This window comes from Castor canadensis, chromosome 5, assembly GCF_047511655.1.
Source record: "Castor canadensis chromosome 5, mCasCan1.hap1v2, whole genome shotgun sequence".
Lineage (NCBI taxonomy): Eukaryota > Metazoa > Chordata > Mammalia > Rodentia > Castoridae > Castor > Castor canadensis.
The window spans coordinates 157,587,246-157,873,942 of record NC_133390.1 but is presented as its reverse complement, the minus strand read 5'-3'; the positions used below and the strand labels follow the sequence as shown (position 1 = coordinate 157,873,942).

At 44.4% G+C, this 286,697-nt stretch overlaps 8 protein-coding genes, 1 non-coding gene and 2 pseudogenes across 16 annotated transcripts; 6 read left to right on the top strand and 5 right to left on the bottom strand.

Annotated features, from left to right (window-relative positions):
• Positions 1-3,627: 3,627 nt before the first annotated feature.
• Positions 3,628-47,404, bottom strand: Chmp4b (charged multivesicular body protein 4B). Its single transcript, XM_020170268.2, has 5 exons — positions 47,106-47,404; positions 14,993-15,170; positions 6,301-6,415; positions 5,084-5,210; positions 3,628-3,884 (listed from the first exon to the last, which is right to left on the bottom strand). The coding sequence occupies exons 1-5, from the start codon at positions 47,293-47,295 to the stop codon at positions 3,820-3,822; spliced, it is 675 nt and encodes a 224-aa protein (XP_020025857.1). The 5' UTR covers positions 47,296-47,404; the 3' UTR covers positions 3,628-3,819.
• Positions 47,405-54,557: 7,153 nt separating this feature from the next.
• LOC109690767 (small ubiquitin-related modifier 3 pseudogene) lies at positions 54,558-54,806 on the top strand (annotated as a pseudogene).
• Positions 54,807-65,070: 10,264 nt separating this feature from the next.
• On the bottom strand, positions 65,071-100,856 carry Znf341 (zinc finger protein 341). 2 transcript variants are annotated; one of them, XM_074074572.1, is made up of 15 exons: positions 96,485-100,557; positions 96,286-96,396; positions 92,939-93,135; positions 90,650-90,799; positions 89,199-89,450; positions 85,801-85,996; positions 84,550-84,634; positions 82,616-82,806; positions 80,876-81,066; positions 79,170-79,378; positions 73,709-73,805; positions 72,084-72,216; positions 69,219-69,330; positions 68,926-68,996; positions 65,071-67,410 (listed from the first exon to the last, which is right to left on the bottom strand). In XM_074074572.1, exons 2-15 carry the CDS (start codon positions 96,392-96,394, stop codon positions 66,884-66,886), a joined length of 2,520 nt encoding a protein of 839 aa, XP_073930673.1. In that variant the 5' UTR covers positions 96,395-96,396; positions 96,485-100,557; the 3' UTR covers positions 65,071-66,883. The 2 variants fall into 2 exon arrangements, with proteins under 2 accessions (XP_073930673.1, XP_020025855.2); XM_020170266.2 differs by lacking the exon at positions 96,485-100,557 and adding an exon at positions 100,779-100,856 and having other exon boundaries at positions 65,072-67,410.
• Positions 100,857-106,568: 5,712 nt separating this feature from the next.
• LOC109690771 (pre-rRNA-processing protein TSR2 homolog pseudogene) lies at positions 106,569-107,940 on the top strand (annotated as a pseudogene).
• Positions 107,941-110,663: 2,723 nt separating this feature from the next.
• Positions 110,664-125,818, top strand: Pxmp4 (peroxisomal membrane protein 4). 2 transcript variants are annotated; one of them, XM_020170274.2, is made up of 4 exons: positions 110,664-110,860; positions 116,027-116,089; positions 119,440-119,638; positions 122,762-125,818. In XM_020170274.2, the coding sequence occupies exons 1-4, from the start codon at positions 110,748-110,750 to the stop codon at positions 123,026-123,028; spliced, it is 642 nt and encodes a 213-aa protein (XP_020025863.1). In that variant the 5' UTR covers positions 110,664-110,747; the 3' UTR covers positions 123,029-125,818. The 2 variants fall into 2 exon arrangements, with proteins under 2 accessions (XP_020025863.1, XP_073930671.1); XM_074074570.1 differs by lacking the exon at positions 110,664-110,860 and adding an exon at positions 110,890-112,298.
• An 8,746-nt stretch (positions 125,819-134,564) lies between these two features.
• Positions 134,565-144,040, top strand: E2f1 (E2F transcription factor 1). 2 transcript variants are annotated; one of them, XM_020170273.2, is made up of 7 exons: positions 134,565-134,825; positions 139,600-139,690; positions 140,039-140,258; positions 141,003-141,155; positions 142,268-142,382; positions 142,477-142,696; positions 142,799-144,040. In XM_020170273.2, the coding sequence occupies exons 1-7, from the start codon at positions 134,580-134,582 to the stop codon at positions 143,044-143,046; spliced, it is 1,293 nt and encodes a 430-aa protein (XP_020025862.2). In that variant the 5' UTR covers positions 134,565-134,579; the 3' UTR covers positions 143,047-144,040. The 2 variants fall into 2 exon arrangements, with proteins under 2 accessions (XP_020025862.2, XP_073930670.1); XM_074074569.1 differs by having other exon boundaries at positions 142,450-142,696.
• A 1,204-nt stretch (positions 144,041-145,244) lies between these two features.
• Necab3 (N-terminal EF-hand calcium binding protein 3) lies at positions 145,245-162,042 on the top strand. 2 transcript variants are annotated; one of them, XM_074074567.1, is made up of 14 exons: positions 145,245-145,281; positions 145,531-145,589; positions 147,721-147,745; positions 149,482-149,590; positions 150,278-150,303; positions 150,495-150,592; positions 158,958-159,094; positions 159,369-159,487; positions 159,634-159,713; positions 159,817-159,870; positions 160,295-160,407; positions 160,539-160,616; positions 161,074-161,165; positions 161,260-162,042. In XM_074074567.1, exons 1-14 carry the CDS (start codon positions 145,260-145,262, stop codon positions 161,286-161,288), a joined length of 1,041 nt encoding a protein of 346 aa, XP_073930668.1. In that variant the 5' UTR covers positions 145,245-145,259; the 3' UTR covers positions 161,289-162,042. The 2 variants fall into 2 exon arrangements, with proteins under 2 accessions (XP_073930668.1, XP_020025854.2); XM_020170265.2 differs by lacking the exons at positions 145,245-145,281; positions 145,531-145,589 and adding an exon at positions 145,730-145,879.
• On the bottom strand, positions 149,835-153,692 carry Actl10 (actin like 10). The gene is made up of 3 exons (XM_020170272.2): positions 153,689-153,692; positions 153,204-153,314; positions 149,835-153,161 (listed from the first exon to the last, which is right to left on the bottom strand). The coding sequence occupies exons 1-3, from the start codon at positions 153,690-153,692 to the stop codon at positions 151,840-151,842; spliced, it is 1,437 nt and encodes a 478-aa protein (XP_020025861.1). The 3' UTR covers positions 149,835-151,839.
• C5H20orf144 (chromosome 5 C20orf144 homolog) lies at positions 155,731-157,060 on the bottom strand. The gene is made up of 3 exons (XM_074074568.1): positions 156,879-157,060; positions 156,458-156,568; positions 155,731-156,178 (listed from the first exon to the last, which is right to left on the bottom strand). Exons 1-3 carry the CDS (start codon positions 157,005-157,007, stop codon positions 155,759-155,761), a joined length of 660 nt encoding a protein of 219 aa, XP_073930669.1. The 5' UTR covers positions 157,008-157,060; the 3' UTR covers positions 155,731-155,758.
• Positions 162,043-168,591: 6,549 nt separating the features above from the next.
• Cbfa2t2 (CBFA2/RUNX1 partner transcriptional co-repressor 2) lies at positions 168,592-281,869 on the bottom strand. Of its 4 annotated transcripts, XM_074074565.1 has the most exons (12): positions 281,691-281,847; positions 216,196-216,306; positions 211,182-211,325; positions 209,484-209,725; positions 201,693-201,782; positions 196,942-197,123; positions 194,693-194,946; positions 191,623-191,708; positions 187,351-187,546; positions 181,287-181,355; positions 178,744-178,934; positions 168,592-173,223 (listed from the first exon to the last, which is right to left on the bottom strand). In XM_074074565.1, the coding sequence occupies exons 3-12, from the start codon at positions 211,297-211,299 to the stop codon at positions 172,924-172,926; spliced, it is 1,728 nt and encodes a 575-aa protein (XP_073930666.1). In that variant the 5' UTR covers positions 211,300-211,325; positions 216,196-216,306; positions 281,691-281,847; the 3' UTR covers positions 168,592-172,923. The 4 variants fall into 4 exon arrangements, with proteins under 4 accessions (XP_073930666.1, XP_073930665.1, XP_073930664.1 ...); XM_074074564.1 differs by lacking the exon at positions 216,196-216,306 and having other exon boundaries at positions 178,744-178,931; positions 281,691-281,869; XM_074074563.1 differs by lacking the exon at positions 216,196-216,306 and having other exon boundaries at positions 281,691-281,868.
• On the top strand, positions 196,222-196,340 carry LOC141423777 (small nucleolar RNA SNORA26). The gene has a single exon (XR_012448585.1). It is a non-coding gene; the product is annotated as a small nucleolar RNA SNORA26 (small nucleolar RNA).
• Positions 281,870-286,697: the final 4,828 nt, after the last annotated feature.

Below are 286,697 nucleotides of genomic sequence, written 5' to 3'. Positions count from 1 at the left end.
CTCCTAGCGGCTAGACCACGGCAGGAGCGAGGACACACCCGCCTCCCTCTCTCCAATGTTGGGGGCACCCCTGGGCCGGCAGGCCTGGGTGAGAGTGGGGAAGTAGGAGGTAGGCAGGGGAGCATGGCTGAGGGGCACGGGGAGGAGGGATTCCAAGCGGAACCCTCCCCGTGATCCTGCCCCTTCCCCTCTACCCGGCGCAGACCACCGGGGAGGAGCCCACCCTCTGCAGACTCAGGCTCAGCGCAGGCCTCACTGCCTGGGAGATGGCGCCACCTGCAGGCCGCCGGGAGCGCTGCGGCGTCAGCCCCTCGCACCGTAGAGGGGAATTGACAGCTCTTTAGGAAGCTCAGTCTGGCTCTGGCCATTAAGAAGGAAGCATGTTAGGAGTTGGACAACTGCTACTCGGGAGGCAGAGATCAGGAGGGTCACGCTTCAAAGCCAGTCCTGGGTAAATAGTTCATGAGATCCTATCTCAGAAAAAGTTCATCACAAAAATGGGCTGGTGGAGTGGTTCAAGTGATAAAAGCACCTGCCTAGCAAGTGTGAGGCCATGAGTTCAAACCCTGGTACCTCAAAAAAAAAAAAGAACCTTCAAGGAGTTGTAGCTGTATTATTATACAATATAGTGGTACAGTGATACATATATAGAATTTATAAAGAAATATGGTATACATTTAAAACCATTCTTTTGATACAGATTCAGATTAGGTGAGTTACTTCCTAGCACTTACTAAAGACTTTGTCAGTGTTCACAGAGTCTCCCAAAGACAGCCTGGTAACATTTCCTGTCCTTCAAGTTCTCTTAGAACTGGCCATGCCCCCATCAGAATTCCCTTCCTCTTGAAACTGAGTGGGTTTGCAGCTCACTTAGAATCAGTAAAATGCAGTCGGTGACTCCCAAGACTAGGTCACAAATGGGGATGTACCACCCTCCTTGCTGGCTGGGACAATTGCGTTGAGAGCCCTGACCGCTGACTACATTGAGGCCTCCATGCTGTGAGGAAACCCAAGACACATGGAGAGGCCACCTCTTCCCCATGCTGCAGCCCCAGGGCAAGTCCCAGCCAACAGGTGGCATGGACTAACAACTACACATAGCATGCAACCGAAGGAGGCTTCAAATGACTCCAGCCTCTGGCACTGATATCACCCCAGCCTGCACATCTTCCTAGCAGAAGCCCCTGTTATCACGGGGCAAAGAAAAGTCATCCCCATTGGGACCCTTCTGAATTTCTGACCCAAAGAATCTGTGCGTATGCTCACAGATAAAAATGGTTCCTTTTCACAACTAAATTTCAGAGTGGTTTCTTACACAGCAAGGGACACAGACCAGCATCACTATGTACAGTGTCTTTGCCCACACTTTCTGTGAGGGAACAGAGAAATTGTCTCCACAAAGCCACCCAAGCTGAGGCAGGAGACAGTAGGGAGGGGCCCAGCCCTTGGAGGTGCCACCTTTGTTAGCCTCTGTGGGAGGTTCTGCTGCCTGGTTCTGACCCCACAGGTCCATTTCAAGTCACGCTGCATGATTCTGGGTCCTGTTCCCATAGTCTTTTCTGAGAGAGGTGGTCTCTTTGGACCCTAGCATTTGGCCCATTCAGAGTTGGCATCTTCTAAGAAAGAAAGGGGTGTGTCTCTGTGAACCTGCCTCTCTGTGAACCACAGTGGCAGGGAGGACTTGGCAGGACAGACTGGATTCTTGCGGCTCCCCTGCACACTGCTCGGTGACCTTGAGCAAATCACCTTATCCCACTCATTCTGGGCTTGCTCAGCTGCAAAAGGGGCAAGGGTAGTTCTGGTGGGTCTTGTGTGTGTGAAATGAAATGCCAGCCAGGTACATTTCTTAGTAAAGGGCCCCTTCATATCCACTGTTCTCACAGAGCTTTTGTTCTCACTAAAAATGAAAAAGGTCAGGACCACAGAAGCACTGAGCTGGAGACCACAGGAAGCTGTTTCTGCAAGGCAGGCATCCAGGGTAGACAGGAAGAGGCCTTGCTTGGGAGAGGGGAACTGAGCTCATGTCTTAGCCTGCTAGTACTAGCTGTGAAGCTTGAAGCACCTCAGTGTCTGTTTCCTCCTCTGTAATTCGGTTCATAAATACTGCGGTCTACTGACTCTATGTCACCATTCAATTCAGGCCCAGAAATTAGTTCAGGGTGGCCCCAGGCCTTTGTATGTGCTGTAGGTAAGAGCCTCCTTTCTCTCTGTCTTCTTACACCTTCCCTGAGTTCTTAGCACCCCTCAACCTTAGCTGAGACAGCACACCCTCCCACCAGCCCTCTTGAGCCAGGTCCCCAAGCAAGGTAAGGGTCACAGATCTGGGGTCTCTAGAACCTGAACAGATTTCTGGTAAAGTACTCTACTCTTTGCTTCAGACTGTTTTTTTTTTTTAGCAGTACTGGGATCTGAACTCAGGACTTCACACTTGCCATGTAGGTGCTGTACCACTTAAGCCACATCTTCAGCCCCCCTTTATTTTTTGGCAGTACTAGAGCTTGATCTCAGGGCCTTCACCTTGAGCCACTCCACTAGCCCTATTTTTGTGAAGGGTTTTTCGAGATAGGGTCTTGCAAACTTTTTTTTTGTCCAGGCTGCCTTCGAACCACAATCCTCCTGATTTCTGCCTCCTGAGTAGCTAGGATTACAGGTGTGAGCCACCAATACCCAATCCTTTTTGCTTTGGATAGGGTCTCACTTTTTGCCCAGCTATCCTATTGCTGAACAGCAATCCTATTTTAGGCTTCCCACCACCACTGGAATAACAGACACATACCACCATGCCCAGCTTTTTTCTGTTGAGGTGAGGTCTTACAAACTTTTTTTGTTTGGTTTAGCCTCAAATATCAATCCTCCCAATCTCAGCTTCCTAAATAGCTGGGATGACAGGTGTGAGCCACCAGGGGATAGCCAGACTGTTGATACATGTCGTGCAAGTCTCCCATGATTCCCTAGACACCATTGCACCCATGCTGGCCTGGAAAGGGTCAACTTCTGAGGTAAATGAAAGATTGACTGGACACAACGGCAAAGTATGAAAATTAATCAAGATATTTAATAGACAGTGCAAACCATAATTTCATCTGAATATAAATGTATGCACATGTTTCCAATGAGTTATCTATCAGTTATCACAAACAGCAACAAGGACCTTAGAGCTATGTTAGAAAACTGTATAGCTGGAATTTAATTCTAACAATCTCACTTGCTCTCAAGAGAACACATCCATTTCAAATCAGTGTCACAAACTCCAAAAGACCAGGGGGGTGGGTATGAGGAGGGCCAGAGTGGAAGAAGACACAGGGGTCAGTACACGGGTGATGGACAGAAACACAGCTCTGGAGAAAGCCCAAACCAGACGCATTATTACAGCTAAGGACAAGTAGAAAATGACTTTTCTGCCAGTACCATACAAGTCTTACAAAGAGACGTGCGACAGTCAACTGACTTAAAAGGACAGAGGTTACATTTTCAGATCATTTCAACTGCAAATGGTCGACCCTTTCCATTGAGGATTCAGCAGTGGAGTTAGCGTAGTCCAGAAGCTCAATGTTGGATTTGCAAATACAGTTTATTTTACAGAAATTCAACATTATAAACAGCAGGCACCTCCCACCCGCCCACCCGCCCCTCCCCCCACCCGCCCCGCTGGGTGCAGACCATGCTATGCCAGGGTGAGCAGTGATGCGGCCTACTACTTTGGAGTCAGAGGTGAGCGATGGAGGCTACCTGCCCCGCGTCCTGCCTGCCCTGCCACGCATACGCTGCCCGCCACGCAGGCCACCAGAGTCTGTCTGGGCCCAGTTGGCGCTGACCCAGTTACATTGATCCGGCCCAGTTCTCCAATTCCTTCATATCGTCGTCTTCCTCTTCCTTCTTCTTGGCTGTGTAAAGAAAGAAAAGGTGACTGAGGAGGGCTCAGTGCTTTCACACTGGCTAGATGCCAGAGCTGTGCTCCATGGTGTAGACAGAGCCTGCCCAGGGGTCAGCCTCACCTGTAAAGTATTGACAGGCTGCTCCTGGGAATTTAAAAGCTGCCACAGAAAACCCAAGAAACCAGGCACCTTCTGCACATTCTGCAGCACCTCCCCTCTGCCCCCAGCAGGACCAGCCAAGTCAGGAAGATGATTCTACACAGAGGGTCCATTAAGATTCCCACATGGCCTCAGCTCCAGAGCATCAAGGTCAGGGAGAGAGGAAAGAACCTTGGAAGAGATCACACCCCTGCCAAGCCCCCAAATCATCCTCAAGTTGGCTGAACCACCTTTATGCAGCCCAGGCAGCATTCTGGGCAGCCTCTGCCCTCTGCTGCTCCAGGCAGCTGACCTAAAGAGGCCCTCCTCTTTATACACAGGAGAGGGAGGGGACTCCAACCTGGTCACACATTGCTCCCTGGGCTCTCTTTCCACACCAAATCAACAACTTTGCCTTTTCTAGAAGCTCTGAGTGGAATACCTCTACCAGAGGTGAAATATTATGGGGGGCAGAAGAGGCAACAGGAAAAAGGAAATGGTTTTACAGAAGCAGGTTTCTAAAAAGGCCAGATCTGTTTCCTTCCCACAGGAGCTGCCTCTGAGGTCCTGGGTTTTACAGGTGTGCACAGCATAGGATACTAGACAGGGGGAAAGAGCTATCCTGGGCCTAAAGTCTCATACCTTCTCACAGTGCCTAGAATTTTCTCTTGTTTGGTGACGTAAGAAAAATCATTCTAGAATAGAGACTCTTAATTGGGGCTAATTCCCCCTCCCTCCCCCATACACACACCAGGAGATATTTGACAACATGTGGAGACATTTTGGTTGTCACAACTCAGCAGGGGTTGCTAGGGGCATCTAGTGGGGAGAGGCCAAAAGTGCTGTGTACAGGGCAGCCCTGCCCTCCTCAACCTCTGGAGTTATCTGTGCATGCTATAGTGCTGAGGTTAAGAAACCCCACTCTAGAGAAAACTAGGAAAAGGCAGATGATATTGTCACTGTGACCATCCCAACACATCCTAGATAGTTCTCAGCCCTGCACAAATTCGGGAGCCAAACCAAAATTACCTGGCATCACTGTGTATCCTGATTCTGGAAGAAGTACTCACCGGGTTTGGATGGTAGTGCTATAGAGGGAACATTTGGTAGAGGGACTGTTTCGGGTCCACTGATCTCCAGCAAATTCTTGTCTAGTTCCTCCTGTTCTAGTTCTTCTAATTCTGCCATGAGCTCATCCTGTAAAAAGAAATAAAAGTGAGAACCCTCCCTGGGAATCCTGACCCCTACAGCCTTGCCTCCAATCTGATGCTCAGCAAACCCCTTTAGGAGAAGGTCAGAATAGAAGTGAACTCTGGGTTCCACACTCTCCAATTCAAACATCCTAAACAAACTTCTACAGGTGAGCATCATATACTGTCGAGCAGTCACTGGTGTATGTATGCGCCTGGGGCCCTGCTCTTCTAGACTGTGAGCATCCTGGGAGAAGGGATGTATTTTTCATTCTTTTTTTTGTTTGTGTGTTTTTTGGGGGTTTTTTGTGGTGCTGGGGGTTGAACTCAGGGCTTTGTGCTTGCATTATATCACTTGAGCCACTCCTCCAGCCCCACATTCCTTTTTTTTTTTTTTTTTTTTTTTTAAATCTCAGAGCTGGATTCTCTGAGTGAATGCTCAGTAATGTTCGCCAAACTGAAATGAACTTGATTAACCCATCCAGTGCCAGTCTAAAACCATGAAAACCCTGGTGCTGGGACTCAGGGTAAGGGCTAAGGCTGATTTTTCAACTGTAGGGTGGGAAGCATAGAGCACAAGAATTCAGTTCAGTGGAGAAGGTGACTTTCAGGGACTCATATCTAAGGCACAGTCAAGGTCCCAAACTGCTATAGCAACAATTGAATTGATAGGCAGCTGATGTCCAGGAGGACCCTTCAGAGATCAGCTGGAGGCACACCTCCCTTACCTCATGGCAGAGCTGTCTGAGGGCAAATCCTGTAAATATGTCCAAGGCACAGTCACCTCTGCTACCCCAACTCTGAGCCCAGGGCCCACCATGGAAAAGTGCAGGGCCACTGCTTGTTGAAATCAATTATTGTCCTGAGGCCTGAAGAACCCTGCTGAAGTTTTCTTTACTCCACTTACCCCACACAGCAGCCCTCAAAATTCAGAATTCAGGGAGGTGAACACCAGGCCCTATCTAGACCCAAGTCTGGGAGGATAAGAATTGGTGCCTTCCAAACCACATATCTCCACTTGAGAACCTTCAGTCATACATACAGGGACAGCCTGGGTGTCACCTGTGAAGCTTCTGTGACTGCATGAAACCACTCACCTCATCAAACTCTTCTCCAAAGCCTACAGGTTTCGAGATAGCTGTGGAAATCTCCTCTGCAAGTTCCTGCTGGTCAGCAATGTCCTGCATTAACTCATCAACTTTGTCGATGTCCCTTGAAATGAAACAGGTTGTTGTATTGTTGGTTGGTCTGTGTAGAGGGTCTACAATGCAGGAGCAGAAACCCTGTTCTGCACTATCTGCTGTTTAGCCCCACCTCCTACGGTTAGTAATCCCTCGAGAGGAATCACTTGTCATCATTGCCTTCTGCCTCCCCTTTAAAACTGAGAAACTCAGAATCAAGCAGACACTTGATGTCTGTAAGATGCTACCTAAACCAATACCCAAGAAATAAGGCTTAGCAAAGTTAGGCAGCTGCTCAAGGTCCCACACACAGATTAGTAAGTGTGTCAAGTGAGACCACAGGACTTAACTAGTGGGCCATAGCTCTTCTTCAAGCCCAAAAGCAACCCTATAGTGAGAGGTGAAATCATAAACCACAAAGAGCAGGTGAGTCAGCTGACAGCCCTTCTTCCCATCTATGCACTTCCCACTATGACTCTTCTACTAGGCCCTACAGGAAAGGCAAATACGCAGATTTTTAAATACAGTGACAATCATATACACATACAGTTATTCAATATGATTGCCACACATGGTATTTATTTACTGTGCTCTGTGTGAGGTGCCTGGGGGAACACAGAAATGAAGTGATGTGGCCCTCACCCACACAGTTCAGTCCAATGAAGACCACCCTCAGACCACACCTCGCTTATGTGAAGGAGGCTTTTCCTACAACCTCGAATTTATAGAACAGGGAGCAGTAAAGTTTTTCTATAAAGAGCCTGATAAGAAATATTTAAGAATTTGTGATCTATACAGTCTGTTACAAACTCAGCCCTGCTTCATACCACAAAAATAGCTACATATAAAATGTAAATTAATGGCAGATTGTTTTTCAATAAAACTTTATTTACAAAAATAGGTCGGAGGCTCTCAGGTTGTATACAATTTGCCAGCCCTTGTTCTAGAATACAGCTGAGTACGCAAAAGGGAGCAAAGGGCTCTAGGCATACCCAAATATAGGATGCCAAGTCAAAGAACTAAAACAAACGCATAGGAGATTCCAAGATGGCAACTAGAAGGAGGAAGCAGAAATCGAGTTTCCTAAAGTAAAATCTTGGAAAGACGCCGGAGATACACCTTGCAGGAAAAACCACCAAGAAGAGGCAAAACTCCAACTCCTCCACACCCCCAGCCCATGCATAACATCCCCACTCCATGTTAAACGGAGAAACCAGGAGGGCTCCAGACGCCAGCTCCCAGACTGCTTGGGAAGATGCAGACCACCAGGTGAGCTAAGCGGCATGAGGTACTCCCACAGACAACCCTGGGTCAGATCAGCATAGCCCCCTGGACAGACTGACCCCCAGCTAGGGCAGAAAAAAAAGAGAAAAAAACAAACTGAATAATAAACAAGCAGCTGAATAAAAAAAAAAAAAAAAACCACAGGTAGCAAAGAGGGCAGGCACCCTGAGCCCCAGAGAGTGGGGGAGGAGCAATCCCTCAGGCAAACTGTAAATAAACAAGCCGGCCAGAGACAGGAGCCACAGCACCTGTCCAACAACCTTGGAGAGGGTAAAGCCTGTAACTGTGGCTGTCTTGTGGAAAGCGCCACTGGAGAGGGGGAGAGGGCCACTCCTCATGCAAGAAAGATGGCAATTGCAAAAGGCAGGTAGGGCTGTATACTGGAGAAAAGAAAAGGGACATGCATCCAGGAGAACTCTAAATAAACAAAGCCTGAAGCAGCAGATGGCTGTCAGTAGGAGGCAGGTGAGCCACAGCCTCAAACAGACATTCAAAGCTGTCTCCAGACTTCCCCCTTTTTTTTTCTCTTCCTTTGATGAGACAACACCGGATGCCGAAGGACTAACCGAACCTGTATTGCATTTGAACTTGGGATATTTTTGTTTTTGTTGTTGTTTTGGTTTTTTTCCCCTTTGATGAGAAAACGACAGAACTACTTCACAGACACTGAGAAGTCTTCAGGACTGGAGGCTGAAGGTTATAACACCAAAATTATTAAGACTGAAACTTTATTGCATTTGAACTTGTGGGTTTGTTTTTTTTTTTCATTATCCTCTCTCTGTCTCTCTAATGCCTGTTTAGCTCACTGTTGGTTAAACACTATCTCTCCCTGTTTATTTCTTTGGCTCTGTTTTTTTTGTTGTTGTTTTTGTTTGTTTTGGTTTTTTTCCCTTTTTCTTTACCTTCTTTGCTTTCCCTCTCCTCTCACCCTTCCATTCTAGATATCACCACTGTTACTAGTACAAGCTAGACAATACTGAATTACACACAGTACAGGAACAGTAACAATAGCAAGGGCAATGATGGGAAAATGGAAAAAAGAGGGAAATCATTTTCCCCCCAATAATAAATTAGTACAAGAACCAGAGGGAAATGAAGAAATCAGATACCCAGATCCAGACTCCAACAAAATGAAGATAAACTATGCCAAAGAATGCAATGAAGCCTACAAGAACACCCTGAAAGAAGAAATCCTGCAAGTAATCAATGAGAATTTTATAGAGATGATACTGGATATGGTCAACCAAAATGTACAGGAGACACTCAAGAAATTCCAAGACAACAAAAATAGAGAATTCAAGAAAGCACAAGAAGAAATAAAAGAAGCCATAGAAGCACTGTATAAACACCAAAGTGAAACAAAGAACAGGATAAATAAAGAGATAAATGAACTCAGGAGGAAAATAGACAATATTAAAGAGGAAGTGACTCAGGATATGGAAAACCTCAGAAAAAAGAGCGAAACAGAAAAGCAAAACAAAATGGAAGGCCAATCCAGCAGACTAGAACAAGCAGAAGACAGAATCTCAGAACTCAAAGATGAAATAGTAATTAAAGAAAAAACCGAACAACTATTAGTTCAACAACTCAAGACCTACAAAAACAAAATGCAAGAACTTACTGACACCATCAAAAGACCAAACCTGAGAATCATGGGCACTGAAGAAGGAGAAGAGGTGCAAGAAAAAGGAATGCATAACATATTCAACAAAATAATTACAGAAAATTTCCCAAATCTAGAGAAAACTATGCCCATAAAGGTACAGGAACTTCAGAACTCCAAATAGACCTGACCAAAATAGAACTACCCCACGACATATTATCATTAAAACAACAAGTACAGAGACTAGAGAAAGAATATTGAAGGCTGTAAGAGAGAAAAAACAAATAACATACAAAGGTTAAACCCATCAAAATCACAGCAGATTTCTCAACAGAAACATTAAAAGCAAGAGGAGCTTGGGGTGAGGTCTTCTGGACACTGAATGAAAATAACTTCAATCCTAGGATACTCTACCCAGCAAAACTATCATTTAAAATAGATGGAGCAATAAAAGTCTTCCATGATAAGCAGAAACTAAAACAATATATGACCACAAAGCCACCACTACAAAAGATTCTTCAAGAGATTCTGCACACAGAAAGTGAAACCCAATATAACCAGGAAAGGGCAGGCAGCACCAAACTACAGGCAAAGAAAAAGCAAGAAAGCAGAGCGTAACATCGATTTAGCTACACACAATCAAACCTTCAAACAACTAAGACAACTAAATGACAGGAATCACCACATACCTGTCAATTCTAACACTTAATGTTAACAGACTTAATTTCCCCATCAAAAGGCAGCATTTGACAAACTGGATTAAAAGGGAAGATACAACAATTTGTTGCTTACAGGAGACCCATCTCATCGACAGAAATAAGCATAGGCTTAGGATGAAATGCTGGAAGAAAATTTACCAAGCCAATGGCCCCCACAAACAGGCAGGAGTAGCAATACTTATCTCTGACAAAGTAGACTTCAAACCTACATTGATCAAACAAGATAAAGAAGGACATTCCATACTAATAAAAGGGGAAACAGACCAAAAGGAAATAACAATTATCAACCTATATATACACCCAATGTCAACGCACCCAATTTCATCAAACATACCCTGAAGGACCTAAAAGCATATATTAACTCCAATACAGTGGTTGTAGGAGACTTTAACACCCCACTATCATTAATAGATAGGTCATCCAAACAAAAAATCAATAAAGAAATCCAAGATCTAAAGCATACCATAGATCACATGGACCTAGTTGATGTCTACAGAACATTTCATCCAACTTCTACACAATATACATTCTTCTCAGCAGCTCACGGAACCTTCTCCAAAATAGATCATATCCCAGGGCACAAAGCAAGCCTCAGCAATTATAAGAAAATAGAAATTATACCATGCATTCTATCTGATCACAATACAATAAAACTAGAACTCAACAACAAAAATAAAGACAAAAAACATGCAAACAGCTGGAAACGAATAACTCATTGCTTAATGAACAATGGGTCATTGATGAAATAAAAGAGGAAATTAAAAGGTTCCTGGAAGTCAATGAAAATGAAAACACAACCTACCAGAACCTACTGGACACAGCAAAGGCAGTCCTGAGAGGAAAGTTTATAGCCATGAGTGCATATATTAAAAAGACTGAAAGATCTCAAATCAATGACCTAATGATAATCTCAAACTCCTAGAAAAACAAGAACAAGCAAATCCCAAAACAAATAGAAGGAGAGAAATAATAAAAATAAGAGCTGAAATCAATGAAATAGAAACCAAAAAAACCATACAAAGAATTAATGAAACAAAAAGTTGGTTCTTTGAAAAAATAAACAATACTGATAGATCCCTGGCAAATCTGACTAAAATGAGTAGAGAAAAAACCCAAATCAGTAAAATCAGGAATGCAAAAGGGGAGATAACAACAAACACCACAGTTCAGGAAATCATCAGACAATACTTTGAGAACCTATATTCAAATAAATTCGAAAATCTTGAAGAAATGGACAGATTTCTAGATACTTATGATCATCCAAAACTGAACCAAGAGGATATTAATCACCTGAATAGATCTATAACACAAAATGAAATTGAAGCAGCAATCAAGAGTCTCCCAAAAAAGAAAAGTCCAGGACCTGATGGATTCTCTGCTGAATTCTATCAGACCTTTAAAGAACTAATACTAACCCTCCTTAAACTGTTCCACGAAATAAAAAGGGAAGGAAAACTGCCTAACACATTTTATGAAGCCAGTATTACACTTATCCCAAAACCAGGCAAAGACACCTCCAAAACGGAGAACTGTAGGCCAATCTCCTTAATGAACATTGATGCAAAAATCCTCAATAAAATAATGGCAAACTGAATTCAACAACACATCAAAAAGATCATTCACCACAACCAAGTAGGCTTCATCCCAGGAATGCAGGGGTGGTTCAACATATGAAAATCAATAAATGTAATAAACCACATTAACAGAAGCAAAGACAAAAACCACTTGATCATCTCAATAGATGCAGAAAAAGCCTTTGATAAGATCCAACACCATTTCATGATAAAAGCTCTAAGAAAACTAGGAATAGAAGGAAAGTACCTTAACATTATAAAAGCTGTATGTGACAAACCTACAGCCAGCATTATACTTAACGGTGAAAAACTGAAACCATTCCCTCTAAAATCAGGAACGAGACAAGGATGTCCACTATCTCTACTCCTATTCAACATAGTACTGGAATTCCTAGCCAGAACAATTAGGCAAGAAGAAGGAATAAAAGGAATACAAATAGGTAAAGAAACTGTCAAAATATCCCTATTTGCAGATGATATGATCCTATACCTTAAAGATCCAAAAAACTCTACTCAAAAGCTCCTAGACACCATCAACAGCTATAGCAAGGTAGCAGGGTATAAAATCAACATAGAAAAATCATTAGCATTTCTATACACTAATAATGAACAAACTGAGAAAGAATATATGAAAACAATTCCATTTACAATAGCCTCAAAAAAAATCACATACCTAGGTGTAAACTTAACAAAGGATCCTTAACAAAGGATGTGAATGACCTCTACAAGGAAAACTATACACTTCTGAAGAAAGAGATTGAGGAAGACTATAGAAAGTGGAGAGATCTCCCATGCTCATGGATTGGTAGAATCAACATAGTAAAAATGTCTATACTCCCAAAATCAATCAACATGTTCAATGCAATTCCCATCAAAATCCCAATGACATTCATCAAAGAGATTGAAAAATCTACCGTTAAATTTATATGGAAACACAAGAAGCCACAAATAGCCAAGGCAATACTCAGTAAAAAGAACAACACTGGAGGTATCACGATACCTGACTTTAAACTATATTACAAAGCAATAGCAATAAAAGCAGCATGGTACTGGCACAAAAACAGACATGAAGACCAGTGGAAGAGAACAGAGGACCCAGATATGAAGCCACACAACTATAACCAACTTATCTTTGACAAAGGCACTAAAAATATACGATGGAGAAAAGACAGCCTCTTCAACAAAAACTGCTGGGAAAACTGGTTAACAGTCTGTAAAAAACTGAAACTAGATCCATGTTTATCACCCTATACCAATATTAACTCAAAATGGATCAGGATCTTAATATCAGACCCCAAACTCTAAAGTTGGTACAGGAAAGAGTAGGAAATATTTTGGAACTAATAGGTATAGGCAAAGACTTTCTCAATGGAACCCCAGCAGCTCAGCAACTAAGAGATAGCATAGATAAATGGGATTTCATTAAAAAAGCTTCTGCTCAACAAAAGAAATGGTCTCTAAATTGAAGAGACACCCACAGAGTGGGAGAAAATATTTGCCAGCTACACATCAGACAAAGGACTGATAACCAGAATATATAGGGAACTCAAAAAACTAAATTCTTCCAAAATTAATGAACCAATAAAGAAATGGGCAAGTGAACTAAACAGAACTTTCTCAAAAGAAGAAATTCAAATGGCCAAAAAAACACATGAAAAAATGCTCACCATCTCTAGCCATAAAGGAAATGCAAATTAAAACCACACTAAGAATCCACCTCACCCCTGTTAGAACAGCCGTCATTAGTAACACCACTAACAACAGGTGCTGGAGAGGATGTGGGGAAAAAGGAACCCTTTTACAATGCTGGTAAGAATGCAAACTAGTACAACCACTCTGGAAAAAAATTTGGAGGCTTCTTAAAAATCTAAACATAGATCTACTATATGATCCAGCAATACCACTCTTGGGGATATACCCAAAAGAATGTGACACAGGTTACTCCAGAGGCACTTGCACACCCATGTTTATTGCAGCACTATTCACAATAGCTAAGATATGGAAACAGCCAAGATGCCCCACTACTGACGAATGGATTAAGAAAATATGGTATTTATACACAATGGAATTTTATGCAGCCATGAAGAAGAATGAAATCTTATCATTCGCAAGTAAATGGATGGAACTGGAGAACATCATTCTGAGAGAGGTTAGCCAGGCCCAAAAGACCAAAAATCATATGTTCTCTCTCATATGTGGACATTAGATCAAGAGCAAACACAACAAGGGGATTGGACTTTGATCACATGATAAAGTGAGAGCACACAAGTGAGGCATGAGGATAGGTAAGACACCCAAAAAACTAGATAGCATTTGTTGCCCTCAATGCAGAGAAACTAATGCAGATACTTTAAAGTGACAGAGGCCAATAGGAGAAGGGGACCAGGAACTAGAGAAAAGGTTAGTTCGAGAAGAATTAATTTAGAAGGTAACACATATGCACAGGAAATCAATGCGAGTCAACTCCCTGTACAGCTATCCTTATTTCAACTAGCAAAAACCCTTGTTCCTTCCTATTATTGCTTATACTCTCTCTTCAACAAAATTAGAGATAAGGGCAAAATAGCTTCTGGCTGGTAGTGAGGGGGGTAAAAGAAGGGGCAGGGGGAAGAGGGAAGAAATGACCCAAACATTGTATGCATATATGAATAAAAGAAAAAAATAAAATAAAACAAATGCATAATTTTGCTCATGGAAAGGCCCTCATTTGAAGCCTAGTTACTTACTTTGGCCTTGAATTACAATTGTAACAAATTTAGTTATCAAGTTCTTAGGCCACTGACATGAGAAGAAGCTACATAGAGGAGGAAGAAATGCTGAAGGCAAGAGCATTGTTGATATGACAACCATAGCCCAAAAACAAGGGAGGAGGCAGAAACTTCCAAAAAAGCAGACATAAGAACAGAGAGATCAGTCAGGCATGGTAAATACAGCCCCACATTCAGGAGGTTGAGGTAGGAGGATTATCAGTTTGAGGTCAGCTTGGGCTACAACAGTAAGACCTATCTCAAAAAACCAAAAGAAAACAAAAAACAGAGCTCCAAAGTCCTCAGGTGTGCCACACATACCAAGGCCATGACCATACCATACCTAGTCTTATTCATGCTCACCCAGGGAGGCTGGCTTCCCTCTCTGGGACAGGCTTCTACCATCAGAGGTCTGAATGAGCACACCTTCTAAGAACCTTTCCAGCTTGAAACTATGCTCATCACAACAACCCAGAATCAAGTAAAAAAGTATTTTATCATTCCATGAGATCTATATGGAAACTGAAGTGGCAGGGTATATAACCCACTTTAAAGACATTCCAAAAGAGAAGGCAAATTAAAACAAGAGTCAAGTGCGTGAATAAGTTGAGGATCTACCCAAGGCCATGGCCTGACCGCTGCCCCGCCCTGGGGTGTCTGTTCACCAGCAGTAACACATACATGTTGTCGTGGGCGGCCTTCATGGCCTTGGCGGCATAGCCCATGTTCTTGAGCACCTCGGTGTTGGTGTTGGCGTTCTCCAGGGCCTCCCGCTGGAACTCAATGGTTGAAAGGGTGCCATCAATCTGCGCCAGCTGTTTCTCATATCTCTTCTTGCGCTTTAGTGCCTGGAGGGCAGCTGTAGGGGGAAAAACATGATTCCAGCAAGACAGACATGAAGTGATGTCCTAGTGGTCACTGAGCCTTCCCCCTCCCTGTTGTACTGGATGCATCTCAGTGGTTGTCGGCACTGTGACAGAAGGTTAATAATTTCTTCTACACAAGAACACACTCAACTAAGAAAATATACAAAATTGCATATCTCAAAATGTAGCCAGGAAGCAAGCACAAAAATGAAAGTTCATTCTCTCTGGTAAACAATCCCCCAAATCAAAGTATGGACAGGTACCCAGGGAAAGAACATATTCCTGTGTCAAACTGCACTCACAGATGTAGGTGAGCTACTTAGGATTCCCTGATAGGCTCACTGTGAGGAGTCAACGGGAGAATGTATGGAAACACCTAGTATATTATGCAAAGCAGACACCCCAAATCCCTGGTGGCTCTAGTTAGTATAAAGCACCATTAAAGCACCATTTTATGCCAACTAAATTACAAAATAATAAAAGACTGTGTCAAATACTGCATCAGTTTGGGATAAAACGCTATGTCACATAGCCGTTCTGTAAATTGTTACAATGGCAACAGACAGTAAAAGCATAATGTTGTCCCTGCCCTCTGAGCCAGTTTTTTTCTGTCTGGATATTTATTCAACAAAAACAGAAAGCCCCAGGCCTAAAGATGGCTGCTACAGCATTCCTGATCACAGAAAACATGTAAACTAAAGATGAAACTCCTGACACAGAAGAATCTAAAGTGATCATTTAGTCAAATCAATGGCATTAGCTATCTTGGCCTCCCAGCCCATTAAAGATGTAGAGGTAAGCAATTATAACAAAGTGAATGTGTGGCAAAGCTGGGGCCAAACCACATTTCTCTATTAAAAACTCGGGCTTCCTTTTCCTTACTGTCTTAATTCTCCTATTTATACATCTTCGATGGCCAGCAAAGCCAGGAAAGTAGTGAGCAGACTCAGGCAGAAGGAATGCCTGAGCTGGCCTGGGTTGGGTTGGGGAAGGAACACAGCCCCTGCCTTGGGCCTGGACAGCAATGGCCTCACAAGCATACACGCTCCTTCATCCAGGGCTGCAGACCACAGCCATCTCTCACAAGCTGCAGGTTACAACCACCTCCCCGCCATAGCTATGGTTTCTCCATGTGTCACAGGTATAGATTACTGGGGATCACATGGATAAATAACAAATTCCTTCACTCACACTAGGAATCCATCTGTCCTAGGAACCATTTACCAAGGGAAAGTGACTTGGCCTCAATATAAGTGTTCACAGGTCCTCCAAGAGCAGTAGATAAAACAGGAAGGACCCAGGGTGTGGCTCAGTGGTACAACATTTACCCCAGGTTTCATTCCCCAGAATGGCATAAACAAACCAAAAACAACAAAAAGAAGAAAAAAAGAAAAGGAAAAGAAAAACCAGGAAAGCAAGTAAATCCCCAGCCAAAGGATAAAGCAGGCTGAGAACTTGCAACAAATCTGAACAATGAAGAGAGCCCCATTAAAATCTGAAAAGCCACTCATCTGTTCTCTTGATCCTGATACGGATGACTAACACGGGTAGCCCCAAGCCCCTTGCTGAACACCCTCACCTTCTGCCAGCAGTTCCTTCCTATTACTGCTTATACTCTCTCTACAACAAAATTAGAGATAAGGGCAAAATAGTTTCTGCTGGGTATTGAGGGGGGGAGCGGGAGGGGGTGGAGTGGGTGGTAAGGGAGGGGGTGGGGGCAGGGGGGAGAAATAAACCAAGCCTTGTATGCACATATGAATAATAAAAGAAAAATGAAAAAAAAAAAAGAAAAAAAAAATCAAAATGGATAAAAAAGACAGTGACAACATCACATGGTGGTGAAGATGCAGAGAAAAAAAAAAATGAAGTCACACACGTTATGTTAGGAAAAAAAAGAAAAAAAAAATCAAAATGGATAAAAAAGACAGTGACAACATCACATGGTGGTGAAGATGCAGAGAAAAAAAAAAAAAAAATGAAGTCACACACGTTATGTTAGGTTTGTGCCTCATAAGAGCAGCCCTGAAAGGTAGGAATAGCCACCTCTTTTAGCAGATGAAGAAACTGAGGGCCACAGAGGTCCTGTAACTCAGCCCAAGTTGTCCAGGGAATGATCATCAGCCTTAGAGATTTTAGCTAGGTGTGGAACCCCAAAGTCCATGCCCTGCCTCTTATAAAGAGGGCAAGGTGTTGCCCTAGAAGGCCATCAGTCCAAGGGGGGCATGTCTTGTGGAAACAGGAGGAGGGAGTGCAAAACCAACCCCTCCTTTGCTTAAAAATCCTCATAGCCCTTCTGCCCACAGGACAGTCTCCATGTGTTTTCACATGGCTTGTGAGGCCTCTGCAGGGCAGAGAGCAGCTGTTCTGGGAAAGCCCCAGTACTTCCCCTGTAACAGAAACTGACCTACACATACCCAGTCACCCTGGGACTCTCAAGCCAGAGGCCCACCTCCCACAGGTGCCCCCTTCTCAGGTCACCTGTCACCTCAGTTATCCCCACCATGCCAGGCCCAGTCCAGCGCAGCACAACTTATCTATGGAGCATTCTAGATTCCTCAAGGCACTGTGAGAAGCTGCTGCACAGTAAGCAAGCAAGGTGGCAGTACCATCCATTGAAGCCTCCAGTGCCAATCCCAGAGCAGAGAACCTAGATCCCATACAAACATGGAGACCATGGGGCAGAGAGGAAACAACTCACCCAGGTCATCTGCTGTTCAGTGGGAGGGAATGGCTCAGTCACTGGTCTGTGTAACCTCCAGCCTGCCACTGGTCCCCAACACAGACTCAGGATGGTAGCCTGTGACTCTGGGACAGAGCTCCAGGACTGGCCTTGCTCTTTAGTATCCTGAGTGTATCAGCTTATGGAACAGGTTTTATATAGTCAACAACATCCTGATTTTTAAAGATAAAGCTATCATTTCCCTAAAATCACAGATGCAGAACTGCCTTCTTTTTCTCTAACACATTGTCAATTGGCAGTGACTCTGGGTATGCCAATCCTAAACTTCTCTAACATCCACTTCTACTTCTGAAATCCCCTAAGCAATAAATGATCTAGAAGAAAATACTCCAATATACAAAGGGGGTGAGCAAGAGACATCCCCTTTCTAGACCAACATCCACCACAGTGACTGGCACACAGTAAGAGCTTACTACAGCTTGATGGAGTTGAATCTCTAATTCCACCTGTTTTATAAAGTTTTCATGTACAGATGGCCCCATCTTAGGATTTTCTTTGACTTTATGATGGTGTGGAAGCACATCCATAGAACTATTTTGTCTGTCATTTTCAGTACAGTGTTTAATAAATTACATGAGCTAGTCAACACTTTATTATAAAGCAGGCTTTGTGTAAGATGACTCTGCCGAACTGTATGCTAATGTAAACACTCTGAGCACGCCTAAGGTAGGCCAGGCTAAGCTATGATGGATGGTCAGTACGTTAGGTATAATAAATGCATTTCTGACTAAACAGTATTTTCAACAAACAATGGGCTTTTTTGGAACATAACCCCTTTAAGCTGAGAAGCATTTGTCTATCTAGAATTCCTCATGGTGTGAGGATGGTGGGGAACCTCTGATTCAGAGGAAAAAATGACACTTTCTTGTTGAAACACAAATTAGAACAATCATCTGGCAGGACCCTCTCCCTGCATTCCTCCTGGCCCACACAACCAAAACTTCTGTAAGCCCCACACTGTGAGTGAGGTGGACTCCTCTGAGACTAGGGAAAGGTCCCCAGCAAACAGCCTGCTCCCAAGAGACCCCCTCCTCCCGCAGGGTCTACATAGCCTGTCCCCTTTGTGCAGTGAACTCTCGAGGCTGGTGTCTAGCAGGGACTTGATCATAGTACCCCATGTAACTTCTGTGTACACAGTAAGCCTGCCTATTCATGGATTCATTACCTGTGGCTTTGACCAAAAGCACTCACAAACAATAGTAAAATTTAAAAGTGAAAAGAAATTTCAAAGATGAAACTTTTTTTTGGTGGTACTGGGGCTTGAACTCAGAGCCTTCACCTTGAGCCACACCACCAGCCCTATTTTTGTGAAGAGTTTTTCAAGATAGGGTCTCACAAACTATTTGCCTGGGCTGGCTTCCAACTGTGATCCTCCTGATCTCTGCCACCTGAGTAGCTAGGATTACAGGCGTGAGCCACCGGCACCTGGCTCAAACATGAATTTTTTAAACATCCCATTCATATCACACAGCTCAGTTTGCTATGAAGAGGCTCTTGGTCAGTTCCACATTATTGTCAGTTGTTTTTAAAGCCTTGTGTGACCTGCTAAGTGTTTCCCTGTCCTTAATTTTGTGAAAATATGCAAATTTTTGTGACAAAGCAAATGGCACTCAAAAGCAAGGTAAAAGTTAGTGTGCTTAACTTGAGTAATAAAGTGAAAATTTTAGATTTGTTGAAAGGCAGCACATCTTTAGCAGAAGTTGGGCAACACTATAGGAAAAATGAATCAAGTATCTGCAAGTGTTCAAGAAAAAAAGAGCATGAAATAAGACGTAGTTTTTGGTGAGCAGTGTTAATGTGTACGACAGCCATGTTTGTGACAGTAATGTAGCCTACTCCATGCAGTTTAAGTTATGGATGCTCAGACCTATGTACTTCTGTACATAAGTTCAGAATAGGTAAATGTGAGTAATCTTAGAGTACCGAACTCTGTGCATCCTGAGCATTCCCGGTTTTTCCTCAACAGCATCTCCTTGGAGCCCTGTCACTGTAGATACCAAGGGTCTACTGTATTTCTCAACTAGCTGAGCACTCCAAAGAGAAAGGTTATGCTCTGAGGAACCCCCAAACATAGATGAGTAAAGTGACACTGAAAACAGCATCTAGGCTATAAGCATAGGCGCAAACGTAAATATTCCCAACATTTGAATTTTCCAGTACCTTAGCATGGGCACTGCAGTGGAGCATAACTTAGGGTACACAGAAGGCCCAGAGAGGAACCAGGTGCTTCTACAAGCAAAATGGCACCCTTCCTGAACACTGCTGATCTTAAAATAAGACTTCCTCCATCTCAACTGTATATCTGACAACAGAGATTCACCAAAATCCACAGGGCCAAGCCCAATATTTACATAAATACACACTGGCTCATGATGGCTCACCTGACTTTTCCAAATTCCTTATGGTTGGATTAAAAAAAACAACTACTGGGTTAATGAGAGTGTGTTCATCCAAGCCAAATAGTCAAAGGGACGTCCAATGAAATTCTTTTCTGCCAAGGAACTCCCAGGGTCATTTGTAAACACAATGGCTTTAAAAACTGAAATCTAACTCAGGCTGGCAGAAGTTTAAGAGGTTGCTTTTGGATGGGAAAAAAGTCTTTGGAATCTCCATATTTAATTATGCCTTTGCCAGTTCCAAGAGAGTAATTACAGCAGCAATTACAGAATCTAATAACCAGCTTTATTGGCTCTGAAAGCTGAAGCAAAAACAACTCCAACCACGTTGAAATAAACATCAGTCTCCAGACATTTGCTTCTTTAGACCCTCCCAACCGCTACAGAAAAGCTACCCTAAGCAGAGAGACATGGGAAAGACATTCAGCCAGGACCAGAAACCCCTTCTGCAAGGTATCCACTAGTGATGACAGAAAGCATCTTCATAGAACACATCAGGTTAATACCATAGATGAGACGCTACTTTCTCCTAGACAAAAGTCAACTGGACATCTCTTTAAAGACATGCCTAATAGGCAAGTCTGCCTGCTACAACCTGCCCCATATTCTAGGACTAGGACTAGGAAGGCTAGTCCTGAACAGCTCAACAGATGCTAAGACACCAACCGCACATTCCCCATAAACACAGAACAAAGGAGAGCCAGAAAGCTGCTCTTACTAAATGGACAGTGGGGTGTGCAGTCCTCTTGAAGACCGAGATTGACACTTGCAGTCACCTGGCAAAAGGCACAGAGTAGGGAGGGAAGCAGAATGCACTCCCTTCCCCATCTCAGCTGAATGACATAATGAACACAAACACACCCTTGAGGACACTTCCACACAAGTGCAACCGGGCGTCCAGCTGATGTAAGAATCTGAAGAACCCTTGGCAAGCCTGGGCATGCACAGCAGGGCCACCAGCAGGCAGCAAGCCAAAGGAACCCCGTTTCACCTGCCCCTGCCATCACTCAGATGCTCCTGGCTTATTCTGTATGCGAATCAACCTCGGATGTTCAGAAAACTCTCAGTAAGAAGATCCACATCCAGCCCTCAAGGAATGGGTCACTTTGGTGAAAATAGGGGAGAGGGTTCATTTGTCCTCTGCCCTGTTAATCAAACAAGAGACCCAAAGTCAAAATCACGAAGTGAATAATGTCAAAGAAGCCCATCCTGCTGCAGGGACAATTATTAGCAAATAGCCTCTTATACCACACGACATCAGTGATCCCTCCAAACCTTGACTGATCAGGGCAGGGGAGCTCGAAAAGACTCTTGGAAATACTAAAGTTCAACCCCTCTCATCAGCAGATCACTGAGAAAAATGATTTCTAGAGAAGGACCACAGTCTGCCCAGACCCAGCAGCAAGCCAGAGAAGAATCAGGACTAGAGCTCAGGTCTCCAGCCCAGGGTTCTTCCTAGCAGCTCCACTCTGCTACCTCCAGAGTTGCTAGAAATAAGCCAGCAGCTCTGCCTACCCTAAGGGAAACAGTGTGCCTAATGCTCTCTTATTCCATTTCCAAACTCTGCCCTTTACAAACCTTGTTTAAAAACTCAGGCTGACACAAGAATTGGAAAGCTATCTGATTTACTTTCATAAGTCCCCTGTCAGAAGAAAAAGAAAAAAGAAAGGAAAAGAGGCACTAGTGGGACTGAGTCAAGGGTGTTTTCCCCAAATGGTGCTGTTGATCCTACCTGTAATTCCAGAATGGGGACAGAGTGGAGCTCTCATTTCTCTATCCTGTATGAAGGTGGCAGGAAGAACATGGACCCACAGGGTTTACAGAAAGTTCTCAGAAACCAAAATGCAACTTGGAAGCCTATGCCAGTGCTCAAGCATCCCAGACTCACGTACAGGACAGAGCGCCATATCCTGCAACAGCTTTGCAATGTTCTTACACACTGCTGGATTTACTCCCACACAGCTGGACATTCAGACCAAAGGCACACTCATTTTTCAGAGCAGCTCCTTCTCTGTGATGTATCTCCCCGTTCCCTTAATTTACTCTCTGTGGCCTGGAGCTAATCCGCTCCACTTAGAGATGGTAAAATAAGTACTTGTGTGTGAGCAGGAAATCAGAGTCTGAAACCTTGCTGACTTCATCTGCAAACATACAGAGTACACAGGGAGTACTCAGTGCAAGGGAAAATTCTAGAGAGAGAGAAAGAAGCCCCTTTTCTGTTTAACACAGACAAAGATAAAAGGAATAAGCACCACAATTAACAACCTAACAGATCAGCTCAGAAGCATTCAAGCAGCACCCACAAAGAGTGTTCTGTACAAAGCCTGATGAAACACCTGCGTAGTCTAGCAAGCTTGGAAAACAATGGGTCATACCGTGTTACAATGGTGGTCTAGTCCAGCTGTCAGTTTTGAGTTTAAGTTCCACCACCAAATACCCCAATCCAATTACTTCACCTCACCAATGTGTGTAACAATAACACCCATCTTATAGTGTTACTGTGCAGATTAGAATAAGGTATGCTTGTGACATGACTGGTACAGGGCCAGTAAATACCTAGAAAATGTTATGTCACTGATAGCAGGGCATGGTAGTCATACCTGCTTCCCAGCTATGAGGGGAATGAAAGCAGGAGGATCAGGAATTCAATAACAGCCCATGCGTAGTGAGACTCTGTCTCAAAAACAAAATTTTAAAAAAGGGCAAGTGGTACAGCTCTTGCCTAGTATGTACAAGGCCCTGGGTTCAATCCCCACTACCACCAAAAAAAAAAAAAAGTCACTGGTATTTGTAACTGCAGGATTTCTCAGAACTAATTTATTTATTTTTTGGCAGTACTAGGGTTTGAACTCAAGGCCTCACGCTTGCTAGGCAGGTGCTCTGCCATTTGAACCACTTCACCTGCCCCCAGAACTTATTTCAATAGGAAAATATCACCACCAACAACCCCAATTTATTTAAAAACAAAAAGCAAACCAACAGCTGCATGTATGTACATACGTACACACACACACCAAAATCTGCAAAACATTTGAAAACCACCTCGATCATTTTAGGCAATGCCACCTCATCGTCCCCTTATTTTGGCTGAAGTCTACCAGCAGTAGGCACGGATAAAGGGAACCTCAGTCTTGGTGTCAGAAAACTAGATCAGAATCCTGGCCATGACACTGGCTAAGTGTCAGGTAAGTTATCTCACCTCTCTCAATGTGTTTCATAAGGTGCAAAATAGGAGTGACACCACTCGCCCGTGGACAGATGAGAAAGACAATCTCCATGAAAACACTCCATGCATGTAGATGTTTTCTCCATCCTGCCTGCTTCTTCCCCTATGCCTCTCCTTGCCTGTGCCTAACATGCTCTCTGGGGATTTGCATTTTCTTGTCCCTGTCTCATCCTCTCTCCTAGTCCAGTGTGTCTGCCCAAGAAAGAGCATACAACTGTATCACAGTAGAGAAAAGCATTAATACAGTGATCCCTCCTTATCTGTTGAGAATATGTTCCAAGATCCCCAGTGGATGCCTCAAACCACAGACAGTGCCAAAACCTATATACACTACTATTTTTCTAAGTATACATTCCTATGATAATGTTCAACTTACAAATTAGACACAGCAAAACTAACAGAGTACAATTATAACAATACACTGTAATAAAAGTTCTTTATAATTTATGATTGGTTTATTTCTAGAATTTGCCTAGTAACTATTTTCCTTTGGGCTACAGAGTGATTAAAAGCACCAAAATGAAACTGGAGATAAGGAGGGACTACTGTATATTGCAGCAGTAACATCAACGAGGAGCATATTTGGTGCCAAGCACCATCCTGGCCACTTTACATGCTCATTGGCTTGCAGAGGTAGTCATCTATCATTCCAACAACCCTACAGGCAGGTACCATTATTGTCCTATTTGACAGATTAGGATTCTGAGGCTCAAGGAGTTCATCATCTGCCTAAGTCATATGCTTAGATAGTGGCAGGCCTGGGATCAAACCCAGGTGCCAGACTAGAAGTATGGCTCAAGTGCCTGCTATGTAAGCATGAGGCTCTGAGCTCAACCCCAGTATTACTAAAAAAAAAAAAAAAAAAAAAAAACCAACCAAACAAACAAAAAGCCAGGCTGCATATCTGCAAAGGTTCACTCTTTCTCCATGGAGGAATAAGTCCATCTTGCCTGAGCAGGCAACTAGCCTGCTTCTGCCCAAGCCTGGTGGCCTCAGAGCCTTGAGGGCCTTCCCCACCCCACAGTTTCTGCACCAAGAGCACCCAGTGAACCCTGGACCTCCTGTGACTACACTTGGTGGGAGGTGGCAGAGACCCAGAATAAACAATAGATTTTTCCAGACTATACCAGCAGGAGTGGCCCAGGTCATAAAAAAGAAAAGAAAATGGTCAAGAGAAGTCAGGCCCATCAAAGAAAAGTGTAAAGGCCAATGTGGCTGCCATCTTCTGTCCCAAAAGGGCAATAGCTTCCCATGACTCCATTGCAGCAGGGTTCCATTTGGGCAGGAAGGGTGGGGTATTTGAGGTTTTGTTTTTGTGGTGCTAAGGCTGAAAGCCATTTGCATGCTAGGCAAGCACTCTCCCAGACAGCCACCATTCTCCCTAAGAGGAGGTGGTTCACTTCCCAGACACAGCAGTAACTCTTGGTGATAAGAATAACTATGAAAGAAAGTGACCTTCCCCTGGTTCTGAGGGGCATGGTCAGGCAGCCTGTGTTCTGGATCCAAGGCCAAGGTCCTTTTCTGTACACCAGCCAGGCTGCAGAATTTCATTTAAACAGCTTTCAGAGGCACAAACTGAGCATCTGTGCAGTCCACAGAGATGTCTTAACTGCCTCGTGTCTTGATTAAAATATATCTTAATATGTAACTTTGAGTGTTACATATTTCAAAAATCCAGACTTTGGGCTTCCTTTGCAAATGCAGAGTATCTGGCAACAAGCCACTGGCGCTCAGCAGCAGCCATCCCTTTTATTTATTTATTTAGTTTTGATTTTCTGAGACAGGGTCTGGCTATGAAGCCCAGGGTAGAGTGGAACTTGCTATGTAGCCCAGGTTGGCCTTAAAGTCACAATCCTCTTGCCTCAGCCTCCTGAGTGCAGGGATTACAAGCATGATAACTGTACCTGGCCTCTTTAGACGGGACACATAATTTCCAGCTCACCTTAGAGCCACCACTGCCCACCATCTGCAACCTGACCAGTCCCTATAAACCTGGGCATTATCTTAGATCTGGAAGAAACTGTTAGGCGGTCACCTGGTACAATCCCTTGCCTTCAGGCACTTAAGGTTATGCCTAGTTGAAAGGTATGCAACTGAAGAAGGTTCTACAACCTGCTCAGTGTCAAAAGTTAGAGGTTAATAAACAGGTGCCATGGCTCACGCCTGTAATCCCAGCTACTCAGGAGGCAGAGATCAGGAGGAGCTCAGTTCAAAGTCAGCCCGGGGAAAATAGTTTGCAAGACTCTATCTTGAAAATGCCTATCACACACAAAAAAGGGCTAGAGGGGTGGCTCAAGTGGTAGAGTGCCTGCCTAGCAAGTGTGTGGCCCTGAGTTCAAACCCCAGTGCTGCCAAAAAAAGAAAAAAAAAAAAAAAAAGGAAGCAGTAATGGACAGGAGACAAGGAAGAATTCAAGCCAGGAGCACTAAATGGATAGGGAAAGGCCCCTACCCTGGGACATCCCTGTGTCTCCAGACACACCTGCAACATGAGTCCTACAGTACTGTATCTGGCTTCCAGTTCCAACTGTGCCTGGCTCAATTATGCCCCTAAGCAAGATCCCCTTACTTCTTAGAACCTCAGACTCCACCATCAAAAACATGGGGAGTGCAGAATAGGTACTCTAAGAATTCTCCAACTGGAACAATGAGACTTCCAGTAACAGATTAAAACAAATACAAGAGGAGAATTTTTCTGGTTGACCTTGTGTGATCCCAAAAATAATTAACATCTATACACTACACTTCCTGAGTATGTCACATAATCAAGCTTATCCTGTCCAATGAAATTAGCCACCTCTTTTTCATTTAAACCGATTTTACAAACTAAGTTAGAAAGATCAGAGACTCCGTCTAACCTATGAACTCAGGTGTTCCAGCTGGGCACAGGAAGCCAGCACTTAGAACCAAGGTTGGTTATAAATGTCATTCAGGAAGATGTAAATACAGAATGTGAACCTAGATGCCCTCATGCTCCATCTTAAATTCTGGCACTGGCCCCTTTCCTGCCCCCTGCAATCCTGCTTAGGCGATACCCTGGTCTAGCTCTCCTGTTCTCAGCCACTGAGCTCTACCACTCAGCTACTCCCTGGGCTTTAGGCATTTCTCCTTGAGTTTTTCCCCTACCCTTTTCCTCTTTTTCTCAATTCCTAAAAGCTGGAACTCAAACCTTAGTCCTGAGTTGTTCTTTGCTCACATATCAACCTAAACTAACACTATTCAGAGCCCTGCAGTTTGTTCTTTCATTTAATTCCCACAATTAGGAGGACATTTGAGGACTGGAGAGATTAAGTGACTTGCTAAACTCTCAAAACTTGTGAATAAGCAACTGGAAGAGTTGGATTTAAATCCGTACTCCTTCTGCTTTAGCCAAGATGGAGTGGTAGGGACTAGATTTACCCTCCCCTCCCAAGATAAACAAAACATCATTTTTTAAGACACCAAATATCAAGCAAAAAGGGACAATGATCCCTGAAAGACAGGAAGTGAAGAAGCTGAGCCCTACAACTGCCCTGCCCCTCAGCATATTGCTTTGAGCCTCTAGGCCAAAGAGGGAAAGCCCAGGCGGTCCAACTGACTTCCTGAGTTGCTGAGAGTATGGAGACCCAAGCAGTTATCACAAGATAGGGCACCAGAGGAGAAAGCTATAGTCACCAGAAGATGCACAGAGGAGAGGATGCTCCTCAGAGCAAAGATGTGCCTTGAGGCCAGGGAAGGAACCATTTAAAAGGAAGAAAGAGCATAGCAGCAACAAGGAGTAGTTAGAGGGTTTATTCCTCAGCCAGAATGGAGAAGCCTTATAATTCATTTCTTCAGCAGGGTCCTGTCTCAATAGTAGGGAATAACTAGCACCCACTAGGCAAACACTAGGACAAATGTATGCCACCATGCCCAGCTTATACCTAACCATTTTTTGGGTGGTGGTACTGGGGTTTGAATTAATGGTCTTGTACATCCTAGGCAGGAGAGGCTCTGCCATTTGAACAACGCCCCTCAGCCCTTTTTTGCTTTATTTTTTCAGGTAGGGTCTTGTGGTTTTTATTCAGGCCAGCCTTGGACCTCAATCCTCATTAACTGTGCCTCCTGAGTAGCTGGGATTACAGATGTGAGCCACAGCGCCTAGTCCTTCTTATCAAATCTTAAAAGCAAGACTCAAAAAGGACAAACTGTGGGGTTGAGGATGAACCCAGGGCTTCATGCACTTTAGGCTGAACTACATCCCAGCCCAGTGGGACAATATTTTTTAAGCACCAAAATGCAAAAAACCAAACCAAACCAGTGAAATCTTTCAAAACAAAAGACAAAATAAAAACTTTGACAGACAACAGAAAAACTGAAAGAATTCTCACCACAGATAAAATAAGATAGAAGGAAAATGATACCAGGTGAGAACCAGAAAGGACAAATACATGGGTAATCATGTAAGGCCTTTTAGTTATTTAAATCTCTTTGAACAATAATAGTAATATAGCATGAAGTTAAAAACATATGCAAAAGTAAAATGTATGACAACTGCACACAGGCCAGAAGAAAAATGGGAGTACGCTATTGTAAGGTACGTGTACCATACATGAAGGGCAATAATTATCACTGGAAAGCAGACTGCAGACCAGGCATGATGGCTCACACCTGTAATCCCAGTCACTTGGGACACTGGGAAAATCGAGGCCAGCCTGAACAAAAAGTTAGTGAGAGCTCATCTCAACAAATATGCCAGACATGGTGGTGCATACCTGTAATCTTAACTACACGAGCCAAATATAAATTATTTTATAAAACTATAAAGAACACAGAATTCAAAGGTAACCTAAGTGTTACATTTATACACTGTATGTCAGGAGAATATACAGGCTTTTGTTTATATCTGCAGAGACTATCTTTGGGCCTTGTAACTGTTTATCTCTGGGAAGGCACAGAGTGATTGGAATTTTTCAAGCTATGTACCATTTACATACTATCTTTTTTTTTTCTTTTTTGCACTACTGGGTTTGAACTCAGGGCCTCAACCCTTGCTAGGAAGGCACTCTACCACTTGAGCTATTCCACCAGCCCCTATACAGCTATCTTAAAAAAGTGCAAATAAATTTTTCCCCCTGCCCAGACACGGAAAGGCAGCTACATTTAAAGCCACAAACATATACTAAAAACAACCTAAGTCTGCATGGCACTAGAACTGTGGTCTGGTCCCACCCAGAAGAGTGAAGGCATTGACTGACTCCTCCCCCGACCACCAGCCCCTCCCCCGCTCCCCCCCCCAGATGACCAGCTTCTCTGGCTGGGACAAAAGGAAAGTGACTGCCCTTGGTTTCCGTTCCCAGGCTGGAATGCACTGTTTCTTTTCCAACTGGCTTTTCTTCCTCTGCTTCCAGCTGAATTCATGCCAACAAGAGCCCCCTCCTGCCTGAGCAAGCATAAGAGTGCCCTGGAAACTGAGATGACAACAGTGGGCTAGAGGCCGGGGATGTTTGTGTGGAAGCAGGAAAAGAGGAATATCAACAGAAAAATACTTCCAGCATGTGCCTTGTTAGAGAAGCCAAACCAGAGGTGACTCCAAACCACCCTGTTCTCCTTTCAGAATCAGAGAGACATGAGGGGGCTGCAGACATACCTCATCCTCCCTGCCCAAATGGCAGCACTGGATTAAAGGCAAAAGGAGACATGGAAGATGGTTCTAGTCTGAGAAAATGTAGCCTTGTTTAGTCCACATAAATGCGACACAAAACCTCAGTCCCGGAACCCGACTCCTTTTTCCTCTTCATTTAATTTAATCAGGATGTGTGCTCCTGGAGGACAGGAAACGACTATTCATCTCCAGATCCTCAGTAATGAACAAACACTGGACATGGTGTTTACCCATGGACAGTAAGTCCAATGTTACCTGTACAGATGGGGAAATTAAGGCCCAGGAGTAGATGCTCAGCAACCCTGCTGAAGGAAAACCTAGTGGAGGCACAGGTCTCCTGACCTTCCCCACAAGCACTGCTGGAGCTGGGAAAGAAGACTCTAGCAGGAGCAGAGGAGATACTGTTTCTTCTAAGGCCTAATCTCCTGAAGTCCCAAGCCTTGACAGAAAGACTGTGCCTCTCTAGCCATAGGATGGGGTAGGCCTATGAACCAAAGAACTCTGACCTCTGGATTATGGTGATTGGCTAGTCCTGAACACATGACCTCAAGAGCCAATCAGAATCCCCACTCTGGGATTTTTTTTTTTTTTAATTAATTTTTTTTCTCTAACAGAGGTGGGAGTGAAATGAGGATGGAGGATTCCTTCCAGGAATCAAAACCATAAACTACAGTGGCCTGCAGCCATGACCAGACTTATAAGGAAGTCTGCACAATAGAGTCAACTGGTAGAAAGAGATCAGCCCCACCCTCCCGTTTCCCACAGTCATGTGAGTCAATAAATGCCTTTTCTGCAGGGTAAGATGATATGGGCTAGAATCCTGACACCTCTTTTTTAAAACTGCAGTTAGCAAGTGGTAGTGCCTAAACTCAAGTTCAGTTCATCTGGCCCCAGAGTCCTTATTGCTACCATATTCCCATTTCACAGTAAAAGGCACAGGCTCTGAGAGGTCACAGAGCTAATCTGTTGTTTGGGTTTTTTTTAATTCTTTTTATTAGCATATATTAACTATACAAAACAAATAGCTAATCTTTTTTTTTTTTTTTCATTTTTCTTTTATTATTCATATGTGCATACAAGGCTTGGTTTATTTCTCCCCCCTGCCCCCACCCCCTCCCTTACCACCCACTCCACCCCCTCCCGCTCCCCCCCTCAATACCCAGCAGAAACTATTTTGCCCTTATCTCTAATTTTGTTGTAGAGAGAGTATAAGCAATAATAGGAAGGAACAAGGGGTTTTGCTGGTTGAGATAAGGATAACTATACAGGGCATTGACTCACATTGATTTCCTGTGCGTGGGTGTTACCTTCTAGGTTAATTCTTTTTAATCTAACCTTTTCTCTAGTTCCTGGTCCCCTTTTCCTCAAATAGCTAATCTTAATGGCAGGAACCACACATAACCACTGTTTTACTTAAGGGAAAAACAGATCGGTAGAACAGTGTGAGTGTACTCACAGAACTGTACATTTATAAATGGTTAAAATGGTAATTTTTGTTATGGATGTACCATAATAAAAGAACAAGAATGGTGCTGAGAGTGCAGCTCAGCAGCAGAGCACTTACTTGGCCTACACAAAGATTTGGGCTTAATCCCCAGCACCAAAACCAAAAACAGACTGGTCATGAGTTAGCTACTATCTAGTCCCTTCCTGAACACTGTAGCTTATAACCATGTATGTGAGAACAAAAAAAACCAGAGGACAAACTTCAAACACTGGGTGAAAATGATCTGCTCCCTTGAACCACAATGCTCCATTATAATTCTGTTGTACAGAAAAGAATGCAAAAAAAGAAAAGACAAAGCATACTTCCTCCAGAGGAAGACAGTACCTCAAGGGTCCCAAAGGGGTCAATGAGAAACGTGAAGGCCAGCAATGCTATGGGCTGAATTATCTCCCAGAACTCAGGTTGAAGCCCTAACCTCCACTGTGTCTGTATTTGGAAATGGGGTCCTTAGGAGTAATTAAGGCTAAATGAAATCATGAATGGATCCCTAATCTGATAGGACTGGTAACTTTATAAAAGGAGAGATGCCTCCCTTTGTGTACCCATCCCCCACATGGGGGCACTGGCCAAGGAAAGGCCATGTGAGGACACAACAAGAAGGTGGCCATTTGCAAGCCAGAAAGCCCTCACCAAAAACCTCATCACCACACACCTTGATCTTTCAGTCTCCAGAACTGTGAGAACATAATTTTTCTGTTAATTCACCAGGTCTGGGTATTTTGTTGAGGCAATCCGAGCTAACTAATAAAAAGAAGGTGAGCACTGAAAATTCTCCAGCCATTCAGAATCCTGAGTCCTGGCCATGGTATTCCCATTTCCTCTTGCTGTATGGCTCCCAGAGCCCTCTCCTCAAGTGACTGAAAGCCTCAGTGTCTTCTTCCGTCCCCCCAAGCACCTGGCTATTCCTGGATCCAAATGCTTGTGGGGGAGTGGAGAGTGCAGAAAATATATGCTCCTTTCACTCCATTCACCCTCCCGGTCACCACCCTCTCCCAGCCAGTCTCCATGCTCCACTAGACATGAGTGAGACCTGGCTCTGGCTCCAGTTCTGCTGCCAGTCAGCTCTGGCCAAAAATCTTAGTTTCCTCATCCATAAATTAGGGTGGGGGAATGGACCCAGGGTCTCTAGTCCCTTATATTTCTAAGACACAGTAACTAATTAGAGTCCGAACAAGATTCAGCCAGGCTGAGTTGTCGCCCTTCTTCCTTCCCTATCTACAGTCTGCACATGTACCAGGATGGGGCTCTGCAATGTTCAGATGTCCTAGGATGTTCTCTCTTCATGCTGACCCTACCCCAGGCCGTGGTCTTAACTACCTCATCAACCTTTCTTCAAGAAAACCGGGTAGCCAGGCACCTACTTTGGACAAGGCCTTCTTTCTTCCTGCCAACCATAGAGCCATATGCCCTTATCAGCAATTAAAACAAAACAAAAACTTGATTCTTACACATGAAAATCCTCTTGGGTCTGTTTTTACTTAAGAAAAAGAAAACTCTGTTTTAAACTATTCCAAAAAAGTGCTCTACTCAGTGGTAGAGCACTTGCCTTGTATATTTGAGGCCCTGGGTTCAATTCCCAGTACCAGGTGAAAAAAATTATCTCAGAAGATTTGTGGTCTCATAGTCTTAAGACCCAAGATGGAAGGGGAATCAGTTACTAAGAGCCTGAGGCCAAAGCAAGGGAGGGGAGAGAAGAGGAGAGGAGACAAGAGCAGGGAAAGAAAGAGAAGGACCTCTTGGTTTTGCTTTCTGCTCCAGTGCTGCCTGCTTCCCAGGGGAGAAGGAAAGACTGAGAAATACAAGTGTAGATCTTCAGCTAGCTGGGCCTGCACTTCTCCAAGAATCAGCATAATCAGCCAGTTCAAAGAATGGAAGAACTAGATAAAGGAGTGCAAAGGGCTGAAGTTGGTATGTGTTTACAAACACTGAAGGGGTGCAGAAAACCTGTCTCTACATACACTCCTCTCCCAATGAAAGGCAGCCCCTCTACTAGAAGATACTTCTCCCGACACTTCTGGCTTTCTTCCTTGAATTCTAGTCATTATCCCTGATAGGCTAGGAGTCTGAGACAGAGGCCATGCCTGGTTTTTTTGCTCCCATAATACCTAGCAAGCACCCCCACTACAAGGTGTTTGGAAAACATGTGGAATGATTAACAGAAGGCCTCTGAGAGTCTTAAAGGAGCAGAGCAAATAAACACTGCTCTCTTCTTAAGTTCTGAGCTGCTATAAAATCAAGACTGCTGGAGCTGCAAATTTTTTACAGCTTGACCTGGGGAATGGTTATACAGGTGTACACATTTGAAAGAACTCACTGAGCTGTACATGTAAGACTTATCTGCTTTACTGTAAATAAGTTACACTCAATAAAAAAAAAGAAAAAAAAAAAGCAAGCACCACAAATCACTACTTATATATACCAACTTTTCCTTAGATGTCTTTACAGAGTTCCTAATCCTCCTGAGACCTGTAAAATGGGCTAAAAGGAGGGTTAGTCTGATCCACTGCATAGGGAAGCCGTGCACAGGCAAAGTAAGTGCCTTATCATCAGCCTTGATGCACAGAGTCAGAATCGTAGCAGCAACAAGACCCTGTGGTTTGTGATCCTCCATCCAGGCTGTGCCAGCCCGCCAAACCACTGACAGTCAATTATAACTCCAAAGAAAACACCCCCTAAAATAGCAATTGTTTGTCCCATCTCTCCTGTCAGCTGACTTTCTGGTGGAAACTTCAACCTTATTTTCAAAACCATCCTGCCAGGGATGGGAACATGCTACCACAGTACCAGAGTCTGTGAGAACCAGGCAGCAGAACTCACTGAAATCGGAAGATCAGAGCCATGGGTTCCATTCCTAGCTTTGTCTTCAATGAGCTATGCCTCTTTTAACAAGTCACCTAATGTCTCTGGAACTGGGATTTCCCTCTGTGGAGGCAAAGGAACTCTGAAGTTGTGTGATTTTTCCAAAGCTTCTTAGGAAGTTAATAAAGCAAAAGACACTAGTTTACACTTGAGATCTTAAAAGGTCCTAATTTAGAACCAGGTGTATAAATGTTTTCCCTCTTCCTAAAAGGTTTAGCTGCTCACCATCGGCACAACACAGGTCTCCGCAGAAGCCCTCTTCCTGACACTGTCAGCAGTACCACTGGACATGGTGGTCCAGTCACCATCCTAAATTAGGGTGGACTTAATTAAAACCACTCCAGACAAGCTGGCCTTTAGCAGCTGGCTCGTTCCTCCACTATCCTTACACAAGAGGTAAATCCTCCACATCCAGTGGCCCCACAGGTAGATAGTAAGGAAATGAATTCCTGTCACAAGGATGCACCCCTAGTGTGCTTACTGGTCACTGATGAGGTTCTGTCCAGCAGGGCTCGAGGGAGCTCAGCTCCCAAAGAAATCTGTGCCTGATTCTCCAAAAGACTGGTAGTAAAGACAGAGACATGCTACTATCCTAACAAGGCTCAGGCGCCAGGAGAGATGCCCTTCAGCAGCTACGCTGCTTGCCTGGACTAAGGCTCAGGGGAGCAGCTGACAGCCATTATTCATCTTTGGCCTCTGAACCAGAGAATCAAAATGGAAAAATGTCCAGTACCTTCCACAAAACAGCCTGTGGCTGCCCTCAAATTTTACAATGAGCAGGGATGTACCCAAGCTGTTAACAGACAAAATGAATGCTGAGCCACTCCATCTTCTCATGCAGCAAAACTACTTGGAGCAACACCTGGCTCTCTGGAGGGTTACTGTAATATGGCACTTGTTGACTCAGAGAATGGTAGAGCAGGAAAGAATTTTAGCACCCATTTAATCCGGCCTCATTCTGTTGCTAAGAAAACAAAGGCTCAGAGATGGGAGACCACTTGCCCAAAGATACGGTGACGGAGTCAGAACTAGGGGTGCACAGTGTCTTAAAATCCCAAGGCAATGTTCGACTATCCTGGGTGATGAAGGGAACACCCAGGGGAGGGAATGCAGATTTTTGTGAATGGGATAGCAAATAAAGCCTGGGGCGAATTTAAAATGTATGGCCTCAGAAGTAGAGGTCACTGTCATCCAAGAGAAATAACTAGCTCTGTCTTGGATAAATACAAAGGGAAAATTAAATAGTCCAGAAGACCACAAGCAATTGAGTGAATCAGGCAGGCAGCTGGGAGAAGTGCACAGCAGGAGGCAGCCAAGGGCCTGCTTGCTAAGCTGCTGGGTCAAGCTAGTTTTAGCAGCCAGGATTTGCCTGCTCACTTTGGCATGTGACCCGAGATGGCCTCAGAGGGGAGAAAACTCTACCCAGCCACCCTGGGCCAAGAGGAACCAGGGAGAGAAGTAACAAGAGAAAGAGTGGGGACCCCTGGGACTTCCTTTATGGGAGAGCAGTCTCCATACCCACCTCATTCCCTCAGGCAATAATGGATAGAAAGCCTATTAGGACACTGCAGGGAGCCCAGCTGCTACTTCCCAGACTCTAGATACAGAAGATTTGGTGTTGCCTCACAAATTCAACCTAACACAATTCTTCACCTTGGCCCCCAGGAGCACCTCTACAAGCAGCAGCCTTCCTTTCCAGGCCCTAAGTCTCTCTTGCCTGAGTCTTCCCGCTCCCCCTTCTCCCCTCCCACCCCCCCCTCCTTCCACCTGACACAGCATACGCTGATCTCTGCACCCTTCTACCTGGAATGGTCCTACCCCTTCCTCTATCCTCAATCCTATTCACCTGTCAAGTCCCAGTGCAGAATTCTCCCTTCCCTGGCACTGTCCCAGGATCTCTCAGTTAGAATTCATTTCTCCCTCCTTCCTTCCACCATACTTTGACTGAATCACAATACCAATGACAGCACCTTAGTTTAGAGATAGATGTGTGCAGTCTGTCCTCCTGAGCAGTCACCAGACTGGGTGTTCCTAGAGAATAAGAACTGGGTCCCATATGACCCTCCATGTGCAGTTTCACAGTGAGTGCTCAAGATGTTTGTCAAATTGTGTGGAACTTAAATCTACCAATCCTTTTCCTTTTGCCATCATCATCTCACAGAAACAAACAGCCTATCCTGGTATGCAAACCAGGAGCCCTAGCTCCTAAACCTGGGAGAGACTGGCTCTTTTTCAGACCATTTGTGTCACCTGGTCTCTCTGCTCTTACACTTGAAATAAGAATAATGGTTCTCATCGGAGAAGCTGAGTGCTTCAAGACAAGAGGCTCTGGAAACACAGATTCTCAAGTTCAAGGCCATTATTTTAATTTCCCTTTACACCCATGCACCATTTACCAACTAATGCTAGAAACGTAAAGCTTGTTTCCAGCCAAATGCCTCTTCTTCAATCACAAATGCCCTAGTGTATGGCTGTTGAGAGAGCTGCACTGAGGACTCTGGGTTGCCTGTTGGCTTTTTATTTCCAGAGTGTGGAGATTTTCATCTCAAGTGTGAAGACAGTTCATGGTTTCAGGGAAACCCAGGAGTTTCAGGCCTGCTGTTCTCTCAAATCTCCTGCTGTAATGACCCAATAGATGATTCCCAACTGAATCGTGGGGTTCAGTTGTCACTCCAGTGCTCTGTGACTTTGCCTACAAGCACTGCCACTGACCACTTCTTACCACTTACGTCAAACATTCCTAGGACACAGAGTGTGCTTAGTGAACACTGGAATTATGGATCTGTTTTTTCTCATTAATGAGTACTAAAAGTACAACTATTATCACATGACCGTTCCTGACGTTTTCTGGAATTAGACAAAGATCCTCCAGCCTGAAAAGACTGAGGATTTTGCGGTTGGTGAAAGAATCCTGGGTGGAGGATTTGGGTCTGAGTTCCAGTCCTAGCCCAAATCACAAAATGCAAAGCCCCACAGTCTTGGTTTCATCAGCAGAACAAAAGGGTAGATTTAAAAGCATTCTAACAGGTGCCCCCGGCTCTGTTCTTCAGGACCCCCATCCTTAGGCCAGCCTCTGAAGCAGTACCTGCCAGGGCTTGAAGAGCCCTACAGCAATGGTGCTCAACTGAGGCGCTTTTGCCCTCTCAGGGGACATTCAACTCTATTTGGAAGCATCTTCCTTGTCACAACTGGAGGGGGGTGCTATGGCCATCTACTTCCCAGAGGCCAAACTTGCTGCTGAACATCCTACAATGCACAGGACAAGTCTTTCACAACAATTATCTAGTCCAAAATGCTAACAGTGCTGAGGCTGAAAAATACTGCTGGAGAGCTTACCATGAGAAAAGATGGAAACCAGGCAGGGAAATGCACAATGCAGGTATCAAAGTGGACTGTGAATGAATGAATACAATGAATAAAGAAAGGTTCTTAAACCATTCCAGATCTGTATGAACAGCTTCCTCTTCTCTCTGGCCCTAGTCCCATTCCCTAACCCACACCCACTATACATACTCTTGCTGTAGCTGGCAGGGGAATCTGAGATCCAGCATTAATAGGAAGGAGCCAAGGCGACATGGCAGGAAAGCATAAGACTTAGACACTAAAGAGGGTTGTGGCCGTGGCTCTGCCTTTAGGAAAACGAATTAACCACTGAGGCAGTTTCCTCTTCTGCAAAATGGAGCTAAAAATCAGTCAGAGGTCTAGGGGTGTGGTTCAGTGGTAAAGTACTTGCTTAGTATAGAAGAGGCCCTGGGCTGGATCGCTAGTACCACACACATACACAAAAATCACAACCTGCCCTGCCCTGAGATTGGGAAGAATGCAGTTCGTGAGAGCACATCTCCAAAATAAACATGCAAAATGGACTGGAGGTGTGGCTCAAGTAGTAAAGCACCTGCTTTGCAAGCACAAAGCCCTGAGTTCAAACCCCAGCCCCACTAGAAAAGAAAAAGAAAGAAAATTCCTCACTTTAATGGGAAGTCCCAAAGGAAACACCTCATTTTGATAGCTAAGCCTCTGCAGGGAATAGCAGTAGGGCTACACAAGGACAAGTCTTTTTTTCGCTTTTATAGCTATCTTTTATTTAATTTTATTTATTTATTTATTTTTGATGGGTCTGAGTTGAACTCAGGGCTTCTCACTTACAAAGCAGGCACTCTACCACTTGAGCCACACTCTGGTCCATTTTGCTCTGGTTATTTTGGAGATAGGAAGCAAAATTAATTGATCAAACTGAATTAGCTGAACAAATTATCAGATAAACTATGCCTTAAATTTAGTGTTCAAAACTAATTATTTTATGACTAAACGAAATTAAACACTGATCCATTTCTATGTCATTTCCCCCACCCTAGAGTCTTCTGACTCAGATAAAGTAATTTTGTTTTGTTTTTTTTTATTTTTTGGTAGGACTGAGGTTTGTAAAGCAGGCATTCAGCGCAAACCCTAATACCACCAAAAAGCAAGCAAACAAACAAACAGGTGCTCTACAGCTTGAGTCATGCCTTTAGTCCATTCTTCTCTATTTATTTTGGAGATGGGGGGGCAGCTCATAAACTATTTGCCCAGGCTGGCCTGGAACCCTGATCCTCCCGATCTTACTCTCCCAAGTAGTTAGGATTACAGATGTTAGCCACTAGTGTCTGGCAGATAAAGTGCTTTTTTAAAGTACTGCATATATTTCCATGTTTTTCTTTCTTAAAAAATTTTTGCTCATCCCAGTTATGTGGGAGGCTGAAACTGGGAGGATCAAGGTACCAGGCCAGCACTCGCAAAAAAATTCTGTTGGAATAACCCATCTCAACAGAAAAAGCTGGGCATGGTGCCGTGTGCCTATCATTCCAGCAATAGCAGAAAGCATAAAATAGGAAGAGCGCCATGCAGCAAAAAGCAAAGCCCTATCTCCAAAATAACCAGAGCTAAAAAGATCTAGAAGTGTGGCTCAAGTGGGAGAGCACCTGCTTAGCAAGTGAGAAGCCCTGCATTCATCTCCAGTACTGCCAAAAAATTGTTTCCTATTTATTGATTAATTCAAAGTCATACACACTCATAGGTTTTGAGTTCCTTTCTGCTTTCCATTCCATTACTATCCAAAATAACTATTCAATAAATCATAAATTGAAGGTCTCCCCAAGAGGCTATTCCACTGCGTATCAAGTACTGAATATGCTTCCAGAATAGATCACACCGTACCCTGATTATGTTTACCCACCTGTCACTCCAACTAGACTGCAAGCTCCTCAGAGGAAATGACCTGATTTTGTCTGCATTTTCCTTGCAACTAGGACAATATCTGGCACACAGCTTCAATTAAAACATGTCTATCTTATCAAATGGGTTGATTCATGAATAAACCAAAAGTTTCCAACTACCTTTTCTTTAAAAGAACCACCACAACTTAAATGCAAATGTCTACCTATGCAGCCTTAAGACCAAAAACATGTGGGATTTCAACAGCAGAGTCCCCAAAAAGTGTGTGACATCCTAATTGGTTTTGCAATCCCTCAAACTTAAATGAGCATACACACCACATGGGGATCCCATAAAAATGAAGGTTCTGCTTCAGTGAGTCAGGATGTGGCTCGGAGTCCGCATTTCTAGCAAAGTCCCAGATGTTCCCACAGACCACAAGGCAGATAGTAAATACTGTATTCTGTTTTTTTCAAATTTTGTTTTGTTTGGTTTGGTGGTACTAGAGTTTGAACTCAGGGTCTTGTGCTTGCCAGGCACACACTCTACCGTTTGAGTCATGCCCCTAGTCCATGTTTTCTGGCTTTTGCAGTTGAAGAAGCTGACACTCGGAGATATGAGCAAACTTGCCCAGGATCACAAAACTGCACGTGGCAGAAGTATGCGTCTTCTGACCCCAGCCCTAGCACCTTTCCCACAACACCGTATCACTGACCTATTGCGCTAACCAGCCGCAACCAAAGATGTACAGCTTTCCTTCACCCTTCAATTAAGCCTTCTAGCTAGCTTTAAGGAAGAGGGAGGAGTGGCTCATGCTAACTTCAATCATCCACTCCCTCAGCAAAGACTCTAAAAAACTGCTGAACAAGGGGCTGAGGATGTAGCCCCGTGGTAAAGCACATGTTCAATACACAAGGCACTGGGCTCAATACCGAGCACCAGAAAAGAAAAAAAAAGGTTAACAAGCTTTAGGGGTTTACTAAAGGGCACAGGAAAGTATGATTACTTTTGGAAGGAGGGGTAATCTATGTCAGTGGTATAGAAATACTAGGGCAAAAGAGCACACAGAACTAAATTAATCTTTAATGGCTTGACTTTGATGTTCTGGGTTGTGGTGCTCAGACTTTGGTTGATTCTGAGTATTCAGCTCTGCCCACTAACCATCTAAAGGAGGGTAACCAGGAAGGAGCAAAAATATCAGGTCTGTCCTAGAGAAGTACAGGCTTGAAACAGAAGTGCCAACTTCCTCCATCAGTCATGGCAAAGAGATCAGACTTTTCTCTGTAGTTCCAGCACGTAGAATTAGCAGCCTGTTTTCCAAGTCACAGTAGTCTATGTCACAGCCGGGATTTGCCCCCAATCCTCTGACTCCAAGTCCTTTCCATCAGCCAGGCTGCTTCTCTATGGAGTTCCACCCCAACCTGTAGCTGAGGTAAGCACTACAGGAAGACAGATCTCAGTTTTAAATAAGAAAAGTCATCTTGTAGCTATCCAAAGACAGACTAGACTGTGGTACAGGAGGCCAAAGCCCCTAATACAAATCCAGTTCAGCAGAGGGGTTCATTCAGAGGTTAATCGCTTGGCAAGAATACTGCAAAGGGAATCTGGGCACTGGATGGGTGGCTGGGTGAGATGAACCTGCCAACCCTGCAGAAGAATTAATCTCTTCCTGCCGTTTTCCTCTATTCATTTGTATTCTATGTGTTTGTTTGCCTTTTGTCATAGTTATTTGAACCTGTGTGTCCTCTTTGCTGAGCTATAAGTCCTTGTGGGAAGAAGGCCAGATCTTCTTTATCTTTATACCCTCCTTGTGCCAAACACTACACAAGAAACTAAAGTAACGCTACACCCCTCCTATGTGCCCGGTACTCTGTAAGGCACTTCACATACACTGACTTATCCAAGAGCCCTATGAAGGAAGCAGTAGGATTCACTTCTTCCAAATGGGAAAATGGAGACTCAGAGAGGGTAAATAACCAGCAAAGGCGCAAACTAGGAATCTTTTGGTCTATATCACCATGCTGCATTCTTTGAGTCCAACACCTCAGAGGGAGGCCCATACTATCTAGCTAGGTCTTTGGTTTCCTATTGCTGTGCTCAAATTTTCCTTCCAAATATAATCATCCATCCGCAAAACAAACAACCTAAAGTTGTTTGAGTATATTCCATCCCTCTCCCCCTTCTCTTTTTTTGTGGTGGGACTGGGGTTTGAACTCAGAGATTGGCACTTGCAAAGCTGATGCCCTACCACTTAAATGGCCCTTTATTTTTTTGCTCTAGTTATTTTGGAGATGGGGGTCTCATGAACTATTTGCCTGGGGTGTCCTCAAACTGTGATCCTCCCAATGTAAACTAGGATTATAGGTGTGAGCCACCAGTGCCTGGCTCTTTTTTAGGCATGGTCTTACTAGCCCAGACTGGCCTCAAACTCTTGATTCTCCTGCCTTCACCTCCCAAGTGCTGGGATTATAGACAGGTACCACCATACCCAGCCCTCTCTCTCACTCTTTTAAAGATAATGACACAGTACAAAACAATGTAGGGCAAAAGGACCAGGTATTAATAGATGTTTCCTCCTCCCAGCATGCCCTGGCTCCACATCGTGGCTCTAAACCACTGGTAACAAGTCAGATCCTGGCTTTCTGCCTCAGAGACTGATGGCCTGCACACATCTGCATAGGCTACACTCCAAAACCTCACTCCCCACACTCAACCCCAACTCTAGACAACTCAACATTTGACCCAGTACAAAAAGTCAACTCAAAAGTCCTCATGTTTAAACTTTCAAGCAAAATCTATCTTGAATTTCAAATCACATTATAAACCTCCTTTGGTAGGAACTGAAAAATATTTAATCTCCTTGTCAAATGGGGCAAAAAGAGACTTTGACATTTGAATCAAATATGCTAGCATGTTTGAACAGCCAACATAGGGCCTCTCTCACACTCCATCTGTCTTAAGTAAACTAAACCCAATCTGGCCAACCACTTCTTCAAACAAGAAACTAAAGTGTCACCAAGAGAAGTTCCCACTGCTCAGTTCCCTGCAGGGGAAAGGGGCGGGGAGAGTTTCAGGTTTTCCATCCGACAGCCTTTGGGACAGAAGATCCAGCTGCCTCATGTACCATTAAGATGCTGTGGTTTTCAACCCCTTATCTTAATACTCCAGAGAACTAAAAGGCCACACTCACTATAAATTTATTAATATGTCTTCCCATCTGCTAATGTTTTAGAGTGACTTTATTAAATATGACAATGCTACCCTTGTTCCAGCAATGAGCAGAACTTAATAGATATATTTCCCATGAGCTCTTGGCTTCTCTGCATCCATCAGACATTCATACCTTAACCTAAATTAACCTGTAAATAAACTGATTTGTATCTATAAATTGACAGAAATATACCAACGTAGGGTGACATTCTCTCTCTCTCTCCTTTTTTGCAATACTGGAGTTTTAACTCATGGCCTCAGGCTTGCTAGGTAGGTGTTCTACCATTTGAGTCACTCCACCAGCCCTTTTTGTGTTGGGCATTTTTGAGATAGGGTCCCACTTTTAATTTGCCCAGAATGGCTTTGAACCACAATTCTCCTAATCTCTGCCTCCTGAGTAGCTAGGATTACAGGCATGAGCTACCAGAGCCCAGCTTCATACAGTTCTCTTGTTAAGCTAAAATAGTCCTTTCTACAAACCATTTTCCTATTTGTTAAACCAGAAAAAAGGGAATCTGAAAAATGGAGAGTAGCTATTTCCTTAATTAGTAACCATGCCACAAAAAGAAGAGTTTTTGATATGTGATCACCTTTCTCAGTGGGAAAACCAACAGAACACTGTCTATAAAGGTACCAAAAAGACCTAAGTTTGGGTGATTCTTATCAGCTCACCTAGACAGTGATCCTGGTTTCCATCCAGCTCTCAGTGAAACACTTTTCCATTCTGACAGTTAAACCATACAAGTCTGATCAATGATAACTTTATCAGACATCCACAGTGTGCCATACTCCTTCATACGTATTCTTAGCTAATCCTCACTCTAGCAAGCAATATTATTTCAGGAATGATGATATTTAAGTCTCTTGGATGAAAGGGACTGCGTCCAGGTCATCTCTGCATTCTCAGCACTAAGCAGGGGACAAGGACACAAACAGCCTGCCACATGCTTAACAATGAATTTCTGACTAAAGAAAACGAAAATAAATTTGGAAAAAACCAAACAAACATATAATCCAACTTTTGTTCTAAGCCTCTAACTGAAACCAGTGTCTGGGATGTACTGCAAATAATCCAATCCTGCTGGCTGAGCCTGTTTCACAAAGTGGTTTACCATCTCTCCCGTGTGTACACCACCAAGATAGCATCCATATTTGCCTACATACTCAAGTGAGTCCTATCTCACTTGAGTCCTATCTCACTTCTTTGCCCCCACTCACAACCACATCTGCATAGGTGGGGCTTTTAATGAACTCAGTGATGAGGAAGGTCACAAAGGCCTCTGGCAATCACGGAAGTAAACACAACACAAGATGCCCACACTCACTGGATGAGCTGGTCTTTGAGTTGAGTTATACCCCCCTTAGGCTTCATTTTCCTCTCTGTACATGGAGAATAATAGAACATACCCACAGGATTGTTCTTATTCATTTAATAAATACCTGTTCATAAGTAAATACTGAACATTAACCATATGCCAGGCACTGTGCTGGGACCACAGCAGTGGACATGACTGTAAAATCCTGCCTCACAAAACCAGTTTCAGAGGATGCTGTAAGACTCCTAAGAAAAAGGAGTTTTAGGAACGTCAAAGGATTGGACTATTTTGAAGTATTGCTCCTCCCATTTCTCAGCTTCATCAATGGCATCAGTATCCACCCAGCTGCCAAGCTGTACATCTGGGAATTGACCTCCTCCTCAGTCCTTCATCCTGCCCACTCTCATAACGCTAATAAATCACCAAGTCTTTTCTGACTGTCCTTTAAAAGTCTGTGACAGCCAGGCACTGGTGGCTCACATCTGTAATCTTAGCTACTTGGTAGGCTGAGATGGAGAAGATTGTGGTTTGAGGCCAGCCTGGGCAAACAGTTCTCAAGACTCCATTTTCAAAATAACTAGAACAAAAATGGACTGGAGGTGTGGCTCAAGCAGTAGAGTACCTGCTTTGCAAGCTAAGCGAGTTCAAACCCCACAAAACAGTCTCTGACATGTATTATTTCTCTTCCCATTTTCCATGCTTCTACTCCAGGCCCTTTATTCCCACCTGAATAACTGCAAGTCTCCCTGTAATAACGATAATGGAAAGCAGTTATTGATCTCTTGCCATATGGCAGGCACTATGCTAAAAGCTTTACATGCACAACATATTTACAAAGGAGGAATCTGAGGCCACCTGCACCCCAGCACACAGCTAGTAAATAAGAAAGCTACAACTCAAAGCCAGGCCAGAGATTATCTTTATCCTGTACTGGATTCCTGCCTCAGCCCCTCCCAGGTAAGTTTACACACCTTTGTTTATGCTGCTGCTGGAATGCTCTTCCAAACACTGAATTGGCTATAACTCTCTGCTTTAAAAGACAGCCAATGGCTCACCATCTCCAGGGCAAGGTCCAAAGACTAGAGGCCACCTCCAGTGTTATCTCTGTCCCACCCCAGACTCCAACTAGGAGACACTTTCACTGCTGTCAAACACTCCTTCCTCTGTACAGCCCCTCTCTCCTTTTCCCCTCCAGAGAGGAAATTCCCCTCTGTGGGATCAGATCATGCTTCAGCACTGACTGCTATAATTATTCCCTGCTCCTACACTTCCAGTCTTGATTTCCAGAAAGGCAGGCCAGTGTCTTCTCTGATGTTCAGGGTCCCAGCACAGTGGTGGGTCAGTAAGTAGACTAGATGAATGGTACGCATGTGGTGAAATTAACACCTCCCAGCACCGTCCTAGGAAGCAGAGGTCATGACAAGAAGGGCAGTTTATAGCAGTCCCTGTCCTCACAAGAAAATTCATAAAGACAGACACATGAGACTGGTCCTCCAGTGCGCCAGCAGCCTCTCTTCAAGCCTCTTGAAAGTCAATTAAATCGCCTCAACGACAGAGAAACTAAGCTAGCCCTTGACCAAGAGACCACAGAGCACTGCCTCCTGGGATAGGAGAGGAGGTAGATACCCGACACCCTCCTCCACCACCCTGCAATGGGGCAAGATTGCCAAAGTGCAGACTGTAAAAACCCACGACTCTAATTACCACTGGTGAGTAACAAAGGATCCAGAGTGACGGAGAATCAACAGAGAAAAAGCCAGAGACAGCAAAATGCGGCCCTGTTCTCCATCTCCACAACCACAGCTGGAGTCCAGGCCACAGATGGACACCTACAAACCCTGCTCGCAGGTCTCCCTGCCTGCCCCCTTCCACTCTCCAAAGAGCAGCCAAACATGTTTTAAAATTCTTGTAAGGTGCCAGTGGTTCATGCCTGTAATCCTAGCTACTCAGGAGGCAGAGATCAGGAGGATCAAGGTTCAAAGCCAGAGTGGGAGAATAGTTCGCAAGACCCTACCTCAAAAATACCTAACATAAAAAGGGCTGGTGCACTGGCTCAAGGTGTATGTCCCGAGTTCAAGCCCCAGGACAGCAAAAAAAAAAAAACTATCAGTGATTAGAATACACACTAGTGTAACCCCTCCAAAAACTTCCCATCCACTTAGAATCAAAATTCTACCAGGAAGTCAAGGCCCAAACCACCCTCCCCTCCTTATTTCTACCCTCCTCCCTTCAATCACTCTACTTCAGACACTTCTTTCAGTTTCTCATACTGTCAACTTACGGGCCTCTTCCTACTCTGTTCTCCCTGCCTAGGAGGCTCCTCCCCCAAATTACAGAGTTGGTCCTTTCTCAAGGCTCAGTTCAAACTTTGCCTTTTCAGAGGCCTTCCCTGACCATTCTATCTAAAGTTGCAGTCCTCTTACACCGCACTACCTTTCTTGTTTAGTACTTATCACTGCCATCTCCAAAATGACTAGTTTCTTCATTTAGTGTCCTGTCTGTTTCTGTCTCTCCCACATTAAGGTAGAGACCATTTTGTTCACCCCTATGAGTTCAGCTGAATGCATTAGGCACTCAGAAAGAATTTCCACAATGTTTGTTGATTATTAGCAGAGGAGCATCCTTAGGATAGGCTATTTCCTTCTTTTTTTAGAATGAAGAAAACATCAAATAGATGTCAAGTAGGCTAGAGAAGCCCCCACTATTTGCTGGGCACAGCAAATCCATGACCTTCCTTTCAGAAGGATAAATTAACTAGTTCAAGACCACACAGCAGACTTCACTAACAGTTTTCTGAGTTAAACACTTGTTTGTGTAACTCCAAAATCCCTCTCTCCCTTTGCCTCTCTGGGGAAAAACTGTGGCTCTACGACTCCCTCTCACATTGCCCATAACAAGGAAAATCAAGCATTTCTATACTGTGATTTTACAATCACTAAGACATTTTCACATTCAACTCACTAAGAAAAATATAAAAGCACTTGCACAGAAAGCCATTCAACAGGAAGTAAAGTAAGGATGCCTCAAGGATCAACACCGAGGAGAGGGGACTGGGGAGAAGTCAAACCCATGAAGGCGCTGAGTTCATTATTTCTTGCTTAAGTGCAATGGGGAAGCGGTGAGTCACAGGGTGAAGGCTTGCAACACGGGAAACTCTGATATGGCCAGGCTATGAGGCAACAAAAAGTGAATCACGGGGCTAGAAGACACCTTAGGCCTCATAGAGGCCAAACCCTACGCTGATGGATGGAGAAACTGAGGCTTCAAAGGGAAAGCAACTTGCTCAGGCTCACTCATCAAGTAAACAGACTGGGAGCCAGGGGGTCTCTTCTCCCCCAGTTCTATTTTGTTTCCATCAAGGAGGAGAATCCTTAGTCGGGGGTCGGGGAGAGGCCAGCGGCTGTTCACAGACTCTACAGAGGAGAGGGCAGGGGTGGAACCAGGAAGTACATAAACCATGGGATGGGGGGCAAGCATGAACCAAGGTCGGGGCAGAGATAAGCTGGGAAGGTGGACGAGACCAAAGGAAGGAGAAAGAGGAGGAAGAAAAAGGGAGCAAATGAGAGCAGGGGAACGGGCTGTGAGACCACGGTCTGAAGGGGCTTGGCAGGGTGGGGAGACCCCGAGCGGGAAGGGGTGGGATGAATTTGATGATGGACCAGTCCAGGGCCCAGGGGAGGAGATGGGGGAGGGGGCAGACACCGAAGGTCGGATGGAGAGGAGCCCCGGACCCGAAAAGGCACGGAAGAAAGTCTGACGGAGTGTGACAAGGGTCAGTGCACACTCCCAGACGAAGGTGAAGTGCGGCCCGGGGAGCCTGGGGGGAGCCAGTGGGGAGTCTGAAGGGGCCGAACCGACTCACCGCGCTTGTTTTTGGTGCCGTGCTTCTTGGCAGCCGTTAGCTCCTGTTCGATCTTCTTCTCCAGGAACTCCTGTTTCTTACTTAGCATCTCCTCCGTGTCCCGCAGCCGCTGGATGGCCTCCTGGGGGGTCGGGCCGCCCTTGCCGGCCTTACCCCCTCCAGCCCCGAACAGCTTTCCGAACACAGACATGGTTGCTGCTCGCCGCGCCGGCCTTCGCCGCCCGCTCCGGCTCGGCTCGGCTCGGCCCCGGCGTCCGCTCCCGGCCCCGCCGCTCCCCGCCGCCACAGGCCTCTCCTCCGCCTCCGCCCCGCAGCTGGGCCGGGCCGCGCCACCTCCCACAGGCCCCACGCCCGGCCCGGCCGGCGTCAGGGCAACGCGCCGCTGACTTCAGCTCCCGATGTGCAACGCGCTGGCGGCGCCTCAAGTCTAAGGAAAGGAGGCGCGCTGCATGCCGGGAGTCTATAGTCTTCCGGCTTGAGGCGCTCGGCGTCGCACATTTTTGGTCTCACTAGGGTCAAAGGACGAGATTGTATGCTGGGAAATATAGTCTTCTTGGAATGTATTCTGTAGGAATGGAAGAACAAGAAGAGAAATAATTGTTAAAAAAACAAAAAAAGTAGGGGTTGGGGCCGGGCGCCGGTGCCTCGCGCCTGTAATCCAAACTACTCAGCAGGTAGACATCAGGAGGATCGCGGTTCAAAGCCAGGTCAGGCAAATAGTTCCGCCAGACCCATCTCGAAAAACCCTTCACAAAATTAGGGCTGGTGAAGTGGCTCAAGGTGAAGACCCTGAGTTCAAGCCCCAGAACCGCAAAAAAAAAAAAAGATAGGGGTCGGGGGATTGCTCAGTGATGGAGCCCTAGGTTCAGTTCCCAATAAATTAATAATAATAATAATAAACATTATGCGCATCCTGTGATTCAGACATTGTGCAAAGTACTTTACGTGCATTATCATATTTAATTCTCATATGCAGCCTATAAAGGATAATGTCGCTCCTATTTTATAAGTAAGTAAACCAAGACTCAGAGAAATTGAGCAAGTGACTAGCTTAACTAGTCCTGTTTTTGCAAATACTGTTCCCTGTACCTGGAATGCCATTCTACCCTTTATTCACTTCACAGATTTTCTGAAACTTTGCAGAAACTAACCATGCTAACCATGGCCTTCAACTGCAAAGCTTCAAACCTGCCTCGAGTACTTGGGCAAGTTACTTCCCCTATTCTGTGTGCCACGTTTTCCACATTGTAAACTGGAGATGATAACAGGGCCTCCTGGAAGTTTAAGTGAGATAGGAACTGCACAGTGCTCCCTTTGCAAGCACCTCACACACAACAGGCAGGATTCCCTTCCCTTCCTTTCCCTTCCTTCTGTATCACCTCAATTTTCTTTCTTTTCAGTAAGTAGGCCCAGATGGTTGCAGGGCCCTATTGTTTTTCCTTTATATTTGGTGTCAAGAATCATTTCTCCAGATTGGGAGTGTAGTTCAGTGGCAGAGCACTTGCATACCCTGTGCAAGGCCTGGGTTCGATCCCCACACCACACAAAAGAAGAATCATTTCCCCATCCATTAGCAATGAGGCTAACAGCTGACACTTCTCCCACCTTCTTAAATTGCTGCTTTCAACCTCATGCATTTGTTACACTTGCATGAAAACAAAGAGGAGAATCTTGAGTTCAAGGCCAGCCTGGACTACATAGCAAGACCCCGTCTCAAAAAAGAAAGAAGTACCAAGATTGATTCATGATGTATGTCTGCCTATGGTATGGAATTTGACACATGGGAAAACTGCCAGGGTAAAAACTCACAGGATAGCTGGGCACCAGTGGCTCACGCCTATAATCCTAGCTACTCAGGAGGCAGAGATCAGGAGGATCACAGTTCAAAATCATCCTGGGCAAATAGTTCAAGAGACCCTATCTCAAAAAAAACCATCACAAAAAAGGGCTGGTGGAGTAGCTCAAGGTGAAGGCCCTGAGTCCAAGCCCCAGTACTGCAAAAAAACAAACAAAAAAAAGACTGACAGGGTAAATTGGATTAATCCTGGAGAAGTTTGGGCTTCATTGTTCTAGTCTCTTGGGCAAGTGCACAGCCCTTTTAAACCTTGACCAATTAGTTCATTAAAAACCACGTGATGCATTAACAGAAGCAAAGACAAAAACCACTTGATCATCTCAATAGATGCAGAAAAAGCCTTTGATAAGATCCAACATCATTTCATGATAAAAGCTCTAAGAAAACTAGGAATAGAAGGAAAGTTCCTCAACATTATAAAAGCTATATATGACAAACCTACAGCCAGCATTATACTTAAAGGAGAAAAACTAAAACCATTCCCTCTAAAATCAGGAACCAGACAAGGATGCCCACTATCTCCACTCCTATTCAACATAGTACTGGAATTCCTAGCCAGAGCAATTAGGCAAGAAGGAATAAAAGGAATACAAATAGGTAAAGAAACTGTCAAAATATCCCTATTTGCAGACGACATGATCCTATACCTTAAAGACCCAAAAAACTCTACTCAGAAGCTTCTAGACATCATCAATAGCTATAGCAAGGTAGCAGGGTATAAAATCAACATAGAAAAATCATTAGCATTTCTATACACTAACAATGAGCAAACTGAAAAATAATGTATGAAAACAATTCCATTTACAATAGCCTCAAAAAATATCAAATACCTAGGTGTAAACCTAACAAAAGATGTGAATGACCTCTACAAGGAAAACTATACACTTCTGAAGAAAGAGATTGAGGAAGACTATAGAAAGTGGAGAGATCTCCCATGCTCATGGATTGGTAGAATCAACATAGTAAAAATGTGGATACTCTCAAAAGTAATCTACATGTTTAATGCAATTCCCATCAAAATTCCAATGACATTCATTAAAGAGATTGAAAAATCTACTGTTAAATTTATATGGAAACACAAGAGGCCATGAATAGCCAAGGCAATACTCAGTCAAAAGAACAATGCAGGAGGTATCACAATACCTGACTTCAAACTATATTACAAAGCAATAACAATAAAAACAGCATGGTACTGGCACAAAAACAGACATGAAGACCAGTGGGACAGAATAGAGGACCCAGATATGAAGCCACACAACTATAACCAACTTATCTTTGACAAAGGAGCTAAAAATATACGATGGAGAAATAGCAGCCTCTTCAACAAAAACTGCTGGGAAAACTGGTTAGCAGTCTGCAAAAAACTGAAACTAGATCCATGTATATCACCCTATACCAAGATTAACTCAAAATGGATCAAGGATCTTAATATCAGACCACAAACTCTTAAGTTGATACAGGAAAGAGTAGGAAATACTCTGGAGTTAGTAGGTATAGGTAAGAACTTTCTCAATGAAGCCCCAGCAGCACAGCAACTAAGAGATAGCATAGATAAATGGGACCTCATAAAACTAAAAAGCTTCTGTTCATCAAAAGAAATGGTCGCTAAACTGAAGAGAACACCCACAGAGTGGGAGAAAATATTTGCCAACTATACATCAGACAAAGGACTGATAACCAGAATATATAGGGAACTTAAAAAACTAAATTCTCCCAAAACTAATGAACCAATAAAGAAATGGGCAAGTGAACTAAACAGAACTTTCTCAAAAGAAGAAATTCAAATGGCCAGAGAACACATGAAAAAATGCTCACCATCTCTAGCAATAAAGGAAATGCAAATTAAAACCACGCTAAGATTCCACCTCACCCCTGTTAGAATAGCCATCATCAGCAACACCACCAACAACAGGTGTTGGCGAGGATTCGGGGAAAAAGGAACCCTCTTACACTGTTGGTAGGGATGTAGACTAGTACAACCACTCTGGAAAAAAATTTGGAGGCTATTTAAAAAGCCAGACATGGATCTACCATTTGATCCAGTAATACCACTCTTGGGGATATACCCAAAAGACTGTGACACAGGTTACTCCAGAGGCACTTGCACACCCATGTTTATTGCGGCACTATTCACAATAGCCAAGTTATGGAAACAGCCAAGATGCCTCACCACTGACGAATGGATTAAGAAAATGTGGTATCTATACACAATGGAATTCTATGCAGCCATGAAGAAGAACGAAATGTTATCATTCGCTGGTAAATGGATGGAATTGGAGAACATCATTCTGAGTGAGGTTAGCCTGGCCCAAAAGACCAAAAATCGTATGTTCTTCCTCATATGTGGACATTAGATCAAGGGCAAACACAACAAGGGGATTGGACTATGAGCACATGATGAAAGCGAGAGCACACAAGGGAGGGGTGAGGATAGGTAAGACACCTAAAAAACTAGCTAGCATTTGTTGCCCTTAACGCAGAGAAACTAAAGCAGATACCTTAAAGCAACTGAGGCCAATAGGAAAAGGGGACCAGGAACTAGAGAAAAGGTTAGATCAAAAAGAATTAACCTAGAAGGTAACACCCACGTACAGGAAATCAATGTGAGTCAATGCCCTGTATAGCTATCCTTATCTCAACCAGCAAAAACCCTTGTTCCTTCCTATTATGGCTTATACTCTCTCTACAACAAAATTAGAAATAAGGGCAAAATAGTTTCTGCTGGGTATTGGGGGGGGAGAGGGAGGGGGCGAAGTGGGTGGTAAGGGAGGGGGTGGGGGCAGGGGGGAGAAATGAACCAAGCCTTGTATGCACATATGAATAATAAAAGAAAAATGAAAAAAAAAAACAAAACCACGTGATGTTTGTAATAGTGGGACTGTTTGAGGGGACCAGGGGGAGGTGGACAAAATATACCACATCTGTGTAGGAAGATGGCCTCAAGAAACATACAGAAAGCTACTGAATAAGAGGGAAATGGGGGAATAGGGAGAGAGTAATAAAGGGGGTTATCTGACCAAAGTACAATATATTCCTGTGTGAAATGCCATGCGAAACCCCTTCGAACAATGAATATACACATAAAAAATGAAGGACAGGATTGCAAAACAGGTCCTGTCTGGGGGGAGGGGAGTGGGTACCAGTGGGAAGAGGGACAGTAAACAGAGGGTGAAGGAGGGTGAATATGGTGGATGTACTTTATATACTTGTATGAAAACAGAACAATGAAACCTCCTGAAATTGTTTTAAGGAGGGATGATGTGAGAGAGAATGACAGAGGGAGTGAAATCTAATCAATATGCATTATAAGTATATATGGAAATGTCACAATGAAACCCCCTACGCTAATAAAAATGTATTTTTTAGAAAAGCTATGTGAAAAACAATGAGGCACCAGTTCTGGAACAACTTGGGTGAGTCACAGGTTTGCTGAATGAGGGAAGTCAGGCATGAGAGCCTTCATGAGTCCATTTATACAAAGTTCAGAAAGAGGCAAAGGGGCTGGCAGAGTGGCTCAAGGGGTAGAGCACCTGCCTAGCAAGTGTGAGGCCCTGAGTTCAAACCCCACTACCACCACACACACAGTCGCACACACACACACACTAAGGCAAAGCTAATCTATGGCAAAGGAGTCAGAATCACTGTCATGCTGGTGGTATAGACCAGGAAGAGAAGCTCTATGAGGTCCTGGGCAGGCTGAATACCAGGATGCAGTATACAGCACACATTCACCAGTCTTTACACTTAAGATCAGGGCCCTTTATACACCTTATGTGCTAAACATGTTATATCACAATTTAGGAACCATCTCTGGTAAAAGTAGCAATAGAAGCATACAATTTTTATTTATTGAAAAATACTTTTGAGGGCTGGCAGAGTGACTCAAGTAGTAGAGCGCCTGCCTAGCAAGCGTGAGGTCCTAAGTTCAAACCCCAGTACCACCAAGAAAAAAAAGAAAAAGAAAACAACCTTTGCACACAAAATCTTCATCATATTTCAAAGTCCCACGATATAGGCATGACACCTCCATTTTCCAGCTGCGGCCAAAGAAGTTGGAGCTGCCAATGTCACATAAAGATATCTAGACATACATCTGTAAACTTTTTTTTGGCAGTACTTTCCCCCCGCTTCGGTACTGGGGCTTGAACTTAGGGTCTACATCTTGAGCTACTCCACCAGCTATTTTTTATGAAGGGTTTTTCAACATATGGTCTTGTGAACTATTTGTCTAGGCTGGCTTCAAACTGTGATCCTTCTGATCTCTGCCTTCTGAGTAGCAAGGATTACAGGCGTGAGCCAGTGGCGCCTGGCTAGTACCAGGGTTTGAACTCAGGGCCTGGTGTTTGTTAGGTAAGGGCTCTACCACTTCAGCCGTTCTGCCAGCCCTGTAAACTTTTCTTTAAACATGTCAATAAAAGATGAATTGATAAAACCTTAATTAGGAAACTTGGTCTCACATAATAATGCTAAGTTGGATGTTGCAGAGTTTGCGGATTCTTAGTTGTAAAAACCAATCAGTTCATATAGCCAACATACATACTCTCGTCATAAAAGAGACTCACTGCTGGGAACAGGAGAGAACTGCTCAGCCCAACTGAAGGGCATTGAGGAAACCCCACAAAGAACTTCAGACTTTTTTTTTTTTTTTGCAGTAGTGGGGTTTGAACTCAGGGCCTTACACCTACTAGGCAGGTGCTCTACCACTTGAGCCACTCTGCTACCCCTTTTATGTGTTGGGTATTTTCAAGATAGGGTCTTGTGAACTATCTGCCTGGGTTGCTTTCGAACCTCAATCCTTTTGATCTCCACCTCCTGAGTAGTTAGGATTATAGGAGTGAGCCACTGGTACCCAGCTTCATCTTTCCCCTCACCCCAAGGCTGACCTGGAACTCTTTTTTCTTCTCTGTCTCCCTCTCTTGGTGGGACTGGGGTTTGAACTCAGGGCTTTAACACTTGCAAAACAGGTGTTCCATCACTTGAGCCACTCTTCCAGTACATTCTGCGCTGGTTATTTTGGAGATGGTTTTTCTCAAACTATTTGCCTGGGCTGTCCTTGAACTGAGATTCTCCTAATCTCAGCCTCCCAAATAATTAGGATTACAGGCATGAGCCTCTGGCACCTGGCTTGACCTGAAACTCTTGATCCCCTTGCCTCAGCCTCCTCAGTACAGGGATTACAGATGTGTACAACCATGCCCAGCAATAACTTCATACTTAATAATGAAAGCATTCCTCCTAATATCAGGAATGAGACAAGAATACCTATTCTCACCACTTCTATAAAACATGTACTAAAAGTTCTTGCCGAGGTAATTAGACAAGAAAAACAAATGAAAGGTATCCATATTGGATAAGAAATAAAACTATTTCTATTTGAAGATAACATGATCGGACATAAAGAAAACCTTGAGATATACACAAAAAGCAAAGGGCTAAAAATGAGCTCAGCAAATTTGTAGGATACATGATCAACACAAAATATCAACTGTATTTCTGAAAATGTCATTAAAAAAAATTTCCAGCTGCCGCCCCCTCTACCGCCATGGTGTTCCTTGTGGTGTACCTCTTGTGTGAAGTGGCAGCTGAGGACACTTGCCATGGACAATGAAAAGCCCAAGGAAGGAATCAAGACTGAGAACGATCATAGTAATTTGCAGGTGGCAGGGCAGAATGGTCCTGTGGTGCAGTTTAAGAGGCATACACCACTTAGTAAAACAATGAAAGCTCACTGTGAACAACAGGGCTTGTCAATGAGGCAGATCAGATTCCAATTTGATGAAATGGACACACCTGCGCTGCTGGAACTGGAGGATGTGCTTCAGCAGCACACAGGAGGTGTCTACTAAAAAGGGAACCTGCCACTTTACTCCAGAACTGTGTTGTTGTAATAGGCCAAGAACACATTCTCAATTAGAAAACTGCAATTTGGTTCCACCATATCCTGACTGCTACAGTATCATTTTCTCTGTGGTTTGTTTTCCCCTTCCCCAATCCCTTTATTGTACATAAAGTAACTGGTGTATGTGCACAACCATATTGCTTTTCTTTTTCTTTTTTACTGAATGGCCAATGGTATGTTTTGATAAACATCAAATGGAGATGGAATGGGAGGAAGATACTGGTTCTGTGAAAATATCCCCCTTCTCCATCCGTGGCATGCTCATTCAGCTTTTATCTCTACATTCCAGTAAGTTATTTTGCTTTCACTGTTTAAGCAACAACAACAAAAAAACCCAACATAAAAATCCTTGCATACCTTTTTTGATTGGAGAATTGTAATGTTTTCATTTATCACTGTAAAACCAAGGACAATTGTGTAACTTTTTTGTACATAGCTATTACATGTAGGGCAATCTGACTTTAAGTAGGGGTAAATTACTCTTAAAAAAAAAAATCATAGTTTTTCCTTCAAGTCCAGTGTCTTGTTGTTTAAATAAACTTCTTGTTTAAAATGAAGAAAAAGAAAAGAAAGAAAACATTTCCATTCACAATAGCCTCAAAAAGAATAAAATACTTAGGAATAAATTTAACCAAGGAAGCTGAGCACCAGTGGCTCATGCCTATAATCCCAGCTACTCAGGAGGCAGAGACCAGGAAGATCAAGGTTCCAATCCAGCCTGGGCAAACAGTTCATGAGACCCTATCTTGAAAAACCCATCACAAAAAAAGGCTGGTACAGTGGCTCAAGATATAGGCCCTGAGTTCAAACCCCAGCACCACAAAAAAAAAAAAAAAAAAACCCAAAAATTAACCAAGGAAATGAAAGGTTTGTACTCTGAAAAGTAAAAGATATTGAAGAAACCCTAAGTAAATGAAAAGACATCCCATATCCATGGATGGGAGAACTTAATATTGTTAAAATAGCAATACTCTCCAAATTGATCTATAGACGTAACCTGAGCTACAGATCAGACATGCAGACATGCACACATTGACTCTGGCCTAGTAGCTCACACCTCTAATTCCAGCCACTCAGGAGGATCATGGTTCAAGGCCAGCCCAGGCAAAAAAGTGAGACTTCATCTCATAAAAAGCAAGCTGGGCATGGTGGTATATGCCTGCTCTCCTCATTACCTCCTACTAGGTAGGAGGCATAAGTAGGAGGATCATGCTCTAGGCCAGTCTGGGGAAAAACTCTACCTGAAAATTAGCTAAAGAAAAAAGGGCTGGGGGCATGGCTTAATTGGTACAACACCTGCCCAGTAAGTGTGAGGCCAAAAAAAATAAATAAATAAAATTCATATGTAATTGCAAGAGGTCCTGAATAGTCAAAAATTATTTAAAAAGAATGAGGCTGGCAAGGTCGCTCAAGTGGTAGATCGCCTGCCTAGCAAGTGTAAGGCCCTGAGTTCAAAGCCCAGTGCAACCAAAAAAAAAAAAAAAAAAGAAGAAGAAGAAGAGGAATGACGTGGAAGACTCACCTTTGCTAATTTCAAAACTTACTATAAAGCCGGGCATGGTGGTACCTGCCTGTAGTTCCAGATACAAGGGGGGTGGGGCAGGAGGGTTGCTTCAGCCTAGGAATTTGAGGCCAGCCTGGGCAACATAGTGAGGTCCCCATCTCTTTGTTGTTGCTTGGTGGGTTTTGTTTGCTTGTTTGTTTTTTTGGCAGTACAGAGATTTGAACTCAGCAGGTGTTCTACCACTTTAGCCACACTTCCAACTGTTTTTTGTTTTAGTTATTTTTCAGGTAGAATCTTGCACTTTTGCCCAGGCTCAGTCTTGGACCATGATCCTCCTGCCCACAGCCTCCTTCATGGCTGTGATTACAGACACGCATCACCACACCCAGTTTACTGGCTGAGAAAAGGGGGTGTCACTAACTTTTTGCCCTGGCTGCCTCAAACCGTGGTCCTCCCAATTTCTGCCTCCTGAGTAACTGGGATTATAGACATGGCCACCACACATAGCTGACTGCTTTGACAGAGTCTTGCTATGTAGCCCAGGTTGGCCTGGAGCTCATTATGAACTCAGGCTAGCTTCAAACTCATGATTCTCCTGCCTCAGCCTCCTGTGTGCTGGAATTACAGATGTGTACCACATCTGCCTGAGACTCCATCTCTTTAAAAAAAACTATTGCAAAGCTACAATAATCAAAATAGTGTGGTACTGACATAAGAATAGATATCTATGGCCAATTGATTTTTAAGAAGAATGCCAAGAACATTCAATGCAGAAAGAAGAGTCCTTTCAATAAATAGTGTTGAATAACTGGATATCCAAAATGCAGAAGAATGAATCCTTCTCCCACATCACTTCACACACAAAAATTAACTCAGGGGCTGGCAATGAATGTTTGCCAAGCATGTGAAAGACCCTGGGTTTGAGCTCTAGCACCAATAAATAAATATATAGTTTTTTTTTTTAATCCACAGCCAGTAAGACTCCCAATACTCAACATTACTAGTTATTAGGGAAATACAAAAATTAGTATCACCATGAGATAGGTCATAACTACTAGGACAGCTATAATTAGAAAGCAGGACAAAACAGAAATGACAAGTGTTGGGAAGTGGAACAACAGCAATCATCACACACTGTCCATGAGAAATGTCCCCCTCCCATGGAAAACAGCCTGGCAGCCACTCAGGGCTAAATATAGTTACTGTGTGACTCAGCCTTCCACTCCTAGGCTTTACCCAAGAAACAGAGGTTCTCACAAAAACCTATACACTGCCAGTGCTGGTGGCTCCTGCCTATAATCCTAGTTATTTGGGAGGCTGAGATCAAGAGGATCATGGTTCAAGGCCAGCCTGGGCAAATAGTTTGCAAGACCCTATCTCAAAAATAACTAGAGCAAAATGGACTGGAGGTGTGGCTCAAGCAGTAGAGCACCTGCTTTATAAGCATGAAGCTTTGAGTTCAAACCCCAGTCTCACCAAAAAACAACAAAGCCAAAACCTGTACACCAGTGTTCACAGCAGCATGACTCCTAATAGCCCAAAAGAGGAAACTGCCAGGCTTAGCATTGCTCGCCTGCAATCCCAGCACTTGTGAAGCTGAGGCACAGAATCATGTGTTTGAGGCCAAACTGGTATATCACAACAAAACCCTATCTCAAAACAGAGACAGACAGACAGACTGACCAGTGGTAGACTGCTTGCTTAGCGTGTGTGAGGCCCTGGGTTCAATCTCCAGCCACACACACACACACACACACACACACACACAAATGGAAACCACCCCCATGCCCACTGTTAGATACATGAATAAACAAAATGCTGTGTTTCTATGCAATGGAATACTATTCAGCTATAACAAAGAAATGTTAAATAAACATAAATTAGAAACCTGAGACAGGCAGCCTCTCCCCTTCTCAAGGATCCTCAAAGTCCATTTAAGGGGGCATTCTGGGATGGAGCATGGACATCTCAGAGCCATAATTCTGTTCATCACACAGGCTATTACAATAGTCCAGGCAAGAGATGATGGTGACCTCAACCAGAATGAAATAATGATTCATGCTACATTTATGGATTAGTCTTTTAAAATGCTATGCTGAGCTGGGTGCTGGTGACTCATGCCTATAATCCTAGCTACTCAGGAAGCAGAGATCAGGAGGATTGTGGTTCAAAGCGAGCCCAGGCAAATAGTTCCCATGACCCTATCTCAAAAAACCCTATCACAAAAAATTGGGCTGATGGAGTGGCTCAAGGTGAAGGCCCTGAGTTCAAGCCCCAATACTGCCAAAAAAAAAAAAAAGTGTGTTGAAGTAATAAAAAGAGAACATTGTTTGTTGCCCACCATACAGCTTATTTAGCATTGCGGCGGGGGAAATTTCCAGAGCTGAGGCATAGCTCAGTAGCAGAGCACAGGCTTGGAACACACAAGACACAGAAGCAATCCCTAGCACGCACACACACACACAGATCAGAATTGGGTCTAGGCTGTAATCTCAGCACTCAGCAGGCCGAGGCAAGAGGCTCATGAGTTTGAGACCAGCCTGGGCTACATAGCTAGACCTTGTTTCAAGGAAAAAAAGAAAAGAAAAAGAAAAGAGAATTGGAGCTAAGCTACCCTGTCATACACTTATCTACCTCAGTTTCTCCATCTATGAAACAGAAATAACATTATCTTTTCACCGACCATTTTGACAATTCAATGAGAATACAGATGAAGAGTTTGTCACAGAAAATGTATCCAATAATGCTTACTAAATAAATAATAACAGCATTAATAATCACCAATACCTACTGAGCCCTCACTCTGAGCCAAACAGTTTAAATAGCATATCTCATCTAGGCTGGGGTGGAGCTCGGTGGTACATGGACAAGGACCCAAATTCAATCTCCAGAACTAAAAACAAACAAAAATCTCATTTAATCTCAGTTAATCATACAACTACAGGTTACAACTGAAGAAATAAGCTTACAGACGCTCAATATGTTGCCTGCTTATTTTGGAGATGGAGTCTCTTGAACTATTTGCCTGGCTGGACTCTAACCGTGATCCTTCCAATCTCAGCCTCCCAAGTAGTTAGGATTATAGGCGTGAGCCACCAGCACCTGGCAGGACTGTACTGTGACGGGTCACGTGTACAACAGTCAATGACTTGTGACTCCCTGGACCTTACTCTTGAGGAACTCCCTTCCTCACCCAGGCCCAAGCCCATTTCTTCCACCTCTTAGAATGTCCCTTTGGTAACAACCCTCAAATATATCCAGAACCCCATCTGTCAGTGTCTTCACTGCTGTGATTCTGGTTGAGGTCACCATCACATCATCTCTTCCTGGACCATTGTGATGGACAGAATTATGGCTTTGAGAATCCACGCTCCATTCCCAGAATGCCTGCCTTAAATGGACTTTGAGGATCCTTAAGAGGGGGAGAGGCTGCCTGTCTCAGGTTTCTGCGTCTAAGGGACCTCCACACACCCTCAGGGAGCCCCTTAACTCCATGGTCTCTAACTTTTGGGCCCTGAAAACCTGGTATCACAGGCTGACAGCTGTGGGGGTTGGGAGAACCAGCAGCTGGGGCCTCCACTCAGGCGAGGCAAAACTGATCCAACCTGTTCTCCCAGACCTCTGGGACACCTGCTCTGTCAACCAAGACTTTCAAGCCACCGCTTCCACCTGCGCCATTTGTCCCAGATACTCTCGGCTCTGTCTTCAGACAAAGGAAGCCGGTGTCCTCTAACAGACATTAATTCCCACGACTCAGGATTGGCTGGGTGTAAGCCGACATGGCAGATTCTTCCCAGGGAAAACTCACTCTTGGCTTCCTGGGGTGGAGGAGAGGATGGGCCTTGTTCTGTCAGAGTGCTATCATTCATTCAGTCAACAAATATTGGCTGAACAATTCCTGGGCATTCTAGGCACTGTAAACAGATCCATGAACAAAGAGACAAGCCTTTGCCTTTGCAGACTTTTTTGTTTCTAACAAGGACAGCAGACAGTAAAGAAATATCTAGGATGAGAGGGTGATCTGCTACATCTGTCACCCCATTGATTGCCAGGGCTTGAGGCAGGATAGACAGATGAGGAGACAGGGAAATTATATTTTAATCAATATTTAAAGGGTCAGACTCTGACACTGGAACAAGGAGAGCCAGAGCAGTTGGCCCCTCCCATCCTTTCGAAGCTAAGTTACAGAAACAGGGAGACAAAGAGAAGCTACCTGCTTCTGCTTTCATCTTTGAGATGTTAAGGAGCTGCAAGGAACCTTGGATGAGTGGAGAAGTAATCAAGGCTAGGAAGGGACATTCTAAAGCATTCTACTGTCTCTGGCTTAGGGTGTGATTTGGGAGGGTGACCCCTCCCTGTCAGCCATCTCAGCTGACACCACCTGGACCCATTATCTTTGACCGTGTGTATTCCCCCAACTCTCCACTATAAAACTAATAGTTGGGGACCACCATGCTGAGTCTTTGTTCCTATTTCCTGTGCAGGGAACAGGAAATGTTTCTCCTTCTTTTTCTCTCCCTCCATTTGTACTTTATCCTGCTATACTAAGATAAATCCTTCCTAAAACTTTCACCTTGTGAGACACCTTGAAATGCTCTTCAATGTTTGTGGATCTCAAGGACCTGAGATTTTGCATGGAAACTGGGAAGCTGTGGGAGCCCCCTCATCCATCCTCTGGTTGAGGCAGGCTAGAAGTAGGAAAAGTTTGGGGCTCATGTAGGTTGCCTGGGGATGGGCCAGACCACCCCCACCCGGCTGGGAACTACCCTCGCCCCTCCCCACTCATTCTTTATTGGGTGGGAACCTCCTGGGCCTGCCCTCCCACAGGGTAGTGTAGGTTTTAAAGGCATCTGAAAAAGAAAAGTGTTCTCTCTCTGCCGGTGGACTCCACCTGTGCCCACCCCACCGTACCCTCTGCTTCTTCTTCCCTTTCCTCAACTGGCAGAACAGGTAACTCCCCTTTTCTCAATGAAGCTATCCTACACCTCTCCCTACCCATGTGCTCTGCTTGGATTTTTCCATTTGGAGCACAAAAACCAGGATCATCTGGTCACAGACTACAGCAGTGCTGTTAACATGGTGACAGGTTGATTCAACTGATCTGGCTGGCTAGGCAGTGTCCCCTTCCTCCCTCCCCACTCCATGTGAGTCCCTCCTGAAGCTGCACCCTCAGTGGAAGAGGACGATCATTCCCAGAAGAGGAGGACTGGTCTTCCATCAGGGGTAGCTGTGCTCCCCTGCTAGAACCTCTAAAAAGCTTTCAAGAAGTGGCTAATGTAACATCAAGGATGATGATTAAAAAAAACAAAGCAAGGAAATACAGAATGGTGAGGACAGGGACTATTTTAGATAGATCTGCAGAGGAGTGACTCTCTGAGGAAATGACTTTTGGATAAGTCATTATCCAAGGTAGAGGGAGGAAGCCTGCCATCGGAAAATCTATGGGAAGAGCATTCTAGACAAAGCAAATACCAAGTACAAAGGCCTTGAGGCAGCAATTAGCTTATAATAGAGGAGGAGCAAGAAGGAAGGCTGGAAAGGAGGGACAGCATGGTGGTGGGACACCAGCTAGTGGAGTTAGTTGAAGTCACATCATGAAGAACCTTGAAATCTATGGGGAAAATGTTGGGTTTCATTTTAGGAGAAATTAGAAGCCACCAGAGGCTTTTATTTTATTATCATTCTTATTCTTCTTATTATCTTCTTGCTTGAGACCGTCTCTATCTAACAGAGGCTGGTCATGAACTCATGATCCTCCTGCTTCAGCTTTCCTAGTGCCAGGATTCTAATAGGCGTGTACCACCACTCTGGCTTCACTGGAGAGTTTAACAGGAAAATGGCATAAACTGATTCAAGCTCTAGAAAGATCCTTTGGGCAGCTGTCAAAAGAATAGATAGGCCGGTCATGGTGGCACATGCCAGTAATCAACAAGGCAAAGAGGATGAGGAAGGAGAATCAAGAGTTCGAGGCCAGCCGGGCTTAAAAAAAAAAAAAAAGAAAAGAAAAGAATGGATAGGAGGGGGGAGAAATGACCCAAACACTGTATGCACATATGAATAAAAGAAGAAGAAAAAAAAAGGATAGGAGGGCTGGCAGAGTGGCTCAAGTAGTAGAGCTCCTGCCTAGAAAACATGAGGCCCTGAGTTTAAACCCCAATACTGCCAAAAAAGATAAAACAAATAGATAGGGAAAGAGAGAACTAGGAGACCAGAGAGAAGGCTGATGCAGTTGTGCATACAAGAGAAGCTGGCGGTCTGGACCCTGGTGGTGACAGCCAAGGAGGTGAGCATTGGCTGAAGCCTAGGTCATATGGCTCCAAATCGAGCCTGTGCATGAGTGCAGGTGAGAGCTTAAGAGCAAGGCACGAACTTTGTTGTCAGCTGTCCTGGGTCTCTAGCTCAGCTACATGCAGTCAAGCTCTGAGTCCTTGGGCACCTCTCTGAAACTTGGTTTCCCCATTTGAAATATGAGCATGAGAAAGCTTGTTTTCAAGGGCCACCTTGAGAATTCAGTACCATGTAAATAAGGCAGAAAGCACAGAATGAAGGACTATGTAGCCACTCAATCAAGTTAGTGTGACTCAACACCCCCCTCTCTTTTTGCTGCTAAAGAAACTGAGGCCAGCTAGCTTAGAGGCTGACGGAGGCTGAAGGGCAGGGAGGGACAGTGGCAGCTTCACAGTGTTCCTCAGGTCACACATACACTCAGAGTGTGCACAATGGATGGATGAGCAGAGTAAGCGAGCAACACCAACATCATCTGGCTCTTTCTGGACAGCCTGCTTGCCCACTTCTGAGCTTGGGAACTTAGAACTACTTCTCTACAGTAAGTGGCCACGCCATTCGGCTGCAGCATCAGGGAGACAGCTGGGCGGAATGGGGACTTGGGCCATCTGTAACACACACACCAGGGCGAGCTCAGCTTTACCTACCGCACCAGGCACCAGGAAATCCAGTTTTTCAGTACAAGTCAGAAATGCAGGTTTTTTTTTTTGCAGTACTGAGGTTTGAACTCAGGGCTTGCGAGGCAGATGTTCTACCACCTGAGCCACTCCACCAGCCCTTTTTGCTCTGGTTATTTTGGAGATAGGGTCTCACTTTTTGCCCAGGCCAGCCTGGACCTCCTATTTTATGCTTCCTGCTGTTGCTGGGATGACAGGCACAGACCACCATGTCCAGCTTTTATCCTGTTGAGATGGGATCTTGCAAACTTTTTTTGCCCAGGCTGACCTAGAACCATGGTCCTAAGGTCTTAGCCTCCAAGGTATCTTGGGATGACAGGGGTATACCACTGTACCCATCTATTGGTTGAGGTGAGGTTTTGCTAACTTTTTACCTGGGCTGGCCTCAAATGGTCATCCTCTCAATCTCAGCCTCCCAAGTAGTTAGAATTATAGGTGTGAGTCACTGGCACCTGGCTTCTGCCATACATTAAAAAAAAAATTTTATTAGAGTATATTATGTGGTATATTTAAACTTTCCTGATTTTTATTTACTTTTTTACTTAGCTTTTCAGTCCTAGGAATTGAACCCAGGGCCTTATGCAAATGTTCTATCACTGAGCTACATCCCAACCCAAGTTTCATTATTTTTAAGTATAGGTTCACTTTTTTCCAAACATCGTGAATGCCAAATAGCATATTGGCTGACTCCAACCTTGGGAGTTGTTGTGATCTCTGCTTTACCTGTATTTTTTCCCTGAACTGTGACCTCAACCTCATCAGGCAGGAAGGGTTATTCTCTCCCTTTTCCCCTGATTGGAAAAGGCTGAGGTTCAGAGCAGGGACATGACTTGCCATAGTCAATAAGGGGCAGAGTCAGGATCCTAACCAGCTCCTGCCTGGAGCCAAAGTCTATGGTCTTTCTGGGCTTAGATGAATCCCAGCCATGCCCTTTTTATTTTTGTGGTACTGGGGTTTGAACTCAGGGCCCTACACCTTGAGCCACTCCACCAGCCATTTTTTGTGATTTTTTTTTTTTTGAGATAGAGTCTCACAAACTATTTGCCCAAGTTGGCTTTGAACCTCAATCCTCCTGATCTCTGCCTCCTGAGTAGCTAGGATTATAGGCGTGAGCTACCAGCGCCTGGCTAATCATGCCTTCTTTACACTATACTCTGTCCAGACTCTTAGGACTCTTTGAGGGGTGCTGGAGCCTCTGCCACCAATTCTGTGACCATTAGCCAGGGCCATCCCCTCTCTGGGCCTCAATCTCTCCATTTGCTAACCTAGGAAGGGCTCAGCTAGGGGAACCCCAATATTGTCACAGCCTCTCCCCTTATAGTCCAACTCTGTATGCTTTAGACATCAGACCTGATCTCAGTAACTCCCTTACCCCATGGCCTGGTTCTGCCACTTACCTGCTACATGGTCTTAGGTTGCTTAACCTTATATGCCTACTGCAAAATGGATTAGAAGCAGCCCCTACCTCCATGTACATGGAGTGATGCTAGGCCCACAGTAACTGCCTCGTGTTAGTTCTCCTGACTACTGGTGTATGTGAGCACCAGCAGGAAGATGTGACGAAAAGAACTTAAATAGTTGTAATAGTTGTGCACCACTGAGATGTGGTGTTTTTTGTTTTTTGCTTTTTTTTTTTTTTTAGCAACACTGGGATTTGAACTTAGGGCCTCACACTTGCTAGGCAGGTGTGCTTACCGCTTGAGCCACTCCACCAGCTGAGATGTTTTTAACATTTTCTTTAATGGTATTGTACCAATTTAAAAACATGCTTATGGATTCCTATGACTCTTCCATTGTACAGACAGCAAAAGTCTAAACTCCTGAAGTCAACATTCAAGGCTCTCTCTCATGCTCCATCAACTCGGATTTCACCAGAGCCAGGAGCACGTCGGGGCAGGCCACACTGGTGGCTTGCAGGCCATGTCTCCGCTTCCCCAACGAGGAAACAAGGAAAGTAACAGCGCTTACCTGATAGGCTGAGGCAACGTGACATGGTGACATGAAACAGCTTAGTACAGTGTCTGTCATGTGGAGAAGGCCTGAAGAGTCAGTAATTATCAGTGTCCACATATGCTTCCCAAATCTCTGGCCACCCTGGCGACTTGCCGATCCCTCTGCTCTTGCCCTCTTCTATCTATTCATCCATCCATCAATGTGCTCTGTGCCAAGGTCCAGCTCAAATGCCATCCCCTCCAGGAGGCTTTCTGTCTCCACCAGACCCTCCCCAGGCCCCTTCACAGGCTGGGATACATTCAGCCCTAACCCTATCCCCATCAGTTTTGATCCCCCTATAACTTCACATCCTTCCCAAAGATACAGGAAGTGGGATTTGGCTCTGAGGTCCAGCCCTGGGTCCCAACCCAGAAGACTGAGGACTTTGGCAGGCTTCATGGGAGCTCAGTCATCAAACTGAGTTAGCCAGCTCTGCTGCGCCTGCCTGGCCCCTCTCAGAGCTCAGTTTCTTCTCCAATGTGGCCCCGAGGGTAACTGTGAAGATAAACGGGGAATTGTATCAAGAGCCCTTTTCTCCTTCTGCCTCCTGCTCGGCCTGGTTTGCCTCCCACCTGAGCCAGCTGGTAAGGGAGGGGAGGGCTGGAGGGAGGGACACTGACAGACATTAAGTGATGGACAGAGGCCTGTTCAGGATGGACTTTAGGCTCTGGTCAGAACTTCCGAATCAAAAAGGTTGGGGAGGCCCAGGATCCTGAATCTGCACACGCCTTCCCCAGGGCATTTGCACGAAATGTGCTCTGTAGTAACTGTCTCAGGAGCGCCAAACCTACTCCTCTTTAAGATTCTCCATGGCTGGCTAGCTTGTGATGACCACAGGTGGCCTCATCACCAAGTTTTGCAGCGCTTCCACCTAGGAGCGAAGAAAGGAACTGCCAAGGCTTGGGCCTGGACTATTTGGACATCCACACATCATGATAAAAACATTTATTGGGCACTTTCCAAGTCTCATTATTTTGAATACCCAAGACAACCTTAGGAAGTAGTACTATCATAAGCTCCACTGTACAGATGAGGAACACGGACTCAAGAGAGAGCGTGACTTGCCCAAATCACCCAGCAGTGCTTGTCAACGCCTGGATTTGAAGCCAGGTCTGGCTCATTGCTGTTCTCTAGCCAGGATGCTGTCTGCCTCCTAAATGCCCACCTGGCAGAGTAGCCACGAAGAACCCTAAGGGAAAATGACCAATAGATAAGGACGGGGGCTATGTCCAGTGTCCTGAAGGGCAGCTTGACTGGAGGGCAGCTTGACTGGAGACCACCAGAGGCAGCCTGCAGGAGAGGAGTGTGGGACCCTTCTGTCATCTCTCCTAGGAGGTCCAACCACCAGCCTAGATCCGCCAGACTGGGCAGCTCAAGCCCGAGCCATCTCTCCTGTCATCGCTGTGTCCAAGAGCTACAAGTGGCCCTGCCTCAGCCCCGAGGGTGTTGTAGGGTTTCCTGACGGATGTGGGGCGCAGACATAGGTGGCCAGGGTTTGCAAAGGGCGTCTGCCGATGGCCAGCACCAAGGCTGAGAGCCTGTCCGGATGGGCACCAACGGCCCTGTTCACTCGGAGGCCTGGATGTAGACGGGCACAGCGAGCATGGCGCACGGGCCCTCGGCGCCTCCCTGCAGCTCCGCCAGAGCCAGGTTGGAGCCTAGCCCCTCCGCGTGCCCAGGTACCACCAGCTCGGGGTCCCCGCCCACCGCGCCACCCACCACGATGGACAGCACGGCGTCCTGCTCGGGGAAGGGTGGCTTGCCAGGGGCGGCCTCGGGTGCTGTCCCCGCCACCTTCAGCTCCTCTAGTCCCAGCGGGTCGCCCAGGGACGGCATCACCTTGCGCCCTCCACTGCCACAGCCACTGCGGGGGGCTGCCCTCCTCCGGGGAGGCCGCCGGTTTTGCAGGTCCTTGTCCTTTTGGGGGCCCAGGCGGCAGCGGTGGTCCTTGAGGTATTTGTGGCGAGAGAAGCCCTTGGCGCAGCCAGCACAGCGGAACTTGTAATTGCCCGTGTGTGAGCGCTGGTGCTCCGCGAGGTGCGCACGGCGACTGAAGGACTTGCTGCACAGCGCGCATTTATGGAGCTTCATGCCTGTTGAACGAGGGTGAGTCAGGGAGGGTGCACCGCCCCGGAATAAAATTTCAGTCTCCGTACCAGCACCTGTGGGCTTGGCCTAGCCCCTATACACTCATCTCCCATCTCCTCCTAGTCACTCACTCACTCTCCTCCATGCACTAGGCAGGATCCTGCCCCAGGGCCTTTGCACTTGCCATTTCCTCTGCCTGTAACAGTCTGCTCAATCCCTATGCCATGGTGAACTTTGCAGATCACCTCATCGCTCTCCTGCAATGACCTGAGCAGCCATCTCCTCTGGGCTGACTGCCTCACCTGTGCTTCTCAAACCCTTGCCCACATGGAGCTAGAAATGTCACAAAAAGAGCAGAATGGTTGCTACTCCAAACCTCCTACTGACACGAAGTGTAGTACTGCCTGACCATCCCACTCACCACTCCTCTCTCTCCACCCACCCTTCCTTATCTCACACTGCCCCCTCCCTGGGAAGCTACCCACCCTTCAGCACTGAGCTGGGGAAGTTCCCCCATTCCAGCTCCCTTCCTTCTCTGCCCTTTCCTATGATCTCCATCCCAGAACTCTGCATCCTGTGCCACAGTGCCACTTACCTGGTCACTATTTACTTTCCATCTCCCCCACTAAGTGCTGAGCTTCCCCAGGAGGGCAAGAAAAGGCTCTGCCTACCTGATATCCAGGGTACACCCTCTGCCTGCCACATGGTAGAGTCTCAAGAGTCATTCCAGGAACCAAATCAGGGTGCCACAGGTCACTCTGAAGTTAACTCAGCCTACACCCACCTGGGCCAGGCTCCTTCCATACATGCCTTCGCCCCTGTAGCCTCCGTGGGATGGGGGCTCAGAGTGGGGAGTGGCTCACCCAGCAGCACCAAGAGTGGCAACACCAAAACTCAAACCCAGGTCCTCTGTCTCCAAGCCCAGTTTTCCAACTTTCATAAGTTCTTGAATCTTTCCTATAAACCAGTGGCTCTCAAACAGTCCCCCAGGGGACTTTTGGGGATGCCTGGGGCTATTTTTGGTTGTCATGCTTTGGGAAGGATGCCACTGAGCAAGCTAGGATGCTGCTAATTGTCAAAACAGGGCATAAGATAGCCCCCGTGACAAAATTATCCAGCTCAAAATGTCAATGTGCGGAACACCAGCCCAGCTGCTCTGCAGAGCTCTGGGAAACAGGAGTGGCTGGGAGCCCCCTGCCCTACCCTGCCAAGGACTCTCCAGGCCACATGTTGGACTACACCTGAGCCACACCTCTATCACACTAGGTACCACTCCCACTGAGCTCACTCTGCTCAGGCCAGCTTCCCCCTTGCACTGGGGACTGTGACTGAGCCACCTCCGCACATCCCAAGGTCCCCAACCCAGCCCTGGCCTCCAGCCCAGAAGAGGGAAAGTCAGTTGGCTGTATTGTACCAGCCAGGCCAGTAGGGCTCATGGAATGTGTCTGTGCTTCCTCCCAGTGGGTCTACCTCAAGGAACATGACTGAGGACCCACCTGGCAGGCTGCCAAGTCTCTTACCTGAGTGGGAGAGGATATGTGCCTTCAGCTTGTCCGGCCGGTTGAACTCCTTACTGCAGCCTGTGTGTGTCCTGGAACCCAGAGTGCCAGTCAGGGGATGCTCAGCAGCCCCGGGACCCCTGCCTGGTCCCTCTAATAGCCCTTGTCACCAAAGGGAGGAGGGTGGGGAGTAAAGCAGGCAGGGGCCATGCCAGGCTAGAAAAAGGCCTTTGCCCTCAAGCTGTCCAGCCCTCCCTGGCAGCCACTCAGGGGAGATGTGACCGAACCCCGGCAGCATGGCATGCCCCACTCACGAGAAGGGACACTTGTACTTCTTGAAGGGCTCGTGGATCAGCATATGTCTCTTGAGCTTGTCCTTGCGGTTGAACGCAGACTCGCACACGGAGCATTTGTAGGGCTTCTCACCTGCAGAGACAGGGCAAGAGACAGTCCCAGATGAAGGGGTCCCAGGTTTGGGGCACAGTTCCTCCTCCTCTTTTTATCTCTCCAGTCTTTGTTTGAACAGGGAGAAAAGGCTTCTGTTTGTTTGTTTTTGTTTTAGACACTCTCACTATACGGTAGCCCAGGCTTGCCTTAACCTCAAGATCCTGACTCTGCCTCTGAGTGCTGGGATTACAAGTGTGCACACCAAAGCTGACTTTTCTTTTGTGTGTGTTGTTGGGGATTGAGCCGAGCGTTTTACACATAAAGGCAAGTGCTCTACCACTGAGATTTACCCCAAAACCGTGGCTTATTTTTTAAGAGACAAAGGATCACTGTGTTGCCCAGGCTGATCTTGAACTCCTAGGCTCAGTGTTCCTCCTGCTTCAGCCTCCTGAGAAGCTGGGATTACAGGTGTGTATCACCACACCCAGCTAGCAGTTATTTTAAAAGCTAAAATTGAACTGGACAAAATAGAAAATATCATTTTGTGAAACTTTTGTTTTAATATGTTCTATGTGTATATATGTATTTCCTGGTTATAAAATGTATTTAACTTTCAAAAGAATTGAAAACCCTGGACTGTCCACCTGAGGAGAAAGTTTTATTTTCATTATAGGTGCTTTTGAACTGCCAAAGACCTTTTTCTCTGGTTTTCTCAATCTTTAGATCCTTTTCTTTTCTTTGGTGGGACAGGGGTTTGAACTTGCAAAGCAGGCACTTGAGTCACACCTCTAATTCATTTTACTCTGGTTATTTTGGAGATGGGGTCTTGCGAACTATTTGCCCAGGCTGGCTTTGAACTGTGAGCCTCCTGATCTCAGTCTCCCAAGTAGCTAGGATTATAGGCATGAGCCACCATTAGCCAACTAGAGCCTCTTTAATTAAAAAAAAAAAAACAAACAGTTAATTAAAAAAATTTCTTTTGTGGTTCTGGGTATAAAACCCAGGGCCTGAGCCTCTGATACAAGATGGCGCCGCGGGAATCTGTACCCCTTCCTGTCTGAGGGAACACCAAGTGACCGTCTACCGCAGTGTTCCAGCTCCGTGTCGTTCCTCCGGAAAGCAGAGGCTGAGCCCCGGCGGGTGCGATGGCCGCGGTGGTGGCCAAGCGAGAGGGGCCGCCGTTCATCAGCGAGGCAGCTGTGCGAGGCAACGCCGCGGTCCTGGATTACTGCCGGACCTCAGTGTCAGCGCTGTCGGAGGCCACGGCCGGCATCCTCGGCCTTACCGGCCTCTACGGCTTCATCTTCTACCTGCTTGCCTCCATCCTGCTCTCCCTGCTCCTAATTCTCAAGGCGGGAAGGAGGTGGAACAAATACTTTAAGTCACGAAGACCTCTCTTTACCGGAGGGCAAGGGTGACTTTTAAAAAACGAATTGGGACGACTGTTGCCACAAGTTAACGCCGTGTAGACTTACTTAAGTTTTCAAATTGTTGAATTCGCTGCTTGTTCTGTAACGTTATAAATAATTTATATCTGAAGACAGAGAGCCTGTAATATTCTTCAGATTAAATGAAGTGTGAGATACTTTGTGGAGTTCTTTCCTGCCTTAGTGCATGGTCTGCCATGGGTGCACAATCGCTAAGATTTGTCTCCTGGAGAGCATACTTTAGGTCATGGTCTGTAATTGCCCTGCATTTGCAAGTAGGAGGTCCCAGGAGGGGCCACTAGGGATTAAAAGAAAGCATTTACTGTTAACATACTAATAAAAACTAGTACTTACTAAGTGTTCCCTACACACCAGGCATTGTGCCTTGTACTTTTTACACCAGTTATTTCGTTTAATTCTAACAACTATGGAGATGTTAACTATTAACCCTCTGTTGACAAGGAACCTGAGGCTCAAGTTAAATACCTCTGCCAGAAGAGGCTCAGCTGAGAAGAGACAGAGCTAGGATCCAAATGCAGATCTCTTACTTTGCTCTTGCTGTATTGGCTGAGCCCACCATTTCCTCCCACTAACCATCACTTCCAAGCATGAATGGAGTTATTTTAGTTCCATTTCACCTGGTCACAGCTAGTTGTCTTTCTCATAAGGAAATGTAAATTCAAACTGTGTTTTCAGAATATGTCTTGTGAAGATTAAATAGATTGGACATTTGGAAATGTCTCTGCATATATGTTAATCCATGATCCTTTTTTGTCAGGAGGGTTATCTTAAATATGTATGTTCAATTGAGAAATATATATAGTGAATGTCATTCATGAAATATAGTATAAAAAAAATAATAATAAATAAATAAATAAATAAAACCCAGGGCCTGGTACATGCTAGGCCAGTGCTCTACCACTAACCTACACCTCCAGGCAAATATCTCAACTAATTTAAAAAAATTTTAAAGACTAAAAGAAAATAAAATATCAATATATCTCAACTAGGGAACCAAGGAAAGGGGGTTTTATTCAGGACTGGGTGGAAATTTCACAGTAAAAGCAGTGCCCTATCCACCGGGGCTCTGAGCAATCTGAGGGGCAGAGTCAGGAGTCCCCCTACCAGCCTCTGGGGTTTCATCACTGCTCTCATGTTAATGGGAACAACTTGTTCACGGGTGAGGACAGGTGAGAGAGACCAGGAAGGAGAGACACAAAGTGGGGTGGAAGGGAGAAGAGGTGGTGGAGATGGGACTGGATGGGGCTAGAGGGCACTGGAGAGAACAGTTGGATGGGGAGGGGAAGAGGGACAGGCAGAAATAAGAAGAGGCTGAGGGGTGGGCAGAGGAGGGGGCGGCCCCACCTGAGTGGATGTGTGCGTGCAGTTTGAGGTAGTGCTCCCGCCGGAAGAACTTCTTGCACACCTGGCACTTGAATCTGCCTCCACTGCCATGGGTGGGCAAGTGACGCCTCAGGTAGCGTTCACATGGAAATACCTAGAGAACAAAGAGTTGCCTTATGTCTGCCTCACCAGGCCTCCCTTCCCTTACCACCTTCTGAGTTCAGGGCCCCATTTCCAGCCCCTTGGGAATATCTTTCTTTCTGTCCTTGGAGGCCAGGACCGACAGGTCAGATCCAGCCCTCAGAACCTCATGGCTTTCCTATGCACCTGTGAGCCCAGCCAAAGCACATCCACTGTGAGTTCTTGCAAAGCTGGTCTTTCCACCTAGAGGGCTTCCTTTCTGAGTCTCAGGAACTCCTATCAATGCTGACTTCAAGACCAACTCAGGAGTCACTGCCTCTGTGAAGCTTTCCCTGACTCCTGTGCCATGGTAGACGAAGCAAATTCTGCCTTTGGATGATCACCCACATTTTGAAGTCAGCATCTAACCCACTGAACTACAGCACTCTGCTTACACAGGAACCCGAAGAAGGCAGAAGGGAGCTGTCATTCCCCCAGCCCAGGGCCGGGGTCAAATGACAGATGAGTAAAGAGACGAATTTTACTTATTTATTTACTTATTTTTGTGGTGCTGTTAACTCAGGGCCTACACCTTGAGCCACTCCACCAGCCCTTTTTTGTGATTGGTTTTTTCAAGACAGGGTCTCTCGTCAACTATTTTACTGGGGCTGGCTTCGAACCACGATCCTCCTGTCTCTGCCTCCTGAGTAGCTAGGATTATAGGTGTGGGGATGGATTTTAAAAGGAACAAATAACTAGATAAATGAATGGGAGGGAATGAACAGCCAGCAAACACAGGCGCCCAAATCTCTTTCTAGCACAGCCATCTACCCATTCATTTTCTCAGTCACTTGGTCCAGGGCACAGACACAACCGTCCCTCTCCTTATCGGCTCCATCATTTCCCAGCTAAGTGACCCTTCTGTGTCTTGTCCCCACCTGTAAAACAGAAGCAGTAACAGGATACCTGCCCATCCTGTGGGGCTCCCTGAGCCAGGTCAGGCAAAATGCTCAGAATAGCACTTAGCATGTGCTTCTTGCTGAACCCATGATACGTTTAAATTCCAAAGCCCAAAATTAGGCTACATATTAGAAACATCTAGAACGAGGTCAAAGTAAACCCAGGGCTGTCCTGGAAAATTTGCTATATAAGGTTGTTAGAAAATGAGTAGTAGGAGGAAACAAGTTAAACACACCAGGAGAAGCAGTCACCAAAATCCAGACTGCAGGAAGCACCACAGGACCACTGACCCAGTTTCTTCCACAGATAAAGGAAAAAAAAAAAAAAAATAGGAGCAAGGGGGTGGGGGAACGGGTGACAAACGCACACCTATTGATCAGTAGAAACTTAGTTAAAAGCAATTAGAGAAACGTGAACCTGACTCAAACTTTCCAGCAAGGACATTAGGGACAGGATGCAGGGGACCTTCAGAGTCTCTGAGGAGTCCGTAACAACAAGGATAATGAACGCCTCAAGGTCAGCATGGTTGGAGGCGGTGGAGGAGGAAGGGCTCGGTGCTCACCCACCTTCTGGCAATGTGGGCAGGGGAAGTTGTGTGTGGCCGTCTGCAGATGGTGCTCCAGGGCCTCAGGAGTGGAGTATTTGTTGACGCATTTGACACACCTAGGCGGAAAGGAAGTGGACAGCTGAGAGAGGACACCCAGCAGACGTGTGGACCAATGGCAGGAGGTGAAATGCTACATGTCATTTATTCTCTGTCCTATCCACTCTTATTGCTTGCTTCTGCCTCCAGACCAAGTGCTGTGGTGTCTTGCTCAGACAAGTGCAGTAGCCGCCTCCCTGTCCCAACCCTGTGCCCTGTAGTCTATTCTCCCCAGGGCAGCCAGAGGTAGCCTTTAAAAATGAAAACCAGGGCTGGGGTTGTGTAGCTCAGTGGCAGAGTGCGGGCTTAGCATGCATGAGACCCTGGTTCAATTCTTGATGTGTCTGGAACATACTAGGCTGATTCATACCTCAGGGCCTTTGCACTTGCTGTTGCTGTTATCTAGAACACTCTTCCCCAGGTCTTCCCCTGGGTAGCATCTTCTCATCCTTCATGTCTCAGACAGGCCCTCCGTGGTGACCCTGTCTCAAGGTGCCCTCCAGAATCCACCCCAGTCACTCTGTTATGTCACCCACCTAATTTTCCTCTTAGCACTATTATGTGGGTTTATTTCTTTTCTTCCTTGGTTACTGTCTGTCTCCTCCATTAGCAAGTGGGCACTGCCACAGGGACCTCTATTTCCTATTCACAGTTTGCTCAGAGCACCAATGAGAACTTGTCACATGAAAGAGTCACAAAGACAGGGATCCCAGCCCAGCTCCTTCTTTCCTGCCTCTGACACTTGGTTTCCTCACCTACAACATGGGGCAGCAATGGCCCTGCTTCTTGTCCATACTTTCGACTGTCAGAGTCAAAGGACACAACTGTGCCAAGCAGCTCATAAAGTGCCAAGTGGCAAAACAATCTATGCTGTCAACACCTGAAAACACCACCTTGCTGGGGTGTAGCTTGGTGGCACAGTGCTTGCCTACTAAGTGTGAGGCCTTGGGTTCAAACCCCAGCACAGAAAATAAAAAGGAATCCCAAACCAAGAAAAAGTCACAGCACTCTGAGGCCACAAATCACTCTGAAGGACTAAAAGAGGCCACATTTCCGCACCCCCCCCAAGAAACAAACAACATCTGCCAGCCAATGCATCCCTTTACAATAACACCAGTGAGTAAGGCTACAGCTGGGGGGCAAATCTCACCAGAAACAAAAGCAGGGCTGATGAAGTGGCTCCCTGGTACAGCACCTGCCTAGCAAGTGTAAGACCCTAAGTTTAAATCCCAGCACCACCAAAACTAAATAAATAAATAACAACAACAACAAAACAGAAGCAGGGGCCAGGGGCTCTCACCAGTGCCACCTTGCTCAGAACCCCAGGTAGAGATACCTACGGTGGATCCATGGAAGCTCTGAGCCTACTGAAAACCACACAAAAAGGGCTCTCAGCCAGCAGGAGAGGAAGAGGAAGGGGTTGGTGAGTTGGGAGTATAGGCTTCATGGGCTCAGAGAAGGAAACAGGTTTATATGGGTCAAAGTTTAGCAACTTTGAAGGTGGCTGCCAGAAATGCCACCTTCACCAAGTCATGCAAGGTAACATCAGCAGTAATGCAGCAAATCAGAGTCATGGGCCCTGAGATGATGCACAGGGAAGGACATGTTGTCACTTGGGATGTTCTGCCAAACAGCACATCCAGGAAGTCACTGCAAGGCGAAGTTAGGCAAGCTCAAACAAGGACATTCAACAAAATAACTGCTCTATGCTCTGGAGAAACATCAAGATCAAACTGGGCATGGTGGTGCCCGCCTTGAATAGCAGTACTTGGGAGGCTGATGCAGGGCAGCCTGGGCTGTGTAGCAACACTGTCTCGAAAAAAGGAAAAAAGAAATCCAAGGTCAGAATGGGGGTGTAGCTCAGTGGGAGAGGGTTTACCTCACATATACAAGGCCCTGGCTTCAATTACCAGAACCACCAAAAATAAAAAAAAAAATCAAAGTCATGAAAGGCAAAGACAGAATGAAGACCTGTCCCAACTTCCAGGAGGCCAAAGAGGCATGACAACTGAATGTGACCGTGATCTTGGGTTGGACTCTGTACCAGGAAAAAAACCTTTTCTTTCTCTATAAAGGATGTTATTGGAACAACTAGAAAACTTTGAATAAGGTCTGTAGATTAGTGCCCTGTACTGATGTTAACTCCCTGATGTTGATAATTACACTGCTTCAGGGAAGGCTCACAAAGGTCAAGGGTGAAGGGGCATCAGGCCTGCACATTACTCTCAAACACTTCAGAATGGGACAAAGCAAACGTCAGGAGATCTGGGTGACAACGGTCTAAACGAATTCTCTGTGCTACTCTTGTAGCTTTTCTGGACATCTGAAATTATGCCAAAATAAAGAGAGCTAAAAGACCATCCCCTCATCCCCAAAGTGCTGGGGATTCAATCCAGGGTCTTGAGCATGCAAAGCTAGAAAGAGCATTTTTGAATGTGACCACCTGTGATACAGGGAAATGGGTGAGGATGGAGAAGGAAGTTCACTCACTGTGTTTCTAATATTGCACTATATATACATAGAAATTATTTGTTTCAAGTAGGTAATTGATCACTTTTAGAACTTCCTGGGATCTGTGACCTGCAAATTGCTTGTAGAAACTTACAAAGAAGCAAACATATATGTCCAGCTGGTGGAGTGGCTCAAGCAGTAACAGCTCCTGTCTAGCAAGCGTGAGGCCCTGAGTTCAAATCCCAGTACCAGTGCCGCAAAAAAAAAAAGACATGTCTCAAACTGCTCCCTGTAGCATATAATAATGACAAGGTGGCAATAACCCTATTATCCAGCAATGAGGGATGATTTAAATAAACCACAGCAATCCCTGGACAATAGGAGCTGCTTAAAAGAATGAGGCAAGCCAGGTACCAGCAGCTCAACGCCTGTAATCCCGGTTATTTGGAAGGCTGAAATCAGAAGGACTGAGGTTGGAAGCCAGCCCAGGCAAATAGTTTGGGAGACCCTATCTCCAAAATAACCACAGCAAAATGGACTGCAGGTGTGGCTCAAGTGGTAGAGTGCCTGCTTTGCAAGCATGAAGCCTTGAGTTCAAATTTCAGTACCACCAAAAAAAAAAAAGAAAATGAAAATGAGGCAGGTATGTGTGGGGGAACCAGTGGGAGGGGGAGGGTGCATGTGAATATGACAGAAGTACATTATACATATATACATATGTGTGTGTATATATACATATATGTGTATATATACATACATAGTAACATAATGAAACCCACTAAAAACTGTTCAAAAGGAGGGGGAAGAAAACAAGGGGGTTAAGAAAGAGTACTATATAGATGGAATGAATTTGATCAAAGTACATTTTATGCAAGTATGTAAATATAATGAAACCCCTTGTACAATTAATTTACGCTAATAATTTTTTTTTTTTTTTGGCAGAACTAGGGTTTGAACTCAGGGACTCATGCTTGCAAGGCAGGTGCTCTTACAGCTTGAGACACTCTGCCAGCCCTTTTCTGTGATGGGTTTTTTTTTTTGAGATACAGTTTCTCAAACTATTTGCCTAGGCTGGCTTCGAACCTTAATCCTTCTGATCTCTGCCTCCTGAGTAGCTAGGATTATAGATGGGGGCCACTGGCACCCGACTGCTAATAATTTTTTTTTTTTAAAGAATGAAGCAGGTCTGTTTTTGTTGAAATGCAAAGATTTCTGTATTATAATCTCAAGCATAAAAGCTTTAAATAACACTAGGGAGGAGGATGGATAAAGGAAGGCTGGATTGGATTAGTACACGCTGTATGCATGTGTCGAAATATCACACTGAACCTCATCAATATGTAAAATTAATATACATTAATCAAAAATATTCAACAATTATATAAAGATGGGATCTCACTAAATTGCCTCCTGGACTTATGGGATGCCTGTCTCAGCCTCCCAAGTAGCTGAGACTACAGGCATGTGACACCACACTCAACTTTTAAAATATATCTGTAAATCAGACCACATCACCTGTAAGAGGGATCCCACCAAGTTTCAGTTTGTCTGTCAGAAGCTGAGCAATAGGAAGACAGAATGATGAATTTTCACCAAATTCCATGATTGCTTTTGGGATCACCTGACTCAAATAGTTTGATATTTATATCTGTGTCCATGATTATAAACACATAGTTAGAGATATATACCAAGAGTGGTTACCTCTGGGTGACAGGACTTTTGCTCTTTTTATTTGTTTTTTTTTGTCTATATGAGTAGGTTCCTTAAAAAATCCTTTTTGTGGGCTGAGACCATGGCTCAAATAGTAGAGCGCCTGCCTAGCAAGTATGAGGCCCTGAGTTCAAATCCCAGCACCACCAAAAAAAAAAAAAATCCAATAGGATAGGTTCTGTCATGATCCCCATTTCACAGATAGGGAAACTTAGGCCCATGTTAGCTAAACACTTTACCCAGGGGCATGCATTGGACTTGGAATTTGAGCAGAGCAGTAGCTCCAGAGCCCTTATCATCACTTGTGGCACCATTTCACCCCTGGGCTGTCCAGATGGTGGCTGCCTCCTTGGCCTTACTTCAGGGCCAGGGAGGCAGCATTTTATCAGAATGTATGGGCAGCATTTGTTCCCTGAGTAATGCGTGCATTCTCCACTCGAGGCTGGCACTCACTTATCTCTAGACCCCAGAAGCCTCACCCCGGAGTTACTGGTGTATCTGAGGTCACCAGCAAGTCCCCAAAGATATGAAGTTGTCCCAGGAAGCAAAACCATGCTAACAGCCGGGCACTGGTGGCTCATGCCTGTAATCCTAGCTACTCAGGAGGCAGAGATCAGGAGGACTTTGGTTCGAAGTCAGTCCGGCAAATAGAAGTTCATGAGACCCCATCTCAAAAAAACCCATCACACACGCAAAAAAAAAAAAAATAGGGCTGCTGGAGTGGCTCAAGGTGTAGGCCTAGTTCAAACTCCAATACTGCAAAAAAAAAAAAAAAAAAAAGCCATGCTAAACATGAAAACATTCACAAATGCAGTGGAAGGAGTCCGGAACAGACACTCTCTCCCTCTCTCCACTGCCCCATCCCTACATCAGGTTGTGGGAAGCACCTGCTCCCAACCCCCAGGAGCCAATGAATATTGCTGGGCACAAATGTGAGATTTCATGAAGTCAGGTGGGGGCACCTGACTTCATGAGGCCTTCCCATGACTCCATGGGAAGATACCTTCACCACAGAGTTCTGCCTCAGACCCAGCTCTCCCTTTTAAAGAGTTTCTCAACTTTTCAAATGTATGCCAAAGTGAAGAATGACCTAAGACGAGCCAGCACCTTCTCCCCACCCACGCCAATGCCCAGGCTGGACCCCAGCCTGGAGCCCCATTTCTCCTCCGAGCTGTCTGTCTGGTGCTGAGTAGCAGAGCCACCCAGGCCCATAAGACACGTACTTGTAGACGGCGCTGTCCTTCTTGGGACTGTGCTGTGGCAGGAAGCTGTGTGAGTACTGGTGCACACCCAGGTCGTACAGCGAGGGGAAGTCCTTTCCACACAAGTGACAGCGGTAGCTCAGCTCCTCCTGGTGGCTCTTGATATGCTCCAGAAATGCATCGAGCTTGGGGAAGGTCTGAGCACAACTTTTCACCACACACTTGTATACCTGCAGGGGAGATGCCGGAGGTGAGGGGATGGAAGATGTGGATACCACCATGGACGCTGCCATAGACAGCTGGCCTGTGGTTCCCCTGCTCCCTGCTGCTGGAGCCCTGGTTTCCTTTGATTAGAGGGTTGCTTCTCTCAGCCAGTTACACTTCCCTTGGGCTCTGTGAAGCCTAGGTATGTGCAGAAAAATTACCCAAGACCTGGAGCACAGTGAAGGGATGATGCTGTATCCTTACAATGTCACACTGGAGTAACCAACAGAGTCCCCGGTTGCCGGATCCCCGAGGGTATGGGATTCAGCAGGTCCAGGTGGCCCGACACTGTGCACTTCTAACAGGGCATGATCAGGAGCTGATGCTGCCAGTCCAGGGACCACTCTTTGAGAGCCACCATCCAACCGGCCTGTCCTGACTCTCTGGGGCGTGGGTTAGTTCTCACTCTTTACTTTTGATTTGAGAGACACAGTCACTCAAATTAAACGTTAACTTGCAAAAATCTGATCTCGTGTAACCATGCCCCCCCCCACACACTAGGCAAGCGTTCTATCGCTGAGCCACAACCCAGCACTGATGTAACTGGTTTTTGTCAGGTAGAGGAGATAACCCCAAAGGTCACAGATTTCCTGGCCCTGCAGGAAATTAACAAGATTTTCATCTAACTTAGCAGTCTCATTTCGGGAACAGTCACCCACAGGCACAGATATCTGGGTCTGGGTCTCATGTCCTCTTCTTAAAGTCTTTGTCATCTTTCTGGCTCCCTCATTTGTGAGTTGAATGAAATTCTAACTTGTGTTTAGTATCATTTCTATGAGAAATATGTTTTTTAACATTTTGAAAAAAAATTTTTTTTTGCAATACTGAGGTTTGAGCTCAGGGTCTTGTGCTTGCTAGGCAGGATCTCTACCACTTGAGTCACTCCCCCAGACCCAACATTTTAAAATTTTTACTTTGATAAATTAGTACATACTCATCAGGAGCCTATGCCATACCACACGCTCTTCCTTCCTAATAAAGTAAACCCCGAAGCCAGGCACCAGTGACTCACACTTTTAATCCTAGATACTCAGGAGGCAGAGATCTAGAGGATCGAGTTTCAAAGCCAGCCTGTGCAAATAGTTCAGGGGACCCTATCTCAAAAAAAAACCCCATCACAACAAAGGGCTGGTGGAGTAGCTGAAGGTATAGGCCCTGAGTTCAAACCCCAGTACTGCAAAAAAAAAAAAAAAAAAAGTGAACCCCAATTTGCTCAGGATGATGACTTGTCTAGTTAAAACACTCCGTCCACCCCGGTTCCCTTGCACCCAGTGTCAGCCATGTACTCCTTTCTCGTCAACGGTAAGTAGGTAGTAGTCCTTTGAGGGATAGACAGCATCTTTCCCAAAATGAAAAGGCAAAGCTTCCTAAGAGAAATCTCCTCTACTTCTTGCATTTGTCCTGCTGGGAATACAGATGTGATAGATGGAAATATAGCAGCTGTTCTGTACCTACTCACCTACCTGCTCGTTCTTGTGCTGGGTCATGTGTGACTTGAGCTGGAAGTAGGTGCTGAACTTGCTGGGACAGAACTGGCACAGGTAGGAGCTATCAATGAGGACCACCTGCTTGGGCTCTAGCTTGTCTCCCTCGTCCTCACCTGCCTGGGGCAAGGCCTGTGGCTGTGGCGCACTTGGCAGGGTCTGTCCCAACCCTATGGAGAAAGACAGAGAACGAAGTCAGTGAGAGAGTCAGGACAAGGAACCATGCCATTCAAGAGGGATTCACAGGACACTTACTGCACGTTTCTCTGTGTCACCCACCACCTACCACACGCCTGGTGGCGAACACAGTACTCAACCAGCAGGAGTGTTCGGGTACAGCCAGGAGGTAAAATACAGAAACACAGTCTGCTCAGAAACAGCTAGGGCCTCCCACTCCCCTCCCTGGCTCCCCTCCATGCCTTCCCCTTGGACACCATAGACCTCTTTGTGGTTGTTGCAAACCGAACACTAGCTCTGTTCCCGACGCCTCCACAGGCCCTCATTCTAGTTACAACCATTTGCTCCACTGTCCTTCCCTCACTAGACTGTTCCTCCTTTTCCCTGATGTTGGGGATCTCTGGCCTCATCTCTGCAGCCCATGGCCAGGCACATTGCACGCCTCCATGAACGTGTGCCCAATGACTGGCCTTTGGTACCAGGAGCTGTGGGAGTCTGGAAAGCAATTGGGAGAGATGGTCCCCTCCCTAAGGAGCTCAGAAGAACACAGGGCATGTGGAGGCCCAGGTCTAACAGGAAGCACTGGTCAGATAAAAGTGGTCCCACGAAAGACCCCTTCAGAAGTAGCTGGTGCGTGGCTGGTGTTGCTCACCCCTGGGGCTGTGTAGAAAGGGCTTAAGCTCGGCTCTATACTGTCCAATACAGTGACCACAAGCCCTATGTGGAAACTGAAAGGTTGAAATGTGGCCAGTCCAGAGCCAGACGCACTGTCGAGGTACATACACACTGAGTTTCAATATGGCTGCAGCATGGCTCAGTAGGAGAAACCTTGCCTGGTATGTGCAAAGCCCCGGGTTCAATCCCAGTACTGCACAGAAAAACAAAACAAACACCTCAATATCTCTATATTGCATGCTAAAATGATAGTACATTGGGTTTAATAAAATCTATCGTTAAAATTAATTTCAACTACAGTAACTGCCTGGAGCAATGTACAGAAGATAGATTCTGAGGGAGGATCCAGGCTCAGCAAGGAAAAAAAATAATTAATTAGTGATGTCTACATGGATACAGTATTACATATGTCATATATTATATAATATTTATAATTAATTGTTACAAATATTTATGTTATAAATATAGTTAGAAGTTTATAAATTATATAATTTTTTTCATCCTATGCACCCCCCTTTACGAGACAGGGTCTCAACTATGTAGCCCAGGCTAACCTCATATGCGAGACTCTCCTGCCTCAGCCTTCTGAGTGCTGAGATTACAGGTGTGTGTCACCATACCTAGCTCTCTATGCCTCATTTCATAGATAAAATAGATTGAAGCCCAGAGAGGTCAAGGAGGTTACCCAAGGTCAGCCAGCCAACAACACAACCTTATGAAGCTGGGGCTGGGGATGGCTCAGTGGTAGAACATGTGCCTAACAGGAACAAGGGCCTGGGTTCCATCCCCAGCTCTGCAACACACAAATCAACATCCTATGAAGCTGTAGAGATGTGTAGGGAGAGTGGCTTTCCCACTTCTACCCACCTGTGTTCTCGTCCTCTTGCCTGCTGGGGTTCAAAGCCATGACTTGTACAGTCACAGAGTTCCGGGAAACAGTACTTCCACTGCGCCCTGGGGGCCACACCTTGTGTGTCTGCATGTGTTTCTTCACGTTAGACTTCTGGGCAAAGGCCCGGCCACACGCAATGCACTGGAAGGGCTTCTCCCCAGTGTGGCTGTGGGGACAAGGCTAGTGAGCACTCTCACATAGGGACCCAGCTTCCACCCAGGAGCTCACAGCCACCAGGAAGGCCCAGAGATGCTGCTGGCCCCCTCTGACCACACGGGCCACATTCTCCCTCCAGGGCAGGCAGACCAGAGATGGAAGCCCTGGGCTCTTGGTCACATCATTGTGCTGCTTAAGTGACCAAGCCAGAAGCTGACCTTCACCATGGTCACCACACACACTTCCTAATGGTTGGACCCATTCAGATGGAGCCCTAAAGGAGCCCTAGCTGCCATAACACAGCACTTGTGCCATTGTTTAACTTTTTCTTCAATTTGAGACAGTGTCACATTATGTAGACCAGGCTGGCCTTAAACTCTGGATCCTCCTGCCTCAGCCTCCAGAGTGCTGGGATTACAAATGTGAACCACCACTCCCAACTAATCAACTTACTTTTTTAAAACTTAAAATAATTTTGAAGTGAAGCTTCCTGTTGTCATTGGATATGAAAAACCACTTGTCATAACCCCCAAAGAACATAAAACATTGTTACTAAGAGCCAGAGCTGCACTGTCCTATAAGGTAGATACCAGCCACCTGTGACTATTTAAATGTAAAATTATTAAAATTAAAAATTCAGTTTACACATGTAAATAAATGTTAAAACAATAAAATGCAATGAGAATTTTTTTAAAAAGACAAAAAAAAAAAAAATTCAGTTTAACAGCCGCACTAGTCACTCTAGCCACACTGAGTTAGCAGCAACCATGCTGGGCAGGCACCAATTTGAGCATTTCCACCTTTATGGAAAGTCCTATTGCATAGCACTAGTGTGGACTTATGGTTCTCAAATGAGGTAAATTTTGCCCTGCAGGGGATGCTCAGCAATGTTCAGAGACATCTGGGGCTGTCACAGCTGGGGGTGCAGTGTTAATAGCCTCTAATGGTCAGAGGTCAAAGCACAGGTCAGCCCTCCACCATAAAGAATGGTGTGACCCCAAATTCCAAGTGTCAGTAGTGCCAAGGTTGGAAAATCCTGGTCTGAAAAGAAGCTGTTTGCTGTGGTGGTTGGAATTTGAGGCTGGCTGGCTCTCTCTCTCTCTCTCTCTCTCTCTCTCTCTCTCTCTCTCTCTTTCTGAGATGAGCAAGTAAGTGAGTGGTGTTAAAAGCAGATTATCGCCAAACTGGATTTTTCTCCAGGACTGAAACTTTCAAGGGAATAATCTTTCACTGTGTCTTTCAGAACTTCCCATCACCATAGACATAAACCACCTAAAATCATCCCATGTACCAACATATCTCCCTGCGAGGAGCACTGGACAAGTCCACCCCTCCATTTCACAGATGGAAACACTGAGGCCAGGTAGGCTCAGAATAAGACGTATGTTCCCAGGACAAGAGGTACCTGGTTAGACCTGAATGGGCCAAGAGCTCCTGGAGCTATGCTGGCAGGGCAGGCAGCCTGAGGCCAGCCCTTCTGCAGAGAGATGACCGAGGCAGCCTCATGTGTCTGTAAAGCCCCTCTGAGCCCCCCACCACTACCACAGATCCTCTAACCTCCCCTGTCATGGTGGGCAGGCCCCTTCCCCTGCTCCTGAGAGAAAAGAGGGAAACCAGCCCAACCTAAACAGCAGGCCTGCAGACCATGATGGGACAGACATGCTGGGGCTGAGAAGGGAGCCTGGTTTCCACTCTGGCGGCCCTCAGCCAGAGCTGCCCAGGAGCCGCTGGCCCTGTGCCCACCGCCCCCTACCTTCGGACATGCTGCTGCAGGTCGAAGTTCTTGGTGAAAGCCTTGTCACAGTAGGAGCACTTGAGTTTCTGGGTCTTTGGCTTCCCTGCAGCACAACAAAGCAGAGGAGGGGACGGTGAGGCTGGGGGCCCAGCTGAAGGGAGCCAAGGGCAGCCTCCAGCCACACCACTCTCTGACCGGGGGCCACACAGCCCACAGTCATGTAAGTCTACAGCTGCACATGGGCAAGGCAAGCAGCACAGGTGAGCTTCTCATAGGCCCAGGAGAAAAACTCAGGACACTCATCACTTCCTTCATCCTACTGTGGAGGACTCCTTGCTAACCTTGAAAGACATCAAGCATGGGCCTACCTCAGGGCCTCTGCACCTGCTGGTCCCCCCTTGTCTGGAATGCTCGTCCCTTTCTTCTCCCCAGATGGCTAGGTAGCTTATTCTCCAGTCTCTCCCAGGTTATTCTCAGTCACAATGCCTGTGAATCTTTCCCAGGGCAACCGTAAGTATTTATTCTCTGTCTCTCCCATTAAACTGGGAGGAACTGTTGGGAGAAGACCATGGACTGAGGCAGGACACTCCCTGTGCCTGACAAGGAGCCTGCCACACAGATGTCAATACACATTTGTGGAAGGAAGGAAAAGAGGAAATAATTGACTAGAAAGCCCCTATAAATTCTCAATTTCCTCCCTTCTACCTACCCCATATTTAGCATCTCCTGGCATATTTGCCTGACTGATGGCCACTCTTTCTTTCACAAATTCCCGACATAATGAGAACATCAATGTCCCTGACTAAGACATTTCCAGCTTCCTTTGCAGCTCGGTAGGGCCATGTGACTAAGAGATGCAAGCAAAAGTCTCATAGAGAACTTCTGGAAGCTGGGAGGTATCTTTTTACCCTTCCCTTCTTCCTCCTTACTGTCTGGAATATGAAATTAATGACTGGAACTTCAGCAGCCATCTTAGATGATGAGGCACCCTGATAAATGAAGTCATGTTCTAGGGATAGAGGAACAGAAAGACAAAAGAAACATGGTTGCCAGGTGACCATGTCACACAATCCCCAGATTGTCTGCTTCTGGTCTTGTTCTACGCAGGAGAGAAACAAAATTCTATCAGTTTGAAGTCACTGTTATTTCAAACTTCCCATACATGCAACCAAACTTAATCCTAACCACCATAAAAGGGAAAACCAGAACCAAGCAGCCTGTGGATAGGTCAAGCTGAGGAAAGATGCCCATGGCGGGCACAGGGCCCACCTTCTGGGAGTCCACCAGCACCTTTAGCCTGTCGTGTCTTCAGCGTGGGTGGAGAATCAAAGGTGGTCACTGTGCCCCCAGTGGTGCTGGTCATGGGGGGAGTGGGGTTTGGTCCTTTCTGTTTGAACCCCTGTTTGCCAGGGCTGTATACCGGGGGTGTAGGGTACACTGGAGCTTCCACACACTGGTTTGGCACCTAGAAGGACAGCACTGTGAGGAAAAGAGCCTGGAATGGCTCATCCACTGCCTGCATCTCACCATCCAAATCCCACAACTGGCTCAGTCACCTTAAGACCCCTTAAAATTTCATGAAGCTGAAGGCCAGACACACCTTTGAGCCAGGCTGGCTGGATTCAAATCCAGCCTCTGCCACAGACCACTTGGGCTTCAGTGCCTGCCTCAGTTTCCATATCTGCAAAATGGGGCTGATCACAGCATGCCTCGTAAGGTTCTTGAGAAGAAACATGCAGCAAGCCTAGAGCAAGTGGTGGCAGACGGTGAACCTCAATAAACACAAGCTGCTGTTGTTTCTGCTATTAACGGCAGCTTATTAGTGTAAGAGAACCAAGGGGGCAGAACAGTGAGTGTCCTCAAGCTATTCCACTTCCGCCACAGCAGGCTCCCTTCAACTGAGAGCTGATAGCTAAGCCATGAGACACAGCTGAGCAAATTCTGAGACATCCCGACTTACTCAACTTACTTAAACCCATAGCAGGGGGCAGCGCTCATTTGTCCAATTTCACTGAGCCTCCAGGCTCTTCTATCCAAGATTTCCCTTTCAGACCTTCCCTGCTTTATTTTGCTCCGTAGGCTAATCATGGACAGCGATGTGTTGTTACCTATTTATCTTGTCTACCATCTGCTTAGCTCCAAGGGGGCAGAGATTTTGTCTCCTGCTGACGACTCTCTTCCTGGGCCTAGGGTAATGCCTGGCACAGGGTGGCAACAGAGATCTTCTGAATGGAAGAATTCACCGAGCTTTTAGCAGCCATCTGATACAGCATTGGTCAGTGCTTGGTCTGTTGGTGCTGGCACCTGTTTCTTGGCCTTCCCCGATCACCCCTGAAGTGCAAGGGTGGGAAGCTTGGAACCCCATTCCCGCACCAGCACGGTCAACACAGGTTAGGCTCTGCGCATGAGAAGTGTCTACACAAGATTCAGAATCCAGAAGAAAAGTAGAAACCTCCTCCAAGCCAGCTGAGCTGGGACACAGGTGGGTTTTGCAGGTCATGGGCTTTAGAGTGGCTGGCTAAATTTGACCTTCCTGATCTCCAGCCTCCAGGGCTGTTGGACAGCCAGAATATCAGCAACAGAATCATTTTCTTGACTTTGGGCGTGGCAGCAGGGCCCTGGCTCTCCAGGCTAAACATCAGTAGACCTGAAAATCAGTGGCACCCACCAACATGGCTTTTGTTCCTTCAGTCCTTCCATCAGCCTTGGAAGCACCTAACTTGCTGTATTAAATTCCTCTGCTAGAAATACCTAGAATGGTTGCTATTTCCCTGACCAATACAGATCTCAGTAATTATTTGTCACATAAGTGAATGAACCCATCACTAGAGGCTTTCCTGAGCAATCAGATGACAGCCATTGGGTTAGGCTTTCATTATCCTTGACAGCTCTGGAAGGGGAGTTCCCACTTTAGAGGAATAGAAGGTGAGGGCAAGGCACCCTGTTTAAAACACTGTGGGTGGGACCACAGCAGATGCAAAGCTAATTAGGACCCACCTCATCTACATGGCAAACAGAAACAAAAGCTCCCCAGTCTATCAGGCCACCATCATCCTCTCAGAATCCCACTGGCTTAATTTCTTTTCAATTCTCTAAATTCCTTAGGGAAGCCTGCTCTAGTCTCTCAAGCAGGTGGCATAACATCCCTGACTGGTGCTGGGAGTCTCCCACTCGCCTGGGCTCTCTTTACATACAAATATACCTGACAAAGAACACCTGTGTGGCTGGGGTCTAGCATGAGTCTGGGCCTGTGTGACCTCAGGTGCATGAGGCTGCGTCTGCCATAACTGTCCTCTCCAGCACTGAGTCTAGAAAAGTCTATGAACTCATCATCAGGGAACTGGTACACTGATTGTGCTTCACTGTTCCCTTGTCTCCACACCTTTTCAATGTGACTTTGCAGCTCTTCCCATAAAAGGGTGCCATCTATTCCCTACTCCCTGAATCTAAGCTGGCCTCGTGACCTGCTCTGACCAACAGGAGTGACACTATGTCACAACCTATGCCTCAAGAAGCCAAGAATGGCTGCTTGCACCTTTGTACCTCTATCATGTTGTGAGCACCTGCTGGAGAACGAGAGCCATGTGCTGTGAGCTTGTCCCAGCCCAGACCATCCTAGAGCAGCAAGCACCCAGCCAACCCCCAGCCACATCAGAGAGCCCAGCCAAGATCAGCAAAGGTAGCTGTACACCAGTGGCTCACACCTGTAATCCTAGCTACTCAAGAGGCAGAAATCAGGAGGATCGAAGCTGGAAGTCAGCCCGAGCAAATAGTTTCTGAGACCCTATCTCAAAAAATCCCTTCACAAAAAGGGCTTGTGGAGTGGCTCAAGGTGAAGGCCCTGAGTTCAAACCCCAGTACTGCAAAAAAAAAAAAAAAAACAAACAGATCAGCAAAGGTGCCCAGATGACCACTATAATCAAGCCACGCTATCTGCTATCTGCCACTGGGATCTAATGGATAGTTTGGGGTTTTTTGTTTGTTTGTTTGTTTATTTTTGTTTTGTTTTGTTTGTTTTTTGGCAGTACTGGGGTTTGAACTCAGGGCCTCATGCCTGCTGAGGCATACCCCCAGCCCTTTTTAGCTTTAGTTATTTTCCAGGTAGGGTCTCACATTTTTGCCTGAGACCATCCTCAAACTGTGAGACAAACCTCTACTCCTCCTACCTATATTTCCTGCATAACTAGAATTACAGCTGTATGCCACCATGCCCAGTTCATGTGTCTTGCTAACTTTTTCCCCAGGCTGGCCCTCTTGATCACTACCTCCTGAGTAGCTGGGCATACCAGTACGATCCCCTATACCTGACCCCTTGTGGATATTTCTTATACAGCAACAGCTAACGGATATACCTGGCTTGTTAAATGTAAGAAACATTTATGCTGATAATTTGGGGAGTGTGCTCCCCTGACTGTTCTGACCATTACTTGAGAGCAGCTTGTATTTCTGCTCAACCTCTACCCCATCCCACCTTCTCGTGGTTTGCATTTTACATCCAGAGGTGTGATGCTTTGATTGAAGTTCTTCTTTCCAGGATGTGGGCACAGGGGTTGGGTCTGGTTTTTACTCCCGTGATTCCCCTAGCACAATGCCTGGCATACAGTTGGGTCTCAGGAGAGGCTCGGATTACCCATGATGACCAAGATCAGCTCCTCTTGTCTGCTCACCTCCAGGGGTGGGTAGGGCTGCATCCCCAGTGCCTGGATCTCCACTGTTCCACTGCCAGCAAGGGGCACAGTGGCACTATACACCTCCACCACGCCGTTCCCACCAGGGTTGGGGCGCCCAGGAGGGCCCAGGCTCTGGGGTGGGGGTGGTGGAGGCTGGGGAGGTGGGGGTGGGGGCAGAGGTGGAGGGGGTGGAGGAGGTGGTGGAGGTTGGGTAAGGTAGCTGGGCACAGAATGCATATTCAGGCTGCTCTGCAATCAGAAGAGAAAATTAAAGTGTTATAGCTGGAAGCCAGAGCTTGGGAAGTGCTCAAGTCGTAGAGTATCTGCCTAGTAAGTGTGAGGCCAAGTTCAAACCCCAGTACTGCCAAAAAAACAGCTGGATGCCAGAGTCTGGTTCATCAGTGCAGAAGGACTGTGGTCTTAGCTGGCATGAGGAAAGAACAGCCACCACAGGGCAGCTCAGAGGATAGGGCTGAGAGGTGGTGGGAAATAAAGTCCCAGGAGAATTCCAAGAGGGCATCAAATTGTTGCTGCTATCCCTCTTCTCTGAATGTCAGCAAAACTGGCCTAGCTTGTGCAAAAAAAGAGTTAATACAAGAGACCTAACGCTGCCATCTTAAGTGGGACTGGATCTTAACTGGCAGCCAGGAACGTGGCTTTGGAACCTTGTCTTGGTTGGTAAGATTATTTCACCCACCATGGGGCACTGACCACACTGTCCCAACTCACCAGACCATGCCAACAGTGTGGCTTATGGCAAACACCTCCTTCTCCTCTGGGAGTCTGGAGTTTTGGTCAGGTTGGCTGGTTGCATCTGTATATTGGAAACTCTCAAGAAGCCATTATAATGGGGATGAAACTGACCAAGATACAATGTAAGCATATATGGAAATGTCACAATAAAACCCTCTGTACAACAAATTTGCTAATAAGAGTGTTAAAAAAAGAAGCTGCTATGTTCTCAAAGGTATATTAAACATTTTCATGTTATAAAAAAAAGCAGCAGCCACTATGTGTTTTAATTTTTTTTCTTTTTTTTTTGGCAGTACTGGAATTTGAACTCAGGACTGCACGCTTCCTAAGCAGGCACTCTACCACTTAAGCCACTCTATCAGCCCTTAAATTTTTTTTCTAATTGACATGGGACATTTTTACTAAGAATAAAGTCAGGAGTGAAAACAGCTGGACAGTGGCTATGAACCCCACCCAAACATGGCAGCTTCCTCAATGGAATAGCAACAATCCGCGGAAGGAAGATAATCACCCTCAGTGTGGGGGAGCTGGGGACAAGACCCCCTTTTACTACAAGATTCTGAATCTGCAGCGGTTAATAGACAAGTTCACAATCAAGACCACATGAGATTTGCTTGCCATGGAAAGTGCTGACTCCCCAGCACTGAAAAAAGAAAAACAAAATAAGACCCTGTGAGAAGCCACGGCCTCCTTACCTGCACAGGCGGGAGCCCTTGAGGCATGGGCTGGTCCAGGGACGTGAAGGCCGACATGGCAGACATAAGCACATCATCACTCACCAAGATGTTCCCCTGCACCAACGTCTGGATCAGCGGGGATGGGGGGACCGTGATGTATGTGGAGATCTAAATAACAAGAGAGACAGAGAGTGTGTTTGGACATGCCTGAGGCTCTGTAGGAAGCTGAGGGAATGATGCAAAAGACTCAGCTTCTGTCTCTATCTCTGCTGTGCTCTGCTTTGTGACCTTGGACAAGTCACTCTAACTCTCTGAATTTCCATTTAATCACCTTCTAAATGAGGAAAATAAGTCACATATACCCTATGATCCAGCAGAAATACCTCCTGGTTTCTAAGTCTAGAAAAGCACCCACATGTCCACAGGAAGTCCACAGACAAGAGGCCTCTGCACAGTGAAAAAACTGTAACTAACCCAAATGTCCATCACCAGCAGAATGAATGGAAAATTAGCACTATGGAGTCATGAGACAGAATATAACACAGCATGGAAAATCAAACTGCATAATAATATGTGGATTTTATATTTTTATTTTTGAAAATTCTAAAACAATAATATATAGTTTCTTCAGTTACATAAATAAATATTTGAAAAATCTTAAGTCATAAAGGATTGTTGTGAACGGTTACCTAGGGGAGCTGGTGGAGATAAAGTACCTGCCTAGCAAGTGTGAAGCTGGTAGTTCAAACCCAGTGCCACCAAAAAAAAAAAAAGTCATCAATATGTTTGCAGGGCACCAGCTCCCATCTGTAATCCTAGCTACTCAGGAAGCAGAGATCAGGAGGACTGCAATTCGAAACCAGTCCAGGCAAATCTCAAAAAAAAAAAAAAAAATTACAAAAACAGGGCTGGTGGAGTGGCTCAAGGTGTAGGCCCTGAGTTCAAACCCTAGTACCGCAAAATAACCCAAAAAGACAGTTACCTAGGGGGCAGAGAAGAGGAATAGAGGGGACCAAAGGAGCCTTGATTTGTAACACTCTAGCTTTTAAAAGGCAGAAAGTATTAGAGCATGATGGAGCATACCTGTAATTCCAGCAACTCAGCAAGCTGAGGCAGGAGGATTGCAAGTTTGAGGCCAGCACAGGTAAGGTAGCAACACCCTGACTCAAAAACAAAATAAAAACAAAAGGAGGGGCTGGAGGAGTGGCTCAAGTGATAGAGCGCCTGCCCAGCAAACATGAAAACCCTGAGTTTAAACCCCAGTACCACCAAAAAAAAAGGATTGGGGTCATATCTCAAATGATATAGCATGTGGAAGGCCTTGGGTTCAATGCTCAACACTGCAAAAAACAAAAACAAAGCAAAAGGAAACCTATACTACTAACAAATGTACATTCAGAGTGATAGTGAGGGGGACACACAGCACGAAGTTCTTACAGGAGAGCATCAAATAGTGGCTGCTCCTCTTGCAGCTTTAAGGGGTTGTTTTGTTTCTGTCCCCACCACACACACACTTGGGATTAAACCCAGGGTCTCACTCTTGCTAGGCAAACACTACCACTTGAGCCCCTCAGCCCTTTTTCCTGTTTTTTGTTGTTGTTTTTTGTGGGACTGGGGTTTGAACTTGGAGCTTTGTGCTTGCAAAGCAGGTGCTCTACTCTACACCTCCAGTCCATTTTGCCATTTTTTTTTTTTTCTGGAGATGGGGTCTCACAAACTATTTGCCCAGCCTGGCCTCAAATTGTGATCCTCCTGATCTCAGCCTCCCAAATAACTAGGATTAGAGGCATGAGCCACCAGCACCTGGCAGTTCTTTTGTTTTTATTTTGTTTTTGAAACTGGGGGAGAAGTGAGTTGAAACCTTATTACTACCAAAATAAATAAATAAATAAATCACCTCTTCACAGAGCCCTTCCCCGGGTATAATATACAGTATGGCAAAACCTCCCACCCTGTCTTGGTATCTCCTATCTCTCTAAATTTAACATGATGAAAAAAGTACTTTTTTTGTTTTTCTTTTTTGAGACACGGCACAGTCGTGCTATGTAGCTCAGGCTGGTCTGGAACTTACAATCTTCTTGCCTCAATCTCCCAAGTGGGGGGATTACAGATGTATAATGCCACTTTGGCCAAAAAGTGTATCTTTATACATTTTCATATTACCAATCTCACCCAACTCCACAAAGGAAGTGACTTGGTGGGTCTTGTCCATCATTGTACCTCCAAGGCCCAGCACAGCGCCTGACACATAGTAGGTGCTAAGAAGACCTGCTGAAAGAATGAACAAACGAACGAATGAATGAATACCTGTCGATTGGCAGGAGGCGGGGCCTGCTGGACCGCTGCAGGTGCTGCTGAGGGTGTGTAGATGCTGTTGGTGGCCAGTGAGACTGTGGCCAGGGCGGGGGCATTCCCCTGGCACTGTTCCCGCTTGTGGGTCATAAATGCCGGCAGCGAGTTGAACTGCTTTTTACACTTCCCGCAAAGAAAGACATCCTCATCATCTAGGGGTCAGACCCGCATAGTAGCACCAAGGGGCCGCAGAGAGAGCAGAGTAACAGAAAAAAGCAAGAGTAAGTCTGGTGGCTGACGCCTGTAATCCTAGCTACTCAGAAGGCGGAGATCAGGAGGATCGTGGTTCAAAGCCAGCCTGGACAAATACTTCATGAGACCCTATCTCAAAAAAACCCATCACAAAAAAGGGCTGGTGGAGTGACTCATGGTGTAGACCCCGAGTTCAAACCTCAGTACCGCAAAAGGAAGGAAGGGAGGAAGGGAGGTGGAGAGGGAGCCTGCGGGTGACTGCCAGAACAGCAAATCTGAAAGCAGGCTCCTGTGACTTACAGGGTGGGTGTTAAAGACCAGTGGTGAGGTTCCCACAAGCATTCAGAGCTACACTGGCACCTTTAGAAGGAGTAAGCCTGGTATTAATCAATTAAAAATCAGAAATAGCAAAAAAAACCCTCCAAGATGAGAAATTCAGAACATTTATCTTGCCTGAATTTATTCGTCAGACTCCAACTGGGCCACATGACCACACTTCTCTGTGTTTCCCCCTACCCGATTGCCTCTCTCAAATTCATTCTTCAAAGTTCACCTCTTCCAGGAAGCCTTCTTAAAGCCAGTGGCCACAGTTCCTACCTCTGGGCACATCCCTTTTAATCTGTTTTCTCCTCACCACCAGACTATGTGTTCCCTAAGGGAAGGGAGTGTGTCTTATTTATCACCCTGGCTGGAACATGAAATGATCAGCTGCGGTTAGTACTGCCTGTTATTGAGGGCCTACCATGGCCTTGCATCCTGTCAGGCCCTTAAAGCAAGGTGGAGAAAAATGTCTGCTAGTGCATTTTTTTTCTTTTTTGGTGGGACTGAGATTGGAACTCAGGACTTTGCACTTACAAAGCAGGTGCTCTACCTCTTGGGCCACACCTCCAGTCCATTTTTTTTGTTTTGTTTTGCTTTTTTATTCTATTTTTCCTTTTTTTTTTTTTTTCAGTGCTGGGGACCAAACTCAGGGCCTTGCACTTGCCAGGCAAGCGCTCTTCCACTGAGCTAAATTCCCAGCCCCCCTCCAGTACATTTTAATCAGGTTACTTTGGAGATGGGATCTCCCAAACTATTTGCCTGGGTTGGCCTCGAACCATGATCCTCCCAATCTCAATCTTTCAAGTAGGTAGGATTAAAGGTGTGAGTCACCAGCGCCTGGAGGTGTTGCAGATTGAACCCAAGGTCTCACACTGCACCCCGGGGGGGGGGGGGGGCTACTGAGGTTTGAACTCAGAGCCTTGCACTTGCTAGGCAGGTGCTCTCCCACTTGAGCCATAACCCCAGCCCTTTTTTGCTTTAGGCTATTGTTTGGATAGGGTTCTCGCATTTTTACCTAGGGCTGGCCTCAGACCATGATCCTCCTACCTGTGCCTCCCAGTAGCTAAAATTACATGCATGGCCACCACACATGGCTTATTTATGAGGTGGGGTCTCACTAACTTTTTTGCCCAGGCTGGCCTCAAACTGCCCTCCTCCTAATCACTGCCTCCAAGTAGCAAGGATTACAGGCATGAGCCATCATGCCCAGTGTGTTATTTAACTTTGATTGTAATGTTCTTACACAGTATACAAATTTTAACTAGGAAAACATGGCTTCTTAGTTAAAGAATATATTTCCCAGTGTGCTTTGCAACTAGGCATGTCATGTGGCTGAATTCTCACAATCAAGGTAAGAGCCAAAGTATACCATATATAAAATGTTCTTTAAAAGGAAAGGGTATAGCTGGACATGGTGGCACACATCTATAATACCAGGACTTGGAAATTTGGAAGGCTAAGGCAGTAGGCTCATGAGTTTGAGGCCAGCGTGGCCTGTCTCAAAACACCAAAACACACACACACACACACACACACACACACACACACACACACTAAATATCAAATAAAATAATAAACAATCAAATACATAAAGGGAACAGTATGATTTGTGCTTCCTTCTTTCTCCCTTCATGTTGGCTGGAAGATGAACATCAAAGCAGGGGTTGGGCCAGCCATCCTGGATCACATGCTGAGGGCAGCAGAGTCACAAGAAAGGATGGTCTGAGTCTCACTGTGCCTGCCCAAATGCCCATCCAAGGGTCCATGTTAGAGAGAAATAAATTTCAATCTTGTAGAAAATGTGAGAAACTTTCTCCCTTTTTTTGGCTGTACTGGGTTTTGAACTCAGAGCCTCATGCTTGCTAAGCAGGCACTCTACCACTTGAGTCACTCTGCCAGCCCTTTTTTGTGTTGGGTATTTTTGAGAGAGGATCTCTGGAACTATTTGTCTGTGCTGGCTTTGAACCTCAATCCTTCTGATCTCTACCTCCAGAACAGCTAGGATTACAGGTGTGAGCTACCAGCACCCAGCTCATTTCTTATGTACAACAGCTGAAAACAAATCCCCCAAGTACTCTCGTAAGATTTCTATGAGGTAGGGCACTTATTTCCATTTTATAGATAAGGATAATGAGGCACAGCTGGCTGCCCAGGGACACAGAGCCAAAAACTATGGGAATATAGATTCAAACCTAAGTGTTTATCTCTCTGTCCCTCGCATAGTTCCAGTTCAAAAATGAGGCTGGGAGTATGACTCAAGTGATAGAGCACCTGCCTAGGAAACCCAAGGCCCTGAATTCAAACCTCAGCATGGCAAAAAAAAAAAACCAAGATTTTCCTACCAAGTATTCAAAATGTTTGTGGAATAAATAAATGAACACAGAGACTCATATAGGGACTTCCAAAATAAGTCCTTTTCCCTTTTTGACTCTCCAGGATTTGGCTCTCAAACAGGAGAAATTTGTACTCAACCTGTTCTTTCTATAGAGGGGAGGCTGGGGAATGACTTCCAGGGCAAAGGTCCACATGTTGCCAAGCATCAGAGCTCCTGTCTTTCCAGTACTGTGACACCAGCTCCCACATTCACTTAGCAGGTGAGAGAGGGTGTCCTCAGAGCCAAGCAGGAAAAGGAGTGAGCCTGAAGGTCCAGGCAGGGAGGAAGGGAGAGGGTTCAGACACAAGAGGACACCTGGGGACCACAATGGAGGCTCCCTTCCACACCCCTAGAGCTCCACTGTTCCCCACGAGGAGCCACTTACCCTCCACCAGTGAGAAGAGCAGATACTCACCCAAGGGCTGGATGGCAGGGGGTGCGTTGACGCTCTGGCCTGTTGGATCTGGGACTGCTCCCTGGCCATCCAACAATGACTGGACGGCCAAAACAGTCTGATTGTCCATTCCTAAAAAAGGCAATGCAGCCTCTGTGGAAGGCAGGCTCAGCACCTGCTCTGACTTCACCCCCACAGGCCAGACCCACCACAAAGTCACCTGGGTGAAGACTAAGTTCTCTCCTACTTCACCGTAACAGATCCCAAGATCTGGTTATGTAAAAGTTACACTTCTCAGCCTCTTTGGCAGCTACAAAGGACTGCAGTCCTGGCCAAGGAGACAAGAAGGAGATGTGCAGCAGTTTCAGGGAAGGTTTTTGTTTTGTTTTTCCAGTACTGGGGTTTGAACTCAGGGCCTTGTGCTTGCCAGGCAGGTACTCTACCACTTGAGCCACACACCCAGACCTTTTTGCTGTAGTTATTTTTCAAATAGGGTGTCACATTTAGGCCCAGGCTGGCTCGAACCTCAATCCTCCTATTTATGTTTCCCACCAAGCTGAGATGACAGGTGCATGCTACCACATCCACCTTTTATTGATTGAGATGGGGTCTAGCAAACTTTTTGCCTGGGACTGGCCTCAAACACCAATCCTCCCCATCTCCACCTCCGAGGTAGCTAGGATTATAATCATGAGTCTGGCTCTGGAAAGATTTTTTTTTTTTTTGGTGGGACTGGGATTTGAACTCAGGGTTTCACATTTGCAAAGCAGGTGCTCTATCACTTGAACCACACCTCCAGTCTATTTTTTGCTCTAGTTATTTTTTTTTGGAGTTTGAGTCTCACAAACTATTTGCCCAGGCTGGCCTCGAACCATGATCCACCCAATGTCAGCCTCCCAAGTAGATAAGATTACAGGCATGAGCCACTAGCACCTAGCTCCAGGAAGATTTCTTAACAGCTGCCTGGTAGGTAGCCTCCTTCTTTGTCCAATCTCCTATTCTGCTTCCTAGAACAAGAACATGGAACTCTCTCCACCATCCTAGACCATGAGGACAAACTCTAGGGATCTCAGAACAAAAAAGGGGCTGGGAGTGTAGCTCAGTGGAAGAGCACATGCTTAGCATGCATGAGGCCTGCAGCTCATCCCCAGCACCAATGCTAGAAGGCTCCTGGGCCTGGGAGAAGCTTATAAACACACTCCCAGTCTAGTCCTCCTAGGCTGCTTTTCTCTGGACTTTCCTATGAACAACCTTGTAGTCTCTAAGCCACAGCCAGGTCGGGCCCCTCTTACTAACAGCTGACTGTAAACCATACAGCCCCTCCAGATATCACGATGCCCAGTCTTCCTCACCCACACCCCTCAAGTCTCACAAGTTGCACTTGGGCATCCTTGCTTTCTCTGTTCCCATTTCCCATCCCTTCAACATCAGGAATGTGAAGATTATCTATACCCTGCATCTTCACTGCCCACCTTCCAATCCTCCTCTACCCACTCTGTCACCAAAGCCCATCTGGCAGCATCAATACTCTGTGAAACACTTCCTTCTTGGCTCTAGGTACCTTCCTTCCTGGGTCCCCTCCATCTTTCTCCGGCCTCCTTAAATTTCCTCTTCTCCTACCCACCCCCTAAAGGTCTCTACTTTGAAGAATTCCTTCTACCTGACTGCTCTCTGGGCAGTTTAACCTCCACCCATATTCATATTTATTTATTTATCTATTTATTTGTGTAGTACTGAGTACTGGCCTACACCTTGGGCCACTCCACCAGCCCATTTTTGTGGTGGGTATTTTCAAGATAGGGTCTCACGAACTATTTGCCTAGCCTGGCTTTGTAACACAATCCTCCTGATCTCTGCCTCCTAAGTAGTTAGTATTACAGGCATGAGCCACTGGTGCTCAGCTGTATTCATGCTCTTCTGAACTAGTTTCTAAAACCCTTTACCATTTTATGCAAAACCATGCTTTAGGATCTGGGTGCAAATCTGTATATAAACGCTCAAAAATCTTTTATTCATAATAGTAAACAACTGGAAACAGCTCAGAGAGCCTTCAGTGACTGGTTAAAGAAAGTGTGGGACATCCACAATAAAAAGAAACAGATTACTGACAGGCACAACTTAAATGAATCTCCAAGGAATTGTGAGGGATTGAAAGAAGTGAGTCTCAAAGGTAATATGCTTTATGATTCCACTTCTGTAATATTCTTGAAATGACAACATTTCATAAACAAAGTACAGATTAGTGGTTGCCAGAGTTCAGGAATGGTGGGAGAAGGGGAGGGACTGGGGTGTGGCTAGAAAAAGACAACAGCTGGTAGTGATGGAATAGTTCTGTGTTGACAGGTAGTGAGATGCCAGAATGTTACCAGATGTTAAGGGCTGGCAGAGTGGCTCAAGTGGTTGAGTGCCTGCCTAGCAAGCATGAAGTCCTGAGTTCAAACTCCAGTACCAGGCGCTCCCTCCCCCCACAAAAAAAAAGAGATTCAGCTTAGTGTTATTAGATGTTACCACTGGTAGAAACTGGGTAAAGGAGTCTTGGGATCATTCTGTTTTATGACTGCATGATCATCTACAGAAAAAAAATTATTTCAAAATATAATACAGCCTAAAACTACCCACCCTAATTAAATGTCATCCCTTACCACTAATAAGTCTCCGTAAGAATGAGCACCACTATCCTCCCAAACTCAGCCCCAGGGGTACCCCTGATTCTTCCTTCACCTTACTGCTCCCCCTCCCATTCCTACTCTTATTCTGCTCCCAAATATGTCTGAAATCCACTCCTTCCAGCCTCTCAGCTGTCCCCTGATCCAGGTCACAATCGGTTCTCAGCTGGACAACTTGAGCAGAGTCCTCACTCACGTCCTGGCAGCCAAATGGCCCCCTCCAGCCTGTTTTCAGAGCAGCCAGGGTGACCTTTATAAAACATACATCAGATTGTATGCCCCCTGCTGAAAACCTTTTCTTAGCTCTACACTGATCCCAAGATAAAGTTCAGTTTCATCAAAACAGTGGTGGCCTGGTGTCCAGCTGCTCTCCATGCGAACTTCCGTGAATCGAGGTCTCCCCCCAGAGCTTTGCAGATGCTCTGTCCCCTGGATCTCCACAGTCTGGCTGCCCTTCCTTCACCCACAGGCATCATGATGTGCCTGATGGGACTGATTTTTATTTATTATTTTTTAGTGCTAGGGATGGAACACAGGACTTGTGCAGGCTAAGCACACACTCAGCAGCTGAGCTATACCTCCAGCTAATGTCTCTTAATTTCATTACTCGTTACACAAACACATTCTTGCAGCAAACATTCAAACAAAGCGACTCTAAGAGAAAGTAGGTCTCACCCTATCCTACTATGCTCCAGGAAGGACCCCCCACACACACACACACACACATCTATCATCCCCGGGCTTATCTGCTTAAAACATCACCTGAGGTTATCGACTTTTACCAGTTACCTTTTCTATGCTTGTATAATTTCCCTCTTGGTGTGTGTGGGGGGCGGGGGGCGGGCAGCTATGTTTGGCTCACTGAATCCCTCTAGATTGGGGAGAACGCTGATCCTTCAAGTGAAGTGGCTGAGATCTCCTAGGCTGCTACAGAACTCAAACCCTCAGCTTCCCATATGGCCAGGCCTGCAACTCTGTGTATTCATCTCATCAGACTTCTGCAAGAGCATCCTGGGTCTGGATTTCCATCCTCGTCTACTCTGTGCCCTGGCCCGGGGTCGCCACGCTGCGCTCCTCGCCGACCACTAGCCCCCACCCACCCCAGCAGGTGCACGTGGAGGAGCTCAGGGTTTACTATCTCCAAAACCTGTAATTCTCTGAGCTTAAGAACCTCCCCATCCCAGGTTCTTGCAGATCACACGACAGTCAGTGAACACCCAGTGTTTGCTGGCGTGAATCTGAGAACACAGCGTCCGGGTCAGGAACACGCGGCAACGTTTCTAGCTCGGAGTTCGTAAAAACTCTGCACCCTAGCACGGTACACCCGGCAGGCGCCCCGTGTTTGCCGGCGTGGGTCTGTGAGCTCCCAGTCACGGGCGTGCACGCAGGTGGCTCCTCTCCTTTCCTGGCGTGATTTTTTAAAGACTACATCCAGTACGAGGCACACAGTTCGCTCAAGCGAAGTGCATGGCCAGGGCGCCAGGCTCGGCGGCCCGTGCGGCCAAGGCCTTGCAGCCCCGCACCGGGACCCCGCGTCCCGCCGAATCGCCGCGCGCCCAGCTGTTCCCTTTGGGAGCCCGAAGCCCCGCGACAGGAGCTGTTCCGGTCCCGCGGCCCCCTCCCCGCTGGACCAGCTGTCCCCGGCTGTTCCGGGTCCGGTACTCCCTCCCCCGCCGGGCCGCGGCTCCCGCGGCTGTTCCCGCCCGCGCCCCTCCCGCCCCGCGGCTGTTCCGGCCCCGGCGCCCTCCGCCCCGCGGCCGCCGCGCGCCCTGGGCCCGGCGCTGCGAGGGCGCGGCGGGAGGGGGCGCCACGCGGAACAGCCGCCTCCCCCGGCCCTGCCGCGCTCACCCTCCAGGGCCTCGAAAATCGCCTGCGCCATCTTGGAGCCGCCGCGGGAGCCGAAGCCGGGCTACGCGAGCATTGTGGGAGCCGCGGCGGCCGGGTCGGGGCCGCCAGGGGGCGCCCAGGAGCCGCCGCTGAGCCCAACGCCCCGGAAACACAGCCTCGGCTCGGGAGCCCCCCACCCATCCCTGGGCTTCCCGGCCCCGCCCCCGAGACCCGGTCACCGGCTCTTGGGGACCCCCATCCTCACTTCATTTGAGCCTCTAACTCTACAGGCCCACATCTGCCGCACACACGGGCCCTCCCAACCCTATTATCAGAGCCCTCATTCCTCACCTCACCGGACATGGCTCCCAGCTCTGACACAGACCCTTCCCATCCCCAGAGCACATGAGACCCCAGCTCTGCAGCACGGACCCTACCCGCCGCACTCAGGACACCCCAATTTCTCAATCCCAACTCCATTCCCGGACCACCCAGTTGTCAAAAGGACCCCCCCCCCAACTGTACGGCATGGACTCCACCCTTGACACAGACCTTCCATTGCCCCAAACGCCCTCTTCCTGCCCATTGGGAGACACCCGGCTCTCGTGTGACTCCCATCTCTCCCTGATCTTGACACTGCCTATCCATCACTGCTCAGATTCCCCCATGGTTGTTATTTCACCCCCATTCCACCTTTTGGGGAATCTCCACCTTTCACACAGACCTTCCTCCCATCCCTACTTCTCTGAGATCCCATTTCTGTCACAGAAACCCAGTGCTACACATCTCTGCCACTCGTAGCCCAGCCTCATGGGGACATTCATCCTGGTCTCACAGGGACCCTCCTACCCCTCATTTGGAACCCCATCACAAACACACTGGCTCATTTTCATTCATGTGCCTTATGGGACACATGCTCTTGGGGACCAACAATATGCCAAGTCATATGATAGCTCTAGAAACTCAGGGGTCCTTTCCCACTAAATTGGCGGGAGGGGGGGGGAACGGGACATTGAATTCCTTTTTCATTTGTTATTTATTTATTGCAATACTGAGACTGGAACCCAGGCCTCAGGTATACTACACAAGTGCTCTACCACCTAGCTATACCTCCATCCCTTTTTATGTTCTTATTTTGAGACAGGGTCTTGATGAATTGATAAATTGCCCAGGCTGGCTTTGAACTTGTGATCCTCCTGCTTCAGTTTCCAGAAAAGCTATTATAGGTGAACACCTCCATGCCCAGCTGGACATTCAGTCTTAAAGATTACTGCCAGGAGCCTGTGGCTCACACCTGTAATCCTAAACTACTCAGGAGTCAGAGATCAGGAGAATCTCTGCTGGAAGCCAGCCCAAGGCAAATAGTCCCTATCTTGAGTATATCCAACAAAAAAAGGGCTGGCAGATTGGCTCAAGTAGTAGAGAGTGCCTGACTAGCAAGTGTGAGGCCTTGAGTTTAAACCCCAGTACCACAACAGCTACAAAAAAATTAATTACAGTGTATGATAGGGGTTTCAAAGAAATGGTCTTGGGCCACAAGGAAGAATTGGGGGAAGTGCACAGGGAGAAAGGAGGACCAGAGAGTTGCCATGGCGATGGATGGCATCATGGTTGTGGCTGTAACCTGGTGAGACTGGACCACCGTGGATTGTTTTTACAAAGTGTCTGTTTTAGCCTCAGCCAAAGGAATAATCAGCAAAAGATTGCAATTTTCATTTTCTTATATTCATTAAATATAGAACTCCTAAAATTAAAGAAATGTTCATTCAAAGCTCTGCCAGCCACCGTTCTGGTAAGTTGCCTCATAGACCCTCTGCCCGAATATCCCCCACTCAAGGCCCATTTCTACCAGTGACCTCCCCTTTGTGCCCTGAATACACCACTTTGTCCCCTACAGCTACCCACCCCTCCCCCAGGTCCCTTCCCATCTCCTTTTGCACATGAGCAACTCAACAAATGTCCCCTGCAGAAAACCCACTCTTCTCTAAGACTCCACATGCCATCCCCTTTCCTGGGAATGTTGGAGACGCAGGGCCCACCACAAGCTCTAAACCCTCCTTCTCATTGTCTCCATGGCACAAGGAAGGCCAGGGTCCCCTCTTCCCTGTCTTTAACATCCCCACTGCCGCCCCCATCTCAGACTCTCCTCTCTCCCCTACAAGAGTTTCTTAACATAACTATTATTATTATTATTATTATTATTATCCAGGTAAGATGTTAAGTCATCCAGTCATTTAATTAACTTCAAAGTTGTTTGGTGACCTAATTATTCCACAATGTATATGTACTTCAAAATATGATGTACAAAATAAACATGCATCTTGTGTCAATTAAAAAAAAATTGTTGAACACATTGCTGTGTGCTAAACAGTGTTCTAGATGCTGGGGATATAGCCACAAACAAAAAGACAAAAATCCTTGTCCTCATGGAATAATAGTCTGGCAGACAAGATGGGCTGTAAACGAGAGAGACAGAGGGAGATGTTCCATAACTTGAGATTTTTTTTTCTGGGAGGAGGGGAACTCCTATTGTTCTGATGAGGGTAGGAAAACAGCATTTCAGGAAAAAAGAGAAGGTCTACTGCATGTAGGGAAATACTTGGGAAACTGCTATGGGCTGTTTGTTGCCTCTGTTAGAAACTTTTACTGTCCAGTGTTTCCCATCACCCTCAGAATAAAACTCAAACTCTTGCTGCCTTCTTACAGTTCTTGACCTCCTTTGTGTGTATGTGCTGGGGACGGAAATAGAGTTTTGTGAATGCCAATCAGGTGTTTTACCACTGAGCTTCGTCCCCAGCCTTTGGCCTCCTTCCATTTTGGCTTACTTGCTGTTCCCTTTACCTTGCTGTTCCCTTTTACCTAGCTGGCTCTGTCTCATTTTTCAAGTCTCCCTCCTCAGAGTGGCCCAAGTATTTCCCTACATGCAGTAGACCTTCTCTTTTTTCCTGAAATGTTGTTTTCCTACCCTCATCAGAACAATAGAAGCCTGCCTGCCTTCTTGCCTCCTCTGAAAAGCTTTCCCTGGCCTCCTAGGATGGAGTTGAGCCCTCTTGCCAGTCTAGATTCTCTGATAGCATCTGGTACTGTCACGGGAACCAGGACCACTTCAATTCCAGGGAGGTTCCCAGACATCATATAACCTTAAACCAGGGAGCTGAACTTGTGATACAGGGTGCTGTGTTCATGGCCTTGATGCCAACCAAGCTCTGGATGTTATCACAGAAAAGAATTTAAGGACAAGTCTAGTTAGAGGAGAAGTTTACAGAAGTTTTATTTAACAAAATAGAAAAGTAGGAAACAAAGCCCATCTCAATAGGCTAGAGATGTGAGCACAGGAGAAGCACCAAGTCCTTTTGTAAGGCCTATTTATAAGACTCAAGTCAGTCTAGGGAACTATAGGTCCTTATCTCCGCGCAGGCTTCTTCCTTTCCAACCATCTCATATGTTAATCATCTGTTGTGACAACCTTTCTTTAATTGTATCATTTTTTTTGTGTATGTGGGACTGCTGGTTGAACTCAAGGTGTCACATCTGCAAAGCAAGTGCTCTACCACTTGACTCATACCTCCAGTCCATTTTGCTCTGGTCACTTTAGAGATGGGGTCTCACCAACTATTTGCCTTAAATCTTCATCTTCCTGATCTCAGCTTCTCAAGTAGTCAGGATTACAGGTGTGAGCCACAGCACCTGGCTTGCTAATTTTTTTTTTTTGAGCTATTTGCCCAGGGTGTGCTTACCCAGAGCTCTGGGCAAATCCTTAGTGCAAGGTTAAGAGCATGGCCAGCTGCTGTAGCCTAATGTGGAACAGGAGACTTCACACTATTAACAGTGTTTACTCTCAGCTCCTGTCTCTTGGTTCCTATGCCTCAATGTCCCTAATCTAGCCTGCTGCAGCCCCATTCCTATGATGTGCCATTCTCCTGCTATTGGCAGTTCTCTTTTCCCCAGCCCTCCATAGGGAGCCCTCTGAACAAGGGAGGCTCTGCAGCCATTCTGCTTGGACCTCAGACTTGGCACAGAGGCCGCCTGAGAAATGCTTGATTGATGGCCTTCCAGACTGAACACATGGATGAGGACTCAAGAATATAGAGCCCTGACATGGACAGGCTCCCCAGCCACACTGTCTCTAATAAGAACTTTCTACTCCTTACTGTCACCACTTCTTCCACCTATTCAGTCCCATGTCCCAGTCCCTCAGGGACATCTGGTTGGCCTTGAACAGAACCCAGTCACAACTTAGAAACTTCTGGAATAATGTAGTAATTCCAGGCATGGAGCCAAGCAGGAAGCTGGAGAAATATCTAGTATCTTACTTCACAATGAGTACTCCAGCTACCCAAATGCTAACTTCTCCGGAGCGAGGGAAGAGCCACAAGCCCTCACACAGTTTCAGGGGTACATAAAGTAGTGCTGAGTCCCAACACCTTGTGTGGTTTGTTGGTGTTATTAGGAGGCACCAAAGCATGGTAGCTGTTATAGACGGAGTTGTATGTCTCCCTCTTCTTCAGAATTCATATGTCCAGGTCCTAGTCCTAGGACCTCAAAATGTTACGATATTTTGAGATAGAGCCTTTAAAGAAGTAATTAAGGTTAAGTGAGGACTGGCAGAATGCCTCAAGTGAAAAGAGCACCTGCCTATCAAGTGTGAGGTCCTGAGTTCAAAACCCCATGCAGCCAAAAAAGAAAAGATAAGTGAGGTCATAGAGGTGGGCCCTAAACCAAAGTAACAGTTGTCTTTATTAAAAAAAAAAAAAAAAGGAGATTAAACTGGGAATGGTGGTACACACCTATAACCCAAGCACTCAGGAGGCTGAAGCAGGAGGATAGCTTGAGGTCATCCTGGACTCAAAAAAAAAACAAACAAACAAACAAAGGATCAGAGATTTGGGGATAGCTATATCATCTTGGGCAAGTTGCTTTGTGCCTCAGTTTCCTATAGGTTAAATGGGTATGGGCAGGGTTGCTATGAATGAAATGGTTAACAAAATACTGAGGGGTGGAGGTATGGCTCAGTGGTAGAGCTACCAGCAAGTGTAAAGCCCTGGATTCACTATGCTCACTAAATACATTTTATTACTCTGAGCAAAGGTGAATAAGCAGGCCCTGCCTGAGGCACTCAGTTATGTAAAATTAAAAAGTGTCACCAAGTAATAAGCGTTCCCACGTGGTAACTCTTTACCTTAGCATCATGAGAGATTTGTGAGGATAGAAACTTACTCATCTACATGAGCAAGGTCTTAATAACTAAAAAAAGATTACACCCAAGAAGAACTTGCCAAACCAGATAGTTTCCAAATAACTTCTCCCAATGCTGGGCCATATGTCAATAGAAAGTAACATTTCTAAAAGTTGTGTTTGGCTCCTTTCCAAGTTCACTGTATTTTTTAAATTGTTCCCTATTCTCTATGGCTATTATCTTTTTTCCCCTTCCTTCCTTCTTTCCTTCCTTCCTTCCTCCCTCCCTCCCTTCCCTTCCCTCTCCTCCCACTTCCCTCCCTCCCTCCCTCCTTCTTCCTTCCTTCCTTCTTTTCTTCCTTCCTTCCTTCCCTCCCTCCCTCTTTCCTCCCTTCCTTCCTCTCTCCCTCCTTTCTTTTCTCTCTCTCTCTCTCTCTTTCTTTCTTTCCTTTCTTTTTTGTCTTGCAATGTAGCCCAGGATAGCTTAGAACTCATTATATAGCCTAGGATGTCCTTGAATTTGAAATTCTCCTGCCTCAGCCTCCTGAGTATTGGGGCATGCATAGACATGCACCACCACAGGTTTTTATAGGTATTTTCTAGCGTTAAGGTTTTTTTAGACGTGTTCTCGATCGGATGATGGCGGGTGCCGCGGAAGACGCGCGAGCTCTCTTTAGCGCTGGCGTCCACGCAGCGCTAGACCCCTGGCCCGCTTTACAGCTGACTTGCAGCTAGATGAAGTGGAAGATTTCCTTGGAGAGCTGATGACCAATGAGTTTGACACGGTTGTGGAGGATGGGAGCTTGCCCCAGGTGAGCCAGCAGCTGCAGACCATGTTCCACCATTTTCAGAGGGGTGATGAGGCTGCTCTGAGGGAGATGGCCTCTCACATCCCCCCAAAAAAGTGCAAAGTCACAGCCACCGCACATAGGGGAGTCAGAGAGACCGATGAGGATGAAGATGATGTGGACAGCGTGGAAGAGATGGAGGTCACAGATACGACTGATGGGGCTGCTACAGCTGGGGTCTGCTCTCAGCCTGAACCATCTGAACCAAATACCCAGACTATTAAAGAAGAGGATATAGTGGAAGATGGTTGGACCATTGTCCGGAGAAAGAAATGAGTGGGGCTGGAAATGGTTTGGACCCTTGTTAGGCGTTCTGAGACTTATTTGTAGGAACGTTTTTGGGGGGCTGTAGACCTCTGGATTGGTTACTCTATCCCCACCCTCTTCCCTGCTTTCCTGTCCAGCTCTCTCCAGGGGAAGAAAAGCCCTAAGGTACTTGGCTGTGGGGTGATGTGACCTAGTCCACCATACCCCTTGAGCCTTAAGGTATCACCTGAGCAATGAGGCTGGGTTCCCCAGCATAGCGACTCTTGGGTGCAGTCAATGTAAAGAAGGGGATGTGTGTGTGTGTGTGTGTGTGTGTGTGTGTGTGTGTGTGTGTGTGTGTGTGGTTGAAGGAGGAGCTAGACTGGTGGACAGTGGGCAGATTGATTTGTGGAGAGGACTAGCACACAGCTGTAGGGTGCTGGCTTGGTCAGGAATGGTGAGGTGAACATGCAGACAGAAGAGAGAGTAGTTGAAGATGTGAAGGGAAGTAGCTCTATTGCTTCTCCCCTACTCCCCAACCCCACATAGAGCATCTTGGGACCTCCCAGGAATGCTCCACTCCTTTACTGCAGCCCAGCCTCCCGGCCTGAGTTCCCTCAGGAATTCTAAGACCTGCTATGAGGTGAGGTTGGGAGAGTTGGGCTATTTTCTGTTTTCTCCAACCTCTTCACTTTCCCATCCCTTTTAAGTCCAGGGATAAGACTTAAGTCCTTAATAAATAATACCTTCTTGTTTAATCTGTGGCTTGACCTGGAATCAGGCTTCTGGGAGCAGAGCTTCAGAGTTCAGCAAGGGAGTGGATACTTGACCCACCCTAGTAGCCTGGTACTTTGAACAAACAAACAGATGGACGAAGAGATCACAGCAGTGTTCTGAAAGTTACTGTAAGCCTGAAATAAACTGTATTTTTCTTTAAAAAACAAAAAAAAGTTTTTTTTAAACCAGTGACTGAGAATTAGGATACCCAATATCTGTTATGTGTTGATTCTTCATGTTGTCTTGGGTGCAGGTTATCTCTGAGTGTGTTCTACTCATCACCCATGAAAAATTACCTGTGGTGTTTCCCTAAAGCAAAAGTGGATGTGATCTTCTCCAGAGAGACTTTCTACCTGTTTTTTAACAGTGGCATGGGTGCTCTCCTGGTCAGTTATTGGCCTCAAACCAGATTTCCAATTCATCAATTGTGATTATTTTTAGTTTATTTTATTTTTAATTAAAAAAAAAATTCAAGACAGGGTATCACTGTGTAGCCCAAGCTGACCTCAAACTCGTGATCTTCCTGCCTCCACCTCCAGACCTGTGATTACAGCTTGAGATTTCTTTTTTTGTTTTTGATGGAATTAGTGTTTGAACTCAAAGTTTCCCACTTGCAAAGCAGGCACTCCACCACTTGAGCCATACCTCCAGCTCACTTTGTTCTGGTTATTTTGGAGATGGGGGTGGGCCTCTCAAATTATTTTCCTGGGCTGGTCTCAAACCATGACTCTTCTGATCTCAGCCTCCCAAGTAGCATGAGCCACCTGTGCCCAGCTCTTGAGATTCCTTGATCTACCTGGCTCTACTCCCTGAGCTGCAAAAAGACTCACAAATGGTCACTACTTCCTAAGGAAGAACTTAAAACAAAAAAATCCCCCTTTTCTGTCCCTTTCATTGTTCTGCTCAGCATCAAAGCAGCCTTTTCTGCAGTTCCTTGGGGCTAGTGGTGTGAGTTGCAAGTGGACTTGTATCATATTAGACTCAAAGATAAAACCCTTTGGGGGTCTCAGCTTACATGAGGAGCTCTGCTGTAAGACTCTCCACTTTGAGCAGGCCCTGAACTTTCACTTCTTCCCCTCTTGCCCCATGTGGTTGGCAAACTGAAACAGGTTCAATATTTGCAATGCCTTTATGTTGTAAGTGGCTTCAGTGCTCCAATATTCGAGTCCCCTTGATAATTATCTGATTACTCACTTTCACTCAACAACTGGCCTGGGCATTCCTCACACTCTAAAGCATTTCAGTGTTTATAAGGATAAACAGAAGAGTTGCATAGAATTATTTCTTCCTGGACACACTCACAGAATGACCAAGATGGCCAGTGGTCTTGGTGTGTTGTCCTTAGACACAAAAGCCCCAGAAGTGGTACATACTCTGTGAACACTGATCTTCTCCAGTTGCTCCTGGTTTTCACAGAACTTGTCCAAACCAGGGGCCCAAAGCTGTCTGTATTTCTTATCTTTTACACTCTTCTGTCTGTTCCATTCTTTTTGTTCTTCTGTCTGTTAAGTCAAGATTCAGTCTGAGTGCTGGGAGTGTAGCCCAGTGGTAATGTACTTTCCTAGCATGTGCTAGGCCCTGGGTTCAATCCCCAGTACCGCAAGAAAAAGTGCGTGTGTTTGTGTAATCTAGCTGGAGTCCTGTCCTGGTGTGGATTCTGCATAGTTGTGATCACCTCATCCTCAATGAGTTTTCCAGCCTCTTGTTGAAGTCAGTATTTGCTTTCATCAACACCACATGAGCAATTCTCTCTTTCACTGACCTCCGACACGGTCCTTTGATAGTGGCCCAGGCAATAATATTTCAGGTAAATATCACATGGCCCAAGTATTAGGGGACACCCTCACAAGTCACAGCCACCACTTACTGTGTAGCAGTTATCCAGTGACAACTCCACAATGTAACATCATATATAAATGTCACCAATCAGTGTTCTGGGAGATGACAACACACAATCATATTGCTTCAACAAACATGTGTTGGACACTCACCATGTATTAAGTGCTGGGGTTACAGCAGAAAACAAGACAATTAGGTTTTCATCCCCATGGAATTAACAGTCTGGTAGGAACAATGGACAATGAACATGTAGCAAACAATTTCAAAGCGTGGAAAGTTCTGTGAAGAAACCCCCCCACACACAAGGTAATGAGTCAGTGAGCTAGGGAGCACTACTATTTCCATGGGATAGCTAAGGAGGTCTCTCTCATTAGGTGATAGATGAGGTGAAACCTGAAGGATGAGAGGGAAAGCTGGGGGTGATGCGTATCAGACAGGCAAATAGCAAGTGCAAAACCTCTGAGGCAGAATTCTTGGTATGCTCAAGGAACAGAAAGGAGGCCAGTTCGGGTGGAGGAGTCAGGTGGCAAGTGGGACTAGTGAGAGAGGCAGGGACAAGATCACACAAGTTCTTCCTGTGGGCCTAGGTTAGGAGTTTGGATTTTAAAAGTAAGTGAAAGCCATTGAGTGTTGCCATGCGATTCATGCTCTGAAAAGATAGTGGGTCAGCAATGTCAATGTGTAAAGAGAAGACCAAACTCCTCCCAGTGTCACAACTGGAAAATCACCCATCCCACCTCTAAGAGGTGACACGCCTCCTTCCTAGCCCACTACTGAATCCAACACATAGCTAAGAAAACACACCTTCTGATTGGACAAATCCTTGAGCAAGACCGTACTGAGGTCGAGTCACTGTGATTGGTTATCAGCTCTCCTTTCTCTTCCAATCAAACAGTTATTCCAAAGAGAGTGCGCGTCCCTGTACACAAGTGCGCTTTATGATTGGCTCTTCCTGTGTGAATGACGGCAGAAACAGCCTATGGGTACAACGAAGCTGCTGCGCTACTCTGGTACGGTGGTGGGGGTGGGGGGGATGTGTAGCCAGAACCCTAGGCTGTCAGTGTATGTCCGTCTGGATCCCTGAACTGTGTGCGTCTTGGGTGCTATGGCCGCCCCTCCGCAGCTGCAGGCTCTGCTGCAGGCGGTCAACACACTGCTGCGCCAGCGCCGCTACCACGCTGCGTTAGCCGTGCTTAAGGGCTTCCGGAACGGGGCCGTGTGAGTGGGGCCGTGGGGCAGAGGGGTCGGGCCGGGACTAAGGGACTGGCCTGGCTGCGGTGGGAGGCGCGAGTTCGAGGCCTGGCGCCACCGCGCCCTGTGCTCTTGAACAGCCTCTCTAGGTCTCGGTGTCCACCATCTGTGCAGTGGAAGTTGGATTTTGGGTTCCGAACGCCTGGCCAGGTCCTTGAGCTAGGGCGCCCACTGCGCTGGTTCTGGGTTCTCCCTGCTTTACCGACCCTGCTCTCTTGGTTTGACCGCTTTCTATGCCGTCATCAGTATCTCCTTATTCGGATCAGTTCACCTCGCCTGACTGTGCGACCTTTAGCCTTTTTGGCTTCGGTGGCCTGAGCCACCCAATAAGAAACTGGACTCTGGCTTGTAGCAGGCGAGTAGATACTCCTCTCCCGTGGGCTCATATCCTGCTTCTCATTGATATGACTTCATCTCTTATTCTTCATTTTGCAATGGGACTTCTGGGACGTGACAATGATTGGCAAATATTTGCCGAACAAATTGCTCTCCCCTCATCATACCTGCAGGAAGGGAGTCATTTTACCTGGCTGATGCCTGTAAGGAGGGAGGGGCTTGCCCTCCTTTAAACAGCCACCATTTATTGCCAGAACTGGCAACGAAGCCGAGAACAAGCCAGGTGAAGGTCTGTGTCCCTTGGAGTTGGCATCCTGATAGCTGCATGGCATGGCAATGAACTTGGGCACTGTCAAGATCTTAATCCTGGTGCCACCTACCTGTGTGGTCTTGAGCAAGTCATTTAGCCTCTTTAAGCTTCACTTTGTATAATATGGCCCCATGAAAGTACTTATATGGGGGGAAAGGTGGCCCAAACAATGTATACACGTGTGAGTATATGTAAAAATGATAAAAAAAAATAGTACTTATATTGAGAGAAGATTGATATTATCAGAGTATGTGTAAATGCTTGGCCCGGCCCACTGTTGGCTGTTTCACTTGTTATATTCACACGTCTACCTGACTCACTCCCTTATCTTTTTCAGGCCTGTGCTTAAGTGTCATTTCTTCACTGAGGCCACCTGTGATTACCCCAGCTCTTTCCCTACTTTGTCACTGCAGTACCTCTCACCATCAGACACTAAATAGTTCACCTATGTATCTTGTTTTTGTAGTCTATGTCTCTCACTACCAAGTGAGCTTCATGAAGACAGAAACTTTTATCAACTTTGTCCCTTGGTGTATTCCTAGCACCTGCTACATAGTAGGATCTCAAGTGCTTGCTGAATGAATGCGTGCAAAGTAGAAATTACCATCATCCAGACTTTCCACATGAGAAGACTACAGCTCAGAGAGTTATACCCACTGCTCACGCTCACATTCCTTGGTCAAGGTTGGAGCCAGGATTCAAACCCAGGAATACCTGACCCCAATATCAGGCTCTTGGCTTCTGTGACACTCAGGTCAGGTAGGAGCTGGTTCTGATCAGATCACATCAGCCACTCTTTGATGTGACCAGGGTGGAGAGTGGCCCTTGAGATAACATCATCAGCCAAGATATTCACAGGCAAATCAGAGGTCACATGGCCCAGTGCCAGCAGGCATTGTGCCCTCAGTGAACTTTCCCAGCCAGGTCTGGCATTTTCTGGGGCAAGGCCCTTAGGCTCTTTAATTTAAAAGCTGAGTGACCTTTCATCTCATCTGCCCTCAGTTTCTCTTCTATAAAATGGAAAGAGTAAACGCACCCATTCAGGAATCTCTAAGTTAGTGATCCCATTACTGGTTAGTGCTAAGATGCTGTGCCTATCTGTAAGGACCTTGAGCCCAGGAGAAGAATCTGACAATTAAACTACTATGACAGGGCCAGGTATGGCGGTTCATGTCTATAATCCCAGCACTCAGGAGGCTGAGGCAGGACGATCTTGAATTTAAGGCCAGCCTGGGCTACATAGGGAGACCCTGTATCAAAAAGAAAAGGAAAAAGAAGGCTGAGGATGTAGCTCAGAAGTAGAGCATTTGCCCAGCATGTTCATGGCCCTGGATTTTATCCCTAGCACGGCTAAAGCAAAACAAAACAAAAACTACCATGACAGTAGCAGTTGATCAGGAATGCTTTTCAAAGGAGGTGATAATGGCATTCTGAAGGCTAGTTAGAATTTGTCAGGGAGAGGGCTGGTGGAGTGGCTCAAGTGGTAGAGGACCCGCTGGCAAGCGCCAGGCCCTGAGTTCAAACCCCAGGACCACACACAAAAAGAAAGTTTAAGAATTTGCCAGGGACAGAAAGGCCTCCCTGGCAAGGGAATGGCTTAAACAATGGCTTCTCTTCCTGGGTATAGATAAGACTATGTTATTTGTGAAGAGAGCTCATCCATTTAGAAAGGCCAACTTGGATGACTGAGATGTTTGAACTGTGGAAAAATTGAATTGACTTTGCTGTTCCACCCCTAAATATTTCAATGTAAAACTGAACTCACTTTGCTACCTCAGCCTTAAATATTTCAGTGTGCCTCTCTAAAAATAAAAACATCTCCTTTGTGGCTAAATTAGTATTATTATAATTAATTAATAATTCTATAATATTGATTATTGATCAATAGCCAGATTCTGACTATTGTCAGATTGTCCCAGTTGTCCCTCAGATGTCATCTACACCTACCTTATCTAAGACAGGATTCTCTAGGACATCACATGCACCCGTCATAATGTCCTTTAAGTCCTCTTTAAGCCAGAGCATCCCTTTTATCAGGGATAACCCTGTGAATAGGAGAGAAGCCAGCTGGATCTGAGTAGGTTATATTAGCTACTCTAGTATGACCAGGGTGGGGTGGACCCTGACGTAAGAAATTCCATCTGAGTTAGAGGGTTTTGGAAAGGGGCTTGGCAGATGTCGGGAGGTGGGGGCACTGTTCTGCTTGTGGCAGAAGTAAAAGGAAGGGCCATGTAACCCTGGCCAGCTGGAGGAGGCTGAAAACCTGCCTGTGCAGGAGAAAATGTGGCTTTGGGGAGTGGCTGGGGAAAGATGGGTCACTGGGGCTGAGGTGAGGGCATCCAGGGTCTCCTGTTCACTGCTAGGCAGGGGAGAAGATAAGTGATTCAACATGCCCTCTGCAACCATAACACCAACTTTAAATCGTTCACATTTAAAATTTCTCTAATTTCTTTCTCTTTTTTTGCGGTACTGGGGCTTGAACTCAGGGCCTACAGCTTGAGCCACTCTACCAGCTCTTTTTTGTGAAGGGTTTTTTCAAGATAGGGTCTCACTGAACCATTTGCCTGGGCTGACTTCGAACCATAATCCTCCTAAGTAGCTAGGATTACAGGTGTGAGCCACCAGCAGGGCAAGATTTGAATCTTAAAAAGAGGCAATTATGACATGATCAAAGTACATAATATATGTGTAAAAATGTTATAATGGAACCAATTAAAGAGGCAATTGTGTATCAAAGATTTAATAATTTTGAAAGCAATGCTTAATCATTATAGATTAGTTTAGAAGTACAGAAAAGTTTTAAAACTAAAATCCCAATATTTTCCCAACTCAGAGACATTGGTAACATTGTCACATATTTCTGTGTAGTCTTTTTTTTAAAGTTAATATTTATAAACTTGAGGTCCTCCTGTGTATAATAGTTGAAAAGACATATATTTTAAACAGGTAGAAAAAAGCAGCATGTTACTTGTTTTAGGAAATCTGTTAACTTTAACATGGACCAAGCTGAAGATAGAACCTTCTAGAAGTTACCATCCCTCATGAGTAATTAGAAGCTGAGTAGACTCAGTCAGTAACAATCATTTATTGAGCATATACTATTTGTCAGGTATCATGCAGAGTGCTGGAGACTCAGAAGAGGACAAGCCAGACCCAGTCCCTGTCCTTACACAGCACACAGTCCCTCAGAGGAAAGAGACAATTACAACAGGATAAATCATTGGGAATAATCAAGTCATTACATCAAGCGTGTAGAGCTGTAGAGTTCAGGGGTGTTGGATGAACCTAGTCTGGAGGTTCAGGAAGACTTTGCAGTGGGCTGACCTGAGACTTATAGGGCAGAGGAAGAGCCGGAAAGCCCAGCCTAGCCGAAGGCCCCGAGGCAGAGAACCTGTGTCAGGAACTGCAGGAGGCCAGTATAGCTGGAGCAGGATTGAGGGGCATAGGGCGAGGTAGGAGAGGTGAGTGCTCGCCAAGTCCTGCACACTTTCTAGGTTGCAGGGGGGGGCCTGGAGGAGTGGAGAGATGTTGGAGGTGTTGGGGTTGTTCGTTTGTTTGTTTGGAGATAGCATCTTACTATGTAGTCCAAGCTGGCCTTGAACTGGCAATCCACCTGCCTCAGCCTCCTCAGGGCTGGGATTGTAAGCATGTACCACCATGCCCAGAAGGTTATCGGAAGCTTTTAAACTGGGAATGATGAGATGAGATTTATGTTTGTTAAAGCTAAGTCTGGGAGCTGGGCACCAGTGGCTCACACCTGTAATCCTAGCTACTTGGAAAGGCTGAGATTGGGATGGTTGTGGTTTGAGGCTAGCCTAGGCAAATAAATCACAAGACCCCATCTCCAAACAAACCAGAACAAAATAGACTGAAAGTGTGGTTCAAGTGGTAGAGAATACTTTGCAAGAATGAAGTCCTGAGTTCAAACTCCAGTTCCACCAAAAACAAAAACAAAAAAACAGATAAGTCTGGGGTTGGCAGTGCAGCCCAGTGGTAGAGCATGTGTGATGCCCAAGGTTTGATCCTCAGCACCATAAAAAAATCAATTAAATAAAAAATAAATAAAAGATGAGTCTGGAACATCACAAAGAGCCAAGGGAGCAACTGCACAAGGCTAGTTGATCAGGGATGGTGGAGATCTTTTACTTACATCATCTCTGATGGCTCTGATGGCCTCTGAGGGCTTTTTGGTGGTGCTGGGATTTGAACTGAGGGCTTCACGCTTGCTAGGGAAGCACTCCACCACTTGAGCCAAACCTATAGCCCTAACATCACTTTTTACGGTTGGGAAACTCAGGCTCAAAGAAGTTAAATGACAAGCCTAAGGCCACACTCCCAGGAAGAGCTGGTTATTTAAATCCAGATGTGACTGGGAAACTAGCATTATCCCTCTCGATGTGTCATTAGAATTAAGAGTAGGGAGAGAGGAGAACGAGTCAAAGGGAGACCTCTGATGCAGTAGTAACTGTTTCCTTCTCTTTCCACAGCTATGGAGTCAAAATCCGGGCCCCTCATGCACTCGTCATGACCCTTCTCTTCAAGAGTGGCAGGTACCCATGCCCAAGCTGGGAGAGGATGTGGTCGGCCCTCGGGGCAAGACAGTTGTCATAGCTTCCTAGACAGGTCTACCCTGTCCTCCCTGAATATCTCCTAAAGTCCAGCACTGATTCTTTGTCCCTGCCTGGCAATGCCCCACTGTCCTCCCAAGAAGCCCACCTTCCAGGTCTGGCTTCAAAGCTTCCTGCAGCCTGGCCTCAGCCATGTCCACCCTGGGGTGTCCTTGGCACACAGAGCACATTGCCCTTCCATGTGCGTGCCCACGTACATCCATCTACACATATTTGCTCATGTGGCAGGAATGCTCTGTCCTCTCCTAGATACCTCTACCTCCCCCAGCACCCATCCAGTCCTCTGTGCGTCTCCTCCTCTGGAAAGTTTATCTCTCCTCCCTCACTCGAGTGTTTTGGCCTTCCTCTGATCTCCCATAACTTCCCACAAGGCTCTTCTCAGAAAATGTCTTGTGATCTAGTTTTATGTATACGAGCTTCTGTGACTCACCTGGAGCTTAGATAAGTCACCCACCAGCAGCCTACGGGCCAAGTACAACTTGCAAGATTTTCTCTTAATTTTTTTCTTATTTATTTTTGTTTGTTATGGGGTTTTGTCCTCTGAATTTTTTTTTCTTTTTTTAACGGTACTGGAATTTGAACCCAGGTTCTTGTGCTTCCTAGGCAGGCATTCTACCCTTTGAGTCCACTGCCAGACCTTTTGCGTTGTTTATTCTTGAGATGGGGTCTCATTATGCCTGTGCTAGCCTGGACTGCAATCCTGCTCTTTGTGCTTTCCCATAGCTAGGCTGACATGTGTGTGCCCCCACACCCAGCCATTGGTTGAACCACAAACTTTTTGCAGAGGCTGACTTTGAGGCATGACCCTCCTGATCTCACCCTCCCAAGTAGCTCGGATTACAGGCTTGAGCTACTGCTCCAGCCTTAAACATTTTCTTTTTTCTTTTTTTGGCAATACTGAGGGTTGAACTCTACCACTTGAGCCACGCCACTAGCCCTCTGAATCATTTTTTTAAAAAACTGAATTCATTCATTCAGCAAATATTTATTGAGTACCTAGTATGTGTCAGGCACTGTTCTAGGTGCTAGGGATATAGCAATGAACAAAACAGCCAAGAAGAAGCCGGGCACAATGGCTCACGCCTATAACCCTAGTTTCTCAGGAGACACAAATCATGAGGATCGCAGTTCAAAGCCAGGATGGACAAATAGTTTGTGAGACCCTATCTCGAAAAAACCCAACACCAAAAATGGCTGATGGAGAGGCTCAAGGTGTAGGCTCTGAATTCAAACACCAATACCACAAAAAAAAAAAAAAAACCTAACCAAGGAACCTGGCCTCCTAGAGCTTATCTTCTGGCAGGGGTGGCAGAAAATAAGTAAGGGAAGTAGCTGGTATGCTAGAAGGTGACACGGGCTGTGGAGATGAATTAGGGCAGTGGGTGAAGGAGAGGGGACTAGAGGTGTTAGAGGGGGACCAGGTTGCACAATTAAATTGGGACGGCATCCATGAGAAAGTGACATGGAGAAAAGATTTGAAGATTGAAATAGTTGGTCAAGTGGATATCAGGGAACAGAGTGTTCCTGGCTCCTGGAACAGCCAGTGCAAAGGCCCTGAGTTGGGATCATGAGAAGGCTGGAACAGAGTGGTTGAAAGGGGGAGACAGCAGAGAGAAAGGAGGGTCATAGCAGTGTCCTGGGTCAGGCCTGTCCAGCTTTAGGCCAGGGAGAGGAGTTTGGTTTTTCCTGTAAGTAACAAGGAAATGGCTAGAAGATTTTGAGCAGGAGTGTGCTGTTATTTGACTTATGTGGGTGTTCTGGTTTTTGTTTTTTTGAGACTATGTTGTCCATGCTGGCTCAAACTGTTGGGTTCCAGTGATTTTCCTTCGCCAGCCACCCAAGTAGCAGGGACTACCAGTGTGTCATTGTGCCTGGCTTATTTGGCTTTTGTCAAACCCTTACAGAGTGATTGTTAATGATTTGCTGCAGGTTAAGAACAGGTTTTCAGGGCAGGAGGGGCCATCACAAGGGTAAACGGAGGTGCATATTAGCAAGCTGTGGCAATGATCCAGGTGACCAACAATGTAGGTTCAGACCTGAAGGGCAGCCAAGGCAGGTAGGAGAGTAGTCAGTGTCTAGAAACATCTAGAAGGCAGAATCAGTGCCAACACTTAACACTGGGAGATTCCACATGGAAATCCAGCTTTCCTTTTTTGGCTTGTTTGTTTTAGCTAGAGTCTCTCTATGTAGCCCAGGCTGGCCTTGAACTCTCGATCCTCCTTCCTTACCCTCCCCAGTGCTGGGTTTACAGTAGTATACCACCACACCCAACTGAAATCCAGCTTTCTTGACTTAAAACTGACAATCTGGGGACTGTGTTCCTGTGGGCGAGATCCAGCTGCTCCTGGCTGATTTCCACAGGGCCCAGGGGACCCTCTGTGCTCATGTAAGGTTCTCGAGTGGCCATTCCTGAATTGAGAGGTAGGTGTAATCTCTGCTTCCCTCCCTGCGTTCTCTACTGCCCCCTAGTGACTCTTAAAAAATACCTCTTCATTCTGAGGGGAGACAAAACTCAGCATGGCCCCATCACCTCCCTGTTGCCCCTCATCCTCTGCCCCACACCTCGTCTGCTCATAGCCACACTGACTTCTCGGTTTCTTTACGCCCCACTCTCTGTCCCTCCTAAGGGCCTTTACACGTGCTAAGTCCCCTGCCTGGGATGTAACCACCCTCACCTCTTAAGTTCATGGATTCATCCTTTGCATCCTGGGAACCTCACTTGTCAGTCAGCCTTTGACCCTTGTCTTCGTGCTTGTGTTTCCCTCTCGCAAGCTCCATGAGGGCAGCAAGCCGACCTGTTGCTTCTCAGAATTGTATCCCCAGATCCAGCACATAGTAGGCACTCACTCACTCATTTCTTCACATGTTCACTCCAAAAAGGATTTATGAGTACCTACCATGTGCCAGGCTCTGTTCTGGGCCCTTAGGGTGAACAAATCACATGTACACACTACTCTCAAGAGCCGTCACTGGGGTGGGGTGGGATGGGGTGGGGCAGGGATGCTTATTAAACAAGCAGATTGCCTGGTGGTGGTGATCAGAACTATGAAGGAAAAGAAAAGCAGGGTAAAGGGAATGGCTCGCTAAGGCTGAGTCAAGGCCAAAGTCTGGCGAGAGAGTCGCCTAGCCCTGAGGACATGGAGGGCAGAGGCCTAGGACTGAATGAACTCCGGCCCTTCAGCTGCTTGCCTCATTCAGTTCTGGATGTCCAAGGGGTAACAGCCTTAGAAGAGTGGGGCCTGCGCTCACGGGGCCTCCCTGTGTTTGTTCAGCCTCTGGGAGAAGCTGCGGGCCATTCTGCAGGCCACGTACACCCACTCCCGGAACCTGGCCTGCTTTGTGTTCATCTACAAGGGGCTCTGTGCTCTGCAGTCCCGAGTGCAAGGCAAGACCCACCAGGTGCACTCTTTCCTGGCTGCCTTCGTCGGGGGTTTCCTGGTGTTTGGAGACAACAACAGCGTCAACAGCCAGGTAAAGTTCTCCCTGAGGTGGCCTGAGGGTGGCACATCAGCAAAACCATACTTGGAATCCCGTGGTTCCCCGAGTCACTGTGTCTGCTGCTCTCTGGGGCAAAGTTGTTATTGTTTTAATTACTCTGTGGTAAAATGTGGTGAAACTACCACACAGTAAGGCTGTCATCAAACAAAACTTACATTTGGGAGGTAGAGTTCAGGAGAATCATGGTTGGAGGACAGCCTGAGCAAAAATTTAGTGAGACACCATCTCAACAAGTAAGCTGAGTATGGTGGTTTATAGTGTAATCCTAGCTATACAGGAGGTAAGGAAATGTAGGAAGGTCACAGTTCAAGACTGGTCCCAGGCAAAAACCTGAAACCCTTTCCAAAAACTAGCTAAAGCAAAAAAGGACTGGGGATGTGGTTCAAGTGGTATAGCACCTGCTTAACAGGTGCTGAATTCACCGGTGGCTCACTCCTGTAATCCTAGCTATTTGGAGGGCTAAGATCAGGAGGATTGTAGTTGGAGGCCATCCCAGGCAAATAATTTGAGAGATACCCATCTCCAAAATAACCATAGCAAAATGGACTGGAGGTGTGGCTCAAGCAGTAGAGTACCTGCTTTACAAGTGTGAAGCCCTGAGTTCAAACCCCAGTTCCACCAGGAAAAAAAAAATTAAAACAAATCAATGAAATTGAAAACAGGAAATCAATAGAGAAAATCAACTAGATCAAAAGCTAGTTCTTTGAAAAGATGAATAAAATCAACAGGCTTCTAGCTAGACTCACTGAGAAAAAAAGACCAGACACAAATTACCAATATCAGCAATGACAGAGGAGACGTCACTGTAGATCCCATAGACATTAAAAGGACACTGTGTTTAACTCTTCTCACAGATTTGGTGACCAACATGCAACTGACCAATTCCTTGAATGATACAATCTGCCAGAGACACAAGAATAAATAAGCCAATAGCTATCAAAACCGAAGCCTATGGCTGGGGGCATGGCTCAAGTGGTATTGCACCTGCCTAGCAAGTGCGGAGCCCTGAGTTGAACTCCCAGTGCCACCAAAAAAATGCAGAGACCATGTGCCTGCTTACAACTAGGTGCTTGGGAGACATCATGATAAAACTCAGAAAATAATTCAAAAAGAAGTCTCCATTCCCCTCTAACCCTCAAGCTACTGCAAGAGCCAGTCACAGTGAACTGAGTTTGGTGTGGCCTTTCATACATTTTCTGTGCTTGTGCCTGTGGATCCATGAGGCTTTCCACCTCATGGGTGGAATAATGGGATTATTCTACTCATTGTACTCCCCCTACAACCATGTATCTTGGTTAGACACTTAAATGTCAGCAGAGCACACCTGTGCGTGGATGGACCAGCTTGGTTTCCCTAGTCCCTCTGGATGGACACTTGGAGGGGTTAGCCTTTTGCTATCACACTTGAGATGCAGTCTGCCTTTTTGTTCAGACGTCTTGCACATAAATCAGTCTGTCCATAAGTTTCTGAACATGAGGACTCTGAAGGTATGAACATTTTGTATTGTAAGAAGGTTTTTCCCAGGCCTGTTTTTGTTAGAAATCTCACTGGTCCTTAAAGTCCCCACGTCTAGGAGTCCCAGAAACATCCTTCTTCCTCCTCCACCACCATCCCCTTCCCTGACCTTGATAATGACGCTGTCCTCCAGCTCTAAAATTTTGTCATTTAAACATGTAATGTGAGTGGGATCGTATGTTATGTATGCAACCTGGGGGAACTAACTTTTTGCACTGAGTGTAGCTCCCTAGAGATTTATTTAAATTGTTGTACATATCAATAGTTCACATTTTAATGGCTGGGGAGTGTTTCATGGTATAGATGTACCACAGCTTGGTTAAAATTTTGTCCTTTCAGGACTGGAGGCATGGTTCAAGCTGTGGAGTGCCTACCTACCTAGGAAGCACAATGAACGGAGTTCACCGCCCCCATGTCGCCAAAATAATAATAATAATAATAATAATAATAATAATAATTTTACCATTTGACAGACATCTAGGTTGCTTCTAGCTTTAGGGTATTATGTATGTAGCTGCTAAGAACATTCTTGTACAGGTGTTTATATGAACATAAATTTTCATTTTTCTGGCATAAGTGCCCAAGAGTGCAATTATTAGCTCACATGCATGTGAACATTTAATTTTAAAAGAAATTGCCAGAAGGAAGGAAGGAAAGAAGGAAGGAAGGAAGGAAGTCAAACTGTTTTGCAGAGAGATTGTACGTTTATGGATTCCCATCAAAAATATAGAAATGATCTGGTTTCTGTACATCTTAGCCAACATTCAGTTTATTGCGTTTTTTTAATTGAGCCATTTTGGTAGGTGTATCTCATTGTGGCTTTACTTTGTTTTGGCGGTCCTTGGGTTTGAACTCAGGCTTCGTGCTTGCAAGGCAGGCAGTTGATTTTCCACTTGATCCACGCCCTCAGCCTTCTTGTGGTTTACTTTGCAGTGCCGATGACTTGTGGTGTTGAGCGTCTTCTTTTGTGTTTGTTACCATCTGTGACCTCTTTGGTGAAATGGTTATATCTTTTACCTACTTTCTAATTAGAATCTCTCTTTTTTTTTCACTATTGAGTGTTTTCAAATATCCCAGATACTAATTCTTTGTCAAATATACATTTGTAAACATCTTTTTATCACCTGTAGCTTTTCTTTACATCCTCTTCCTACAGACTTTCACAGAGAGAATTTTTAAATTTTAAGGCAATCCAATTTACCAATTTTCTCTCTTGGGGATCATGTTTTTGGTGTCAAGTTACGTTTTGGTTTTGAATTAATGTAAATATACTCATTTTTACATTTTTCTCTAATAAAAAAAAAGTAAAAGATAAATAGAAGTATTACATTTTCTGCTACACACCACTTCAAATCATCTTGCACGCTGTCTTTATGAAACACTGAGCCAGGACTGACAAAGTGGCTTAAGTGGTAGAGCGTCTGCCTAGCAAGTGTGAGTTCCTGGGTTCAAACCCCAGTGCCGCCAAAAAAAAGAAACACTGAGCCAATGAATGGTAGATGCCCAGAGCAGGGGGTTAGGCGGGAAGAAGTTTTCCAGTGGCCATGGCCAGCAGTAATCCCTGTCATTCCCTCCCTACAGATCAACATGTACCTGACATCACGTGTCCTGTTTGCCCTGTGCCGCCTGGGAGTGGAGAAGGGCTACATCCCAGAGCCCAGGTGGAACGTGTTCCCTTTGCACACTGCAGTATTTTGGGGGCTGGTGCTGTGGCTATTTGAGTATCACAGGCCCATGCTGCAGCCCTCTCTGCAATCGTCCATGACCTACCTCTATGAGGATAGCAACATATGGCATGACATCTCAGACTTCCTCATCTATAATAAGAGCAGCAGCCCGTCCAAGTAATACAGCCCCAAAGGCTCATGGGAGCCCCTCTTCCTCAACAGCTTCCAAGCAGTGACCATCTGCAGCTCAAAGTCTGACTCCATCAGCAAACCGTCCCAGTGAATCCTGCCTCTCACCGTCACAGGCCTTACACTCCAACTTGTGTTATCCCAGGATTCTGTCTGCTGAAGTAAAAGCACTGGTTTCGCATCCTGTAGGTACTTTTGAATGGTGGGACAAATGGTCGAATCAGGCAGAGGAGACTTGGGGTTGGTTCCAGCCGCGCTGACTTTGTGAGGCCAGGACAAGTCACACCCCTCTCTAGAACTCAGGGGCCTTGCAGCAGAGGACCCTGGTGGGCATGTTCATTCTTCCACTGTGCCTATGTAGCAGGGCATTTTGCGGGTGGGCAGTGGTCACAAATACTTTTTAAAAGTAATGTTAAGTTTCTTATCTCAGGTGCTTTGTTGGAGTTCTAGAGCCTCACTGTCCAGTAGAAACAGTGTGAACCATATATGTAATTAAAATTTTTCAAGGGTTGGGGGCATAGGTCAGAGGTATGGAAACTCTAAGTTCCATCCCCAGCACTGCCAAAAAAAAAATTTTTTTTAAATTTTGTCTAGTAGCCACATTTTAAAAAGTACAAAGGAAGCCAAGGCAGGAGAATCTGAAGTTCCAGGCCAGCCTGGGCTACATAGCATGACCTTGTCTCAAAAAAAACAAAAACAAAAACAAAAAAAACAGATGAAGGGCTGGCATAGTGGTTCAAGTGGTAGTGCCTGCCTCACAAGTGTGAGGCCCCGAGTTCAAACCCCAGTACTGCCAAAAAAAACCCCATAAAAAACGGGTGAGATTAATCTTCATTATATATTTTAATTAAATATTTCCCAAATGTTATTTCAACATATGATTAACATAAAAACATAATGAAATATTTTATATTCTTTTTTTCTCATACTGTCTTCAAAGTCGGAAGCATGTTTTATACTTGGAGCACAGCTCACTTTGAAGCAGCCACATTTCTTAGTAGCCACATGTGACTGGCGGTTACTATACCAGGGGACTTCTGTCCTCATAGAAGATTCTAGTGGACAGTGCAAATCTAGAGCTAGAGGACATGAGTTTGAGTCCCTACTCCTCTTGTGTTAGCTTGGGGAAGATTCTCCACCTTTCAGAGCCTTCATTTCTCACAAAATGAGGATAATCATAATAATACTGGGTGTAACTATACCTGCTACCACTGCTACCAGTGACTTCCATTTAGTGAGTTCCTACTTCCTCCTAAATGCTTTGCACATCTAATTTTGACGGTGACCTTCCAAGTATGTATGTTAATCCCCATTTTACAGATGTGGAAACTGAGGATCAGAGAGGGGAGATGACTTGCCCAAGGTAATACAACTAGTATGATAGCCAAATCTGGATTTGAACTCAGATCTGTCTGATTTTAAAGCCTATGGTTTTTGTGGGTTTTTTTTTTTCAGTGCCTTACTATAAATTTAGAAACCTAAGTTGTGCTATGCAAATGTTAGCTACTTAAAGGAGCTGGCATTTGAGACAAACTCGAATGCCTGCAGGAGCCTGCAGTGATACAAATGGAAATGTTCAAAGTGCTGTTCAGCAGAGAACGACAGGACACAGTGAACTGGAGATTTGTGTGCCAGGCAGATTTTATAAAACCTCCAGTCTGCAGGAAAATAAGCCCCCTAGGCTGCCAGTGGAAGACCTTGAGTCTATTAGGACTACTTTTATGAATTTACTCACCCCATCCATCTCTATCTATTAAAAATTGCTAGTAGAAACGTACACATGAGTAGCTTGAGAGCTTACTAAAATCAGGTTCTGATTCAGAGGTCTGGGGTGGGCCTGCGTTTCTCAGACTCCCAGACAATGCTGGTGCTGCCACTTTGAGCCCCAGCCTGAGTAACAAGGTAGTGGTGAATGATATGGGGCCGTGCTATTACCCTGCGTGACCAGTGAGTCACAGATTTGTTGGGTAATTGAGGTGGGATTATGTCTGATTCTACAGGGTTCTCAGCCACGAGGGTTCACTGCAAGCCTGCAGAGGAGATTGTGAAGATCCATTTACCCCCTCCGGAAGTTTTAGGGAAGGAGGGAGGTTGGCCATGGCCAAGAAGTTTCTGTAGCAGAAGGTGGAAGTGCCCTGCCTGTACCCCCTCCAGTTTTCCACTTCTGTGCACACCAGCAACTTCTGTTGTGACCCATGTGTCTCCCTGTCTGAGGAATCTGCTTACCACTGGTGCTTGCTCTGCCTCCCACAGCAGGCTGGAGGTCCTAGGGATTAACCTGTCCCTAGAGCAGCCCCAACCCAGGGCTGAGAGATGCCTGCACCTGCAGCCCTGGAGTGCATGCTCTGCGCTGGCTCCCTGAGTTACCCAGCAGGATGGAGCTTCAGTTTCCCACACTGGGAGCCAGCTTGATAACATGCCTTCCATCTGCTTTCTTGTCCCGTGGGGCTAGTACTTCCTGGGACAACCAGGAACTGGCTCACACAACCAGTTGCACGAAATCCTGGTCTTGGTGTCTGCTGTTGGGGGAGCCCCCAAAAAATTGACCTCTGGTCCAGCTGGTCAAGAGGCAGTATTTGTGGTGGTTAGGGGCATGGGGTCAGAACCAGAGTACCTAGGCTCAAGACCTGGACCTTCTGTTTCCTTAAGTGACTTTCCCGTTCTGTGCCGGTTTCCTTATCTGTAAAAAAAGGTGTAACAGCCCCCACCTTACGAGTCTGTGGGATTTAATGGCGTGACATGTTAAGTGAGCACTCAATAAACGTTGCTGTTATTTCTGACATGTGCAGAGGTGGAAGGAAGTCTGGTCCTGAAAGCTGATTAGTCCACCCTGGTCTTAGCCTGTCCTGCTCCCCAGCAGGAGGTAAAGCTTGGCTGTCTGCCCTCCCAAAGTCCCCCCACCGCTGCTGGGGGTTGGCCAGCACCACCACTGACTGTCTCTGCTCTCCAAGAATAGGCTTTCCTCACAGATGGCCTCACTCTGGATCCTGCCAGAGCATCTGGTGCCTCCAACTCCACACTCCAGGGAGGAAGGCGGGGTGGTCCCCTTCAACAAGTAGGACTCTGCTTCTAGCAGACCTGGGAAGAGCCCTGCTCAGCTCCTAGCTGAGCCTCCGTTTGCTATGATCTGTAAAATGGGGATTTCCAAAGGGCCCTTGGCACTTAGTAGCCACTGCAGTTCCTGAATGTCAGTTCCTGAAATGGCGCAGTGGCTTAATTTATACTTGTTCAGTACCTGCTGCATTTGACATGAAACACTGTAAAAATAATAATAATAATAATAATAATAATAATAAGCCTTGGGCTTGGGTTGTGGCTCAAGTGGTAGAATGCCTGTCTAGCAAGTGCAGGACCCTGAGTTGATCCTCCAGTACCAAAAAAATAATAGTAATAAATATTTTTAAATCAGTCATACATGCACAAAATACAAAACTCAAATGGTATAAAAAGTATGTAACAGGGATAATCAGGTTCCCTCCTCCACCTAAGCTCCCCCTGGAATGCAGCCCCCGGTCAAGGGTACCCACTACTGCATAGCCTTCTGAGGTTTTCTCTTTGTCTCATGAGAAACTTATACATTGCAGTGTTGTCTCAACTCTTTAGCATCTCCTCCTCGTCCTCTGTGTGTCCAGTTTCTCGTTGAATAATACTCCAGTGTAAAAGTGAGTCTGTGAGTCTGTCCAGCTCCATATAGTGTAGGCAAGTCCTTTGTGTGATTGGTGTAAGGATGAGCCACCCTGGGTGTCCTGAACCTTCCAATGTTCAGGCCTCAGAACTCCAAGTGAAGGAGAAGGACAAAAAAGTTAGTTTGGGGCCCTTCTGCTGAGCAGCTCCTAAATTAGAGATCATTAAGGGAGCCCACATGAGAGTGATGATTCATGGGCTGAAACGCCAAGAAACTGCCCTATTTGATGTTCACCACTTCAGCCTTCCACATCCAAGCTCCAAAAATGATCATGGTGACAGCGTCTCTTTTTACACTGCTCCCTTTACCACTCCATGAGGGCACCCTGGGTTTGGAAGCAGGCTTTGTACCCGACATCCTCCTAAACCAGAACACTGTATGTGCTCCATCTTCCCGAACAAAGCCCACATCATCACAAGCTGGAACTTCAGAGTTGCTTTCTTTAACGAATGAGAGGGTATTTATAAAAAGAAGTATTCTTTTTTATTTCCCTTGTTTTGTCCCAGATTCCCAGAAAATATGTCTTACTTCAGCCTCGAAAGGCATCTTAGAGTGAAGGTTTTGATTTTAGGCAGAGGGTCCCTTGCAGCTCACTCTTGAGAGAGGAAGGCTGAACTGGCCTAGGTGGTGGAAAAAGAAAAGCTGAGCTCTCTTCTGAGCAGTGGTTTGAGAAAGAGTTCCAAACAGAGGGCTCCCTGTGTACTGCACCAGGACTGCTCAAAGCTGCAGATGTCACAATTTAATAAGACAGAAACCAGGCAGAACTGAATGCAAGGCTAGGATAGGGATCAGAAACCCTGTTCCCATTTCCTCCCAAGCTTTTCCTTGTGGGCTGGGTGTCAGCTGAAAGCAAGAGCAGGACGAGGCCACAGAAGCTCTTAAAACACTTCTTTCCAGGTGTGGTGGTGCATTCCTGCAATCCTAGCACTCAGGAAGTTTGCAGTTTATGGTCAGCCCGGGCTATGTAGTGAGACCCTGTCACCAAAAAAAAAATTTGTTTTTTTTTTTGGTTTGGGTTTTTGGGGTTTTTTTTTTGCTATACTGGGGTTTAAACTCAGGGCCTACACCTTGAGCCACTCCACCGCCACCTGTTTTTTTGTGATGAGTTTTTTTTTGAGATAGGATCTCGCAAACTATTTACTGGGGCTGTCTTTGAACCATGTTCCTCCTGATTTCTGCCTCCTGAGTAGCTAGGATTACATACATGAGCCATCAGCACCTGGCACAAAAAAAGATATTTCTTTCAAAGTGCCCTTGTTTATGTATGTCATGAACCCCTTCAGCATCTGGAGGAGCCTATCAACCCTTCTCTGCGTGCTAATAAAATATGTAAGATTGAACTGGAGGTGTGGCTCCAGTGGTAGAGTACCTGCCTAGCAAAGCCGAGGCCCTGAGTTCAAACCCCAGTACCACCAAAAAGACAAAAAGAAAAAAAAATGCATAAGATTATAAGAGAGACTGTTTATAATAAATACTGTAATTATCTAAACATTTTTAGGGCTGGGGGGGGGTGTAGCTCAAGGATAGAACACGCCTAGATGTGCAAGGTGTTGGGTTCTATTCCCAGCACCAAAAAAAAAAAAATTGTGAGATTATTTATATATATATATATATATATATATATATGTGTGTGTATATATGTATATATACATATATATAATCACAATTTATAATGGTAGGCACTACAAAGTAATACAGGTCAGTATAACAGAATGACTTGGGAGAGCCCTGTATAAAGACAGAGCTATACAAAGCTGTGAAGGAGGGGTGTTCCAGGGCAGGGATCCTGAGGAAGGAACAGCTGACAACATTCCAAGGCCCTGAAGGGGACCAGCATGGCTGAGACTCTGCAGGAGCAAGGCTCGGCTCAGTGGAGATGAAGCTGGGAGGTAGGCTGTGCCCATCAGGCCAGCTTCGTGGACTGGAAAGGGGTTTGAGTGTTCTCCAAAGCATGATGGATGGCCTTTGGCAGACTTAAGCAAGGGAGTGATGATGTGATGTGAGTTAGATTTGGGGAAGATCCTTTTAGCTGCATGCGGAGAACAGCGTAGGAGCTCAGGGTGGCAACATGAAGCCCTGTAGTCCAGGTGGGAGAGCATGGTGGCCTGGAGAACAGGGGGTGAGGAGGGGGAGATGGCAACAAGTATACAACAGTGGGCAGACCTGGGTGTACTTTGCAGAAAGGTATAGTGACCCAGGGCTTTGGAGGTAGGGGCTGGTGAATGTGATGTAGTGAATAACTCAGGTTTTCCTTCTTTAGACCTTTCCTTCTAGCTAGGAAACAGGCCCTGATCTTGCCCCCTCCCCAGTACCTCCTCAGTCCCCCACCGCCCTCCATGGCCCCTCTCGGGGCTAGCCGCCTACCAATTGGGCCCCTGGCATGCCAGGCTTCCCAGCTGGTCCTGATTGTCTTTACTCCCCAGGGAGTCATGGGAACATACTCCCCCTGCCCCTCTACTCCCCTCTTCTCAGACAAGGCCAGGCCCTAACAATGCCCCTCAGCCAGCCAGTGGCCTGGACACAATGCCCCTGTTTCGGTTCATTGCTGGCTCCAGGAGGCCTGCTGGGTTTCCCGGCCTGTTTGGCATAGATATAACTCTGGCTTCCAGCAGGGATTTTTTGTTGTTGTTGTTATTATTTAAAAATAGGGGGCCCTCTAGCTCCTCCTCTCTGAATATCTTAATATATTATCAAAAAAAAAAAAAAAAAAGTCTTTCTCTCCCAGTCCTGAGCTCTCCCTCCTCCCCACTGCCCTCCCTGACTGATTTGCTATGTGCCTGTCAACCTGAGGACCAAGTGTGTGTCAGCCAGAAAGTGAGAAAAAGAAAGAAAAGCTGACAGTTCACCATGGCCAGCCTGGAATGTGCTGGTGACACTGAAGGCCAAGGGGATAACCTGGGGGCTTATGGCTGCAGGCTCTGTGCCTACTTGTTTTGTTTGTTTTAGTGTGAGATTGAACCCAGGGGCTTAGATAAACTAAGCCTGAGCTCTACCCCTGAGCTACACTCCCAGCTCCACCCAACACTTTTTTTTTTTTTTTTGTGGCACTTCATGCTTGCTAGGCAGGTACTCTGCCACTTGAGCCACTCCACCAGTCCCCAATCCAGCACTTTATGTACACTGTAGCTTACCACCATTAGAGGTCATCCAAGATGAAAGCATTATTTTGAGCCTAAAGAATGAAGAAAGGGGCTGGGTGTGTAGCTCAGTGGTGGAGTATGCGCCTAGGAAGCACAAGGCTCTAGGATCAATCCCCAGCACCATAAAAAAAAAAAAAAAAAAGAAAAAGGGCTGGTAGAGTGTTAGCAAGCATGAGGCTCTCAGTTCAAACCCCAGTACTACCCCCCCAAAAAAAAAAAGAAAAGGAAAGAAAGAAGAGCTAGTAACTAAAAATGGACTTTCCTTTGATAATATTTTGTGCAATTTCAAAGAAAATATAAAAAGAGAAAAACATGGTGGTACACATATATTACTGTTTTAACAGAAAGCTAGATAATCGATTTTTTTGGTTGTACTGAGGTTTGAACTCAGGTCCTTATCCCTGCTAGGCTTTACCACTTGAGCCACACCTCCAGTCCCTATTTCCTAATTAAGGAGCAAAGCTATACTGCATAGCAAAACTCCACTTAGTAAAATTTTTCCCCAGATACTTGAATTTTTATGTAGCATTTCCCAATTTTAAAATCTTAAAACCAATTGGTAATTTAAAAAAAACAAAAACCAAAACACTCTGTGGACAAATGCAATCACACCTGTTTCCCAGCAGAGAACTCGCCCCTCATTCTAGGTATGGGGCAGGCAAAGGTCTTCCAGAGGGTAGGTCACTGCCCCAAGTCAGGCAACCCACAAGAGCTGGGGTCTGCCTAGCTCCAAACACTTGCTCCTGTGTTAGACTGTCTCTCAAGATGGGTAGGAGGCCTGCTCAGAGCTGGCACAGTGACAGAGCATCTCCAGGAACAGTAAACGGTCAGTCATTGTAGCATTGTGGGATCATTCAAGAGGAAGAGGAGTTGCAGATGTAAAACTCCCCACTTCCCTCTGCCAGGACTCAACAATGGGATCTGTGTGCCTCTTAATAAAATGAAGTCACCACAGATCCATTTCTCCCAATTATGAGTTCTTCATAATGATGGGACATTCATGTTTTGAGATTTTTTTTTTAAGCTAAGAGTGTATGTTTAGGGGAGGCGCTGTATGTGGAATAAATGGTTTTAAATTATTTGCGTGTCACTGGTCAAACTTCTTAACAAGTGTATCGTGTGGGTCCCTAGAAATAATTCTTTAGTCTACCACTGGACTGTGAGTTCCAGGTGTTCCAAGATGGGTCTGTTTTGTGTGTGGCTTTCTCCCCAGAACCCAGCACAATATTAGCAGGTGCTTAATAAATGTCTGTGGGTTGAGACAGGCACCCGTGGCTCATGCCTGTAATCCCAGCTACTCAGAAGGCAGAGATCAGGAGGATCACAGTTCGAAGCCAGCCTAGGCAAATAGTTCTTGAGACCCTATCTTGAAAAACCCTATCACAAAAAACTGGGCTAGTAGAGTGGCTCAAGGTGGAGGCCCTGAGTTCAAAGCCCCAGTACCACACCCATACACAAAAGTCTGTGGGTTGAATGAATGAGGCTGAAAAGAAATGAAGTGAATCTTGGTCACACAGATCAGTACTCCTCTTTATGTCTACCTGGATTTTTGGATTTACAAGTCCAACCAAGGGGAAGATGTCTACAGACAGAGGACATAGGCCCTGGAGCTTCCACTCACCTGGACTCCTGGAGGAAGTTGGTGGAGATGGTGGTGGGTGAAAGCACTTACTAAGTAAGCAACTATCTGCCATAATACCATTGGAAACCACACATTGCAATCTTACCAGCCCTGAGCATGGCTATTGGGATATTAACAGAGAGTGGCACATATGAAGGGCAGGCGCCAGGTATTGCAGTAGAACAGGCTAAGCTGCCACCTCTTAGCCTTCTGTGTGATCCTGAGCTGTGGGTGCCCATCTCTGAGCCTCCTTTCCCCAGACTTCACTTGTGGGATTATGGGAATGAAAGAAGATCATCAATGGAAGTGGCAGTCCAGTGATGGTTGATTCTCTGGAAGCCTACCTGCTTGATAACTGCTGACATTAACAACAGCCTTATCAGGATCTTCCAGGCTCTGGGCCAAGGAGCCCCATCTGTCAGGTCTTTTCTGCTTTCCACTAGGTATTAATAGATCCAGAAAGCCCTTATCTCTTCCTTGTTTTCATGCCGGAAATTCTGGTCTTCACTTCTTTTTGCTGCAGCAGGACACAAGGGACAGTGGGAAAAGGACACCTACTTTTATCTAGGATGTGTACCTGAAGATTTTTTTTTTTTTTTTGAGACAGGATCTCATTGTGTTGCCAAGGCTGGTCTCAAACTCCTGGGCTCAAGTGACCCTCTTATCTCAACCTCCCAAGTAGCTGGGACTATAGGAATGTACTACTGGCTTTGGGATATATGCTTGAATACTTTGGGGAGGGTAAGGCTTTGGAAACCCCCTGGCCTTTGCCTCCTCAAAGCCTGAATAATAGATTTTTTACTACGAAATAAACTTGTGTCCTTTTGGGCTTCAGTTTCGTCATCATAGAACTGAACAACCACCATGATGCTTTATATACGACAAATGCTCAGTAAGAATTTGTTGAATGACTATTGGGTAGGAAAGGGCTTTATGAAAGTGTTACTGTTAATGGGCCCCTTAGCAAGGATGGAGAATGGAAACTCCATCTGGAATGGGAATGTGCCAGCTTCTCTCACCTCCGTCAGCGCCTGGCTTCCTTATACAGAATGAAACCCAGCCCTCAGTTTCTCTACTGGGGACTGCGGGGTAGGCAGAGAATGGAAACAGGCAGATTCAGTGTCAGTCAGATTCTGTCACTAGCTGGCTTCTTAGGTAGCTTCCCCTGAATGGGCCTCATTTCCACAGTATAGCAAGAGGCTTATGTGGTGTCTGTGCTCCTTTCTAGTTCTGACACATCGTAGGATTTGCAATGAGTGACTTTCACAAACTGCTTATGTGTGTGTGTGGGGGGGGCTCCTGCCTGGTACTTTCTAAAACCATCTGATAGTCTATAGAACACTTCTAAATCCCTTTGGCAACCCTGGAAGGGGCCAGGCAAGGTGTGTGTGCCTACTTCACAGATGGGGAAACTGAGGCTAAGAGGCATCTTCAGGAGCTGTAATCTGAGGCTGCACTACATATTTTAGTTGTACAGGTCTACCAATTTGTTCTCAAAAGCAAGCACACAAAAATCACCTGGGATAGGGATAGGAAATGCACATTCCTGGGGCGGGGGCTGGCAGAGTGCTCAAGAGGTAAGAGCACCTGCCTAGCAAGCATGAGGCCCTGAGTTCAAACTCCCAGTGGGACCAAAAATAAATAAATGCACATTCCTGGGCTCCTAGAGATTCTAAATTGTCAGGGCTGGTGTGGCCCCAAAGTTAACAAGTGCCAGAGTAATTCTGAAGCGTTACTGGAGCTCCTAGACTGGTAGAGGATGCAGGTGGAGAAAAAGTGTGTTGGGACAGAGGTAGCATGATACAATGAGGAAGTGTGTAATCTCGACTCCAGAGGGCTCCCTAGAGGAGCCCAGGGATCGATTCTTGTTTGTGTCCTAGCTACTTTTTTCTGATGGGTCAACCCTGCCACAGAGCAGGCAAACTTGTAGACCTTATTAAATCTTTGATCTCTGTTCTCAGTGCTGGCACAAGGCCTAGCACGAAGAGACCAGTGTTGACGAGATCGGCTGACCTGAGCGATAAGAAATGCTGATGATGTTCCAGGGCCTCAGGATTAAATGCATTTTCACGTTCAGCACCCTCACCTCCACCCTTTATGAGGTCTAACACGGAACTACTTTAATAGTTGAAACTGCATCATATTGTAAACATCTGTTACCGCTCTGTTCTCTTCCTCTCCTTTTCACTAGTCTGTGGGCTCTTATAGCCCCGAGTCCAGGTCTGAACTGAGCACGTTCAAGAGACGTTTTGAGTGAATGAATGAGCTCAAGTAAAAGCTGTGCAAGTGTTGGGGTTGTGCGTGCCTTGGCTATTGAGATTTCGGCTAGAATGCGGTTGTAGGAAAGTTGTTGGCTATACCAGCCAGACATCCATCCTCATTTGTTGGGCTCTTAACGAAAGGGATAGGGCAGGGTGCAGGATCTGAAACTAAATGGCCTAGTTGGGTCTGATTGAGGATGGGAGATGTGGTTGATGGGGCTAGAACTCTGTAAGTGGGTCTGAGCATCTAGAAAAGAGGAAGGAGACACTCTACGGAGATCACAGCTGAGGGCGTGGGCGAGAACAGGTAAAGGGGTTTGGAGGGTCACCTGGGGTATGTGGATGGTGAGACGTTTACAACCAAGTCCTATAGCTGATCTAAACCTCCCCACTACAGGGATCAACAGGATGGGTGTGTCGGGACGGGGGCGGGGTCCCGGTCCCCACGCCTCCCGAAAGGGTATTCTGGCCTGGGGGCGGGGAGAGTGAACGCGCCTAGCACCACCCCGACAAAGCTTGCGCGCGCCCCGCCCCACGATTGGCCGCCCCGCCCCGCGCCTCCGTCCGGTCCCGCCCTCCGCCGCCGGTCCGGCGCGCTGCAGCCAATGGACGCTACCGCCGCCGCCTTCGTCACATCCCAGATAGCCAATGGTGGCGGCACTCGGCAGCTCGTGGCTCTTTCGCGGCAAAAAGGATTTGGCGCGTAAAAGTGGCCGGGACTTTGCAGGCAGCGGCGGCCGGGGGCGGAGCGGGATCGAGCCCTCGCCGGGGCCAGCCGCCATGGGCCCGCGCCGCCGCCGCCGCCTGCCACCCAGGCCGCGCGGGCCGTGAGCACCATGGCCGTGGCCCCAGCGGGCGGCTCATGCGCGCCGGCGCTGGAGGCCCTGCTCGGGGCCGGAGCGCTGCGGCTGCTCGACTCCTCGCAGATCGTCATCATCTCCACCGCGCAGGACGCCAGCGCCCAGCCGGGCCCCGCCGGCCCCGCCGCCGGCCCCCGCGACCCCGACCTGCTGCTCTTCGCCACGCCGCAGGCGCCCCGGCCCACACCCAGCGCGCCGCGCCCGGCTCTCGGCCGCCCGCCGGTACGGACTCCAGGGACGCCGGGCCGAGTGCGTTGCCGTAGCCCCCGCGCTGACCCGGGCGGGCGCGGTGTTTGGCCTGGAGGCGGCGGGGGAGGGGTGGACTGAGGCGTCCGCGCTGGGCGGTGCAGAGCCTGGGTTGGGCCTCTGGGCTCCGCCCCGGGGTGCGGGGTGACCGAGGGCCGGTCCCTGTTTGCTCCTCTGCGCTCTGGGCCTCAGCTTTCTCACCCGAACCGCTTGAGTGTCAGACTTAGTGATAATAATGGTCCACGTGTATCCAGCTGGCTCTTAGTGCATGCCAGGCCTTCGGCACACTTCAAGCCAACCCAAACGCCCAACCCCGCTGTGAGCTCGGTATCGTCACGTGCCCATCTGACGGAGGGAGGAACTGAGGCCCAGACCGGGAAGTGACTTGTCCCCGTCACACAGCTGCAGGTGGTGGGACTGGGATTTGAACTCCTGTTTGCTGGTGGCTTGAGACCAGAAATTGCAGCTAGTGGGTAGTAGGCACGGCTGCTGGGGAGGTGCAAGGGGACGACATTGGGGATCCATTGAGACCCTCCTTCCTGCCCCGATGCTGGACTGCCAGGTGCAGGCCTGGCCCCAGGCCTCTGGGGAGAGGCCGCCTTTCTCTGCAGGAGCGGGGCACTGGGCCAGCTGCTGGTCCCCTCCCTCTGCCTGTCCTTCCATCTGCCACCCTCCCAGCCCCTGGTTGCCATGGATCCTCATTAATCAGACATGCAGACCCCTGAGCCTCGGAGTTGAAGGACTGAGTGGGCCGGGCTCTGGGTGCAGGAGAGGAGGCTCCAGTACCCAGAGACAGAAAGCGTCCCAGGGAGGTCCCCTGCATCAGGTTTTCCTGATCCCTGAGCAGCAGGAAGCCCAAGACCAGCTGGGACTTGGGGAGGGGGCGGCTACAGAAGCAGTGAATTACAGTGGCAGGAGGGAGTGGTGGCCTGGAGGTAGGACCAGCAGTCTAGGGTAGGGGCAGCCCAGGAAGGATGGGGGTTAGCAGGGGGCTTGGAGCAAGTGGGAGGAGCAATGCAGGGCCCAGGACAAGGAGGTAGAAGCTGCTCCAGTGCTGATGGGGGTGTGGGTGGCAGCTGGTCCCGAGGTATCCTGGAAAGACCCCCCCCACCCAACCTCTTGGCCCATGCCCAGTGCTGCCTTCCTTCCTTCAGGAGTCACCAAGATGCTAATAATGACAATAGCTGCCCCCATTGTTTAGAGGAAATTTTGAGCACACTTTACCCAATTAACTCATTTAACCCTGTCAGCAATCTTCCCTTTTTATAGATGGGGAAGCTGAAGCCCAGAGTTGTTTGAACCTTCCCATGTCATTCAGCTAGGGAGTGATGGGACCAGGCAGAATTTTGTGAATGTTGACCTGGAGATGCTACTAGAAGTTGAAGAAAGTCCAGAAAGGTCTCAGGGGCTTGTGTCAGGGGTGTGTCTCCTGTTTACTCTATGGGCCTGTCCCTGAGAGTACTAGCTTGGGCCTGGGCAGGTGTTCTCTGTTCACTGCATGACAGCACTTAGGCCAGGGGCTGTAGAGACCTGACACCTGTGGGTCCTGTCCTCACAGAGCTCAACTGCAGGCCCAAAGGGAGGGTGGACTGGGAGGAAGAGAAATGCCCTCTGTCTCCTCACCCCCAGTTGTGTCAGGGGCAGGCAGCTTTGGTGGCCCAAGCATTCCATTCATTCAACATTTGAGCCAATGAGGGCTTATGGTTGGCATAGAGGCAAGTAAGGACCCCTGCTCTCCTAGAACTTAGGGGCCAACAGGCATTTTCTGGGGTGGGGTTGGGGGGAGGCTGGCACCATCCTAGAGCTGAAAGCCAGCAATTCAGGCCCAGCGTTTGGTTTCCACTAACTATGCTTTGGCTTTTCTTTGGGGGCAGTTCTTAAAATAAGCTACAGGCTTGGTTTTTGTCCTGGTGAGCGTTTGTCAAGTGTCTTCTGTATACAGGTCTCTAAACAATTCATATATTCCTCCTGGCCTGCTTGTCTACCTCTACCACATTCTCATGGTCATTAAAAATAAGTGAGAGAGAGAAACAACAATAAGAAACTAGCTGGGCTTGTTGATACACAACTGTAATCCCAGCATTCTGTGGCAAGAAGATCAGGAGTTCAAGGCCAGCCTGTGCTACATAGGAAGCCTGCCTCAGAAAGCCAAAACAACAACAACAAGAAAAACTAAAGCTTTGCATTGTACATATAATAAGCATGTTTATTGTAGAAAGCAGAGTTAAGAAACTAGAAAGCTAACTAGAGGCATAGCTCAGTGGTAGAGCACTTGCCTAGCATGTATTAAGGCCCTGGGTTTGATCACCAGCACTGCAAAAAAATCAGCCCATTTTTCCTTTTCTAAGGCTGTTTTTTTTTTAGGTGGTTGTGACATTTCATTATTTACAGTTTTAAAAATTGTAATGTCTCCTTTTTGTTCCAAAAGTGCATTGTTCACATTGCTCAGGAAAGGCAACAATCTTCTATGGTCCTCCAATGCGGAGGTTGCCCCTGAAACGGGGAGTCGTGGCTCAAGTGGTAGAGCACCTGCCTTGCAAGTGTGAAGCCCTGAGTTCAAACCCCAGGACTGCAAAAAAAAAAAAAAAATGTTGGGGGTATAGCTCAAGTGACAGAGCACTTGCCTCACAGAAACTGAACCAGAGGAAAGCCTATGAGATTTGTAGTCTAGGAAAGGACTCTACATCTCTTGCTTTACCACAGTGTTTTACTTCTCAAAATCCTAAGAGGACCAAATTGACCTGCCTCATACCTTGACATCTGTGTAGTATTCCAGGAGCTCAGGAAGTCATGGTCTTCCTGGCCTCTTCCATGGATGGAGTCATTCAGATTTTTTCACCAGTGTTCATCCCTGGCTTTCAGGATCCATGTGCCAGCATTTACCTAGAGAATGGTGACAGAAATAGCATCTGGCCTGCCATCAGGAGTGGGCAAGGATACCAGGGAGAAGGCAAGGATGGGGCGCCCCAGCAGGGCTCTAGGGCCGAGGCTGCTCTGAAGTGATGGGTAAGGTTCTAGCCCGGAGACGGTAGCAACAGGTGTGAGGAGGGGAAGGAGGCTTGGGCAATCCAGGGAGAGGGACCAGCCTGAGCTAAGTCTTAAAGGCAGAAATTTGCAGAAAGAAAAAAACCACCTAAGCAGAAGTTGTGGCAGAGGAGGGTAAAGGAAGCAGAGCCAGAAGAAAGTCTTAGACAGGGGTTATAGGTGATGAGAATTGGGAGAGGATTGCTGCTGTGGAGGGGAACAGTTGGAGGCAGTGAGACCAGTGTAGAGACTGCTGGGACAGTCCATGGGAGATTGATTGTGGCTGTGGTGACTGGATGGGATGAAAGTGACTAACCAGGCTGGATGCAGGTCCAGCTCAGAGAGCCATGTGGCTGCTGGAGGGCTGAACAAATCTGTTCCAGTCACAGTGCACTTGAGCAGCCTGTGGGACTTCAGTACAATCTCCATTCCTGAGTGTCTGACCTATGAGAGGTGCATGGAGGTTAGGAGCTCAGGAACTCAGGGTCTTCCTCAGGCTGTCCTGGGTAGGAATCATTGTCCTGCTAGTCCACAGAATGGAGTGAGCTGATGAATGCAAAGCAGCTGGTAAGCACCAGTTGCTCCCATAGTTCTAGATTAGTAGATTAAAGACCAGAGAGGAGCCAGGTGCCAGTGGCTCACACCTGTAATCATAGCTACTCAGAAGGCAGAGATCAGGAGGATCTCTGTTCGAAGCCAGCTGGGAAAAATAGTTCAAAAGACTGTACCTCAAAACAACCCATCATAAAAAAGGGCTGGCGGAGTAGCTCAAGGTGTAGGCCCTGAGTTCAAACCTCAGTACCGCAAAAAAGAACTGGAAAGGAAGTGACTTGCCAGGGGTCCTGTATACTCAGTGGCTTAAAACAATAGTTTCTGTGTGTTAGGAACTCAGGATAGTTATCTGGATGCTTCTGACTTCAGGTCTCTTTTTTTTTCCTTGGTGGAACTGGGGGTTTTGAACTTAGGGACTTATGCTTGCTAGGCAGGTGCTCTTACTGCTTGAGCTACACCACCAGCCCCTGGAGTTTCTTTTGAGACTGCAGCCAAAATGCTGTAAGTCCTGACTAAGGTTGGAGGATTTGCTTCCAAGCTCTCCCACTTTATCATTGGGGAGAATTCTTGGTTCCTTGTCACTGGGACCTGCCATTAGGGCTACTTTATATGTGACATGACTGCAAACCCTACCTCCCGCCCCATGAGTGATCCAATTTAGAGAGCAAGGAGGAAGCTCCAGTGCCTCTGTGACCTAGTCCCAGAAAGTAACACAGTATCACTTTAGCCACATCCTATTCACTAGAAGCAAGCTACTTGCTTGATCTGGCCTGTATTTAAGGAGAGAATTAACTTCCATCTTTTGAAAGGAGATGTGTCAAAAATTTTGCAGATAGCTGATATAGCTGAGAGGTAGAGTGTGTGCTTAGCATGCACAAGGCCCTAGTTTTGGTCTCCAACACCATAAAACTTTTTCTTCTTCCATATATATTTAAAACCATTCCACAGGAAGGTTGTATAGCTGGGGCTTGAACTCAGGTCTTCTGCCTTCCATTTGAGTGTCCCATGTGGTAGGATTCTGACCCCTTGCTGGGTCCCCTAGGATCTGTCTCACAGTTAAACATCCTAGTTAGAGAAACTGAGGTGGGGCAGTGCCCAGGGGTTTCAAGTCCTCAGCCATGTCTTTGTGGACTCACTCTTGGTTACTGGGCATCTTCCATGGTTTCTGCTACAGGTGAAGCGGAGGCTGGACCTGGAAACTGACCATCAGTACCTGGCTGAGAGCAGTGGACCAGTCCGGGGTAGAGGCCGGCACCCAGGAAAAGGTACCCATGGAATCTAGTTGGACAGGGCCCTCTGAGCAGGCCCAGGTTGGGGGTGTGGATAGGCAAAAAAAAGCTTGCAGACCAAAGTCTAGCTGGTTAGGCCTCTGGGGGCCCAGCAGGCAGCTGGAATGGCTTCCTGGCATGGCTTCCTCAGACTCCGTGGGTGGGGAGTTCCCCAGCCAGAGGAGGAATGCTGTGGTTGTCAGGCAGCAGCCACAGGGCCTCCCTGCATGGTCTGACCAAGGGGAAGGAGCCATCTACCCTGTACTGCTGCTCTGCATTGCCAGACAGACAGACCTGGCTGGAAGTGGGCAGAGTACTGAGGGGCCCACTGACCCTTGGCCCCAGGTGTGAAGTCTCCCGGAGAGAAGTCACGCTATGAGACGTCGTTGAATCTGACCACCAAACGCTTCCTGGAGCTGCTGAGTCGCTCAGCCGATGGTGTTGTTGACCTGAACTGGGCAGCTGAGGTGCTGAAGGTGCAGAAACGGCGCATCTACGACATCACCAACGTCCTTGAGGGCATCCAGCTCATTGCCAAGAAGTCCAAGAACCATATCCAGTGGCTGTAGGTACCAGCCAGGCAGGGGAATAGGCAGAAGCCAGGCCAGGCAGAAGTGTGCCTGCCTGTGCCAGCCTGCGCCTTTCATCTAACAGCTGGGAAGGGTGGCTTCCCTGGTGGTGATAGATGCTGAGAAGTACAGAAATCTTACTTGTCCAGCTGCAGTTGTATGGGTTCACCTGGGTAAACCCCTTCCTGGACCAAATAAAGAACATTTCCAATCTCACAGAAGTTCCTTTGTGCCCCCCCTTGTACCTGTGACCACTGTTCTGACTTCTGCCATCGATAAGATTTGTCTGACAAATGTTTTATTCTTGATAATTCTTGATTTATTTTTTTTCCTTCCTCCTTCCCTCCCCAAGCATCTTGCTGCCATTTTTGACCTTTGCCTTTTGTTTTTGATAGATCATTCCATTCTGTATGGTTTGCTTTGTCTTTTTACTTGACAACATGTCAAATGTACTACATCTAATGTAGTACATTTAATTCAACTATGTCAGATTCCATGGGGTGTCTGTGCCCTCATTTACTTACCTAGCCACCTAGTAGGGACATGTAGGTGTTTGTTGACAGACCAGGCTTTAAACCTATACCAAGCTGACTTGGAGCCCAGCTGATAAGCTGGAGCCAGAGATGGGAAAGGGCTTGCCTGGGCCTCATAGAACAGCAGCAGGAGCAAACCATCCTGAGGGCCAGGGCTGAAGGGCAGAGGGCCAGGAGCTTCTAACCCTCCCAGGTTCCTCCCCACAGAGGCAGCCAGGCCACAGTGGGGATCGGTGGACGGCTAGAAGGGCTGACCCAGGACCTCCAGCAACTGCAGGAGAGTGAGCAGCAGCTGGACCACCTGATGCACATCTGTACCACGCAGCTGCGGCTGCTTTCTGAAGACTCTGACAGCCAGCGATATCCTTGGATTGACTAGAGGGTGTGGAGGGCAGAATGGCAGGTGGGTGCCCTACCTCAGTGAGACTTGAGAGTTATCCTGGACCCTGGACTCAGGAGGGTTTTGGCTTTAGATGCAAGTCCTGCCTCAGCATTTACTCACCATGTGACCCTGAACAGGTTAGCTAACCTCTGTGGGACTTAGTTTCATCTATAAAAGAGGAATAGTATAATACCTAATTCCAAAATTGTGAAGATTAAAAAAAGAAGCAAGGTGTGGCACATGCCACACCTTCTAGCACTTGGAAGGTAGACTGGAGGATCAGAAGTTTCAGGCCAGCCAGGGCTACATAGTGAGATTCTGTCTCAAAAAACAAAAATGGACTGGGGGTATGTGGGAGGACCTGAATTCAAACTCCAGTACCACCATCAAATAAAAAGAAAAGCTAGCACCAATGATAACAAGCATTTATTTAGCACAGTGATTCAGTACATGATTGTAGGTTTGAAGTTAGAGACCATTTTTTTTGTTTGTTTTTCATTCACAAAAATAGAAACTTCAGTAAAATGTATTATTTTTGGCAATACGGAGGTTCGAACTCAGGGCTTCATGCTTGCTAGACAGGTGCTCTACCACTTGAGCTACTCTGCCAATGCTTTTGGTGTTGGATATTTTCAAGATAGGGTCTCTCAGACTATTTGCTTTGAACCATGATCTATGCCTCTTGAGTACCTAGAATTACAGGCATGAGCCACTGGTGCCCAGCAAAGATGTATTTCTTTTTAATGGATGTTGAAATTGTATTTATAAATTTTGGGTACAACCATCAATTGACACCAAGATTATGGACCAAAATAAATTCCCAACCCCTGAAGTTTGTTTATTTTATGTGGAATATCACAGGCAACCATCATTATTAGCTTGGAATTAGGTTGGTAAATGGTCCCATTGTACAGCTGTGGCAATTGAAGTTTAGGAGAATGAGGTTTTGAGCGCTTACTATGTGTTAGGCACTGGGGTGGGTAGTCTAGAGGTAAGGAGTAACTAGGCAGCTGTGGGCTCTGCCTCATGAGCTTTCTGGGTCAGTGGCCTCTCAAAAGCCAAAGGTCATAAGGTCCTTGACTCCACCAACCCTGGCCTATGTGACCTGCCAGGACCTTCGTAGCATTGCAGACCCTGCAGAGCAGATGGTCATGGTGATCAAGGCCCCTCCGGAGACCCAACTCCAAGCTGTGGACTCTTCAGAGGTGAGACCAGGGACTCCAGGCCTGACCAGGACAGGCTGGGCTGGGCTGGTGGGCACTCAGGCCTCAGTTTATCCTGCCTGCTGCCTCCACCCAGACCTTTCAGATCTCCCTTAAGAGCAAACAAGGCCCCATCGATGTTTTCCTGTGCCCTGAGGAGAGTGCCGGGATCAGCCCTGCGAAGACCCCATCCCAGGAGGCATCTTCTGGGGAGGAGGACAAGACAGATGACCCTGTCACTGCAGTGCCACCACCATCATCTCTCCCCTCATCCCCATCCGTGGATCCTGGCCAATCCCTGCTCAGCCTGGAGCAAGGTAGGTAAAGGGGAGCTCTTCTAGGTAGGCCAGCAGGCATGGCAGCCCCCTTTTCCTCCCTACCAGCTACCCCTGGCCTATGATGTTCCCCTATCTCCCCAGAGCCCCTGCTATCACGGATGGGTGGCCTGCGGGCCCCTGTGGACGAGGACCGCCTATCCCCATTGGTGGCTGCAGACTCGCTTCTGGAGCATGTGCGAGAGGACTTCTCTGGTCTCCTTCCTGAGGAGTTCATCAGCCTCTCCCCACCCCAGGAGGCCCTTGACTACCACTTTGGCCTTGAGGAGGGTGAGGGCATCAGAGACCTTTTTGACTGTGACTTTGGGGACCTTACCCCCCTGGATTTCTGACAGGGGCTTCGGGGCTCAGGGTCTCCTGAGGCGCACACCCCATGTCAGCAGCCCTGGAGCCCCCTGCTCCAGGCTATACTTCCAGCCTGATACTTTCTTTTCTGTCTCCAGTAGCTTCTAGCTCTGGACTCTGGTCGCCGCCAGGGGTAGCAGGCCAGAAAGGGAAGGATTCTGTGTTTGTGGTGTATATGTGCATGCACCCAGCACCTCACACGTGTGTACCTGGGGTGAATGTGGTGTGCAAGTATGTGTGTGTGCACCTGTACCGGGGAATGAAGGTGAACACATCTGTGTGTACACTGCAGCGTGCCCTGGTGTGTCCACGTGTGTGTGGATGAGTCCATGTGTGCACATGGGGGGCTCTAACTGCACTTTCGGTCTCCTTGCTCCAGGGGCCCTGTGAGGCCTAGGTGGCCACCTGCTCTTAGAATCCCAGATGGGGAGGCCTTGGCTGGCTGGGTTTGCAGGGCTGCAAGAGCACTTCTGTCTTAAAGGCTTTCTGATCGAAGCTTTAATGGAGCGTTATTTATTTATCGAGGCCTCTTTGGCAAGCCCAGGGAGCGAGCAAAGGTGGGAGGGGTATGGGGCTGATACCCCAACTCCCTGTACCCCTGAGCAAGGGCAGGGGTCCCCTAGCTATTCTTTTGCCCCACCCTGAAGGAGCTACGGCCTGAGTGGTTTATTTATTGGGAAGGGGGGGAGACAGACTGACTGATGGCCATGGGTGGATGGAGAGATGGTCCCTTTCCAGAGGGGTCACTTCCTGACCCTAGTTGTCCCCAGATGGATATGATGGGAGAGGTGAGTAGGGACGGTCACTGACAGGGTTAGGCAGGAGGGGTGGATGAAGGGCTCCCAAGCCCAGACTGAGGTCTGGTGTTTGAAGGGTCACCCCTTATTGCTCTGTCCCACCCTCCAATCTGCACTTTGATTTGTTTCCTAACAGCTCTGTTCCCTCCTGCTTTGGTCTTAATAAATATTTTGATGATGGTTGGGTTGAGTTTTGGGACTCTGTACTCCATGTAAGTCTGGAGGTGGGGGAAGCCAAGGTTGCTGGGAAAAAGTGCTCTCCCCTTCTCCCTGTCCCTATCTGACCTAATTTCCTTTGAGTCTCGTTACCCCAAGAAAGGAAGTCTTCATCACCATTTTTCCTAACTTAAAAACTGACCCTTGCTGGGCACTGGTGGCTCATGCCTGCAATCCTAGCTACTCAGGAGGCAAAGATCTGGAGTATCGTGGTTCAAAGCCAGCCCCTAGCAAATAGTTCTGTGAGACTTTATCTCAAAAAAAACCCACCTCAAAAAAGAGCTGGAGAGTGGCTCAGGCAGTAGGGAGCCTGCCTAGCAAGCATGAGGACCTGAATTCAAACCCCAGTGCCACCAAAAAAAACCCCAAAACTGACCCAGTGAGTACTTTTACTTGTAGGAAGTTACACATACTACCAAGTGCAGAAAGGAATAGGTGAACCTCCCTCCTTTCGCGGTCCCAGGGGCCATTGTGGTGGTTGCTCTTTCCTTCCATGCACTTCTGGACATTAGTAAACATGCAGCAAATACAGTGGAATGTGTTTATATTTGTGTCAGGCACTTTCTAACCTGGGGATACCTGTGTTCCCTCCCTCTCGAGGCTCTCAGGGTCTGGTGATGTGCACAAATGAGAAAATCGGCTTTCCTGGAAGAGCTGGTGCTGGGGCTGAGAACTGTAGATCAGTAGTGTTAACTGGAGGAAGGAACTGAGCATGCCAAGTAGAAGGCCACATGGGCGAGGGCCCCGGGGCAGGATGAAGCAGGACAGAGGAAGGACCTGAGAGGAACCAGTGGCTGGAGTCCTGAGTTGAGGGACAAAGTGATGTTGGCACAGGGATGTTCAGTCTTGGGTTTTATTCTGGGGACAAGGAGTCAATCACCAGTCAAACTGGAGTATCAGATCCCGTTCCAGATGTAAAGCGCCGGCTGCTGTGCAGGGAATGGGTTGAGGAAGGGCCAGAGTGGAAGAGATGAAATAAGGCTAAGTGGAGAGTGGTCCCGACGCCTGAGACCTGGAGTGAGAAAGGTACCCGGGAGTACTCCACTGGGCCTGCTATAACAAACCTTTAAGGTGGGTGTTTCCTGGGCCAGTCCCTTTTTCAGTCCTTTACATTCGGTTCATCTGCACAACAATTCTATGGAGGTGCCGTCCCCTCTATTACCTCCGTTTGGCAGAAAAGCATACAGATGCCCAGAGATGAACAGCATGGTGGGTTCCGCCCACTCGGGGCTCTATTACGCTTTTTGCACTTGGCTTTGTTAACCCACTACCGACCTGGGCCCTGCCCTCTGGTGGGTGCGTGCAGCCCTTGGTTCTACTCCTGGCTGGCTGGCTGCCATTTACTCGGCCGGTCCGGGGCGGGGGAGCGGGCTTGGTCCCTGGGGTGTTTCCTCCCTTCGGGAGGTCCTGGCGACAGAACCGCGGAGCGAATTGGTATTGGACTTGTTCTTTGCACAGCCCGGCCTGTGGCCTCGTCTTCATCTTCAGACAGGGAAACCGAGGCCGGGAGCTGGCTGGTAAGGGGGCGCCGCGCGGGAGGGGCGGGAGGGCTGCTGGCGGGGGCGGGGCCGTGCTCGGCCAATGGGCGGGCGCCCCGCCCCCAGTCCGACCCGAGGCGGCGGAGGCTGAGGGAGCGCAGCAGACCCGTGGAGCCCGCTGAACCCTCGGAGCGGGTGGCGCCGCCATGGCGTGCGCGGGGCTGCTCGCGGTGTGCCTGCTCCAGCCGTCAGCGCCCGAGTCCCCGCGGCTCCCCGCGCCCGCGCCCGCGCCCGCCGCCGGGCCCGCGGGACACGCGCTCTTCCAGGACGTGAGTGGGGCGCGTGGGCGGGCTGTCTAGGGGCTCTGCAGGTCTCCGTCTTGTGTTCGGCGGGGCTGTCTTCTTCCTGCCCCGGTCCCCGTTTCTCCTGGGTCGGTCTCTATGTCTGTGTCTCTCCCACTACGTCTATTGGCCCTGCCTCCGTTTCTCTGGGTCTCTGCCTCCCTCACGTCTCTCTCTGATCCTGCTTTCTACGTTTCCTTAGCAATCCCTTTAGCTTGATCTCGCTGTCTTTGTGTCCCTTGTCCTGTCTGTCTCTTCATGGCTCTCCTGTATTAGGTCCAGTGTCTGTCCCCGCTGCCCTTCACCCCAAACCCACCCCATCTGTGTGTCTGGTGGGGGCGGGGGCTGTCAACACTTCATCACAGCAGCAGTCACCATCCTGCTCTGTGGCATCCCGGGTTGGACTGACTGCGCAGAGGTCTGGACACATCCGGTGCGCTCCCTCTTTGACCCCAGGGCTGCCCCGAGCCCTCGGGCCTGACCCTAGAGCAGAGGAGCCCCACAGTTGGTAAGGACTGTTCAGTCACTCTCTGTGGTCTGGGACACCCCAGGGGCAGCAGGTGGCTCTGCAGCCCCCTCCTGTGACTGTAGGGGCTCAGTCACTGTCCTGAGACCCTCCCTGCCCTTCACCTCTGTGCTCAGCCCCTCCTGGCCCTCCCCTGCCCCCTCCCCACTGCCTGAGTGACTCAGCATCTTGACCACTATTCTCCAGGTTGGAAGGAGCTTGACCCTCCTGTCCCCCAGATGAGTAAACCAAGGCCTGAAAGGATATGTCTCAGGTCACACATGGAGTCGGAGTCAGGGACACAACAGGGTGTGGCCCTAAGTGGCCTCATTCCCAGCTTAGTACTCCACCCCACCCCCAGTATCTCCATCTACCTACTCAGGCCACACTGGGCTGCTGTGCGATCCCAAGCCAGTAGCAGAACTCCTCTGAGTCAGGCAGGATAGGAGGTCAGATGGAGGGGACTGGTATTCAGGACTGGAGCTATGGGAGCTCTCTGTCCAGATCTGAACTCACTCCTAGTCAGGCCTGCTGGGTCGCCCTTTGCTGGACTGCTGCGGGGGATCTGGGACTCCCTGTTACCTGGCAGAGATGGGGCTCTGTCTTGACTGTGCTTGTCTCTGCCTCTGTTGCCTTTCATGTACACTTCTCTGTAAATAAAATCTGTTGCTCCTTACCTCCTGTCACCCTCTCTACCCCTTGCACACACATGCATACACACACTTGCCCATGGCCCTCATGCTAGATTAGCCTCATTAGAAACTCCAGCCCTGAAAGAGTTAAACTCCAGGCTGTTCCCTCATGACTAGTGGAAAAACTGAGGCACCTGCAAAGAAAGGACTAGGCCAGTGCCTGGTATCAGCATCCCCAACAGGCACAACAGAATAGCTCAGAGAGTGCAGAGACTGGGATGGACTGTGGATGGCCACACAGCAGAGTTGGGGTTCAGGTCTGGGACGGTTGCCCAGGATGCTTGGACCGCATCTTGGCCCATCTTCCCAACCTTCCTCAAGCTGGGACCGTGCCAAGGGCTGATGCATTGGATAGAACTTGGGCTAGACTCCAGCTGTGGGAGGTGGGGGTGCAGGAGCTGGCCTGGAGCACCCCCATGCTGCCTATCCCTGCAGGAGAAAGGAGTAGCAGCAGGCCCTGCTGTGTATGCTTCCTGTGCTTCCCTTGCTGGAGAAGCTCCTGCAGGGCTGAGCTGAGCGGGAGGGAGGGTGAGGCAGGGGCAGGCTGGTCAGCTGGAGCCCCGTTGCTGGGTGGGGGCCTTTGCTTCCCAGGCCCCACTCACAGCTCCCACTCATGTCCCTTTGTCCTCCAGGTTTTCCGCAGAGCAGACAAGAATGGTGAGTGTGGCTTCCACTGGGTCCCACGGTCAGGGGTAGGATGGGGAACATCAGAGAGGGAGAGTTGGGAGCTAGGGGGTATGGAGTCTATTGTGGAGACAAATCTTGGGGGGTCTGAAACAGGAAATGAACCAAGGCATTCTTCCCAGAGAAAGTGCTGCAGGATGGAGAGAGAGGAATGTGGTTCAGCCAGAGGCTGGAAGGGGATCCTCCATGCAGTGCTGTCTAGCACAGTGATAGGTACTTCCTGTACATAACCTCATATTGTCCTCACAACAGTTAACTAGTGTGGAATTCCTCACCCCAGAGAGGTGAAGCAAGTTGCCTGAGGTCTCACAGCCTTTAATTGGTGGACTTTCTGAATCCAGGTCTGTGTATGTAACCCATGGTCATAAGCACCTTGTGTGAGGTAGTTGGAAGGTTGGGATAATGGACAGTTTGTGGCATACTTCTCTCAGATTTTGAGAAGGCTTTTCACTTTCCACAGGACCCACTGTTGGATCAGAGTAGGGTGGGGATGGGGGAGGGGGCTGGAGCCCTTGAGCAAGGGCCCACTGTGCTGGGAGTCAGCTCCTGCCCTGGTCTGGAAAGAGCACTTTGGGCACCCAGCATGCAACAGGTGCCTCGATCCTCCATGACTCAGAGCAGCCCACTGTGCCAGATGGCCAGTGGAAGAATTCACCTTTCCCTGGAACTGCAGACCCTCTTGTGTTTTAGCCTTTTTTTTTCTATTTTTGGTGGGACTGGGGTTTGAACTTGAGGCTTCAAGCTTTCAAAGCAGGCCCTTTCAAAGCATCTGAGTCACACTGCCAGTCCATTTTGCTCTGGTTATTTTGGAGATGGGGTCTTGCAAACTGTTTGTCCAGGTTGGCCTTGAACCTATATCTTCCTGATCTCAGCCTCCCAATTAGGATTACAGACATGAACCAGCCAGCTCTGTGTTTTAGCCTCTTTAAGACAGGGTCGTCTCCCTAACACTTGACCCTTCTCCTTGGGTCTCTTCAAATTGGTGGGGAACATTGATCAAGGGTGTAACTCTAGTGGTAGAATGCTTGTCTAGCGTGCACAAGGCCCTAGGTTCAATCACCAAAACCTGCTAAAAAAAGTCAAAACGTATCCTAAGTCAGGAATGATGGTACATACCTGTAATCCTAGCCCTTGGAAGGCTTGAGGCAGAAGGACTGTGAATTCAAGCCAGCCTGGAATACACAGTAAGACTGTGTCTCAACACCTCCCTCCCCCCACCAAAGACATGGGGGTCAGGGCATTCTATCTGGAGAGGCTCAGGCCCTCCCCCAGCATGCTCCCTGACTCCCATTTGCTGAATCCCCAGATCCTCAGATCCCCAGATCACTGGTCCCGCTTCTGCTCTCTGTCTTGCTCAAGTCATCATCCCTCCCCAGCCAGCCTACTGCTGCTTAGAGTCCTAGTATTGGATAGACGTGGCTTCTCTGTGAAGGTCTTGGTCCAGAGCAGAGGTTCCCTCCACCCTGGAGCCAGGCTGGCCAGCATGTGGGGCAGAGACTCCAAACCCTGCTCTGATGTGTCCCAGGCTGCTGTTATTTTGTTTCTTTAAGTCCCCAAAGATACCTTTTGCCCCTTAGCAGTGAGGGTCCCCACTGCAGTCAGAATCCCATGCCACCTGGTTGGGTGGTTGTGAATCCCAGGATACTTTTGGAGGGCTGGACAGGTGCTGTCAGGCTAGGAGTCACCCACGCTGCTCTCTGTCCTTCCAGACGACGGTAAGCTCTCATTCGAGGAGTTCCAGAGTTACTTTGCCGATGGGGTTCTCAGCCCAGGGGAACTTCGGGACCTGTTCAGTGGCATTGATGGGCACCCCACCGAGTGAGTATAAGAAGGGATCGCTGGGCCGTGGGCAGAGGCCTGGCCACATTGTCCCCACCCTACAGTGTCCCCTGCTGCCTTGTTCCTTTTGAAGGACAGGGAGTGGAGAACCGGGAGAAAGGCGCCAGGGCCCAATGCCAGTTTCCTCGCCCACCCACCCCCTCCCCAGCTCAGCCTTCCTGCTATACTGCTTCCAGCTGGGACCCCAAAATAGCCAGACCTGAGTCACCACCATGCTCAGCAGTTGTCCCCCCCCATCCTGATTCCTGCAGGAACCAGAGCTTAGGATGCCTGGGGACAGCTGGGCCCCGCCTGCCTCCACTCGTGTGCAGGTGCATGCACACACACACACCTTCCCACACATGCTGCAGCTACACATCTTGGCATGAGTGTGCATGCCCCTTCCCATGCTTCCTCACTTAGGTGTACACACATCACACATGTATACAGCTGTCCCTCCCTCTCCCTTTCCTTCCACAGTCTCCTTAGGATAAATCCCATACTAGCTTGGCATTCAAGGCTCCCAGTGCTTGGGCTGAACACCCTAGCCAAATTCCGTGTCAGACTGAGTTGGGAGTTAGCAGGAGCCGGGAGGGGGGAAGGGGGCTGTGGAGACCTTGGCTTGCACAGTCCAGTTCACCAGGTTCAAGTGTAAGGTCTGAAAAGCACTTTTTCTTTTCACTGCAGCAACTTAGAAACAGAGAAACTGTGTGGTGAGTAGGCCCATATGGGGCCTTGTGTCCTGAGCCCCTGGGTGGGTGGGTATGGTGAGGGACTGTTGCTCATCCCCAGTGGGACAGGATGGGCTGGGCTCAGGATGTGAGAACTGCTTGGCAGCTGAGGAATTCTGGGCCAGATAGATGGTGGGGGACTGGGAGCCCCTGAGCACCTCCTCTGCCCACAGACTACTTCTCAAAGCACCTGGGTGTCTACCGGCCTGTGCTGGCTGCGCTGGAGTCGCTGAACCATGCGGTGCTCAATGCCATGGATACCACCAAGCTGGTGAGCAGAGGGGCTGATGGTGGGGGCCCAAATTGACACAAGGGGTTTGTAGTGCTATGGGACCTTCTTCTGTCTTGGCTCAGGGCTGCGGAGCTGGAGGCCTGGGTTCAAATTCTAACAATCCCACTTAGTGACTGTGCCCCTTTACCCCTCTGGGCCTCAGTTTCCTCATCTGTAAACCAGGGATAATACTTTGTTGTACCAATTAAATGAGAGTGAAGGCAGGGAAATGTCTGTTTTGTTCTCTGCTCTGTTCCCAGTACTCAGAACAATGTCTGGCACACAGTAGGTTTTGTTAATTGCCTGCTGGGGGCTGTGAGGCCAGGACCCTCCAGGCAGACCCTCCAGGCATGGGCTGAGAGGTGGGAAGCTGTGCTTACCCACACCCACAGACCTTTGCTGGTGCATGCAGCCCATGTGTGGGGCCTGGCCCAAGGACATATTTGAGTAGGCAGGTATGTGTTTGCCCACATGTTGCTGTGTGCTTGTGTGGACACCTGTGTGCACAAGTATAGACATTGTTGACAGCCTGGCCCAGGCCCTTATGTGGTGACTTCAAAAAATCAGCCACTTCTCCCTTTGTGTGCCTCCCCGCTCAGTGCTGGGGGACTGGACCTGCTAGGCAAGCACTCTACCCGAGCCCCATTCCCTGCCCTGTACGTTCCTTTTGAAGGAACTTCCACCTCCCTTTGCCCGTAACTCTTATAAATGGGGGTGGGGTGGGGAGGAAGCAGTAAGCCTGGGATTGTGCCTTCCCCACTTTGTTGGTGCTGGAGAGCCAGACAGGGCTTTGTACATGTTAGGCAAGAGCTCTACCACTGAGCTACACACCCTGCTCCAACCCCATTTTTTATAGAAAGGCAAACTGAGACCCTCAGGGTTTAAAGATCACTGAGCACACAGCTAGGGACAGGACTTCTGCTTGCTTTCACATGAGATTTAGTAGTTTTTCAAAGGGTTGCCCCTTGGGCCCAGGCCTCCTGAGTGGTCAGCTGGAGTGGATTCTGTCCAGTAGCAGAGGTTTGGGGAATTCCAACATGCACGTCAAAACGAGGGCCCAGTGGGCCCCAACCACTTCCTCCTAGCCCAGAAAGGAATGGGTGGCCCATCCTCACATGAGGAGCCTGTCAGCTGCAAACACTTCAGACTTTTATCTGGTACTGGACACTCTGGTAGAGCTGCAGCTCAGCCTGAAGCCTCGGTGCCTGCCAACCCCCCTTGTGGCACCATTGCCTCTGTCCTCTGACTCAGTTGAACACTTCGTGCACCAGCCTGGAACCACACTCTTGGTACATGGCCCGGGTCATCCAGCCGCGTTGGAATGAGTGCAAGGAGGCCACCATGGAGCCTCCAGTCCACACAGCTTGGCCACGCCCGGGCTTGGCCACCAGGCGGGGCTGTAGGGCCGGGTACCCGTGCCTCCTGCACTGCGCCTCCAGCTCCTGGTCCAGGCGCTCAGCGAAGCCAGGGAAAAGCGTGGAACCACCAGCCAGCACCACCGTGTTGGCCAGCCGTCCCCGCAGAGTTGTGGGCACCTTCTGTAGTGCCCGAAAGGCCAGCGTGGGCAGTCCCGGCACAGCCTGGCCTAGCAGAGCCGGCTGGAAGATGGGTTCCGGGCAGCGGAAGCGCTCGCTGCTGAGGCGCACGGAGCACCCATTACCCAAGCAGAAACAGGCCGGATGGTGGCGGGCAGGGTCACGGAGGTCGCCCTCAAAATCCAGCGACACATAGCAGCTGCGCTTCTTGAGCTGTGTAATGGCCTTGCGAGGCAGGGCCTGCAATCCAAGGTCAGAGCAGGCTGCCACCAGCAACTCTCGCAAATAGCGCGACAGGGTGCTGCCTGCCACGTCCAGTCGGAAGGTAGCCTTGTGCCACGAGTGACCCGCGTAGATGGGCGTGGCGTGGCACACGCCGGCGCCCGCCTCCACTGCCAGCCCGCTGAGTGCGCCGGTGGAGCAGAGCGCCAGCAACGCGGTGCTGGCCAGGTGACACGCGGGCACCGCCAAGGCCTCGAACAGCAGCTCGACCACCTTCTCTCGGCCCTGAGGCGGCGCCGACGGCGAGTCGCTCACCAGCACGGGCCACTGATCTGGGCACACCCGCAGGCCACCCACCAGCAGGCGTTCCCACAGCCCCTCCAGCGCCTCCCAGTCCACCACCACGCCGTGCTTGATGGGGTGCGCTCGCGCCACGCCGCCAGCCAGCTCGCAGCCCGGCCGATCCCAGCTGGGGACCAGGCTCGAGCTCTTCAGGACTATGCGCGGCTGGTCTTCGCCCGCGAAGCCTGCCTTGGTGAAGCCGGAGCCTTGATCCACTACCACCGCGACACGGCCCAGGCAAGGCGGCCAGCGCACCCGGCGGTTCCCAGACGCCGACGCCACCTTCCGGGCTCGGCCCCGCCCTTCGGCGGAGAGCCCCGCCCTCGAGCCTGCTCGGCCTCCTACTACGTCTCGCTTCAGGGCTGGATAACTGTCTCTCTCAGCCCTCGACTCCGCCCCCTGGCCGTGAGGCCCCACCTCTCGGGGCCTGAGTGGCCGGATCCTTTTCAGCTCGTGGCTCCGCCCCAGGCCTGAGGCCCCGCCCTTGGTCCAGCGTCAGTCTTCGCGCTCACGGGGCTCCAGTCGCTTCTTGTTCTTCCCGCTACTCTGGCTCCCAGCTCCACCTTGCTCCAGGCTCCGCCCTCTCAGGGCGTGGCCCTGCCTGCGGCTCCGCCCTCGCTGAGCTAGATGACCGGATGTTCAGACAAATCCTTTTAGGTATTGAGAAACTGCCAGGTGGAGCAGGGCTCTGGAAGTGAAGGGTCCGTGAGGCAAGGTCATCTGGATTTATATCCAGTTTGGGGACCCAGGAGTCCGGCCCAGCCCTTAAGCCCCAAGTAGTCTCTTGGCACTTCTCATCTGAGCTTGGCCAAAGATGTTCCTAGTTGTGGAGGTGAGAGAGGATGGTCAGAGCAGGAAGAAAGAACTTGGATTGGACTCATTGTGACCTCAGACCTCCTCAAGCACCTGCTGTGCTCCTGCAGCCCCTCCCCCCACAAAAACTCCCTGGATCTGTCATCTGTCTCCTGCACTGAGCTAGTGGCAGCAATTTGGGTACCCATGGTCTAGCCTCAGCGGCCCAGCACGATCAGTTCTTTCCCCAGAGCACTGGATTATCTGATGTATTCTGGCCAGAAGTTTCGACTTCCTCTCTCAGTGCTGAAGAGAAAGCTCTTTAGATCTATACATCTATGGCTGGTTGCTCTGAGGACCTCAGCTCTGCCCTGAGAGGCCTAGGCAGCTACACAGGGATCCTGCCTGAGTTGTGCCTCAGTTCTGAAGCTCACTGTGCAACCATGAGCAAGGTTGCACCCTAAGGCTTTGTGCTGTTTCTTCCTCTAAAAAGTAGTGAGTACCCTCACACAAGGAAAGAGGCCACTTCTTGTCAGCAGAGCTTCATTATTCTCCTTTGGACTATTTTGGTGGCAAGTACAAGACTCACTCAGATGAACTTAAGCTATGTCTCACAGATCCCAAGGACAAGGTGAAATCAGGTCTCAGGAACAGGGCCTGACCACAGGGTGGTGTGCATTGTCTTTGCACTGTGGTTTTATTCTTCTGAAGACTGGTGTTCAGCATGTACGAGTTCATACAGAAAACACTCTCTTACAGGGGTTGATAGGGACAGTTTGGGCCAAGCATGTACAGAGGAACATGGTCACCCTGTTTGTAACTATATGGGTTACAAACATAACATGGCACAGGCAGCTGTCACAATAAGCAGGGGCCCTGGTATGGGTCATGCATTCTCTAGTGTAATGCAGGCCTTGTGGAGGGGATCTTTTGTGTTGACAACCACAAAAAGCACATCTTCAGCAGAAATTGGAGATGGGCTTGTGGCTTTAGCAAGCTGGGACCTTCCCCCTGCTACATCTACTCCAAAGGGAGCGCTCTGAGGCTGGTCCAGTGTGTCGCAGGAAGGCAGGTTGCACTTTTTTTTTTTTTTTTTTTTTGGCTTTTTGAGACATGGTCTCTGTATAGCCCAGGCTGACCTCAAACTCATTTCTTCTGCTTCAGCCTCCACAGTGCTGGGATCAAGGCACGTACTACACCACCAGGCTAAGGCTACACATTTGGGTGGGTCTGGAGTTGGGTTTAGGAACCAAAAGAGTGAGAATTCTGCTGCCTGAGTGATGTAGGAAGTAAGTCTCACACTGGAGGCCACAAGTACTTGTACAGCCAGAACAGGGGCGAGGGAGGCAACCACTGAGAGGCCCTAGGAGGGGAGACTGAGTCTAGGGAGCTCCTCCTACACATCCCAATTACATGTTTGGCTTTCCCCAAGGGCAGTGAAGGAGTGAGAGCTGTGACTAGGGGAGAGACCTGCCCTAGACAGGTTAAGTGGTTTGGAAAGAAGCCTTTGGCTAAATTTAGGGAAGGGGATGGGGCAGAGTAGGTTGGGAGACAAGTGCTGACTTTGACCTGAGGGGCCTTGAAGTCTGGGGAGCTGAGTGCTTGAAGTTAATGCGCACAGTGGGGTAGAGTGAGGGCCAGAAGCCCAGCCTCTCCTCCTGGGTGCTCCCTTAGCCAGAATCTGAGGCTCAGGCCTCACCCCAGCTGACAGGGGACCCTGGCTGTTCTTCCCCAGCATGTGCCCATTTGTCTGGAACCCTCCCTCCGCCTAAGAGGGATTTCTTTCTTATTTTGTGTATGGGGGACTGTACTGGGGTTCGAACTCAGGGCCTCGCACTTGTAAGCGGTCTATCACTTGAGCCATTCCACATCTCTTAAGAGGAATTCTGAATGCTGGGGACTCTTGGAGATGTCAGGTCTTTGCTGGAAACAGGTCCCATTTTCCTAGCGTGGCGGAGCCTGGGTTTGCCCAAGTCTACCTCCTTTGGGTCTGCAGATATGATAGGATCGGACCTGGGTCTGAAGTGGCTGGGGAACGGATTGTGGTTCTGACCCTTTGTGCCATGAGGAAGGACAAGGTAAAGACAGCCCTGGCTCCAGGTCATAGCGGCGGCTCTGCTCGCGATCTGTTCTGTTCATCCCCGACTCGCCCGAGCCTCACCTTGCCCCCGCCCTGACTGCGCGCCCCAGCCCTCCATACAGAGCTAGAGGACGCCAGGATTGCTCTGCACGCTTTATTGGGCCGAGTCCTGTGTTGGGGGGCCGCGCCGGGCGCTCAGGGCCGCGGGCGAGGGCAGCGGCGCCGCTTGCGGGGCTGCTCCTTGCCGGGGTCGCGCTCGCGGTTCGGCTCGCTCTCGGTCAGCAGGTGGGCGTACAGCCGCTGCCAGTCCTGCACGACCTTGGCCCCGCCTTCGGGTCCGCCCCCGGCCCCGTCCGCCGCGCGGCGCCCCTCCTCCTGCAGCCGCGCATCCAGCAGCAGCAGCAGGACCAGGATCTTCTTCATCTCCCTCGCGCGCGCGCCCTCGCGCCGCTCGGCGCCGTCACCCGCCCCTCGCAGATTGGGCGCCACAGACGGGGAGCCCGCCGGGGCGCTGGACGCGTCCTCACCCGGCCGCCCGGATCGCGGGCAGGGGCCCACCGCCCTCCCGGCCAGCTGCTGCCGCTTGTCCAGCGGAAAAAGTAGCACGATCTTGGTCTGGGGGGTGGGTGTGGGGGAAGAGCACGCTTGGGGCCGAGCACACGACCCAAGACGGCCCTGTCCTCCTTCCCGAGACCCTCATCCTCCCCGCCGCCGTGTCTCCCAGGACTCTGCCCCTCTGTGTTTCCGGGACTCCGGTCATCCTGCCATGTGCAGTGTTCATTAGGCCCCAGGAACGCACACCGTTCCCTTCTTGAGGTCAGAGACCTTCCCCACCTTGGCCAAGCGCCCGGGTCTCCGCCTCCCTTCTGCAACCCTCACCCACCCCAGGCTGACCTTCTGCGATGAGATCCCTGCCTTAATACCGGGGGATCTCATCCTGCCGGCTGGGTCAAGGGCCAATCCCCATTGGAAGAGCGGGAAAGCAGCATGTTTTGAGGCTGTGGCCTGGAGTAATAAAGGGAATTCCCTGTGTAGTAACCGCAGTGGTGCCAATGAGTGGTACCAATGATTGCTTCCCCCTGCCTGACCTCCACCCATTTGCCCAGATTTGGGAGAATCCTGTCCTGGCCTCCTTTCTGAGCTTTTAGGATCCCGCCTAGGCCCACGTGGGCTCCTGTGACCCTTCTCCTCTAGAGGGATTCCCTAACCCTTCTCAGGCCCTTGGGACTTGTGCCCACAGGCCTAGACTTCCTTCCTGACCTTCTGTCCAGGGCCACCTGCCCCCAGCATGTCCCCTCCCACCGTTTCAGCTCACACTTGGGTTCCTCCGCTTGAGGTGGCTGAAGAACTGCTGTTTGCGCTGGCCCTTGTCCATGTCCGGCAGCCCCTCCGTGCAGGCCTGCTTGAGTACTTTGATCCTCTTGTGGGAGGTGCTGTTCCCCATGGCAGGGCTGGTCACCACTGAGGGCCACCGCCCATGCTGCCGCTGCCCTACCCTCTAGCCAAGGGCCCTGGCTCCACCCTGCCCCGCCCAGGGAGGCTGCATTGTGACCTCACAGGTCAGCCTCACCAGCTCCAGCTCAGAGCTCTTCCTCCCAGCGCCCCCCAGGGGACTCTGGGTATGGCTGACTTCTGGCTTTGATCCTAACTGAAGCTATGCTTATAAGGTGCTTAGTGATGAGTAGAGAGGAATTAACATAGCTTGGGTTTGAACCCTGGCCCTGCCACTAGCTAGCTGTGTAAGCTTGGCCAAAGTGAACCTTTCTAGGTTTCATTCTCCTCTGCAAAATTGAGTCACTACAAGCGTTTTTTTTTTTTTTTTTCCCTTGATGGTACTGGGGTTTGAACTCAGAGCACTCTACCATTGAGCCACTCCTCCAGCCCTAGTTTGTGTCAGGTTTTTCTCAAGATAGGCTCTCAACAGCCATTTCCTGGAGTTGGCTTTGAACTGCAGTCCTCCTGATCTCTACCACCTGAGTAGCTACAATTACAGGCATGAATCGTTGATGCCCAGCTTAGTTATGGTTCTTGAACATTCCCATGATGGTTAAAAAAATTATTCTTGGAATGGCACCTGGCACAGGGTGGGTTCTTTGGTTGCAAGCAATAGAAAACCAATCAGTCATCTAATGCACCACAAGGAAATTTATTGGAAGAATTTGGTGGAGACAAAAACTACTGATTTGTCCAAGAATGTCAGAACCCAGCCTCCACTTCATCCATTTGTCATCTCCCAATCCTGGCTAGGTCCTATGGCAGAGCTGAGGCAGTCATGCACAAGAGATGAAGTCCTTGATGGATGGTGCCTCTGCAGCCCCCTCGGAGAGGGAGGGCTGGCATCTGGCTCGAGGCTCCCCAGGACTCCCACCCTAGATTGTGTGCAAGGTAGAGGTGAGGGCTTCTCAGAACATCTGTGACTGTTGGGTTTGCAAGCAGGCAGATTCTTGTCCCACCTGGGCGTTGTCATGTCCTGGGACCCCCAGTCCTTAGCCCTGAGGGTCTGGAGGCAGTGGGCTGATGAAGAGAATGTGGAAGTGGCAGCCGGCAGGCAGGACGTATGTTTGACAATTCAAGTGAGGACAATTCTGGGATGGAGAACTTGTGAGCCAGGCACTGGGCTGAGTCCTACGTAGGAATTAGCTGAGGGCAACCTCCGAACAGCTCAGTGTGGTGGGCATTTCATTCCTGTTTTATAGATGAGGAAACCAAAGGACAGGAGGTGAAGGTAGTTGGGGAGTCAGAATCCCAAGGTGAGTAGCACAGGACCTGGTGCGTGGTCCTGTCTGCCTACCTGGGGAGGAGCTGGGGGGAGGCTGGTGATGTAGGGTGAAGTCAGTGCTGGTATGTGTGTGGACAGCGCCTGGTGGTCTTATATCTATCTCTTTAAAAAAGCACACAGTGAACATATTTTTGCATGGATGAATGAGTGAATGAACAGATGCCTAAGCAGATTGTGAGTTTGAGGCCAGCTGTTAGATATGGGGCCACCTCACACATCATTGTGTCAGAATTAGCCCTTGGATGCCCTGGGACCACCACCCAGCCCCCTTCCTGCCTGACCATGCCTGGTCCCTCACTGGCTATAGCTAAGCAGAAGGTAGTAGCCCCAACAGGTCCAAAAGGCTCAGCATGCCAGTGGCCAGGTGCTCCCTGTGAGCGGGCGTCACTCCTGCCAGGGAGAGCCCAGACCTAGAAGAGAAGGGACCCAGGCCCCCCTTGCCCACTGAGCCTCAGTGCCCTCCTGCTTGTGCCAGGTCCTTATGCCCTATAACTGCTCTTTGTACTTCCACTGTTGCTCTGATGGGCAAGAGGGAGCCCACCCGACAGGCGACTCCCTCTCAGAACTGTGTGCTCAGGACCCGAAGATGCCAGCCAGGCCTGCTTTTGCCCTCAGGAGTATGAGCAGGCTTCCAAAGTGGACCAGTTTGTCACACGCTTTCTGCTGCGGGAGACAGTGAGCCAGTTACAAGCCCTGCAGAGCTCGCTGGAGGGGGCGTCGGACACCCTGGAGGCCCAGGCCCGTGGCCTGCGGTATGTGAGGACCCTGCCAGGGTGTGGGTCCAGTGCGTGAGTGCTCGTCCCTGCATTCTAAACCCATTAGTGTCCTCGCATTCCTTCCTTCCGGTGTTCTGGACACATTCTTGGGTAGGAGGCCATGAGTGGGTAAGAAAGGGTGGCTGGCTTTGGGACCGGACCTCAAAGTCCCAGGAGGCCTGTCTTGTCCCACCTGGGCCTTGTCATGTGCTGGGACCCCCAGTCCTTAGCCCTGAGGTCTGGAGGCAGTGGGCTGACTCTACTTCCCTAGGTCAGATGAAGAGAATGTGGAAGTGAAGAGCAGACCCCGTGGCAGCCGGCGGGCAGGACGCAGAGCCCTGAGGAGTGTCAGTCGGTCACCTACCTGGTCTCCTGGCTCCGCTGACATAGGTGTGCCTGTGGCAGGGTGGGGTCCAGGGCAGGCGTGGCATCCACTCTCCACTCCCCCAGGGTCTGCTCCATTGCTCCCAGCTCATCCTAAAAGGCCTCTCAGCCTCAGGGACACTGGCTGATGCCCTCGTTCTCCCCCACCCCAGGGCGGAGCTCGGAGGCAGAGATGCAGTGGCGACTGCAAGTCAACCGTCTCCAGGAGCTCATAGACCAGCTTGACTGCAAGGTGAGTGGCCAGGTGGCCAGTGACCCTTGGGGAGATTGTCCCTGGCATCTGTTCAAACCAGGTACCTGCTGGGGGCTTGGCCCATACTCTGTGTCCCTCACAGGCTCCTCGGCTGGAACCCCTGCATGAAGAGGACCTTGTCAAGGGTCCCAACTCGGTGAGCCTGGGGAGGGGCAGGTCACTGGGTTTTGGGCTACAGGTGCTCATGAAGTGAGGGACGGACGTAGGGGGCCAGCTGCCCATCCGCCCCTTCCCCAGACCTGGCAGGAAGAGGCTGGGTTCTTCCTGCATTTGCTCTGTGACCCTGCAGAAGTCACTGCCCCTCTTGGTAATTCCCTTACTGGTATTTCTGAACGCCAGATCTGGGGCAGGGAATGGAAGCTGGAGGGGGCAGTAGGGAGTGGTGGTTGCTGCAGAAGACAGGGATAATGGCTGGAGTAGGGCGGTGATCTTGATGAAGGAGAGGGTGCTGGGGGGGAGTCGGGTGCAGGAGCTTGTTGGCAGCAGGGGTCCAGGCGAGGAAGGAAGGAGCCTTTGCCTTGTGCCTGGCCTGTCCCGTGACTGGCTTCACTCTTGGCCAGCACATCCTCATGGCCCAGAGGCAAGTGCAGGTGGCAGAGGAGGCCCTGCAGGACTTCCATCGAGCCCTGTGCTGCTATGTGGACTTCACGGGGGCTCAGAGCCAGTGTCTGCAGTAAGTGGCCAGCCGGCTGGTGGGATGGCTGGGGCGGGGAGAGGGGAACAGAGGGGACCCATTGGACCCTGGCAGGTGGGCAGTGGTAGTCGCAGCTCTATCATGGCATAGCTATCTCTTTGGCCCTGCAGTGTGTCTGCCCAGAAGATGCTAAACAATGCCTCCTTCACCCTGTATGAGTTCTGGCAGGACGAAGCCTCCTGGAGAAGGTATGAGTGGTGGTCTAACAGCTGACACTAAGTATGGGTCCTGGAGTGGGTCAGGCCAGGTAAAGTCCTGCTCTCCCACTCACTGGCTGTGTGACCTCCTTTGAGTTACCTAACCCATCTGGGCCCCAGTGTCAAGCCTCCCTTGGGCTAAGTGAGATGACTGTAAAAAACTGAATATAGTGCCAAGTACATAGTAGGCACTCAGCTAATGCACACTATTATCCCTGTGGCAGGTGCCTTGTGTGATACTTCCTTCAATCTTCACTGTATTCCAGTGAAGTAAACACCTGATCCCCATTTCACAGAGGGAAACACCAGAGGCTGGAGCCAGTGTGGGAAAGGCCTGGGATCTGAATCCAGGCAGCAGGACTGGGGTTGGGCGGGAGTCCCAAGAGCAGATGGCCCTGATCTTGGAGTAGATGACTGTAGCCTTGGTCCCCTCCATGGCCCTCTGCAGGCACCAGCAGTCACCCTGCAGTAAGGCCTTCCAGCGCATCCTCATTGACCACCTGCGCACTCCGGACACCCTCACCACTGTGTTCTTCCCAGGTGTGCTGCAGCCCCCAGTCCTCTCTCAGCCCTGGGACCTGGGAGGGGTGAGGGGCCCCCCCATGGATCCTGACCCCCAGCCTCTGACCCCCAGCCTCCTGGTGGATTATGAATAATAACTGAGCCTGACCTGCTTAAGCCAAGGACCCTGAGGCCCTGCTTAACTCCTAGAACCTTCTGCACTGGTCGACTCAGCACGGAGACCCAAGGACCCTGCCTCCTCTTAGACCTGGGGCCTGGCCAGCTGGTGGAAGGTCTCTCAGCCCAGAGAGCAGGCACTGGGCTGCTTGCTTTCTGTTGATTTATTTATCAGCGTATTCTATTGTTTGTAGCTTCCAAGGTACAAGGTACCTGGGCTTCTGCCTGGCTCAGGAGGCCTGTATTCTGGTCCCCTCTGCCCCTGCCTAGTGGTGTGGCTCAGGCAGGTCCCTGAACTCTCTGACTGCCTAGTGGTGTTCTGTTTTTTCCTGCTGTCTCGGGAAAGAGCTTTTGCTGTTCCGCACCCAGCAGTAGAACCAAGGCTGATGCTCAGGGATCCCCAAGCCCTCGAACCTCAACCACTGAGGCTGGGCCAGATCAGTCTGCTGTGCAGAGTAAGGACCTGGGTCGCCCCATCATCCCACTAGGTTGGCACTAACTTTTCCAGCAACCATGTCTACACTAGAGACCTCTGGAGGATCCTGGGTTGGTTTGCATGTCATTTGCATAACATTTGCATGTGCATACCCCACCCATTCTCAGGGCACTATGGGAAGCCTCAAAGTCACCTTGCAAAGTAGCAATAATTTGGGTCTAGACTTGCCTGCTGCCCCCAGAGATCTCGTGAACCCCAGCCCGGGAGCCCAGCACGGAGGCAATAAAAGGCGGTGGTCATTTCTGGCGTCTCCTCCTCTCTCTCTTGCTCTGGGGCCCTGACCTCCCTGACTGGAAACGCAGAGGGAGAAGCCCATCCTGTGCCCATATCACCTAATGCTCCATATCTGCAGAGAGACTCTGCCATAGCTGGGGCAGGTTTCTCCAGTCCAGGGCCTGCACCCCACAACCCCTGGGCCAGGGTCCTGCCTGGGAAAGGGGAGTGACAATGTTCAAACTGCTGAGGTTTCAGCTTCGTACCACACAGAGCCTTCACAGGGTCACAAAGCGCTTCCTGTAGGAAGATCTGTACCTAGACAGAACCTCCTATGTCAGGCTGGACCTGTCATTGCCACTGCCACTTGACGGAGCAAATCCAGGAGGATGATGACTGAGTCACTCCTACCAGCCAGGGGGAGACTGTCCTGGAGAAAGGGTCAGGAAGGCACGTGGCGGGAGTGGCCATAGAGCCCAGGGCAGATCTGACCTGGTCAGAGGTATGGGCTCAGTTTTCCAGACTTGGAGGGGGAGGGAGCACTTGCCCACAGACCCAGGGAAACCCAGCAGCAAGCAGTGAGGCCAGGGGAAGGAGAGATGCTGGGGTACAGCTGGCGGTGAGGGTGGGAGGGGGTGAAGGCAGAAGGCGCTTGGTCCTTAGAAAACTGCTGTAGGTTCTAAGCCAGGGCTGAAGAGCCAGGGGGCGTCACCAATTTCGCATTTCAACAGTGTTGCTGATGCCCAGCAGTGTCAGATCCTTGCTGGGTGTTGAGGTGTGGGCCAGAAAGGCAGGTGAGATGTTACCGGCTCAGGGTGGGCATGCTGGTCGGCCTCTAGGAGGGATCTCCCTGGGATTGCTCCCCAGGGTCCCTCACAGGAGGCAGTTCCCCTACCCGCCTGGCTGCCCAGGCCAAAGGCTAAGCACAGGGGCCTAGTGGCTCCTTGACCAGGAGCAGACTGCACCCCGCCCCTACCCAGATGGCTGTATCTAGACAGACACAAGGGCCTGGCTGGCTTGGGGCAGTTTGTCCCCACACTCCAGTTTCAGTATGTCTCCTTGCTAGAGAAGAAGTCTTTCCAGGGGGAATGTGCTGGGGCTGGGGGTGGAGCTCAGTGGCAGAGCACGTCTGAGCATGTGCGAGGCCCCGGGCTTCCAACCCCTGCACGCCCAAGAAACAAAAAGCAAAAAAAACAGTGCTGTTTCTGTTGTTTGCTTTTTTGAGGCAGGATCTTGAACTCACTATGTAGCTCAACTGGCTTCAAATACACGATCCTCCTGCCTCAGCCTCGAGTGCTGGGATCACAGGCATGAACCCACACCCAGCTTTTTTGTACTGGAGTTTGAACTCAGGGCCTACACCTTGAGCCACTCCACCAGCCTTTTTTTTTTGTGATAGGTTTTTTGAACTAGGGTCTCACAAACTATTTGCCTGGGCTAGCTTTGAACCACGATCCTCCTGACCTCTACCTCCTGAGTAGCTAGGATTACAGACATGAGTCACAGGCACCCAGACCAGCTTGTTTGTTGAGATAGGGTCTCACTAACTTTTTGCCTAGGCTGGCCTCAGACCATGATCCTTCTGATCTCTACCTCCCAACTACCTGGGCCACCATGCCTGGCCTGTTGTCATCTTGAAACCAAGAGGCTGAAGCTTCAGTTGCCCCCTCTGAAGCAGTGCCCGCTTGATTTTGCTCCCCAGGCACCTCATCTGGTAGCATTCTGGGCTCTTACTTTACAAGATGGTTGTGACCTCCCTTCCTTGCTGAAGGCTCAGAACTGCTGGGAGGACACTGCAGGTGGAGGACACATCTGTCTTGCAGGCGTGGGAGGCTCTCTTTGAGACAGTGATTTGGTTTGAGCCTGGCAAATTTAAGCAGGGGGTTCTCAGCAGGTAGGAGTAGTAGTGGGGACTGAGATGTAGACTGAGATGTAGCTCAGCAGTAGAGTACTTCACTAGCATCCACAGGCCCTGAATTCCCTCCCCAGCACTGCCAAAAAAAAAGAGTGGTGGGCAGGAAGAATGCTGCAGATGGGTGCAGAAGGGACCCTCATAGGTGTGGAGGGAGTGAGTAGAGGTGGCCTGTCCCTAGGGGGCAGATAGGAGCTCTGTGGAGGGTGGGGCTGGACGAACACAGGATACTGGAGTCACAGACACAGGACTCACTTGTGAGCTGAGATGGGAAGTGGGGACACACGGAGTCTTTACAATGTGCCTGCTCTCACAAGCCCACCTTCTCTGTCTTGCAGTCCCTGCTATACCTTGCACACACAGCTCAGGAAGCCTGCAGGAGCATGGAAGCTCCCAGGACAGACCATGCAGTACCTGAAAGAGCTCTCAAAAATTGCCATGGTGACCCCATCTCTCCAGCCAGCACCCATCAATGGCTTCCACTTGAAATCAAGTGTGATTTCTTGTCCTGGCATTCAAAGCTTCAGCAATCAGTCCCTACTTCCAATTTGTGCAGTCCTCTCTCCCTCAATCACACTTGGGCTGAGCTGGGCCATCTGCCACCCTGGTCACCTATCCTTGGCCTTGCTCACTGACTTCCACTACAGAAACACTGCTGTCTTTATGTTTCAGCAGCAGATCAAAGCCATGAGCTCTGGCTCACCTCCCCAACCCTTGCTCTCAATGCCTTACTCTTGGTGGCTCTTCAGTTCCTTTTGCAAGCTGCTTGCCATCTGCTTTGTGGCAGGTGTGGGGAGAATGAAGTGTCCTGTGCTGGTGTCAGTACCAGGCTAAGGGCAGGCAGAGTCCAGAAACCAGAGTGCTCTGAGTTCTTTGGCCAGCTGCCATCCTACCCTTTCACCTACTCTTTGCACAGGTAATTCACCTGCACACATCCAACCTGTCCCAGGGTTTGGCCCAAGGCCAGGCCAGGTCCTGGAGACACAGCAGAAGTCTAGCTGGTGGCCACTAACTACAGTTCTGAGACCTGCACGAGATGCCTCTGGTGCAGCCTGAGGGCACTGAGAACATGGGCCTCCACGAAGTCATTCTCCAGACAGACACTACCTAAGCAAGGCAAACCAACTCCATGCAGGGTGCGGGAGAAAGACAGGGCTTCAAGGAATCACAGACTGGGAAGAAACAGAATGAGGGCAGTCATTTACACCCTCCAGGTGCAGGCCCTTGTGCTAGGAGAGAAACCCGTATGATCACATTTTTGCCCTTGCATCAACTCAGGGGTAGGCATTGCTAGCCTGGAAGACAGAAACTCAGAGAATAAGTGCTTTGCTCTGGCCACACAGCAGGACCTCCCTGGCACCAACAGCCACTTGCTGTCAAGTGAAAAAAACGCATCCTTAGGTAGCAGAAACCAGCCCAGGCTGGAGGAGGCAGGGGAAGGTGAAGATAAAAGAAGCAAGGCCAAGCCCTAGGGTCTGCAGAATGGCAGATGGAGCCCAGTGTGAGGAGGGTGCGGGTAGGAAGGCTGAATCCTAATCTTTTCTGGAATTCTCTTGGAGGTACCCAGATAATGTTGGCTGAACTCATGGAGCAGAGGGAGCCCCAGAAAAGACTGGTGTACAGAGAAAGGCAAAAGTAGTCAGTGTCGCCCTGGGTAGGAACTTGAGGCGGCAGAGGCATCAGGCACAGATCTGTCCACCAGAGAGCGCACACCACCAAGCAGTGAAGCGAGCATAGGACAGGAAGCAGCTGAGGACAGAACGGCAAATTCACCACTTGGATCTGTTTGCTCATCCTGAGCTAGCTTAACCTAATTATTTCCCTCATTGTTGAGAAACCCATTGTTCAGCTTTATTCCATCCTTGGTAAAATAGGCAAGTGCTCTCCCCTCCCAACTTACATTCCAGAAAGACCACTCTTTCCTAGTCTTTGCCTCTGACATGGCAATGTGCCACTCATCTCTTCAGACTCACCTAACCTGCTGCTTAATGATGTACTGAGTGTTTCAGTGATTGTAATTCCCGGAACATGCCCACCTAATCATCTTCAGACTCTCTCACTTTTGGGTTTTTGTTTTTTCTTTATCTATTTAGTGCCTCCTTTAGAACTTCTTTGTTGTTGTTGAGACTGGGGTTTGAACTCAGGGTTTCCTGCCTGTAAAGTAGGCCCTCTACTGCTTGAGTCATGCTTCCAGTCCATTTTTCTCTGGTTACTTTGGAGATGGGGTCTTGAGCTCTATTTGCCTGGTTGACCTTGAACATGATCCTCTCCATCTCAGCCCCCCAAGTGGCTAGGATTACAGGCATGAACAACTGGCACCCAGTTTATATGGTTTTTGTTTTCTCCATCTGGTAACTCTGAAGCCTGGGGTCTTAAATTGTCATTTCTGCTGACTTCCTCAGGATGACACATTTCCCAGGTGCTTAGTGGGTTTTCTGGACTGATTATACCATACTGAGATGTATTATGGTGAGACTGCTGAAGAGTCTTAAGAATACTTCTGCCCTTTTGCTTTAGCTGAGCAACAGGAGATAGATACAAGCCTAGAATTATCTTAATTTCTCAGTCCAGGAGGTCTTTGACCTCTGTAGTTAGTGCAAACCTGAACTCCCAAGTCCAGGAGAGAGCAGAGCTGAGTAGTCTCTGGGGAGGTTCTACTTGTACTGTCCCTCAAGCAGGGACAGAGTTTCTAGTCCATATTACAGACAGGGAGGTTCTTGCTGCCTTTCCACAGGGCTTTGGCCATGAGTTACCTGGCTTCCAGGAGGAGCAAAGACCCAGAGCCTGTCTCCTGCCCCCTCCCTCCTGGCAGGTCATCTCAAACTCCAAGTTCTTGGAGTTTTCTTCCCCGAAAGGAGCACAGGACTATTTCCAGGCTTAAGCCTTTTAATGTTGTTCTGGCCTTGGGGATTTCCTGTATTTTCTCACTTGGGATCTCAGTATAGTTTAAAAAAAAAAAAGTGTAATTTAGGTCAGGTGCCTATGGCTCACACCTATAATCCTAGCTGCTTGGGAGGCATAGATCAGGGGGATCAGGGTTTGAAGCCAGTCTGGTCACAAGACCCTTTTCTTTCTTTTTTCTTGTGGTACTGGAGTTTGAATTCAGGTCCTACACCGTAAGCCACTCCAGCAGCCCTTTGTGATGGGGTTTTTTTGAGATGCGGTCTTGAGAACTATCTGGCTTTGAATCACAATCCTCCTGATCTTTTTTTTTTTTTGTGAGTCCTTTGAAATCAGGGTTTTTTTTTTTTTTTGTTTTCTTTTTCTTTTATTATTCATATGTGCATACAAGGCTTGGTTCATTTCTCCCCCCTGCTCTCTGCTTGAGTAGCTAGGATTACATTACAGGTGTGAGCCACTAGTGCAAGGCTACAAGACCCTACCTTGAAAATATCCAACACAAAAAAGGACCATCAGAGTAGCTCAAGTGGTAGAGCATCTACCTAGCAAGTGTGAGGCCCTGGGGGTTTTGAGGTAATGAAAAAACTTTCAGCCCGTCCTTTCTATGGAAAATACCCTGTACACCAACAAGGAGCGCTTGTACTAGGCTGACAGCCACATGGCTGGGACCCAGGCGTTGCTCTAGGTAGTGAACTGCAGTGGACTGAGAAAGGTGGGTAGTTGGCACCACCTGCATCAAACAACATAGGACTAAGTCCCCATCTTGCCCCCAGGGGATAAGGTAAGCCCTTCCCACTACCCCAGATCTAGTAAGCAATACTCCAGTTTGCATTGTGGGGGATTGGGAAGTTGATGGTGCCAACAGGCTCAACGGGCATGGTGCCGGGCAAAAGTGGGTCTACAGAAGCTAGAGATGGGTATTCAGGTGACGGGAGTGAGGCTGGGACCAGGGCTCAGCTCCCAGGCTAGTAGGTGACTGATGCCCGACTTCACACACAGGTGTGCTCAGGCATGGCCATACCAACCTCAGAGCCGTGGCAATGCAAAGTGCCACCATGTTAAAGGTACTGTAGGCTGGTGGACTTCCAGGGAAAGTAGCATAAATGTGTTTCCAGAATACAAGGAAGGTGTGCAGTACCAGAAATCCCACCTGGGAAACCTGTCCTAGGGAAATGAGGCACATGAAGGAAGATGATGACTTTGTAAGTCATGCTGGAAGACCTGAAAGCAGTCCAGCTGCCCAAAAGGAGGCTGAGTTAAGAAAACTATGGCCTCGATTAAATTATGCAACCATTAAGCAAATAAATGTGAAATTACTTATGATTTAACATTGGTGCAAAAAGGACATAAATGAATATTCAAAAGTGCAGAGATGTTAATATTAGTGTTAAAATTTTATAAAGAAATACATGACTTAATAGAAAAAAATACTAGTCCCCTATATTTTTAAACTTTCTGCAGTTGAGCTTTCTGTACTAAAAGATCACTTAATGGTGAAGAGAACAGGAGCCAGGAGTGTCCGTTTTTCATTGCACTTGACTGCAACCTCTCTGGACAGCATAAGCAGTAGACCCAATGAGGCTCCAAGGCAGCCTCCAACCCTCCCACCATGCTCTTTAGACTATTTCAAGAATGGTTAGAGCCCTCTCCCCCCTGCCCCCAAAGATTTGGGAACTATGGGGTAGGGACACAGAAGCCTGGTGGCAGGTCACTATGATGTTTATACCACCGCAGTTAACACATGGCCTTCCCAGGCCCACTCTAGCTTGAGTCAGAAAAGGAATATAACTTTTTTATTGACTACTTTAAGTAGAACAAACTAAATACATATTTAACAGTTTTGGTTCATTTATACAGTACATTAAATAAGTTATGCACAGTTAAGTAACAAAAGTTCCTACAAGAGTAAGATGACAAAGCACAGAGAACCCAGACTGATGCACCCGTAGGCGGCTTCACATTCATCAGCCCCATTGAAAACCACACCTGGAGACTTAGTTTTCTATTTATTTACATTATTGGCTTTCTTTTATGGACACAGCCTTTGTAGCCTCATCAGGAACTTGGAATGAAGGCCTCGTGGCCCAACAGGCCTTACAAGCATTCACCCAATGCTTACTGCTGCTTCTCTGCCAACTGTCCCTTGTCGGCAGGGATGGGCTGTCCCTGACAGACACTAGCCAAACATGCCCTATTTGGTATAAGCATCAATGGGAGTATACACTGGGCAGTTGGAGGCCTGACCAGACAGGGTCTGTGTGGGAAGTGCCACCTTCTAGGCTGTGGAGTGGGAGGTGAGGAATGCAAGGCCCACCTTCAGGCCCCTCAACTCTCTCTGGTTCAGGATGGGACCCATTGACCTGCTCCAGCATCTTTGGAAGTGCGCATGTCAACGCATGGGACAGAGGCAGATAGTCAAGGGTTTTGGTTTTATGAGTCAGAGGGCTCTGCTGAGCAGCTGTCCAACTCCCTACCCAGCTGGGGCAGGGCTCTTCTTTGACAGCTGGCCATCTGGCCCATGCTGGAACAGTCCAGGTTCTTCTAGCTTTCTCACATTTGGTTCAAACATGCCACCACCCAGTTCTCTGTAAATAGCTAAAAAAGAGCGAAGAAGCTGGCTTGATCTGACCTAGGAGCCTGGAAACCTTGGTTCTAGTCCAGTTTTGAAGAAAGCCTCCAAGATGTGTCCTATTTGTAGTGATTTATTCAACCCATAATTTCTTCTATAGTTTCCAGGACAAACGGCCATCTGGTCGTTTTTTATGCTTTCTCTCTGGAGCATCCACTATGGTTCCAATAGTATTGCTGAACCCTTAAACATTTGCTGAAGTATCTTCCAGAATGTCTACACCCTCTGTGAGTATGTGATAGGGCTATATAAAGCATTTTCTGCTCAAGTTGAAACCAAGCAGTGATGAGCTCCTGGTGGACCAACAGGCCCTGATGGGCAAAGGAGTCCACATGGCAAAGAGCAACTGCCATACTAGGTGCAGGGCTATGAAGGGCTGCTGTGCTGTTTGCACTTGTAGATCCAAGGCAGACACAAAACTCGGCTACACCTCAGGAAAGAGCCACGCAATCTGTACCCTCACCCTACCTAACTGTGAGCAAATCTGCTAAGATGCAGAACACTGTGAGAGAAGACACACATCTTACAGAGTAGACTGCCAATTCCTGAGCAGGTGTAGTTAAACAACTTCATACCGAGTCTTTTTCAGCACTGGATGAAGCAGAAGGGTGGAGGGGAGTGGGGATCCAGAGGACAACTGAAGGGAATTTAAAGATGGCTCCCACTATTGCCGTCTTTGTGGCCTCTAGTCCCTGTAATTAATCCTCAAAGGACTGAAGTCCCATCACTCATTGGTGTCCCTCAGCAGGTGATGCTGAGCACTGGCTCACTCTCTAGAAATGCTGTCTGCTTGGTTTCTAAGGTAACGTCAAAGAGCTTGTGAATGACCCACTATACTGCGTACCACCACCCAGCCCCACTTGAACTTTTGAGGCCAGGCCTCTGATCACCCTGACCCTATGGGTACTTCTCTCTAATCCTAGAGTGGGGAGCCTCCCTGTCTACCTCCAAACATTGGGGTGGTTTGAGCAGAGAATGGAGACTAAGGAGGCTGGACTTGCTCCTGCCATCCCCGCCCCCAGGCGCCCACCTCACTCTAGGTGCTGTTCCTCCTTCGGAATTTCAGAAAGGTGGTGGAAAAAGGACTCCTTAAATGAGAACAGGAATTTCTAGCAGATGCTTTATGTGTGACAATGACCAGAATCAAGACAGTGCTTTCACTGTCTGGGAACTGAAGTGAATTATGATGGATAGTTCTACCCAGGTTTGCAGATGAACCTCTGTGGATCACAGGAGCCAAGTAGTTTAGCAGGCCAGAACCTGCACCTAAGACTTTTGCTGTAGAAATTGTCCTTGAGTCCTGATAAGGTTTTTGTTTGTTTGTTTGTTTTTTCTTAAGACAGGGTCTTGCTATGTAGCCCATTGTGGGCTCAAACTCATGATTCTGCTGTCTCAGCTTCCAGTGTGCTGGGATTCCAGGCAGTCATTTCCACGCCTGGCAGTTTTGACTTTTTATTCCAACCAGTAGAAAATGGCAGTTACCCTGGCTACTCATGTGGCCAGTGAATATTTGAAAAACCTGCTTAAGTGTTTATCCGTGTATCCAACCTATCAATGAAGAAACAGTAAGCCAAGGAAAAGAGCCAGTGTATACACGAGACACTCTTGAGATAACAGATTTATAGGCCACATCTTAGAGAAATATGGGCCAGTGCTGCCTGAGGATTGACTACAACCTGGGTAGTAGATGACAGGAGGCTGATGGGGTGGGGCCAGGCCAGACTGTACTAGGCAGTGGGTTTTCTGTGCTCCATGTTGAAATAACATGATTACCAGTGCTTTCTCTGGGTTTACCTTACTTTATATGATGGGAATCTAGGTGTTTTTAAGTTACCTTGTACCAAGCTTTGAAGACTAGAAATTCTTGGTTGAGGTAAAGTAGGGACCTGAAGTTCTTAAAGTAAGCTAAACTGTACGCAACGACAATGCCATGCATAGATATCCCTTTCCTTCACGAGGCCAAGGGCCTTTACATCAGACTCAGTTAGTGTACACAGGTGGTAAGCTGACCATGGCTTTAAAACAGCCAGCAGGAGCAAGGCCAACCAACTCACCCCAACTGGTCCCATGAGGCAGTAAGCTGCTGGAGGTTCAGAGGTGGCCAATGGGAGTAACAGGGCCTTGGGCTCCCAACATAACCTGATGGCAGCATAGAAGGTATGTGCAGTGCTTAGTACTCTGAAACGGGTACAGGGTGATATCCTTGTTTGGAAAGCTAGATAAGCAGGGAAAATTCCCTGTAGACAGGAAGAAAAATTGGTCAGACTTTCCCAAATGGTTTCCACACTTCACAAAACCTTTCTGAGCTCAGAGCAAAGGCATGAAACAGATGACACGAGAAGGGGGACTGAGATTGTGCACCTGATAATGAACTCATGTAGCAGGTATGATGCTATGAACCAGAAGTGTGAAGAATTCCTTCAGGTCCAGAAGAGCTGCTCAGACAAGATGGGCAGGAGGTTCTACTAACATTCTACTGTGACAGAGTTCATGTCAGATGATACCCACAGCAATCTGGGCATGCGTGGTCTGAGAAATAAAAGGATATAAAACAAAACGACTGTGCAAATAGTTGAGAAGTGGCAGAAGGTTCTGCATTTCAAGAGATAATCCACTCAGTAATTTGATACTAGTCTGTCCAACATGCTCAGAGAGAAAAGACCAACACAATGGAGTCTCATTTTCTCTCAGCCCAATCCAAGCGTTGGAAACTATTTTCTGCACAAGCAAAATCACATGAGAGAAAAAAAAAAGGGTTCCAAACTAAAGGAGCCAGCTGGGTTGGAAACTCTTGTCCAAAATAATCTGTGATGTCTGGAAAGATTTATTGATTTCCTTTTTATTGTTATGGGTGCTCTAGTGAAGAGGTGACTTCTATCCTGTTATTTCTGAGCATCTTAACAAGTCTGAACAGGAGGGCTGAGGAGGGAGTCCTGAGTACTGCTTTTTGTCTACCCAAGTCCCTGTGAAGTCAATCAGTGTCACCTGCTGAGGGTGGACATGAGGTTTGAGTAACTGTTCAGAGGTGGAGGGAGGAGGGGTCTCAGTCTGTTGCCAGTCTTCAGCCCTCTGCCCTGTGAAGACTGTAGATGGAGTAGGAGATAGTGTGTGGGTGAGTAGCTGCCAACCTGGTGGGCACATTCGCAGTCTGCTGATGCAAGGAGATGGGGGAAGCTGGTGGTCTGCACTGAGACGGGGCTGGCTAAGCCAGCTTCAACTGGGAAAGGAACACACAAGGAAAGCCATGGAGGAGGCGCTCTGGTCACTGCCGATGTGCAGAGAATGGCACATTAGTTCTTCCATGGGTACTCGGCAAGTTCCAAGAAGGCTGGGGGGCACTGCTTGGTTGCTGCCTGCTGTCACTTCATTTCTTGCTGATGATCCAACAGCTACTTGTTCCAATAGCCAAATCCCTGTTTCAAGGGTTCTGCTGCTCAGAGTAGCCAACAGGATGGGGGCGGTCTGGGGCTCAGAGTCCATTGGCATCAATGGCTGTCACAGAGGCAGGTGTTGAGGAACGCGAGGTGGTGGCTGAGGTCTTGTCCAAGGCTGGACTGGGCACACTGCAGTCAGCCGACCTGGCTGAGGAGCTCCTCCCTCCAGGAAGCAGTGGCCGGCTCTGGCTGTGGGGACTCTGGCCATGCAGGGTCTGGCCACAGAGGCGGTGGTGCCGCTCCCAGTCCTTGTGCTGGCAGAAAGAACCGCAGTATCGTGCAATATTGCAGCCACTGCATGTCTCGCTGGCCTTGCGGCCACAGTTCCAACAGTTCTGTAAGACACAGGCATCAGTTAGTGGTTGCTGGGATCTTGAGGGGTAGGGATGTCATCTGTCATTTGTCACCTGCACAGAACAGTGGCAGTGGAGCCACTTAGCTCCTGCCTCTCTTGCTACCTGCTTAACCTTGAGAAATACATACCCCCTTTCTGAATGTCCTTCATCTGCAAAGCAGGACACTACTCATGAGTGATGGGGACAGGAAACAAGGGTGCATAAGATACATTTTCCTGCCCAGCCTAGCCAGGGGTGGTCTCCCTCTACTGCTTAAGACACAGGCTTATCTTTTGACACTTATTTTCATCCTCAGAGACCAAACAAAACTCCTTCCCAGGGTCCCCTGCTAAGCTTTCTTTCTAAGACCAAATATCCACAGATGTGCTCAAATTTTCTCTCACTTCTTCCAATGGAGAAATAATCTTTGTTCCTTTTACTAATAATATTTATCTTTTAACAAAGACTTTTTATTTATTTTTTGTGGTACTGGGGCTTGAACTGAAGGCCTACACCTTGAGCCACTCACTCCATCAGCCCTTTTTTTTTTTTTTTTTTTTTTTGTGATGGTTTTTTTTTGAGATAGGGTCTCATGCACTGTTTGCCCGGGCTGGCTTCGAACCGCAGTCTTACTGATCTCTGTCTCCTGAGTAGCTAGGATTACAGGGGTGAGCCACTGGTACCCTGGTTAACAAAGACTTTTAAAGGAGTTTAAGCAAAATGGATCTCTTCTACAAAGTCACCTGTCAGAAGCATAAAGTCCTGAGTTCAAACCCCAGTCCCACTGAAAAACAAACAAAAAACCAAAACCAAAATGCAAAAATAAAAAGTCTCCTGTTAGGGAACCAGGACAGGTGAAGAGCAGGGAGGTGGCTGTGTTACTCCCGCCTTTGTCCTCTCTCTGTGCTTGTTTTGTCTTCCCTGACCTGTCTCCTCACAGATGGGCTGGGAATTGGGGAAACTGGGTGTGTTCTCAGGGCCACTCAGCACTCAGCCCTGAAGTAGACTTCAGAGTTTTCTTACTACCTCTTGAGCTTTCTTAGAGAGAGCAGGGATGTCTAGGACTCAGCAGAAACTACCAGTTGAGAATGCAGTAATCCTACAACAGAACGTAAGAGCTCACAAATACTTGATGAGAGCTGGAAGTAGCAGCCATGAAAGCAACAATAGAAAGTTACTGAACAGACAACTTGACACCCCCCCCTACACCGCCCCCTGGTGGCTAGGAAGAAAGAATCCATCAGATTAAATGTGGCCACAGTGCAATCAGCACAATCCTGTAAGGATTCCACCAGCAACGCATGGGTGTTCTATACAAGGGCTCCAAGGCCCACTGCTAAGAAAAAAGCTTTATGACACTGGCCTGGTGAAGCAACCAGGAAGGATGCAACAGCCAATCTTTTTACCCCCAATAATGGCTAAAATGGCAGAAGCCAATCTCCAGGCCTGGCTGTGGCACTACTCAAGGGGGGAAAAAACCCTCCCCCACGAAATCAGGATGCGGATAGAACAATAGGCAAAGGGGCTAAAGAGGACTTTGGAGTCTGATAGCTCACCTCTTGCATCATAAGGAAGGTAAAACCAAGGCCCAGACATTTAAGGTGATACGTGATCAAGAGGCTATGCAAAGTCTAGAACCCAGACCTCCTGATTGCCAAGATACTCCATGTGTACATGTGGTTTCAAAAATTAGAAAAAACTGCAGATTCCCTTCTTACACAGGCTTCACAGAAGATACTATCTAGGGACAGTCAAAAGATGCCAATACCAAAACCAGAAGACCAAAATAGGGAATGGACAGAATTCTTACATGTAACTCTTACATTTACAGATCCTTAAGCTGACTGCCTTCTAGAGAACTTCATGCTGTAGAGTCTGATGGGCCAAATCAGAACAAACCTGAGAATGGTACAGTGTGTGGGGAAGAACCCAGAAGTTGCCAACACAGGCTGCTACCAGTAGAACGGTGAGCCTTTCACTCTGGGTCAGTATGCAAGGACATTTCTAGAACTGGGGCAGAGTACTAAAGCCACTTACACTTTCACCTTGGCTGCCGTTATCTTTAGAACAGCTTCCTTCATGATTTATGAAATATGGCAAAAAAAAAAAACAGCCTCCCACAGAGGCAGGCTCATAGAAATGCAAGTAATGTGTGGCTAGTGTCACAGTTAACAGGGGTAAAAAGGGCAGTGGTGGGCGCCTCTCTCCCCAGCTACTTGAGAGGCTGAGGCAGGAGGAGCACTTGAGCCCAGGAGTTCAAGACCAGCGTGAGCAGCATGATGAGATAAGTCTCAAAAACAAACTGAAACAAAACAAAAAGATACAAAAGGTTTACTGTTGCAAAAGGTTTACTCTTCAGATCAGCATTCCTCAAAGATGGAGCAATAGACTTGGCCTCAGTGGTAAATATAAGCCTGAGTCACTGGTCCTGGAAGTCAGAAATGACCTGCTAGAATTTCCTTTTTTAAGCAGAGACCACCAGCTATATTAGTATTATTCCAAGTGTGGCCTGCACCAAACTATGCGGCCTTGTCAAAATCCCTGGGTCTGGGTTGGAGGAGTGGCTCAAGTGATAAAGCAATTGCCTGAGTTCAAAGCCCAATACCGTGAAAAAAAGAAAAAAAAAAAAAAAATCCCTGGGCCCTATTTCATAATTCTCTGACTTTAATGTAATCCTGGCTCACAAGAGAAAGGACTCCCCATTTCATTATCATTGTAGCTGATTATGTTTGCCAGGAAATCCAAGCTGAAGACAGAGGATGCCCCGTGGCAGAGGTAAAGGGACTCTCCCTTCTCCCTCCTCCCCTGGGAACTACAGGGGAGCAGCTTGGGTACAGGGCTGTACTGCTTGAGCAGAAGCTGCCATAACTTACATACTAATGCCACAACCAAGTTCACATCATTTTATCTTTTATCTTATTTTATGTTCCTAAAAACTACCAGGCCAAGCCAGGCACTGGTGGCTCACGCCTATAATCCTAGCTACTCAGGAGGCAGAGATCAGGAGGATCACTATTCGAAGCCAGTCTGGGCAAACAGTTCTTGAGACCATATCTTGAAAATACCCAACACAAAAAAGGACTAGCAGAGGGGATGAAGTGGTAGAGCACCTACCTAGTAAGTGTCAGGCCCCAAGTTTAAGCCCCAATATCGGGGTGGGGAGAAGCCCCTCCCCGCCCCCAAAACCTATCAGGCCAGTAGCACAGGGGCTGCTACATCTACTATACTAAAAATGAAGATAACTCCTTAAGGGTGGACTGCCAGTGTAAGTAGAAAGAGGGACTAGAATGCAGGTTTCCTCATCTCTAGGCTCCTTCTCCTGCACTCATAAGATAAAGAAGAAACCGAAGGGCTGGTGGAGTGGCTCATGTGGTAGAATACCTGCCTAACAAGTTTGAGACCCTGAGTTCAAGCCCCTTTACCTCCAAACAGAAAAAGAAACTGAAGGGATACCTGCTAAATGTTCAGGAGAATTTTCTGGATGAAATGGAAGAGAATTAGCCCATCTGGTTCAAGCAACTCCAAAAGTTTAGGCCCTACATTTCTCTGGTTTTGGAAAGCAAGTTTGCTGAGAAAGATGCTGGTGTGTACCTCACCTATAGGACACTTTGTGCATGGTTTAAAATCATAGTTCCTTAGGCTGTTGACATGGCTCAAGTGGTGGAATGCTTGCCTAGTAGGTACAAGGCCCTGAGTTCAAACCCCAGTACCACCAACAAAACAAAACAAAAACCAACCAATAAACAAAAAACCCACAAAATTACATTTCTTTTAAAAGTCAATCTAATAAATGGACTGCTGGGATTTGAATCCATGCAGTCTAGATTCAGAACTCATGCTCTGGTTGGGAAAGAGCCTGCGTCTGCCTTTTGCCGACAAGATCAGCTTTTTAATGTTTTTAAATCTGATTCTTTTTTCATTTCTAAAGGCTAAAGAAGCAAAGTGAGAATTGGGCTCGGCCTCCTGTGTCCACAGCAGCCCCTTGTGATTCCAGGTCAGGAACTGTCCATAAATCACTCTGTTGAAATTCTGAGGAGTCAGAATGAATTGATCTGCCCTTTGATATTGAAATAAATGTCTCAGCCAAAAAAAAAAAAAAGAACTCATGCTCTTAGCTGAAAGCCACATTCCTTCTTTAGAGACAGATGTTGTTAAAGACAAACATAGATTAGGGCTAGGGATGTGGTTCAGTGGTAGAGTGCTTACCAAGTATGCACAGGCCCTGAGTTTGATCTCCAGCACCACAAAAAACAAAAACAATTCAACAAACTGGGCGTAGAGGGGCATGCCTGTAATCCTAGCGCTTAGGAGGCTGAGGCAGGAGGATCGGGAGTTCAAGGCTGGCATGAGTACACAGCAAGATCCTATCTCAAACAAAACAAAACAGAACAATTCTACAGAAAAAGTAGGAAGGAATAAAGAATAGGGGAAGCTTAAAGGGAACTATGTGTCACACTCATAGCGTCTTTTGGATTGCCACAAGAAGGCATTTTACCACATCCTCTATGATGGCCACATGATGTACGGGCATTTTTGTTTTCATACTGCCATGCTTGGCATCACCATACTCAAGTGGATCATTCAAGTATGTGAAAATAAAATTGTTTATTTAAAAAACAACACAGGGTTGGAGGTGTAGCTCAGTGTTAGAACACTTGCATAGTATGTAGGAGGCTCTGAGTTTGATCCCCAGCACTGCAAAGAACAAAATAAAAAAAGAACTTTTAATTTCAAGACAATGTTCCAGAGACAGGTGGTCTCCCAACTAGCAGATGGGAACTCCCTAGTTAGAGAAGCAAGCTTAAGTTTCAAGCCTGAAAAATGACTAAAATGAAAACTACAGAAAAATTTCATTAAATTCAAAAGTACTGTTGGAACTGTTACAGTGTGTCTGACACATGCTTTTTCCTCATTGTATGGAAGCATCACCAAGTCCTGGGGCCAGGCTCGGCACTGGGCATGTCAGACTGATCTGTCACCCGTAACCCATAAAAAGCTATCCTTTATTTGTAAAGAGACTAAATGTCATAGGACTTTGATTTTCTTACTCTTGTTCCTGCTTTCAGAATTGTGGGATTATGTCAGTTAAATTCCCTATGCCAGTATTCTCAACTGTAAATGACAGAATCAACAATGTCTACCTTTTAGGGTCACTGGGAGGACCAAAGAAGAAACATACATACATAGTTGGGTGTCAGGTACACAATGAGCCCACTCAGTTATTGGTCATCATCATTCTGCAATGACATGAACTCTGCCTTTAGGGTAAATTTTCAAAATTTTAACCAATATAATGAGCCAATATATATAGGAATACAATAGAATAATTTATTATCTTGGTGTGTAAAAGAGCCTGGCACTAGCTAAAAATCCTAATTGCCTAGTTCAAGAGTGGAGCATTCATGCTCCCTAGGTAAGCACTTTACCACTTGAGCCACAACCCAGCCCTGGACTCTGTCTTACTTCCCAGTGCTTGCTCACTCAGTTGCAGCCCAGCCCACAGCTTAGCAGAACTCTGACCTCGGTCGACTCTTCCTGTTCATTGATGACAAGGAAGGCATCCTCTGCAGCCTGTCGTTTAACATCCGCTATGGTTTGCTCCATTCGTGCTCTCTCTGTTGCAATCACTTCAAAGGCTTTTTGTTCTGCCTCAGCAACAGCCTTCTGTACTTCTGACATGGCCTGAATTTTCACCTTATTCACAGCTTCTTCTAGAAGAAAGTGACAGTAAAATCAACTGGCCAAGAAATCATTTCCCTCCTACCCCATAGCATTTCTAAGAAAGGACAAAGTGAAAACAAGGTGTTCAGGGTGAACATGATACATACATTCACACTTAGGCTTAAAATCACTTGTCCATTCATGCAATCGTTTACTGGGTGTGCACATGAAAGTAGGCACTGTGCTGGGGCTATTCTCCTGTATAGAACCGAGTTTGACAGCAACTTTGGTGCCATTTGATTTGTCAGTGTGAGACTACAGTTCCAAGGGAAATGTGGTCTGGTTGAGATGATAGGTAGAAATGAGTCTTTAGAAAAAGCCTTGCATGCCTTATTTGGCCTTGTTTTCTAAAGAAGTTTAATGCCCCTGGAGGGTTCTATACAAGGAGAAAAGGTAGTGCTGGAAGGCTGAGGCAGTGATCCAGCTGAGAGAAGAGGCTGCAAGTTTAGGAAGGAACAAAGAGTATCCAAGAGGGGAAAAGCCAGAGGAAGAGTCTGGAAGTGAAGGTAAAGGAGGAGAAAGGCAGTGTTATGCAATGAGAATGGGTAATACACAAACAGTTGGAGTGGAGGCAGGATGGTTTAGGTGTCTCCCAAGGTGTCCAGGTACAAACAACCAAAGGACAATTAGATACATGAGACAGTAGGGAAACATGGGCTAGATATCCAGACTTGGGCAGACTGCCAGGATCCTGGGATCGCTTAAGTTTTGGCCTCAGTCAAATGAGAATGTGAATGTGATCCACTTTTCACATGAGTCCACAGACTACATGACACAGACGCCCAAGGAACCTTCTTCTTCTAGCTTGGCTCTTAAACATAGCACACACTCAGAGGAAGTTTAAACAGTGTTTTAGGCTGCTATGCTAGAACTTTTCATCTTATTGCTCCAGCCTTAAGAAAGTCTTCACCCAGAGGCTAAAAACTCCAGACCCCTTGTGGCCAACTACAGCTACCTTCATAGTGTCTACTAGATGTCAGGTAGGTGTTGAGTGCTTCTTACTAAGTCAACAGAACCATGTTCTCAGGTACATTTTAAGCTTAAGGATACTTAAAGGATCCTCACAGCTTAAGGATGACTCTAAGAATTATGGTTTGGATATCTATCTTACAAAGGTCATCTGAAGTAACAGTGAGCGGGCTGGCAGAGTAGCTCAAGTAAGTGGTACAGCACCTGCCTAACCAACATTAAGGCCTGAGATCAAGCCCCAGTACCACTATATAAAAAAAAAAAAGTTAGAAAAATAAAGTAACAGGTAGCACTATAGCAGAACAAGGACTTGGACAAAGCTGGCCCAACATCAAAGTTGAGCCTTTAACCACAGTTAAACAAGGTACCTCCTGAGTAATCATTCACTACTTTCAAGGAGATTGTGTACATGGTAATCATTCTCACTACCTTACAATTATCTTTACTTCCCACAATTCTACTCCAGTTATCAATAGAACATACATTTCCTCATTTCCAACTGCATATAGTTTGTCTAGGTAAAATATATTATGGCATCAAACTATGTAACATAACTAATCACTGACATTTGGGCATTTTTCAGGTTGCCTCTCCCTTGTCCCCAGAATATACAAAAAAGGGTGTATTTTATTGGTGGAAGGGTGAGTGCTGGGGACTGAATCCAGGCCCTTGCATAGGCTAGGCAAGCAGTCTACCACTGGGCTACACTCTCAGACCTAAAAACATTATTCTTATATTTACAAATTGTGTTTCAGTCTGGACCATTTGCTCTGGACAGGAATCTTCAAAAACATGAGTGAAGAATCTGCATGTAATCACTGTTGGTGGTACTTTTCTCGTGGTGCCGAGGATTGAACCCAGAGCCTAACACATGCTGAACAAATGCTTTGCTTTACCTTTGAGTTACACCCCTAGGCCAAGAACAGTCTTCTTTTGGTGGCACTGGGGTTTGAACTCAGGGGCTTCACACTTACTACACAGGTGCTCTATCACTTAAGCCACTCCACCAGCCCCAAGAACAGTCTTGAGTAAGATATAGTAAAAGTGAAAGAAAAGAGGGGTTTAAGATCTGTGCCAAGAGCAGTGTGAATGCACTGAATTATGCTAGTGAGGAAATTAGGCAGAAATTAATTCTGCCTGATTAAAATGGAGGGAAGAGCTGGATAGTTCATGCCTCAGTGTAACCCAGTAGAAGGGTGTAAAAGGGACTAGAGGGAGCCATCAGCCAGAGGAGGAGGAGAAGCACTAGTGAAGAGCTTCATGAGGAGGAAGTTATTAAATAACCAAAGAGCGAGTTACCAGTCTTTCCCCCAGTATATGTTCCCAGTCTGCACGAACTAGGGAGTACATGAAGCCTACGAGCAGACACATACCTGTTTTCTTCCAAAACTCCACAGGTACATATCCTGTTCCTGGCCTACTGGTGAATTCCCGCTGAGAATCTGAAATAAAGAACAAAGATTCAGAAACTGTCTTTAATCAGGGGTTTTCTTTTTTTTTTTTAGGGAAAGATGTTTGAGACTGTGATATATTTAGGTACATATATCATAGGTACTACTCATTCAGCTAACATATTCAGTACATCAGTATCTTCTTATAAAGATGTTAACTATACAGATGAAGTTGAAATTCTTCCTGACCATTACCCAATCTATCTTTCCTCTCTAAAAGTTTTAAGTATGATATAAAGCATGTATGTGTGTGTGCGTGTATAAAATCTAATGACATAGATATTATTCTGCAAAACTCTTCTGCAGAAGAGTTCTGCAGATAATCAGGGGTTTTCTTTATGAAACAAATAAGCAAAAAGATGGAATTTTTTGGTTGTTGTTTCTGTGAAGCTGGGATCAAACTCAGGCCCCTCATGCAAGTTAGGCAAGTACCCTACACCACTGAGCTACAGCTATAGTCCCAACACATAATTTTTTAAAAAATTAAGACTTTTCACTCATCACTTAGACTTACACATGTATGTTCATTTAGTGCAAAAAGTATGAATAGTTAGCCAGGCACTGGTGGCACATGCCTATAATCCTAGCTACTCAGGAGGCAGAGATCAGGAGGATCTAGGTTGAGGCCAGTGTGGGCAAATAGTTCGTGAGACCCTATATCAAAAATATCTAACATAAGAAAGGGCTGGTGGAGTGGCTCGAGTGGTAGAAAGCTTGCCTAGCAAGCATGAGGCCCCAACTTCAAAACCCTAATCTGTAGCTGGTGGAGTGGTTCAAGTGTAGAGGGCATGCCAAGCAAATGTGAGGCCCTTAGTTCAAACCCCAGTAGCAGAAAAAATAAAATAAAATAACCAGAGCAAAATGGACTAGAGACATGACTCAAGTGGTACAGTACCTGCTTTGCAAGTGCAAAGCCATGAGTTCAAACCCTAGTCCCTCCCTCAAACAACAACAAAAAACCCCAAAACCAAAACCCTAGTCCATCAAAACAAAAACCAAAACCAAAACAAAAAAAATTGAATAAGGGCTAACATCAGATTGGGAAATAGTATTCTATCTATCTATCCATCCATCCATCTACCTACCTACCTACCTAATTTATCATGGTGCTGGGGATCCAATCCCAGGTCTTGGGCATGCTAGGCAATTGCTATCACTGCGTTTCACACTCCACTTAATTTTTATTTTTCAAACACATACTCACTGGTGGAGTAGTTCAAGTAGTATGGTGCCTGTCTAGCTGAGTTCAAACACCAGCACCACCAAAACACAAAACAAAACAAAAAAAAACCTCCTCCCTCAACCACATACTTGTGCATCAAATATCAGAGCATTTCAAAGAGTGAGATTAACATTGACTTTTCTTCTTTTCACTTATCTATGTGTTCTGATTTTCCTCCCAATTACATCCAAGTGTATATATGTTTTTAAATTATTCCTAAAATATAAATGTATATTCATGTCCAATTACCTGTCCTATCATGCACAGGTCTCTGTAGATGTTAGGGAATATAGGTTTTGTTTTCTGACAATGCCAAATCTCCAATCTCTGTATGTGATTTAAAGTAGTTCCCATTAAAGTTTCTTAAAATACTTACAAACTAAACTAATACTCAGATTGAAGTGGCACTAACCCCAAAGAGGCACCCCTGTGGTCAGTTGGGAAGGACCCAGGGGTGGAGGGTGACTCAAGTTTATTATTATTTTATTATAAGATACAGTATTTTATAGGATATGGTTCTATTGATAAAAAAGTATAAAAACTAAGGTAATTTAATATTGTCAGTACCTGAATAATATCACCTATGAGCTTTTTAAATTTTGTCTGTCTGTCTGTCTGTCTATCTACCTACCTACCTATCTATCTATCTATCTATCTATCTATCTAGAGTACTGGGGTTTGAAATCAGGGCCTCCCACTTGCTAGGCAGGCTACTCTACCTCTTGATCTACTTCCTCCAAAGCTTTTTTTGCTTTTAGGCATTTTTTGGACAGGATCTCATATTTTTGCTCGGGGCTGGCCTGGGACTGCAGTTTTCTTACCTCTGCCTCCCATGTAGCTGTTACTTTCTACTGCTACATCTTGCTTTTCACTTGCAGTCATTACCTGTTGACTTGCTATGGTCATGGCACAAAACCTTCCTCTATTTACACTTCCTTCCTTCCATTCTCCCAGTAGATATACCCTAATTCTGTGACATCAATAGTCATTTACAGTACTGTAGTAAATGCAAATCATAGCTATGTCAGGTGGCTCTCGTCTTAGGCATTCTTTTACCTATTTTCCTAAACAAGTTTCTGTTTTTCTTGGCTTTACTACTTTGCTTTCAATGGGAGGAGGAGGGAGAATGATGGAGGGTGAATCTAAGATACATTGAAGTATACATATAAGTGTCACAATGTATCACCTCTGTACAATTACTATATGCTAATAAAAACTTAAAATTGCCTAGTTTATTCAAGTGCTGTTTCTTATGTAATTATTTCTGATTCAATCTCAAACTCTCCTCCTATTATAAGTACTTTCTAAACTTCATTTTTTTAGGAACTCTCCAGCAGGCTTTTGAGCAATTCCAGTGTGAACTAGGACTTTCTGGGCTTGCTTTGCTGCTATTGCTTAGGGTTTTCCTTCACTGTCCCAGGAACTCCCTTCTTGTTTCTTTCTTAGTTGGATGCCTGTCATCAAGTCCACGTCTCTTACTTTCTGGTTTACTTTCATGTACTAAAGTATATTCTCCAGTAGCCACCTGGAGAAAGTGTGAACAGCAGGTGCATTTTTCCAAAAATTGAGGGCTGTTAATCTAAAACTAAACTGTTTTAGAAAAGTACAGGAATTTTGCTAAAGTAGCTTTCCTTCAAATGGTCTTCTAACTTTTAGTAAGGCTAAATGACTTAGCCTTAAGTGGCTAAGTGGTGGTTCCCCCCACCATCATACTACTAAGTAAACAACACAGTATGGGAGGCTGGTTCATCCTAGAAATCTGCCTTTCAGTTCTTGGCAATTTGTTGGAATTACTTCATCTTCTCTGCTTGTGTGGACTTATGGTTTGGAGTATAAGTTATTTGGATTTTGGTTTTTTTTGGCAGCACCAAGGTTTGAGCTGCAAGCACTTTACCATTGAGCCATGCCTCCAGCCCATGGATCTTTTAGTTTTCTTTTTGCTCCACGGACATTAATAGTGTTTTTTGAAATTTTCTTTCCCATGAAAAGCTGCTGTTTGTGAATTTCCATTTCTGCCTCTTTTCTCAGTTTCTCCCTCCCCCTTCTTCCACTTCTGGGTGTTGGAGTTGAACCCAGGGCTTGTGTGCACCTGCTAGGGCACTACCATGGAGCTATATCCCTAGCCCTTTATATTTTGAGGCAGGGTCTTACTATATAGCTTAACCTGGCCTTGAATTGGTGATCCTTCTCCCTCAGCCTCTCTCTTGCTGGTATTACAGACATGCACCACCAAGCTCAGCTAGTTGACTCTTCATAGGAAGCCTTTCTTGATGAAGCAAATGGTGCCCAATACACCTTACAGGGCCAAATACCTTCTGGTGCAAGTCCTTTATGTCATTACTGACTAGCTGCAGTTTTACAGTAGTTTTAGTCTACATTTTGAATAGCATGTTTCTTTAGAATATTAATTATGCTCTCCCTTCCACACTAAAATGAATGCATGCCATAAGAGAAATAAGCATTTTACATATATGCACATATAAACATATACATGATACAATTTAAATCAGACAGGATGATAGTGCCCAGAGAAGACTGATGGAAGGATACCAGGATCCATGAAGCACTAGTAATAATTATGATAGGACACAGGTATAAATCAGGACTGTTGCGGGTAAATCAGAAAGTATGGTCACCCTGGCTGAACTGTCAAGTGAGGGATGTGAAGGAAGAATAGTGGCCAGGCACAGCAGTGTTTCGCCCTCCATGCTAGGCCACCTCACCTGCACACAGGCAGACACTGAGGGAAGTTATGTGGTTTGGATGGTGAACTTTGGTGAAATTGTTATAGAGAATATATGAAAGGGATGAGATGGTAAAGGAGATGTGAGAATTAGCTCTGTCTTCTTTTGAAGATTTTATCAAAGGAATCACAGTAAATATTTTTGATTTCTTGCTGTACTAGACATCCTACATAAAATGGTGGTAAGCTATGCCTGGCTCAAGAGCCACAGCTGTGGGTGGATGGGAGAGTGGATCCCTTAGCTACTTAGCATTGGACATATGATATTAATTCTGGCTTTGCCTCAAATTTTTCTTGCAGTCTTTTTTGAGACTAATAGCTCTCTTCTGTAGAACATGCTAGGTCTGTAATAAGAAATTCATTCTCCCTGATGAACATTTGGGAACTTAAAGTGGGTGGGTGGAGAAAGTGTGATCACAGATGGCCCATCATTCAGCTGTCCCTTTACATCAGGCACATTTTCAGTGAAAGAACTGAAAGAAAGAAAGTGATGGAACATTTTTGGGGGATAACTCTGGCTTCATGGATTAAGATCTTGTCTTGGCTGCTTTAGGCTTGGAAACAGCAAGACAGGACAACCCAGCTTATAGGCTCCTACCTTTGAAAGGCAGTGGGAAATGGGGGAAAACAGTAGGCAAAATGATGTTACTATGAGGAATAAAAGTGATGACACCAGAATGCCTAGCTGTGATTTTTATAGTAACATTTTTTTTTTCTTCCTTTTTAGTCAGTGCTGAGAACTGAACCCAGGCCTTGTACATGGTAGGCACTGAGCTACACTGCAGCTCAATATTGTGGTTTTTACCCCAGCTTTCTGATTTTTAAGTCCTTCCCCAAGGCAGACTATAGAAACTAGTATTTCTCTCACTCTTCTGTCATGGAGCTGGCTAAATCAGAAATTCTTTAACCTATCCTTGCATGATAATAAGTCATAAAGCTTTCCTCATTCCATAGGACTCCTGCTTCATACCCTGACTACAGGAATGCTGCAGAGAAGCCAAGAACGTTGAAACACAGAGATCTTGCTGGGTTTCCCCATCAAGTCTAGTGACGTTACATATGCAATGAATTTTCCATAAAACCCCAAAGGACAGTTTTCAGAAAGCATCTGATTGGTTAGCTGAATATGTGGAGTTCCTGGAAGGTGCAGGTCCACAGATGGCATGGAAGTGCCATGCTCCCTCTCCCATACCTTTCCCTATGGATCCTTAATAATAAACTGGTAAATTCAGCTGCACTTTGTGAGCCACTTAACTAAGTTACCTGAGCTTGAGGGAAGAGTTTGTGGGAACCCTGATTTGAAGCAGTGGGAATGGCATCTAAAATACAAAGGAGGAAGTCATGGGAAATGAGTCCCCAATTGGTGGGATCTGACAGTACTTTCACGTAGACAGTATCAAAACGGATGTGGATTAGAGGTCACCCATACCTATATGGTGTCTACTGCTACAGGATTGCTTGTTGGTGGAGAGAAATCCGGAACCTTTTGGGTCACAGAACTCTGTGTTGATTGTGGTGTGAGAGCAGAAGGAAAAATAGACACTTTTTCTTGACAGGGTAGTATATTCAGCCAGGCTGAATTTAACAGCTAAACACTCTTTGATCACATAGCCTCTGTGTGTGCGTGCATGTATTTATATCCATCTCTCCCTCTCTCTGTAGGGACAGAACATTTGTTAAACCACACATATTCTCGTTCTCCATAGGAAGAATAAACATTTCTTGAATATATCAGGTGCTTCATGTATTTTTTGTTTATTCTTCATAACCACCAAGACTCCCCAACTCCACAATTGAGCACTACCTTCCTTTAAAGTAAACTGACTTTTTCTGGTTGGGTGTGGTAACACACAACTAGAATCCCAGTACTCGGGAGGCTGATGCAGGATTGAGAGTTTGAGGTCAGCTGGGACTACAAAGCAAGACTCTGTCTCAAAAGAAAACAAATCACCCCAGATTTACCATAGGTGGAACCCCAAAGGCTGAGTTCATTCTGGACTCCACTGAGACTCAGTCCTTACCATTGCTGAGAGAATCTGCATTCCCAGGGCTGTGCTGCCTGGAGACCAACTCTGTCCCTGTTTTCCTCATCTCTGTGTTTTCATTAAATCGTCTTTTCCAGTAGTTGAGTTCTTCACGATCAGATTCCTGACAGCGCCTCAGAACTGCCATGGAGCGCCTTGTTTTCTCTACCATTTCCATAATGCAATTCAGGGCCTGAACCAGAGAGAAAGGCCGATAAAGATGAGGAAATTCAAACAATGAACGCTAAAAATCAAGGACAAACAAAGTATAAAAAAATGAAGGTCGGACCAGCTGAAGTGATAGAGTGCCTGCTTTGTAAGTTCAAAGCCCTGAGTTCAAACCCCAGTCTCACCCCCCCAAAAAGATCTAATATTTCAGCAGTTTAGGAATAAAGTTTACATTTGAAAACCTTTCTTACACATTCTAATTATTTTTTTTTCCTTTTTCTTTTATTATTCATATGTGCATACAAGGCTTGGTTCATTTCTCCCCCCTGCCCCCACCCCCTCCCTTACCACCCACTCCGCCCCCTCCCTCTCCCCCCCCCAATACCCAGCAGAAACTATTTTGCCCTTATTTCTAATTTTGTTGTAGAGAGAGTATAAGCAATAATAGGAAGGAACAAGGGTTTTTGCTGGTTGAGATAAGGATAGCTATACAGGGCATTGACTCACATTGATTTCCTGTGCGTGGGTGTTACCTTCTAGGTTAATTCTTTTTGATCTCACCTTTTCTCTAGTACCTGTTCCCCTTTTCCTATTGGCCTCAGTTGCTTTAAGGTATCTGCTTTAGCTTCTCTGCGTTAAGGGCAACAAATGCTAGCTAGTTTTTTAGGTGTCTTCCCTATCCTCACCCCTCCCTTGTGTGCTCTCGCTTTTATCATGTGCTCATAGTCCAATCCCCTTGTTGTGTTTGCCCTTGACTTAATGTCCACATATGAGGGAGAACATACGATTTTTGGTTTTTTGAGCCAGGCTAACCTCACTCAGAATGATGTTCTCCAATTCCATCCATTTACCAGCGAATGATAACATTTCGTTCTTCTTCATGGCTGCATAAAATTCCATTGTGTATAGATACCACATTTTCTTAATCCATCCGTCAGTGCTGGGGCATCTTGGCTGTTTCCATAACTTGGCTATTGTGAATAGTGCTGCAATAAACATGGATGTGCAGGTGCCTCTGGAGTAACAGTCTTTTGGGTATATCCCCAAGAGTGGTATTGCTGGATCAAATGGTAGATCGATGTCCAGCTTTTTAAGTAGCCTCCAAATTTTTTTCCAGAGTGGTTGTACTAGTCTACATTCCCACCAACAGTGTAAGAGGGTTCCTTTTTCCCCGCATCCTCGCCAACACCTGTTGTTGGTGGTGTTGCTGATGATGGCTATTCTAACAGGGGTGAGGTGGAATCTTGGCGTGGTTTTAATTTGCATTTCCTTTATTGCTAGAGATGGTGAGCATTTTTTCATGTGTTTTCTGGCCATTTCAATTTCTTCTTTTGAGAAAGTTCTGTTTAGTTCACGTGCCCATTTCTTTATTGGTTCATTAGTTTTGGGAGAATTTAGTTTTTTAAGTTCCCTGTATATTCTGGTTATCAGTCCTTTGTCTGATGTATAGTTGGCAAATATTTTCTCCCACTCTGTGGGTGTTCTCTTCAGTTTAGAGACCATTTCTTTTGATGAACAGAAGCTTTTTAGTTTTATGAGGTCCCATTTATCTATGCTATCTCTTAGTTCCTATGCTGCTGGGGTTTCATTGAGAAAGTTCTTACCTATACCTACTAACTCCAGAGTATTTCCTACTCTTTCTTGTATCAACTTAAGAGTTTGGGGTCTGATATTAAGATCCTTGATCCAGTTTGAGTTAATCTTGGGATAGGGTGATATACATGGATCTAGTTTCAGTTTTTTGCAGACTGCTAACCAGTTTTCCCAGCAGTTTTTGTTGAAGAGGCTGCTATTTCTCCATCGTATATTTTTAGCTCCTTTGTCAAAGATAAGTTGCTTATAGTTGTTACACATTCTAATTAAATATATAAAGTCGCCTTCAATATCCACAGGGATTGCTTCCAGGACCCTCAATGGACATCAAAAGTCACAAATACTCAAGTCCCTTTTTACTTTTTTTTTTTTTTAATTTCAGTGGGACTGGGGTTTGAATTCAGGGCTTTGTGTTTGCAAAGTAGGCACTCTACCACTTGAGCCACACATCCAGTCCATTTTGCTTTGGTTATTTTGGAGATGGGGCCTCCTAATTATTTGCCTGGGCTGGCCTTGAAGTGTAATCATCCTGAACTCAGCCTTCCCAAGAAGCTAGGGTTACAAGTGTGAACGAATGGTGCCAGGCTTCAAGTCCCTCATCTAAAATAGTGTAGCATTTGCATATGACTTATGCACATTCCTCCCATATACTTGAAATTACCTCTTGATTGTTTATCTTACCTAACACAATGCAAATGCTATGAAAGAAGTTGTCATGTTGTCATTAAGGAATAATGACAAGATTTTTAAAAGTCTGTAATGAACAGCACAGATGCATTATTGTTTGAATATTTCCTATCCATAGCTGGTTAAACTGTCAGGTACCAAACCCAGGAATGTGAAATCTGTGGATACAGAGAGCCAACTATACACACACAATTAAATTACAAGCATGTTGTTTAACAAAAGGGACAGGCGCTGAGAAGTACATCATTGGGCAATTTCTTTGCTGTGTGAACATTATAGAGTACTTACACAAACTAAGACAGCTGTGACGTCGCTGGGCGATATAATCCTGTGCTATCAAGTTCATAAATGTGGTGTGTCATTAACTGAAAGGTCATTATGCAGAACATGACTTCCTTTTTCAATTTCAAAATAATGCTTTTTGGGTTCTTCAAGGTTAAAGCAGCCATACAATCTAATTATAACATGGTCTTCTATTATTATTTTTTGTTTAGATGATTCTTTAAAGACTATGGTTAAGCCACAGTAAATCTCTGCCTAAATATACCAAATCATCTGATAAAGCTAGAAATTTTTATAATAAATAATGCAACGTTGAAAAATATGGACCAACGAAAATTATCGCTCAGGAATTAAAAACTGGGTTGGTGGAATATCAAGTGGTAAAGTGCCTGCCTAGCAAGTGAGAGGCCCTGAGTTCAAACCCCAGTTCCCCTGGGGAAAAAAGAAGAAGGGCGGGGAGAGGAGGAGGAGGAGGAGGAGGAGGAGGAGGAGAAAAAGCTGCTGCGTGCAGGTACTCATGCCTGAATTCCTAACTACTTGAGAGGCTGAGATCAGGAACATTGTGGTTCGAGGCCACTCCGGGCAAATAGTTTAAGAGACCCCATCTCCAAAATAACCAGAGCAAAATGAACCGGACGTATGGCTCAAGCAGTAGAGCACCTATTTGCAAGTGGGAAGCCCCAAGTTCAAAGGAGCTAATTTTCACTTGATGAACTGAACAATCAATACCCTATAAGAACAATGGAGGGTAGGGATGTGGCTCAGCTGGTAAAGCACTTCTGTAGCATACACAAGGCCCTGGGTTATATTCCCACCACCAAAAAAAAAGAGAGAGAGAGAGCAAGACAGAAAGAAAGACTACTATATGCAAACTTCAAGCTGTCACTACATCTTTTTGTCCTTTTTTATTTTCTTTTTAATTCTCCTTTTTGGCATTTGAACCCAGGGCCTTTGGTTGAGTACTCTACCACTTAATCCACACAAACCTCCAGCCCTTTTCTTCCCTTTTTAGAGAGGGAACTTCGCTGAATGAGAAAGAGAACTTGAGCTTATATTCTGTACCAGTGTATTTGCAGAACTCTGTTTATTTAACTTTCTATGCACCAGACCTTGTGTCAAGCACCTTATATATTATTACAACCCTCCTGTGAATTCAAATAATGCCCCCTTCTCTTTTTCTTTAAGATACAACAATTGAGAAGGGGTGTGGCTCAAGTGGTTGAGCACCTGCCTAGCAAGCTGAAGCTAAAGACCTAAAGCAAGTTATCCAGCTCACAAAGGCAAAAGTGCAAAGCTGGACCTGAACTCACAGGCTTTTACTTTATCCACTTACTACGAAGAGATCATCCCACCACCAACATTTGGGAGTGACTATGTAGCTCTCCAGCTGAGTGAGTAGTGGATAAACCAGCTTTTGTTAAAAGGAAAGGATGTCATGGCTCTTCTTATGTTCATTTTGAAGCATATGTAATCTGTTGGTAATATTAAGATTTAAGAATACTTAAGAGTGAGGGAAATTGAACATGCTAAGATTCTTACATGGTCAAGATGTTTCCATTCATCAGCCCATTCCCTTTCTGTCAAACGGTGGTCTACCAACTCATCTTGATAGCCTCCATTTAGACCTATTAGAAATTAGAGATTAAATTTGAAGTTAATAGGAAGAATACAGAAGAACCAAAATTTATAAGTAAATACACACATCCCTACCAAATAAGAACATGCTACTAAGGGAATGACTCATAATAGGGTGTGGGATCCACAAAATGACAAAACCAACAAAGGATTATTATTCAGATTAAAGAACTCCTGGAACTGGAGGTGGAGCTAGATGGGAGAATGCTTGCCTAGTCTGCACTAGGCCCTGGGTTTGATCTCTAGCAGAGGGGTAGAAGGGGTGGCGGTGGAAGATGGGAGGGTGTCCACTCCAACAAATCAACTGTGAAAGACAAAAACCCCAAAAGAAAAAGAGGCAAAAGAAATAAATGGGTTACACCTCAGATAAGAAAGTACAGATAGTTCATAAACACAAAGATACTAAAATTTATAAGTAGTCACATATACAAATATTTCATTGAGATAGCATTTCACATCCAATTTAGTAGAAAAACTAAAATGTCAGATAATACTAAGTGTGGGCAAAGATGTGATACAATATGAAATCACCATTTAATATATACCAAAATTTCTAGAATGCAGTAACTCTGGTAAATCAAGGGTACGCTGATTCAAGAGTTGATCATTTTTTTGAAAAACTAATATATGGAGACACTGTTCAGTCTTTGAATCATTAATACAATATTCCTTTTGTCACTCTCATTTCATAGTGTTGTATTTAGAAGTGATTCTGTGTCAGTGCAAAAGTTTGCTTTTTTCATATATTGTAGTATACATTTGCACTAACTTATTTCGTTAAGTACTTTATTATACATTGCAGTTAGAGTAGAATATTGATCCTAAAATTATAGATCTAAGGTAAATTATAGAATCCATATATTTAATTTTGGGAGAGCAAAGGGGGCGATGTATTTGTTTAAGAGGGGGTGGTGCCTGATGGTTTGGTAAGGGTTGAGAACCATTATAAAATGGCATATGTTTTCAAACAGGTCAAAAATTAAGGAACCTGTAATGAGCCTAGCAGACAAATGATTGAGTTGTCAAAGCAGATGATCCAACAGTTCTTCAAAGTATACTCCAAGATGGAAAAGTAACTTTTCCTAAAATTGTTAGAAATGCAAGTAAAATCTGATAAAATACAATTATAGCTAGTTTTCAAATACTTTTTTGTTTGGGGGGAGTAGTTGTTTTTGAGTTGTTTTCTCATTATGTAGCCCAGGCTAGCCTCAAACTCCCAACTGCTGGGATTACAGGTATAAAAAGCAGATAAAGAAGCATGGGGGAATAAAGACAGAATGCTAGGTAGGTGGGCATCATCATATCCCAGCAATGCACCCAACCTCTGGGCACCAGACGGCATGGATCTGAATTTTGACATCACCATTCATAAGCTAGGTGATTTGGGCCACAGTCATGTTATAGTCCTTCCTTCCTTTTTTATTTTTATTTATTTATTTATTTATTTGGTGGTGCTGGGGTTTGAACTCAGGGCCTTGCATTTGCTAGGCAAGCACTCCACCACTTGAGCCATAACTCTAGCCCTTTTGCTTTTAGTTTATTTTTTCATAAAGAATCTCATGCTTTTTTGCCATGGCCTGCCCTTGGATCCGGATCTTCCTACCTCTGCTTCTGGTCTAGCTGACATTATAGGCATGTACCATCACACCCTTTTATAATTTCTTTTTATACTGTAGGAGATAACAATGGCCTGTGACTTATGTGGGGTAGGATTAAATGAGATAATGTAATGGTAACTGAGACTCAGTAAAGGCTGGGGGCTGAGAAGACCACTGCTCTCATAGACTTCACTACTGCATGAAGCCAGTGGCCCACTGAGATCTAAGCCTCTGAAAGATACAGTGAGTCTAAGTCAGAGGAGAAAAGGACAAAGTGTTACAATTTTTTACTCCATAGGGTATCCCACCAATAGAAATGTATGGGAAACCCTGGAAGTTAATAGTCTTTTGGTTCAGCAGTTAAAACTCCAAAGAACCTTGTGTAGAAAACTTGTCTGCTTAAACAACAAAAAGTTCTTTCTAAAATTGATCTCAGATTGGTTTGTTAGGATTTTGTTTGTTTCTTCCTAAATTTAATAGTTATTGAGGTCCTGTGTTTCAAAACATTCCAAACCTAACAGCTCAGCAGAGGTAGTAGCAGGATTATCTTCATTTTAGAAATAACTATTCTAAAGCCTAACCCATTTCCTGGGGATCACAATAACTAATTAGATACAGAGCCAAGGTTTAAATTTAGAAATGCCTCACTTCCTTCACCTCCAAGACCACATATTTTACATCTTTCTAGTTTAAATCTAACATTTTTATCCTAAGATAAACTGAAACTTACAGAAGAGTTACAAGAGGAGAATAAAGAATTTTCAAATACTTTTCAAATGTTAATATTTTTATGTCATTTGCTTTTTTCATTCTTTATTTTGTTGTGATCCATTTGAGAATAAGTAATACCTATTTATTTACTGATTAATTTTTCTATTTTTTTTTTGGAGACAGTGTCTCATTATGTAGCATAGGCTGGCATGGAACTCAAAACCCACCTGCCTCAACCTTCCAAGTACTGGGATTATAGGCACGTACCACCATGCCTGACTCCAACTGTTCAATTTTGATTTCCATTTAACACTGCATTCATTTTGCTATTTTTATAAAGTTGATTTTATTCTTTCTCATTTCCTTCTTAATACATAATGTCCTTCTAGCACATAATGATGCAGTAAGATATCAAGTGAATTCATTATCAGGTGGATCAATTGTAATATTCTCTTTTATGCATTATAATTGTTTGGGAAACAGGGTCTTGCTGTGTAGCCCAGGCTGTTCTTGCATTCTCGATCCTGCTACCTCAGCCTCCGGAATGCTAAAATTACAGACGTGCACCACCACACTTGGTTGTATAATATTGTTTTATCTTATCAGCAAAAAAAGGAAACTAAACAATGATGCTATTATTTGACTTTATCACTGAGGTCACTTACTAAGATTGTGGTGCCTCTCACGAACGTCTCGATGTTCTAGCATCTTGTTAGGTTCCCGATATAGGTGAGAAGTTGCAATATCTTCTAAGGTATAATGCTGAAGAGGTGGAGGAGTAGGATGGAACTGTCCCCCAGGATTCATGAGGGGCACAGTGAGGGCAGGGCTGTGGCGAGGAGCAGGACTGATGGTACACACTCTCTTGGCAGGAGGCTCAGAAGGAAGTGTATCTCTTTCAAAATTGCTCTCTTCCCTCCTGCATAAGAACCAGAAGTGCGTATCTAAGCCTGTCAAAAAGTGTTTGTGCAAACACTTCTGAGCACTATTACATATTGTTCTATGCACTTCCCCAAGCAGGAAGACTATAAAGTAAGGTGTTTTTATTTAATTTCTTATTATTATTACTGATGCTGGGCCCACATGCTAAGCACACGCTCTACCACTGAGCTACATACACCCCTGGCCCTTTTAAAGAAAGATTTGCTGCCAAACACTCCCACCCTGCTATTCGCTTTTCTTTCTTTCCTTTCTCTCTCTCTTCCTTCTTCCCTCCCTCCCTTTCTTTCTTGTCTTTCTTTTTGACACAGGTCTCAGTATGTTGTCCAGGATGGCCTTGAACTAAGTGGTCCTCCACTTCTGCTCCAGGTAGCTGGGACTATTAGGCACATGCCGCTGTGCCCAGCTTAGGAAAAGTTTTACATTAATCATGAACTAAATTGTCTCCAGAGGCCAGCAGGCACAAATTGTAAATTACTGATTTATTCCAGCATAAAGAGAGGAGAAACCCATCCATTACAGAACTATTTAATCCTCATAAACTAAGAAGATAACAGCATTTTCCTATGATAAGAAGATGGAGGATTATGGGTTCAATTATCTTTAGGAATGTTTTTATAACCAACATTGTTACTATGCAGGAGAATTACTGGAAAGAGTCATTAATTAATGCACTTATGACTTGATGGGGTTTTCAGCCATTCAGCTTTGCCTATAACAAAATTCGAAATTTCCACTGTTGTTAATAATACTGCTTCCTTGATAACCCATAGAACACCACTGTATCCACTGGGAAATATATATTTAGTTGTCACCCTGTTTGCTGGCATACAATTCCTAAAATCATTGGACTCTTCAAAGTGCTAGGTGCTAATGAACTGTCTGAAGGCTGGCTGCTCCTAGATAACTTCAGGATGGCTGGTAACCTAAAGCACTGAGGAGGACTAGAGGACTGAGACTTTCAGTCCCAATCTCCAGGGAGGGGAGAGGGATTAAGTTGACCACCAGTTGGCCAAAGATATAATCAATGACACCCATGTAATGAAGCTTCCACATAAACTCAAAAGGACAGGGTCAAGGGCTTCTGGAGAGCTGAACATGTACATGTGGAGGCTCCTGGAGGATGATGCAGCTAGCAGGAGAGGGCAGGGCAGCAATGTGTCCCTTCCCCCATACCTTCCCCTTTCCATCTTTCCACCCTGTGTTCATCAGTATACTGTGTAACATCCACAAAATGGGCACTTTCCTATATCATCTGACTGGCACAGGATGCAGTACCTTAAGAGGCTAACACAGAAGGGGAAAGGAAATCTCCGTAACACCCAGAAAAGAGTTTGAAAAACTCTTCTCTGGATCCTGTCTGGGGTCACAGCTGGAAAACAAACAAACAAACAAACAAAAAAAAAACAGTAAAATGTTAAGTGTTTCCCTGAGTTCTGTGAGCCACTGGAATGAATTAATCAAATATGAGGAGGGGTTGTAGGAAGACTAATTTGCAACAGGTCAGTCAGAAACACAGTCAGGAGGAACAAAAGGGGCATATTTATTTGGACAGCTAGTATACACAATCACAACCTGAGACTTGGGATGGCATGTGAAAGGAGGCAACTGTTTGGGACTGAGGACCTGTACCTGCAGGGGTCTACTGTTACATCTCCAGGTAGATATTGTCAGAACTGAAAGACAATCAACTGGTGTCTGCTAGAACACACTGCTTGCCTGATGAATGGGGGAAAGTCTTCAGATTTTGGTCATTGCTAACTGAGAGTATAGACGCTGAGTGCTCTGCTTCAGGAGCAGAGGACCCAAGGAGAAGAGCTGTTGGGATAAAGCAAAACTAACCTTGGAAAGCTAGAGGCATTACCTATCCACAACCCCAGCAGTCAAATTCCTTTCCTTTCACAAGCAAAGGGAAAGAAGGTCAGAGTGATTCCAGAAAAATCAAGAACAACAAACAGATCTCTTTTCTACTCACCTCTCCGGACTGTGCCTTTTCCCATTTCCATGAACCTCCATGAGCAGCTCTGAAGAGTCAGCAGGGGATGCAATACTGGTGTTGAGCAGAAGGTGTTCATGCTGGGCCAGGTACTGGGACGGGGTCTGCTTGGCAGCCCGAGCACAGTGCAGCAGTTCTCGCTGCAGCAGTGGCAGGTTGGCCTGGAAAAGAAGAGGCAGAGTAGAGCCCTACTCAACAGGGATTAGCATCTCAAAGACTCTCAGAAAACAGAAAGACTGTGCCTTATCTACCTTTGTGGACTAGCAGAGTCAAAGCTCAATAAAGACTTGTTGGGCATTTAATTTAAAAACATACATTTTTCACCAACTTATTTTCAGTGCTGGGGAGTTGAATCCAGGGTCCCTCGGGCATGCTGGGCAAGCGCTATACCACTCAGTTACATCACCAGTCCCAAAACATCCATTTTTGAAGACTTTGGTCAGCTGGAGAATTACTACTGCCGACAAGGGTCTAAGAGAAATTCACACTTTCTCTGTCATTGTAAGCCTGCTTTCTCTCTTCTGAATCGAAACCCAGCTCTATAGCACCACTCAAACTTCCCCTTTGTTCTCTAGAGAGAGATCTTGGATTCTGTAAATGGATTATTCTGGAACCTGGCATATTGAAAAGGAGTACTGGAGTACTGTATTCTATTACAAGAGAATTACATATTGATATTTTTCCTTTTGTTATGCTTACAAAACCTTTACTAGAAGCAAATCATTTTTAAAAAATCCATGTATAGATGTCTTTTAAACTTCACAGTTCTAATTTCTTTATATAGAATTTACTTTTCCCATATTACTCTTACAAAATAAAGATTTATATTTTTCTCCCCATATTTAAACATAATCCAAGCTGAGCCTGTAATAAAACTCTTTATCTCAAGGGACAGATGAGCAAGTAAAAGGAGAGTTTTAATATATGCAAGCAGTCATCCCCTCACTGAGGGTTAATTTAGCAGGCACCATAATTAGTGGCTGTTTTAAAGCAGAAATAAATTGACAAAGTCCTAAATGCTAGCCAAAAAGCTGCCATAACAACCTACCTCATGCTGTTTTCCGAGTAACAGTTAAGAATAGAGAATTTAACAATATAAAACGCGTTTTAAGTCTGTTCTCTAACCTCAATTTAATTATAACTATAAAGACGTAATTGAAAAAAAAATGTCAGATTTTATATTTATGACGTGAAAAAAAAAGCAAATTATTTTCTATTAACAGAAATTTCAGAAATCTTTTTTTAACTGTGTGTGTGTGTGTGTGTGTGTGTGTGTGTGTGTGTGTGTGTGTGTGTGTGTGTGTGTGTGTGTGTGTGTGGTACTGAGGTTTAAACTCAGGGCTTCATGCTTGCTGTGCAGGCGCACTACCACTTGAGCCTCTCCACCAACCCAGAAATCTTTCTTGATCCTACAGTCAAGTAGCACAGCTTGTTTCAGGGCTGGAAAAACTCACAGACTTCTTTGAGAAGCTATCAGAACACAGCCACACAAGCATGTGCACCTTGGGCCTGGCACAACTTCCTGTACACCTGCTATGTTTCTGTCAAAACATTTTAAAAACTAGTATTACCCTAGGCACGGAAGTGCACATTCCCAGTCCACAGGAGGCTGAGGCAAGAGGACTGAAAGTCTGAGGCCAGTAGGGGCTATATAACAAGACACTATTTCAAAAAACAAAACACTGGTGTCATTATGTTGGTAAGATAAATAATTTTTCCTTTATTTCTTTTTGTCCTTTCTTTTTCCTTTTTGGCAGTACTGAAGTTTGAACTCAGGGCCTTGTGTTTGCTAGGCAAACACTCTACTACCACTTGAGCAAAGCCTGTAGCTCTTTTTGCTTGGGCTGGCCTAGCAACATGATACTCCTATCTTTGCCTCCCGAGGAGCTGGGATCACAGATGCATGACACCATGCCCAGCTTGTTCTTTAAGATATGCTCTCATTAACTTTTTTGCCCTGGCTGTTTCTGCAATCCTCCTATCTCCATTACCAAATAAGTGAAATAAAAGGAATGAGGCACTGCACCTATTTGATGCTATGGTATTTTCTTAGGAAGTGAAAAGTTCCTAAAATTTTAAAAGAGATTAAAAAAAGGGCCTATTTATTTAGACAGATAGTATTAGGTTTTGTGAGTTGAGGCAAAATTAATTATGTAAATACTCATAAATGAAAATTTTCTACAACTACTGTACTGGCAAAATTAAAAAAAAAAAAAAAAAAAAAAAAAAACACTTGATGATTTTTATTTATTTACTTTTTTTTGTGATACCAGTGCTTGAACTCAGGGCCTACACCTTGAGCCACTCCACCAGCCCTTTTTGTGCTAGGTATTTTCAAGATAGGGTCTCAAAAACTATTTGCCCTGGCTGGCTTCAAGCCTCGATCCTCCCGATTTCTGCCTTCTGAGTAGCTAGGGTTATTGGGGGTATGTGTGTGTGTGTTTGTGTGTGTGTGTGTGTGTGTGTGTGTGTGTATGTGAGAAAGAGAGAGAGAGAGAGAGAGAGAGAGAGAGACTACTAAAGATAATAGTAAAATTCTCTTTTTCAGGGTGGAGAGGCAGAATTTACATAATTGGGGTTCAACTTACTATTTGTTGTCACCAAATCAATTGGCATGTATTCACCTATAAAAAGCACTCTTAGCTATACAAAATCATATGGTGGGCAGGATTTGGGTCAGTTTCCTGGACCTGGTCTAAAATAAAAATCTGATTCTAGGCTGGGCTCAGTGGCCCATACCTGCAACCCCAGCTATTCCCGCTACTCAGACAGCTGAGATTGGGAGGAATGAAGTTCAAGGCCAGCCTGCATAAAAAGTTAGCAAGACCCCATCTCAACCAATAACACAGGTGTGATGGGACATGCCTGTGATCCCAGCAAGGTAGAAGGATCGCAATCCAGACCAGCTCAGGCAAAAAAACAGATCCTACCTGTAACTAAAGCAAAAAGAGCTGGGGGTGTGGCTCCAGTGGTACAGCACTTCCCTTAACAAGCACAAGGCCCTGAGTTCAAACCCTGGTACTTAGAAAACAAGAACAATCTGACTTCAGTCTTTCATCGCTTTTGATCTATTTTACAACTCTATAACATATACTGGTACAAAATAACTTGTCAATGGCACAGATTATGCCTGGGAGAGTCAACTGACTTCTCTTGCCGACTGTAGAAGCAGCTACTTTTATTTGTATTTGCACAGACATATCAACAATTCTGATCCATAAATGTGTCTATTACTTAGATTCTCCTTTGAACTAGCTATATATCTTACTGATTCCTTCATTAATCATGAATTTAATAAAACCTTTGATACATGTTCAATGAGTCATAATGCTACCTGCTATGGAAAATAATCATTTAATGAGAGAAAACAGAAACTCTACAGTGGAAAAGCATGAGAGACAACTAACTTTACCAAGTGGTAAACCAACATTGATAGGACAAATTACCACCTGTGTCTCTGCCAGCATGCAGTGATAACAATTACCTGCTATTCTTACCTATAATGAGTAACCTAATTAGGAGAAAGCATCAGAATAAAATAAAATAAACTGAGGTGTATTCTATCAAATAACCTGTACTCTTCAAAAATGTAAAGCTTAGCTAGGCGCTGCTGGCTCATGCCTGGAATTCTAGCTACTCAGGAGACAGAGACCAGGAGGATCAGTGTTTGAAGCCAGCCCAGGCAAAGAGTTCATGAGACCCTATCTTGAAAACACTCCCTTATGCACATACACAAACAAACAAAACAAAGTGTGGGGGAGTTGGTAAGAATGGCTCAAGTGGTAGAGTACTTGTCTAGTGTGAGACCCTAAGTTCAAACCCTAGTAGTGCAAGTAAAAAAAGGAAAGCTCAGGAAAAACTAAGAAATTGTTCCAGATGCATGACACTTAAACACAACATATGATCCTAAATATAGGATTTTCTCATGCAACAAAAGTCTTTTTTTTTTGGCTGTAAAAAACATTAGTAGGGCCCTAGTAAAACATAAATAAAGTATATGGATCAAATAATAGTGCATGACCATTAATTTCTTGATTTGGGAATTATCTTTAGATGTATCCTATCTGTACCTTCTCAAACATTTCTCAATAAAAATAGAAAATGATAATGCAAATGTAGTGAAATGTTAACATTTAGAGAATATGGTTGAATGTTATGTAGGAATCTTATTGTACCATTTTGTAGCTTATCTGTGAGCACGAAACTATTTAGATAAGTGCCCCATAAAGTTATGTTCCAGGGAACAGTAATTCCACTGATGTAAGATGAGACTACCTGGAGCTTAGGAAAAAACAAACATTGCCTTCTCACATCTTCCCAGTCTTATGGTTAGGACATAACTGCACAGGCCTCTCCTTTGCTAACTGCCTCCTTTCAGGTAGCATATACTCTTTACTCTCTGGCCATGACCAAAAAAGATTGAATGGTCAGCACTTCTACCACCTCCACCCAGTTCCATACTCCTACTCACCCACTCTTTTTCCTCTACTTGCTCCTTCTGTGTGTTAGCAATAGTGTCTGTACACAGACCACATTCAGGTCTTCTGTAACTCTCATGTCATCATGCATGAGGCTTACTTACATTTATACCTCTTTATCAGACCAAAATAAAACAAATATATGAAAAGTGTGGCGAGCCACCCTATTTTAGACCAGAGAAAAAGAGATTGTAGATCTTGAGGAAATGCTAAAGATAAATTGCATTTGGTAGTTCTCATATATAGAATTACCTTGAGAAATGGAATCACAAAAGGACGCAAAGGAAAGTTTGTGGCCTCCTGGAGCTTGCAATGGAATTCTTCAATTGTCACCGTTGAGTTCTGAAAAGATAAACAACGTTCAACTCAAAAAATTGGATACTGTTCCAGTGTTAAGCCCTTTTAAATCATAAGGGAAGGGCTATTTCCAAGTATTCAAGTGATCATGAACTCAGACCCCACTCTAAGGTTAACCAAATTCCTTCTGATTCTCTTCTCCACTTCCCCAAATCTAAGTTCTCCCCTTTGTCTAGCAGTGTGACTGCAGAATAGGACACTGCCTTCCTCTCTACTATGATAAGAGCCCCTCAGACCCTCCCATACTGAGGAATACATTGCAAGTTTCATCAAACACATGGAATCAAATATACAATGCTTCCTGGTGAGTAGATCCTCCTGACTCAACAACCAAGTGTCACACTTTTCAAGTTTTTCTTTTTTTAGAGCTGCCTACTTCCTGGCATGACTTTCAAGACCCTATCTCAAAAAAAAAAAAAAAAAAAATCATCACAATAAAGGTCTGGTGGAGTGGCTCAAAGTGTAGGTCCTGAGGTTAAGCCACAGTAATGCAATCAATCAATCAATCAGAAAAAGAAAAGAACAACTCCACATAGGTAAAGCCCCAGAAGTAAATTCTTCTTATTCTCAAAAAAAGTTATTAGCACCCATCCTATATTTCTCAAACTTTTAGGCTTCAAAAAATATTAGATCTTCTGCTAAGGTGAACAAACACTTACAAGTATTTTCTTCAAAGTTTATAAACTATTAACTGGCAAAGTGGCTCAAGAGGTAGAGTACCTGTCTAGTAAGTATGAGGCCATGAGTTCAAATACCAGCACCACAAAAAAAAAAAAAACCTTATGAAATATTTTCATTTCAACTTCCTAAAGACAGCAAACTGAAGTGAGTAAAAACCCAAAAATCTAGAGTATTAATCTAAACTCTTATTCCTCTGAAAGAACAATTATCACATTTAGGAATTTATTTTTAGAAAAATCTTCCAAGTGTTTCAAGACATAACATGTAACACACAAATTATTCATTAGCACAATATTGTTTCTTAACAACAAGAAACAAAATGACAACAAAAACAAAAAGACCCATATAGGCCCACCAAACAGGAAATTAAAATGAATAATACAGTCATACCACAACACTTGGGGGAGCAGGTTTGAATGAATTAATGAAGGAAGTGCCTGCAATATACAGTTAAGTGAAAAACCAGAAACAGGAAATTTTCTAAGAATCCACTTATGAAAATAACATGTGTGCACATGCGCACACACATGCACAAAATATTTTTAAACATTTGGAAGAATATCCAGAATAGTAATGTTATTTCTTATACATTACTGATATTGTTAGATTTTCCTAGTACATAACATTTATTATTCAGTAAAAATTAAGATATTTCCCTTTAGAGAAAAAGTATAACCAATTTAACATTAAATGAAAATGCTTGAATATTTTCCCTTATTTCACATCAAAAAAAGATTTACTTATTTTATTTTCCACTTTAAAAAATTATTTTAAATTCTACAAACTGAGTACTTGTTTTAACTATATGACATTTGTATAATACAATGAAAGTAGTCTATAATACTGGTAGTCAGGAATAAAGACTAATTATAAGAGAATGATACCCTTTTATCTCTACTGTCTTGAATGTAATGAGGTTTCAAAAAACAAACACCAGTAGATTAAATGTATGGAAAGACTGTGGGAATCATTTTAAGTTTTCTTATGGGTAGACAAAGGGAAAGAACAAACTGTAGCACAGGGAAATAGTGACTTAAGAGAAACAGACTCAAGGCAGCAATATACTGACAATACAGGTGGCCCTGCAGCTCAGAGGGATGAACAACTGATGAATCAGCCTTCTTTCATTCAATTATACAATTATAAAAATCACTAAGAGCAGAATTATCTGATTTTTTGCCAAAGAACTGATAGTTAAGTGGGAAAACAGACAAAAAAGCTACTCAATACAGAATAATGAAAGTTCATGTATACAGGACACTACTGACTCAGAGAAGATACACTGGTATCAGACTGATAGGGACAAGGAAGGCTTTGTGGAAGTGTCATCTGAAGAAGTTAATGTGCAGCCTTGGAAGACATCTTGGGCAGAGAGATGAATGTGAAAAAGCAAGATGTTAGGGAATCTGGTCTCTGGTTCTCACAGGCAACACCTTTAGTGGTTTTAGAAGATTAAAAGTATAGAGATAGGCCACCACACTGAAACTTTTAATAAGTTTTAAATTTGAGATAATTATAATTAAAGGAAATTGCAAAAATAAAACAGAAAGGTTCCAATGCAAATAACATTAGTAGAATATATGTATGCTTCTATACCATTTATCATGAGTATATTCATGTAACTAGCAATGATCAATATATAGAAGTATAGAAAAATCTTTATGCTTCCTGATTTGTAATAAAATTGTCTTGAATATTTTCTCTACATGTACTAACAACTTTATCAAGGTTGTAATGTTTTGCTTCAACCATCAAACATAATTTAGAAAACTAATGAGAAAACTGGGCATGGTGGCATACACCTGTTATCCCAGCACTTGGGAGGTGAAAGGCACAAAGATGGTTGGAGGCCATCTGGGCTACATAGCCAGACTCTGTCTCAAAAAACTAAAAAAACAGAGGAGAGCAGGGGGAGAGAGAAGCAACTGTATTGTTACTCTTTCCATTTTTCTTTCATTTATCCTGATGTTTTCTGCTTCAGTAATTTCCTTTAGCCTTTCTCACAAGGTAGGTCTGCTGGAAACAAATTCTCTTAGTTTTACTTTAGCTGAAAATATCCTGATCGTCTTGATCTTCATTCCAGAAAGACATTACTGGGTTAGGGTGTAGCTCAGTGGCGAGTGTTTGCCTAGGCCTGAGACTCTGGTTTTATCCCTAGCTCTGAGAAGGTGGGGTGGTAATGGTGGATAATATGTTCAGAAGGATATTATCAATAGACCTAGGATTCTAGATTGACAATTCCTTTTATTTAACACTTGAAAAACATGCCACTTCGTTCTGGTCTCTAAGTTCAATAATGAGAAATTCAGCATTATGACAATGTTTCCCTTAAACTCAGGGTGTTTCCTGCTGCGTCCAGAAGTCTGAATAGAATGTACCGTGGTGCTGACTGAGGGGGTGTTGTTTTGTTATTGTTGTTGGTAGGCCTGAGGTTTAAACTCAAGGTTTTGTGCTTACAAAGCAGGCACTTTACAGCTTCAGCAATACATCTACTCCATTTTGCTGTGGTTATTTTAGAGATGGGGTCTCAAAAACTATTTGCTGTAGCTAGCCTTGAACTGCAATCCTCCCAAAATGCTAGGATTACAGGCATGAGCTACTGGTACCACCTGAGGGAGGAGAGTTTTACCAAATTTAACATTTGTTCAGACTTTTTGTTTTTTTTGGGAATGAGGGTTGTCATTATTGTTTTGAGACAGGGCCTTGCTACATATCCCAGCCTGGCCTTGAATTACTGATCCTCCTGCTCCCACCCCCTAAATTTGTGATTATACGCGTGAGCTACAATGCCTCGTTAAGCTTTTTTTAAATGTGTAGGTTTAGGACCTTCATCAGATTTGGGAAAAGTTCAATCATTATATCTTTAAATATCTTTTCAGCTACACATTTTTTCCCCTCTCTCTTTGGCACTGTTGGGATTTCGAACTCAGGGCCTCAAGTTGCTAGGCAGGTTCACCTACTGCTTGTGCTACTCCACCAGCCCTTTTTTTGTGATGGGTTTTTTCAAGACAGAGTCTCCACAAACTATTTTACCTGGGGCTGGCTTCAATAGCAATCCTCCTGATCTCTGCTTCCTGAGTAGCTAGGATTATAGGTGTGAGCCACAGGGGCCTAGAACCCTCTATGTCTTGACTGAAGAAGTTTCCAAACATTATACAAGTGGGCAGGGGGGGCGGGGAAAGAGAGGAGGATGCCTCATGGATGTTGTCAGGTGGGGCCGAATCCCAGTTCCCCACTCAATCTCTGTTGACTTGAGATAAAGGAGACTTAAATGCTGGGCATGGATGAATTCAGTTTCCCTACCAAGCCTCTGTTGGAAAGGGAAGGCGCCTCATTACTAGAGTTTTTTCAGTGATTGGCTAAAGAAGGGTGGTAATTGTCTAAAAGTTTTCTGCCTTGCTTGGGTGTTCCTTTTTTTTTTTTTTCCCTTTGGCTAGAAAGAGGCTTTTTAAAAACCTGTGCTCATTGGTGTTTCCAGGCTGCATACCCCAGTCCATGATATATTAGGAAAATGTGAAATCTAAGAAACTCACTGTCATGTCATTCCTTGGGTCCTAAGGTAAGAGTGAATCTGCCTTCTTCTCTCCATCTCTAAGAATCTTATTTTTGTTTTATATATAATGTTCAGGATATTTTGCTGTACTTAACAGGAAAAACAGAGAAGTATGCTTTTATATCTTGCCTATGAACCACAATGAGACTTGATTTTTTTTAAATGACTTTTTAAACTCCATTAAACAGATGCATTGTAATTGTAATTGTAAATTACTCAGGCTATTTAAGAAAATACATTTTTATTGGCTGCAGTACAGACCAAACCTTGTGCTAGGCAAGCGCTCTCCCACTGAGATAATACACCCCCAGCCCTCAGTTGATTACCCTGATGCACACTGTTTTTTTCTTTTTTAGCACGAATTTCAAGGGGTGAAACTGTTGAGTCAAAGGAACTTCCTCTTTTATGGTACCTGAAATATCGCCAACTGTCCTCCAGAATGCACATTCTCCGAATAAGTAAGTGGAACACAAAATACTTCCCTTCAAGTGAAAACTGGCCATGCTTGATGCCAGGTATAAGCAGAGACTATCAGCATCTTGCCTTTTATACACCAGACAAGCGAACTCTACCTACAACTATGTGGCCTTTTTTTTTTTTTTTTATGACGTGGCAAATGAAGTTTCGAAGACCTGGAAAGATTGTTACACTTGTATGTGCCCAACAAAATCTTATACTTGTCATAATAAAAGACTCGAAAAGGTGGAGATGCTTTCTATCAGATTTAACACGGTAAACAATATAAGCATATGAAGTGCCTTCAAATAGCAGTTTACTTAGCTGTCTCTTATCCATGTACCTTATTTCCTAGGTTAGAACATTTAGGATTAAACTGAATAGAAAAGTGAAGTGGGTACATTCTTACCTGGTAACTGACCTCAGAGGGAAAGTTTTCAAAATTTCACCATTGAGTATGAGACTTACTATAGAGTTTTGATTAATATATAACCAGCATTAGATTAAACAAGTTCCTGCCAAAACTTCTTTGGTATTTTTCTTAAAATAGTAAATTAGTGTATAATTTAACAAACACTTTTACTCCCTGTACTTCCCCAAACCCACTCATAATTTCAATAAATATTTTAGATTATTAGGATTAATTTAAGATTATTAATTTAAGAATAAGGTTCCAACAGATAAGAATATCAACTGGAATCATACTTCATAGAATTGTATGCCATTATATGTATATTAAATTTGCATGAAAGCACAATTATGTTGCTGTGTACAATGCTACCACACATGTACAAGGATGTTCATAGGTGCATTATTTGTAATGGTTCCTATGCAGGAAGAAGAGTTAACAGAGCAGTCCTAAAACTGATAATCTTACACAGGCCTGCTTACAAGGTTGGGCCATTAGTTAGCCATCAACAAATTTGAATGATAAGTAGTTTTCCTAAACTGCTATAAAAGTGTCCTTAACTGAAAACATTGAAGCAACAAGAGTCCATTAATGAATGAATGGATAAACAAAGGTGGCATATACATAGAATGGAATATAATACAGCTTTTAAAAAGGGATTATGACATACAATACAATATGGATGAACCATGAAATCAGGATCCTAGAGATATTTGTACATCATGGTTGTTGGAGACCATGCGGCATGATGAATATCACAAGTTTATGAATTGATGAGCAGATTGCTTGCCACATCAAGTATCTGGGATATGGGACAAGTGATATTGTAAACAGTGTCCTCCCAGCACTGGTCAAAGAATCATGAATTCCTTGCATGCATGATTGTTCCTGCATATAATAGTGCTATGCGGTGCTTCTCAGAACACGAAAGTTGAAAATACTTACCCAGAAGTTAACAACAAACTACATGTACCTAATAATCATTAGCTATACACAGCAACTCAAAAAACACTGAAGGAGTGGGGCACTCTGGGTCTGAGTCCTTTCTCAGATCCCCAGCCTTCCCCTTGCTTGCAAATTTCAGTGGTGAACAGAACAAACTGGAAGTTTTCTTTTCTTGGTGTTGCTTTTTGCAATGCTGGGGATCAAACCCACCTCTGATGTATACTCCCAGTCCCAAACAATTTATTTAAAAAGGTTAAGATGGCAAATTTTATTGTATCCTTCAAGAAACTCTCATGCTACAAGGGGGGAGAGGACCTCTAATAAAATACTTTATAGCGATAAAAATGACACAAAATCATTTTTGCATTTTGCATTATAGGAAAGTTATTTCTTCCATATTAGAGGGAGAAATCCTTGTTATTGTTGTTGTTACTGGGGTTTGAATTTAGGACTTCACACCTGCTAGACAGGTACTCTGTCTAGTACTTGAGCCACTCCACCAGACCAGAGTGAGAAATCTTTTAAAGAAGCAGTTCTTAAACCTTTTGGTCTCAGAATCCCTCTAAATTATGTGGGAAATATCTGATTATATTCATTATACCAGAGATAAAACTGAGAATTAAAAAATAATTACTATTTATCCTTTCAAAATAACCCATTACATGTTAAAATGACATTTTTAAAAAATCCTACTTTCTGAAAGAAATGCAAGATTCCTGTTCCGTAGCTTCTAGAAAATGCCACTGCATACTCTTCTCTTGAGAGAGTAAGAATAAAAAGGCAGTAAGAGCAACATTATTTTGAAAATAGTCTCAACTTCTGGACCTCAAGTAAGGATCCTGGGGAATCTCAGGATACTACTTTAATTATACTTTAAGAAATATGACTTTAATTTCTGATATTCTGATTGATGTGACTAACATGCAGGAAATAGCAGAGAATGCTTTTACTGGGGTAAATCTTAAAAGCTTTTAATTTGCAAACATTAAGCTGCCAGCACTTCCCTTATAAATCCAGAGTTAAACCTTACCCAACTGTTACTGTCAGAAAATCACTCCTTTATATAATAGGCTCACCATGGTTAGTATACAAAGAAAAAATTATGCATACCTTGAAAACTTGAAAGCAACTATATGCATGAGGAGCTGAACAATGTAACCACTGATACCATTTATTTAGACCATGAAACTTAGAATTTTATAAATTATTATTTTGAAAATTAAAATAGCTACTTCTCTATTCTCTTTGGTTTGAAAATAATGCACTAGCCACTGACTATTTTAAATTATTTTTAAAAAAACAAAACAAAACAAAAAACCTTTGCATTAGCTTGGTTGAATCTCAGCTTAAAACTGTTAAAACCACTTTTAAGACAAATCCAAGCTGATTACTGGAGTTAAACAAACATCTTAAACAGCACTGTAAGCATTATAGATTTTGCTGTCTGACAAACACTGTTATCATGAAATCTCCAATTTGGCAATTTTATATGAATTATAAATTAACTGAGTCTCTAGAATTCGCAGATAACTACAGGTTTGGGAATGAGTAGAAGCAGCTACAAATTCTCTGCTGGCTGTAGATTTGAGCCTTGTACTCCAGCAACTGACAACAATGACGCTGTACTAGGGAATGTACTTACCACCAGTGCTAGAACAAGAGTCCGAACCTTCTCCCCAATCTCAGGTGAAATGTCATTGCCAAACTGTTGCAGAGTGGTAAGAAAGCGTTTTAACTTGCTGAGTTGCCGAGCACCACAAGTGGCTGGCAATTGCTGATTTGTTAGTGCAGATGATGTGGAAGAGGCAGGACCATTGCTGAATCTCTGTGGCGGTGATGGAGCACCATTCAGGGTTGGAGGGGAATGGTTAATACCATTGCTTACTAAAAGAAAGCCAAAATGAAAGACTCAGCTTAAGTGCAGAACACAGGGCCTTTGGCCAATTTCTTCTTGTTTTCCCTCATTCATTAATTTGAACTTATAAAAATCACATGTTAAATATTCTGTTTCTGTCCTCAATGAGATTACCTTATGCTCAGATTGTCAGATAAAAAATGGCAAGTGTTAAAACAGAAGTATAAAGATAGGTGTGGTGGCATGTAACTATAGTCCTAGCTACTTGAGTGGCTGAGGCAGGAAGATCAACTAAGTATAGGAGTTTCAGCTACTCTAGGCAACCTAGAAAGACCCTATTTTATGGTGGAAAGGGGGGAAGAAAAAGGGAAGTAAGGAAGGGAGGGAGGAAAGGAAAAAAGTAAGGAGAAGGAGGAGAAAGAGAAAGAAAGGGGAGAAGAAAGAGGCAGAGGGAGGTAACTGTCTACATTCAATAAAGGAATCCATTCTAATGTTTTTTGCTCAAGTTATGGCTCAAGTGGTAGAACACCTGCCTAGCAAGCCTGAGGTCCCGAGTTTCAAACTCCAGTATCATAAAAAAAAAAATGGGATCAATTAGTATTCCTATTTTCCTGTTGTTCTTAGTAGTCATTCCTGGAAGTTTTAATTTGGAAACAACCTTAGGGCAAAATTTATTTTTTTAACTTATTTGTTTTTTATTTCTAGAGCTATTTCTTGGCAACATTAAGTAAAAACCTCCTTTGTCACTGAACATTAAAATAAAATTACCTACTACCTAAGTTTCAATAAGATTTCACTAATTGTGTCATGCATAAAAATCTAAGAAGGTGGAACAATTATATAAAAACACAGAAACTAATTTGTCAAGATATGACAGGTTTAAAAAGCCCAATCACTGAAAACTGACATTTACCTGTACAATGCCCAATATAAACATAACAAATCTCCTACTTCCCATCTTCCTCTATCTAAGCTATTCACAGTCACTTGCCCATGTATGCTTCCTCTTCCTGAACTGACCCATACTGAAACTCTTTTTCATCCTCTACAGCTTGGCTATCATCTGTAGTATGGAATTTTCTTTAGCACATATCATTGCTGCTCTGCTTTCAGGTAAACCTCAGTAGATTTAATAAATTTTTGTACTGCCTGTGTACATGCTTCTATTTTACTTCCCAAATCATACTTCTTTCTATATTGGCACTATCTTAATAGACTGCTCTTCTTTTTTTTTTTTTTTTTTTGTTTCTTGAAATAGGCTCTCACTCTGTAGCCCAGGCTGTCCTAGGACTCAAAATCCTCCTATCTTAGCCTTCTGAGTGCTAAGATTACAAATGTGCACCACTGTACAACCACATATGCCCTTAACTATATATTAATAGGATTTTGGAAATGTTGAATAGTATATGTGGGTTTAATGGCAGGCAGTCACTTAGATACAAATACTACTCTGAACCCTAAGCCCAAGTAATTAAGAGGTCTCACATGCTGTAGGAGTAAAGGACACTGGCCTCGGTCCTCCAGGATTTATTGGTGGGAGGGGTGGCATTATGGGAGGTGAGGATCTTGACTGTATCTTCACTTCCACAGGCGATCCAGGCATTGCTGGCACCTTTCTCTCAGAACCAACTGTGGAGAATAAGAGAAATGGAAGTTAGACTTTCTATAAGATAATGAAAATAGCAACCATGATTTGAAATACCATCCTATTTCCCTAGAGGACTGAGAAGTTAAGAAGATGGTTAGTATAATGAGTAGAAAGCTCGCTCCCAAATGCTCATGTCCTAACATCTAGATATCTAAATGCTACCTTACTTGGGAAAAGGATTGTTGCAGATATAATTAAGGTAAGGTTCTTCAGAGGAGATCATCCTGGATTACCTGAGTGGGCTCTAAATCAAATCTGAATTGTGTCCTTAAAGAAGAGAAGAGACCAGATATACATCCACAGAGAAACCAAGTGATGATGCAGAAAGAGACTGAAGTGATGCATCCGCAAACCAAGAACTGTCAGGGATTAGCAACAACCCTGAAGCTAGAAGAGAGTAGAAAAGATTTCTCTGCCTGAGGCCCCAGAAGAAATCAGCTTTTCTGATACCTTGATTTTGGACTTTTGAGCTAAAGTGTGATAGAATAAATTTCTATTATCTTAAGCCACCTAGTTTGTGGTACTTTTGTTTTGTCAACCCTAGAAACTAAAACAAGGAAAAAGAACAAGGGGTGATAGTAACTGAAACCTAACAGTCTAGAGAGTAGATAAGAACAGAAGACACCAGGTTACAAATTTGGATTACCTAAAATGTATTCTTTCTTGACTTCTCCTTATAGAAAACAAAACAAAACAAAAAAACCCTAACATTGGAATTTTCTAGACCATCAGACATCAACTACATGATATAGAAACAGACTCATAATCAGTTGTATATAAATTACTACTAAAGATGAAGTACAAATTTTTTTGTTTGGCAGTACTGGAGCTTGAACTTAGGGCCTTGCACTTGCTAGGCTAACCTGAGAAACACAGCAAGATTTCATCTCAAAATAACAATTTTATATATATATATATATATATATATATATATTCATTCATTCATTCATTCATTCATTTATGCATGCAAGCCAGGGGTCATGCTACCCACTTGTAATCCTAGAACTCAAGAGGATTCGGCAGGAGGACTGTAAGTTCAAGGCAAGCCATAGCTTTGCTCCTCACAAAGATTCTGTCTCAAAAATAAGAGTTTTTGTTTAAATAAAAAGTTATTGTTCCCTAAAGGGAACATAACATGTTACATACTTGGTTAGTAGACTCACCTTTAAACTGACCTATGCTCCTTTCAGTAATTACAAGCTTTTTACGTAAGTACCAGGAATTTAATCAATTCAATTTAAAGTGTAAGGAAAGTAAAGTCAAAGTTTTCTTTTTGCGAGACCACAGCTATAAAGACAACAATACCAGAGTGTTCAGGATACTACAAGGCACATCTTTGCACATTCACAGAACACTTTCTAATGAGGAGAAAACCCCCAAATATTATTTTGCACTTTGATTTCCAATAGTCATATTCTTGCAAAGGGATACAATGAATAAAGAAAGTCAAGAAAACCAAGATCCCATGTTACAAACCCCCGAACAAAAATATGCAGTCTCTGACAGCCATGTGGACAAAATTGCCAGTCATTGCCCTCTGTCTGTTCAGGACATGATCTTTGTGAAAATGACAGCCATCCTGCCTGATTAGTGGACTAATGAGCTGTTGCGCTTGCCTTTTTCTCCCTGTCAGTGTTTTCTCAACGTCCTTCAGAGAACAGTTGACAAGTTTCCAGCTCTTCCATCTGGGACCCAGCTTTCTGGATAGGTGGGGGGAGAAGGAACTGACAGTAGTCTCGCACTGTTATGTACTGTGTACAGTGTGCAACAACCTAAAGGGGGCCTTTCTTCATACCACCTGCCTTTACAGCAAGGGCGCCAAAGGCCTGAGGAGGGCTTAGCAGTCACATGTGTTTTAACAGTCAGCACTTGGCAAGATAATAAAAGTGGAGCAGCCCAACTTTAGAATAATGAACTATATGCTCTTACCAACTGAAAGCTCAGATAATGGGTAAAACCTAGACCTGAGCAAGTGAGCAAGACCTCTTGCTCACTTCACTATACATCAACTTGCAAAGCTAGTGCTTTTTATTCCTGTTTCCAGATGTGGAGATTGAGAGATCTGGTATAGATCCTCATTCTGTTATTCATCACCTACAGGAAGTTCAGCAAATCATTTCATCTTTCTGGGCCTCATTTTTCAACATATGCAAAGTGAGTGACAGTAAGAACCACCTAGCAGAAAAGATGCAAGGATTAGTGATAATACTTAGATTAGTGCTGGGCATAAAGATACTATTAATCTTATTCCCTATTTACTAATAGGAAAGATGATTAGAATATAGAATCCTACTGTCAAGTTCTGGATCTGCCACTTAACATGTAACCATGTTTCTGTAGAAAATGGCTATGCTACCAACATTTTATACATCTAACCTCAGAGATACTAAGTGAGATGATCCAAGAATTAACAGTTGCAAAGCATCAAGTACAATATACAGTGGTGTCTTTGTTAGAGGCTGAGTTGCATGAATGTACTTCTTAATGTGGGACAGTCATTCAAGTTGTTAATAATTTGGCAAATTCAGCAGTGGCTCAAGATGGTAGGTAAAGGGTACATTCCAGAGTAGCATTTAAACTCTGCTTGGGGTGACAGCAGGAGTAATTCACAGGAAGATAGCTATTATGTGCCTGTATGTCATCACTGTTATAGTGACTTTTCCTCATTTTTTTGAAACTGGTGTTTATGTATTATATTCTAGTTGGATTTCTTGAAAGAAACAACCATATCTTGAGCACTTTTCAATCCCAGAGAACCTTAAACTAACATTACGGAGAAGAAAATTTGTTCTCTCAAGTCACAATTGAGCCCATGAAAACCATTGTTTGGACTATCAAACAGCCACAAAGGGGCTGGGAATTCAGCTTAGCAGTAGAGCACTTGCCTGGCATGTTTCAGGCCCTGAAACTTTATCACAACTTTAAAAAAAAAAAAAAAAAAAAAGAAGAAGAAGAAGAGGTCACTGAAGATGAAAATAATCCTTAGTTTTGTCATAAAGGTTCAACTCAATTCTAATCATAGATTCAAAGTCACTGACAATTTAGTCACCCTATGTCCTATAAGTTTATGCCTTACTTAGTATATGTATATATGAATTAAGATTAAAAATTCATTTAGAGGTCTGGAGGTATGACTCAAGCTGTAGAGCACCTGCCCTGCAAGTATAAAGCCCTAAGTTTAAACCCCAGCACCATCAATCAATCAATCAATCAACGATCTGGGTGTGGTGGTCCATGCCAATAATTCTGGTACTTGGGAAGTGGTGGCAGGAGGACCAACTTCCAGGTCAGCATGCACTATAAGTGAAACCTTGTCTTTAAACAAAGAAATGAACAGCCAAATTACATGATATTCTATTTTAAAGATGTACTATAGTTTATTTAAACAATCTCCTACTGATCAAATAATTGGATTGTTTTCAGTCATTGGGACTGAGTTCTAAGGCTTTCCAGATTCCATTCCATTGACTGTCATTTATTTGCCAGGCCTCAGAAAAATTCAGACAAAGGTGACAAGGACCTCACAGGAAAAATAGACATACTGAAATGTGTACAAAGTACTGGAAAAATATACCATGTATGAAGGCCAGGAAAGTCTTTACAGATCTTTGAGTAGTTTCCTGGGAAAGCGGCATGACTCAGGCAGCATATAAGGCCATCGTTTGAATAGTGGCTCCAAAATTGGTATCAGAGATAAGGATAAATCAGGGAAAAGATTTCCTTGTTCACTGTCTGTCTTCAACCACTGTCAAGGACAGGTAAATATTTTGAATGTGTAATTGTCAGATGACAAGCATTTCCCTAATTAACTTTTTTAATTTGCTAAAGATAAAGCAAAGAACAACAAATTACTGCTATACTTAAAACCTTATAAAGTTGGCTAAACTGATCTTGGACACAGCACATACTTAAGGATTAGCATTTACCTTCCTTGCAGCTTTGCCACAAACCCAATCAAACATATCAATTTTCTAATAACATTCAAGCTTCATATGGAAACAGTGAGGAGTAACTGTTTACAATGACAATTATTCACCAAAATGGAGACAAAAGAACTTCAGTAAAGAAATTACTAGTAAATATTTTACAAGGGAACCTGAAAACACAGTTCAATTAAAACAAAATTAATTCCTTAATACATATTAACAATAACAATTTTTTTAAATGGGGGAGGGAGGACCTGGAGATGTGGCTCAAGCAGTAGAGCACTTGCTTTGCAAGCATGAAATCAAGTTCAAAGCCCAGTCTCTCTCTCTCTCTCTCTCTCTCTCTCTCTCTCTCTCTCTCTCTCTCACACACACACACACACACACACACACACACAAACTCATTCCACACATATCATTACACTGGGAAATTCTACAAAGGGCAAGATAGTATTGATTGTTAGCAGTGTGAACCATAAAGTCCCTGTCATGATAATTAAACCCTACTATTGTAATACACACTGTAGATAATTCACGAAAGAATGGTTTTGGCTGGTTTTAAAAGCTACAAAAATGTCTTAATCCAAATGTCTAATTCTTGTTTCTAGGCCATTAAAATCTATTTATAGAATCCACTGAGGTAGCTTATCTGCATAACATTTTTATTTTCTTAATAGTAGTATATGAAGAGATCTTTACTTATCAACCTTCAAGGGAAATTATAAAAAAATTATTCAAATACAGAATACCAAGAAGATAAAGTCAGAGCCAAGGCATTATAAAGATGAGGCATGATTAGCAAAGTAACTTGCTTACAGTTATACTGGCAATTATTTGAAGTGTAAGACAAACAAATACCTCTATCTGACCTGAAGCCCTGCTAGGTTTCCAATGACAGTGGGTATTTCTAACAGAATTATTTTACCTGAGCATCTTCTTTGGCAAGATTTTTTCTTTTTTTTTAACCCTGAAAGATGAAGAATTTGGCCTGATCCTTTGACGGATGGAAAAACAGGGCTCAGTTCACTGGTTCAGTCTGTTAAGGAGATACAGTGGATTATACTCTGTACTTAAATCCACACTGAAAATGTTACATCTCTCCCACAGAGTCCCCATCAACTCTTGGTTACTCCTATTTTTTATTTATCCCAGTTCATGAAATTAAATTATGTAAATAATTATGTAAAAGAACTATACAACTACAACAGAAAGAGGGAGAAGGAGGGGGAGGGAATACAACAAATTAATAGGAATATTTATCTTGGGAGAGGAACTGAGGGAGTTGTAGGATTATTCAGCTTCTTTATTTTTTTGGTGGTGCTGGGAATCAAACTCAGATCCACACAAATGCCAGGCGAGCACTGAGCCACACCCCCAGTGCACTGTTCAGTGGAATATTGGTCAAGTTTTTCCCCCTTTTATGTAAAACACTTTTAAAAGATATCTTCACTTTCTGGTAGAAAAAGATACATGAAACACTATTTCTCTCTCTCTCTCTCTCTCTCTCTCTATTTTGGCAGTCCTGGGGACGGATTCAACCATTTGACCCACAACCATAGTTTTTGCTTTTAATCTGTTTTTCAGGTAGGGTTTCATGATTCTGTCATGCTAGCCTCTAACTGCAATTCCTGCTTATTCTTCTACATTTGGAGAAGCTGGGACCACAGATGTGTATTTCCATGCATAGCTTGGGTGTCACACCTTTAAAAGCCAGAAAGAATATCTAAATCAAACCAAAAAGATGTTGATTAAAGTAAAAAATAAGTATCAGAACAAAAGGAATAATTCAAAAGAGAATATTTTAACTCTGTCCTCATATAAGGGACAAAAAAATTAAGTGGAAAAAAAAGCCTTCATTATTATCTTTTAAACACACACACACACACACACACACAAATACATTCTGAATGGCAAAACTGATGATGCTTACGTAAGCACAAAATTCCTGAGAACATATGTAGCTTGTACAATACCTCTTGGGTCTGTGTGATTATTGGAAGAACCTCAGAGACAACAAACATATCTAAAGGATTGGTTGGCTGCATTTCCTTCCTAGTCACCTCTCCTGTCTTCTACCAGTGCTATGTAACCTCACATACATACTCAGAATATATAAATACCTCTTACAATGCTCTCTTTTCTTTACTGTATTATCCCATTTATATGAAACTTTAGACAAGACAAAGCTAATTCCTGAACGCAGATTAGTGGTTGCCTAATATTGATGGGAAGAAACTGAACATAAAGGGTGATGTCTCCAGGCACCAGTGGGATGGCTGTAATTCTAGCTACGTGGGAGACTGATAATGGGAGGATCTCTTTTGGAGGACAGAGCAATCCCATCTCCAAAACAACCAGAGCAAAATGGACTGGAAGTGGTAGAGGGCCTGCTTTGTGAGTGCAAAACCCTGAGTTCAAACACTAATCCCATGTACACACTCCAAAAAAAAGGGTGATGTTAGAACACACAGGTATTTTTATGGTCATGGAAATGTTCTATACCTGGACTGTAATGGTACATATTTTCACGCAATAGCCAATCCTGCAATCAAGTTAAGTTTACCCCAAAGTGCAAGGATAATTTACTATTAGAAAGTCTAAAATAATTCACCATATTAACAGATTTTGAAAAAAGAAGTGAGGTGAGGGTGTGGCTCAAGTGGTATAGTGACTGCCTAGGGATCTTGAGGCCCTGAGTTCAAATCCCAATACTGCAACAACAAAAAATATAGAAAACATTAGGATCATCTCAGTAATTTCAGAAAAGTAATTTGATAACTTTCCATTCGTGAATATAAACAAAATTTTAAATTTATTGATTCTTTAACCCAACAAAGGGTCTTTTCTACTAACCCACAAAAAATGTCATACTTATTGATGGAATATTACAGCCTTTTCTTTCCTGTGTCTTCACATGTCTTTCCATATACCTATGAGTCCAAATTTTCACGTGTTGTAAGGATCCTGCTCATAATGGATTGGGATCCATCCTAGTGACCTTATTTTAATTAAATTACCTCTTTAAAGACACTATCTCCAAACAGGGTGAGATTTAAAGATCCTATGGTAGGACTTCAACACATGAATTTTAAGGGACATGATTTAACCCATCACAACAGTGGGAGGAAAAAAAGGCAGTTAGACAGGAGGTTAGATGACTTTTCCTGAATGGAATTAGTACTTTTCTCTTTGATTCATTTGAAAATATTTGGGTGACTACCAGATTTCCTATTGCTGAGAATAAAGCAGCACATTTTTAAAAAAAATCAATGAGAGAGAGGTCAAGGAATAAGGAAAAGACATAGGTCAAGGAAATAGCTGAGCACCAGGAAGGATGGAGTTACCATTTACTGAAAAGAGGGAATGGGAGATGATGGGGGAAGGTGGAGATGAAGACTAACTGAAATGTACAGTAGATAATCAGAGGCCTGGAGTGAAAAGCATGAGCTTGTGATTAAGTGTGGTCAATTAAGGGCATAAGGATCCTATTTAAAGCCTACGGCCAGATATCTTAGAGAAAGTGAGTATAGAACAGAGGTTCAAGGGCTGACCTTCAATATTCTAATATGTAGAGATCATCAAAGAAAAAAATCTAAAAAAGGTGACTGAAAATGAGCTGCAAGGGAAATAGGGTAGGGAGCTCAATGCCAAGAAAGAATGGAATCTGCTGGGCATGATGAATTTGAAGATCACATATAAAACACTGTATCAGAATATATGTTTTTAGGTTATTATAATGATTAGACACATGTAATAAAATACATTTTAAATGGAATTTTAAAAGTTTGTTTTGTTAAAACATCAAAAATACAGTTACAAATAGGATTCAAAGACATGTAGGAGACTACATATGAATCTTACTCTAAATTTGACTGGGACAACTATGATAGCTATAGCACCTGGGACAGAATGAAAGAGTTAATTTAATAAAAGACTATCTTCTTCCCTCAATTTAAGATTATCTCTTAGCTGAAAGAGAATAATAGTAAATATAAAAATTTTGTTTGTAGCAAAGATAGATTAAAAGGGCAGGTGTGGGTTCACATCTATAATCACAGATGCTAGGGAGCCTAAAACAGGATGAAAGTATGAGTTGCAGGCCATACTAAGCTATCTAGTAAGACACTATCTTTTTAAAACACAAGGTAGTTTGGAAAATGAACCAAACTGTAGACCACTTGGAGATTTTTGTTCTTTAAGAGGCAAAAGGCAGGCTATTGTAGAAGAAAAAACTGATCATGAAACTGGAAGAAGTGTCTGAATCCTGATTCATCTGCTAATTTATCAGTTCCTTTGAACTCTGGATCAGTCACTCCAGAGCCTTAGCTTCTTCATCTGTAAAATGTAGATGAGGGAGGTATTGAAAGGCAAGTAACAGATATGAAAGAGCCATGTTAGACATACAAGTCCAAGTCCAAGGTATTATTAGATAGCTCTCCATTGTGAATGCAATAACAATCATTATGCCACTATATTGAGGGTAACTAAAGGGTCTCTTCCAATGGTAATGATTTTACTATTTAAAGATATGTTGTAATCGGTCTGCTAACCTCAAAGCCTTGTTGATAACTGTAATGCAAGTTAAAAGCAGCAGCAACACAGCTGACCTGATAATGTAAATAGGAAAAGCGAAATATGGCTTGCTGCTTCCACGCTCCAGCAAATGTTTATTTGGAATGATACAGTTATCTACGCCAACTGCACACCATCTGTTTCAAGTCTCCACCAAGGTACTGTTTCTCACATGAAAAGAAATCACAAATATCCTACTTTTCCATGGAAGTTACCTCTACCACATCTAAGCCTACTGAATCCCACTCTCTAAACATGGTACGGCATTACTATCCTGGCCAAACATATCACAGTCAGAGAACCTACAGAGTCTGAGAATAAGCTAACTTTAATGTTCTTAATCAATCCTTCCCTGTTTTTTGTTTGAAACAGGGAAAAATGCTATCAATTTCTCACACCATTAAGTAATGACTTCCCTAAGATTCAAACCCAGGTTTGGCTCTAGTCATTGATGCATCTAGGCTACAATGTCTCTGGAACAGAGAATCTTCCAGAAAATGCATAAGTAAATGCTGATAGTCTACGTACAAAACAAATCACAATGTATCACTTCTCCTATCTCTGGTAATATTCTAGCCATTGTCATCTCTTATCAGGACTACTGAAACTGCTCCCTAACTACTCTTTGTGCTTCTGATCTAATGCCTCTGATTCATTCTTTATGTAGCAGTCACAAGCTGATTAAAAAACCTAAAATAGGGCTGGTGGAGTGCCTCCATTGGTAGAGCACCTGCCTAGCAAGCATGAGGTCCTAAGTTTAAACTCCAGTACCACCACCAAAAAAAAAAAGCAAACACCTAAAAGCTAACATACAACTGGGGCATGTGGATGAAATGGCAGAGTGCTTACCAAGTGTGAGACTCTTGAGTTCAACCCTCAGCATGGGACAACAAAAAACAAACAAACAACACCAAAAAACCCCCACCAAAATAGATCTTAACACAGACCTATTTAAGTTCTTTTAATAGGTTCCTACTGCTTTTACAGTGAAATACCAACTCTTATCTTGGCTTAAATGCCATGATCTACAAGTATGTTTGGGGGCCGCTAAGGTTTCTGGAAACCTTTTAGAATGGACAAGCAGTGAGGAGACATCAAAATTATTTTCATGGCCAGGCACAGTGGCTCATGCCTATAATCCCAGCTATTCAGGAGGCAATGATTGGGAGGATCAAAGTTCGAGGCCAGCCAGGGCAAAAGGTTAGTAAGACCCCATCTTAACCAAAATTCTGGATATGGTGGCATGCTCCTGTAGTTCCATTTATGTGGGAGGCATAATTAGGCTGGCCCAGGAAAAATTACAGGAACCAATTTGAAAAATAACTAAACCAGGCTGGTGGAGTTGCTCAAGTGGTAGAGTGCCTGCCTAGCAAGCATGAGACCCTGAGTTCAAATCCCAGTGCCACCAAACAATAAATAAATAACCAATGGTTTCTTTAAAAAAAAAAAAGAAAGAAAGAAAGGAAAAGAAAAAGAGAAATAACTAAACAAAAAGCACTGGGGATTTGGCTCAAGTGGTAGAGCACCTGCCTGGCAGTCACAAGGCCCTGAGTTCCAACTCCAGTACCACTAAAAAAATAAATAAATTCCATGATCATAACAAGAGCATACCTGCCTTCTTTACTCTCACTCTTTCTTAAGTGTACAGTGGTAGGAACTGTATGATGAATGACTTCACAAGAAACTGATGCAGAAGCAAATATGAGACTCTAGGAATCTTCCATTAATCCAGTCATTAAAGAGACTTTGAAAACCATTAAACAGTACCAGTCCTATTAAATAGCTGCTATAAAGAGTATCAGGTTGGGTGGCAGTGGCTAATACCTATAATACTAGGCCAAGACAGGCAGGATTGCAGTTTGAGATCAGCCTGGACAAACAGTTTGAAAGACCTCCATCTCTAAAATAACCAGAGCAAACATGGACTGGAGGTATGGCTCAAGTGGCAGAATGCCTGCTTTGTAAGTTCAAATACCATTCCCACCCAAAAAACAATATTATTCAGTAAAACATTATTTATATTAACATGTTATAGATATCACTGGTGTGATAGTGTATGCCTGCAATCCCAGCACTTGGGAGGTGGAGGTAGAAAGATTGTGAATTTGAAGCCAACCTTGGCTACACAGCAAGTTCTAGGCCAGCCTGGGCTATACAGCGAGACTCTGTCTCAAAAATGCTTTATGGGTTACTTAGTAATTTTTAAGAATATAAAGGGATCCTGAAACTAAAGAGTTTGAGAACTGCTGAATAGCCCAAGGCTCTCTCTCCAATCTGTAACCTACCTATTTGTCCACCCCTCACTGTGGCATTAGCCATGCTAACCATTCTATTTCTCATATACACTACAACTTCAGAGCCTTAACCCAGGCTACATCTTCTGCCTAGGACTGGCTTTCCTCCAGTTGTTCATGGCTGACCTGGTACCATTCAGATGTCATTCGCTGCCAGGCCTGATATGTATGCCCATAATACCAGCTATAAAGGAGGCTAAGGCAGAAAGCAAGTTTGAGGGCAGCCAAAGCAATTCAGCAAAACTCTGTCTCAAAAATATACATACAGACATACGCCAGCATGGGGGCACACATGTGTGATCCCAATTAACTGGGAGGCTGGGGCAGGGGTATCAAAAGTTTGAGGCCAGCATAGACAACTTTGTGAAACCCTATCTCAAAATAACAATTTAAAAAAGGGCTTGGAATGTAGCCTAGTGGTAGAGCATGTACCTAGCATGTATAATCCCCAACAGTATTCCCTGTTCCCCTCCCCCCAAAAGATTCCTAATGGGATCTTTCTTAACTGAAGATGTTCTCTACTACCCTACTAGACTATCCCAGGATATTTTCTTCGCTACCCTTTTATTACCTGCAATTGTACTTGAATGGTGCCAAGCTTTGGGATAACAAAAGCTTGTTATTTCTCTGACATACCTTGGCACCTAAGGGGATCTATCTCACAGTGCCAAAGTGGCACTTTTTCAAAGCTTGGCTGGACTTAAATGAAATTTTCTCACCTCCTCATGCTCACTAAGTCAGCAAAACCTTGTCACTTCCATCTCTTCATATCCATTCCTCACTCTGAACTCCATTCCCAGGACTACAAACTTAGTCTCTCATGTCTCCTAACTGTACACTCTTTGCATCCAGACATCTAATTCATCAAGAATTCCCAGACTCAGTGGCAAACTCTGTAATCCTAGCACTCAGAAGGCTGAGGCAGGAAGATCATGAGTCTGAAGCCAGCCTAGGCTACATGGTGAGACCCTGCCTCAAAAAAAACACAGAACAAAACAAACAAACAGAACATCCAAAAAAAATGATTCAGCACCCAGTATGTATAGTTCTGGTTATATACTCAAAAGAACTGAAAAGTGTTCATAATAGCTAAAACATAGAAGCAACAGAAGGATCCATAAACAGATGAATGGATAAATAAAACCTTATATACACATATGCACTTACATATATATATACACACATACATATAATGGAGTATTATTTGGCCTTAAAGAGGAAGGAACTCTGACACAGGCAACAACATGGATGAACCTGAGAACAGTATGCTACATGAAGTAAGCAGTCATGATAAACAAATTCTGTATTACTCTACTTAATATGAGGCTCTTAGAATAATCAAATTCATAAAGCATAGGATAGAAGAGTAATTACACCAGGAGCTGAGGATAGTAGGGAATGGAGAGTTATTATTTTCATGGATATAGTTTCAATTTTATAAGAAGAAACAAAGTTCTGCAGATGGATGGTTAGGGTAGCTATACAACAATGTGAATGAACTTAACACCACTGAATGGCGCACTTAAAAATGGTTAAGATAAGCTGGGCGAGGTGGCACATGGCTGTGACCCAAACACTCAGGAGGCTTAGGAAGAACAATTGTGAGATTTAGGGAAGACTGAGTTCCAGAACAACCTGGGATGTGATGAGATCCTGACTCAAAAAGAAGGCAAAAAAAAGAATACTAAATGTTACCAAGTAGAAAATTTTAGGTTATGTATATTTCATCACAACAAAAAGGATGTGTGAAGTGAAAGAAAAAAAAAAAAGGTAATGATGCTGTTTAGTTCTGCTAAAGCATAATGTTGCAGCACAGGTAGAAGCAGGTTATACTTTCAATTATAAGGCACAGACTATAAAGTTAATCTTAAAAACTGATAAGATTTTACTTGACATTAGGAAGACAAAGAGCTTTATGAAATCCAAGAGTACCATTAAAAAAAATCACCTCTCAAAAGTACTATTAATGATTCATGATGCCTACAACGAAGGCAGTATGCATCTCCATGATTCCATTAATCGTGTTAACTATAAAAGGCTGAATGTCTGCTTTTAAATTGTTGAGGAATACTGCAGAGCAAGGCAGACATCACATCTTTTGTTCACATAATTCTCTCCGCAGGCTTTTCCATCTCAAAGACGCTATGTTTATCTAGGTTCATCTTCCCCCATACACACACAGTTGTTACGTTCTCACATTGAAAAATATTAAATTTTTAAAAGCTGCTAACTTTTGCTATATTAATTATATATTCTAATAAGTAAAAATATTTGCCCAATGGAAAGGCATATATGCCGAGTCCAAATTTAAATTAGTAAGGTAACCACCGAGTTGTGATTTTGGAAAACAAAATTTAATTCACATTACCACATTCTGTTAACTTGTATGCCAGAAATATTTTCTATACATATTTACTTGTCAAACTTTAAACGAGCTTACCAATACTACGGTTCCACCTTGTTCCATGTCCCTAATATTGGAAAAACTGAGCTCATAGGTTCTTCCAAGCCAGTTAGTTGAATGGACTCTGCCTTGGGGCATAAAACCACAAAAATAAAACAAACATGCAAACAAAACCTAGAACTCCAAATTCAGGGATAGCAGTGACCAAAGATCCAGCTTTCCTCCATGGTATGAAGCCCCCAGACAACTTCCTGACTGCCTGAGACTTCTGTTAAGGAACTACTAGCAAGTAAGGGTTTTGTCTTGCTATAATGGAAGTACATGCCTTTGGGAGATCTTTATCATGCCTAAAAAAAGACAGGTGGTTGTCTAAACCAACCAGACTTCATATTCCTGTTGTGGGCCCACAGCTCTAGAGGATCCAGGGCAAAAATTGAAGCTTTATGTGCCTGACTCAATCTGGTTTCTAAGAGTTTCTGCTCTGTTAAAAACAACCTAGCATTGGGCATGGGGTACATACCTGCAACGCCAGCATTTGGGAGGCAGAGGCAGGAGGATCTCAAGTTTTAGACAAGCCTCAGTTCCATAGTGGTTCTATGACAGTCTGAACTACATACCAGACTTGGGCTCAAAAAAACAACAAAAACTTTGTAGTGATTATATGTTGAACTATATGATATTAAATATACTACCAAGTGTAATTTCACCTGTTTGCTTTTTTTTGTAAAGAAGGAATGGAATATTTTCAATTATATATGTAGCTCCTTATTGTTGCTTCCATTACATTTCAATTAGCTCTGATGTGAGCTATGATTCAATGATAGAAAAAACACAGATTCTGGATTCACAATCCTACTTTCCTAGGTTCTTTGATAATGGGAATAGTTCCTCTTCAAAAATCTGTTTCCTTGTTTATAACAACCATTCAATACTGTCCAGCTGCCAGGGTTGTTGTTAACAATTAAATGAAATGAACAGAACAACCTAGATAGAACATATCCCACCTTGCAGAAAGGAATTCATCTGTATTTTTTGTATCCTGGGAAATCTGGACTTTTATGACCTCATCTTGTTCAGGTGAACAATTAAAGGTGGCGTACTTTTTGCTTATTTGTCCTTTCTAGAAAGTAAGAGAATTGGCTGGGGAGGTAGCTCAGTGGTAGAGTGCATCCAAACACAGGGCCCTGAACTTGATCCCCAGCATTGCAAAAATCAAAACAAAAGAAACAAATAAATAAACAGAATTCAGTTAACTGATCATTTTGGGAAGGAATAAATCTTAAGGAATGTTAAAATGCATATGCAAACAAAGTCCTTTGTTAAAAAAAATAAATCTTGGGAATACAATATCAACTAAGGATGTCCACAACAGATGAACACAAGGAGAGGTTATCTCCTTTGCAACTGGCTGCCTTTTGTGCCTGGCTGGTCTTCTAGTGCTGGATTCCCAATCCTGAAGCTCTATGCTAGACACATTCACTTGTGTATCTCTGACAGTCCAACTGTCCTCCGTTCTTCACCACCTTAAATTTTCAGCTCCAGTTTAAGCCACACATTTTGCATTTACCACATTGAAATTTTTACACCTAACATGTCAGCTCAGTGGTGAAGTATACTTGCATGAAGCCCTGGGTTCAATCCCCAGCACAGGTGACGGAATGAGGAAGGGAAGGGACAGAGGGAAAGGACAGAAGGAAGGAGGGAGGGAGAGAGCATCTTCAGCTTAAATCAAAAGCTTTTTTGTTTTCCTTTAAGGGTAAAGACCTATGTATGGAAATAGTTATGGCTTCTTTCCCCATTCAGCTTCTTAATATTGAACCATCATCTTTGCACTGTGTATCAATCTCATTTGGTTAGAATGTATTAGGTCTTAAATGCAGTGTTATCTTTAATAATAAACCAAGGTATAAAGGAAAAGATAATATAAAGACTTTCCAACAAGTCAGAAACAAAAAAGCAAGAAAGAAGTATCATGACCAAATGGTAATGATGCTTTTTAGATTGTTTTGTTCATTTGTTTCTATTGTAATTGTAAAAAATACTTCAAAATGTTCACTTTTTCTTCTGTAAGTTCATCATTTTAACTAAGATTTAAACAAAGTTAAAACAAAAATGAATAATGCATACTTTAAAGGGAGCAAGAAAACATGTGGGGAGGGGATGCATGTTTATGGCCTTGATGGTGGTGATCGTTTCATGAGTACATACTCATCCCAACCATTAAAATATATGGTTTTTAAAATGTCAATTAAGAATGTTTTTGTTTTAAGCAAAAAATAATAGTCCTTCGAGTCTAAACTCCTATACTGCATTAGAAGTTTTGATCGGCTGTTTCAATGGGAAGATTCTATGATTCATTCTAAATTCCTTGACTTCATCACTACAAAAAAATTCTCTAAAGCAATTTAAACTATGAGGATGAAACAAAGTTTGGAACAAATGGTCCAGACGTGAGCATCTGATTCTCACTTACCTCCGGACAGAAACTGAGTTAATATTAATGCCTTTCAATGCCAAACAAGCCAGACATAGAAACTTCAAATGAAATGCATGTAAAATGATTCAGCTTGTCTTGGTTTCCATACAAGTCTACTTAAGCAAATGTAATTAGGCTGATGTTGAGCTATGTACCAATGGCATGTGCCTATAATCCCAAACTACTCAGGAGGTTGAATCAGGAGGATCTCGGTTTCAAGGCCAGCCCAGACAAAAAAAAAAAAAAAAAAGTTGTTTGCAAGCCTCCCATCTTAACAAGGTTGGGGGGTAGGTGTAGAGGTACACACCTGTCACACCAAAACCAGCAGAAGTATAAAATAGGTAGATCATGGTCCAGGCCAGCCTGGGTAAAATGTGAGGTCTTATCTCCAAAATAACCAAAGCAAAATGGACTAGAAGTATGGCTCAAGAAGTAGAACACCTGCTGTGTATGCTCAAAGCCCTGAGTTCAAACCCCAGTATAGCAAAAAATAAATTAATAAAATAAAACAAAACAAAACATAGTGAGGTTTAAATTTAGACAATATTATCTGCTTCCCTTTTTGGAGATGAGTTCTTCTATGTTGCACAGGCTTATCACAAACTGCTGAACTCAAGGGATCTTCTTGACTCTGTCTCCTAAGTAATTGAGACTACAAGTACAAATTTATTGTCCCATTCTCCCATATAGTTTTGAGAAAGCTATCAATCAGGACGGGGGGCCTGGCTCAAGTGGTAGAGTGCTTTCCTAGCAATCTGGAAGCCCTACAATAAAGTCACCATCACCACCACCCCCAGGAAAAAAAAAAAAAAAAGACTCCAAAAAAGCAAAGATATCCCAAACTAGGGGAATTCTGAATTTCTATGCCCTGATTGTGAACCTTCAAGAAAAATTAAGGGTCAAAATACATACCTCTACAGGATCACAGGATTTTCTTTTCTGGGTTTAGAGCTGCTTTTCTATCAATATCATCATATTATGAGTCTTCTTGGCCACTTATACTCTAACCAAAAAGTACTTGTTTTGTTTTGTTTGGGGGGAGGGCTGGAAGCAGTTCACAGTGTTGAGAACCAAACCCAGGGCCTCAAGAATGCTAGGCAAGATGCTAGGCAAAATGCTCTACACAAACCCACAAAGTACTCTTGACTACTTAGAACCTTGATTCTGAGGAAATCAGAGGATTTTAGCTATTTCACACTCATAGCAAATGCTATACATTATGATTGACATGAGTTCAGTTTATGCTTACACAGGCACCAGTGTCTCATGCTTGTAATCCTAGCTACTCAGGAGGCAGAGATCAGGAGGTTCTTGGTTTGAAGCCAGCAAGGGCTAAATAGTTCACAAGACCCTATCTTGAAGAACCCTTCACAAAAAAGGGCTGGTGAAGTGGCTCAAGCTGTAGGCCCTGAGTTCAAGCCCTAGTACTGAAAAAAAAAAAAAAAAAAACCTCAGAGAAAGGCTAAGTGTGGCGGTACAGTCTTCTAATTCCAGGTAATCAGGAGAGCAAGGCAAGGAGGACCATGAGTTCAAGGCCAGTGTAGACAACTTACTGAGCCCCTGTCTCTTTAAAATTTAAAGGGTATGGAGATCTGGAGATGTAGCTTACTGGTAGAGTGCTTACCTAACTTAAGCAGGGCCCTAGGTTTAATTCCCAGCACTAAAAAAAATAAAAACAAAAAAGGACGGAATTAAAGAGTAGATTCCAACCTGCCTAGCAAATGGGAAGCTCTGAGTTCAAACTTCAGTACTGCCAGAAAACAAAAAAACCCAGCAGATTCCATTGCAAAAGACTCAGAATCAACAGGAACCTCAGAAATAACAGTAACAATAACTACAATGTTGAAGGGGCATATACTGACAGTTCTTGTATACTGTGAATTACCATAGTCATCAATTAGCTAGCCTTTAGAGACATACACACATACAAATATATATATATATAGACAAAAGGATTAAATCTATAATTCAAAGGCCAACTATGAAGAATAATCAGGCTTTTCTTCTCAAGTTAACTTTCAATTTATCATTAACAATTTGCTTCTTTTCTTTCTGGTGCTGGGGATCAAACCCAGGGCCTCATGCATGCTAGGCAAGTACTCTACCACTGAAATATATCCCAGCTCACTAGACAAAGTTTTAATATAAATGTCCCAACATTCTCTCTGCCAGTACTCCATAACTCTGCCAAAACACAACAAACTAGACTAATAATTTTTTTTTTTTGGGTGGGACTGAGGTTTGAACTCAGGACATTGTGCTTGCAAAGCAGGTGCGCTACAGCTTGAGACATACCACTAGTCCATTTTGTTCTGGCTATTTTCTTTAAGAGATGAGGCTTCCCAATCTCAGCCTTCCCAGTTGCTAGTATTACAGGTGTGAGACACTGGCACCTGGCTGGTGATGGTGAATATGGGGAGAAAATAATTATGTATTTCCAGTATGGTTTGTAAGGTTTTCTAAGTTATCTGTATGTCTATTTGCTTTCATTAATTCCACTATCCAATTACTAATTTACTAGGAAGAAAAGGTACAGAAATAAATGTATTTTGAAGTACCAACATTTAATTAGTACGGTTTAAAAAACATTTCTTTCCCAGTAAAATGTTATTCTATCTGACTGTGTGACCTCAGTCCTCAGAATTTACCCTTAAGAAATTAACTCAAGGGAAAAAGCAATTTATTCCACAGAAGCTGGTTAATTAAATGGTGGAACAGCATGTCAATGGGGACTGTGAAGACATTAAAAATTGTAATTACAAAGATCATTCACCACTTGGGGAAATGCACACAATAATACAAAGCTATGTGGGAGAAAGTGGTCTACAAAAATTGCAATATAATTACAATTATTTATAAAATAGATGCATATGGTCACAGCATGAAAATGAAATTGATGACATGGCAGGAATAACATGGGGATAACAGGTAAATACCAATTTCTTTGAATTCTTTTGGAACATCGCTTATAAAATATTTTCATTTGCTTTTAAGATACATTTACTATTCTACAGAAGAATTAGACATTCATTGGTCTGCCAAGCATAACTAACATGTTAGGTTTTCTTCATATACGTAGCATAATCTAGTTAGAATGATTTTACTTATAAAAACCAAAATTCTAACAAATAGTTAGGACAGAGGGAATAATGAGACGGAGGATTTGAAATATCAACATGGGGGGGGGGCAGAGCTTGAAGTCAGAAACTCTAGACCTCAGTCTTTCACCACCTAAGTGACACAGGTGATAACAAAATGCTCTCAATAGACTGACTGCCCTAGCCTAAATCTTCACAACTTAATCAAAGCTATCTTATTTAACCAGTCAAAACTTCATTGTGAATTTCAAAGACACCATTTTTTAAGTATATACAGCAAATGTTTAAAACAATACACCAAAAACACTGTCTCACAATCTCTGTAAAGTAGCTAATTAACTCTGCCTCTCTCTCTAACCTGTTTTGTTATCAGAAAAAGAAGTTAATAATCCTGTTCTAAACTGTACATTGTTTTACAAAATATTATTGTTACTATTATCATCCACCCACTATTACTATCATTACTACCTCTACTGGCCCTCCTAATAAAAGCCATCTGGCAAGAACCTACCTGATGGGCTGAAGGAGAAATTTTCTAATCTTAAAAAAATGCCACTCAAAAGAAAAAAGAGAAAAAAAAAAAAAAAAGCCACTTAAGGCCAAGGGCCAGTAGCTCATGCCTATAATCCTAGCTACTTGGGACCAAGAGATCAGGAGGATCTTGGTACCAGGCCAGCCTGGACAAATAATTTCAGAGAACCTATCTCAAAAACACCAAACACAAAACAGGGCTGGTGGAGTGTCTAAAATGATAGAGTGCCTGCCTAGCGAGTGTGAGGCCCTGAGTTCAAACCCCACTACCACCAAAAAAAAAAAAAGCCACTTAAAACAAAGGTGTTATTCTGTCTGACTATGTAACCTCACAGGCATGGCTCAAGTATCTGCAATGTGAAGCCATGAGTTCAAACCCCAGTCTCACAAAGAAAAAGAAAAAAATAATATTAAGTGAAGCACATACAATCAGAAGGAAAACTACAGAGCAAGTCCACAATTAAAGGCTTGGCATGGTTCATATGGGGGAAGGGGGTGCAAGAAAGTGCTTCCAGGATTGAGACAGATGTTCTCCAAAAGGACAGTGAAAATGCCAAGAAAGAATGCATAATGTAACAGAACTCCCTGCAGAAAAAACATACCTGATGAAATGGCATCTAAATGCATTGCTGGTAGAGACTTGGGGCATCACTTAAATAAGTTAACTTAGGACTTAAAATCTATCCAATGAACCTCCCTCTATGATTATTCAAATTCAACAAATAATACATTCTCAAGTGTATATAAATATCTTTTTTTGGCAGTACCAAAAATTGAACTCAGGGCCTCTGCCACTTAAGTGACAGCCCCAGTCTATAATTACCCTTTTTAAAAAGCAAGATTGTTTTAAAAATATTTAGTAAAAATGACTTACTTTAAAGAGTAAAAACCCCTAAGCCTCATGTATTAAGGCTTTATTTCCTCAAATAAGTGTAAACAATTTGTTGAAAAGCTTGAAGTCATATAGTCAGTCTATCTAAATAAAGAAAACGAAATTTAGACAAGGTTATGGCTTGGAACTTATGCTGTGGTTCTGGAGAAGGGCTACTTACTACATGGATAGAAACTTTTTAGTAATGACTAAATGAAACAAATGATTGATTTCTCAAGTTAGTACAAAAGGGTTCCTGAATGAAAGATGGCTAGATAGTACCACAATGTAATGAAAATAACGCCACATCATGTTGATGAAAACAATCCATATACTGGGCCTACTTCTCTAATGTAATGAAAATAAAATGGACAAAGTACTCATGTATATAAGCAAAATCTAGAAGGAAATGTGAAGAAATGAGAAGCCAGCTTTAATAAAAGGAAGTGCTATAATTCCTAATGCAAGAAGTTAATCATGAGCCAAGCACCAGTGGATCCTAGCTACTCAGAATGGTGGTTCAAAGCCAGCCTGGGAAACAGTTCGCAAGAACCCCCATCTCGAAAAAAACTCATCACAGAGAAGGACTTGTGGAGTGGCTCAAGATGTAGGTCTCTAGTTGAAACCCCACTACAGCAAAAAAAAAAAAAAAAAAAAAAAAAAAAAAAAAAAAAAAAAAAAAAAAAAAGGTTAATCATGATTCATTCTACCATTGAAAAACTAACATGTACAAAGCACTGTACTAAACAATGAAGCTGCACTTCCAACCCTTAAGGAATTCATGATGCAGTAAGTGGTAAGAGTTAAGGAAGAGTTAGCATGGAGCCCTGATTTTAACCTGCGAGTATCACCAGAGGGAAAAAAAAGAAAGACAATTAAAAGGAGGACCAGGTGAGATGGGCAGCAGTGATTCATGCCCATTAATCCTAGCTACTCAGGAGGCAGGGATCAGGAGGATTGTGGTTCAAAGCCACTCTCAGGCAAATAGTTCTCCAGTCCCTATCTCAAAAAACCCAACACAAAACAGGGCTGGGGGAGTGGTTCAAGTGGTAGAGCGCCTGCTTAGCAAGCATGAGGCCCTGAATTCAAGCCTCAGTACTGACAAAAAAAAAAAAAGGAGAGCCAGATGGTTCACAGCTATAATCCTAGATTACATTGGAGGCCGAGATCAAAAGGCCTGGGGTTCAAGGCCAGCCTGTCCAAAGTTACTGAGACCGCCATCATCTCACCCACTAAAAGGTGGGCATAGTGGCATTTATTTGTCATGCCAACTACACAGAAAGGCATAAATACGACGAATGAAAAAAATGCCAGACCCTAATAAAAAAATAAGTAAAGCAAAGGATGGGGACATGGTCTAGCAAGTGGAAGAACCCTGAGTTCAAATCCCCGTACTGCCCCCCCCAAAAAAGTTAAAGGAGGCTCCTGAAATAGACAGGGAGTGGATACACATGAAAAAATGGGAGACCCAGCTGAATTTTACAAGGGCAATCAAACTGCAGATGTTTTTGACTTTATTTATTTGCAACAGGGTCTCACTGTGTAGTTCAGCCTGGCCTCAAACTTCAGATCTTTCTATCTCAGCCTCCTGAGGGTTAGGATTATAAATGAACACTACTAGGCCTGGCAACCAGTGTTTATTATATCATCTCAGATAAGTTAACTGGCTTGCAAATATTGTAAGGCTAACTCTTCATTATAAATTTGAAAATTGGGAGCACATGGCCTACCCAGCATAAACTCTCCCGAGAAGCAGTTTTTACCAATCACATGCATTTAATATCTAGACATATACCTACAGATTAGTGAGCAATAGAAACTCTTACAATGATGTGACAATTATTCAGTGTGACAGCTGTTTATACCATTACCAAATGTGAGTTTTTAAAACATAGGCTAACACCTCTGGCTCCCTGGGATTAAACCAAAACAAAACAAAACAACAAAAATCCAACTTAAGTTACAATGCCAATCACAGGTCTAAAACACTTCAGTGCAGAGAATTTGTGTGTGTGTGTGTGTGTGCGCGCGCACGCGCGCGTGGGCTACTGGGGATTTAATCCAGGGCCTTGTTAGTGCTAAGCAAGTACCATTCAGCTGACATCTCCAGTTCTTTCTATTACTTTATTTTGAAACAGGATCTCATTAAATTGCCTGGGCTAGCCTCAAGCTTTCAATCCTCTTGTATCAGCCTCCTAGACAACTTGGATTACAGGTGTGTACCACCACACCCGGATGCAAAGAAACATTTTAAAAATGAACATATAAACATAAAGAAAAAAATAAACACACACCCACACACACACTAATTCCAATCAATATTTATTCTATATACCATGGTTTCTGGATGTATTTTCATTAAACAACAAAAACAAAAAATAGCAGTATTATCTGAATGCTGGGGTCCTACACAAATGGAATCCTACCAAATTCTGGTGCTTCCATCAGCAATTGCATCGTGAAGACTATCAAAAGACTTCTGCTCATATCATAGGGCCCTAACCTCATCATTTGTTCATTTCTGTTTCAGAAGAAGCCACCTCTGCCCATCAGGTTGTAAGCTCACAAGAGTTGGGCCCAAGTTTATCTTGATCATTGCTGTATTGCCAGTGTCAAGTCCAGTGGCCAGAACACAGAACATATTTGCTTCTAATTTATATGTAAAGTCAACTCAGATATTTGTTAGTGGTTATACAGAATGCCCATGTTTTCCTAATAATAGATCTAACAGATTGAAAAACTTCAGGATTTAAAATTAGGATAAGACTTCAACTCTAATTTAAATTCAATTAAAAACAAGGCATACGCTGGGATGTAGCTCAGTGGTAAAGCAATTGCCTAGCATGTGCGAGGCCCTGGGTTCAATACCAGCAACAAAAAAGAAAAGACAAAAACAACAACAAAACCAAGGCAGAATTTAAACTCAAGTTTTAAAAACGTTTATCTATTGACCAGAGGTGTGGCTCAAGTAGTAGAATGCCTGCCTCTCAAGTGGGAAGCCCTGAGTTTAAACGACAGTACCACCACCATGCCCCCAAAAAAGGTACCTAGTAGGGGATAATCCAAGCACTCTTTTCTTTTAAAGTAATTTGCTCATAGCCAAGTTATGGAAACAGCCAAGATGCCCCAGCACGGACGAATGGATTAAGAAAATGTGGTATCTATACACAATGGAATTCTATGCAGCCATGAAGAAGAACAAAATGTTATCATTCGCTGGTAAATGGATGGAATTGGAGAACATCATTCTGAGTGAGGTTAGCCTGGCTCAAAAGACCAAAAATTATATGTTCTCCCTCATATGCGGACATTAGATCAAGGGCAAACACAACAAGGGGACTGGACTATGAGCACATGGTAAAAGCGAGAGCACACAAGGGAGGGGTGAGGATAGGTAAGACACCTAAAAAACTAGCTAGCATTTGTTGCCCTTAACTCAGAGAAACTAAAGCAGATACCTTAAAGCAACTGAGGCCAATAGGAAAAGGGGAACAGGTACTAGAGAAAAGGTGAGATCAAAAAGAATTAACCTAGAAGGTAACACCCACGCACAGGAAATCAATGTGAGTCAATGCCCTGTATAGCTATCCTTATCTCAACCAGCAAAAACTCTTGTTCCTTCCTATTATTGCTTATACTCTCTCTACAACAAAATTAGAAATAAGGGCAAAATAGTTTCTGCTGGGTATTGGGGGGGGGGAGGGAGAGGGCGGAGTGGGTGGTAAGGGAGGGGGTGGGGGCAGGGGGGAGAAATGAACCAAGCCTTGTATGCACATATGAATAATAAAAGAAAAAGGAAAAAAAAAAAGAAAGAAAGAAAAAAAAAAGTAATTTGCTCTATTCCTTTTCATAGATTTAAGACAGGGTCTAACTTTGTAGCCCAGGCTGGCCACAAACTTGCGATCCACCTGCCCCAGCCTCCATAGTGCAGTTCAGGCCACCATACCTGGACCCTTATACATTTTATTTTAAACAAAAAGAGAAATTATGCTAGCGGAGTAGTTCAAGAGGTACAACACCTACCTAGGAAGCATGGGGCCCTGAGTTCAAACCCCAGTACCACTCTCCCCCCCAAAAAAAGAGAATGCAATGAAATAAAAAAAAAAAAAGAAATTACACTATGCTATAAAACTGCCCTGCAACTTTTTCACTAAAACTACCTAAAATGTATAGTGTATACTTCCAGTTTTGTAAGTTTTTAAAATTCAAGAACATCTCTGTACTTAAAAAAAAAAATAACACCAAGATGTTTGCATATTAATGTGAAGGATATAAATGAGCCAAAACAATTTCAAAAAAGAACAAGATGGGAGGACAAAGTACTCAATGTCCACAGTAAACACACTGAATGTGAAGTGATTTTTTGAGTAAAGGTGCCAACAACTCAATGGGGAAAGAAAATTCTTTTTAATAGGTACTGCTAGAACTGAATATCCATGTGGAAAAACATTTAAACTCAATCTTATCTCATTCCATACACGAAAACTCATTCATGATGGATATTTGGCTAACACTCAGAATCACAAAACATCTTTCTTTTTCTTTTCTTTTCAGTGGTACTGGGGTTTGAACTCAGGGCTTCATACTTGCGAGGCAGGCACACCACCACTTAAGCCATTCTACCAGCCCTTTTTTGTGCTGGGTATGTTTGAGATAGGGTCTTGCAAACTATTTGCCTGGGGCTAGGTGATCTTCCTGATCTATCTTGAGTGTTAGGATTACTGACGCCTGGCCAGCATCTAGGGGGTAAAAACAGATTATTTTCATGAATTCATGGTAAGCAAAGAATTCTTGGACAGGTCACAAAAGGTCCAAATCATAGAGTATTTTGAATTTGATAAATTAGACTCTATGAAAACTAAAGTTTTCTATTCATCAAAAGATACCATTAAGAAAATGAATAGGGGGTTGGCAAAGTGGCTCAAACAGGAGAGGGCCTGCCTACAAGCATGAGGCCCTGAGTTCAAACACCAGTACTGCAAACAAACAAACAAACAAAACTAGGGTAGACAACTCTTAAAAACATTGAGTTGAACATGGAATGTCTGTGCATTTTAACTATATATCTAAAACTATTGCAAAAGGATTCCACCACTCACCCCACTGCCTTTTTTTTTTTTATAAGGGCAGCTTTTGCATGTAGATGTTAGGGCACTTCTTTAAATGTGGACATCACTCAGGCTGCCTCTGTAGAACAGCTATGAAAGGATCCTCTTTCAGATTCTTTCTACAAGTAGTTAAGCCATCCTTTGCTTTCCCGCAGTACTTCACCCTGCAGGCTGAGCTTGATAATTGGACCAGTGCTCTTCCACCCTGACTGACCAGCATTCACTTCTAATCACTAGCAGATGTGGGCAGAGTGCCAGGGTGGGCCTTATGCCAGAGTAACAATTTTACTCCTATTCAAGAGCACATACCCTTTTTAAACTCCAAGTCATCCAAACAGAGAAAATGACATCTGGAAATACACTGCAGTGCCATGTGTTTGGCCCCTTTCAATGATAGCTCTAGGCACTACAAGCAGAGGGTTGTTGTGCCAGCCTGGTGGGACACCACAAAGTACAGCAACTCCAAAACCTTGCAATATGAAGAAAGTGCTAAAAACGCTAAGGGAAAAGAGTAGCAGCAAATGGGTGCAAGCAGAAGTTCATTAAAGAAAATTCCCTTGATGATAGTTCTTTCTCCAAATAAACAGAAATTGTTTTTCTCATTGCCACATTACATGTTAGGCCCAATTTTTCTATTTTTTTCATAGTCTTGACCTCAATTGCTTATCACTGGGAGTGGGGGGGCCTATTTTAAAAACTAATACCACCAACGAAACTTATTGCTCAATCTAAAATGACTCAATCACATATAAATTGCCCTAGAAAACAATTACAGAATAATTCTGCTTTGTTTTCTGTAACCTTAAACTTCCCATGGAGCTAGGCTGGCCTCACTGTCCTCCTCAGCCTCTTGATATCCAGGATCACAGGTATGCAACACCATCTCCACCAACAAAATTTTAAAGATATGAAAATTTTTTCCCCTGGTGCTGAGGATCAAACTCAGGACCTCACACATACAAGGCAAACATTCTACCAATGAGCTATACCTCCAAACCCTCCAAAGTTTTAATTATATTGCAAATACTGAAGTAGTCAGCTATAAAGGGAGAGGAGAGGGAAAAAAAAAAAAGAGAGATAAGGACAGGCCGTTTAGGGTGGTACTGGGGACTGAAATCAGGGCCTTGTACTTGCTAGGCAAGTGCTCTATCTCTTGAGTCATACCCTCATCCAGCACAGGCTTCTTTACTCCTATACTCAACTAAAAACTAAGACTCAGGGAAGTTAAATTATGTCCAAGATCATACAGCTAAGAAGTGACAGTTCTACTGCACTCCAGAGCCCAAAACTACAGCAAAAGAAATCTAAATGGAGTGATGCTACAAGAATAAGTTATTATAGAACTCAATGAAGTTTGTAAAGTATGACTAAGAATTTTTGTTGTTGTTTGTTTTTGAGACAGGTTCTCACTCTGTAGCCTGTGCTAGCTTGGAATTCACTAAGTAGTGGAGGCTAACCTCAAACTCTTGATCCTCTTGCTTCAGCATTCCAAGTGTTGGTATTATAGCACCATGCCCAGCTGGCACCAAGAACTTATTAAGAGAAAAGAAATGAACATTGATCACAGTTCAAAGAGACTTCATGTTCTTTTATAGTTTGTGCCTTTCTTCACAAATACATGAAGGCAGCTAGGTACTGGTGGCTCATGTCTACAATCCTAGCTACTTAAGAGGCAGAGATCATGAAGATGAAGGTTCTAAACCAGCTCCAGGCAAACAGTTCTCAGAGACCCTACCTCAAAAATACCCAACAGAAAAAAGAGCTGGCGGAGTGTCTCAGGTGGTAGAGCACTTGTAAGCGCCAAGCCCTGAGTTCAAACTCCAGTACCACCAAATAAATAAATAAAAATAAAAACAAATACATGAAAACAAATGTAGTCCATACTTGAAGCACAGTAAAAACTAGAAGCTATTACACAGGAACCCATTTATATCCTCAACTGACAATCAAATAGGCTTATGAATGGGCTTAAGAATTGGCAATGGGGATGCCTTAAGTTATAATAACAAGTAAAGATTTCAAAAGCATTGGCTCTATGCCAACCTTCCCCCCCATATAGCTTCTAAAAATAAACCCAGAAAGTTCATTTCTTAAAAACTTCCACAAATTCATTATTTTAGAGAAATCAATAAATACAAGTGTAGGATTAAATATAAAGGGTCAACAGCTAGCCCTGCTCTTTGAAGTCAATATTTCAAGAATCAACACCCTAAAATGTAACCAGGTATCTATGCCATTTTCCAAAACAGACTAAAGGACAGAAGAAAAAATCAGCTAGAAAAAAATCTCTCTGGCAAATACTTCACTGACATAATTAGCACCCACTCAATTCATGTGTTATGATAGCTCAATCTTATTTTTGGCATTAAATGAAAACCTGGCACTGGGATGATGAACTAAACATGGCAATAAATGAACTGAGAAAAGTATCAACTATAGGATCTCATGGACAACTCCCTTCAACAGAGACTAAGTCCAGAGATACAGCATACTTCTAAGTCTGGAATGGTTGAACTTGTGTTCTTCCAAACTGATTCTTCCTAAGTGTGAGCAAAATATAGATAGGCTGAAGCAAAAGGGTACAGCTGCAGCTTGCAGATGTCAGCCTGTTAGCTCTGTGATCAGCAACCATGCTGCCTGCCTTGCTGGCACCCTCATGGTGGCTGCCTTAGCCAGTGCCAGCACACTGGGCTGTGCCCAGACAATTGAGAGAGGTTCTTCCTGTTGGACAGCACCCTTCGCGGTCAAGTTATAGAAAAAGACATTCTTATCTGGGAACTGATACACCGATAGGATGATAATGTCTCCGTTTTCTCCTCTATAAAAATAAAAGTACTACCACCTGGATTTTATTTTCTATCCCTGAGGGGCCTTTGTGAGGATAAAAATCACTGAAAATTAAAAGCACAATGCTAATATGAGACAATAATATAGTGAGGACTCAATCCAAACAACATAAATGCAAGGTAGATGGGCACTTTGGCAGGGCAAATAACCATGTATGCCATCAGAGCAAATTCTTAAGTACCAATACCTATTACATAAAGAGGAGATCTTCAATGCATATTAAATAGGCCAAAAACCTATAATACAGGTTATGCACTATTCATACCTCGCCTCAAACATCTCTTCTTCATTAATCCTGCCTGATACTCAACAGCACTGGACAGAATTAAACCCTTCTACACCTGCACACTTATAGCTCCTTATACGCACCTCTACAATGATGATTTGTTTCTATGTTTGTTCCTCTGTGAGTTCCTTGAGAAATTTACTTCTTTGACCACTGCTCCCAGTGTAATATCTGTAGCTAGTACACAGTTCATACTCTATCACTCTTTCCTAATTCCAGTTAACCAACTATAACACAGAATGGTTTCTACTTCCTTTCTATTAGGCAGAAATCCCCAAACTAGATGCAAACAGGAGATGTGTAAATGCCTCTGAGTTTAAAGAGACACTGATTGTTCAGCCTGGGACAACCAATCAGAATTTATTTCCTATGTGTGCTATGAGGTGAAAGGAGGTTAGGAAACACTATAAAAGTGAAATTTTTAATTTTTAAGATATCAAAATAGATACCTCAACAGATGGTGACATCAGTTGAGGCATTAAGAAAAAATACAATGACTAGAATAACTGCTTCAAGTACTGTTGACTAGAAAGTGTTTCAGAACACTGGCAGCAGGTAAAGCATCCTATCCTGAAAGAAAAATAACACAGCTACCTCCCATAAGCAGTCAGCCTGTGCAAACACCATATGGTCTGCTAATTTAATCAAAAACTCCAGAATTTACTTTTTCATCCTGCAGATAAAAATGAAAATGAGGTTGCCAGAAATATTTTAGAAATTATTTTGCCACCCCCAAATGTCTAATAAAAATGCATACAGTACCAAGTTTATTCGTTAACCTCCCTCTGAAAACACAAAATGCTTTATCAGCCACATTGGGTGGTGGGGGAAACATAAACCAAAAAATCAAGTTAATACTTTCATTTTAAATTTGCATTTTAAAACCAATCATTCTTGGCACCACACAAACCCCAAGTTCAAATCCTCTCTGCCCTTCTCTACTCCACCTACAAGAGACAAAGCTCAGGCCTTAGTTATCACTTACCTATTCCTACTATTATGACCTCAAATGGTCTGACTGCCACCATGAAATCCAGATTTTGCCCAGAATCCTCTTTTAAAATGCCTATGGTATTGTGCCTTACTCTATTTCTTTAATACCAATTTTAGAACAGTTTTATCTGAAATGATCTCAACTTGCAAGAATAGTTCAAAGACCTCTTTTGATACCATTCATCCAAGTTCATCAATTAATTAACCTATTTTCTAGTTATAAGAGTTTCCTTTTTTCAACTACCTACCTTATTGTAAAAAAAAAAACAAAACACTTAAATGTGAACCGCAGACATAATACCCTTTAGTCGTGTAAATATTTCTGTGTATAGCTGTTAAAAGCTAGAAAATCTATTATGTAACCATATTACAATTATCAAAATAATTAATACAAATACTGTATCACCATCTAACTTATGGACATTATTCTAAAGTTGGGATGGAAAAGCAAAGATGAGGAGTTTCCTAGAACCTGGGCAAACTGATTGGTGATTGCCCTATTACACAAAGAAGTACTACACTTGGTCAAAAACTGGAACAAACTACTGATGAAAGCAACAACATGAATCAATCCCAAATATATTATACCAAATTTAAGTAGCCACACACAGAAAGTTATATGCCACATAATTACAATTACATGACATTTAGGAAAAGGCAAAACTAGGGGTAGAGATCAGTAAGTGTTTCCTAGGGCTGGGATGAGGGGAGGGACTGAGATACAGGGAACTTTTGCAAGTGGCAGGAATGTTCCATACTTTGTGGTGATAGCTATATGGTTGTACATATTTGTCAGAATTCATACAACTAGGGCTGGTAGAGTAGCTCAAGTCATAGAGCACTTGCCTAGGAAGCATGAATTCCTTAGTTCAAATCCTAGTACCACTCAAGAAAAAAAAAATCAAAAAAAGACAATGTATATATGCTGGGTGCTCACACCTGTAATCCTAGCTACTCAGGAGGCAGAGATCAGCAGAATCGCAGTTGGAAACCAGACCGGGCAAACATTTCATGAGACACTATCTTGAAAAAGCTCATCACAGAAAAGGGCTGGTGGGGGGGTGTCTCAAGGTTAGGCCTTGAGTTCAAACCCCAATATCAAAAAAAAAAAAAAATTTCATATAACTGTACACCTAGAAAGATAAATTTTATTTCAATAAACTCTAACCTTAAAAAATAGCAGGGTGTTGGGGTACACACCTGTAATCCCAGCATGCGTGAGGCTGAGAAAGGAGGATCTTGACTTTGAGGCCAGTTTGGGCTACATAGTGAGACCCTATGTATATATGCATGTATATATGTATATGATTAATGAGATGAGAAACTAGTATTCTAGGGTTTTTGTTTGGGTTTGGGGGGGTTTCTTTATACAGCGTCTTGCTATGTTGCCTATGCTGACCTGGAACTCCTCCTATGTTGCCCAGGCTGGCCTCAAACTCATGATCATTCTGCCTTAGGCTCCAGAGGGCTGGGATTACAAGTACACTCCATCATGCCCAGCTCAAGACACTGATTTTGGGGCTGCAGAGTGGTTCAAGTGGTAAAGTGCCTACCTAGCAAGCATGAGACCCTGGTTTTTAAGAGCATATTTATAAAAGAACTAAGTAAAATTTCTCAAAGTAAAATACCCAATGGACGTTATGAAAACCTTAACAGACAAAGCTGAAAAATACAAAACTGGGAGCCAGACCTGAAAAATTTAGTACAAAGACATAGGCAAAAGATACATCACAGACAAGAATTTTCCTTAACAAAAACCTGAATCATCAAATTAAAGTACACTGGGCTCCTGAGCAGTACAGATAGAGCTACAATACACCTCTATCATAGCATATCTGCAGAACAGTCAAGCAAGCAAGCCTTAACTGAAAACAGTACAACAACAAAAAAGCATATAACTGAAATCAGAACAAAAAGCATCTTCACTGGAAACAGACTTCACTTCTCCACAATAAAAATCACTACTTCCAAGTGCTGATGGAAACATTTACCCTCTAAATTCAGTTACCCATTGTTCAAGTAAAGGTGAAATATGGATATTTTTAGAGTCACAAAAAGAGTTTACCACTCAGTCTCTCTTACAACTACTGAAGGATATACTTTGGCAGAAAGGAAAATTAGTGGCAAAGGAAAAATACTGGCAAAGATGCAATGGAAAAGCAGTGATGTAGCTCAGTGGCAGAGCACTGCCTAGTACACAGAAGGTCCTGGATTCATTTCCTAACACCAAAACAAACAAACAAACAAAAAACAATGTGAACAGATAATCTGAAACTATACTGTAAATCTCAATTAATAAATTATAAAAATAACAATTCAGGCCAGACACATCTGCAATTCTAGCAACTCAGGAGGCAGAGCTCAGGAGGATTTGATGCTGGTGAGGCAAAAAGTTAGTGATACTACATCTCAACAAGTAAGATAGGCATGGTGGTTCATACCTATAATCCCAACTAGTGGGAAACATAAGTAGGAAAATCCTGGTCTAGCCAGCCTCAGAAAAAAAAATGCACTATCCAAAAAATAGCTAAAGCAGCCAGGTGCAGGTGGCACATACTTGTAATCCTAGCTACTTCAGAAACTGAGATCAGGAGGATTTGGGTTCAAGGTCAGCCCAGGCAATAGTTCAAACCCTGAGTTCAAACCCCAGTACCATTCCGAAAAATGAAAAACTTAAGCCTAAAAGGGCTGAAAGTGTAGCTCAAGTGGCAGAGTGTCTGCCTACCAAGTGCAAAGCCCCAAGTTCAAACCCCAGCTGCCCCTCCCCAATACAATCATTTTGGCTAGCATTTAAAACACAAAGTGAAAACAAGTACGAGACAGCAGAAATATACTGAAAAGGGAAGTTGCTGAGTTTGAAGTGTTCTAGGGCCTCTGTACTTTAAATAAAAGATGGATATGTGAACTGGATTTAGCATTTTCAGGAGGGTACTTAAATTACCTGTTTACAGTCTTGATTCAGAACAATAACTAAACTGGAACACGTAACGGTTTTTTAATGATAAAGTAAGAAAGAACTATAAGATACCAACCTTCTCATTATGCTATTTATTTGGATAAACTAGAACCAGAGAGCAAACAAAAAAGAAAAAAAAGGATTTAACTAATACTGATTGCACACAATTTTTTCCATAAAACTTACTATCATTTTAAACTAGGCACCTTTCCTAATATACTGCCCACTCCAAACAATTTAATAAACCAAAAAAGCAAGAGATGAAAATTTTTGTGTCCTCTCCCCCCCACCCTAGGGATCTACTGGGCCATGCTTTGCTTGAACATCATGGGTGTGGTATGAAATATTTAAAGGAGTGACTCAAATTTTCCATGAAGTCCATCTCACATCTGAAAGCTTTACTACTCAGAATCAGCTTCATCGACAGACATTTAAAAGTTACCATTCCACTTAAGACATTCTGATTTTTTTCATTTAATATTTAGGTAGAAGGTAGTGGAGGGAGGAAGAAAGAGGGTGTAATTAGTTTTGCTTGTAAAACGTTCATCACAGTTGTAGTGCCAACTGAGCTGTATAGCCTATTGGGGGTCTAATAGATTTCAGGGTATTACAGTTTGAGTAATAGAGGTGGGGGGTTGTGGTGGAAATCAATAAATGGCTACTACTTCTTTGCACAGCCCCATATGGAAGTAATCAAGCGCAAGGGTGGCAGCTGGGGCCAATAACAGTCACCTGCAGTTGAGGGACATGGGGGTTTCAGATGGGTTTTTAATGCTAATTTCCTACAGAAACAATGAGCTAGAAAGAGCAGAGTAACAGACGAGGACGGATGAAGAGAGACCAGCCAGAACAATGGCTGCACCTGGTGCTGGGAGCAGAGGAACAGAGCAGGCACACGCCGGTCTGCAGCAGAGGGCACATCTGTCACCCTCAAAGTAGCCCATCCCCCAGCTCTTCCAGCATAGTAAGTGATGCAAGTCCCTAAACATTAACAGCTTGCCACACAGCAACAGGTTTGAGTTTTTAAGGTTGCTGCATTCTCTATACCAACCCATGACCAAGAATAAGTTAAGGATGCAGAGTTGGTTCCTTCAGCCTGAAATGAGACATACTAAAAATAATGCAAGTCATACATTTTAACTAACTCTTTTAGTTATGACTTCTATGTTTTGGGGGACTACGAAAAATCACAAATGGAAAGATAAATCTTATTGAGTATTTATGCAGCAAGTATCATACTAGTTACTAATTTAGTCCTTAGAACTCAGTTTACTCCCATTTTACAGTTGAGAAAACAGAAGCTTATTGGTGAGGGTTACATTAGTTTGTGGTGATACAGTCTAATTATTGGCCTTTCTTCTAACCATTCTAACTACCACAACTCAATGAGATCCAGCTTTGAGAGGCAAGTGCAGATAAATCTGTACATACACGTTCTACAACGAATAGCAGCCTGCCTTGCTGGGCATTCCTAACAAGCTGCTGGGGACTGAATAACAGGATTTCCGCTAGCTGTTGCTTTAAAGAAAGCACAAAAGAGGGGCTTTTTTAGGTTTTGGCATGCTTTAAAAAAGTAAATCCCATTTTAAATTTCCCAGCATAAATCTGTGTCACTACATAGTTTTTAAATTTGTTTTATTTTCCTTTTGTTGTTACTTTGTAGTGCTGGGTATGGAACCCAATGCCTCACACAAACACATAGTTCTTAAACGGTAAATGCTGTTTGGGAGGCCCACTGGCCTGTAAGAATATTACAACGCAATTTTAATAGGTTGTTTTCTGCAAGATACAGCCACCACTAACTTCTGTATTTACTGACTTGAACTTGGAGGAAAAATTAAACAACTCATACAGTTCAACATAGTAGGCACTTTTAAATTAGAACTTGCTGGCTATATAAACCACAAATTCTACGGGAGGAGGTGTATATAGGTACATAGATAAGCAAAAAACTACTTTTAGATTTGAAACAAGCAACATCTAGGCATACTTCAAAATAATGTGTAAATATGCATCTGACACAATTTAACTTAAGGCACTGAGGTCTGTGGAGTGAACCTTTCCATCTACACACAAAAGGGATCTAAATTCTTCCTGTCATATATTCTAATCAAATGCTTCCTTCTCCATTAACTCTGGCTTCTTCTGATGGTGGTAACTTAAAGGACTTACCATTTTTGTACATTCATGTATATTTTTATTTTCTCTATGATATTTCACCTTTTTAAAAAAAATCTCAAGATACTATCATTCAGCACAGGCAAAATAATGTTTGTAAGGCTGGGGCTCTAAGTGGTACAGTGCTTGCCTGGCAAGCACAAAGCCCTTAGTTGAAACCCCAATACCACCAAAATAAGTAAACAAAAGCTTTGTAAAATGAATGGCATGGAAATTCAGAACACTATTCTAGTTCAAGCTCAGCCATCAACTAGGATTTTTAAACTCTTGGCCAGGCAGACTCATTATTCCAGTGCTGGAGATGAAACCCAAGGCTTTACATATGATAGGTAAGTGCTCTATCACTGAGCTACATCCTCAGCCCAAGACAGACTTTGTATCACGCCATTATCCTTCCCTCAACTTTCCTTATGATACAATAATGAATTTGACTAGATTATCCTTAAAGATTCTTTCCTGGGCATGGTGGTGGTACACTTGCAATCCCAGCACTCTGGAGGCTGAGCAGGACTGTCACAAGTTCAAGGCACTCTGGGCTATATAACAAGACCCTATCTCAGAAGACAGGAAAGGAGGGAAGGAAGGAAGAAACCTTCCCCAATCCTAACATTGTCCATAGGTCATCACTGAGACTTATGAACACATCTAGTACTGAGTGACTTTCAAATAACCATCAATCAATGGACCCAAACAATTTTTTAGATCCACTGAATTTTTCTAGTTGTGTATAAAATGATGATTCAAGCATAAGCACTTTTGCTCCTGCCTCACACTTGCTAGGCAGGAGCTCTACCACTTAAGCTACTCCACCAGCCCCAAAGCATTTTTTTAAATGTTCTAAAGGTGTCAAATGTCATTATCCTCATCTTTAGTTTACTGACATTACTGCATTATACTAGTCTAACATAGACTTACTATGAAAAAAATCTTTGGTTCATGCCTGTAAGCCAATTTAGAAGTTTTCCCTCTTTTCATAGTAATAAAGCTTCTTAGGATGTTTTCATAGTCTTCAGAAAGTACTGGTGATTTTTTTCCTCCAGATAGTATTCAAAGATTTCTTGGTCATAGGGCTCAGGGAGGAACTCAAATAGTAGAGGCACCTGCCTTGCAAGCTCAAAGCCTTGAGTTCAAACTCTAGCACCGCAAAAAAGAAAAAAAGATTTCTTGGTTTTTAGCCTTGATAACAAACAACTCCACTCCAGAACTGTATGGTCCTAGCAAGGGTTTGTTTTTCTTTTTTCTTTTTTGGTACCGGACCTCATGCATGTCGGGCAAGTACTCTACCATACAGCTACATCCTCAGCCCTAGAAGGACTTTAATTACCTTTACTCATAGTCAATGGATTGTCACATATTAAAATGCTTATTATTATTTTTTGTTTCTTTTTTTAATGGGACTGGATTTTTTGTTGTGTTTTTTTTTTTAAACTCAGGGCTTCATGCTTGTAAAACAGCTCTACTGCTTGAGCTTCACCTTAGTCCATTTTGCTCTAGTTATGTTCAAGATGGGGGTCCTCTCAAACTGTATGCCCAGACTGGCCTCAGACTTCGATCTTCCCAATCTCAGTCTCCCAAGTAACATGTCTCCTAAGGGTGTAATACAAAATGCTCATTTAAGGAATACCATGCAAATTCAACATGAACACTGTATCTTCTCAAACATTCAGGTAAGTCTCAAAGATGCTGACCATTGCACCTATCAAAACAAAACCCCCATGTTTTTGTTTTTCTCTTTACAATATCATTAAGTCAATTTGGCGTAAGAGAAAATTTCTGAAGTGGTCTACTTAAAAAGTTCGCTCCACCTGAAGAAATCTGATATAAAATTGAAGAAAATGAAGAGCATTATACTGCTCTCTTCAAATACTCAAGTAATATAAGGCTGAAGTCCTTTAAGGAATGAAAGTTGGGGTTTTTTGTTTGTTTAATTTCCAATCTGAAAACTCATTGAATCTTTGGGAGGGGATACATTTTAAATACCGCTATCACAAAGTGATACGATTCAATACCTCATTCCTATAAATAGACTTTCCCAAGTTCTTCGTTCTAGTATAGTGTAATGCACTCATTTGCATTATAATATAATACTGGGAAAGCTCTCCAAACTCTTTATAATCATAAAGAGGCTTAGCAAAGATGGCATGTAACATAACAAATACAGATGATCTGGGAGGTAGGTACCTGACAATACCCATTCTTGGCTCAAGGGTTGAAGTTAAAAATGCAAAATGTTTGGAAACCTATACAAATAAAAAATAAACACTTAGGAATTTTTGAAGCTAACTGCACGCCTTCTGTGTGCTTTGCAAATTTCCCCAATAGAAACGTGAGTCAGGAATTACACAAAAATAGGGACTCAAAGAAACCAGTAGGCTGGTTGAGATAGTGAATAATGACTATATATTATGTACAACTCCTATACTCTTCTTAGAGGTGTCTGGATTTGGAGACCTCAAAAACAGAAATAAACTACAGAAATAGCAAAAAGCAGCAAAAAAGCTAGAATAAGCATCATAAACATAAGCATCATAAACTCACAATTCAAGTTCCATTTGATGTTAATTTATTTTGTACATAGGAAGTAAATAGGAAAAAAAAATAGTATGGAAGCAAAATGTCATGAAAAAGAGATACGTATTATCTAAAAGAAATAGTAGCTTTACAGCAATATCTTTTAGTTATAATCTGCCAGAATACACTGAAATAAAATTGGACATTAAGAAAGACTATTCTACGAGCCATCTCTAATATTCCCTATTTGTTATTACCCATACTTAAGGAGAAAGAAAAAAAAAATACTCCTTCAAAACATCACAGAAAGATAATATGGAATAGCTTACAGAAATACTTGTGGGACTCCTTTTGTAGTTGTAGAACTCGTATTACATCTGATTTTAACTTAACTTTCCATTCAAAGAAATATGGCATTCAAATATAAAGGTGGCAACTAAAAAAATGAGATTGAAACATAAACAAAATGAAGCATCAAAATGGAACTTAAGGCTGAACTCAATGACAAATATCAAGAAACATTCACATCATCATAATTTGAAAGAAATAAAAGTCTTGGAAAGGCAGAGAATTATACACTTTATCCCCCAAAACTAAATTAAAATATACTTACCACAAATGCCCAGATTATAATAATCCAGATTCTTAATATACCAAATTTATTTGAAATAGATACTAAAAAGCTCCTCTTTTTCTCCTGCTTATCTTCAAAGCCCAATCGAAGACCAGCCTTCCTCCTTCTTTCATTAGCTGGACATGTGTCAGCTCTCTCACATCTGCGATTTCTCACTGACTAGAGCTGCCTGTCCCATTCCAGGGAAACACAGATGGATCCCAGATGGGAAGGTCCTGCCAAACAGACCAGCTCTTCACCTTGCCAGAATCCCCAGCTACAGTCAGTCTCTTTCTCCCTCGCTCCTGCTTCCTGCTTCCTTTCTCTCTCCACTATCCTTTCAGCCCTCCCTGTTACCAGGGCTCTTTGCCAGCTGATGTCACTAAGTACACACCTCCTTGTGGCTCCTGGCCAATCTAACATTAACTTGTTAAATATGTGTAATTTGTTTATGGTTGACAATAACAGCAAGAATACTGCACAAAACCTATCTACGCAAGTCCCTAGTGAAATAACATGCAGAGACACACAAACACACAGACTCATGTTTTTGGGAACATTCAAATGTTTACCAATTATCATTTAAAGTCCTAGATATTGTCTGGGTTTTGCTATTGTTTAATAGTTCCTGTTCTGTGAGCCAATTTTTAAATTCTACATATGAAAAATTCCTTCATAAAATGAATTTTATAAATGTTTTGAGTGTCTAATTGGATAAAAATATAAAGTTGCAAATTAATTTAGAGAATATAAACAGAAATGTATGTAAATGATTCACACAAGCTGCCTCTCAAATCCACACTTGGTAATACTGAAACACACGATTAAAATAAGACAATGCAGTCAACAAGGATCTGGTACTGCAAAGATTATAAATCAAAGGTGGGGACATAATGCAAAAACTGTTTTGAAACCCAGCTAATAGGAATGTGAACAACAAACAACTTGTTTAACAATAAAAGAATTGCTAATGGAAGTGTCAACAGTAAACAACAAAAATAAACATTCTTGGAGATAATTATTTTGAGAATCCAGAGAGGGGATAGAACCACACAAAGCCAGAGTTTAATGCTTTATACCTAAGCGCTGTCATATAATAGCTGCTTAGTCAATTTCTGCTGAATGAAAATTGAAACTTGTACTATATACAAGATGTTACCATTGGAAGCAGGGCCTTAGTGGCTCACATGTGTAGTACTAGTCAGGAGGATCACAGTTCCATGCCAGCCCAGGCAAATAGTTCAAGAAAACCCATCTCCAAAATAACCAGAGCAAAATGGACCGGAGGTGTGCCTTAAGCAATAGAGTGCCCACTCTGCAAGTGCAAAGCCCTGAGTTCAAACACCAGTCCCATCAGAAAAAGAAAGAGGGAGGGAGGACCACAATAGACTGAATCACAGCAAAATGTTTAAATCTGTGAGTTTATAATGGTAACTACTTATAAAAAAAATAAAATTAACTGGGCACCAGTGGCTTATGCCTAAATAAAGAAAACGCTAGCTTTAGCCAATCAAGTAATTATCTACTTTGCTACAGAGTTCAGCCAACAAATGCTTGCTGCTAAAGCACAGCTCTTAAAACCTCTTCTGGTTCAGTGTTGCCTGAATCCTTTAATCCTGTAATAAACTGTGCCAAATTTATTTTGTCTACTTTTTCTTTCAACAATTCTGAACATTATTTTTTTTAAAATTTAAGCAGTTCTGAGGTTTAAACTCAGGCCTCATGCTTGCTAGGCAGGAGCTCTACCACTTGAGCCACACCTCCAGTCTTTTTCTGTTGAGTTTTTGGAGATAGGCACTAATTTCCCGGTGCTGGCTTCAAACCAAGATTCTCCTAATATCTGACTCCTGAGTAGTTAGAATTACAGGTATGAGCCAGCAGCCCAGAGCTTATACTCTGATTCTTGAACTACACACCCTGCCCTGTAATGTTCTTTTGATATCTATAATGGGCCACTACTTAAAGACAAGTATAAGAAGCAGAGTGAAGTGGCTCATGTTTGTAATCCTGTCTACTCAGGAGGTGGGGACAGGGAGGATCCTGGTTCAAGGTCAGCCCGGGCAAACAGGGAGACCCCCCATCTCAACCAATTAAAAAAAAAAAATACACACACACACACACACACAGAGGCTTTCACATTCACCTATATTGAATTGGATTTCTCCCCAGCAGACTTTTTACTAATTTTCTGTCTGACAGAATAACTAGGAAACATAGGCCATAAGAAAATTTAGGCTATTCAGTATTTCAAATATAGAGGCAACATATCTGTTGAAAACACAAAATATTAAGATTAGTAATAGTTTTATACTTTTATGAAAATAACTAAAGAGCCTACAAATATATAATTCATATATCCTTCTGAGAAACCCTACAAATTACTCCATTATTAATAATTATTCCTTTGTATTTTAACAGGAAATTTTACATTAGCTATTCTCCCTAATAATTTCCTTTAAAAGGCCTGATAATTCACATTTTCAACAAACTCTGGCTCTGAAATAAAACTAAACAGAGACAATGTAAACTTATTTTTCTCTACTATGACAAGTGATAAACTTTTAATTGCAAAGAAAAGATAATGAGATAGGTCCATGGTGAGCTAAATTAACTTTCCAGAGGTAAAAATAGAAATTCAAAAATCATATCAACTAAAAATTTTTTTTCCTTAGTGTAGCCACTAGGACGAGGTTTTATAACCTTCATTATTTAATCCTATAATAAACCACCACCAGGGCTGGCAGAGTGGCACAAGTGGTGGAGCCCCTGTGTTCAAACCCCAGTACCACATCCACCCACCCCTCAAAAAAAAGAAAAGGGAAAGAAACCACACACACACACAAATGCAGTTTATGGGCTGGGTGTAGACCTGGTGATAGAGCCTATGCTTCAGCATGCACAAGGCCCTGAGTTCAATCCCTCGCACCAAAATTATAAAATAAAAGTAGTAACAATATATTCGCTTTTTATGTACAAATAAATACCTCCTCCCTCAGATAAACCACTGAATCGACATGAAGCTCAGCATTACTGACCAACTATTATTAAGCTTCTGCCAAATGGTGGGCTTGTACAAAAAGATACAGGTTGTAAGACATTTACCAAAACATCCTCCTACAGAAATGCTTTCATTATTCACATTGGCACATGACAGATTATGTTAACAGCTTTATTTATTGACTAAGTCTAATCCTATTTCCTCACTTGGCATCAATATGATATCTACTATTTACATTTGCTTCAACAATGGATATTTGTTTAAAAGTCTTCAATATTTGATTTTCTATAACAAAACTGACTTTAAGTGAAATTCATTTTTATGGTAGATTGTGAAAAGATAAAGAAATAAAAACCTTAATGACAGTTAAATTATTTCATTTGTGAATCCCAATTAAAAGCCAAAATAATTATTCTTTATTTCAAAGAAATAGAATATTTTTAATTAAGTGTTACACAGCAATGAATTCAAATTCAAAATGACCTGGCTTTTTATTGTTGCTGTTGTTTTTTTCAAAAATTGATCAAGGGCTAGGTGGTGGTGGCACATGCCTGTAATCCTAGATACTTGGGAGGATGAGATCAGAAGGATCCTGCTTTGAGGCCAGCCAGGGCAGGGAGTTTGTGAGAACATATCTCAACCAATAAAAGCTGGGCTTTGAAGCATGCCTGTCATCCCTGGTATTTGGGAAGTCTAAATAGGAGGATCAAGGTCCAGGTCAGTCCTAGGATAAACAGAAAACCCTATTCAAAAAATAACTAAAGCAGCTGGGTGTGAGGTGGCTCTCACCTGTAATCCTAGCTACTGGGAGGCAGAGATCAGGAGGATCACAGTTCCAAGCCAGCCCTGGGCAAAAAAAAACCCATCACAAAAAAGGGACTGGCTGATGTGGTAAGAGTACCTGCCTAGCAAGCATGAGGCCCTGAGCTCAAATCTGTGCCTCCAAATAAATAAATGAGTAAATAAATGAAACTAAAGCAAAAAAGGTGGAGCATGGTAGGGCTCAAGTGGTATAGCACCTGCTACCAAGAGCCTAGACCCTGAGTTCAAACCCCAGTACCACAAAAAATAATACAGAAATTATAAGTAAATAAATTGGTCAAGGCATCACCTTTTCCATTTTCTGTAGTGCTGTGGATTCAAACCCAGGGCCTCACACATGCTAGGCAAGCACTCTACCTCCAAATGCCTTTTCCATTAAACACCTTTTCTCTAACCCGTGAGTTCTATCATATAGGGTCTAGAACTATTTGTGTGTATACATTCTGGTAAACTGTCTTTTTAAATTTTTTTCTTTTGAGACAATTTCTCACTATGTAGCCCAGCTTGTTCTCAAACTTCTAATCCTTCTGTCTATACTGGGATTACAGGTTCATACCACCACACCTGCCAGATTTTAACTTTTTATAATACCCTTGTGTATATTTGTTGGTGGTAAATGATAAAATAGACTATTTTGCCTACTTTATGTATTCATGAACTACTTTTCTCTTAATTTTTTTCAATTTTTTTGGAGACAAGGTCTCACAATGTAACCCAGGCTACATTCCCTCAAATGGGAATCTTTTGCAGTATTTCTAAGCTATATGGTTAATCTGTAAGTTTTTTCTTGTTTCTTTTCCCCCAGTATACAATCTTGGCTACCACAATCAGACAGAAAGCACAGGACACTTTTTTTCTTGCATCTGTAATGGAATGCTAGTATTTTCAATTGACAAAAATCTCTAAAAAACAAAAAGAATTAAAGAATGAAAAAAAATCACATAGACATGGACACAAGAAGTTCAATTCCATGTTGCTCAGGGTCAACAATGGTGTGTTGGGAGGGGGTAAGCTACTGAAGCAGGAGAGTATAGGGTATAATGTAAATTGGGTAGTCTGGTTGGCCTCACTGAGAAAAAAGTGAAGAAATGGGCCATAGGGTAACTGAAAAAGAGTAGTCTAGGGGACGCAAAGATCTGTGTGGCTGTGGCTGTGCCTAGGGAAGTAGTGGGATAGGAATTCAGAGAAGTTAAGTAAGGAGCAGGCAGAGGTAGATCATAAAAAGCTTAAAAGTCACAGGAAAAAACTGATTTACCTTGAGTAAAAATGGAGGTCATTTCACATTGTGAGCAGAGTTGCCATGACTTGGATAAACTTTTTTTTTTCTTTTTTACTGTTTTTTTTTTTCTTTTATTATTCATATGTGCATACAAGGCTTGGATCATTTCTCCCCCCCTGCCCCCACCCCCTCCCTTACCACCCACTCCTCCCCCTCCCTCTCCCCCCCACCCCCTCAATACCTGGCAGAAACTATTTTGCCCTTATTTCTAATTTTGTTGTAGAGAGAGTATAAGCAATAATAGGAAGGAACAAGGGTTTTTGCTGGTTGAGATAAGGATAGCTATACAGGGCATTGACTCACATTGATTTCCTGTGCGTGGGTGTTACCTTCTAGGTTAAGACTTGGATAAACTTGATCACTCTCACTGCTATGTTCACAACACAACATGGGGCAAGAATGGATGGAAAAAGGGATCAGGCATGGTGCCACATGCCTACAATGCCAGTTTCCAGCACTTGGGAGGTGGAGGCAGAGGCAGAAGAATCTGGAATTCAAGGAAGTCTGCACTACAAAGAAGAGCTGGAGAAATAGCTCAGTGGTAGAATTCTTGCTTAGCATTACCAAGAAGAAAAAAAAAAAAAAAAAAGAGGAAAGGAAATCGAGGAAACTTTCCATTTAATGGAAAGCAACTCCAATAATCCAGGCTAGAGATGCTGGTTGGTTGGACCAGAATGGAAAAAATGAAGGTAAGATGCTATTCAGATTCTGGATGTACAGTATACTCAAGGTGAAGCCAACAGGATTTCCTGATACAGGTAATGAATGCAGGTAATGAGAGAAAGGAAAAAAAATAAGTCCAGGATAACTCCCAGGTTTTCCGTTAAAGGTTAGAAATGGAAAAGACTGATGAAAGAGATGGTTTGAGAAGGAAGATCTAAGTTTCAGGTTTGGAAATTATCCCATATGAGCTATGCAATAGATATCCAAGTAGAGATGTCATGGAGGTAACTGAACAAACAAGTGTTAAGTTTAGGGAAGAAACTTGGGCTACAGACATAAATCTAGAAGTTGTCAATACATAACCAATTTTTTTTCCCCAGCACTGGGGCTCAAACTCAGGGCCTCATGATTGCTAGCAGGTGCTCTTACCACTTGAGCCACTCTACCAGCCCTACATAAACAACATTAAGGACATGAGATTTGATGAGTACAGTAAGGCAATGAGTATAAAGACAAGAAATTCAAGTACTGAATTGGGTACCCCAATGTTAAAATACCAGGAAGAAAATCAGGCGCCCATGGCTCACGCCTATAATCCTAGTTACTCAGGAGGCAGAGATCAGGAGGATCACAGTTCAAAGCCAGCCCAGACAAATGGTTTGGAGACCCTATTTCAAAAAAAAACCCACCACAAAAAAAAAAAGAAAAAAAAAAAAAGGCCGGTGGAGTGGCTGAAGGTGTAGGTGCTGAATTCAAACCCTACTACCACAAGGAAAAAAAAAAATCAGGAAGAAAAAAGGAACCATCAAAGGATACTGAGAAAGTACAGCCATCTAGTGAGATAGGAAGAAAAACTACAGAATATGAAGCCCTAGAAACCAAATGAAAAAAGTGTTTCAAAAAAAACAAGAGTGCAACCAGGCATGGTGGCACATGTCTGTCAGAATCATAGCACTTGGGAGGCTGAGGGAGGAGCGTATTGAGTTTGAGGCCAGCCTGGATTACATAGTGAGACCTTGTCTCAAACAAACAGAGTGGTCAGCTGTGCCAAATGGCATTGGTAAGATGAGAACTTGAGAACTAAGAACTGATTTGGTTACTAGATAACCTCAGCTCCTAGCAAGAACAGGTATGTACTCATCAAAATACATATGTATTTGGTGAATATACAAAGCAAGAAATTATGTTATTATTAAACTTCTTTGAATACTTCTGAAAATGCACCAAACTAAATATACTAATGGACGATCAATTTTGTAAAATTCACAATTCTTTTACAAGAAACTTTTTTTGATTCTTAACTTTTAGACTACCACAGTTAAAAGGAAATTAGCACTGGGGCTATAGCTCAGTGGTAGAGCATTTGTCTGACATGCTCAGGTCCTAGATTCAATTCCTGGCACAGCAAAAAAAAAAAAAGGGGGGGGGCGGGGGAATTAGCAATGCATTGACATATGGTTACTATAACCACTTACCTTCCACTTGGCAATACTAGAAAACCTCCCACTACTGCACAGAGTAGAACAGGTCAGGGTCCTAGCACCTCATCCTGTCATTCACTTCCAATTTCTGAATTCCATGCTTATCATTTGCAAAATTAATTTTCATATGTTCTCCCTTCAAAAATGCTCTTTTCCTCCCATCAAAAACTCAAATACCTTCAGTTACAGCTTCTGTCACCTTCTTCTAGGAGATTTTCATGGTTCTCTGGTCCCTGTTCATTTCCCTTTTTTTTTTTTTTTTAACTCTTATAACCATTTATTTTTACTGTACAAACTGTATTTCCTATGTCACATACTATATCAAGTGTTCTCTTAGCTATTTTATGTGTTTGTCTTAAGCACCCCTTTGCACCAGAAAATATTTAATTATATACACTTACTTTATTTACCCTACAATACTTCATACATCAATGCAGGAATAGAAAGTAATGATTTAATGTAAGAGGCAAATTAAGAATTAGTTAGAAGGCCAGTGTGAGTTGGGAGAAAAGAAGGGAGGGAGGGAGGGAGGGAGAGAAGGAAGAAGGAGGGAGAGAGAAGGAAAACAAGGTATGGTAGCATAACCACTCAGGAAGTTGAGATAGGAGAATTTGATTTCAAGGCCAGCCTGAACTACATATTGAAACTGTCTCAAAAAAAAAAATCAGTTGGGTGCCAGTGGCTCACACGTATTAATCCTAGCTACTCAGGAGGCAAAGATCAGGAGGATCATGATTTGAAGTCAGACTAGGCAAATAGGTTTCAAGACCCTATCTAGAAAAAACCCTTCATAAGAAAGGGCTGGTGGAGTGGCTCAAGGTGTAGGCCCTGAGTTTAAACCCCAGTACTGAAAAAAAAAAAAAAAAATCATTTCTCCTAGGATACATACCAGTAATTATTGTTTTAACTGAACACTGATTTAGTTTCTCAAGAGGAAGGCAAAAATAATAGGCTACTGTAAGCATCCCCTAGCCTACATGCCACAGTTTGTTACAGTGTAGGTTCATAGATTGGAGGGATATGAATCCTTTTTTTTTTTTTTTCTGGCAGTACTGGGGTTTGAACTTAGGGCTTTGCACTTTGCTAGGGAGGTGCCCTAACTTGAGCTATGCTTCCAGTACAGAATCCACTTTTTTTATTTATCTATTTATTTACTACAGCACTGGGGTTTGCATTCAGAGCCTCATGCTTACTAGGAAGGTCCTCTACCACTGAGTCATTCCACCATTGAGTCACTTCTCTAGCCCTGTTTTATGTTGGGTATTTTTGAGATAGGGTCTTTTAAACTATTTGCCTGGGCTGGTTTTGAACCATGATCCGCCTGATCTCTGCCTCCCAGGTAGCTAGGATTATAGGCACCCAGCCAGAATCAATACTTTAAAGTTCTTCAGATGATTCCTCTATACACTGAAATTTAAGAAAACTATGGCATTTGAGATATAAAGGTAAATAATTAAGACTAAGTTCCTGCTTTTAATATGACTACGATACAGTAGATGATATATGGGTACAAAGTACCAGATACAGTAAAAAGTATTAAGTGGGCTGAGACATAGCTCAGTAGCACAGCAATTGCCGAGCATGCACAACCCCAGCACGGAACAAAAAGAAAAAAAAAAAAGGAAAAAGTACCAAAAATGGCAGAAAAGATCCCCTTCATCATAGCAAAAAAACAAAAACTTTGTGGAGAAAACAGTTTTGAGTTCAGATGAGTTAGAGTAATATACATATAACTTACTTCTTGGAAAGAAATAAGACAAGGAAAAAAGTGGTTTTGTGCAGAAGCGTAACAGAGTGATGAGGCATCATCCTAGGCTAGTGGCTAGGTCCTAATTGTCTACACAATCAAGTTACTGCTTGAGCAAAAGAGCAGGAGTAAGAACTCATCTTCAGCCCTAGGAAGACCTAGAACTAAGGGAAGAAGAAAGCTCTGCTTCTCTTTTCCTTGCTCAGCTATGTGAATCATCAATTTCAAGTTCCTCCCATGTGGCACAATATAATCTGAGAACAATGACCAGCCAATCTCTAGCCAATGGAGATGGGGAAGGTGCATGGATTTGCATTCACATTCTACATCAAAATAAATAGTCCTTCTGGGTGCTGGTGGTTCATACCTGGAATCTTAGCTACTCAGGATGCAGAAATCAGGAGGATCATGGTTCAAGCCAGTCCAGGCAAAATAGTTCAAAAGACTCTATCTCAAAAAACCCATCACAGAAAAAGGGCTGGTGGAGTGGCTGAAGGGGGAAAGCACCTGCCCATAAAGTATGAGTTCAAATCCATGCCACAAAAAGAAAAAAAAAAAACCTTAGCAAGCCATGCACCTTAAATATATGCAGTTTATTATGAGTCAATTATACCTCAACTTTTTTGGGGGAGGGGAGGGGTGTGGCACTGGGGTTTGAAGTCAGGACTTTGTGCTTACCTAAGCAGGCACTCTACCACTTGAGCCCAGTCACATACCTCAACTTTTTTTTAAGACAAAAAATATATAAAAATTTAAGTCGGTGGGGGGGAGGCTTAAGAAGAAAATCATCAAGAAGAATCTCAATGTGGGGGATGGCCCAGTGGCTCAAGTGGTAGAACACCTGCTTAGCAAGCATGAGGCTAAGTTCAATCAAACTCCTGTTGTTCAGAAGTTGGAGTGCAGATCTCCAAGGATTTCATGCAGTCTGAAACAGCTGGATATGAGAAGGCAGTGAAACAAGCTAAATGGACATTATGTGTAAGCACTGAGAAACATGGTTCTGAGAAACAGAAAGGAATCACTCCTTGAGAAACAGCAAAAGACAGAACAATTCAGAGGAAGGTTCCAGATAGTTCACTATCTCATTGATCTATACTACACTATTTGCAGTTCATTCCCCTTGGCCTGTCAACTTTTTACTAAAGGCAAAAGTTAAGGTTGCATTCCTTGCTCATTTCACTGATAAATACAACTAAAACATAAGATTCAGACACAGCTCACTATCCTCTCATAGGTCCTGCCCAGACAATCAATTTGATTCAACTTACTTTAAAATAGTGTGTTTCAAAGTGTATCATACCTTGTGTAATTTATCTTAAAATACTTAGAAGACACATGGTATAGGAAAAAGTAAGTTATCTAAAACTGACTTATATTTCCAAGTTGCTTCATGCAAAAAAGAAAACCACATCTAAAATACATTCTGTATGGCGGGGGATGTGGACCAAGTGATACAGCACCTGCCTAGCAAGTATGAGGCCCTGAGTGCAAAACCCAGTACTGACAAAAAATACATCCTATGTTATAAACATAACATAAATGTCATGTTCTAAGCCCAATGAAGATCTAACAGATGGTCCACATTGCTGTATCCAGCAGAGATCCATTCCCTACTTCCTTGTCTCAGCCATCTACTCTAAAGACCAAATTCCATCCTCAATAAAAACTTCCTAAGCTCCCTCCTCACTGTGCTGGCTTGATAGAATTACACTTTTCTGCATTGAAAACTATACTTTAACAGTACTTATTTCCTTAAGCTATTAATGGTTAAGGAAGAAACGTAGTGCTCTGTATACACTAGGTGTTAAAACAGAGAAAAATAGGTGTTTGATAGCATAAAGCCAAAGGTAACAAGACCTACAGTGGTCTGGAAACCAAACCCAAGGCTCACCAGAGTTCAGCTTTCCCTACATTAAGTCTGATAACTGCAGTGCATTGGGGTTGGAGGAATAGGTTCATTGGGTTCACTACACTATTCTGTCTACTTTTTGTGTGTATTCGAAGTTCTCCATAATAAATTGCAGTTTAAAAAAAAAAGAGTGGGTGAAAAATATGATTAAAACCTTCATGTTCTTACTTTTCTACCTTTGAACTTTTCTTTTTCCTTTTAACTTGATCTTTGCCAGTCTTCCCTCTTTGTTGTCAACAGGTCCACTGGGTCATTAGTGATTTAACAAATGGTGGTTTGGAGGATAAAAGACAGACCCTTTGCACAGGCAATGGAATTCCAAATGCTAGACTCCTGGCTCCACAATGTCTGATTCAGAAGAACTGCTGGGAGCTATTAGTTTAGCTCGCCCACCCAAGCATGTAAGACTCCTAGAGTTCCTTTTACACCACCCCCATATGCCTCTCATTTATGCCTATGGCTCTGTGAATGTGTGCTTTTGTTTAGCACAGCAACACATCAGGTCCAATGTGACCACAGACATTAGGAAGGTCCATGGATAAGGAACCCACAATGAAGCAATTTCAAATATGGAACTGCAACAGAACAGATTTTTTTTTTTCTAGTGGAGCAATAATCCAACAAAAACGCACTTTAAAATCCCTAAACATAAGATGAAGAGGGTATACAATAATAATATATGAGATGCATTCTGGCCTAAATGAGAGCACTTGCATTTTGTAAGAATCCTTTGTACTTTCGCACAATAGTGAAACTTTGCTAGCACTCTCCCCTATATCAGAACTGTTCCCAGATCAAGCCACATACATTTTCTCAGCCTCCATCTTGGACTGTCAAATCATACCCTTGCTTCAACATTGCACCCTGGCACTTAGTCCCTAAACCCTTGCTCTCAATTCATCCTCTTTCTTTTTTCCTAAGGTACTGAGAATCAAACTCATGGTCTTTCACATGCTAAGCAAATGTTCTACTACTGAGCAAACAGTCTTTCCCTATCTTGCTCAATTCATCTCTATTACTCCACACAAAAAACATTTATTTTCTTAAAAGGATCATAAAAAAAAAATTTTTTTTTAGGGGACTGGTGTGCACACCACCAAACCTTTGGCCTGTAGCATTTTTTTTAAAAGAGGTACTAGGATTTGAATTCAGGGTCTCACGATTGCTAGGCACACACTCTACCACTTTAGCCACTCTACCCGCCCCTGGCCTTCTTTCTGACAAATGGGTCAAGAATTGGCATAAGCCAGGCACTGGAAGCTCTCACCTGCTATCCTAGCTACTCAGGAGGCAGAGATCAGGAAGATCACGGTTTGAAGTGAGCCTAGGCCAACAGTTCATGAAACCCTATGTGAAAAACAGCCATACAAAAAAGGGCTGGCAAAGTGGCCAGTGATGGGGAGGAGAGGGGCATGTGCCAAGCATGGTGGCACAAGCCTGTGATACTAGCTACTTGGGAAGCCAAGTAAGCAGAATCTGGAGTTTGAGGCCAACCTGGGCTACACAGCCAGACACTGTTTTAAAAAACAAAAAAAAAGGACATGAAACCTAAAAGCCAGTTCAATCAGGAATCAGGGTATTCTCTGCAGAATGCTGAGCATGTCCTCATCCTCTTCATGTTCCTTTTCACTTAGAAATACTACACAGCATTCCAGCATGCTGTGCACAAGCTATATTAAAAAGTGAAACCACCAATACAAAGCACAAAAATTCGAAAAACGTATCACTGAACAGACCATGAGAAGGGCTTGTTCAGAGCATGAGAGCTGAAGAAAGAAGGCAGTGTTGCCTCATGGAATTTTAGATGGGAACATGTGTTGAAATATTCAAAATTTTCAGCACTCTGCTCATATCCACAAATGACCACCACCACATATCTATTCTAAGATTATGAATAGGGCTGTACCTCAATGTTAGAACACTGCTTAGCATGTGGGAGTCCTAGAGTCCAACCCCAGCACTGCAAAACTAAAGTGGTAAAACATGGGTAAGATGCAAAAACACTACACTAAGAAACAGAATAATGAAAAGCCACATATTGTGATTTGATTCCATTTATATGAAATAGCCAGAACAGACAAATCCATAGACAGAAAGTAGATTACAGGCTGGTAAAAGAGAGGATGAGGATGTAGCGACGGTACACAACCTTGTGAATATACAAATAACCATTAAATTATATACTTCAAGCTGAGCGTGTGGCAGACACCTACAGTCCCAGGTTCTCAGGAGCTTGATGCAAGAGAATCGCTTGATCTTAAAACTATGAGACATGCCTGGGTAATAAAGGAAGATCCCTAAAGGAGAAAGAAATTATTCACTTCCACAGATTATGATATGTGAGTTATAGCCCAGTTGTTATTTACAAAATAATTATTTATAAATAAGTATACAGACCTTATTTCCCACATCATTTTCTAACCTGTCAGTTATACATACATGACATTCCTTCCAAATTAATACCAAAAGGCACTGGGTACAACCCTGTAATCCCAGCTATTCAGGAAGCATAAGTAGGAGAGTTATAGTCCAGGCCAGCCCAGGTGAAAACGTGAGCCCCTATTTCAAAAATAACTAAAGCGGAACAGGGGCATGGTTCAAGTGACAGAGTGCCTGCTCAGCAAGCATGTGGCCCTGAGTCAAACCCCTAGTACCAACCAAAAAAAAAGAAAGAAAAAGAGGGAAAAAAAAAAAAAAAAAGCTGGGCAGGGTGCACGTACCTATAATCCCAGCACTGGGGAGTCTAAGACCCAGTCTCAACCAATAAATAAATAAATAAGCAAACAAATAAACAAAAAAACCAACTCCCAAAATTGTACTTTACCTTGTTATTACCTGAGTATAACTTAATCAGCCCATTGCATGTCAAGCATAAAGTTAACTCTCCTCTAAATGCAACACTTCTCTCCTATTAAGAGAAGTGCCTCCTTAGGAGGCAGAGATCAGAGCCTAGCAGTTCAAAGTCTGCCCAACCCAGGGTAAATAGCTCAAGAGACCCTATCTGGAAAATACCCAAGGGCTGGTGGTATAGCACCTGCCTAGCAAGTGTGAGGCCTTGAATTCAAACCATAGTACTACCCCAAAAAAAAAAAAAAAAAAAAAAAACTGATTTTACCAGACATGGTGGTGGTGGCACAAGCATTCCAGCTCCAGAGAATGAAGTAGGAGGATCTGAAGTTCAAGGCCCAACAACAGGTTTTTATTTTTGTTTGGTCTTGGATTTTTTTTTTGTTTTGCTTTTTTTATTTTGGTAAGTGTATAAATTAATATTGTCCAGATAATGAAAAAAAAAACTTTAAATTTGCAATATTTTATTTAAAAATGAAAACATTTGCATTATTTGTAGCACAGCCATCAAATCATGGGAGAATCCATTGTCTGAAAACCCCTTAGTTATTTCCAAAACCACCCTTAAGTACGAAACTGGAAACCACGTCTCTATTCAAACCCTCAGATTCTGGATTCCAACTATACTACCACAGAATCCAAAAATTATGGTAGTATAAAAAAGGGAACAAAGGACACACTTTCTAAAAGTCATATAAAGGTCACCAAGTCCACCTAAGTTCCACATCCTTCTTTCCTGTCTCACCAGAATTTTTAACCCACATAACTGTCAGCAGGTCAAACAGCTTTCTTTTTCTTAATGAAATAATTTACTTGAAATTTATTAGGAAGACATTTCAATGTTTATTAAATACCAACTATTTGCCAGGTATTGAGTTACATGCAATGCTTTGAATAAAAAAATAAAAATATGGACAGGCACCAGTGGCTGTCACATGTAATCCTGGCTACTCAAGAGGCAGAGATAGGAGGATCATGGTTCAAAGCAAGACCCTATCTCAAAAATACCCAACACAAAAAAAGAGTAAGCAGAGTAGTTCAAGTGGTAGAGTGCCTGCCTAACAAGGGAGAATCAAGGTTCAGAGCCAGCCCAGGCAAATAGTTCCTAAGACACTATCTCAAAAAAAAAAAAAAAAAAAGTCACAAAAAGGGCTGGTGGAGTGGCTCAAGGTGCAGTCCCTAAATTTAAACCCCAGTACCACAAAAAAAAAAAAGATTATCGTAACTTATTATAAAATTTTCTATTTAATTCAGTATATCTCAAATTTTAAGATACAGTGAATTACTTGCAAGATCTTATTAAAATACAAATTCAAAGCCTGATGCTGATGAACTGAGATTATGCTTGTTTTGTTTTCCATTTTTGCATCTGATTTTTTATGTTCATAATATTGGGTTTGTTTGGGTTTTCCTTTTTTTTTTTTTCCCTCCCTGCTGAAACAAGGTCTTCCCATGTAGCCCAGGCTAGCCTCGAACCTGTAATCCTCCTGCCTTAGCCACCTGAGTTCTGGGATTATAGGTATGACCACCATACCCAACAGATTCTGTTCTGTTTACAAACTCCCAGGTAACACTTATGATGCTGATCCCAGAATACAATTGGTATTTACTTTCTTCATGACTAAGGTAAATTTGATTCGGCCTGACACTGTCTTGTTAAATGTAACTACACAACTAGCCAACTTCTGCAAAATAATACTTAAAGGTTTATCATTTCTCTATGCTTTCTCTTGGTCAGGCACAGTTCTTTAAACCTTTTAACTGGAATTTCTTCATATGGACTTTGAAAGAGTCCATATTTTGGACTCTTTCAAATACTCTCAAATGCTGTCCACATTAATCTCTTAAACTTGAACCCTCTCATCCAGGTGCCCATGTGGCTCATGCCTGTAATACCAGCTACTTAGAAGGTTGAGATGGGGAGGATTGAGATTTGAAGCCATCGGGGAAAAAACTGTTCATGACACCCTCATCTCCAAAAACACCAGAGGAAAATAGACTGGAAGTATGGCTCAAGCAGTAGAGTTTGCTCTGCAAATGCAAACTCTTCAGTTCAAGTCCCAATCCCACCAAAAAAAAAAAAAAAAAAAAGAAAAAAAAAACTTGAACCCCCTTAAACTGAGATGGATAACATGAATGGAAACCTTAAGTAAGACAGGGCAAATTCCTATCTCCCTTCATGTGTCCCAGTGAGAAATCATGTCCGTAACTGGTTGCTCCCTAAATTAAACTGGCCTCATCTAGTTTGCTATTTCTCTGTAAAGCATCAAAGGATTTGATTCCTTGGATTTTGCTCTTGATTTCTGGAAGAATTTCTCAGAAATTAAGGTTATTTTGAATTTAACCTAATTCTCCAAGAAACCAGTCTGTGGTACTGAGGAAATAACATTTTTTCTCAGTCTTCATTTTCTCATTGTGACATAGTTAGTGACAAGGGTCATGACCCCCTATAGTCTTCCTTCTAAGAGTCTAGGGCTCTGGAGTCTGTATTTCCATTCTATTTTTTCAGAGCATAGGATCTATGACTTTTATTTTACTCTATGTTGTCTAATTCAAGGCCCTTTTTGCTTACTTCTCAGTTCTCCAGAGAGAAGAACCTACCACAAATTGTGTGTTTGGGTGTACACATGTACTCCTGTATGAAATGGAAAAATGAGACCTGTTGAAACTATTCTAAGAAGGGGGAAGGGGGATAAAGAAGAATGATGGAGAGGGGTGAATTCAACTAAGATACATTGTAAGCACTTTTGTAAATGTCACAATGCCACCAGTACAATAATATGATAATAAAAATAAAATTTTAAAAAATGAGCTGGAAATACAAGTAATTAAAAGCAAAAATCAAAACTACACTTATAAAAAAATAAACCCTTAAGCAGGCACAGTGGCTCACACATGCAATACTGACTTCCTAGCTGAAGCAGGAAGATTGCTCGAGTACAGGAGCTCGAGACTAGCCTGAGCAACATTCTGAAGCATGGTCTCAAAAAACTCAATTTTGGGGGTAGGGGGGAGAAATGACCCAAGCCTTGTATGCACATATGAATAATAAAATAAAATAAAATAAAATAAACTCAATTTAAGCCGGTGCCGGTGGCTCACACCTGTAATCCTAGCTACTCAGGAGGCAGAGATCGGAAGGATGGAGGTTCAAAGCCAGTCCAGGAAAAGTTATGAAAGACCCTATCTCAAAAAAACCCTTCACAAAAAAAAAAAAAGGCTGGTGGACTGGTGGCCCAAGGTGCAGGCCCTGAGTTCAAGCCCCAGTACTCAATTTAAAAGAATAAATGAAATCCTTAAATTATCTTTCTCCATGTGAATACAAAAACACAGAGCGAGGTATGGTGATACACACCAGTAATCTCAGGACTTGGGAGACTGAGGCAGGAGGATCCAGGGTTCGAGGCCAGCCTGGGATACAGAGAGACTGTTTCAACAACCCCCTCCCCCTCCACACACACACACATAAAATCACAGGCACAAACACAAGCAGCTAAATATCTTTTTTGTTCATTTTTGCTATTAATGTCCTGACCAGAGACAACACCTGTGCCAAGGTAAAAGCTATGCATAGGTATACGTGAATAGAAAGAGCTGGAAAAGCAACCAATTAGTTCTTCTCCTAAGTCTCACCAGCTGTGTTTTCCTGATGACACAGAATCTGTCCACCTGCTCCCACAGATGGTACAGCTGCAGTTAAAGTAAAACACCTGGTTCAGTACATTCATTCCATGCAGTAAGAACAATGCTAGCAGCAAAACCAGGCAAGCCCAGGTCAGCATTTTCGTATTATTGCCTAGATGAAAATCAACGTCATTTATAGGATGGTAAAATTTGCCTTTCATACCCACCCCTCAAAATACAGTAAGACCCTTGGTATCCGTGGGTATCTGGTTCTAAGGAAATTACCTTTGAGGAAAAATCTCAAATGCTCAGGATGCAGTTTAAACACAACTGAAGATAAGTAAGGCAGGAACTGATTGGGAGCTTCTCCCAACCAATTGAGCTGCCTAATGCAAGCATGCAGGATTTATTTTTTTTTTTAATGTGCTTGGTAAAAACTACATGTAACAAATCCAAGAATAACGTGGACTTGCCTGTAATCCTAGCTATTCAGGAGGCAGAGATCAGGAGAATCACAGTTCGAAGCCAGTCCCAGGTCAAATAGTTCTTAAGACTTTATATAGATTTCTGCTGGGTATTGAGGGGGGGAGCGGGAGGGGGTGGAGTGGGTGGTAAGGGAGGGGGTGGGGGCAGGGGGGAGAAATGAACCAAGCCTTGTATGCACATATGAATAATAAAAGAAAAATGAAAAAAAAATAAATAAAAAAGATAATTCAAAATTTGAAAAAAAAAAAAAAAAAGACTTTATATAGAAAATATCCAACACAAAAAAGGGCTGAGGAAGTGGCTCAAGCAGTAGAGCACCTGCCTAGTAAGCACAAGGCCCTGAGTTCAACTCCCAGTGCCACCAAAAAAAAAAAAAAAAAAGCAGAAATTTTATTCTCCCTGTGGGGTCTTCAATCAACTTAACCACTACTTAAATCCTAACAGGAGTTTTCTCCTCATTAAGGAATACTTATCAATACTGGCAAACTAAAATCAGTGCTTATTTCCCGTGCAAATAAACAAAACACTCATGAGATGATACACGATTTCAAGTCATAGTCTATGAGTCAGTTTGAATGTTGAAAAGATACACACTTTAGAATATTTTGACGGCTTTTTGGAGAAAAGGGTGTGGTGTGAAATAAGGGATGCCCCAGGAGTACAGTAAATATACAGCTATGAAAGCTTGGCTGCCAAAATAACAACATAACATCATCAAGTATATAAAATGAAGCTATATTCAAGTTTAAAATAAAATTAAGAAAAAATTAGGGCAAAAAAGACATAATGTAGTAATTAACCTGTCATGTAAATTACTTTATAATGATGGAAACAGCCACCAAAACATATGCACTTTTTTTATCTTGGTGGAACTGGGGCTTGAACTTAGGGCTTCCAACTTGCAAAGCAGGCATTCTACCACTTGAGCCTCGTCTCTAATCCATTTTGCACTGGTTATTTTGGAGATGGAGTATCCTGATGGATCCTTCCCATCTCAGACTTCCAAGATGCTAAATTACAGGAGTGAACCACCAACTCCCAGCCCACCAAAATGTCTTTGATGGTGATGAGTAATGATCTTAAAAAAAAAAAAAAAGGGCATGGTTTCTACAGACTTATGCAGAGCTTGATCCACCTGAAGCTTTTCTTCCTTTATAACATACAGCAGAAAAGGACCTATTAACTTTTCCAGCACATGGTCTGGAGGTGTGGCTCAAACAGGAGAGCGCCTACTTTGCGCTTGAAGCCCTGGGTTCAAACCCCAGACCCACCAAAAACAAAAACAAACACATCTCAGCACAGTTTTGTCTAGTTACAAAACTTTGCAGCTTCATTAAACACCTGTTCTGTCAGGCAGATGGAGAAACATTATCTCCTACAACCACAGATAACGGTATATCTACGAGAGGCAAATGCTCCAAAGTGGACAACTTTGCACTTTTCTAAGACATGGAAAGGGAAGTGAATGGTGCTTGGCGACCTCATGAAGCAGTCAATCACATACCTACCTTTATCGCAGAGTTCTGAAATGAAAGGAGTGATTACTTTCAAGGCATCAAACTAACTGTGAGAAAATCAATACTGAATGTTGCTGTCATTCATAAAGTCTGTTCCACGGTACTTAAAACACAAGGAGAGATGTCTTTGCTGCTGTTTAAAGCAAAACCTGATAAAATGGGTTTGTGGACTTCCCATCTGACTGGAAGTTATAAAAGACACAAAATGTTATCACAGTATGACTGATTTGGTTTTTGAAAAAGCTATACATTTGTGGATTACAGACATATATAAAGGCATACAAAAAGGCCTAGAAATATAAATTTTCAGTGATGAAATATAAAAGTTACATTTGACTTTTTATTTTATTTGCTAGAAAATTTTTTTAAAATGCCTTAGGCTGGGTGGTGACACACTTGTAGTCCCAGCTACTCAGGAAGCTGAGACTGGAAGATCATTTTTGCAGAGGAATTTGAGGCCAGTCTGAGCAACAAAGCAAGACCCTTTTGGCTAGCAGGGCACCAGCTGCTCACGCCTATAACCCTAGCTACTCTGGAAGCAGAGATCAGGAAGATGAAACCAACCCTGACAAATTATGAAAATACCCAACATGACACTGGCAGAGTGGCTCAAGTGGTAGAGTATCTGCCTAGCAAGTGTGAGGCCCTGAGTTCAAACCCCAGTACCACTCCCTGTTGAAGCTTAGCATGCAAGAGATCCAGGGTTCAAGTTCCAGTACCAAAAAAAAAAAGAAAAAAACTAGGAGAAGAGGTAGAGAAAGGGGAAGAGGAGAAAACTACCTTGTAATTACTTCTGTTGTAAAATACTTTTCCAAAATTACAGTTTTAGCTGCATGTAGTGGTGCATGCCTGAAATCCCAGCATTCTAGAGACTGAGGCAAGAGGACCCTAAATTCCAGGCTCATGCTAGTCACCCTAGCTATTTGGGAGGCAAATAAGTTTTTGAGATCCCAATCTCCAAAAATAACCAGAGTGCCTGCTTTGTAAGCGTGAAGCCCTGAACTCAAACCCCAGTCCCAACAACAACAAAAAGTGTGATGGGAAGACCCTGTCTGAAAGAAAACAAAAAAAAGAAAGAAATTATAATGTTGCCAGGAGTGGTGGTGATGCATACCTGTAATCCCAGCACTCTACATATTGAAGCAGAAATGCAAATTTGAGGCCAGCCGAGGTTACACAGGGAGAGCCAGTCTGAAAAAGAAAACATCTCCAGGTACAGTAGGCTCACACCTGTAATCCTTGTTACTTGGAAGGCAGAGACAGTTAGGATCAAAGCCAGGCAGATAACTCAAGAGATTCCCATATTAAGAAATAAAAAAGTTGGGCTTTGTGGCACGCACCTGTCATCCCAGCTATGTGGGAAAACATAAGTAGGAATATCCTGGTCCAGGATGGTCCAGGCATAAATGAAAGACCTTATCTCAAAATTAACCAAAGCAAAAAGGGTTGGTAGTGTGGCTTAAGTGGTAGAATGCTTACCTAACAAGCAAAAGGCATTGAGTTCAAACCCCAGTACTGCCAAAAAATCATTATAGGAATGGTTATTAGATATACAAACTATGGTGGACTAGGCTAAATCTACAAAGTCTAGTAAATTTCAGACACAAATCTTTGAAAGCATCCAGGAACTTTCTCAATAAGTAAAATTGCTATTACTTTGTTTTCTTGTCAAACACCTGATAAATATAAAAGAAAAATCTGCACAATGTAAACTCTACATAATGAGCCTGCAACTGTTCAAATAATGGAGAGAATTTACCTGTTCCCTCTACATTATTTCAAAGACATTAGGCCAAGTGTATTTGTTCATCCTTGTTATTGGTATATACTACTGCATATTCAACATCTCCACAATATTCCATATCAAGTTGATGCTCCACCCTATCCTAAACCTACCTGGAGTTCCTATTCGTGCCCACCCCAGTCTTCCCCTGCCAACCCCAGCTCCTTTATATCCAATCCATTCTCAAATCTGATGAATTCTACCTTCAAAATATTTTAAATCCAACTATGTCTGTCTACCACTCCTGTTAACGTTCTGATCCAAACCACCAACCCCACTGTGTCAGTCCATAGCATTAAGTTTTTACTTCATATTCCTGCTCTGACCCTTGTCCCACAGAAGTGTTTTCTCCAAAATCAAAGTGATCTCTTCAAAATGTAAAGGATATCAACAATGTATGCACACATAAATAAATGTAAAAACGGTAAAATAAAAGGAGGAAAAAAAGTGGGAACTTCAGCGGGGGGTGGGGGTGGGGGGTGGGGGGTGGGGGTTAAGGAAATAGAGAGGGCGGAAGGGGAACAGCTCAAGTGGTAGAGCTCCTGCTTAGCAAGTGTGAGGCCCTGAGGGCTACCAAAACAAAGTTAAGACAAAAATATACTGTATGTATCCACAGGAATATCCAACGAAACCGCCTTGTATTATTAATGTGCTAATATAGATAAAAAGATTATCAAAACAATTTTAAGTGGGAACTTCAATGGCTTTAAAAAATTGAAGTGCTTGGGCCAGGCTCTGGTATCTAGGATTACAGGCCCGGGCCCTCGGTGCCAGATAATGATGCACTTCTCAGAACGGATTTATCACTGACATATGACTGTATCTGGTCAGACAAACCCAAGGGAAAATTAGGGATGAGCTCTAAGGAGCTGGGATGATAGAAGGAGCAAAGACCACAACCTCTTCTACCATTCTTTTCCTATTATGAACTTTCCTCTCTAGGTCATAAAGATGACCAATGACTAGCTTCCTGCCTGCCACCTCCTCTCAAGGGTAGCTCTACTACTCTAGTGAAAAAAAGACAGTATCAAAGTCAAGAAAGTCTTGCCACATTTTTAGTGAAGAAAAATGTCACAGGTATACCAGCTTTTATTTGATGAGGAAGAGGGTTGGTAGTTGTGAGGAACCAACTACAAGTGAATTAAGAGGAAAATGTGGGTGTGGTTAGACCAAAATTAATAAATCTGTGCTATTTGAATGTCTTTTCTCAAGTGACATTGACAAATTAAAAGCAGACAGGACCTCTGCATGGTTAAATTAACAAAGGAATAAGGAAAACATCTGGGAGAAAGGAAAAGGTCAAAATAGTGTGTCAAGGGAGTGGTGCAATGCTTGATATTAACATTTCACTTGAGCTGCTGGAGAGGTCAGATTACATATTTGCTGCCACCAGCTAATTTAATTAAAAGGTCTAGCCAACCCCAAAGCTGTAAAATCAGACTGAAGTATAACTAACTCTGGATTATTCTGAATTTTACTTAAATTCCTATATTTAATCATAACACCACAAAATAGAAGGGGAGAATCAAATCCTAAACAGCCATATTGGAAGGTAAAGGTTCACTGTGCAGTCCCTATACCATTCTTGATGGCTCCTCACAGAGTCATGCAAAATTAACATGGACATTTCTTGGGCCTTTGATGCTCACTGCAATCATTGGCTTTAACTGTTAAGATCAGGGAAACACAAGGAATGAATTGGTAAAGACTGCTAAGAGTGTCTGTTGCCTTTTCTTTCCCAATTGCAAGGCCAGTTTAGGACAGCCCTGAACAAGACCTATCCTTAAAATCATATTCCAATTGTAGGATGTTTTCTAATTAGAAGAGCTGTTAGAGAAAGAAAGTTGAACAAAGATGAGAAATCAAGTATCTTCAGGAAGCCAAGAAGGGAGAGGAAGGGGAGAGGGGCAGGGGGAGAGATAGCCCAAACAATGTATGCACATATGAATAAATGAATAAACCAAAAAATAAAAAAAATAAAAATAAAAATGTTCTCAAGTCCAGTAAAAAGGAGGAGCCATAGCAGGTAGAGTGGTGCACAACTGTAATCCCAGCACTCAGGTGGCTGAGGCAGGATGATCACAAGTTCCAGGCCAGCATGGGCTACATACTGAAACCCTGTAAGCCATGTAATCAAGTATGAAAATAAAAGTGCTTATGGGCCACTGACCTCAATATATAGCGAATGAACTAGACAAGAAGACTGAACTAGATTTAAGAGTAGGTTTATTAGTTAGGAACCATATGATCCTGGGCAATTCATTTGAACATCTCTAAGCCTTATTTCTTCACATGTGAAGCAAAGATACTAACTCCCTCCTCCAAGGCTGTCCTAAGAGTTACATGAGAGGACTGATATATGTAAAAAGTGCCTAGCAGAAAATCTAGTCAAATGCCCTGTATAGCTATCCTTATCTCAACCAGCAAAATCCCTTGTTCCTTCCTATTATTGCTTATACTCTCTCTTCAACAAAATTAGAAATAAGGGCAAAATAGTTTCTGCTGGGTATTGAGGGGGGGGAGCGGGAGGGGGTGGAGTGGGTGGTAAGGGAGGGGGTGGGGGCAGGGGGGAGAAATGAACCAAGCCTTGTATGCACATATGAATAATAAAAGAAAAATGAAAAAAAAAAAAAAGAAAATCTAGTCAAAATTTTTCTTTTTTAAAAAATTCAACTCAGGGGCTGGTGCAGTGGCTCAAGTGGTAGAGCACCTGCCTAGCAAGCATGAAGGCCATAGTTCAAACCCCAGTACCACCACAAAAGGAAAAAAAAAAGAAAACAAAAATTCAACTCAGCTCTGTGCCAATGGCCCATCCCTATAAATCCAAGCTACTTGAGAGGCTAAGCTCGATCATGGCCAGCCCAGGCAAGTAGTTTAAGAAACCCCATTTCCAAAATAACCAGAGGAAAATGGACTGGAAGTGTGACTCAACCCCAGTCCCACCAAAAATAAGTTAAATGAATAAAAATTCAACTAGACTTAAAAGTTATATTCAGTTGACATATCTGCTGTTGACTCATTTGGAAAGTTTAATTTATGGTACCCAAGCACCTACAATTTCAAATAGCCTCCAGTTTTCAAGAGGCCAGAGACAGAAGAAAACAATATTTAACCAGCTGTAATAAAACCCAGGAACATGGTTTGTCACATGTATACATGCTTGTTCATACTGTACATGTGAACCTTCGTATAGCACTATAAATTTCCATTCCTTGGTAATCTTACCAAAGTGTAAACCATAATTCAAGGAGGGACTGGTGGAGTGGCTCAAGTGGTAGAGCAGCTACCCAGCAAGTGTAAGGCAGGGAACAAAGACCAGTACCGTCAAAAAAAGTAATAATAAAAACAATAAATCAAGGAGAGATTCTCTCTAACCTTCAATTTTTCATAGATTTGAAGTTTATCTTAATAATCAAGTGATAATTTTCTACATATGAGGTTCAAAACAATTCTCTAAAACTAACGAATGAGTATAAAACAAGAAGTAAGAAACTTTACTTCCCTACCTCTCGTTCTTCCTGTTTCTCTTACCCTGGAAGAGATATGAACTAAATGAATTGACTCATCATAATCCTAGTGTGTTCATTCATTAAACATGACCATTTAAACAAACCATCCTTCTCATCTACTAACATTCATTAAATTCAAACAATGTATCAGAATACCAAAGTAGGTCTGGTATGTAGCAATGGTAGAGGCCTTGGGTTCAATTCCTAGCACTACAAGAGAAAAATAAAATACACACAACATACTTAATACTCAAGAACAAGCTTCAAAGTCAATCTCTCAGCCTTTGGTTTTCTTGTTTTTTTTTTTTTGTGAAGCTGGGATCTCATGCATGCTAGGCAAGAACACTTCCACTGAGCTGCATTCCCAGAGTCTACTTAGTTTAGAATCTATCCATATCTATCGAACCAGTTGACTTTCCTACCCATAGATAGGAAATGTATTCAAAAGTCAAAAATAAAGACAGAATTATTACAAGTGTCCAACACATGATTCAAGCTAGTAAATTTAAACTCTCAAAATAACCAAAGTCAAAATAATCAAATTCAAAGGATAACGTTGCTCCTAACAGAAAACTTTATACACAATTTTACACAGGAATGCATGGAAATTTGAATTTTAACTTAACATGCAAAAAACAAGTGATTAAGTAATTACAATTTTGTAGCAATGTTATTCCTAAAGACTTAATCTCACTTTACTCATCTCTGCTAAGGGTTAGAAATGGTATAGAAAATGTTTAGAAATGCAGAGCAGAGGTGAAGAGTCAAAAGTTCTGGCTGAGCACAATTGGCTCATGCCAATAATCAAAGCCAGCCCTGGGCAAGTAGTTTGAGAGACCCTACCTCACAAAACAGGGCTGGCAGAGTGGTTCAAGTGCTAGAGCACCTACTTAGCAAGTTTGAGGTCCTGAGTTCAAACCCCAGTACCGCCAAAAAAAAAAAGGTCTGAACATCACAACCCAAAAAAGGAAGGCACAAGCAGGGTGCCAGTGGCTCACACCTGTAATTCTAGCTATTTGGGAGGCTGAAATAGGGAGGATTATGGTCAAGGCCAGTCTATGCAGATAGTTTTCAAGACCCCAATTCCAAAACATAACCAGAGCAAAATGAAACTGGAGGAATAGCTCAAGTGGTAAAGTGGCTGATTTGCAAGTGCAAAGCCCTGAGTTCAAACCCACTCCCACTCCGGAAAAAGAAAAAAAAAAAAAAAGAGGGAAGAAAGAGGAAGGAAAAGTTTTATAGTGCAGAAATGCATTAGGTATCTATAAGCACTGGTCTCTCTACTTTATAGATGCTCTATTTTTGGTTTTTGCTGTTGGGTGGGGGAGATCTTTTGAGACAGGGTCTTGCTATATACTCCACCCTGGTCTCTAACTCTTGACAATCCTATCTCTGCCTCCCACATGCAGGGATTACAGCTATGTGCCACAGTGCCTGGCCTTGATGTTCTATTTTGAATACTTAAATGATCTTGGGTTTTTAATCTTTTTCATTAATTTTGTTGATTTCTCCCCCTTCAATGCTGGGGGATCAAACCCAGGGCCTTATACATGCTAACCACTGGGCTACATCCCAGCCCAGTTTTTTTCATTTTTGAGATAGGGTCTTGCTATATCACTTAGGTTGGTCTGGAACTCTCAAACCTCCTGCATCTAAATTCTGGGATTACAGACATGCATCATCAGGCCCAGATTTTAACTGATCTTTCAAAATGTACATAGCAACACATTGCTTAGGAATAAGATTTCAATTTTCCCATTCATTGCCAGCCTAGCAAGAGTGAAGTCCTGAGTTCAATCCCTCGTACCACACCAAAAAAACCCAAAATAACTGGTCCAGGCCAGGAGCCAGTGGCTCACGCCTGTAATCCTAGTTACTCAGGAGACAGAGGTAAAGAGAATCAAGGTTCAAAGCCAGCCCAGGCATATAGTTTGTGAAACCCTATCTTGAAAAAACATATCACAAAAATTGTGGCTCAAGATGAAGGCCCTGAGTTCAAACCCCAGTACCACACACACAAAAAAAAATTGCAAAAATGCAGATACTATCATAACTCTAAAAGGACTTAGTCTTGAAGTTAGAAATCTGTATTCTTTAATAATTATAGCTAAGTAGACAGAATGAGAAAAACACCAGAAAGAGCTGTGGTGCTGTGAAAAGTTCCAGAACAGGCTTCTTTGTTCTAGAACACAAGTTCAAGCTGTTCAAGGCACAACTTCAGTCTGCAAGCTTCAGTCAGGTACCCCCTGGAAGGGGGCAGTAATGAAATTTGAACTCAGGGCCTTAAACTTGCTTGTAAGTACTTAACCACTTGAGCTACAACCCCATCCCTTTTTGCTTTAGTTATTTTTCAGATAGGGACTCCAATTTGCAGGAGCCAGCCTTGGACCTAAATCCTCCTGTAGCTGGTACTTATAGGTTATCTGCCAACATGCCTGACTTGTCCTTTGAGATATGGCCTAGCTAACTTTTTTGCCCTAGATGGCCTTGAACGCGTCTGTCATGGCCTCCCAAGTAGCTGGGATTATACACATGAACTACCTTCACTGGGCCCCTCTCCTTTAAGGCCAGGTTCAAATGTTTCCTCCCTATCTGGCACTTAATTGGACCCTCAAAGCACAATTAACTATATTTCCTCTGTAATCCCAAAAGCCTTTGCATTTAAAGCACTTTATCACTCATCTATTTACTTGTGTGGTGCCCCTGTAGAGTATGAAAACCTATGTCACTTTTATAGCCTCAGTCAATAACAGCACTCAAAATGATGTGCCAAGTATAATTTAAGTACTTTATACATACATATAAAAACATGTCATACTAACATATACCACAATTAAACTGCAGAAAAGGCTCTTGAGCTTTAGGTACTCCTCTTAAGCCACCTTAATCAAAGTCCATTTCCCGATTCCTTGGGAGTGTACTTTCTTGCTTTCTCTCTATATATATAACTCTCCTACTATTGTGCCAAAAAAAAAAGCCTGCAAAAAGATTCAGCTAAAGTGCCCCAAAGTCTCAAATCTTATAAGGACTGGCCATCAGGATTGCAACCTACATAGAACTCCAGAATGAAATTGCAAAAGTTTAGAATTTCAACCTAAACCTTTACATTTTACTTCTACTGAATAGGCTAGATTTTTTGGGTGGATGGGGGGGGAGTAGAACTATGGTTTAAATTCAGGACTTCACACCTGCTAGGAAGGTGTTCTACCACTTGAGCCACTCTGCCAGCCCTTTTTTGTGATGGGTATTTTTTGAGATAGGGTCTCTCGAACCATTTGCCCAGGCTAGCCTTGAACTTTGTTCCTTCTCTCTACCTCCAACTAACTAGGTTCACAGGCGTAAACCACCACATCTGGCAAACATTTTTAACATACCTGGATGAGGGGACAGTCCCAATATAGGATAATGATTGCAGTAGGATGCCAGTGGCTCACAGCTGTAATCCTAGCTACACAGGAGGGTCACGATTCAAAGTAAGTCCGGGTGAACAGTTCTAGAGTCTTTGCATCAAAAAAAACCCAACACAAGGGGGGAGAAATGACCCAAGCCTTGTATGCATATATGAATAATAAAACAATAAAAAAAAAAAAAAACAACACAAAACAGGACTCAAGTGGTAGAGCACCTATCTGGCAAGCATAAGGTGCTAAGTTAAAACCCAATACTGCCCAAAAATAATAAATAAATAAATAACCAGACCAAAATGGACTGGACAAAGGCTTGCTTTACAAGTGTGAAGCCCTGAGTTCAAACACCAGGTCCCATCAGAAAAAAAAATAATAATTACTAATGATTCCACTCCTGGAGTCACTATTCACATGCTGAGGTATGGAAGACAATATGTAACTACAGTCACACTATAATTATAATTTACTAATTTTTAGAGCTGTTTCCTTATTTTGGTCCTAGGGATTGAAACTTGCCCATGCCAGGCAAGCACTCTACCACTGAGTGGCATCCCTAGCCCTGAATATTTGTTTTAAATTACACTTCTACACTGGGGGCTGGGGATGCCTCTCAGTAGTGTTTGACTAAGAAGCAGGGGTCCCTAGGTTTGAAAACCAGCACCAAATTGTGGTGGGGGATATAAAACAAATACTTATATAATGTGTATGCATGCCTAACTATATTTCTTAATAGAAAGCATTCAAGATCACAGCTCTAGACTATTTCCCTCAAGGACTCCAGCTCAGGATTTTAAAGCACTGGTCTTAGAACTGAGCTCTTTCTTACAAATCTCTCCCCTCAGTTAAAAACATTAACCCATCATGGACCAAGGGCATGGCTCAAGCACGCTGGAGGTCATGGCTTCAACCCCAGTACCACAAACAAAAAGAAAAAGCCAATCAGGCTGGGGGTGCAGCTCAGTGATAGAGTACTTGCCCAGCATATGCTAGGGCCCATGTTTGTTTCTGGAGTGCCTAGCATATGGTCAATGCTGAACCTAACTGTATCATAAGAACTTCACTGAAAACAATTCTCTTAATACCACTCCATTTCAAGCAATTTACTACATGCTTCCAGATTAAAAGAAAAAGGCAGAGCCAAAGCTGGGCTCACACCTACAATCCTAGCTATTCAGGAGGCAGAGATCAGGAGGATCTCGGCTAGAAGCCAGCCTGGGCAAATAACTCGAGAGACCCTATCTATAAAAAACCCATCACAAAAAAGGGCTGGTGGAGCGGCTCAAGGTGTAGGCCCTGAGTTAGACCCCAGTTGGGCAAAAAAGAAAAGAAAAAGTAGAGCCTGACAGGGTGGTACACTCTTATAATTTCAGCACTCAAAGAGTCTGAGGCAGGAGGATGGAGAGTTCCAGCCAGCCTGGGCTACATAGAGGCTTTCAAAAAACCACAAAGAATCCAGGTACCAATGGCTCATGCCTGTAATCCTAGTCCCTCTGGAGGCAGAGGTCAGGAGGATCATGGCTCAAAGTCAACCTGAGTAAGCAGTTCATAAGACCCTATCTTGAAAATAATACATAAAGGGCTGGCAGACTGGCTCAAGTAGAGCACCTGCAGAGCAAGCATGAGGCCTAGTTGAAACCACAGGACCACCAAAAAAAAGAAGAAAAAGGAGAAGGGCTAGGGAAACCAGCTCAGTATGAGAGCACTTGCCTAACACGTGCAAGGACCTGGGTTTCATCCCCAGCAGGGCAAATAATAAGCAAACAAAGAAAATGTGTACTAAAGCACACTGTCTAGGAATTTAAGATAGAATTCCCTTAGGAAAACTTAAAAAAAAAAAAGAAGAAGTAGTTACATAACACAATCAACTGAAAAAACCTAACAGAGATTTGGTCATAAAAATTTTTAAGTTCAAATAATAAAAGTTTCCTTCACTTTGCTGACAGTGCACCTTTCTCAGACTAAAGGGTGACCTGTCTGCTTCTGTTTAGTTGTAAATTCCACAAGGAATGGATTAAACCATCAAGAGCAGCAACTGGCCTGTAGTTCATGCCTATAACGCTAGCTACTTGGGAGGCTGAGATCAGGCGGACAGAAGCCAGCCCTGGCAAATAGTTCAAGAAACCCCCATCTCCAAAATAACCAGAGCAAAACAGACTGGAGTTGTGGCTCAAGCAGTAGAGTTCCTGCTTTGCAAGCATGAAGCCTTAAATTCAAACCCCAGTCCCACTTAAAAAAAAAAAGATATTACCATTGGGATAAACCTCTCTGGAGAAGAGGTTTGGAACCTCTCTGTACACTTTTTTGCAACTTGTTGCAAATCTACATTTTTTTTTTTTAATAAAAAGTTAAAATGGAGGGACTCAACTTTGTACTGGGTTATATAACATAGCCTATGTTAAAATCTACATGAACACACAGATTCAGAATAAAAAATTGAGGGACTGGGGATGTAGCTCAGAGTTTAAGTGTTTGCCTAGCATGCATGAGGCCCTGGGTTCCATATCGCCCAGAAATTAAAAAAAAGAAAGAATGATGAACTCCAGGCGCTGGTGGCTCACACCTGTAATCCTAGCTACTCAGGAGGCAGACATCAGGAGAATCATGGTTTAAAACCAGCCTGGGCAAACAGTTCAAAAGACCCCATCTTGAAAAAAACCCATCACAAAAAAAAAAAAAAAAGGGGGCTGCTGGAGTGACACAAGGTGTAGACCCTGAGTTCAAACCCCAGTACCACGGGGGAAGAAAAAAAAAAAAAAGAATGAATGAAAGATCAACTAGAAGGGCCAGTGACCCAGTTCTGTAAATCCTTGCTACTTGGGAGGCTGAGATCAGGAGGCTGAGAAGTGGATTGCACTCTGAGGTCAACCCAAACAAACAGTTTTAGGAACCCATTCGCAAATAACCAGAGCAATGGCTGGGCAACGGTGGCCCGAACCTATAATCCTAGCTACTCAGAAGGCTGAGAGCAGGAGGACCGTGGTTTAAGACCAGGCAGGCCAAATAGTTCATGAGACCCTATCTCAGAAAAAAAAAAAAAACAAAAAAAAACAAAAACACCTTCACTAAAAAATGCCTGGTGAAGTGGCTCAAGGTGTAGGCTCTGAGTTCAAACCCCAATACTACAAAAAAAAAAAAAAAAAAGAGCAGCAACTGCAGATTTGACTTTATAAAGGTGAATCTACTTTGTATTTCTTTAAATCAAATTTAATGAGTTTTGAACAAAAGACTGCTGGTGGAAACACCTCTTTGTAAGGAGGAAGACTATGTAAAATGTGCTGAAGAACTTCGCTCTGGGGCTCAATGTCCCTCAGTTTCATCCTCTACAAAATGGAGATGCTCAAATACCTGTTATTTAGATTCTTAGACTCACTTACTGAGTCTCTCAGCCCTTCCATCTAAACCCAAAGCAGGAGTACAGTCCATCTTGTTTGTTGCTAAGTTTCCAGGACCTGAAATGGCACTTTTTACTTAAGAGATGATTTAATAAATTTTAAACAAATAATATACAAATGCTTGGTACTCAAAAAAAAAATGTTGGCTATTATCACTATTATAATGAGAAACAATTATTCTTTGTTGTTATTAAGCAACACCACCTCTCCCAAGGATCTCACAATTCTTGGAGAAACACTAGATAAATGCTGGAATGGTGAAATGAGGTTAAAAATACAACCGAATCAGTGGTACTAACCCAAACAAAATATAATCGTAAACAAATACTCAACCAGAGCCACCTCTGAGTGAGGTACATAGGGCACCTTATTAATAAACTGCGATTACAGCCATGTGCTGTTGGCTCACGCCTAGCTACTAAGGAGGCAGAGATGAGGACGATCGCGGTTCAAAGCCAGCCCTGGCAAATAGATCATGAGACTATCTGGAAAAACCTTTCAGAAAAAAAGGGCTGGTGGAGCGGCTGTTAGGTGTAGGCCCTGAGTTCAAACCCCAGTACAGCAACAAACAAACAAAAAAGCCGCGATTAAGATAGTGACAGTTTTCACTCGTGCATGAGAGCTCGGGTCTGGCCTCACTAAACCCAACAACTATTCTGCGGGAATGCAGGCAACGTTCTTCAGACCCCATTTTCCAGTCCTGGCAACTGAGACTCGGGGAGAGCCAAGGTCACAGCCTGCAGGTCGAAGCCGGGCTGCGAACCCAGGCAGTCCGACCCCTGACCCGCACTCAACACCCCCCACCCCCCAGCCAAGGCCAGCCTCACGTCCTCCAACACTGACCACACGTCCCTCAAAATCAGCGTGCGTGGTTATTTCTCCTGACCGAACTTCTGGCCCCCGAGCCAGGAAAACAAAACAGTACTTGTCCGCAAGTCAGTCGGACTGACTACCGCCGGGCCTGGACTGCGAGGCCGTGGTCCCAGCTTGACTCGCACCGTGAGCCTCGAGCCCTCCGGCGGCGCAGGAAGCGACCGGGTGGCCTCAGGGACCCGTGAAGGCCAGAGGCGCCGCGTGACCTTGGATCCGCTACCCTGTTCCGGGCCTCAGTTTCCCCGCCCTGGCCTCCCGCAAGGGCCCTCTGGGGAGCCTCGCGCCAGTGGAGCAGCAGGCCCCTCACACGCCCCCCTCAGCCGCCCGCCTGTTCAACCCACTTACGCTGGAAGGCGGCCGCTCCAGGGACGCCCACCATAGCCGATCGCAGTCCGCCGCGCGCCACCAGCCTCCCGCCTCGACCCGAGGCCGAGGTCCTTCGCAGGCGCCACCGCGGGACCTGTAGCTGCGGAGCTAGCCAACACCAGCGCTGCCGCCGCCGCCGCCACCGCCGCCGCCGTTAGGCCGCGCGCCGCCCCGCCCCCTGGCTGGTCCCGCCCCGCCGGCCGGGCACGCCCACGCCGCGCGCTGTCGCTCGCCAGACCAACGCACGCGGAAGACCGACACCAAAAGGAGCTCCCGCTAAACCCCGCCCCCTGACCTGACCCGCCCCTTCCGCGCGAACCTCCGCCCTATCCCGGCGCATCCTGCTCCTCAGACCCGCCCTCCCGCCCCCTGCGTTACGCTCTCCAGTCACAAGCACCGCCCACTTTTAGCCCTAGGCTTCCGGATGTGGCCAGGCCAGGCCCATGGCGGGGGCGGAGTCCTGGGGCTGGGCTTTGGAGACGGCCACAATGCTTCACCTGAGTTCGCAGGTATAGGCCTTTGCGCAAGTATTTGGGCAAGTTCCCCTTCCCCTTTTTGGCCTGCAGTGTTCTAAATGCTCCATGGTAGAGCATTACCTAGAAAGGGCCTGGGCTTCATCTGGAGAGAGAGAGAGAGAAGAAAGAAAGGAAGTTTTTAAAATGTGCTTCAGGGGTGGTGATAGAGCTTAGAAAGTATGCTTAACATACACAAAGTTCTGGGTTCAATATTACGCATTAAAAAAATAAGTGTGTAAACACTGGCTATTTCAAAGTTGTTCTTTGTGGGTTTTGCTTATTTCTCCATTTTGTTGCCCAAAAATTCTTTTTTCAGGTGGGTTCTGGTGGCTTACGCTTGTACTAGGCAGGAGACAAAGATCAAGAGGATAAGGGTCCGAAGCCAGGAAAAAACCTGGTCAAAAAAAGAACTGGTGGAATGACTCAAGGTATAGGCCCTGAGTTCAAATCCCATTGCAGAAAAGAAAAATTGTGGGGTCAGAGGCTAGGGATAAAGCACAAAGGTAAAGTCCCTGCTTAGCATTAGCATGTCTGAGGCCCTGAGGCCCTTGGTTGTTTGATCTCCAGTACTACAGTTGAAAAAAAAAAGTTTCAGGCTCAGACAGACCTAAGGAAATTTGTTTGAGAGCCTGACTATTACATGTCCCAACCCAGTGAACACTGTTCTTTACCTAATGACAAGCAGGATAAAGATAGGTGGAAGAGACAAATGCATCCTGCCTGCCATCTGCCCTGGCCATGCCCCTTCCGTTGATGAAGGGCAAACACAGGCCTGGCCAGATGACAGTTAGTGAGGGGAAGCTACTTAAAAGTGCATGGTCCTTGTTGAGTACACAGGAGACTGAAGTACCCATGGCACTTCAGAAAGCCTATGTGTGTGCCAGAGAAAAATCTGCCATGCTGCGACTTTTCCAACAAGTAAAGCCTTTTTTCCAGGATCAAAGAGCCAAGACCCCAAAAGCTCCCAGTGAAAGAGACCAACACGTTGAGTTTCCTGACCACCAGCTATATTATTAAAATTCTTTAGCATTTATGATTCTGACAGCAATGTGAGGCTTATGGTGAGAAATCTGCATACTTCACAAGGAGATTATGAAAAAATGAAAAAAAATTAATTCTTACCACAATAAATTATTGTCACCATTTTACAATGGATTCTCCCAAACTTTCTATTCATAGACATATTTATAGACTTGAGATCATATCCTAAGTATATTTCTGTATCCTGCTTTTCTTATTTTTTATTTAGTTACTTAATTTTTTATTATCTACTTTTGGTGGTACTGGGGTTTGAATTCATGGCCTAGCACTTGTTAGGCAGGTGCTCTACTACTTGAGCCATGCTCCCAGCCTGTTATTTATTTAATTTTGAGCCTGGGTCTCACTCTGTAACCCAGGCTGGTCTGGAATTTGGCCATCTTCCTGCCTCAGCCTCCTGAGTGCTGGGATTACAGTTGTACCGCCATGAATAGGGTGAAGGTCAGGCTTTCCCTACTAGAAGTTACTTCATATAAAACAGTAGCTCTCCAGCTGTGCCTTGCCCTGCGTGACTCCATTTTGAGTGCAAGTGTTAAGGTAGATGACTCTACATCTTGCTTTTACAAATAAACAACCACCATCTGTTTAGCACAAACCATGAGGCACAGAACTGATATGCAACTTATTTACACAAATAAAAGATTACCACCTATGAATTTACCAAATTAAATCAGAAACACATTGATACACAGGTATATCAAAACAATATCAGACAAGCAGTTTGGTGGAATAGCTCAAGCAGTAAGAGCACCTGCCTAACTGAGGCCAATAGGAAAAGGGGACCAGGAACTAGAGAAAAGGTTAGATCAAAAAGAATTAACCTAGAAGGTAACACACACGCACAGGAAATCAATGTGAGTCAATGCCCTGTATAGCTATCCTTATCTCAACCAACAAAAACCCTTGTTCCTTCCTATTATAGCTTATACTCTCTGTACAACAAAATTAGAAATAAGGGCAAAATAGTTTCTGCTGGGTATTGAGGGGGTGGGGGGGAGTGGGAGGGGGCGGAGTGGGTGGTAAGGGAGGGGGTGGGGGCAGGGGGGAGAAATGACCCAAGCCTTATATGCACATATGAATAATAAAAGAAAAAAAAAGCACCTGCCTAGCAAGTGTGAGGACCTGAGTTCAAACCCCAGTTCCGCCAAAAACAAAACAAAATTATTAAAAATAATAATAATAAAAAAGCTGGGAGTCAGTGGCTCACATTTGTAATCCTAGCTACTCAGGAAGCAGAGGTCAGGAGATCAGGAGACTTAAGATTCAAAGCTAGCCCAGGAAAATAGTTCAAGAGACTGTATCTCAAAAAATACCCATCGTGAAAAAGGGCTGGTAGAGTAGCCCAAGGTGTAAGCCCTGAGTTCAAACCCCAGTACCGCTGGGAAAAAAAATATATCAGACAAGCAGTCATGAAGCCCTAAGTTCAAACCCTAGTACTGCCAAAAAAAAAAAAAGAACTGTTTCAAGTAAACTAGGCCTTTGACCCTGTCACACCAGATCAACAATTGATGCAATCCCCTTACCTGCTTCATGTAATAGTGTAATAGGAGAGGCACCTAACACTGGGTTATGGCTGCACCCACAGATGCATTATTAAGCCATGCTGTATGATGTGTATGGCACAGAATTCACAGGGGATAAACTCCTGAATCTGTCCCAGGACTTCAGCTCAATATGGTTGCTTGGCTTGTCCACTCAAATTGCTATGCCCCTGGACCCAGTATGCCTGGAATCAATTCTGAGCCTGAATCAGCAGTGAGTCAGAACAACTCTAGGATGGCGGGTGGTTTTGTTAATGTCTTATCTAGCCACTTACACTGGCTCTCTGCACCTGTATCAGCTCCAAGCCACCCTGTGGCCACTTTAACCCATTCTTAATCATTCCTGTGAAGTATATGTGCAATCTGAGAATTAATATTAGTAACTAAGATTGGAATAAAGCCAGGTGTGATGGTACACGTCTGTAATTTCAACACTCAGAAGGCTGAGGCAGGAGGATTCAGGGTTCAAGACCAGCCTGGGCCACATAGTGAGACCCTGTCACAAAAACAACAAAAAGCCAAGCACCTGTGGCTCACACTTACAATCCTAGCTACTCAGGAGGCAGGATCAGGAGGATCAAGATAGGAAGCCAGCTGTGGCAAATAGTTCTTAATACCCTGTCTCAAAAATACCCAACACAGCTGGCACTTATGGGTCCACTCATTCCTATAATTGTAACTATTCAGGAGGCAGAGTTCAGGAGGATCTAGGTTCAAAACCAGCCCAGGCAAATAGTTTTCGAGATCCTATCTTGAAAATACTCAACACCAAAAAGGGCTGGCAGAGTGGCTCAAGTGGTAGAGTACCTGCATAGCAAGTATGAGGCCCTGAGTTCAAAACCCCAGTACCATTGGGCACTCATGACTATAATCCTAACTACTTAGGAGGCAGAGATCTGGAGGATCAAGCTTCAAAGTCAGAGTAGGCAAATAGTTCCCAAGACCCTATCTCAGTGACTCAAGTTGTAAAGCACATGCCTAGCAAGTGTGAGGCCCTGAGTTCAATCCCCAGTACCACCCAAAAAAATTACACACAAAAGTTGTGTTTTTTGGCTACAAGTACCAAGTGAAATGAAGAGTATATTTGGTAAACAGTGTGGTGGCACACACCTATTATCCCAGCTACTTTCGAGGTGGAGATAGGAGGATCACAGAGGTCTGTTCATGACAAAATTATCATAAGACCCTATGTGAAAAACAAGCTAAAAAAAAAAAGCCAAATTGCTGGGAGCATAGCTTAAGTGGTAGAGTGCCTGCCTAGCAATCATGAGGCTCTGAGTTCAAACTCTAGTACCAAAAAAAAAAAAATTACATCAGCATTTTTCTGTGCCATTAAAAATTAATTCATATATGGCTGGTAGAGTGGCTCAAGTGATAAAACACTTGCCAAGCAAGCATGAAGTCCTGAGTTCAAACTCCAGTACCCCCCCTCCAAAAAAAAAAAAGGGAAAAGTAGGGTGCTTGTGGTGGCTCAGGCCTGTAATCCTAACTACTCAGGAGGCAGAGATCAGAAGGATGAAGGTTTGAAGCCAGCCTGGGCAATAGTTCTTGAGACCCTATTTGGAAAAAACCATCACAAAAAGTGACTCAAGGTGTAGGCCCTGAGTTCAAACCGCAGTACTGCAAAAAAAAAAAAAAAAAAAATTAGTATGGGCTGAGGCGTGATGACTCAAGTGGTAGAGTGTCTGCTTAGCAAGTGAAAGGCCCTGAGTTCAAACTCTGGTACCATAATAAATAAATAAATAATAAAAACAAAAAAATAAACATCACCTTAATGAATGACTACATAATCTACTTTTGGTAAAATTGGATAGGAATAAGTTATCACAATTACTTTTTTCTTTCCTCCCTCCTTTTCTTTCTTTCTATCTTTATTTTATTTTATTTTATTT

What these genes read in the sequence shown, in the direction of transcription:
- Chmp4b (XM_020170268.2), bottom strand. Translation starts at nt 47,295, where the DNA reads ATGTCTGTGTTCGGAAAGCTGTTCGGGGCTGGAGGGGGTAAGGCCGGC. An exon ending in CGGCACCAAAAACAAGCGCG is followed by an intron (nt 15,171 to 47,105) that starts GTGAGTCGGTTC and finishes TTCCCCCTACAG; the next exon opens with CTGCCCTCCAGGCACTAAAG. An exon ending in TTGGAGAAGAGTTTGATGAG is followed by an intron (nt 5,211 to 6,300) that starts GTGAGTGGTTTC and finishes TTCTTTTTACAG; the next exon opens with GATGAGCTCATGGCAGAATT.
- Znf341 (XM_020170266.2), bottom strand. Translation starts at nt 100,809, where the DNA reads ATGGCGCAGGCGATTTTCGAGGCCCTGGAGG. An exon ending in GCACGCACACATCCACTCAG is followed by an intron (nt 69,331 to 72,083) that starts GTGGGGCCGCCC and finishes CTGTCTCTGCAG; the next exon opens with GTGAGAAGCCCTACAAATGC. An exon ending in ACATATCCTCTCCCACTCAG is followed by an intron (nt 67,411 to 68,925) that starts GTAAGAGACTTG and finishes CTCGTTCAACAG; the next exon opens with GCATGAAGCTCCATAAATGC.
- Pxmp4 (XM_020170274.2), top strand. Translation starts at nt 110,748, where the DNA reads ATGGCCGCCCCTCCGCAGCTGCAGGCTCTGCTGCAGGCGGTCAACACA. An exon ending in GGCTTCCGGAACGGGGCCGT is followed by an intron (nt 110,861 to 116,026) that starts GTGAGTGGGGCC and finishes CTCTTTCCACAG; the next exon opens with CTATGGAGTCAAAATCCGGG. An exon ending in CTTCTCTTCAAGAGTGGCAG is followed by an intron (nt 116,090 to 119,439) that starts GTACCCATGCCC and finishes GTGTTTGTTCAG; the next exon opens with CCTCTGGGAGAAGCTGCGGG.
- E2f1 (XM_074074569.1), top strand. Translation starts at nt 134,580, where the DNA reads ATGGCCGTGGCCCCAGCGGGCGGCTCATGCGCGCCGGCGCTGGAGGCC. An exon ending in AGGCCGGCACCCAGGAAAAG is followed by an intron (nt 139,691 to 140,038) that starts GTACCCATGGAA and finishes CCTTGGCCCCAG; the next exon opens with GTGTGAAGTCTCCCGGAGAG. An exon ending in AAGAACCATATCCAGTGGCT is followed by an intron (nt 140,259 to 141,002) that starts GTAGGTACCAGC and finishes TCCTCCCCACAG; the next exon opens with AGGCAGCCAGGCCACAGTGG.
- Necab3 (XM_020170265.2), top strand. Translation starts at nt 145,757, where the DNA reads ATGGCGTGCGCGGGGCTGCTCGCGGTGTGCCTGCTCCAGCCGTCAGCG. An exon ending in GCTCAGAGCCAGTGTCTGCA is followed by an intron (nt 160,408 to 160,538) that starts GTAAGTGGCCAG and finishes TTGGCCCTGCAG; the next exon opens with TGTGTCTGCCCAGAAGATGC. An exon ending in CACCACTGTGTTCTTCCCAG is followed by an intron (nt 161,166 to 161,259) that starts GTGTGCTGCAGC and finishes TCTGACCCCCAG; the next exon opens with CCTCCTGGTGGATTATGAAT.
- Actl10 (XM_020170272.2), bottom strand. An exon ending in CAAGAAGCGACTGGAGCCCC is followed by an intron (nt 153,162 to 153,203) that starts GTGAGCGCGAAG and finishes GCGGGGCCTCAG; the next exon opens with GCCTGGGGCGGAGCCACGAG.
- C5H20orf144 (XM_074074568.1), bottom strand. Translation starts at nt 157,007, where the DNA reads ATGGGGAACAGCACCTCCCACAAGAGGATCAAAGTACTCAAGCAGGCC. An exon ending in TCAAGCGGAGGAACCCAAGT is followed by an intron (nt 156,569 to 156,878) that starts GTGAGCTGAAAC and finishes TTATTACTCCAG; the next exon opens with GCCACAGCCTCAAAACATGC. An exon ending in CAGGGATCTCATCGCAGAAG is followed by an intron (nt 156,179 to 156,457) that starts GTCAGCCTGGGG and finishes CCCACCCCCCAG; the next exon opens with ACCAAGATCGTGCTACTTTT.
- Cbfa2t2 (XM_074074563.1), bottom strand. Translation starts at nt 281,724, where the DNA reads ATGGTGGGCGTCCCTGGAGCGGCCGCCTTCCAGC. An exon ending in CTCTTGTTCTAGCACTGGTG is followed by an intron (nt 201,783 to 209,483) that starts GTAAGTACATTC and finishes TTATCTTTTCAG; the next exon opens with AACTCAACGGTGACAATTGA. An exon ending in GGAGTTTTGGAAGAAAACAG is followed by an intron (nt 178,935 to 181,286) that starts GTATGTGTCTGC and finishes ACTTTCTTCTAG; the next exon opens with AAGAAGCTGTGAATAAGGTG.